Source organism: Plectropomus leopardus, chromosome 11 (genome assembly GCF_026936395.1).
Source record: "Plectropomus leopardus strain MGB_pleo_1.0 chromosome 11, ASM2693639v1, whole genome shotgun sequence".
Taxonomy (NCBI): domain Eukaryota; kingdom Metazoa; phylum Chordata; class Actinopteri; order Perciformes; family Serranidae; genus Plectropomus; species Plectropomus leopardus.
Genome location: NC_142186.1, coordinates 19,214,668 through 19,458,460, shown reverse-complemented (window position 1 = coordinate 19,458,460; position 243,793 = coordinate 19,214,668). Strand labels below are relative to the sequence as shown.

General features: G+C 40.0%; 11 protein-coding genes and 1 long non-coding RNA gene across 17 annotated transcripts; 9 read left to right on the top strand and 3 right to left on the bottom strand.

The window, feature by feature from the left end:
* The first annotated feature begins 4,370 nt into the window (after positions 1-4,370).
* On the top strand, positions 4,371-12,646 carry LOC121945110 (metalloreductase STEAP4-like). Its single transcript, XM_042489134.2, has 10 exons — positions 4,371-4,837; positions 5,231-5,338; positions 5,432-5,502; positions 5,625-5,712; positions 6,636-6,914; positions 7,021-7,115; positions 7,197-7,307; positions 8,658-8,700; positions 8,865-9,029; positions 11,806-12,646. Exons 1-10 carry the CDS (start codon positions 4,613-4,615, stop codon positions 12,061-12,063), a joined length of 1,443 nt encoding a protein of 480 aa, XP_042345068.1. The 5' UTR covers positions 4,371-4,612; the 3' UTR covers positions 12,064-12,646.
* A 130-nt stretch (positions 12,647-12,776) lies between these two features.
* LOC121945111 (C-reactive protein-like) lies at positions 12,777-17,256 on the top strand. Its single transcript, XM_042489135.2, has 5 exons — positions 12,777-13,803; positions 14,029-14,083; positions 15,648-15,750; positions 15,845-16,142; positions 16,239-17,256. Exons 2-5 carry the CDS (start codon positions 14,029-14,031, stop codon positions 16,458-16,460), a joined length of 678 nt encoding a protein of 225 aa, XP_042345069.2. The 5' UTR covers positions 12,777-13,803; the 3' UTR covers positions 16,461-17,256.
* Positions 17,257-17,411: 155 nt separating this feature from the next.
* LOC121945112 (serum amyloid P-component-like) lies at positions 17,412-20,047 on the top strand. Its single transcript, XM_042489137.2, has 5 exons — positions 17,412-17,575; positions 17,762-17,816; positions 18,802-18,904; positions 18,987-19,284; positions 19,397-20,047. The coding sequence occupies exons 2-5, from the start codon at positions 17,762-17,764 to the stop codon at positions 19,613-19,615; spliced, it is 675 nt and encodes a 224-aa protein (XP_042345071.1). The 5' UTR covers positions 17,412-17,575; the 3' UTR covers positions 19,616-20,047.
* Positions 20,048-20,553: 506 nt separating this feature from the next.
* LOC121945660 (C-reactive protein-like) lies at positions 20,554-25,898 on the top strand. The gene is made up of 5 exons (XM_042489957.2): positions 20,554-20,683; positions 20,855-20,909; positions 21,855-21,957; positions 22,051-22,348; positions 22,514-25,898. The coding sequence occupies exons 2-5, from the start codon at positions 20,855-20,857 to the stop codon at positions 22,730-22,732; spliced, it is 675 nt and encodes a 224-aa protein (XP_042345891.2). The 5' UTR covers positions 20,554-20,683; the 3' UTR covers positions 22,733-25,898.
* Positions 25,899-26,381: 483 nt separating this feature from the next.
* LOC148188247 (jeltraxin-like) lies at positions 26,382-30,181 on the top strand. 3 transcript variants are annotated; one of them, XM_088084212.1, is made up of 5 exons: positions 26,382-26,539; positions 26,764-26,818; positions 28,537-28,639; positions 28,726-29,023; positions 29,332-30,181. In XM_088084212.1, the coding sequence occupies exons 2-5, from the start codon at positions 26,764-26,766 to the stop codon at positions 29,548-29,550; spliced, it is 675 nt and encodes a 224-aa protein (XP_087940338.1). In that variant the 5' UTR covers positions 26,382-26,539; the 3' UTR covers positions 29,551-30,181. The 3 variants fall into 3 exon arrangements, with proteins under 3 accessions (XP_087940338.1, XP_087940339.1, XP_087940337.1); XM_088084213.1 differs by lacking the exon at positions 26,764-26,818 and having other exon boundaries at positions 26,516-26,539; XM_088084211.1 differs by lacking the exon at positions 26,382-26,539 and having other exon boundaries at positions 26,743-26,818.
* A 5,730-nt stretch (positions 30,182-35,911) lies between these two features.
* LOC121946281 (C-reactive protein-like) lies at positions 35,912-37,173 on the top strand. Its single transcript, XM_042490784.2, has 3 exons — positions 35,912-35,966; positions 36,423-36,811; positions 36,952-37,173. The coding sequence occupies exons 1-3, from the start codon at positions 35,912-35,914 to the stop codon at positions 37,171-37,173; spliced, it is 666 nt and encodes a 221-aa protein (XP_042346718.2).
* A 282-nt stretch (positions 37,174-37,455) lies between these two features.
* LOC121946273 (metalloreductase STEAP4-like) lies at positions 37,456-52,531 on the bottom strand. Its single transcript, XM_042490775.2, has 9 exons — positions 50,416-52,531; positions 50,192-50,299; positions 48,893-48,963; positions 48,369-48,453; positions 45,667-45,945; positions 45,485-45,579; positions 45,246-45,399; positions 44,965-45,135; positions 37,456-42,852 (listed from the first exon to the last, which is right to left on the bottom strand). Exons 1-9 carry the CDS (start codon positions 50,632-50,634, stop codon positions 42,592-42,594), a joined length of 1,443 nt encoding a protein of 480 aa, XP_042346709.2. The 5' UTR covers positions 50,635-52,531; the 3' UTR covers positions 37,456-42,591.
* A 7,644-nt stretch (positions 52,532-60,175) lies between these two features.
* On the bottom strand, positions 60,176-104,564 carry LOC148188246 (uncharacterized). Its single transcript, XR_015777905.1, has 3 exons — positions 104,424-104,564; positions 97,030-97,103; positions 60,176-60,359 (listed from the first exon to the last, which is right to left on the bottom strand). It is a non-coding gene; the product is annotated as an uncharacterized LOC148188246 (long non-coding RNA).
* On the top strand, positions 74,534-110,481 carry znf804b (zinc finger protein 804B). Its single transcript, XM_042490813.2, has 5 exons — positions 74,534-75,059; positions 75,176-75,487; positions 98,553-98,690; positions 102,803-102,933; positions 104,267-110,481. The coding sequence occupies exons 2-5, from the start codon at positions 75,335-75,337 to the stop codon at positions 108,330-108,332; spliced, it is 4,488 nt and encodes a 1,495-aa protein (XP_042346747.2). The 5' UTR covers positions 74,534-75,059; positions 75,176-75,334; the 3' UTR covers positions 108,333-110,481.
* Positions 110,482-119,410: 8,929 nt separating this feature from the next.
* On the bottom strand, positions 119,411-147,933 carry LOC121945863 (uncharacterized). Of its 3 annotated transcripts, none has more exons than XM_088084210.1 (11): positions 147,712-147,933; positions 147,426-147,535; positions 147,185-147,329; positions 146,922-147,076; positions 145,007-145,119; positions 144,782-144,905; positions 143,429-143,521; positions 141,763-141,831; positions 134,986-135,039; positions 130,273-130,425; positions 119,411-122,457 (listed from the first exon to the last, which is right to left on the bottom strand). In XM_088084210.1, the coding sequence occupies exons 1-11, from the start codon at positions 147,773-147,775 to the stop codon at positions 122,284-122,286; spliced, it is 1,254 nt and encodes a 417-aa protein (XP_087940336.1). In that variant the 5' UTR covers positions 147,776-147,933; the 3' UTR covers positions 119,411-122,283. The 3 variants fall into 3 exon arrangements, with proteins under 3 accessions (XP_087940336.1, XP_087940333.1, XP_087940334.1); XM_088084207.1 differs by having other exon boundaries at positions 147,426-147,538; positions 147,712-147,931; XM_088084208.1 differs by having other exon boundaries at positions 145,007-145,116; positions 147,426-147,538; positions 147,712-147,931.
* Positions 147,934-148,261: 328 nt separating this feature from the next.
* Positions 148,262-175,809, top strand: mindy3 (MINDY lysine 48 deubiquitinase 3). 2 transcript variants are annotated; one of them, XR_015777904.1, is made up of 17 exons: positions 148,262-148,402; positions 148,894-149,228; positions 149,620-149,699; positions 150,093-150,153; positions 150,242-150,457; positions 150,668-150,719; positions 151,487-151,601; positions 151,880-151,953; positions 152,110-152,189; positions 152,401-152,471; positions 154,406-154,486; positions 164,723-164,795; positions 167,415-167,487; positions 169,983-170,070; positions 170,953-171,024; positions 172,441-172,688; positions 175,673-175,809. XR_015777904.1 is itself a non-coding variant. In XM_088084206.1 (16 exons), the coding sequence occupies exons 2-16, from the start codon at positions 149,135-149,137 to the stop codon at positions 172,588-172,590; spliced, it is 1,380 nt and encodes a 459-aa protein (XP_087940332.1). In that variant the 5' UTR covers positions 148,262-148,402; positions 148,894-149,134; the 3' UTR covers positions 172,591-173,444. The 2 variants fall into 2 exon arrangements, 1 of the variants encoding a protein (XP_087940332.1); XM_088084206.1 differs by lacking the exon at positions 175,673-175,809 and having other exon boundaries at positions 172,441-173,444.
* Positions 175,810-176,965: 1,156 nt separating this feature from the next.
* Positions 176,966-228,719, top strand: itga8 (integrin, alpha 8). The gene is made up of 30 exons (XM_042490489.2): positions 176,966-177,159; positions 177,549-177,679; positions 181,043-181,143; positions 181,291-181,414; positions 183,591-183,652; positions 184,102-184,147; positions 186,137-186,262; positions 187,446-187,490; positions 188,897-188,940; positions 191,007-191,063; positions 191,220-191,272; positions 191,355-191,560; positions 195,450-195,647; positions 200,804-200,849; positions 201,226-201,333; positions 206,966-207,021; positions 207,449-207,606; positions 207,754-207,885; positions 209,689-209,756; positions 210,341-210,488; positions 211,881-211,973; positions 215,796-215,875; positions 216,337-216,417; positions 219,773-219,878; positions 220,997-221,155; positions 224,307-224,423; positions 224,513-224,626; positions 225,358-225,459; positions 225,545-225,667; positions 225,750-228,719. The coding sequence occupies exons 1-30, from the start codon at positions 176,966-176,968 to the stop codon at positions 225,837-225,839; spliced, it is 3,168 nt and encodes a 1,055-aa protein (XP_042346423.2). The 3' UTR covers positions 225,840-228,719.
* Positions 228,720-243,793: the final 15,074 nt, after the last annotated feature.

The following is a 243,793-nucleotide window of genomic DNA, read 5'->3' as shown; positions in this document are numbered from 1 at the left end:
AAAGCATTTTGCTGATAGAAGGTAGAAGGAAGGTAGAAGGTAGAAGAACTACCACTGACACATCTGCAAAACTGTTGACAAGACACCTCAAACTACAAACAAGTCAATTATGACTCTTTCTGTTAGGATTTTTTTTCATGAAAGCGATTAGCAACATGTGATGTCATCCGATGTGAAGAATTCATGGGCAGGGCCAATTGGAGAATCACTACAGTGTGGACTTGAGTACCACGGAAGTAAACCAGGAAGCTAGAAAAAAAATGTGGGCATATGTGCCATGCGAGTTGCTCCATTGGAATGAATAGGCATCCAGTATAAATCCATGGTGAAGGCAGTGCTGATTATCTGCGTATTTTTGAACCACTTTGGTTCCATGCACCACAACTTGCTTTATCCAATACTTTGTCCAGTTCTCTTAATCCATCCATGGTAACACTGCATCTAGACCCTTCTTGGCTGCACAGTGCAACTTGCCGTTTTGGCCACTGTTTTATACCGGTGAAGAAGAATTGAAAACTTGGGGAAAGCTGGCATTTTATTCAGGTGTGAAACTACTTTAAAGTATATTTATAAATTAAGTGGCATCAGATCGGTGCATAGACTTTCAAACTCACCAATTCACATTCCAGCATTTTTGGCAGTATTGGATGCATTTCCAATAAGAGCATTAGTATCAGAACAACTAATATTGCATACATCAGTGTTACTAGTGAGCCCCTGCATGCTCATTCAGTCAGGTTTTATAGCCACTGTGATTAGAGCCCCCATAAAGCTGAGACCATGTCCTGATGCTGCTCTGAATTGTAAGAAACAGAAAGAGAGACAGGAAGATGTGTGTGTGCACCTGAGAAAGAAAGAAAGTGAGGTTATGTGCGTGTGTGTGTGTGTGTGTGTGTGTGTGTGTGTGTGTGTGTGTGTGTGTGTGTGTGTGTGTGTTTGTGTGCGTGGAGTGAAGTGTGTTACAAGGAAAGATTGGATCTGACCCATTAACTTTACAGGCCACTCATTGAGCACCAGTGCAGCAGGGGTCAGTAGGGAGATTTCACTGTAAATCTCTGCAACGATCACAATGATAGACCAGAGAGAGAGCGACAGAAAGAAAAAGAAAGAGAGAGGGAAAAGCACAGCTTGCAACACAGTTCCTGACTCTGTCCAAAGCCAAGATAAGTTTCACTAAGGATATCATCTGCTGCCAACCAGCCAGCTGGACTTTATTTTCTTCTGTTACTCATTTAAACGCCCGACAAAAAAAAGGGCTTTGACAGCTTAGCAATTTTCTGAGCAAATGATGAGTATATGTGGGTTGTTTTTCAGCCAGACCCTCTGATGTTTCTGCCTTAAGAAAAGCTGTTTTTAGGTGTGGCCTTTCTGGCTGTGTCAGGTCACGGCCTGCAAACCCAAAACATAACCTCAAAAGGATAGCTAAGGGGCCTCAAATGAGGACACTCTGTGCCTCAAGGTAGACACAAACAGCAGATGTGTCGTGTGGAGGAGGTGAAGTGAGAAGAGGGAAAAGTCAATGTACCAAACATCCTGCCTCAGACCAGGGTGTTATTCACTCTCCTCTTTTGCCCTGCGGCACAGCAGCTCCTTGGCTTGGTCACACCTCAGATCTAGCTACCTCTGCCCCCTCTACGCACCAAACCCCTTGACTACTGTGCAACCATTCTCTAGCAGGACTTCTCACACACGCACCCCCTCTCTATGCCATCCCCTCTTTCTTTTTGACATCAAATCACACTCTGCAACAAATCTTTCCACTGTAGATTATTAATAATTCATCCCCCCGACCATGCTCTCCACTGAATAATTGCTATAGTTATTCATGTATCTGATAATCCATTACCTGGAGAGCATCTGCTCTAGTAACCTCATCGCTGTAGAAAACCTACGTCACCTCTTCCTTCCTTCTCTGCAGCTCTCTGAGGTCTATATTCCACCATGGTCACAATTATACATTTGCTAGAGCTGCTTGAAAAACAGCACACACAACCCAACACTTTACCAAACAAAATGTGCTGCATTCAAAAATAAATCATTTTGATTATATAGCACACTGATCTAGAAAGCAGGATGTTACTGAGCCTCGTTCCATTCACCAAAATTCATTAGCACAGACTTGTGGCTTTAATGCACACTGTATTTTGCTTAGACAATCAGTGCACAGTGTAAAGCCAATCATGGTAATGGCTGTATAGCCTGGAAATACTGGACGGTTCAATCATCACCCTTGCCTGTGAGTGCCTTTTTCCAGACATGACATTTGATATGTGATTGCTGCTTCCGATCAGTTTTGTTTTGATCATCAGAGAACCACCCACACTGTTGGAGCCCAGATTGTTTGGTTTTGTTGCTCACTAGTACTTGACTCCAGCTCACTGAGGTCGAGCGTTGTTCTTTAGTGCCGGGGCTGATACTGGTTGATCTTTGAGCTAGGCTTCAGAGGGCAAGAAACTCTTGGTCAGTCATAACTGACCACTTAATGTGGGAAAAACATAAAATCCCACACCACAGCGTTTCAGCACTGACCTGCTGAATTCAATCTAAACTTTAACACTTTCTCTATACAATATTCGTTTGTTTGTGTTTCTTCTTACTGATGCAAAAACTAGTGATTTTTCTTTGTTTAACAAGCCTGTTCTCCCAAGCTCATGAGCAGCACTTTACTTAAAGCTTTACAATCTTGTAGGAGGAAGAGTCAGTAAGTAATTGTTTACCAAACAGCAGATTAATTGCTGTTAAGGTCTCAGGCTAATTACTGCCTGAGAAACCAGATCAGCGACAAATTTCATTACATTATCTTGTGTATGTGTTTGTGCGCGTGCTCGTAAAATACCATTATATTCGTATCACATGCAGACACCCCCCCACATACACACTCACACAAACACAAACACACACTGGCTACTTAGTGAAGCAGCAGCGCAGAGGGAGTAATTACAGTGTAGGACAGGTCACTAGGCCCGCGGTTCACCTCAACCCTGAACACTGGAGTTATTCTGGACCTCTGGGAAAATAAGGAGGGCTGCACTCAGAGGCCAGCTTAAGTCACCAGGCTAAGAACATTAATTACTCATAGGGCCAACACAAGATTAGACTGTAATTGGTGGGTTTACATGCTTGCATGAATCAGCGAGTGCCTCCACTGACCACCATATCAGTGGCTGATTATAAGGATTGGGTTCTTTCACTCTAAGTGCATGGCAAATAACCTCCTGCTAATAAAAGTGTGGGTTATTTGTTTTGCACACATGTCAAAGTAATTATGCACTTGGTGGGGCATGTGAAATTTCTCATATAATGGAGGTTATGCAGGGCAAGACAGGCGGGGGTTGGGAGCATTCCTCCACATTGTGTTTGCACACTGTGACCCAGAATCTGTCCAAATAGTTTGTTTTTAGAAAGTCCAGTGTACATGTTTCACAGTTGTGATATTAGCACTGTCAGTTGAACACATTTTTGAGCAGCACTTGGTTTTGTATGAAGTTGTTTTTTGTTTTTTGGGGTTTTTTTTGTAGTATTAATTTTTCTTTATTTCCAGTGGGTGAACAGGATGTTAGGTAACTTAAAAATTGAGACTTTTCCTGACTCTCTGCTTCTAGCAGAATCTGGACCAATGTCTGAATTGAGGACTCAGGACAAACTTTCCCAGAAAATTCAAAGTATGTGACATTGTGCCTGGAAAAATTATGATTCAGATTTTCCAGCCCTGACATGATGAAGGTCAATCACTGTCAGTCTCATGTTTGTTACTGTTTTGGTCAATGCTGGTGCTCGCTACAAAGTGCAATACCAGAGCGCAAGCAATCAGATCCTGACTTTTAACTGTTTTAAGAATTCATTTTGTTTTCATCTCTTTGGTTTCAGTCTGTGTAAATGCCTAAACCTCACATAATGGCCTTTAAATCACTGACATTAAATAAACTACAGTTTAAAATCTGTCTCACATTGTGCCAGTCAGAGAGAGCCTGTTATGTTTCTTCAGTATTTCCTTTATGTCCTCCAGTTGATTGGGACTTTCACTTATTGCCTTCCTCTGTATGTGTTTCTTAATGTGTGAAGCAATTTGGTAGAACCAGAAAAAACTCAGGATTTTGCTAAACTGTAAATTTTGTTCTCCGGTATTGCATAATCTGCCACAGATGATGTGCTGATTTCCCAGAAGAGGGCATATTTGAAACCATGCCACAATATTTCCTGGCATTACACAAACATACACAGACAAACACAGAGTTTGTGCAAAGAAACTCCCCAACACTCCTGCCAGCAGCAACACACCTCCCATCTTTTTCCATGGAGTTTCCCAGTTTAGACATCACCCAGAGTCATGGAAGGGATGGGCCAATACAAAATCTGACTCAAGCCTGAAAAACTTGTCAGTCTGAAGAGTAATGAGTTAGAAGAGCAGACACATGGGCTTGAGGGGCAGACAGCTGATTTGTCGACACTTTTTCCAGAAGCACCCAGCAGAGCTGTTACTTTGAAGACTATTATTTTGTTACATCTGCCTTGAATCTGGACACATTACACATTTTGACAGAGAAGCTGGTGGAGTGTTTTGTTCTGTCAGAACCACAGGAGATATCATCACTGTTTGTGTCAGGCTGTGGCCATGTCGGCTGACAGACTGAGCAGCGTGTCAAGGGAGGTGAAGCCAGAGAGCGTGTCGCTGTGTCCTCTGGGCACCGCAGCTGCCCCTGAACAGGAGCTGTTGTGTATCTTTGGGACGGGGGACTTAGGGCGCTCTCTGGGCCAGCGTCTGCTCCAGTGTGGCTACAGGGTGGTATACGGCAGCCGCAGACCTCACAGCTGTGGACCATTGCCTCAGGGAGCTCAGGTACAATGCGTCAGATGATGCCTTCTCACACTCTGGATTTCAACTTTCTTTTCCTGTTAATCTGAGGATTGTTGTTGTTGTAATTGTCAGCTGATACTTCAGAACGTGCGTTGCATGATGGTCCTGAGCCAACACAAATAACTATGTTGAAAGAGCAAAGATAGTGCTGGGAAGAAAGGAAAGTTGTTATCAGGCTTTGAAAGTTGACTAAGCTAAACAATGTCACTGATAATGTGTGTGTTTATGAGTGTCTGCATATGTTGCAGTTATCAACTTTTGTGCAATTTGTGTTTAGCAAGTCAGCCATTATTGAACAGGATAAGCCTGTTAAAATGGACATGTTGCCACGTGTAATGGCTATGCTTGACAATAGTATTTGTGTGTGTTGTGCAGGCATTAAACCACGAGGCAGCAGCCCAGTCAGCCAGTCTGGTCTTTATTTGTATTCACAGAGAACACTACGACTTCCTGGAGACACTTGCACCTCAACTCAGGGGGAAGGTACCTTGTTGTGCAGTGAGATGCCTTTGTGTAACATCACACTTGGTTCATTTCTAACTTTTCATCCACTCTGCTGATTTCATTGATCGGAAGGTGCTGGTGGACGTCAGCAACAACCTCAAGAAGAATCTATACCCAGAGGCCAATGCTGAGTATCTGCAGAGGTAAGAGGAAATGAGGCAATAATGTAATTAACAAAAATGTTAGGAGCTCTCATGGATCATGTGGTTCGAATCAACGACTGATGGAACATGAAGCAAAACAGAGTTTGTTGTTTGTTGTCCAGGCTGATCCCTGGAGCTCATGTGGTGAAGGCTTTTAACACCTTGTCTGCCTGGGCCCTGCAGAATGGACCATCAGATGCCAGTAGACAGGTACACTAAGTGTTTGTGACATTCTGTTTCCAATCGAATCACTATTTTTGGGTGGAAAAAGTGTATTTGACACTAAAACAAAAAAAAAAGTACTCCATTTATTTGTTTTTCTTCTGCTATTTAGGAATGCTTTTTTTCAAATTGTGAAATATCTCATTTTAGAATTAAACTATTCAGGAACTGCTTGTCAAATTCCTCTCCTCCTGCAGGACTACAAGCATTTTACTTTTCTCTGATGTGTTCACACAGTGGGGTGCTGACCAACAAGTTAAAAATAATAGTCTCTCTCAGAAAGGAAAGCATTTCAGTCCAAACTATATTATTAACTCATTTTGAAGTTTTGATCAAACCAAATCCAGTTAAAGAAGCCAAATCTGAGGAGTCAGCCTCGTGTCTTTGCTGTGAATGCCATCTCTGATGTATCCTTGAATCAATTAACTCCACAGTCTCTCTTAGATCTAAGCTCTCCATCACATGCTTTGCTCTCTTGCTCTGTACTGCAAAGCTGTAGCATATGTGGGTTTTTCTGTTTCATTTTGATCTGGTTGCACAATCCCAGAGGATGATAAAACCACACAGAGTGTGGTTGTGTGTGTGTGTGTGTGTGTGTGTATGTTGTGGGGGTTGTAGGTTTAAATATTGGGATGTGGTATATTTGGTGCACAATCAGCAACATCACAGGTGTTGACTGAGCACTGTTGTTAGTTTTCACCTGCTTTCTTCAGCTAAAATTAGCATTTCATAAAGGAATCCACAGCATCTCCAGGTGCTTATGCACAATCCTCTGAAGTAAAACTACCCTTTCATCATTGCCTGCACAAATGCATAAACATTAACGTATAAATATGAAATAATGAAGACATATACTCCTCACATGAGGCATTTCTTGTGCTTTAAAAACTATGGATCTTTTCATACTCCAGGTGTACCTGTGTGGAAACAGTGCTGAAGCAAAGCAGGCAGTGACAGAGGTGGCCACCAAACTGGGCTTCGCTGTCCTGGATAGAGGCTCTCTGTGTGCAGCCAAAGAGCTGGAGGACTTTCCCTTACAGCTTTTCCCAGAGTGGAGACTTCCACTACGTGTGGCCATTGGCCTCACCGCCGTCTTCTTCGTCTATGTGGTCCTTAGAGATGTTGTCTATGCATATGTTGACCAGGGGAAAGACATCTCCTTTAGAATCATGGTGTCCATGGCCAACAAGGTAAAGCCTGTGCAGCATAATTAAGCATTAATTCCTCTTTGAAAGTAACTTTTTTGACTTTGGAGCATCACAGTAACCACCTCTGTGTTTATCCCCCTTATCTCAGGTGTTTCCCATTGTGTCTCTCATCATGTTATCTCTGTGTTACGTGCCTGGTGTCATAGCTGCCTTCCTTCAGCTCTACAGAGGAACCAAATACAAGTCAGTAAACAAAATAGACTGACATGTAGTGTCCGCAGTATATCTTAAATATTGTAAACTATAAGTCAAAGTTTGTTTCAGGCGCTTCCCTGACTGGTTGGATCGCTGGATGCTGTGCAGGAAACAGCTGGGACTGGTAGCACTTGGCTTTGCTGTTCTACATGTGCTCTACACTCTCATCATTCCTATAAGGTATGTACCAGGTTTACACATCGTTTTACTCTTTCATTCTTCTTTCATCCATTTCAATCAAAACAAATAATGGCAGCTTTGACCGAAGTATGCAAAACTGTAATTTTGACTAAAATTTGTTGCCAGTTGATCAATAACACCCAACTAAAACTAATATAATGACAGCCTTGCATTTAACTCCTACTCTCACTAAATAATTAATTGTACTTTATGTTAATTTTGGATGCGGTAGTTTGTGCTGCTGCTGACGTTATGCCAGGAAGTATTTAATATTTAGTCTGTCCTCAGTGATATCAATGGGGTTATAGGGCTGATGTATTTAACAGCAACACTTTTAGTCAGGCATACCTAATAACAGGGCAACTGAGTGTTGACTAATGCTAACAATACAAACATAGTAAGGTAATTGTATATCACAATAACTGCCACTTCTCTCAGAGATTAACAGCATATATATAACTAGAAAATCCAAAGAATGGCCTTTCAGTTTCTTAGAAGCACCTAAATATACCTAAAGGAACTTCTCTTGTAGAAAAGTACAGTATAAAAAGATAAGGCATGATTTCTAACAGCTAAAAATGTGTAACTTCATTTTAAGCTTTAGGATTATGAACAGTGGAGAGAAATTAAGTTTGACAAGAACTACTGAAAGAAAGAAAGAAAGAAAATTCATGTCACACAGGAAAGATGATCAATTTCTTGAAGTACGTAGCCAAGTTTTTTTTTGGGTGAAACAACAACAAACCTTGTTATGTTTTAATTCTTTTAAATGTATATGTCTTTTTGTATCATTCTGTGTTCCCTCTCTAAACAGGGAAGTTTTTGAGGGTCCGTGAATGCAGCACAGGGGGAACCCTCATGAGTTCTTTTTTTTCCTCAGCAGCAGTTTGTAACTCATGGGATGGGTAATTGATCTGTCGATTCATTCAGAGCTGATCTGATCAGATTAGATCGATGAATGAGAGAAGCAGTTGCTGCAAGTGAATGCGAACTTTTAGATGCAGAATGAATAGATACATTTAACTTTCAATGTGCCTGACGTTACACTGCTCCATCTGTGTTCAGAGTCTGCTCTGTGCTCCGAGACATGCAATGCATTTTAATAAAACCTTAAATGAAGGGTCCAGCTCCAAAAATAGAAAATGAATTTGTGTTGGCAGATGTTTTAATCATGGAATGTCACTACAAATAAATGAATGTGTTACTAAACCCTGAATTGTGTTATTATAATAACACTGACAGTCTTTTGAATATATTTTTTTAGTTCAGGTAACTGCCACCTTAGATAACGTATGTGACAATGATTAGACCTTAAGTTTTTTTCTCTAAATACTTCATTTTCTTCACCAGATATTATGTGAGGTTCAAGATTGCCGCTAGTACCGTCTTGCAGGTAAAAAAAAAAACATCCAGAAATAAGTGTGTTTGATAAATGTAAAGCTTCCTGTTTGCATTTAAAGTACTTGTTCATTCACAAACAACTATAAATCAGACAATTTTGCGTGATTATGAAACAGTTTATAAACAACTCTCCTTCTTGTTTACTGTCACTTTTAGGCCAAGGAAAACCAAACAGCAGTGATGGACAACACCATTGCCTGGCGTACAGACTCTTACTATTCAATGGGAATTCTGGGATTTGGCCTTTATCTCCTATTGGGAATAACCTCTCTCCCCTCCGTCAGTAATGCTCTCAGCTGGAGAGAGTTCAGCTTCATACAGGTACTGTAATGTTTGTCTGAGTCTTATGACATGTGGGCATCTGGATGTGTTAAAGTGTGTGAGCTTCAGTGTATGAGCACATTCACAGCGACACTCAATGGATATGGAAAACAGAACTCTTTTTGGGTTGGGCAGGCTGCTGTGCAGCCCATCAAAATGTGGCTGACTCCCTGCATCCTGTTTACACTGGCGGTCACAACTGGAGGAATGTGGAATTTTTTTAAATTTCAGTTTTTACTCGTGCTGGCTCTTTGGTCTCCCAAGCTCTATGTCCAACAGCTTTTCCCTAAAGGCCCAGCATGTAGGATTTAGGGGGATATTTTGGTAAAAATGGTATATAATGAGATTGTTTACTTCGTGTATAATCACCTGAAAATAAGAATTGTTGTGTTTTTGTCACCTTTAAATGATTTATTTATATCTGGACAGGGCGTGGGTCCTTGTTTATCAAGATCACCCAAGTGGCAACCTTTGAGGCTGAAAAATTAAACCAAATGACAAAGTTCAAAACACTGTAGTACAATGAACAGCTATTTGAAACTTGTGATTTTGTGTTTTTGTGTCTGTCACCATAGTTAGAAGCCTGTCTGCAATGAGCAATGTCAGCAAAACAGATTTTTTAATCTGAAATCCTCTAGTCTGTTGTTTTGAAGAAGAATAGACATATGCAAATAATTTGGCTCCCTGTAAAATCATCAAGAACATCTGAACCCTAAATTACCGTAGAAAAAAGGTGAACACGGATTTGCAGGTGCTAGGTTAGCAGCTGTGACCAACATGGCAAACAGCATTAGAGAAACCACTTTATTCAGTATTTTTACCAGTTCTTACCACCTGGTCTGTTTGTTTTGTAGAGGAAGAGACCCTTGCAGATAATTCGGCTCTTAATAAAAAACTCCTGGCAAACAAGCACTGAAGGAATTCTAACCAGGAGAAGTCTCAGCTGGATGCAATCTGCAATACTCACCGCTAGACTCCAATAAATCCCCCTAAATCTTACACAGAGGTCCTGTAAGCACATGTTGGCAATTGTGCCCATGTGTGTTTAACAGATTGAATTCATTTCCTGGAAAACTAAAAATATAAAGGATTGTTTGTATTGTAATCCCATTTTTAGAAACTTGGTCAGCCCACAAATCAGGAAGGTACACGTGTATGCACTCTCCACTTAGATTTGCACTTAAATGTTACACTCTTTAACAAAATGAATGCCTTCGCACCTTTTGATGCAACAGATTTGGCACTCTTAGCCCACGAAAAATGAAATTGAATGGCAGACAAGCCCATTTTACAGCCATTGCGATAATATTTCATGAGCCAGCTTCTGATAAAATGAATACAAACAAGCTCATTGGGAAATATAATTTGGTACAACTGATTATCTCACCTCTACACAGTGGCCTTGAAAAGCTGCAAATGACAACCAGATTGATGATTCAGTTAACACAGGAATACATGCTCACAATATTAAATAGGCTCAGTTGGTATCCACTCACAATGTGCCCGCTGGAGGTATTTTAAAGTGCATTATGAAGTGTTCTGTGTAATGCCAATACAATATTGCACCTGTTTATGCTCCAGGCCGCTGAAGTTCAGTTAGTGTGGAAATTTACAGAGAAGCCACTGGACCTTTAAAGTATGTTAATAGTGGCAGAAAAACTATTTGCAATGATATTCACATCATTTCCATTAGCTAAGTTTCAAGTTATGACTAATGAGGACGATTCTGTGCTTCATCCCCAGATGGGAAACAGTGATGTGCGCCAGATAGCTGTTTCCAATTTCCTGTTGGAAATAATCTGTTGAAAGCATGTTGGTGATATTTCCACCCTTTCCTTGCTAAATCTTGCAATGATTGTTTTTACTCAGGAAGAGGAAACACAAATGCTTACCTTTTCTCCCACTTTGACCAATCGAAAATGAAATCGGCCTCACCACAGGGACCAAACTCATTTATAAATGTAACTGGGTCATGTCAAGCTCATTTTCTAATTCCACATCCCTCCCCTTTACTCCAGACCAAATTAGAGCAGTGCTTTAAATGTTAAGTTATTCATCAAATGTAGTTCGGGGGGCATATATTATTCTTTGCCACCATCTTTTGGTTTAGTTCATGTGTATGGCATGGATCTACATGCCAGGAAATGTGCAAGTGTGCGTGTGTATGCACTTTCCCTATCAACAGCAGTTGGTTTATATCTATGTACATTTGTAGCACACAAAGTAGATGAGTGTGTTGGATTGTGTGCACACATGTAGGTTAAAAGCTTGTCTCATAATTAGTTTTGTGTTTATTTGTCCAACTTTATGTGCAACCACAAGAATAATTGTTGGCATTGTTTATTTCTGTAAACCATGAATAAGCAAAAGCTGTATGTTATTATGTTGAAACTTTATATTTCCTTATGTTTTTACAATGTTGGTTATGTCAAAGCAAAGAAAGCACTGGTATAAAGTTAAGAAAAGATCATATTTTGGTTTAAATTACCCACTTTGGGTGCCACAACTGACAATCACTCACTCACACATTCACTCTGCAGTTAAAACTGGGTATCAAAAGGTCCCAAGAAAAACACTAACAAAAAACAAACCCTAACAAAAAAAGCAACAGCTTGACTAGAATCTATGATTTTCAGTGGGCAGCCCTGCAAACGTTGGATATGATACATATGAAATGTACTATTGCAACATATCCAGTATACAATGCCAATATTTTGTTGTGGCAACTGAGCTGCTGTGTGATTCTGTGAATGAAAGTTTTCTTTCTCTCTTCCAGTCCAAGCTGGGATACCTGACAGTGTTCTTCTGTACCTTTCACACCTACCTGTATGGTTGGGACAAGTTCCTTCGCCCCTCTTACTATAAATGGCACACACCTCCAGCCTACTTGCTCGGTCTGGTGGTGCCCTCTGTGTTGCTGGTGCTGAAGTTGGTGCTCCTTCTGCCCTGTGTCGACCGCATCCTCACCCGCATTCGACAGGGCTGGGAGAGGAATGATCTAGAGGACGGCAGTGAGAAAGCGTTGCTAACATAGACTCACAATTACAGACACAAAAACAATGGTGTGCGCACAGATGCAAAGACACCATAATGACTTGCTTTCCAAGAGCTCTATCATAACTCCGGCTCATTTTTTTAAATGGCATGGATCCAAGACTGACAATAGCACCTATTGTTCTGTCATTTACAAAGTCAAGAGACAAAAGATTATAACTTCCCTCAGTTTGTTTTTCTGTCATCATCTTGGAATTGTTCTCTTCATATATAATCATAATACAATGGCACTATGTAGACTTTCATCAGTTATACAAATACCTTAGAGACTCATAGACACGCAACTGTACAGCATTTAAACACCAGTGTTTCATAATTTCATCATGTACATCCCATATTGTTACAGACTCTGACTCTGAGGCGGGCAGCTTTGTTGTGCTTCACTTAACATCAGCAGCAACAGTTTGAATTTGATTGTTTTACCTCAGAGTTTTTCATCAGCCTTCATCTTCAGTATGTAATGGCTTATGTTTACTGGATTTTTTAATATCCTTTTCTGTAAATTTTCAGATGTTTTTGTTCCTTCTTATTCTTGTTAAATAAATGTAAGTGTGACTGAACAATATTATCTTGTTTCTTTTTCTCCCTCCCATATACATCTCATCCTGTCTGAAAGCTCAATCAGACTCTGAGAGTTTTTCCCTGCTGACTTGACTGTGCTCTGTCTAGTCGTCTCGGTCTGATCCCTCTCCAGGGTTCATCCCTCTGGCTGATCTGATGCCGTTCTCCAGGAAACATTTGCTCTGAGCTGCAGGCTTCTCCCCAGTCACTACTGGATCTCATCACATCAGTGGAGAGAGGAGTGTGCAGACTCCTACATCACTGAAGTCCTCTGCAGAGAGGAAATAATATTTGAATGTGACAGAAAAGATAGGCCCTTGATGTCGTGCTGCAGCAAGTCATTTTAGTTGATCGTGGAGGTAGTGAAGAAAGCACAGAACTGATAACTGCTAGTTGTTTGTGACACACGATCAAGCAACCATCTAACAGACAAGTGGGCATGCACATATTGTAGTGTGATGTCACATGATTGAATGCATTCAGAAAACAGGCCACACACACAAACACACACCTGCAAAAGGATAAAAGGATAGAAGGAGAGAAAACAACAAGTAAAACAAAGATATTCGTCACATGGTTAAAATCTGGGTATTTGTGTCTGTAGCTCTGATATTTAGCCCCTTTCTGGTAATGGGGCGGCTGTGGCTCAGAGTTAGAGTCGGTCATCCTCTAATCAGAAGGTCAGCGGTTCAGTCCCCAGCTCCGGGCAACATGTCGAAGTATCTTTGGGCAAGATACTGAATTGCTCCCGATGCTGCGTCATCGGAGTGTGACTGTGTGTAAATGATTACTGAGTGGTAGGTGGCACCAGTGTAGCCTCAGCCACCAGTGTGTGAATGTGTGTGTGAATGGGTGAATGTGACATGTAGTGTTAAAGAGCTTTGAGTGGTCAATAAGACTAGAAAAGTACTATACAAGTATAGTCAATTTACCATTTAGTAACAGAAAAGCACCACAAGTCAGTTGAAAAAATGCAGAAGTTTGTGTTTCAACATCAGCCCGAATTCTGTTTAACCAACAGAAATGATGGGATAATGAAACATTAGTCAGAAACAGCAATAGGATACAGAATGGCATTATAAACTGACTTCAATGAGGAAGTGGCAAGCATCTGAAACTCTTATTCCTTTTTGCACACAAAAGCCTGATAGACTTTAAGGTAAGATCATGGAATGATGTGCACAACAACAAAATTAACTTTTTTTGCCTGTTCTGTCTATATGGTGTATCACAGCAGGCCAAGGCAAGTAGCAGTGTATTCACTTGTTGTCCATGTTTTCATGCTGGCATTGAAAGTATTAGTGGCAACACCAAATGTTTTAGTTATTGAAGTTATTGAATAAATCTACACATTTTCCATTGTGGCATTTTGTCCTTGTATTAGATGAAGTTTTTGCTTCTAACGGTGATGCTGACGGTCTGTGCTGCAAGTCCTCAAGGTAAAAATCTTCTATATCATCTTTATTAATAACACACTAAATGACACCATCACTAATGTTGCCTACAGGCATTTACTGTCTATGTCATACCCTAAAAAATGTGAATTCTATTGTTTTAAGTTATAGTGTAACATTTTTACCAGTAGCATGCTTGTAATAGTAATACTAATATTTAATTCTGTTTTACATATCAATGCTAGATGTTGATTTTGTTGTACATTATATAATGACAATAAAGGCTTTTTATACGCTGTTCTACTGTGAACCTTGTGGCTTAAACAATAAGTACACTAGTAAAAGGGTTTTGTTATAAAAAAAATTGTCTCTTTGCATGGGACTTGTGATCTTCCTTAGAGCTTTTTTTTTTTCTTTTTTTATAAATCATGGATGGGTTGTCCACATTAGGAGTGTTAACCCTGTCTCCCAGAAATAACATTAGTATGTAAACTGCTTTTTTGAATTACATGTTGTGGCAATGTAATCGCTGCCAATTCTGAAGGATCTGCCTAGGATCACAGCAGGGAGGATAGGCAGGATCACAGGGTAGAGTCACAGACAAACTGACAAGGAACAAAAGGGAACACATGTATATAAACACAAAAGGCTAATCAGCAGAACAACACACAGCTGGCGTAGGTGGGAAAGGAGGGAAACAGGGATTGGCTGAAAATCGAACGAGAGGGAACATAAGGGTGGAGCAAACAAGACTAAAACAGAACAGGTAAAGCTCTAACAAGGAAGGACAAATGAGACTAATAACAGACAGGTGTGCTAAAAACCGGAGGTAAAAAAAAACAAAGGCAGGGAGAACTAAAGACAGGAAAATCATAAGGGAAAAAACAACAACAACAGGGAAAACACACACAGTACATAAAGTAAAACCAGACATGACACACAAGGAGTGATACTACAAAATAAATCAAGAAACAGAACATGATTAACAAAAAAAAAACATAACAGAAAACCCCATAACAAAGTCAATAATATAACAAAACCCAGGATCATGACAAATGCTGTAGTTACTACAACTGGATACTGTATTACAAGATTGTCTATTTTGGCAGACAACAAATAAAATTCCTTTTTAGTTAACATGTTGCTAATCAGTCTTTTGGGACTTTCTGGATATATTAACCAGCAATATGTTCTCATTATGTTAATAGAAAATGTAATTTGCGCTGTACTACATAAAGCCTATTTGCTGCTTAGTTCACATAATTACACATAATTATACATAATTTCTCATTTTGCTGCGTGAAATTCTATGGAGCACTTACAGTCCCCAAAAGTTATTATCATATGCACACAAGATCTTGTGGTAATAAGTTATTATCTTGTGAATATATATATAAACACCTTCCAGAAATGTGGGAGCTAAAATTTTGTTCAAGGACTTTCAATCATTATTTATCACAATTGTATCACAAACTGTTTTTGTATCACAAAAACAGTTTGTTTTTTTAAGGTGTAAAAATATTACACCCAAAATGTCTTTTTGTAATACATATATTTTTAATAGACTTACATCAATCATCAATTACAAGTCTCTCTCTTTTTTTTCTAGATCTGTCAGGTAAAATGTTCACCTTCCCACAACAAAGCAACACAGCACGTGTGCAACTAAATACTACAAGAGAGAAGTTCTATGCTGCAACTGTGTGTCTCAGGTAGAATTCATTGATTAAAATAAATTAAAACATCCACTGTATCTCTTTTTGTGAAAGGGCAGCATGAATGATCATTCATTTCCAATGTCGACAGGTTCATCACAGACCTCAGGAGAGACCACGTTCTTTTCTCTCTTGCCACACCCTCTGCTGACAATAGCTTCATGATATTCAGGTATGCTGCAAGGGATGCGATCAATGTCTTTATCCTAGACATATCTGCAGCATTTACAGGGCAAGACTACATGTTGAACATGTGGCACTCCATGTGTTCCACATGGGACTCCAGATCTGGTCTGGCACAGCTGTGGTTTGATGGACAACCTTGGACGAGGAAATATGTTAGTCCTGGATCACACATCAGCGGCCATGCTATAATTTTCTTAGGACAGGTACAGATATGGCTAAACTCTATTTAATCAATAAAATCTTGAAATATTAGATATATATTGTGCAAAATGAATACTATTTATCCACAATCTCTACAGGAACAGAATTCCCACGGTGGTGGCTTTGAAATAAATAAGTCTTTCGTTGGCATGATATCTGACGTCCACATGTGGGACTACACCCTCTCCCCTTGTGAGATCCGGGAGTACATGGATGAACTCAACTTCACTCCAGGGAATATCCTCAACTGGAGTGCGCTGGAGTTTCAGATCACAGACAGAGTGCTGATAGAAGATAAACCCAAAGCAATGTACTGTTAACCATTAAAACAAAACTAGGAGAGAAACACAAGGAAAACCAGGAGTTACGGCCGGAGCTGTGACACAAAGACTAGATCTGCTTGTCAGTCCCTGTCAGAATTTGTTTTTAGTATAATGTGAAAAAGTATACACACTTTTAAACATGTAGGCTATGGAGAGGGAAACTTAATTCTTCTAACTAAAAAATGTTTCAATTTGACACTGAAACAAAATTTCTGAATAAACACAACCTCAGTCCAATCACCTTTGCACAATCAAACAAGACCCCAAACAAGTGAAATGCAAGTGTAGAAACATATCACCACCCAATGAAAAATGCATTGCTTTTAGGGTCTACATTGCACAAAAAAGACTCACAACATCTTAAGGGTAGAGAACAAATAGGCCCTTAATGTTTAGTGTCACGTTATTTAATCTGAAGTGAATGAAGAAATCATGGAACATCTCTGATGTTATTCACGACTCATCAACATTTAATATGTACTCAGATTAATTGATGTGCACAGATGAGCATGTCATGAATAACAAGGATAGATGTAAAACACAAAACATCACACAGATAGTAAAGGAACAATTTAAGAAAGTAGAAATTAATATATTCTCTGCAAGCTATACTAAAGGTTGGTGGGGTTGAGGTTTCTAACATTTTTTCCCCTGTTACAGGGTTTTTTGGGAGGAGTTTTTCCTTAGATGATGTGAGGATCTAAGGGCAGAGGGATGTCATAATGTAAAGCCCTCTGAGGCAAACTGTGTTTTGTGATAATGGGCTTTATAAATAAAATTGTCTTGACTTGGCCATTATTTCATTTAGATGTAGTAAAAACAAGACAGTGATTAAAATGTGGTCACATGTAGGCCTACTGTACTTGTAATGTACATTTGTAATACAGAACAATTAATGTTTCAACATGAGGAAAAGCTTTCATTGTAAATTTTGTTGATTCAGTGAAAAACACTTTGGGTATGATAACGCCTTTTTTTACGTAACAGGAATCTGAAGCCAAAAAAATATAGAAGTAGATAAAGGAAGCACAGAGATGCAGAGAGATATAAGGAAGCACTGAGTATACTCACAGTCCTACTGCTGATTACAACATCAACACACAGATTTTAAGGTAAGACATGCAAAACAGTTTTTTTTTTATTTTTTATTTTAAACTTTACCCACCTGTATTGTGTATTGTAGCAGTCCAAGGTAAAAACAGGCACACAAAGTGCGAGTAGCGTCTCAAAAGTGTTGGATTTATTGTATCAAAAAAATAGAGACCATTTTTCATGATGTCTTTTTCTATTTGTGTTAGATGAAGTTTTTGCTGCTGCTGTCGGTGCTGACAGCATGTGATGCAAGTCCACAAGGTAAATAAATAAATAAATTCTTCCTTCACTAAGGGGATCTGATGCAGTTTGGTGCAAGTTACCTTTAAGTGTACTTTTCCGCACATATCACACAATACTCTTCTAACAAATACGGCAGACTGAAAAGAACAAAAGATATAAATATCTTGTCCTATACCACCAATGTTGTCTACGCACACATATCTATTTTATCTGTTAATATAATTTATTATATTCCATTTTCACACACTTTTATAATTCTCAGCTTACTTGTTTTACAAAATTATCAAGATGATTTGTAATAAATCTAACATGCCAACAGAAAAATAAACAACAGCATTGTCTAAATGTCATTCTTGGTTGTCTTTATGGTTTCATAACTGACCGTGAAATTGTTTTTTTTCTCGACACCTTTGGTGGATCTATGTATAGGCAACATAGGCAGCGACCTATCAATTTTCCATTTTTCTTTTCTTTTTTTTTTTGGACATTAAAAATATCAAACATAACGTTAATAGTTGAGCGGTGTGTACGGGGGGTGCACTTGAATAAGAGAAAATGAAGAGGCGTACCGTAGTGCACATACCATTTTTTAAAATTATTATTATTTGGGAAGTTGTTTGTCTGTGTTAATGTCTCATTAGCTCTTCGTGTTAGTAATAAACACATACAATTTAAATGGTAATAACAATAATTTGAATAATATTTAAAATGATGCATTTTATTTTATGGTTGGCACCAGGGAAGCTTGCCTGGGTGTCCATGTGCCTGGAACTGCTCGATATAGCCAAAAATACTGGTGGATAAAAGAAAAGGCAAACCAAAAATAAATAAATAAATAAATAAATAGATAAATAAATAAATAATAATAATAATAATAATAATCATCATCATCATCATCATCATCATCATAAAAATACATTTAGTCAAGTTTTACCTTCACCTTATTGGTTATGGAATTTACAATATATATATATTATCATAAAATACTATACTCTCTTTTCAGATCTGTCAGGAAAAATGTTCACCTTCCCACTACAAAGCAACACAGCACGTGTGCAAATGACCACAACAAAACAGGAGTTCGATGCTGTAACCATCTGTCACAGGTAACTGAATTTGCAAAATGCATAAAACAACCTGAATCTCTTGACAGCGAGAAGTATGATAATGTCTTTGCCATATCTATAGATCCTTTACAGATCTCAAAAGAGACCACATCCTCTTCTCTTTGTCCACACCTTCCAATGCAAATGGCTTTCTGATTTTCTGGGATGAGGCAAACAAGGAGTTGGAGCCCCATATCAAGGATAAAAAGACGGAATTTGCAGGGCAGGACTACAAGCTGAACACGTGGCACTCCATCTGTACCACATGGGATTCTACGACTGGACTGGTGCAGCTGTGGTTTGATGGAAAACCTTCGATTAGGAAATATGTCAGCTCTGGAGCAGGCATCAGAGGATCCACTATAATTCTTATAGGACAGGTACAGTGGTCTTAAAACAAATGCTGTAAATGTCTCTCTAGTATACAGATTTCAATACAAACATTGCAAGTTATTTCTTATTTACTGTATCTTACACCTCTACAATCTACAGGAGCAGGATTCCCATGGTGGAGGCTTTGACTCGAAGCAGTCTTTCGTTGGCATGATGTCTGATATCCACATGTGGGACTATGTCCTCTCCCCTTGTGAGATCCAGAAGTATACGGATGAACTCAACTTTACTTCAGGAAACGTCCTCAACTGGAGTGCGCTGGAGTTCCAGATAATAGAGAGAGTGCGACTAGAAAATAAACAAATGACCTGTGTCTAAACAATAAAACAAAACCATCACAGTCTTATCACAGTCTTAAAGAGTCAAAATCTGGTTTTTGGTAATGTTAAGGGTTTAATTGAATCATGCCTACTTCTTGTCTAAAATGATTTCTCATAAATAAAAAAGTGCTATTTTCTAAATCCTTTTTTTTTCTGTTTTACATATGAGGGTCTTTTTAGCTCTGTTCAAGTAACAATTTTCGTCTGAAACATCAAAGACCTGAAAATCCACTGGTTCTTCATTATAGAGTGTGTCTTTCATGTATTGTTACATCATTGTCAGGTGCAATTACACATGCACATACAATTTCACATGGATACAAGAGTCTTAATAAGCAAAACCTCAGTCCACCCACCAGTGAAAACTGCATTGCTACATGCACATGTCCTTTACTGCATATGAAAAAAATAAAAAAGGTTATGCCCTCAACGTTGTTGTTATGTCAAGTTATTTAATCTGAAGTCAAGTTATTTAATCTGAAGTGAATGAAGAAAGCGTGCAAGATTTCTCAAGTAAGTCATAAGTGATCAACTTAATGTGCAGATGAAATGATGTGTGCAGATGATCTGCCTATGCATGTGTAACAAGGATGGATTTTTTCAAAACACAAAAACAACACAGATAATTGAGCAACTACTATGATCTATGAAAATATTGTACTCTGCAGTCTTTAAGAATTGACAGTTTTCAAGACAGTGAATTAAATTCTCTGAACAAAAGAGACAAAAAATGTCACATGTAGGCCAACATCACTTGAGCTTTGTTGAGGTCTTCACAATTATATGTGTATGTAACACAAAACAACGACTATTTCAACATGAGGAAGAGCTTTTGTTCCAAACTTTGCTGATTCAGAGAGAAACACTTTGTGTGGGGTAACGTTTTTTTCACACAATGGTATTCTGATGCCAAAAAATGCTGAAGTAGACTGACTAAAGGAAGGAAATGCAGAGACATGCATAGAAAAACAGGGAAACGGTGAGTGTTATAAACTCACGAACCCTTTGCCACCGATCACAACATCCAGACACAGACTTCTAGGACAGGCAAAACTGGAAATTAAAAGTGAGTCTAACTTTTTTTTTTTTTGTTGTGATTATTTTACATTTTCCACATGTATTATTTGTTGAAGTAGTTGAAGTTTAAGAGTAAATTAATTTCTAGTCTTTGACACAGAGATGTAGTTTAAAAGACACAAAGAGTGTTTTTCATGGTGTCTTTTTAACTTTGTGCTAGATGAAGTCTTTGCTGCTGGTGGTGATGCTGACAGCATGTGATGCAAGTCCAGAAGGTAATAATAAAATAATAACAAAATAAATAAAAATAAATAAATTAAAAGATTTAAATGTCAATGTTTGTAGCAATCTTTTGACATTTACCTTTAACTTTGCTTTTTCTGCACACACATCATTCAGTGCTCTTGAGGCACAAAAAAAAAATTATATTTCTACCTTATTCCTTTAGATAAAACAGGACTCTTTAATTAGACAAAAATGTCAAATATTGTTATCCAAATTACCAATGTTGTCTCTTGGCATATACAATATCTATTTCATTTGTTGCAACAAATACTTTTTGTATTGTTGATAAATTTCTACAAAGTTAAAAGAAAAGCAAATTACAATATTATGTTTCAATATGAAACTTGGGTATTTTTATTTTTAACTAAGTGTGAATTTTCTTAATTGAAGACATTTTATTTACTCGTCACAATGAAAACAGTAGTGCTCAATCCGCTTTTAATCTGGAACTTTATACTTCATTTGTGAGGAAAATCCCCTATGTAAGAATGTGTGCAAAATTAATAGATATTGGACAAAACAATAAGCAAAAATGCTTAAATCAATTCAATTTTAAAGCCCATTATCACAAATCACAATCTGAACAACAGGTGGAAAAAAATGGTAGAAACCTCAGGAAGAGTGACTGAGGAGGGATCCCTCTTCCACTTCTCCTTCTAAATCTTAAAGGATGACATGCAGAGCAAAGTTTACATGCATGTTCACATGTATGACAATTAAGTTCAAGAGCCGCATTCTTCTAATTTCCTGCAGGAGGATTTTACATAAATTAAAATCATAATATGTTACGTGTTCCCACAATTTATGTATAATAATAATAATAACAATAATAATAAGAAGAATGATAACAGTAAGCTTTAAGCCTTACTTAATGGTTTTAAAAATTAGAGTCTATGCCAACAACAACAACAAAAATTCTCTCTCTCAATTTTCAGATCTGTCAGGTAAAATGTTCACCTTTCCACAATATTCAAACTCTGCTCATGTGAGACTGACAACATCAAGACAGGATCTCAGTGCTGTAACTGTGTGTCACAGGTAACAATGAATGTGCAAAATGCAAAAAACAACCCACTGCATCTCTGACTGTGAAATCTATAATGCATGATTATATTTTTGCAATGTCTACAGATCCTTTACAGAACTTACAAGAGACCATGCCTTTATCTCTGTGTCCACACCCTCTAACTCCAATGCCATTCTGATAATCTGGGACGCAGTAAACAAAGAGATGGAGCCCCATATTTGGGATAAAAATGTAAAATATGGAGGGCAGGACTACAAGCCAAACATGTGGCACTCCATTTGTACAACATGGGACCCTACGTCTGGACTGGTGCAGCTGTGGCTTGATGGAAAACCTTCAATTAAGAAATTTCTCGGCACTGGAATACAAATCAGAGGAGACACTATAATTATGTTAGGACAGGTACAGTTGTATGAATGCACACCATGGTCCTTAAACAAATGCTGTACATTGTTATATTGTTAACTGTTGACAGATGATTTGTTTGTCTCCAGTGTAAAGATTTCAATGCAAACATGGCACAATTTGGCTTTTATTTACTGTATCTTAAACCTCTGCAATCTACAGGAGCAAGATTCCCATGGTGGAGACTTTGACATGAATCAGTCTTTCGTCGGCATGATGTCCGATGTCCACATGTGGGACTACGTCCTATCCCCATGTCAGATCCAGAAGTACATGGATGAACTCAACTTCACTCCAGGGAACGTCCTCAACTGGGGTGCACTGGAGTTCCAGATCACAGACAGAGTGGTGATAGAAGATAAAATAAAGGTCTGTGTCTAAACATTAAACCATTGCCATCTATCACACATTTTGTGCTTCTATGCTCATCAACATATACACTAGAGTTTACAAGTAAAGTAGTTTTCTGGTTATCTTTGATAACTTATGTCTTTGGCAATAATGTAGCTTTAAAAGGGAACACCCTCTACATTAAGAATTCCGATGTTATTTCAGTGGCCTATGAGAGTAAAATAAATATTTGTGAACATGAGATATCTCTTTCAAAGAAACCTGAGAAGTAAGTCTAAAATTTGTCACAGATTTATACATAGTCTTGGCCTGCTAACTTATTTTGTGGACCCACGAAAAGTTTATTTTCTTTTATATACCCAAATGAACTTTTTTCTATTATGGTGTTCTCAGTTCTGAAACCTAAAATGTAGCTATATACTCAAAACATTCCCCTAGGTGCTCTCATCATCTATTATGTCTTTTCCAAGTTGTTGTCTATGGAGCAGGTCAAGACTTTTTACCCTATGCCAGCACAAGTTTGAGTTTTAGCTCTCTAGCTTTTAGATATGGGAGAAAGTTGTTCATGTTTGGTAATCCTTTTGACTTTCTTAGATCAGAAGGACGAATATGAATTAAATGTGGAAATGGGTGTGAGAACAGCAAAAGTCACAGGTACTTATTAGCCAAAATGTGACATTCAATAGTGTTTCTCGATTAAATGTCAGTCTTCAGTCTGCAAAACTGATTATGCTCACGAACAATATTTCCTGAACGGTTTTCATTTTCCTGTAGTTTTTCAAAACATAGAGATCTTGATCAGAATAGAAAAAAACAAAAAGTATATCAAATGACCACATCTTATGCTCATTGTGATTACCCAACAGAAAAGTATCACTCTGAAATGCTGTGGATCTATCAGCCTGTTTTTTTAAAGTTATGCCCCCTACTGGACAAAATTTGATAAATGCAGCTTTAACTGAGTTTCAATTGCACTGATCTTGGCACTTACCTATTTCAGACACCAAAATAAACAATGTTTTGATTCAATGGTACTTCAGCACTTTGTAATTACTCCCCTATATATGAACTGGGCTTATTTAGAGAATTGGCAGAAAACTAAAGTTTCTCCATGATTCAGTACCTCTCTCAAGTTCTTTGATAGTAAATCACACATATACTCCCACATGGAATTTTGATTGTACATGCACTTATTCTGTTTAGACAATTGCTGGCAGTCTCTCATTGTGTAAAACTACAAGTCTGTCCCATGGATCCACATTCATATTGAGAAGAAATACACAGGCTGGTAATTAACAGCAACAAGTTTCTATGCACATAGATGATCTTACGTATTGCATCCAACACTGCCACCTCATGCATCTCCAACAGTTCACACTTGTGGGAGACTGACGCTCTTGCGAAGAAATTGAACCACAGAGAATCTGGGCCCTTTTGTATATCTTCAAATCCTTAGCAAATCATGTAGAACCTTAAGCACTTCCTATTGTTCTAACACTTCTATTTTGATATTCACATTGATATAATTAAGCATTGTGAGTGAGAACTTAGAGGAGCCTCTTGCATTAAGCTAACAGGTTCCTGATGAAAAGTAGGGCAACATGAGTTTGCAATTAACTGTTGGTTTATTATTATTCAGGGTGACTGTTGTATGTCTACATGAATTGTCAGTGGCCATTAGCTATTAGCACAAAATCTGATTTCCTTTCAGAAGTCTGACGTGAACCGTGAAGCTTTAGTTAAGCCATCTAAATTGATGGCACACAGTATTTCTATTATTTTACAGAAGTCAGCTTTTGTAGTAGTTAATACTAAGGGTTAAATTAGGGTTAGGGAAAGGGGGTGGTACCCACAGTCTACCTGTTTATGTATGTTCTTGGCCATACTGTAGCTGGAACAATGAGAAAATAGGAGCTAGCCTTGCTCAAGTGTTGTACAAAGTGAAACAAGACAAAGGTCCATATCTAAACAATATAACCTAGAGTCCATTTTCCAAAGTGCATGGTGTATACGCATTTAAGAAGTGTCTAACATCTCTTTTGCTAGTTAAATGCTGCATACTCTGGGCACAAAGTAAGGCGCATTGGGGCAAAGATGTTTTATTTGGTTCCCTGATTAATCATAGATTCAGCAATCAGATTGTCATCTCTCATTCCCTTTAAAAGCTAAGTGTGCCTGCATCTGATGCACTGCTATTCACACTGTTCTTTGTGGAGAGTAATGCAATAAGAGCAGTAATGGCACTGTAGCAAATATTTTGGGACATTTAAGCAGCATAACAAGAACTGTAGCTATAAAAGTGAAAGAGTAAACAGAACTTAACTTTTGGTTTCATTGACAGTTGAACTGTGCTATGCACCACTTTGCACAGGGTGTAGGGTGAGACCAAATAAGTCAACAGTTATTCTAGCTGCTCCGTGAGGCTGCTCCTTTGAGCTAAATGCCAATGTCGGTATGCTAACAAGCTCACAGTGAAAATGCAAACCTGCTGATGGCGCACAGGTTTAATGCATCCTCAAGTCGAAAGACTGCAAACGTTTTTGAACATGCGTTGCCAAATTGACCTCATAAATGCAGAAATTTGGCAGATGGAATGAAATGTTTGGTTTGGAAAGTAGATGTTCAGACATATCATACATTTTATTAATACACATAGGCTATTGCGTGTAACATATTACGTTACGTTGTAACCATGTAGAGTGACTGAGATAAGTTAGAAAAGTTTTTTATTTGCATTTGTTAAAGCAATTTGCAACAATTATTTCAGTAGTTTTAGGGGATGTACTGCTGTAGCAACAATTCTGGGACAAAATCCTTTTGAAATATAAAACTGCAAAATGTAATGTTGTTTTAACACTCTGGGCAATAAAACACAACACATGTTTTTGCAGCACCCATGATGTTTTCACATTACAACTTAAAGCTAATGAACATACTAAAGTTGGAGGAGTGACTTCTCAACTCAGAAACTGGGACTGTCCCAGAAGCATGCAAATGCAGCAATAATTTAGCACGTCAGCAAGCTGTACAAGAAGGTGCAGAACAGTCGTGGAGTATTAAAAAAATAGAATAAACTATAGAATTGGGTAATGCACAAAAACATGAATAAAATACGTTATGTAAATGGTTAGCTTGATGATGTGAAATGCAAAACACAAATATGATGAATGAATGTAATAAATGAATAAATGTAGAAGTCCACATGCAGTGTCTATCTTTGTTGTATGAGGAAGTGAGATAAGGCTTTACTGTCAGAGGACAGTACAGATTACAAGTCATATTGTTTGTACTGACTGCACCAAATTTTATGGCAATCTATAATTTTACACTGCTGGTGACAAACCGTGGGCAAAAATCCATTAAAGTTAAGGGATCTATCTATATGGAAGCGATTTATATGGACAGACCAACAGACTGACATTGGTATTCGCACAGATATGCCAATAAAATTGTTAAAAACATTTACTTCCATTATTTAATTTAACCATATTGTTAATGGTTTTGTATTTTTTCTCCTTTGTTTTCTTATATTGTATAGTGATTAAGCAGTGATAGTATTATCAGATATAGTGATAGTATTGTATAGTGATTAAGCAGTTCAAAGTCTAATTTGATAAGTTGAATATGCCTTATAAGACAGTTTTAACAGCCCTCAGTTAATAATCTACATTTCCAAATGACTGAATCTGAAGCCATAAATTGCATACACGGAAGGAGACAAGACAAAAACATCGCTAATAACTGCAATGAGGAAGCAGTGAAAGTATAAATGTCGCACAACGTGTTATCGAAGTCCCATACAATACAACATCACAACATCGTGACACAAGATTCAAGGTAAGATCAAGGCACGATATATATTGCAAAATAGAGGAATTTAACATGACTGCATTACAAACATTTTTACCCTTTTCTACCTTGATTGTATATTGTAGAAGGACAGTTTGAGAAAAGGCAAACTACTTTCAGTCTATTACAAACTGGTAGAGAAAAGTATTGTGATATCTGTCTTATTGTATTAACTTCTAGCATTTTGTATGGTTTACTCATCTATGTATCAGATGGCATTGCTGCTCCTACTGGTGATGCTGACAGCATGTGCTGCCATTCCTCAAGGTAAAAAAAAAATCTTCATTTAACAAAGGGAAAAGCAAAATGAAGACATTACAAGACAGAAACATGCAAGTGCATATGGCTTCCAGGAGTTTGAGATCTTTTGATTTTTGTTACCTTCATAAGCACTCTTATTGGTTGTTAAGTTATTTTTTTCCCCTAATTTACTGTAAAACAAATGCAAAAAAAACTAAAAAGAAATGATTAATTTTGTCCCTAGGGATAAGCCTACTATCTTTGACATTCATTTAAAGATTACTATACAGAAAAAATATATATAACTTTGTCATATAACTTTTTATAAAGGAAAATGACTTGATCAATTTGCAGCCTCACCTTCATAAACAAGTTAAAGGTTCCAACAGGTCAAAGGTAGGCAGCGAGCTGGCTGGGTCTCCAGCTCCAATGCCAGCACCGCTGATCTTGGAGAAAGTGTTGAAAAAAGAAGCATAGGAATTTCCAAGGTGCACGCTCTCGCATTTTTTTTAAAGCTGAGGATGCAAAGATGTCCTTCTCACATTACAAATAGTTACAGGTTTGACTGCAACAATCTATATTACGAATATTCTACTATAAAAAACCATGTTCAGCATGTGTCCACAAAGAAATTTTCTTTAGCAGATGGAAAATGTGTATGGTGATAAAAGCGCTAGTAACATTCAGTGCTCAGCCGATCTGCTCCTACAAATTGTCTTTTTCTCTTTGTTTTGATATTTTCTGACTGACATATCATACAGCTCAGCATAGATGGCAGTTAAATGCCAGCGCCTCTCTGAATGATGCAAAAAGATGCTGGGCGTGGCAATTTATCTCAAGGAAGCTGCATGTGGTCGCATAGGCTCTCTCCTAATTGGGAGCAACTGAAAAAAGTCAGTGATGCTAAGAAAAAAAACTACAATGTGGACACAGGACCCTGCCATGTGTGCCACAGGGACATTTAACCCAATCTGCCAACTTGCCAACTTCAAATACTGGTGAACAAGCCATCCAAAGTGAGAAGATGGTACAAAAAGGATCTAATCAAAGTCAGAGTGTTGCTACTGATTTGAAGATTGCAGATCCTGTCAACTGTCTCTTGAGATGACATTACACATTTGTCAATGATCTTTGCTTCCAAATGTTTTTTTAATAGGTGGGTGAAGGCAAAGGGAATAAGTCTGACACTGTTATTAGACAAACCCTTCTTCTTCTTTTACTTTTCTGCATACTCAAGGCTCGTTGGTGTGTTGCTGCTGTCTCTTAACAATTAATGTTAGTCTTCAGTGCTGTTGGTTAAACTCACAAAACATCTTTTTTCTTACTTTAGAGCAAAAAATCTTTTTGTCAACTTTTATGTTGAAATATGTACCTGCTACGCAAAATGTGTACAGGTTGGCAGGTCTGGAGTAAATTTTCCATAAAAAGTGGCAAATGTGTCATGAGGAACACCAAGAGGCAGACAATAGCTGTGGGCAGTAGGACAGAGCACAAAGTTCAGTTACGCTGCACTTTTGGTGTGGCTCTACAGATATAAAAGTATACTCAACAGGTTTTACACTTGTTACCACAATTAAGCAAGTAAACTGATTTTTAGCTTCAGCCTATGTCTTTACAAATCCTCTTTTCATAAAATATTCAGATTCCATATGTAGACTAAATATATCTTTACTGATTCATTGGTTTATTATCAGTATAAAATTTACTTTTCACAGTCCAATTTTGAATTTCTCTCCTTTTTATAGATCTTTCAGGTAAAATGTTCACATTCCCCCAATCAACCAACTCAGATCATGTGAGGCTGACAACACCAAGACAGGTTCTGGGGGCTGTAACTGTCTGTCTCAGGTAGTGTTGAATATGTAAGATAAATAACACAACACATCATACCTCTGGGAGTAAAATCAACATGTATGATAATGTCTTGCCTTCAGGTCCTTTTCAGACTTCCGTAGAGCTCTCACCCTTTTCTCTTTGGCCACACCCTCCGTTTTCAATGAAATTCTAATAATCATGGATACTGCAAATGATGAGATTGATCTCTGGATCAGGAATAACCATGTAGACTTTAGAGGGCAGGACTACAGTCTGAACACATGGCACTCAGTTTGTTGCACATGGGACTCTGTGTCTGGACTGACGCAGCTGTGGTTGGATGGAAAGCCCTCAAGTAGGAGATTGATCAGCTCTGGATCCAGCATCAACGGGCCGATTATAATTGTTTTAGGACAGGTAAAGTTATTCCTTTACATATGCAAAGGAATTGTTTGACCTTATGGGAAATGAGATGATTATTTATTTATTTTTTTTTCACAAAGAGATTGGTAAGAAGATCAATACCAATCTCATATCAATAGATTGGTAGTCATCTTCTCATCTAACTTTCAGTGGGTCAGCAAAATAAATCTTCCCAAATGTCAAAATATTCCAGAGCTATTTTGTGATTTGGTTGTGTGTTCAAACAATGCTTTAGAAAAAAAAACTATAGAATTACATGCAATATAGCTGTCATCTCATCTCAAATGTCTGCAAATTCACAGGACCAGGATTCCCATGGTGGAGGCTTTGACATTAATCAGTCTTTTGTTGGCATGATGTCTGATCTCCACATGTGGGATTACATCCTATCCCCCTGTGAGATGAGGAACTATACAGACCATCTGAACTTCCCCTCAGGGAATTTGCTCAACTGGAGTACACTCGAGTTCCAGACCATTGGAAGAGTGCTTGTAGAAGATAAGCAAAAGACCTATTGTTAAACTTTTTCAAAGTCAGAAATTATTATCTATTATAATATATTATAATCTTTTGCTTTGTTTTTTTGTAAGATTATTGCAAAACAGTGATTTTTTAAAAAAAATTTAATTATTGTTATTGATATTATTTTACATTTCGGCCTTGTGTTGCCAGCATTTAATGTTTAATGACTCAATTTGTATTCAAAGTGTGAAACAATCTTTAATCCAGTCAAAGTTAACTTTGCTAAGTGAATTCATGATTTGCCACTGCACTAAAGGTTGTTGAAATTGAAACCTGTGGTAGATGAATGCAAAGTTCAGATTGTACTGCATCCATTTTGTATCTAATTTTTCCAAAGAATATTATTTTTATAGATATTACGCATTGTGTACGCTCTGCAGTAGCAGCTTGTGAGTATACTGTGTCTGTCTCCACTTTTGATGGCTTCAAATTCTTTTTTCCTCATTTCAGCTGTCTCCCAATGGCCTCATTTGTGAGTAGTTCTATTTAAAGCAAGGTCAAACAAGTTTTTAATGTAAAATTGCAATGTGTCTTATTACTTATATTGCTCAACATCTAGTTAAGCTCAACAATGAAATGTTGTAAGTAAAAAAATGTGAATAATAAATGGGATATAATGTAAACACTTTACTTTGTTTCTGAAATAACTGCATACATTTATTCACTATAGCAGATTAACCTATGGCTACAATAAGTCTCTAGAGCTCACTAATTAATACATTATAGCTTGTTTTGGTCTTTTGGTTTGGCTTTTTTTTTTCGGGCAGGATTATTTCTTGAGCAGGCACAGTCACTTCATTTAATTTTACTCTGTAACCAATCCTTTATAATGACAGAGAATTGCAGAACTGACATAAGTCTATTAGCTATAATCAGTTGATACACATACACACAGGCCCCTTTTTCCCATTTTATCTGGTAATGTAGCACTGATTTCAAATGTTTTTGCTTCTTTCTACTGCTTAGACAGCCTAGTTTTACGAAAAGACCATCTTTCCATCAGTGAAATACTTCCTTAAAGTCTTTATACCTTAATAACTTATTTTTATATGCTTGTTGAGATCTTATATACAACTTTTGATTTTCCTAAACTAACTTTAATTGCAAGAGGAAAAAATCAGGATGGATTTGGGATGGTTTTATTGTAAACATATATAAGTGACTGGTTTCAAAGGCCACCACAAACTATTCAACATGTAAGAGCACATTTTAGAAAAAAAAAAAGAATGCTACACGCAGTTTGGTCCATAATATGTGTCCTTACAATTTCAGTTGTTTATTCATACTCATATAGAAGTGAGACTTCATGGCTGGACTCACATAATCGTATTATGGTGTTCACGGTTGCCCAGTTGTGTGAAATTAAACATGAGTACAAATGATGAATGTAAACCAGCTTGTTTCACAGCTTTTCTGTACATTGCTACATCTTAATTCTGTCCTAGAGCAATATTGTAATACTTTATCTAATTTATACATCAGCGCACATACACACACGCATGTGCGCGCGCGCACACACACACACACACACACACACACACACACAGCAGGAAATAGGCTAAAATAAACAGCAGTTCTTTGGTAATAAGAGAAAAATACAATGTGAGAGGGTGTGAGGGATTGCAGATTGTGTGTGCAGATAATGCTGTTAGATGCTAGATAACAGGATGACTCTGACTAAATGTTCTGCTTTGGGCAAAAAAGGCACTGCATAATTCTCTTGCAGCATCATGGCGACAGCTGCTCCATCCTCTCTTTCCTCTTCTGTATCTCAATCATCTGGTTAATCTCTGTGTTGCACATACTAGCTTCTCCTCCACACCTACCATGCTGCACCTGCCCACAAGTTGTCCCTATTGAGCCCAATGTGTACAGTTGCTTCTCAGGTGCTGCCTTGTGCACCATATGAATTTATTTACACCACAGTGTGAACAAAGTGTCTAAAATCTACATGAATAGTTTGTGTGCTGAATGTGGTTCCTTTAAAAAAAATTCAAAATCTTGATTGTCTCTTGAAAGTTCAGCCCATCAGTACATTATCATTAAGGTTTGTCATTACCATCGATGTTCCTTTTTCCTAAAACTAACCTTTGTAACTTTAAATAACTTAACTTAAAGTGAGGGATGTAACATCATTTGAAGAGAGCTTTACAAACCATTGCATAAGGATATGTTGATGCTGAACAGCAACCTGCATAAAGAACCTGAGGTAGCTGTTTGAGTGAGAGAATATTTATAGCAAATATAATATAAGCTGCTGTGCTTAAATATGCTGTGAAATCATAAAGTGAATACAAAATTTTGGCTAAACTGACAAGCCATGATTATGATGATGATGAAGATATGGTTGTGGTGTTTTTTTTTTGTTTGTTTGTTTTTTTTTTTGTAGGACCCAAAAGCAGACTCGTACACAGATGAGTTATTAAGATAGGGGATTCTTTAGGGAAGAGTGCTGGGGAATGTGCCAGTTGAGAGGAGGCAGTGGCAGACAGGTCTGATCGGAGGACGAGGATTTGGGACTGGCTGGGGCAGTGAAAGCAGGGTGAGGAGGTCCAGATGGAGATGGCATTGAGGCAGAAGCTGGAGATCTGTGGCACAAGATTTGTCAAATATAGGCTCAAAGAAACAGAGAAAAAAATACTCTGGTAACAACCTGCAGAGTGGCCGTGACGTAACTACCACGGAGTCTGTTGAAACACTTTGGCGATGAGTGAGTGAAGTCCATGGGTTCTTGTACTGCTTGCTGATGAGATGATTGAGGACAGGAGTGTAAGTAGAATCAGGAGCCAGGTGAGGGAAAGCCATGGCCAAAGCACACAGACACACAGGGGAGGTGGAAACATGAGAGAGACAGGAAAAGGAACACAGGGAAAACCTATTTTAGTAATATTGATTTTTTTTTTACACTCTAAATTCATCCAGATCAATGCATTAAAATTTCAGGTCAAGGAGGAGTTTTTTCCCCTACGACAGATCTGGACCACTGGTAAATTGTAGTTGAATCGAAGAGAAAATTCTACATACAATACCATGAATTCATGTAAATAACTCATGCACGCCACCTAACAAATCTTTACCAAACTTTTAGGTTTTATAAAAACTCAAAGTTCACTTAGAATTCACATGTTCCAAACAACTAAAGAAAGTCCTGTGTGTTATGACCTTTCCACCACTCCAACCTTCCTCCTTACACGACCGCTCCCTTCTTTACTCTCGTAAACTCATTAGTTACATGATTGCAGCATTTCATACATGGATTATGCACAAATTACTGGCTCATTATTATGTGGGATATGTGCGAATTTTGATTATATTTATATTTTTTCATTGGAAAACATATGAACAGTATATTGGAACAGCCTGCCAACATCATCCTTTATGCCACTGTACACCTGTTTCATGCACGTTTTTTGCGTTTTACTTTAAGTCAGATTATCCTCTCTTTATGTCTGTGACTGTCACAGTGCAGCGCTTCTCTGATGTCTAACAGACGCACTATCAATATGATCTAACTGTTTATAAATGTTACTCTTTGGTAACATTTTGTAAATGAAGCTTGCCAACACCCTTAATTAAGCAAGGTGACATTCCTCTGGCTCAAACCACAAATCAACAACAACTTTGTCCGGTTCATAGAGTTTGGTAAATCTCAACCCTTCTGGGTTTCGTACCAGCTCTCCTGGTGCACTTTGCATACTATAAATACAATACGATAGCAGTTTTTCATCAGATAAAAAAAACCTTCTGAATCCTTGGAATGGAACAATGAGGAAATGATCTCCAAAATAAAATTTAGTTTCAATGAAGAGTGTCACTCCTGTCTCTTGTCCACCAATTACATCTTATTGTGTCTGAAAGCTCAGTAAAACTCTTAGAGTCTTTCCCCACTGACCTCACTGTGCTTTCTCTAGTCATCTTGGTCTGCTCCCTCTCCAGGGCTCATCCTTATGGCTGATCTGACGCAATTCTCCCGAAAACATTCGCTCTGAGCTGCAAGTTTCTCCCCAGTCACCACTGGATCTCATCATGTCAGTGGAGGCAGGAGCATACAGACTCCTCCATCTCTGAAGTCCTCTTCAGAGAGGATATAGTATTTGGATGTGAAAGTACAAATGGGATGTTGTGCTGTTAATGTTCTGCTGCAGCAAGTCATTTAAACTGATAAAGAGCATGGTACAAAAATGAACTGATAGCACAACCCTGTCTGTTTGTGTTACTAAATTGCTTTTTATGTTGTTGTAGCGTAAGTGTTATCAGGATAATTCTGCAGGACAAATAACATAACTCTACATTCATGTAGTAGGTAGGCCTTGTAAGGACGTGGCTGGGGAGGATGCAGGACTTTGACATCAGTTATTCAGATTCGCATGCAGACTTCTGTCTTAGGCTTAGACAATGAAAGCATTACGGCCATCGTCATCATTGCATTTTAATTGAAAGAAAAAGTAATAACAAAGACTCTTGTCTTGGGTTCAGGCTACAAATGCAATTTGGTTAAGGCAACAGACAGATGGCAATTTTGGTTAAATATTAATTGAAAGGATAATAAAAGGAAAAAAAGGTGTGTTGCAAGATTGCCTATTTTGGTGGAAAACAGCTGAAAAATGTTCTGAGTGAACTTTTTGCTGATAACTGAAATAAGCTTTTTTGTGAACCTTAGCTTATCCCTTCAGTAACCAGTATTTTTGTGACTTGCCAGATACATTAATTGGCAACATTTCCATTTTATATGAATAGAAAACTTAATACACTTTAGATTATGTTTCTCTGAAAACATATTTGTTGTTTCAAATTAGTTGTATAACATTTCTATGAGACAGGGCCAGATAGCGTGTTCCTTTAGCTTATTAACACAGTCTTGATTTCTCAGCATTTTGACTAAGTGTTGTTCAATACATAAAACTCAATTAAAATGTTTTTAATACAACAGTTTGAAAGTGTCTGGTGTCCTGTTCACTGATCCCCACACAGAAATATGTTTTAAAGCAGCATGTGTTTTCCATTTCAATGAGCCGCATGCAGCTGGTTCATCAGTACTAAATAAAATACTCTAAAATGAGTAAAACACGTTGTAAGATATAATGACCTATTTTCTTATTGATAGGTTTAATGTGTGACTTAGCCAGATACCCTTCTATGATTGGGTTTGGCAGAACAAGAGAACAAAAGGTGTCACATGTAGGCCTACTTTAATCCTCGCCTTCATGACGCATGTGGTGTGAGTTTCCAACTGTTCTCATATGCACTGCTTTATTTTATTTCCTTATTTCCCTTTGTATCAGTTTTATTGCTTATATTAGTTACTTTGTTAAATGTCCCTTACCTTTACTTTTTTCATAGTTTGTAAAGAGCTCCAATTGGACATGTATGAAGGTGATATAGTTGATGACATAGCATTAAAAGCCTGTAATGTGTTTGTCCACTCTTTGAATCAGAATCAGAATCACTTTGTTATCCCATGAAGGGAAATAAGTGTCGCAGCAGAAATACTACACACACACAGTTACACAAAAATAAGATCCTAGAAGTCAGTAATAAAAGTCAGAAAAAAAAACCAACGCAATATAAAAGCACCATATACATATACAAAATCACTAGCAAATGTTCAGTCCAGAGCTTGTATCAAAAATGGGAGAATGCTACCAAGAATTGCAAAAAGTGCAATGTGTAAATGTGCAAATAAGCAATAACAGTGCAGAAAGAACATGAGTAATCGAGGGGCTAATTGCTATTAAGTAAATAAACTGCAGTGGGGATGAATGAAACCTAAAGTCTTTTAGTCCTCCCCATAGGAGCCCTAAAATGACGGCCTGAGGGCAAAAGCTCAAACTCATAACAACATTGTAACAACACTGCTGCATGAAGAGATTTTTTCAAAACAAGAGACATGATTTCTTAATTTTGTGTACAAGGAAGGTGTTTACAAAGAAGTCATACAGGTCCAAGACTTACAGCACTGGCATGATGAAATGAAGAAGTGAAGGCATAAAACTCCCTCCTGTTGATTTACAAATCCATTCCTGTTGATTGTTGTGCACAGCATCCTGACACAGACCGAAAGGTAAGATCACAACATGATATCCAATGTTCTATCTGCTGTATATTGTATCAGATAGTAATCCAACTGAATCTGATTTACTGGATTTAAACTGAGCATTTCTTCTTTTTTTTTTACAATAACAAATGTACAGTACAAAAATATTTTGTACATTATGCAACCCATCAAGCACTTTTAAAAAGCCAGTAAGCAAACACCCAAGAAACATATTTTTGTGGAAAATCTATTGTACTAAGTAGAAAGATGTATGTGGGACTGCATAAAAAAATATTTTGGTGTCTCTTCATTTGTCTTTGTATCAGATGGCATTTTTGCTTCTCCTGGTGATGCTGACAGCATATGCTGCTGATCAACAAGGTAAATATATATATATTCTTTATTAGACAGACAGAAATGTAAAAGGAATTTTGCCATAACCTTACACATGCACATGAATACAGTTTGTTGCAAAATAAATAAATAAATAGAATGAAACAATTACACATTGTGTGTGTGTGTGTGTGTGTGTGTGTGTGTGTGTGTGTGCGTGCGTGCGTGCGTGCGTGCATGTGGCCAAATGGTGAGTGGTGTTCAAATGTGATTACAAGTGTCATTGGTTCATTTGTTCCTAACATTTTGTAAAAAGACTCAGCAAAATATATAATAAATTCAGCAGGTTCAGGGTTTGCTTCCACATATTAAGCACATTTCTCAAACATCTTTATATATTTTAGGGAGTATATGTCTGCAAATACTGAGGCACTGTGTGCTTTATTTGATCATTGTACAACTTACATGAACATAAAGCTTTTTTTTTTTTTTTTCTAACTGTAGATCTGTCTGGTGAAATGTTTACCTTCCTGGAGCGAACTAACACGGCTAATGTGAGACTGACAACATCGGCACAGAATATCAGTGCTGTAACTGCCTGTTTCAGGTCATTTACAGACCTCAAAAAAGCCCACGTGCTTTTCTCTCTGGCCACACCGTCTGCTCCCAATGGTTTCCTACTATTCAAAACCACTGATGGGATTGAACTCATTGTCAAGAATCGAAAGGTCGAATTTGCAGCAGAGGACTACAAGCTGAACATGTGGCTCTCAATTTGTTCTACATGGGACTCTGCATCTGGTGTGGTGCAGCTGTGGTTAGATGGAAAGCCCTCAGTAAGGAAATTCATTGGTGGATCAAACATCTTGAGCTCCATTATTATCCTCGGACAGGTAATTGATAAACATTAGAGTTGAAAGAATTCCAGAAATTTCTGTTGATTGGTGAATTTGAATTACTTACTAAAAAAAATATTGCCCTTGTTTGCACAGCACAGAAATGTTTTTATCACAACTCTATTCAATCACCACAGGAGCAGGATTCATATGGCGGGGGGTTTGCCATTGATCAGTCTTTTGTTGGCATGCTTTCTGATGTCCATATGTGGGACTACGTCCTTTCACCCTGTGAGATCAAGTACTACGTGAATGATCTGAACTTCACCCCAGGGAGTCTGCTCAACTGGAGGGCACTGCACTTCAATACCAACGGAAGAGTGGTGATAGAAAGGAAACAAAAGGCCTGTCTGTTGTAGTCACACTAAGACAAGATCTCAATTAAGTAATATTTTTTTAGTATGATACACTAACATGCTGTAGACTTAAATAGTGGCCTTAAAAAAGTTATGTGTCAGTCTTTGGGAAGTGCAGTGGCTTTATGAAGTTGATTTTTTTTTGAACTGCCATGTTACACAAAATACAATCCTTTTTTCTAATCACAATCTTCTGTTTAACTGTTCATTTGCTATTTGTAATAATGTAACATTTGTGTCACGTCCACCTCTTTTTCCCACCAAACTGACGCGAGGACAACTCGATTCAAGGTTCCAACTCAAACTTTTATTTTATTTTTAGTTGGTTGGTCGTCTTGTTTCATAGGTTGTAAACCTTTAAAGACAGAAAACCAAAATTACCATCCAGCACAGAACCAAAAAGTTGACACATTACCCATTTTCAATTAATTAATCATTTAAGCCTTTTAAATTGAATAAAGAATAATCAAGAAAAAGAGTAGTGTTTTAACATTTAACAGAATATATATGCTATATTTTTACTCTATTTAAGCTCAAAATTAAATATCTTGATAGCTTATTGGACAGAAAATCAAATAAATGCTGCACATTTCAGACGACAAGAAGCAAATAAACATTCTACAGACCATTGGCGTCTTTGGCCTGAATCCAAAGGTGGACTTGGGTCTCCTCTCCTTTGTCTCCTCTTGCTCCTTTCTCCTCTGTGTGTGTGACTGTTGAGCTCCCCCAGTCCTTCCCAGGTGCTCTAAATCAGAGTGCAATCAAGCACCCTCTTGCCTCTCGCTGTTGCACTCTGGGAAGTGTAGTCCCATGTACTGAGACTCAACTCGACAATTTGTAATACATCTTGAGTCAGCTACGTCTGCTGCTTATTGTGTGATTCTCTATTTAGCTCATCAGTGAAAGGCAGAGGTGCCCACAACCTTATGGGTGGCCCCTTATGTTTATGAGGCCCTTTCCAGCTCTGGGTCCCAGAGGTGCTACAAGAGCTCTACTTTGTACATCACATCTGCCTATTTTAGCCTATATGCAATTACAATGTAAACCTTTGACAGCACTGTCACTGTCTTTGGTTGCTGCATCAGTGTCATCAAGGAAATAATTTCCACAGGGGATGGGGTGGAGGCATCGTCCTTAAATTACCATTTTTGTCTGCCTAACTTTTATAATTTCAGGTTGATTTTCATATATTTTGTTTTGAACCCTGAAAATAAATTATAATAATGTAACCAAATTATGAGTAAGGGTGTAGAAAGATTTTTCAATTCAAATGTACACTCAACAAAAAACAGAAACCCAGCACTTTTGTTTTTGCTCCACAAATGGTTTAAGGGACTGTGCCACTGGCATGTTGAGTGAAGGAATGTCACCAAAGCTTCCGAGAAAATTTCCGAGAATTTTTCGGAAACAACATAGGACACAGCTTATGGTAGTGTAAGGAACATTCTGCTAACAGGCAACAGCTCTGGTGAAATTCCTACAGTCAGCATGCCAATGACACACTCCCTCAAACCTGTTACATCTGTGGCATTGTGTTGTCTTATGAAACTGCAAATGCTCATTATTATTGTGCTTGAATAATTTCTGTTACTGAATGACTGTTAAGCCTGATGTTAGTAAAACTGAATAACAAACAACAAAACAAAAACAGATAAAGCAAATATGATATCAGTAAGTGATCAAACATTGTAAATACAACAATTGTGACCTCTTTGAGAAACCCGTGTATTATGAAAAAATGTTCAAAATAATTAATTGTTGCTCTTAAGAATGCCGATTGAAGAAGCCCTCTCACTGGTAGGCATGACGTTGTGTTTTGCGCTGATCTTGTTACTGATGTGTTTACTCACCACATGCTGCTGTCAAGTTTAGAGCAAAGAGGAACTACATACCAAATCTGCAGATTAGGTTCCTTGTCAGCCATAAAGTGGAAGAAATGCATTATTCAGTTCATTGGCAGGATAACCTGCCTTTCCTCATCCCCCCCTTTGCTAGACTAAGTTTCCTGTTCTGAATGAATTGCAGTATTTGCTCAAACTATATGGCCCTAGTGATGCTGCAGGCTATTTGCAAACCTCCTGGGTTCTCCCACAATAAATTAGGCTGCACGATAGGAGCTATAGCAGTAATACTACTCACCTTAAATGCCTCTCTTTTGACATTCCTGCTGAATCAATTAAGCACTATGTGCTGCGTGAGAACTTGGAAAAAGCCCCTTGTGGTATGCTAGCTGCTTACTGATGTAATGGAGGGCAACTTTTACCTCAACAGACTGAGAGATTGAGAGTTTGGGCAAATTGTAAAAGTTCAATTTACAGGACAATGAGAAACACTGTCGCTTGGGATGTCATTTGCCTCCTTGATGTCCTGAGCCACAGAGCATGTGCCCCATGCTGTGCTGAGTTATACAGTCTTAAATGCAATCCTTAAGCATTACAGAGTTCTGATCGGTATGAGAAAGATTTAGTGTTTGGGTAAAGTATTTTATTTAATCTATTTCAGGTAACAATTTTTCTTTGAACCTAGAGAGCTCATAATTCAAGGTTTTCAGAAGTCAAAACAAGCTTAATTCAAAAATCCATCAAACAACGAAATAAACAGAGTTTGGGAAACAGCCTTTTTTGTGTAAAGACATATTCCTTTCAAAACACCGGATTTAAGTTTTAGAACTAAAAAATGTGGACGTTGAATGTCTGCACAACCTTGGATTTCTCTGAGCGAAAACACTATTGAGACAAGACAAAACATCAAGATGCTTGAAAGATAAAGCTGAAAACAATGTTGCTGAGTAATTAAAACTTATCTCTTCAACCTGCGTATGATATGAAATTCATACCATTAAGGAAAAGACATGGGCATTATTAATATTATTTCTTAGATTATTTTCAACTTCACAAAAATAATTTTACAGTACTTAGACAATGAATTTCAAGGGATTTCATGTCAAGGTCATTTTGTTAGAGAAAAGTTCAAGCAGCATGCACATTGAAATGTGATAAAAACTAGGTGCTGGACCAAGCAAAAATAGATATGAAAGAATAATTTAAGTCAGCACACTAGTGCATGATCCCATTAAAATGTAGTCAATTATCTCCACATGTGGGACATTTCGGGCATTAGAACTTCCTCAGACAAAAGATCATTTTGTTACAAAGCAAATGTGCAAAAGCTTAAGCTATATCTATAGTACCATGCAGTTTTTATTTAGGCTATTCTCATGCTCTGTTTGTATGTTTTCCTACAAAAAGCAAAGCACCAAAATTTATATATATCCTCCATAATCATGAGCCAGTAATTTGTTTATAACCCATGTATTTGGGAAGACTGCAATTATATCAGTAATGCACTGACAGGAATAGAAAAGGAAGAGTACCCATCACATTGGAGGTTGGGTTGGTGGATGGGTCACAAAATAACAGACTTTCCCCAAAACTTTTCCCAGGAGACGGGTGTTTGAGTCTTGTGAGTAATTTTAAGGTACATTTCCACCATGTCTATTTTCCTTGAAATTGCCACGGTACCTTTACTTGCCAAAACCTAGCTTCCGTAACTTTACATTGATTACGTTACTTTACGCTAAGCCTGTGATACCTCTCATGGGGAACTAATCCAAAGATCACACAAACCGTTGAATGGTGATACAATGTTTCATCATTTAACATCCGAGTGAATCCTGGGTGAACTTTTCATGCCATCCACACTATGTCTTTACCCACAATTTTTAGCTTTATATTTGTGTCCACACAAAAGTGAGCCTTCACAGCTGGACACACAGAATCTCATTGGGTTTCAGGGTTGCCTATAGGCATTTGAAATTAAACACAAAAGGAGAGCTAGCTTGTTTCACAGCTTTTTTTGTATGTCGCTACATCTTAATTCTTTCCCAGGGCGATCTTGGAATCTCATTTATAGATCAGCACAGGCACAGACACACACACACACACACACACACACACACACACACACACACACACACACACACACACACACACACACGGAGCGGGAAACAGGCTAAAATCAACAGCAGTTCTTTGGTAATAGGAGAACAACACAATGTGAGAGGGTGTAAGGGATTGCAGATTGTGTGTGCAGATAATGCTGTTAGATGCTAGATAACAGGATGCCTCTGACTAAATGTTCTGCTTTAGGCAAAAAAGGCACTGCATATTTCTCTTGTAGCACCAGACTCTGTCATGGTGACAGCTGCTCCATCCTACTCTCCTCCCTCCTCTGCATCTCGATCATCTGATTAGTGTTGTACATACTAAGGCATCTTGTTGTTCCACACCTGCCATTCTACACCACCAGCCATCACTACTGACTTTGCCACCTCTGCTTATCACCTGATCAAGTCACCTGCCTTCCCAGCTGCTTCTTATCTGCTATCAGTGTATATTGAGGGGACTGTCTATGTTAACTTTGTTATACAGCCTACATTCTGCTTTGCCTCCTTGTAAATGCTCTTATTATCTACCTGCGTTAGCCCTCTGTAACCCTGCTTTAGATGTATAAAAGACACCTGATCTTCCTCCTTAGCCCGCTTTTGGCTTCCAAATCTGTGATCATCTATGGTGTCAGCGCTATGTATACATGCATCTATGTGCATGCGTGTGTCGACTCTGCATGTGGTAATATAATTAGTTAACTTTGCTCCCTTTATACTGCGTATGTGCATCCGTAGTGTGTTAGAGTGCACGTTTGCATGCCCTTAAGAGGCAGGCAGGTTTGGGCAGCGAGGTATTTGTGTTAGAAAACAGGGAGATCAATAACATCCTGAAAAGAGAGCAACCTCAGGGATACAATCGCACAACTTGAAGGGAAAGGAGAGGGGGAAGCGGAAACTGTTGCCTATGTTTATCAAAACAATGGATGTCAGCGGGGGATATCAATCTATTTTTCACCACAGTCTGTGAAAACGATACGGCACAAACATGAATTCCCTTTTTTTCTTAGCTCAAAGGAAATAGACATTAAAAACATTTATATCCATGGAGACCTGTCCATTTGGCTGATATAAACTATACTTTTTTGTGTTGTTTGGCTATTGCACAATTGAGAGTAGGCAGTGCAGACTGATCAAAGGACACAGTCACACACACCAACTGAGCATGGACAAAATTATGTTTGGATATGTCGTTTTTTTCCAAAGTATCACTCATTTGACATACCAACCTGAATTCCTAATTTTTGAAAAGTAATAGCTCCTATTTTGCAAAATCAAAACATGGGATACTGTAATTATGGCATAATTTATATAAATATTTTTCACTTCATATTCATCAGAAGGCCTGTTTTACATACTGTTTAAAATATATAGTTATGTACATGCTTTTTTTGTCCACCTGAAAATAATGATTGAATGAAATGATGACAATGACAATGACTGAATTTCAGTAATCAGCAGACCTCAGAGGTCAGAGTTCACAAGTTGGTGGCCTTACCTACCTCCTCCTCTCTTGGCTGGGTCCTCTCCCAGCCTTGTCGAATGCGGGTTAGGCTTCGATCCACGCAGGGGAGGAGGATAAGTGCTTTAAGCACGAGCACCACAGAAGGCACAGTCAGACAGAGCATGTAGCCAGGTGGAGTGTACCATTTGTAGGTAGATGGACGGAGAAATTTGTTCCAGCCGTAGATGTAGCCATGTGTTGTGCATATGAGCAGGGTCAGGTGGCCCAGTTTTGACTAAGAAAAAACATAAAATCACAAAATGGTAATGTTAAAAGAATAGTATAATGTTTTGAGAAGAAATGCTTATTCACTTTCCTGTAAAGAGTTAGATGACAAGGTCGATACCACGCACAGGTCTATAGAGTAAATAAGGGCCAGCAGCCAGTTAGCTTAGGTAAGCACAAGGTAAACAGGTGGACACTGCTAACAAAATCCAACTCCCAGCAACTCCAAGGGCATTTTCATTATTTTTACTGTGCCTGAGTATGATTTCTTTGCTGCTGGCCAGTTTTTATTTTAGTAATGTTCATCCATACCTGAGAAGGCCTACACTTGTGTCATTATATACGTGACATTTTTGTGGAGCTACATGGTGCTGCAGATGGGCACTGCAGAGCTCTCCGCTCTTGCCTTCTGCCAGAACTCCGACCGATATCCGATATTAAATTGAGACTTTTTCATAACCAGTTAAAAATTCCTTGTAGTCGTGTTATATAGCATTCTACTTTCTTGTTTTGGCATAGCTGGTGTTCACAACTGATGCGTATCATCTCAAAGTATACACAAATCATACAACAGACCACCTTTTCAAGTGGATTCAGGCATGGATCAATGAACCAGGCCCGGGTACCGTGCATAGTGTTCAACTAAATAAACAAATTGGACATTGTGATCAAGTGTACTCTGATTTGACCCTGTGGCCCTAATGTGAAAGCCCCTTAAAGCTCTTTATTTAACAAGTTATATCCCAGGACGTTACCACACTCGGCACATAAACTCACCGAAAACCACAATTTATTGTTTTTACACCCTACTTTTTCTATACAGACAAGTGAGATACAACAAATTAATAAATGAGCTTTAGAGGAGTTGGGAGGCAGATTTTGTGACTTTTAGACAGTGCAAAGCAGGCTGTTTTTTTCTGGTTTTCAGTTTTCATGTTAAGCTAAGCTAACAGGCTGCAGGTGGGGTTGGTAGCTTCATGGATGTTAAGCTGCTCATCTAACTCCCTGCAGGGAAAGAAATAAGACATAACATTATTCCTTGTAGAGTTTTACTCCAGAATTAGAGATTCACTGATGCAAGCAAAAACCATATTTTGCATGATAAAAAAATCCAATAAAAAACTGTATTTTGGTTAAATGAAAACTTCCCAACTGAATGTATTTATAGAAACCTTTCACACACTGAACCTTTCAGTGGTATTTTTCTGATAGATGAATGTCTGGATCTTTTCTGTGCTTGTGGAACCCACAAGTGTTACAATAAGCTAAAAATACAAATTGTTTCACAGCCGTTCCAGAGTAATTGGTTTTGTAGCACCAGTGGCCTTTGAGGCTCAGTTATTGTTAATTACTTGGATAATGTGCTTTCATTTACATTTTTAGCATTTGGCTGCTGATGTTCTCATCCACAGTGACTTAGAGTAAACAGCACAATGAGGAAACATTCATATTAATGTAGTGCAGTTATGAATGGTGCCCTTATAATGATAGTCAGGGATCTTATTTAACCCATTTAGAACAGCAAATCCTTCTGCTGTGAGCATTAACATTCAATAATTTACATTCCTCTGGTGACAACCCCTGGGAAAAAATAGTTTATGTAGATTGATACCTGTTAATATATATGCTTTTCATAACTCTTCTCACCAGATCATAAGGATTATTTTGACCTAGACCTGTATCTCTGAGTCTCAGTCCCTACCTGAGGTCTACCTAAGGACCTGACCTTTACACAAATGGACCTGTGACCTGTATTAACAATCTCCTCCCTGAGGATTATACCAGGTATCGTAATTCAATTTAATGAATAACTTAACATTTAAGATCCTGGGCTAAAGTCAGCCAGGCTTTCACTCTGTGCGCGTGTGTTAGGCAGTTAGCTAACTAGACTCCAGGGATATGACTGCCAGTGACATATTGCTTTTACAACACTTTAATAACTTGATGAAAACTTGGAAACTCCAAATATAGATTACAGCAGCCCTTAAAGACGTTTTTTTACTGATAGTGAGCACATGACTGATATTGTCTGTAGGCCTAAAGGTGAACTCAACACACACCCACACTCTAACTCTCTAACACATGCACATAAAGGACTGTACATTTCCAACTGCGCTCTGACCTGAATGAAGTTGAACTCTCTCCAGCTGAGAGAGCCTCCCACAGAGGGCAGTGATGTTAATCCTAGCAGGACATAAAGAAAGAAGCCAAGGATTCCCAGCACATAAAATGAGTCTTGTCCCCATGCCTCTGTGTTATCAAAGTAGAATGGGGTGGTTTTATTGTTCTTCATCTAAGAGAAACAAAGAAAGAGACAGTACTGTACGTATGGTTAGCTTTTTGTCATAATTTTCTACATGCATGACGTAAAAACACTGCAAGATTTAAACCAGTCTGCAATACCTCATCCACCACAGTCGAGATTAGTTTGTGTCTGACAGCATAGCGAGTAGGAGTGACAAATGTATAGATGGCATGGAGAAAAGCATAGCCCAGTGCAATCAAACCTATCTGCTTCCTGCACAGCATCCAGCGGTCCAGCCAATCAGGGAAGCGCCTGGAAAATGCAAACTTGAGCTTAAAAAATGATACACTTTTACAACAAATTGCACAAGTACAGGACGTTTTTTTTAATGTCTGACCTGTACTTAGTTCCTCTGTAGAGCTGAAAGAAGGCAGCTATGACACCAGGTAGGTAACACAGAGACAACATGATGAGAGACACAATGGGAAACACCTAAAAAGCAGGGGATAAACACAGAATCCTTTAAAGGGAACACAAAAGACCATCTGGATACTAAACCGGAGGGGGACATATCTCTACCTTGTTTCCCAGGGTCAACGCGATTCTGTAGGAGATATCATTCCGCTGTTCAACGTATGCGTAGATGACATCTCTAATGAGGAGATAGAAGAAGAAGAAGGCAGTGAGGCCGGCAGCCACACACAGGGGCAGCCTCCACTCTGGAAACAGTCGCAGGGGGAAGTCCTCCAGCTCTCTGGCTGCAGACAGAGACCCTTTATCCAGAACAGTGAGGCCCAGCTTTGTGGCCATCTCTGCTACTGCCTGCTTTGCTTCTGCACTGCTCCCACACAGGTACACCTGAAGCATGGAAGAGTGGGTTATTTTTAAAAAGGGGCTGCAGTATAGCCATGGGTTGAGTCAATAATAAGGGTGGTGGTGTTCTATATTTCTGTTACCATCAAAAAATACCATGAATAGACCAAAAAGCAACAAGGTAGTCCGTTTCTCATCAGTCTCCAAATTTTTTACAGTGTCTGTGTCTCTGAGCCCAAAGCTGGTCACAATGTATATTTTTTAAAAGGCTACATCATTTCTTTGAAAGCAGGGCACTGTATTTTTTAGCAAACATTTCCAAACAAAACAAACAATCATGTGTTTCAAAACTATTTCCACTGATTTGGTGCAAAAGTGAGTATTTTATGACACTGACTTAAATAATACAGTGCCCATATTTATTGCAATGAAGGAACATGTCACCCAGTTAATAGTTTTTGGACAAAAATGGAGAGCTATGGCACATAGGTATAAGCTATCTCAGGTTTTGGCTACACAAATTATGATTGCTACTAGGTTAAACTCATTGCAGTTTTTTCATGGCATTTGGGAAAAAAGCCAATATTGTCAGCCTTGTCTTTAATGTTAGTAGAATTTATGCAGAGTTTATAGGCAGTGGTACAGGGTTTTGATATTGGAAGCACTGCGGTTTCTGTTTTTAGTTACATAGAATTAGGCAATATTTGAGTGGGATTTGGTTGACTATGGATAAACTGTCCATGTGGAAAGCAAATGAGGCAAAATGCATTGGCCAAATTCTAAATTTTCGCTTGACATGACAGCTCCAAAAAGTGAAGACGAACATCTCGTGTATATCTCATATATTGTGTCCAGCTACTGAAATATTGGCCCTTGCCCTCAGAGGTTTTACTATCATGACACAATAGGCAATGGGTTCTATGATTACCAGTGTCATAATTTATCACTAGTGATAAAGTTGCTAATAACACAGTGTAGGTGAATACTTGTTCAGTTGTTGGGAAATAATGCTTTCAAAATCTCCAAATGGATGTTTTTCTTCAAAAATGCCTCAGAGTAAGAATAAAATTAGAAATATTTTCCTTTTGCTGCATTCTGCTCAGCTTTTGTTTTTCAGTTGCTAATAATTACTCTGTGATTATTGTTAGATGACTCACCAGGCCTGTTTGGAATATATAGCGCATGACTGCTCCAAGTACACCTTCAGTGTCTGTCTACAGAATAACACTTGTTCTGTTGATCTCCACTCTGCTGTCTTAGTAATCTTGAGATGAAACCCCTGGAAGTGTGTGCCTATGTAAAGACACAGGCTAACTATATACTGTTCAGTATGTAATCCCATTTCTAGATCTTCTCTATGCTGAAGGTTATTACCACACTCACAGCTCTGTGATAAGACGATTAAGTTGTTTGTAAAAGGGGGTAAAAAATGAATCATACAAAGAGAGAGAGAAGCAAGTGAGCACTAGAGAGAGAGAGCGTGCATTTTGACAGGCATATAGTGGAGTCAGTGGGATTGAGCAGTTTTCCCCCAGGTGTGTGTATAAGTGGACTGGGCAGCCAGCCATGTCTCCCTACATTACTGCACCAGTAACAGCAGGGGACGGCCGACAGACTAAATCTCCATCTGAATGTAAATGTGACAGAGCCACAGCCCCGCTGTGGATCTAATCAAATTGCCAGCCGAGGAATAGCACACACTTACAAACATGTGCGTGTGGATATATACTGTACCTACACATGCACTGATAAAGACACACACATCCAAACACTCCTGCTCTCTCACAGCTACCTGTTTTCAAAGAAAATAGAGCAATGCAGTGGTATCTGTGTGTGTGTGTGTGTGTGTGTGTGTGTGTGTGTGTGTGTGTGTGTGTGTGTGTGTGTGTGTATGTGTGTGTGTGTATGGGAGGTGTTGTTTGTGTTGAAGAGGATTCGAGGCAGATTCAGGTTTGGTCTCCAGAGGTTCCACCATGTTTTTGTTTCTCTTTGTAGCTGCGAAACGAAAGCTGCAATAAACAGTGGTCTTTCAACTTTGTAACATCATTAAGCATCTTTGTTTGTTTGTGTGTTTATACAAGCACTGTCCTCGTTTTCTCGTGCATTGTTATGGAGAGACGGCAAAATCAATCATCTTGCAACAGCACAAATGAAATCAATTCCCTTCCTAGATTTTACGTGCTGTATGGCAAAGCATTCATATCCTATTATTAACAAGTCTGAGAGCCACTTATCCCATTGTACTCCAGAAAATGTTGAAGGCTGTTATTGTTGCATGGTTTGAAGTCAAATATGTCTCATCACGGAAAGCTCAAGTTGGTAATCTCCCCTCCTGTTTCTGCTCTGTCTTTGTATCTTTACTCCAGTCAACCAAAGCCCTCCTTAAGGCCCGGAAGCTTCCTGGCTCTGTTTCTTCTTGATCCCACTGACATCTTTTAACAGAATCCTTACTTCCACTACTCTCTCACCTGTTTTCCTGCCAGTAGTCCATTCTGCAGGGCCCAGGCAGACAGCGTGTTAAGGCCTTTCACCACAGCAGCTCCAGGGACCAGTCTGAGGAACACACAGAAAGGACTTAAGTTGCTATTGTTTCTTTCGACAAATACACAGACAGGGAAGGAAGGGCCTCAAAATGGGGAGAATCAATGTTTCCACTTCAACTGAATAGAAACACAGCAGGCTGTCCTGCCAAGGGAGCTACAACCCCGCAATTTTTTTTTTTCATTTCTTTTGGATTCAGTTGAGAGTTTTGATGTCTCATGCTCTAAGTGGTTTTTAGGAGCACTTTCCCAAAAAGACAGCCAGCATTGGAAAAAAAAAGTGGTACCTACTGTTTCAAAAATGATTGTTGACAATAAACCCAAATTTGAAAAGTTAGCTCAATTTTTTGAGATCATGACTGGAATAAAACATTACATTCACAAGGATGGAGGCATTTACATATACAGCGTATTTATGAATGAGGCATCTTGTGTTAGCAGGAGTCTGTTACCTCTGCAGGTAGGCGGCATTGGCCTCTGGGTACATGTCTTTTTTCAGGTTGTTACTGAGGTCCACCAGCACCTTGTAATCAACCCATCGAGTGGAGGAAACAAAAGAAAAAAGGTGTTCAATCAATTCAATTAAGTCGTATCTTGTCTCATATTCATTTACAATAAAAGGAGAGTGTTGAGTTTATCAGAAATCAGTAAAGTAAAAATTCTGATTATGCACACTGACCGGAGTAATGCTTTACAAACTAAGGTGTTACTGTAATCACATTACTTTTTGTAACACAGTAAATACTGTTTCAATGTCACAAATATAAATAATATTGAATATATATAATATAAATACAGTCATTTTTTTATGTTTGATGCTGATTTGATTTTCATTTTCTAAAACTTTATTATTTTTTCTTTAATTGGCTTTTTTTTTTTTTTGGTTGGCTGTGGCTCAGGAGGTAGAGCAGGTTATTTACTAACTGGCAGTTCGATCCTCGGCTCCTCCGGTCCACATGTTGTAGTATCCTTGAGAAAGGCATGGAATCATATTTTGCTCGCCGAAGGCTGTGAGGTCTGTGTATGAGTGCAGGTGAATGTTTTAAAATTGAGTGGCAGATGGCACCTTGAATGGTAGCCTTGGCCACAAGTGTATGAATCTGTGAACAGCTGAATGTGACATGTAGAGTGAAAGCTTTTTGAGTGGTCGAAAGACTGGAAAGGTGCTATATGACGCAAGTCCATTTACCATTGTTCTTGTCCAAAAGTCATTTGTGTATTTCACTAACAATATAGTATTCTAATATGTGTATTATACTACACTGGTGATGTATGTTTTGTGATGTTACATCAGGAAAGTAGCAAGCATACTTATTTTAAGCCAAGCTATCATGATTTATTATTATTATTATTTTTTTTTTTGTCGCCTCAACCTATGGAAGTGAATGTGATCACTGACGTACATATTAGTTACTATTTTTGTGCCCCCAGTTCATCACTGTAGTTGTTACAGAGAAAGCATTATTATTACTCCATGATAACCTTTCACTTACTTACATTCTGTAACTTCTTTCCACAAGCAGGCATTATAATAGTAACTGATATGTACATAATAACGCAGTGCTGGTTAACAATTGATGCCAAGTTCACTGGGAGCAATATGGTGATCATCAATATGTAGATTCACAGATGTAGGGGAAGTATATTAAGTGAGCTAATTTATTTGGAAATTACTTGCTATTTTGTCCCCTATGAATGCTAGGGATTTTTGTGCTAATTGTTACAGATTCTAACATCAAAACTTGACTCACCTTTCCTGCAAGATGAGGCGCCATTGTCTCTAGGAATTCATAGTGTTCTCTGTGAATACAAATAAAGATAAGACTGGCTGATTGGGCCGCCGCTGCATGGTCCATCACCTGTAAAGAAACACATCAAGTCAAGACATTACATGAACATGTTTGAGCTGCATACACACTCACCTTTTTGTATATTTTGACAGACTGACAGTGCTGTGTTGTGCCATGTGTCGTACCTGAGCTCCCTGAGGTAAGGGGCCACAGCTGTGAGGTCTGCGGCTGCCGTACACCACCCTGTAGCCAGACTGGAGCAGACGCTGGCCCAGAGAGCGCCCTAAGTCCCCGGTCCCGAAGATACACAGCATCTCAGGGACAGAGGCAGCTGTCGAGCCCAGAGGATACAACGACACACTCTCCAGCTTCATCATCTCTGGCATGCCGTTCGCCCCAGTCATGTTGACACTCTGAGTGTGTATGGTCAGTGTTATCTGCTGTGTAGTTATATTGCTGTGGAATCTGACTTGTACTTTGCCTCCACCTCTTTGAATGTGCGCTACAACATAAGATTCTGCCCCCCTGTAAGAGTAGGTGTCTGTTTTTTTGTGTAGGAGGTCAGGGTGTATTTATTTGTTTATTTGTTTACTAAGCTTGCTATCAGCATCTAAAATCACATGTACGGGAACGTGTGAGCGTGCATTAAGCCATATGATTCTGTATTTGTCACAGTGAGTCATCATCACTACACCACACATCTTTTTTATTACTGCTTGGGCATTCCAGAGATTGATTGATAAGGTAGGACTTTAAACTATAAATCACTTGTATGGGAGCCATCTGTGGTCTGTGGATGTTACTACAACCTCAGATTCACGTTTCAACATTTTATCACTTCTTAGAAACACAGGCTGCTTAAAAGCCATATCTAGTTCAGCCAGAATTTGACTTTCACATTTGACAGAAAAAAATCTTATTCTGCTGCTTTCCAGGGCTGCCTTATTCTATTTCTTCTGTTTCCACACCAGACATAGTGCCATGTGGGAGATCCTGGCCCACAGATTCATTATCATTTCAAAACCCACTGTTCCAACCAAACGACTGGGAAGAGAATTTGTGCAAATTTAGTGTTCATGTCCCCATGGCTAAAACATCTGCAAAGTTGTGACACGAACAGACTCAACCGAGCAGAAATGAAGCTTGGCACATATGTAAGTGTTTTGTGTGTAGATGCTTTACTTTGTATGACTGCACGGCTTTTGCTTGCAAGTGTTCATGCGTGTGTGTGTGCGTGTGTGTGTGTGTGTGTGTGTGTGTGTGTGTGTGTGCTGAAATGGGTCAGGATGATCAGAGCTGAATAGAGTCTCAGCTGTGATCTGCAGCACCTGGGGAGTTGGCTCTGCAGACGGGGTGACTACCTGGCTGTAGAGATGACACACAGCATCACATCAACTTTACTGACTATTTGCACAAAAATACGCTCCTCACCATAAAAGCAGCCTCATTGAAATCACAATGTGCATATAGATAGCCGGCGATATTTATGGCAGACAAGCGGCGCGTTACCCCAGGAGCTTTTACAGTCAAGTCCATAACTAAAGCATTAATGTCTACCTTGGGGGATATCGCAGCAAAATGAGAAATCATTTTATGCCTAACCTTTAAGGCATCCATTCACTTGTAGCGCTGTTAGAATAGACCTGATAGCAGATCCACTCCGATGACTCATTTACTCACTCTGCCTCCGGGACATCTCTCTTTTCTTCTCCTCTTTCTTCTCCCTCTCTGCCTAGAAGTCACACTCTCTCCTACAGTGCCTGCCTTTTATTTCTTTGTTTGCTCTCTACACTCTCACTCCATCCCTAGTGCTCCCTCACCTCTCTTTTCCAATCTGTCTCTAAATTAACAACTATTGAATTCATTGAGTCAATTCAAGTGAAGCTGGCTGTAATGATTTCCACCGTCTGCCTGTTGAACAGAACAGGGTAAACGAAAAGAATGCCTCTTCAGTTTAAAGGTTAGCAATTTTCCCTCTCCTTCACACACAGAAACACATGTGAAGACACAGGTTGAACACTTAATGACACTTTTCCTTCCCTAGAGGCTTTATTCCCTGAGAATTCAGTTGTGCTTGATGTGGCGACACCTGTGGTTATTGGTATTAACAAGGGAGTTTTCATAATACAGGTTCCACAGTGACATGAAATGACACACGTGTCAACCACTGGGGGCAGCGACACACCTTGAGAGGCTCATTTGTTAAAAGATGCACTTCAGTGCACCAAAACAAACTACTGGCTGGCAGGATTCATTCCTCACATCATTGAAACTGAAGAAGACAACAGAGGACAGTCAACAATGTCCTCTTACACCAGCTTTTGTTTTCTGCATTACATCCAGTAGGTGGATGTATCTCTTGCTGTAAATTTCCTCATAAGTCAGTATGCAGTTCAAATTCCATACTGACTTAGCCATTGTTGTGACATAAGTATGTGAAAAATGTGATGTACGTGACATAATGGATATTAGTTAAGTAGATACATACTTAAATAAGTCAGCATTGACTTTTGGTTTCACACTAGACAGAAATAGTGGTCTCCAATAGTGGTCACTGTCTAACAATAATTAAGTATGGGTCGTAATAAGCTGCTTTCACAGATGACCTCTTTGGTGAGGCTAGGTTAACTAGTACATATCAACCCTAAATGTGGTCATAATCTGAATTTAACAAACTTTGACTGGCGGAGCTTGTTGAGGGTGGTGCACTGCAAAACAGTATTGCTTGATTCAGAAGAAAACATTTACCAGTTTTCCCCTGTTTGACAAGTCCATTTGCTTAATCAGCTAGTATATAGCCCAAAATTAGTCCAAAAACATACTCATGCACACAAACACACACACACACACACACACATACACATACACACACACGCACACACACACACACACACACACTTAAGTCCTTGAAGGCTTTAAGTCCGGAGAGGATTTGAAAGCATGTCAGTGTTTTGTGCTAATCCAAAAACATCTTGCGACATTTAACAGCAATGCGCTCTGGGACATGTTTACATCAAATACATGCTGAACCGCCACTATATAAATGTCAGGATGGAGTTGCAGATTGCAGCACACGTGAAAAACTGAGCTCAATTTTTTGTCAGTGTTGTGTTGGAATAGCATGCAGTGCATTACTGAAAAGAACATGCTATGTTGCAATAGTGACCACTAAATATTTATTATGTAAGTTTAACAGACAAAAAAAAATCTAATTTGCAACTCTCACTGAGAAACAGCACTGCATGCACCGCAAACCAGAATGAACTGCTGCGGTGCTGAGGTTCAATTCCTAAGGGGGAATTATTTGGAAGTTTCCAGCTGTTTCCAGCTGTCAGAAGGCACACAGAATGATATGAGGCACAGTTACTAAAGACAGCTTAGAGGAACAGCAAGCTTATTGTATGGACTTCTATGCTGCTATACAATGGACAAGGAAAAGCCTGCTGGATAGATGAGTTCTGAGGGATTTCTGTTATATCATGGCTACTACTGTGATGCATTAGGTATGAGGTTCAGATTGAGGTTCTGACTGAGCTCAGGGTTTGAGGTTGTTGAAAAAGCAGACAGAGAGAAAGGTAGGAAGGCACAGAGAAAGATACTGTATATACAATAAGACATGAAGACAGAAACAGAGAGAATAGCAGAGAGAGTGGGACACAGAAAGAGACAAAGGGAGAGATGCAACTTAGGAAAGCTGAAATTGTGCCTCAGTAGAACAAAGAAGCTTGTTAGAACCAGAGTTTCCCACAAGTATTCCCAGAAATATTCTATAAATATTCCATTACCAGCTTTCCAGACAGACACGCCTGGGATGTTCATTATGAAACACTTAGAATAGGTTTAAGGAGAATCAGAAACAGTTTGGATGAAAGTGTAACCTATTTCTGCAGTTGTTTGTCTTTGATGAAATTGCTGCATTAGGGCTGATGAGAAACATTTACGGTCTCTGCACCTATGTGGTGCATCCTGTGTGTGCACATGCATTTCTCAATGTTTTGGGATTTGTTGCATTTTTTTGTGTTTTTGTCTGTTTCTGCTTGTCATTGTCTATGTTTTCTTGGTTTAAAGAAATTGCACGTGTGTGTGAGTTTATATGCAATGTTACATTATCACCATCTCCAGAGCAGGCCTACATACCACATAGAAACATCCCACAACTCAGAAAGCCTCATCCTCTATCTCTGCTTTAACAGGATGAGCATTGACTGCATATTTGAAGTTCAGAATCTTATCTGGCAAGCAAAGCGGCAGGAATCAGAGGCAGGGCGGAGCTGCATGAAACTGCAGATTTAGAGATTTTCCTCTTTCGTCCGACACACATCGCTGCCGAATTATATGGCCTTGCTCATTTCAGAATTCAGCCTTTTCGACAACACAGGGGTATGTGACGCTTTGAAAATATCCCCACAAAGACAAGGCTTGCATGGGATTGTCTTATCCCCTCCTTGGAAAGCAAGCTGTGTCAATCTTTTTGCCTTATCTAACATCTTCCTTTCTCCCCTTCCAATCCACGTCACTCTTTGTGTGATCTAAGATAGATGAAACTGAACAGAGCCATTTTGGTTGTCATGCTGTGAGAGTTGAGATGAAAATCTCTGATGTATCTGTGTCATTCCATATAATCATATCTTTGACGAACAGCTGTGGTCTGCAAATAGCATGCATCCACGCAGCTCCTCCCTTGTGGCTGCAGGGAAATCGGCAGCCCATTATAAGGCTGAAATAGGCCCAAAGAATTTTTCGCCTCATCTCCTCAGCCTTACCTCCAGTCGAGTGAAAGAGCTGACAAGGTAGGAAAAAGCTGACACAGAAGTCTAATTCTATAAGGATGAAAACCTCATACTCATCAGAGGTGCAATTTCCCTGCTCTGTATTTTTACAGCAGGAAGGGTGAGGGGAGAAGAGAGCGGCTAGGCAGAATGCGATATGCACAAATTTAATGAGCAGTATGGTAATTAATCGTGATGAGACAAATTATTGTTTCTATGTACATTTTCACACCAAATCTATATAGTTAACAAGGAGGGAAAATTCCTCTAACAAGAGAGGATGCCATTTGTTTCTCATTCCTCTTCAAACTGCCTTCTGGGATACAATGCCACAATGACTCAAATTGGTGAAAAATAATTATGAGCCTGCAGCAGGACTGTTAGATCAGTAGCATGGTTACAAAGTTTAATTGAGGCCTTGTCTGTCGTCCATCTGCCTGTCTCTCTGTCTTGCATGTGTTTCTGTTTACTGTTTAGTGGTGGGGTCTGCCATTCCCCCGCTGGATTTAAATTGACCTTACACACACATACACAGAAAATGATGCAGCATATAATCCCATAACAACAACCTCAATGTTTACTGTTCACTCTTTTTATACAGTATAGGAGCTGTATAGATATTAAGGGGTTTAAACCTAAATACTTTCTAATGACCAACTGGTGGTGACTCCATTGGTTGTAAAAAGAAGTCCAATAGTAAAGTAGTCCATGAGAAGACTGACCCTACTTCTTGACTTATTTGTTGCCTCAGTAAATGTTTTCCTATTTTGTCTAAGGCCTCAATCAATAGTTTTAAGTCTTCTTCAGTAAAGCACGATGTTCATTTTGTAGATCATAGTCCCATTTAAAGTAAAATAAAAGATAAAGAAGGGTATGTTTTAAGGCAGCCCCCCCTTGTGATTGACAAGTCTCTACCAGGCCAGTGTCCTCAAGCTCTCAGTCAGATCTATCCCTCACTCCTCAAAAGCTCCACACTCTCATCCTAACATGATCACGTCATGCTCAAAAAAACCCAAATTGACGGTGGCCAAAATGCCAAACTCAGGGCTTCAAAACAACCCATTCTCATTCCCAGGCAGTCAAATACCATCGCTTCAACACCACCCTCAGCATGTGATATCAACACCAAAGGCAACCCTTTAGCATCTTTATGAGACGCTAAAGAGACTTTACGAGACTGAGCTTTCAGTTCATTCCAATGTACAACCATTCACAGCAATACTTACAATACACTGAGAGCAACTAAGGTGGTATGAAGAGAGAGATTAAGTCCATGCAGGTTGGGCGTTGGCGTGGTGAAACAAAACTGGACTTTCATCCAAAAGACCACAATTTGTGTCTTCTGTAAAACCTTAAATCTATTTTGTTTTAGCATATTGCTCATAATTTAGGCAAAGTTGTCCCGTACTGACGTAACTCGTGCGATATGCTTACATCACGCTGAGTTACCGATTTTAACCCAGAACATGATTTTTTTTCTTCAAAATGTTCAAAATGTATATAACTCAAGATTAAAATACTGCTAATTTGAACTAGACATCACATTTTTTTGGTTCACATAAAAAGTGTTCAAACAGGGAAACATAGGGTGGCTTTTATTGTGAAGCAGCCACAGGACTTGAACTGCCATTTCTGCAATTTACCTTTGGTTTTAAGAATACATGAAGTAATATGAATAGATGAAATATGCATGTGAACATCAATTCAGAATGCTAGTTGTTTTATATGAGTAACTGTCAGTTTGGCGTTTATAATATCAGAGCAGACATCTTTCTCCTTACATCCTTAAAACTGTTTTGTGGTGATTTCCAACAGACCACAATGAAGTTAACTCAAAAGATGATGGCGGCCTGCTTTTTCTGCTTGTGGTGTGGTTATTTGGTGCCACACAGGTTTGAATACAAACCAAACTGAGAGAGTAAACCACACAGAATTCAAATATGCTTCTTGAGACATGTTCAATATAAAAATGTATTTGTTTAACAGTTTGTTGGTGTATCTTTCTATTCACTGACAGTGTGTGTCTCTGTGCCTGCCTGTTTATCTGTCTCTTAGTTTGTCTGTATGTCTGGCCACCCATCTATCTCTGTGTCGCCAATGTAGTAATTCAGGGAGAAACATGATTTCTAAGGATTTGCTTTGAATTGAGGTATATTGTGATGTTAATGTAAGAGCTTTGTTAAATTTCTACATAATTGCAAAAAAAAAAAAAAACATTCTCAGTATTTCAGAACCAGCCTGTTTCTCAGTGTCTCGCACTCCCCTGTAGAAAATACAGCCATACATATTGTTAACACTGATAAGACACACCAGTTCCTTGTGCATTTTGCTGTCTCATGTGGGGTTTTTAATGGAGAAAGAGAATTATTAATTGTCTTTTGTTAGGCTTGTAAAACCGTACTTCTGTTTGCCATTCTATGTGATTCTATTATGTTCTATTGTGTGGAGCATTCCTGTGCTTTCATTCAACATTGTGTTTCCAAATAGCAGATGGTTTGCTAGCAGCGATAAGAAACAGACATTTAGCAGATAAATGAATAAATAAAAATGATGATTTGGTGTAATATCTAATATTCATACTGCCAAGCTGCCATAAAAGACACAACTGTGTCTTCACTCTTTCTTTTCCTTTCAGTGTGTGTGTTAGGTTTGTGGGATTCTTTCATTGTGAAGCATTTTACATGCTGTGCATTAATTTTTCATGGAAAGTCTTTAAATGATTAGTATTCAATGTGTGCATTAGTATATAATGCTAGAACTGAAAATCAGTACAAAAACAATGTCTTGTGGATGATTATGAATTAATCAAATTCTTTTTTGTAATTAGCAGAGCTGTACAAATGGTCAGTCTTACAATGGTTACTTGATGAACAGATGTTTGAAATAGAGCTGCTTTTCAGTGTTTTGTGTTCGTGCGTGTGTGTGTGCGTGTGTGTGCGTGTGTGTGACATGTGTGTGCATGAACCAGAGAGAGAGAGACAGAAAGAGACGAGCGTATGTCCTTGTCGTTAAGTAAAATAGATTTTGAGAGGAGCACAAATAATTAATGACTTGCGGCAATCACATATCAGAGAATTCAAGCATGAATGAAGTGTGTAGATGTGTGTGTGCATGTGTGTGATAGTTTGTGTGTCATGAGGCTGCGTCCTTGCTTGCAAGCTGTGTAAAAAATGCAGTGCATGCAAACCTGAAATGGCAGGTGTCTGCAAGAACAGGTGAAAATCACACACTGGATGATGCATGTGTGTGTGAGAGATAGAGAGAGAGAGAGAGAGAAAGAGAGAGAAAGACAGAGAGAGAGAGAGAGAGAGAGAGAGAGAGAGAGAGAAGGTGAGAAAGAGGGATTCTGTGGCATGCAGGAAAAATATTTGACAAAGGTTGACATGAAACCCGGTTTACACACTAGAATACATTCGGTTCTCTCCAATGTGCAAATGACTCTGCTAAAATATTCCATGTGATAAAAGTGACCCCATTTAGAAGGGCACAGATGGAAAAAGAGTGGAGAGGGAGACATGCAGTTCAGATCTGCATCAGTTGCAGTTCATCCATATGTGCATTAATGTGTGTATGTGTGTGTGTGTAATAGAGAGAAAGACAGGGCGTGAGGAGGCAAGACAGCTAGTACAGTATGTGTAGGTTAATTGCTGTGTGACCATGCTGAGAGCAGTGAACTCTGACCTGTCAAGGGTCGGGCATGGCCTTCTCTGATTGGCTTGCTGAAGAGAGAGTGTATAATTACTCTGGATATCCTTGCTGATGACCTTCATACACAGTGGAACACATTGGAGACACATATTTGTAGACACAGGCATGGGTGTCATAGTGGGGGGAAAGTGGAACGATTTATCCATTGAGAAGGGGGGCCCAAAACGCCTGGAATGAAAAGTATGGTTTTGCTTGTACTTTTTTAATTTCTAAATAATTGGTGCAATAACTAAATTAAAATTGGCTGAAGACACCTGTTAAAAGACTGAACTTTGTATCAAAAAACAAAGGAAAGGAAAGGAAAGGAAGCAAATTGACTTTGAAAAAATTGTCAAAAGGTGCAAGAGAGAGACATATCAAGAGAGAAAGGGAAGGGGGCCCACATGCTTTATAGGGCCCAGAATTTGGTGCTACAGCCCTGTACAAAGGCATAAACACACAGCATTGTCAGTACTGCAGTCCAGCACAATTTTTAACCAAGAAACATGACATTGTGTTTCCTTTTTTGTCACGATGCTTTAAATCTAGCAGCAGGACAGCTCCTGACTTTAGATTGGGAAAAGAGAGAGAAAAAAAACACTCAATAGCTAAAGCTCCAGCTCCAAAATGTCAAATGATCACATGCTATATGGGGTGCTCTCACACAGTATATTAGTCTCTATACTGTAGCTGTGAACGGAATGACAAAATATAGCCTTCATGTGTGACAAACTTCATGTGTGAATGGGCACATATGTGTGACTGGGATCACTTTGTATAATGTTTCTCCCAGAACATGTGGTTCTCCATAAGTGTCTTTGTCAGTGTGTGTGAGTGTGTGTGTGAGTGTGTTACTGAGTACTAATCCCTCTGGCTTTGCTCATATCACGTATCCTGTCAGGTAGCCGTGGAGATTCAAAGGAAGAGCCAATGGAACGTCTTTGTGTCAGCAGAGGAGTGTAATTAGTCTCTGACTTCCTGAGCTATAGATTGACATTTAAGTTTCATTCGCACTCTTTTGTCTTTGTCTTCTACAAATGTATGTGTGCAATGTATGTGTGCACTATTTGTGACTGAGTATTCAGAATTATCAGTTGCATTGGTTTTGCATACACTGTATACACACAAACACATACACACACTGTACCGAAGCCTCAGGATGTGATTTCCCCTCGTCATGTCTGGCGCTGGCCATAATCTTACTTGACAAGTTATGACAGAAACTATGACATGATATCATATCACCATGGCTGGCAGACCCCTAGCAGAGACAGCCCGAGTGCACTCAATACTAAATGGATGAGAAAATGTACATAATGCTGTGTATCTTATCATAATGTACTGTGGTGGTTCATATTGAGCAGTGCTGTATTGTGCCGCATCATATTGTATTGTGTGCTAATGTTATGTATTGTGTGTTGTAATGCACTGTGCCTTTTAGAAGATCATTTTGTATTGTGTTGTATTTCATTGTGTTTGTCCAGAGGCTAATTTACCCGAGTGCAGCTGACATGTCCTGAGGACTGTCTGCAAATGTTAATGTTAGAGAGACTCAATATTCCTTTATATAGGAATGCATGCTTTCTCTTATAATGTGTGTGTATGTGTGTGTGCCTTTCTCAGTGCTAATGCCACAGAGAAATGTGTGAAAGCTGTCAGAGAACATCAGGTTCCTAAAATAGACACTCCCCATGGGAAAGGAAGGGGGAGAGAAACAGAGAGAGAAAGAAAGAGAGAGAGATTGTAGAGTAGGTATTCACATTTGCGAGACAAAAAGCCCAGATTCTAGGACAGTGACAATGATTAATTATAGATTACAGATTACAGTAAACAGGCAAGCACATAGTAAGTGCAATGCACACACACACGCACGCACGCACGCACACACACACACACACAGATATCCTCACACATCGACAAACACAATGACTTGTGGAGTTTCTGAAAAGCCTCTTGTCATAGAGGAAGGCCAAATGCTAAACAGACAGCACATTTTTCTCAACATCAAAATATGATGCCTTAAAATGAGTCTTTACGAAGTAGTCAAAACACTGGAATAAATGTTGGTGGCACCCAAAGCTGTTTTTTTAGTGACATCTAAAATCTTTTCCTTACCATAACCAAGTAGATTTGTTACCTAACTCTAAATGCTGACCCTTTTCTTGAGTCGTCTCACATGACTAACATCAACCACTATCCTTTCCTAACCACAACCAAGTAGTTTTGTTGCCTAAATCTAACTGCCGACTACTTCTTACCGCCACGTTTGCACACCTTAAAGCCAGGTGTTTTATAGAAAAATCTGCTGTCTTATCCTAACCATTACGAACAAGTTTTGTGACCCAAACCTTGCCACAGAGCCCATCTGCATCTAAATACAATGCAAAAGGCTCCCCTTGGCATTATCTTAGTAATGCCCAGGGCTTTTCCCAAAGCAACAAATTATAACAAGTAGGAATAAAATCACTTTGTTTAATGAGTCTGCAAGACTTTGAGAAAGACTTTATCTTGACCAAATGACCATCAATAATAAGTCAAGACAACAATTAAAGACTACCTTGATGTGTAAGAGTGAATCTGTTCATTAGGGAAGTTTGAATATAAGACATTAAACAATCAGGAAGATTGAAGACATTTCCTTAAAAAAGTATTCCAAAGTTTTCACAAACAAAATGTTCTTTCTGATCATTTTCTAATATATGGTGTTTACTTTTACATTTTTCCTGTCATTCAAAGCAGAAAATGGTTTCCATTTCATGGCAATCAATTAGCAGACTTGTGAAAAATCCTCGAGCTGTGTAATTTGTCTGCATTATATACCAATCTCATTGCAAAAAATGCCACCGCACTGACAGAAAACAAGAAGAGGCTCTTATAATCTATAATATGAACAAACTGTGACAAAATGTGGAAAAAAAAGAATGTTCCAGTCATTGGACCATTGACAGTCCAACTCATAGACCTTGAGAAAAGTTCCTTTGTCATTGTGTGGTAGTGTATTGCAGACTTTTAAAATCCAACTACAAATAAATTGCAATAACAAGCACAGACAAAGCGACTTTGTTAAAAATTCTTGTAAACTTGACATTCTCTGTGATGGATTAGAAAACTAAAGCCAGTTTCATGTGTCATCTTATTGATCTCTGCATTCTACAGAAATGAAAAGAAAATTTCTTTCTTAAAATGGTAAGAAAAATTACTTAAAAATCTCAAAATTCAAAACACAACATGATCCTTAACAGCAATCTGCTTTAGAAGACGTTACCAAGAGGGGTCTTCTATTACAGATGCACAGTCAATAAGCTGCAGAGGCTCATGGGTCAAGGTAAATATCAAACCATTGAGAGTGATTCATGGTATGATGACACATTTCGTGACGCTTTCCTTTAATGTATCCTTGCAACAGAGATCCAGTTGTCTACAGATCGTATTTCGAAGGTGCATTCGGCATTCTTCACATGTCCTTCTGATGTTTTTTTTTTGTTCTCTGTGCGGGCATTTTCCCTTATTCTCACATCTGACTAATACATTCTCCCTGTGGGGAACAAAAGAACATTTCAGGTCATGTTACTTTCTCTTTGTACAATGAATTTCAATGCCCTAAAGTGAATATAGTGTGCAAAAGAGTGATGGTGAAGGTATAGGGAGAGATGGAGGAGAGACAAGGGTTTAAGAGACTCTTTTAAGATGACAAAGAGAGATGGATTCTCTATTGCAATATTAGACATAATAAGTGCAGGGAGGGAGAGAGAGAGAGAGAGAGAGAGAGAAAGAGCGAGAGAGAGGACTCAATCATCAAATCATCATACACTTCTGGCAGGCAGCTGATGAGGGAATGTAAGCCCCTGCTATCTCTGCCTTTCCAAACCAACCCTCTGCTTTCCACACAGGAGTAGTGGATAATTAAAAGATAGGCCGATAGCAAGGGAGAGCAAGAGGGCCATTGTGACCTCATCTCTGTTCTCCTGACTCTGACATAATTAAAATAGAGACTTTATGAAATCATTCACCAGGATTCATCCAACTGCAGTTTTTTTGTTCTCTTTTCAACCACCACACTCACTCCATCAACAAAAACCATTTTCAGACATAATGACTCTGCTTAACAACACAGAAAAGAGGACCTGTTAAAGACACAGGATGTTTTATGGGCGCAATCATGGGAGCCGTTTAATTGCTTCGGGCTGAGAATAGAGAGGTTCACTGTGTTATCGTGGTCTCAATATAACCAAAGCAAACTCCTCAGGGGAGTAGTTACAGCTGTTATTTATTGTACTGCTGTAATTATGGCTACCATAATTTGTATTTCTGTTACCTTCAAGCATATTATGTGCATGTTTGCATGTTGCCCTAGAAAAGTGTTGGGTTATAGGTGATGACAGGATGGCAATAAATTGTTTAAATAATATTCTTGTCTGTTTAGGTGCAAAAAAACAAATTACCAGGTTCCTACGAGGTTATGTAGGGTTTGCTTTTAATATTGTTGTCTTGTCGACTGTGCTGTCATGATGCTGGAGGGTCTATTGAATTTTTTTCATGTGAGGTTTTTCTGTAAGATGCTTCATTAAAGTCTGTTTTGTGTTTGTGCACCTGCAATTCAAAGAGCTTTAATGGAACAATAAGACTTCTTTGCATTGTCAAAGAAGCCAGAAATAGAGAAAGTTACCAATAATTTATACACAGTGTGTCATTATACAGTATGTCAACAATGCTTCAACAGGACTGTTCAAGAGAGAAATTACACAGTAATTCTATAGGATCCAAATTCATAATTTACTACTACAAATTCTATCTTACAAGAGGAGTCATTGGTGCATGCAACAGACAAGAAATAAAAATCAACTCAAGGTTTACACTCTAACTCTATAAGGATCAAATGAGGAAGGGAGACTCTTGTAAAATGGGTTCAGTAAAGGTGAGTGTTGACTGTTGACTGGCTGCCACATTACATTTAATTTTAATGGCATTCAAATGGAAACTTGACCTAAGCAGACAACAACAGGATTGTTTGTTTGTACAAATGTCATCCGAATAATTACTTTTGTCTCCGAGAAGCAAAACCAGATGTCTTGAAATATTGTTGCAATGCTACAAAAACCTCTTGGAAAAGAAGTTTGGGTGGATGATTGTGCATAGACAGGCTTTTCTCATGCAGTGTTCATACATTTTTCTATGGAAAATAATGCACCTACACCTACATATCCCACATAATGATGATCCAATAATTTGTGCATAGCCCACATAGCTTGGAAGGCTGTGATCACATGGCCAATGTGCTGATGGCAGTAAAAAGGGTAGCGGCCCCGATCTTTGCCCTTGATGACTGGTGCTTGGAACCGTGTGAACTTCAAATGAACTCTGTGTCATTTTTAGGTATGTCGTCACCATTTTCTTTTCCCAAACCAGACGTGTTACTTGCCTAAACCTTTCCTCCCTAACTTTATGTTAATTACATAACTTTTCAATATTAAGGTAATGTCATTTGTGGGGTTCTAATTCACAGGATAACATTGATTTCCTTAAACATCATCATATTTACCTTATCTTAAATACAAAGTGCACACACTCTGTATGCTGATGTAGAACATGTGGTGTGACTGAAAGCTTGAAAACAAGCTGCTAAAGTGACACTAAGGTTAGATGAATGTGGAAAATGGAAATTTAAAAATCTACACTTCCTAGATAAACTGAACAATCTTCTGATGAAGATATAAGTGATATGACTAAAAGCAGGGGAAAAGCCAGATAGTGGAAACATTTGGGACTCATCCCAAGGTCCAGGGTCATGCTCCCTTGAGAGGATATTTTTCCCATTTGCTGCAGCTACTGTATATGCACTACTTTTTCAAGTCATATCAGACAATAGAGCACTTAAAAATCCATACATAATTTGGAAAAAAAGACGATACTTGCTAAAGAAAAAATCATCTTGTAGAGCCAGCATCCTATCTTATCTTATCTGTTTTCCAGTTGTCTTTTTATTAACAATAACATAACACAATGTCGATGACTAATTTTCACTCCTGCCACCTAAAGACAGGCAGAAAATTGCCTGATGTCCCTATTTTTAAGTTACATAAGCAGAGTGAGAATTTGGTGTAAACAGCATCACTAATCTTAAAACTTATTATTAATGTTACACTATGCAGAATAAATGTCTATCTGTCAAATCTGCTACATTTAAATTGCTGCCATAATAATCTGGGCTGCATTGCAAACTAAGGATACCCTGCAATGCCAAATAAATGTGGTCTTCAATACTCTGAATTGAATATCAGGCCAAGAAAAGAACATTTATGCTGTTTATGTTAGATTTCTTCAGAGAATTGCATGGATTTGGGCTTTTGAGAAAACATTTGAGGTTGGAGCCCCAGAAGCCACCTGTGACAGAAAGCTCCAGAGCAGTTACTAAATGGACCTTGAGGTGGGGGGCATTGTCAACTTAGCCAAGTAGTTTAAGTTGCTTAAACTGAAGAAAACTTAAGCAGATGCAGATCAGAAAACATTCATATGACTCATGTATCTTAAGCTATGGGTCATCTGCACAGCACAGTCTACCTATTTTCATGTGTAAGGACTTGTTTAGATTAATGGTATTTTACAATCATTTTGGGAGAAAACTTGTTCTGTTGAAGTATTTTACTTATCTGTGTGTTAGGAAAAAATAAATGCACCTGCTTTGCCATGAGAACAGATTGAGTTCTCTTTTGCTGTTTGTTGGCTTCCCACTTCCTCCCTCTAAACCCATTTACCACCCCTTGGTCACCTTGCTAGCCCCCCTTCAGCCTTAGAGATAGACAGATCAATTTTGTCTGAAACTCGGCTCTCCCCGTGTCTTTTTGAGTACCTTCATAGCTCCTCTTCCTGTCATCCTGCTACCATTCCCAGCGTACCTCGTTGTAATCCCTCTCTGTTTCTCCAGCTCTCATTCGCTCACTACTTATTTTTCACTCTCTTTCTCTCTCTGTCAATGCACAGCCTCTGCTACCTGGAGGGTGTAGGTGTGTGTACGTGTGTGTGTGTGTGTGTGTGTGAGAGAGAGAGGGAGAGTGAGAGAGAAAGAGAGAGAGAGAGATTTTCTAAATCCTAGGTAAGAGCAGAGCTTTTCTGCAGGAGAATTTCATTTCAACACCTCTCATCTTGCACAGAGAGCAGGAGGATAGGAGTCTCCCAGTTATGAATCCAATAACCATTGTGTGTGTGTGTGTGTGTGTGTGTGTGTGTGTGTGTGTCTGTGTCTGTGTGTGTCTGTGTGTGCACGCGCACTAGACTGTGGTCTGTTTATAGGATTGGAGGTTACTCCCATAAACTCAAACTGAAGGTCAAAGAGGGAAAGAAAGACAGAGTCAGGTGTGGAGAGAAAAGGAGTGGGGGATGCATGCGTGTGGTGTTTGCATGAATGTGTGTGTGCATGTGTGTGTGTGTGGATGAGATGGTCAAGGAGTGTATTTGCAAGGCAGGTGGTGGGCAAAGTCAAGGCAGCATCCTGACACACAAGCACATACTCACTGTCTATATGTTAATAGGCTTGTATTGACATATAAGCAAGCATGCTCTTACACATACATACACACACACACACACACACACACACACACACACACACACACACACACACACACACACACACACACACATGCACGCTGTAGCTAAGTGGGAAAGAGTGTATTGAGTTAGAGAGCTGAGGTCAGCTCTAAATCATTACAGGTCACCATGGCAGGCCTGACTACCAGATTAGATTAAAGTCTGGCTGATAGACCCAGCCAAGCACATTAAAACACACACACAAGCACACACACACTTGTGCATGGCATAAACACAAAAATGGATACCCAGCACATTAATCACAGGGAGCCTGGATGTAATGTGCTGTGATGTAGCTTTGGTTCCTTGTACAAAAAGAGAGGCAGCTTCCTGACCCCTGAACAGTAAACAGCCACACAACAGATAAAAGCAGCAACAGTCCCAGGGGAACAGACTGTTGGGAAACCAGCCTATTAGGAAGTTGAAGAGACTGATTAGATTAAAGCAGCCAGAGACGGGTCACTGTGCTGGTCCTCTGGCTCCAGAAACTCTCACCACCAGCACAACATGGCCATTGATACTCGCCTGTGTTTAATTCTCTGGGAAATACATCTCTTTTGTCGAGATTAAAAGGTGTTAGTGTGTCTGTGTGTGTGTGCAGTTGGATGGAAGAGAGAACAAAATGAATAGAGGAGCAGCTGCTGTTTATCTGCATGCTATCTCTGCTTTCAAGCACAAGAACAACACTATAAAGCTCCCTTGGTGGGCTATACGTTACGGCGAGTGAAGACGGGCTCTATATCCTGCCCCATGCGTCGCGCGCACTTCTCGCTCAACAATAGAGTGAAAGATGGAACATCTCCCCTTCCCCTGTCTCCCCCTGTCCCCCCGCCTCTCTATGTCTTTCTGCCCCAGCAGCACCTATCTCTCTCTGATAGGTGATGTATGTCTGACCTTCAGTGGTGAATTTGCCATTTGCTGCCAAGTGGATCTTTAACTGCTTCCATGATTCACATGACCTCACTTCCTCTGACCCTGTTAGGCACCGCTCGACGTGGCTGGCAGCCAAGAGCACAGGGGCACCGAGCCAGGCCAGATAAGGGCTTCTCCAAATCAGCTTGGACCGCTATGATATCTCTCCTCTCTCTTCTCTCCTCTCTCCTCTCTCCTCTCTCCTCCTCTCCTCCGTGATTACCGATGTAGGGCGGTGGAGCCTCTGCTCTCTCTAACACCATATTTAATCTTAACTGTCATTGCTTTGAAGTACAATAACTGTAGATGAGAGGACTCTTGAGTGTGCTCCTGTGTTTGACTAAAATTGGCTGAGCACAGTGTGTTTCCTATTGTCCTCTGGGACGAACCACAGACCCCATCAACAGACCTTATCTATTATTTACACTGCACCGCTGATATTCCAATAAATAAGCTAACTGCCACTGCCAAACAACTTTCTACTGTCACAAACAAGAGGAAACATATTCATATGCTTTCTGGCACTCTGACGCAGCGGTATCTTTTGATCCAGTCAATAGCATTTTGAATTATGCTTCCCGATGCTGAACAAGTATGGGGTTGAGAGCGATAAAAGTTCATGGCAGGCGTGCTTACAAACACAAGGAAAAGAAGGAGGGAAATTCACAAAATAAGCCAGGATGCACACATTTCTGAGCCAAACCAATGCCATTCATTCTGGACAGAGTGTTGTGTTGTATTGGTGCTAACTCTGAGGGCCATTACTTTCATCTGCAGCAGAATATATGCTGATTAGCTTCCAGGGAGCAAGCCAAGAGAGGGGAAGAGGGCTGCAGAGGGGAGAGGGGCAAAAGAGTGAGGAGGAGGAGGAGGAGGGGGAGAGAATTTTGAGATATGTGAAATGAAGAGCTAGAAGAGCATAAAAACGACATCTCAAATCTCTACCCCACCGGAATGTAGCAGCAGAGGGAATTTGAGCAAATGCATGCAAATACAGACACAAACACACACAGAGACTTAAAGAGAAGAGTACACACACTCTTGTAAATACACACATTCTCCGCACATATCTAGGTTGCAGACTCATTAATAGTGTTAGCGCAGCAGCGCACCTTAATGATCCCTATCTTTCTCGCTGAAACTGCCTTTGACACCATTTCACTTTAACTGCAGGGCCAGCAGGGTTCAGAACAGGACAGAGCATAACTCATGCACTGTCTATATATCAAAGACATATCAGAAGCCTTTACCAGAGAGTGACTAATTGACCACCACCCAGCAGATCAAGTCCAAATCCAAAGCCAGGTTGTCAGCTCTGACAGGCTCAAGTCTGGCCCTCATCCCATATTTTACCCTCAGCTGCTCTCTGTTTAATGCTGAACAGAGTCATATTCAGAGCTGGGGCCACTCTGTTCCTATTATTCTGTCTCAGTAGACCCTTCTGACCAGATTTGACCAGCTTCCTATTCCCTATTCCCTCTCCTGATGCAGTGAGCCCACACCTACACTGCTCAACCATGAAACCATAACTAAATATAAATCATCCTTTCTCTTACTCTGTCTTATGTGTGATAGCCCCTCCACACTCTCTCATTTGTTCTCTTTATCCCCACCCCTCCTCCTCTCTCTTATATTCTCCCTTTCTTGCTCTCCACCTTACACAAACACAACTCTAATAAATTGTGGCACTGGTAATTACATAGAACCCACCGGTAAATTTCACTTCCATTTACATTTAGATTACAGAATATTTCATTCCTATCAATCTGCAGACCAAGACCAATGTGTGCACGGCTTCGCCCATATGCAGACACAACTGTTCATGGCATTTTTATATTCTCATTGGCGCATGTGCGGACACACGTGGGATGAACACACATATGCTCAGCCTTAAAAAACAAACTGTAAGAGCGCATGAGAGAGCACGCGCATTTAGGTGAGTAGACATACACACACATGTGAAACTCACTCATGGTCACACACACATTGAGCAATAAATCTTAATGTTCACCATCACACATTGACTAGTGCACATACTGTATTAGGGTGGTAAATCCTAATTTCACTGCCCACATATGTGCAAACATATGTGCTCACACATACGTTCATTGCTGATGGTATCTTAAAGTCAAATTATGGCTTTGGTATGTTCAGAAATTGAATGCTGTATTGAAAAAAGAGACACAATTTACTTTGAACTGTGCATTATTAATCTGGTGAAAGAAATCAGCCTCTCGGTGGAGCTTTGTGGTCTTGTTTGCATGAGCGCTAAAGAATATTTTCTGTCAGAACATTTATCTACCTTTATACTTAACACAAATTCTTTGCATACTCTTTCCACATGGTGAGTCTTTGGAGGTAACACACGCCTGTCCCACATGCAGACACACCGCCTGCACGCTTTATTTTCACACACATCAATTTACCCACTCCTGGATCATAATCCATTCAGACGCAATCTCATCCACTGCGTATAAAAGACAGCAATATGCGCCCAAAACCTAACCGTAATATTTCAACGGTTTATAAGGAGAGGGGAAAAGAGCCAGAGGCAGCAACTGGGGAAAACAGATACCACCAAGATTTTGCCTACTCTCACCTCTTTTTTTTTCTTTCTGTCTGTCTCCCCGTCTGTCTCTCGCACTGACTCTTCCACCCGCCCCCATCCTCTCAATATTACTGCAACATTTCCAACAGTAATGAGTGCACCAGGAGCAGGGAGATAGCAACAGAAAGGGATGTACTTCAGGGAATTAGAGTGTTTAAAATATACACAACAGTTTTCCTCTTGTGAATGATCATTACAAATAACCCCACCACCCCCCACCTGGGTATACAGCCAGTATACTGAAGGTACTGACACCTGTATACTGTGTGCCCTCTGATCTTTGGCATCATTAGAACATCATTAACAAATAAGAAGGAGCTCCGTTTTTCAATCACTATCAAGGAGCCTTAAGTGTTTGTGCCACTGTTTTCTGCATTACCTGATTGTTCAGGATGCACTCATTACTGCTGCCGCTTCGCTCTCAGTGGCACTCCAGGACACAGAAAATACATTACCTAGCAGTGCTTAAGTGTATGAGACATTAACTAAAGCTTTTGCCAGGAGATAGTATGGAGGTAATTTCCTGAGTAAAATTGGTTTCCTTTCTCTCCCGTGTATTCCCAGGTGGTAAAATGCCTGAGAAAAAAGCATAAAGACAATGTTTTCATCACTGACACTGGACATGTTTGAGTGTTTGTAGGTGTTCAGCTTTATTGTCATTAGGGAGTTGTGCGGATATGATCTGCTGAGGTTTGGGGCCGGTGGCTGCAGTCGTAAATTGGAGTGATGGGGTAATGTTAGCGTTTAGACTGGAAAGCGGTGGGAAGCCAACAGACTGATAATGCCAGCCACTGGGACAGATCAGCATCAGTACAATGTAAACAGCCACACACTTACACACACATACAAACACACACTGTTGACCCTCGGGGTTATAGTGAACTAGAAGAAAATCCTAGACAGCTTAGCAGAAAGCAAATTGCTGAAGAGAGTGGAGTTCAAATGAGCAGAGGAAATTTGCTGTAGTTATGTAAGAGCATGCAAACCTACAGACTCATACAGAAAGATATGATCAGCACAACAGGGCAGCAGACATTTTTTTTAAAAATACTGTCATGAGAGCGATTCTGAGTACCTCCTCTCCAGGAGAGCTTGACCAGACACTAACATTTATGTTTCAAAAAATTCAGTGATTATATGGAATTTTTATTAGTGAAGTTTTTAATTATATTTTTTGTAAATTTAAATCTCTGTCCTGTAAAATGCATGTATGGGCACCATTTCATGACCTAAGAAAGACATTGCTGTTTTTTTTAGCTTTGTGGCAATGCATTTTTTTCAGATAATTCAAGGTTTGTTTTAAGTGCCTTAGCCTAAGAGGCAGGAGAACAGAATTTGTCTAAAAAATGCACAATTGGATTTCACTGGACAGCAATTCTGCACATTGTCAGAAAACTAAAATTCTGGGAGGAAAATTTATTTTTCTATTCTTTTGCCCTAAAATACGTCAAAATTGGACGGAAATGTCAAAAATATTGGAAGCAGTCTGTAAAATATCTACCAATGTAGAATATAAACTCCCCTCTGGCCTTTTAAACCCACAAGACTCCCAGAAAAATACCAAGGACCACTATGTCTCCAATAGTAGCTAAACCACTTTAGACACACAGGAAAACGTATTATTACAAAACACTGTATAGGTATACAACTAATATTCATTATATGACTCTCCCCTACAATCACAAAGAGAAAAAGATGTGATATGTGCAGAATGCTATCCTAAAATACACCTGTTCTTTATTATGTTGCCTTGGTCACTGGAATCACATCTGCTTGAAAACAGGTGTGGGTCGTTGAGGTGACTATGGAGGACAAGACACACACGTGTCAGACATAGGGGACACAAGTGACAGGACTAAACTCGAGTTGCAAGTTGAGGCCTTTAGAGTTGCTTGATCAACACTGATAAAAGACTCAACTTTGACTTAGTATTCATGATCTGACACTTGACGTAAATTGGAGACAACTTGACAGGACTTGACAGGACTTTTTTTTAATATTAGTAGCAATTGAGAAGTTACATGCATGTAAACCTGACAATCTACAAGGCCACTACAATACCCACAAAGAATGTGAATGGGTTTTTGTTAGCTAACTTAATGGACAGAGCTGATGCTTGGACAGAGCATCAGAATTTATCTTCTTGTGACTTCCTTGATTTATAGCAGATATTTGACTTCCTTTAATGTTACCACAGTAACTTGGGACTTGCTTGAGACTTGCACATGTGTGACTTTAGGGCTCATTTTTGTCCAACAATAGATATGTATACAGACACAGATGGAGACTTCTGTCCATACTCTGTGTTCTGTGTTATTTGTGCACATTTTCCTAAAGCTTACGGATACAGACATTACGGAGCAGCATCACTGGAAATTGTGGGGGCAGTGTAGCGTTGTTTAAGCGAGATACAACGGTAAGAGAAGACAAAGACATTTTAAAAATTGTGGAATGGAACAAAATATAGTGAAAAGAATTCTCCGTCCACATGTTCCAAGTATTTAATGGCCTCACAGACCCCCAACGTCTACAATGCTGCCTCCATTAAAAGGTACATTATTACAACCACCTCCGCTGTCGCCTAGTTTGTTGTTTGTTTGACTCTACCCTCTAGTGCTATCTGTTGGCTGCATCTATGCCATCATAAAGGACTCATGGAAGTATGAGGGCAATGACATTTACAACATTTGAAATGTATCTAAATTCATTTATAAAGGGAGCATAAATTAGTCTGCACTCCTACCTCTGGCACAAAAGCAAATCTTGGCATGTTGTACACATCCTGACACACAGTTTCTCTTTCTATATTAGTTTCTCTCTGTCTCACAACTTCACACACAGCCATATTACACAGTACACTCCACTGCCCATTACAGCAGAGAAGAAATCCATCACTGAGGAACCTCTGTCCACCGTCTCTGGAGAAGCCAGGGAGGGTCACCAAACAAGTTTAAACAAAGATGTTACTGTAATACAAGCTTCTGCTCACAAACTTATACGTGTGTGTGTGTGTGTGTGTGTGTGTGTTGTGTTTAATAGAGGAGGGAGACCAATATATGAGAACTATAGACAGACAGATCTATGCTTCATTCTTGTTGTTTACTGTAACTGGGAGCTGCTGAGTCCCTGAGGAACATACCTCTCATGTAGGAGGGCATGCATAAAAAAAGGCCCATCACACACTCTCTCAGTCATAACAGATCTAAACCAAAATGCTACATTGCTTTGAATACCATAGCTCCCAGGCTGGTTCATGTAGTATTGCAGGCAGCTACAAGGGGCTGTGGTATGAGAGGGCTGAATGTGGCAGCACCTGGCCTGGAGGACTGGACAGAAACTTGGTTAAGTGCGGGAAAACGCTGTAGAATGAGAGAATGTGTAGGTTGCAAAGGAGCAACAGTTTGACAAAGAGTGGGAGGTTGCCGAGAATAATATGTTTGCAAAAGCTGCAAAAGTACAAGGATCATGTGTGTATTAGCAGGGTTTGGAAGTTCATTTGCCTCAGAAACAGTGCTGGAAACAAAAAAAGGTTTTTTGCAACATGTTCTTTCTGTGTTTGTTGGATAGAAAATTAGAAACGGATTTGTTGAGGTTCCCCTTTTTTGGGTGCATCAAAACTGCAGCACCTTGGTGTTCCTCTTATTTTGATTTAGTCACTGAAGGCAGACATTTAAAGACCCGAAAGCGGAATTGATAGCTGCACTAAATCTAAAAACTTGGGAGGATAAGTAGCCTATCAGAGTCAGACATTTTTGTTGACACATAACTCATCTACAGTGACAGGTGTCCTACCTTAAATAATGTTTGAACTTGACAACAAAATGAAAGTTGTGCTAACCTGGAGGATATATCTCTTTGCGGCGCATACATCAAGTTTAAAGGAGCAGAAAGTGGACTTCTCCTCGTTGGCTGCCCCCCTCTGTGTCCTTATACCTCATGTTTACCTCTAAAACCCAGAGCTGTCTGTAGCGTTCAGTGTTGATGTTGAGCACAAAAGGCACCCTAATCCCAGGCTGAATATGCATGACGCGCCATGCAGTGCTGTGGCTGCTCGGCAGCTTAATAGTTTCAGCACCGCGTTGGTGAACAGCGCCATACGCCGCTGAGACACACTGAGGCTCAGCTGCAGCGAGCTCCGAGCTGCTCTTTGACGGCACCCGGCGCAGTTTGACAGGCCGAGCCGGAGAAAGACCCTTTTATCTGTAATCAAATCATTGGCCCCGAGGTTGCAACTGAGTGAGGTTTTCCTTTCCCCCTGACGATACCGAGACCTTGTAAAAGCATGGCGCTTTCACTTTGATGCCCTCAAAAGGAAAAAAGAGAGGGAGGCAAGGGTGGACCAGAAGACATGACAGAGAGGGAGAGAGACTGACATAAAACATACTGCCAGTGGATCATTTGAAGATAAATCCTACACAGTGACATGCACCTTGTAAATAAAGTTTATCTTCTCTTCTTTAAAAAAAAAAAGATGAAAAAGAGAAGATAGAAAGAAGAAATTGAAGAGGTGTTGGAGGAGGAGAGAAGGCACTTCAATTTGGAGTTACTCAAGCACAGCGTGGACAGAAGAGATCCCCCCCATCCCAGACCCACGCAAGGGTATGGGCTGCATACTATAGGCTACGGCAGACAGGAATACGGTGCAGCCCGCGAGAAGAGAGGCTGACACACACTTATACAGAGAGAGTGAGAGAAGGGGAGGTGGGGGGGGCTGAGAAGGAGGAGAGAGTGTGTGTGTGTTTCTTCCTTGAGAGGGAATCTGAACCACTTCAGCCTGCCTGCGCTGGAGCCCGATAATAAATGCAGGACTGCTCTGGATGAATGTACCGTCTCTGCCTCCTCGAGCTGCAGGAATTTCATTCACAAGACGAGTGATTTTAAAACCCACTCGAGAAAGAGCAGAGTGAAAGAGAAAAAAGGGGGTCAGATGTTTTGCCTTTCTTTCCTCTTCGACTTGCGTGAAGCGGAGGCGCACCTGCGAGAGTGCCTTCCTTTACTGAGAAGCCCAATTGGGGTGCTGCTGCTGCTGCTGCTTGGCTGAGGCTGCATACACTTTACAGACTGGACCAGTGGACTGGGGAAAAGACAGAAAGCGAGGGAGAGAGAGGAGGGGTGAGCCACAGAGGGGGTGAACAGGAGAGAGAGAGAGTGCGCGAAACAGAGATTGGATGGATTCCTCTCCTCCTCTGGCACTCCACAGGCGCTCATTCATTTATTTAAACCCGACCAACGACACCATGCCAAGCGCAGACTCCAGCGGCAGAGCTCGGTCAGTATTATATCCCTGTCTCTCTATCTTTCTGTCTCTCTATGTTTGTACTTCTCTTTCACACTCACATAAGCAGATATTCTCATCTTGTTTCCCTTTTTTAAATGCGACCACAGACTTCCCGGTAAAGAACAGGACTGAGACGTCCTCCGAAGCACCGGAGCACCTCCTGCGCTCTCACCTGCACAACGTTGCGCGCGGGACCCGACTTTGACGCCCTGCGGGACACCGCCGACACCCAGGACTCTACGTAGAGAAAGAGGGACCCCTCCTACATGGGCCCAAAACCCCGCGAGGCCGCTGGGATGGCGTGCAGCGCATGTTACTACCTGGTTATCAGCTCCACACACCTGAGCAATGGACACTTTCGGCGCGTCAAGGGGGTCTTCAGAGGACCGCTGTGTCCAACCGCAACCAGTGATTCACCGGTAGGAGAACATAGGTTATAATAGATTTCCCTAGGTGTGTGTGTGTGTGTGTGTGTGTGTGTGTGTGTGTGTGTGTGTGTGTGTGTGTGTGTTTTGCAATGCTTAGTTTGAGTCCTTGATCTTGTAAAAGAGCCCATGTCAGTCACTTTATTTCACTTTCTCTTGTGGGTACTTCATTATAAGGGCTAGGAAATTGGTGTTGTCACAGAACTTCCTCACAAGTATAGGGAGACCCAAAAAGTGCATAAACAGTCTGTGCATGATCTGGAAAAACATAGCCTAGCAGACCCAGTGGCACTGTAATCTTCTAAGGAGGTGGATGACAGAGGTGGATATTTTGATTATTATTTTTTACAAGGGATGATCGTTTTCTTTTTTGTGAGCAATAAAAGATTTTTTTTGGTGGAGGACAGTTAGATGTGAATATTTTAAAGAGAGGAGAAACTGGTTATCCAACCATGAAGCCATTGCCCCTCCATGCTTCCCTCTCTCACACACAGCTATGGGAATTAAACGAATCAAATTACATTAGTCCTTTCAGGAGGAGATGAGTTGCCCAGACGAAAATAACAGTAATTACCTGGGGAGTATTTGTTAGGTGTGTGTTGGCTTGTGTGTATGTGAATGTGTGTGTGTGACCTGCCTAGCCTGGTGGGATGACTCCCTGACCTTTCCCTGGTGCCTGTGGTTCCTTTGAGCCACCAAACTGCCATTTGGTTTAAAACTGTCTCTCTGTCTGTGTGCACTTATTTGTTGTATATTTTGTTTGTATGCGTGGCAGAGAAACAGTGTGTGACAGAAGCAAAGAAAATGACAGTACATGTAAATATGAGCATGATATTTTAGACTGTGTGTGTTAGTGTGTGTTAATGTGTGTGTGTGTGTGTGTGTTTGTGTGTTGTAGATTCAGGAGCTGCTCGGAGGGTCTCTGGTAATCACACATTATTCATGAGCTCTTAATGTGAGACGAGACAAACTGGCGGAGCTGATGACAAGTTTGATGAGAAAGGAGGAAGGGAGCAGCTGGTATGTGTGTATGAGCGTGTCTGTGTGAGCGTGTGTGCGTGTGTGTGCGTGTGTTCATACTCAAGTCATTACCAGTCTGTCATGTTCGGCCCGCGCTCACTATGTGATGGGAATGAGCGAACAGTGTTGAGAAGACACAGTCAGACTGGCAGAGATGCTGCAAAGAGTCATGTTAACAAATATACTTACAAACTTTTATGCACAATCTCAAATACGCGAACACAGTCACACACACATATGGGCTAAAAGACTTCCAGCAAAAGAGATAATTACTACACACATTCTGTATATACAGTATGTATAAATCTTAATTTTTACAAATAAGGGCTCCCCTTTTAAATGTGATCATTTTAATCATCTGTCTCAAAGCCCATTCATCTCCTTGCAGAATCATCAAATGCTCATTTTTATATCCCCTGAAAGAAGTTCAGTCTTGTCTCAGAAACAAGCATAATTTTTCAGAAAAAAAAAATCAGTCTAATTTGGATGTTCTTGAAGCGCACTGACTATATTAGGCACATCTACATTTTTAGACTGATGAATGCATTTGCCTGCTTTTCAGGCAGCATCTAATTACTGTTCCTTTTAGCATGTTGTGAAATTTAATTTGAAGAGTCTTGACACTTGTTTGAGATGAGCAAACCATTACAATGTGCTGTGTATTTTCATGTATTTATTTTGCCAAATTTATGGGGAACTAACTTACAATTACAATTATGATACAATACCTTGAATCATATCAATATTCAATACTATTTTAATACCACAGGGGAAAATTACATAGAGGGCATAACATTTAAAATACTTATTAAAAGATAAATATAACATGGCGTGACAACAACAAATGTTCTTTTATTGGTTATTAGCAGAGAACAGCAGAATAACTGCGCAAAACATTAACAATAAGAGAGGGCGAGAAATTCTATATCTTTGGGTTTTTAACTGGTGGTTGAACAAAATGTTTTTTGTTTAAAGACCTCCCCTTGGACTCTGGGTAATTGTGATGCTATTTCTCAAAATTAATTGTCATTTAATAGACAAAACAATGAATCAATTAATGTACAAAATAATAGGTAGGTTAACTAGTTGCAGTTGTAGTCAAATGCTTGGTGATTCTGAGGCTTGCTTAACTGTTCTTTGATGAGATATTTACTGATTTAAATCAGGAACTGTTAACATTACTTTGTTTTATAAAGGAAAAGTTTGTTTAACACACATTGAGTAATGTTGCATATTTTGTAATGAAATTTGTTTTAAATAGTTTATATTTCCCAAAATGTTATCTAAGAATGTAGCTCTGGTATCAGCGCTAAAACTCATGTTGAACTGGCTAAACTTTTGGAGGGTACTGACAGAGTATGCAGTACTGCTCTTACGCACAGAGACTGTGAAACTGTTCTCGTGTTGGTGCCCTCAAGTGCTTGTGAAAAATTGTAATACTGCAAATTCAATTTTATCTGAAACTAGAAGGGCACTTAGAGAGCACAGACCTCCAAGGCCAAATGCCCTATCTCTAACGAAAGAGAAAAATAATATGCGTCTGCTCGTGATTCAGATCCACTCCAAAATTTAATGAGTTTCTCATTGGCCCATGCTACACATTTTGACTAAGTGTCATGAAAATCGATCCAGTGGTGTTTCTGCAGTCCTACTAACAAACAAACAAACTGAACAGAAAACGCAACCTCCGAGACATGATTACAATTAAAGCAAACATGAAAAGCAGTGACTCTTTAAAAAAAAAAACCCACAAAAAAAAAGTCTTGATTTGAAACATTAAATCTATAGCAGCTTCAGGGTCCTACAGGATTAGCTGACCTCCATAGAGACACGGCAGGTAAGAATAGAAATACATACAATTATGAGTCAACGTTTCTGTTCAAGTTGCAGGTTTTCAGAAAAAGATGTCATTCATTGTAGGACAGACATCATTTACCGCCAAGGCCATGTCATAATAATGTGGATAAAGCTACATGTGGAAAGTTTTCAGCACTGGAAAACGCTGGCTAAGTAGCTCCTGGAAGGTCGAAAAAAAAGATGTGTTTTCAGATTTATCCATATCAGTTTCGACATGGCCCAATTTATAGGCCTGTCAGCATGATAAACAGGCTGCGCTTCTGGTCAAGCAGTTCAAAAGTACCCTCTTGTGTTAGGCGAAAAAAAAAAAGACCTTCAATGGAGAGCAGGTAAGTTTAACACACCTCCTCAAGACTGTTCGACATGCCGGGCAACATCTCTGGCTCCTGTCCGCTCCGTTGTAGAGGATGCTGCACCAGTCGGCACAACAGCTAGCTGTTCTTTGATTTAGCTTAGATCAGTGGAGTACAAAGGATATCTCAACTGGGATTTGTCAGGGGTAACTTTTTGTGTCTTCACTTTGATAAGGCATTGCAGCGTTAAGAAAACACTGGGCGCCTATGAGTGGTAAAGAACAGCCGTCTAGACACACAGCTCCTTTTTTTCCCTCCACAATAAATCCTCTCGTGTTTGTTAAGAGTTCTGTGCTTTGTTGTTTGGTTAGCTTCCCCACTGAGTGCTGTGGTATGTCTAGATTAGGATTTTGCTCATTACTACTTTATCATCACTAATTAGTCATTGTGATAGGTCTCTCGGACGTGTCTAAATTTTGGTTCCCGCATGTATATTAGTGCTTAATCATCAGTGGTGAGTCATCCTTCAAACTCTCATTAACACTTCAAGGGTTTTTTGTTCTTGGTGTCAACATGCAGGGAGGACAGAAAGAGAGAAAGGTGCGTACAAAGAGGGCAGGTACAGCCCAAATGCATCCCTTCATTCAGACAGATCCAAACTTTTACACACCTTCTATTTCTTCTGTTGACCCCTTGTCCAAATAACCTTCAATCCCATTTCTTCTACCCCCCAATATTTCCTTTAAGATCCCCTCCCCTTCTACAGTATTATAGCTTTGTGTGTGCATACTTAGCTGCTCATCCACTGACGTCCACTTTGATGTATATTTCACTACTATTGCAGAAAACAGATGAATTGTTGGCTATACAGCACAGCGTCAAAGTGAGTGTGAATGTGCTGTGGTGTGTGTGCGTGTGGATGTGACTCTGCGTTTGCACCCTTGTGTTTTCATTGATTCCGCAGGGAGCTGAACAGTGTTTATGTAAATGAGGTGGCATTTAGACATATGCCCTGAACAATTATCTTGAAACAAGTATTTAGCGGCACAAAAACACGGCCGTGTTCGGAGGGAGCCGAGTACTTAGCTGCAGATATTAAGCCATCATGAGGGGACAGAGGTGAGACGAGCCAACTGGCTCGCCATTTGGCGTGCCAGTTTGCTCATGGGCGTAAACACGATACCCAGGAATCTCTGTGCAGTGTTAATGATGATCATAATATTAAGTGATACAGGCTCAGTATCAAAGAACTCCCCGAAGATGATCAAGCTGGTAATAACATCTTGACATTTATGAAGTTCGACAAATGTCAGAAAGAAAGAGATTAGTTAAATGTGAGTTTAAGATAAAAAGGTGTTTGCGCAGTATGAGCTTTAAAGCAGCTATAGAGCTGTTGAGTCTCATCAGAAAGAGCTATTTCAAAGTCAGGGCCCCTAATGCTGCAGTCGCTCACATTCAGAGAGTGTGATGTTAATGCACGCAAACACACACACACACACACACACACACACACACACACACACACACACACAGAGCAACTCAGCCATCAGGCCCTAGTGGAGCAGTTTGAGAGTGAGCAGGTGAGTGCTGCTGAATACTAAAGTCCTGTATGACTGGACCATTCCTGCTGACCACTGCAAAGTGCTCCCACTGATCACCGCTAATGTCCTCCATCACAGCTTACACTCAACACTCCAGAGAGAGTGTGTGCGGGAGTGTGTGTTGGAGAGAAAGGTGGATAATTGGGACAGATGGGTGCGATAGGATGACGAGAAAGAGGAGGGTAGAGGGGGAGAGTCAGACGGTTGGCATCGATTTTAACACTCTCTCAAGCCTTTATTGACATTTCATTTAGCTAATGAATTCATTAGTGCTTCATAGCATAATAACCTCTACTTGATAACCAGGATGATTCCCCAGAGGATGTTTTTACTCCATCGCCTCAGTATTTTCTGACTCCAAACCTATTCTCAGCTTTCTTTGATTGTTTTTCTTTTACTCCTCTCCACCTCCGTTTCTTTTTCTTTTACCCAGCAAGTTTCCTCCCTGTTTGTTTGTGCTGCATTGTGTAACTTGTAAATGAACCCTCTGTTTGAGGTGACATAACCTGCCAGTCTCTCAACAGCAGCACAACACACCCTCGGGAATGATGGAGAAAAAGAGGGAGGCGCAAGATGTACAAGCGCATTCATCTCTGTCTATGTATAGGTATCTTTGTGCGTCTGCTCGCGTGTGCTCACTGGCTTTGTAGTGCTTGTTCACCTCTGAGATGGAGATGATCTTTATTCAATTTACTGACGACTGACTCGCTCTTTATTTGTGTGCCTTTGACCTGCTGCCTCAACAAACCCAAACACACACACACACAACCCTGACTCGCATGAATTGGACGACCTATGAAAAAACAATTTCATCAATCACATAAAAGACTTGTGTTTGCAAACATTTACAACCTTTCTTTCGGACTACAATTTCTGTCATGTTAGAGATGCTGGTTTAATGGAAACATTTGTGTTTGAGTCTGATTTTCTGAGAGTTAAAATCTGTTGTATGGATGTCTGTGTTGCCATGCTGACCTGTGTGAGCTCTGTGTGGGAGCGTGTGAGCACGTTTGGAGGATATAGTGTGGGCTGAGAGTGTTTGGTAATAGTTTGTCTGCTTCTGTTGATTTAACATTTTCATCTTGAGGTTTGCAAACATCTGTAAAGTGCACAGTCTGGTATTAGAAGAACAGTATGTTGCAAGTGACACAGGAGTGCGGACACAACAGATGGCCAACCTCTCATTTTGTATATTACCTTGGGACAGATGTTTGTCTGTGTGGTCATTAGTGATCGCAGCATCAGATAATTACCTGGAGACACACCAGCACATAAACACACACAGGCTCACATACAATTAGTGAGTGTTTGATAATTACACGATGTTTGATAAACCATCTGGAACAGCAGCACAGGTAGAAACACTCAAAACAAAATCATATGCACAAAAGCCTTCAAATCATAGTTATCAAACAAGTATCACTGCCCGATAAAAAAAAACATGCATAGCAAGATGGCAGGTGAGAGATGAAAAGATGAAAGAGGTTTTGCTTCATAGTCATTAGCACGTCATGTCTCATTCAAGGTTTGGTCTAATCCTCTTTTATTCGCCTTGACTCTGCTCCGTCTCTGCCTTTTTTCTTTTCTTTTTTTTAAACTCTCATTTGCCACTGCCTGTCTGTCTCTTCCTCCATCCATTTCTCTAGGCGATACCTTTGCTCTCATCCCCTCTCCCTGACACTTCTTTTATCTCCCTCTGCTATTGCTTTTTGTCTCATCACTGCAGCCCATTCATTTTTTACCAGGTCAATGGTTCAACTGTTTAGGCCTTTTAAATCTGTGTGTGTGAGGGTTTGTGTGCATATGTGTGTACAGTGCGCCTATATGGGAGTTTGTGTGTGTAGGCGATGGGAGTAATATTGCAGTTGCAATTTTGCTTGAAAATCCTTGAAGGAATGAAAGAAAAGTGAGGGTGTGCTTTATTTGCAGGTCAGTATTTCTGTTCTTCAATAACCTCCATTTTACTCTCTGACTCTGCTTCTTATTCTGCTGCTCTACCTGGATTCAAGCTTCCACGCTTGTTCTGCAGGAGCAGATGTGGGGATACAATTATAGCTCTATTATATCAGCGTGCATATGCACCAGCATGCACATGTGGGTGTGCACGTTACACATATTTGCACCTGTGTGCTTGAATGCCCGCATGTGTCTCCTCCACTGACACACCGGGCCGGGGTTAAGAGCAACTCAGACAAATTAATTATCTCTTCTCTGGAGGAGAGATGACTCACTGAAAGAGAGGCTGCGAACCAGCACCTCATGGTTGAGCAGAAGCCCAGGAATTACTCCCAGCCTTACAGAGAGACTGAGGCGCCTCCTTCTGAATAAAGCAACTTGGATTTCATCCTCAGCTTGATGTTCAGATTATATTTTTTTTCCACTTTTCATGTGCATAAGGCCGATTTATAAAAATAACTGCGACTGAAAGAAGTCGAGCAGGCACGTTGCATTTATAGATCAAAGTGGCAGAGGAATTTTAATGCATATGAACAAGTTTCACTTCCCTGAAATCGTTGACATAAGATCAAGGCTTTCATGTTTTGCATTGCTGTGCCTTGCACAGAATAGGCTGTTCTGGTGCATAGTGCACTGCTGAGTGCACCAATGCACTTACACAGACTGCTTTAAGTCATAGTTGAAATTAGAAGAACTGAGAGACTGAAATTATGATTTAAAACCAATTACATAACATGTGTATACATTGAAATTTTTGTGTGTTTTCATTTGGATGTCTGCTGTCTCGAAAATGGGGATGGATTGCTGTCATGAGGATGTTTGATGCAACAATAATTCTGTGACTTCAGTGCATTTAGGAACTTTCAGAATCTCATTCAGTCAATACTTTGATCTGATACATAGACTGCATTTAACGATAGACAACACATCTCCACTTATTCCCACTGTGCAAAAATGAAGCAGAAATATTACGCTGCCATTTTGTGCTGGTGACTTCATCTGGAGCCAGAGGCAATACAGCAGCGATCTTCACAGTATCAAGTTCTCGCCAATACACCCGTCTGACAAATTGTGAGCAGCACCATTGATCCCAAGGACACAAATATTATTGCATCAAATAAGTAATTAAAAACAAATTTATTTGAAAAAAAAACCCTTGAACAAACATCAGCATGATATGAACTATCAATCTTTATGGAAAATTTGTCTTCTTTACTCTTATAGTGTTTTTATCTTTTAGTTCGGGCTTTGTCTCATCCACTATCATGAGGGGGTGGGGTTTATGACCTATACTGCAGCCAGCCACCAGGGCACAATCAAATGTTTTGGATTCACTTCTGGGGAGCTGTCATGTCATCCATCTTTATTTTACAGTCTAGGCTCTGATATCATTTGATTGCAAGCATTTTTTGTCACTAGGGCTTTGCTTAATCTTAAAGCGAGGCTGTCACGTTTCTGCTGTCTCAGCCGCAGCCTCTTACCCGCAACCTTTTCCCTCTGACCTCTGACAGGTGGCTCAGGGAAAAAATAAGTGATGAAAAAGGTCAATGTTACGGTCAAGGATTCATAGAGATAAAAAGGGTATTATTGAACTACTACCCTATTATATCTCTGCTGGTATGAGCACACTTATTATACAGTAGAATGCCCTTGTACACTGCACACATACAGAAAGATAGACAAAAAAACACCAAGAGCATAAGTGGGGCAAAAAAATGCATGTAGTATTATAATAACAATATGCGTGCTTGCATGGGTGTTCATCCTGGTGTGCTCTCATGTTTATTTATCAAAGCAGATAGGACCTACTAGGACATTTTGATAGCGCTGGGTCAGTCATGCATCAGTAACAATGCATCAAATTATATCAGACTTATCTCCACCAGCAGTGCAAGCCCTGATGCAGACACTAATAATTCATGCCGTTTGCTTCAACCAGCCCTCACATCAGCCGAGATGCAGAGAACAACCCACCGCAATTATCATGAGCAGCAGCATTCCTGTGTTTAGCAGATTGAAGATGCCAGGCGCTCAGCTTAGCGCTGTGCAGAAATGTCCTGGCTGCGCGCTGCCAGGATGGCAGGATCACAGTGGTCTGCAAGCAGCCTCCAGCTACCAGCCACCAGGCCTTGGCTACCTCCTTGATATGGGCAGGATGCCCATTTCCTGTGCGTTTGTGTTTGTATGTTTGTTGCTGCATGTGTCTGCTATGGGGCCCTGTTACCCTTGCTGTGAGGTATATTCTTACCCTGTGGTACGGGATTAGTCACAACACTGAATGGGAAGACATGGAAACAGCAGCAGGGGAGGGGAGGAGAGGAGAAGAAGGGAAACCCCACAAAGATGAGAAAAAACATGTGGGTGGATTGTGTGAGTACATGTGTGCCTGCATCGAATGGGTATTCATCAATTTCCCTAAGATTCTCCACTTTTCCTCTGCCATAAAACCCAGAGGCAAGAAGTACTGTAAACACAAACTCTGTAAGATCTCCTTCTCTCTGCCTTTTTTTGTTTCTCTCTCTGTCATTCCTCCTGTTTCTCTTCTCTCCACATGAAAAGTTAGCTATGCGATAGTGTGAGTGATTTCTCGGATTGCATATGCAAAACACGTCTGTCTGGTAAAGGAAAACAGGCATAATGTGAGGTCCTGGTGATGCACAACATATTGTCTCTCATCTCTGAGTGTGCAGGTGTTGCAGCTGCAGAGTGCTTGTCATGAAGAGTATAAGCCCCATTCTAAATTCTCGAGTTAAAGCTTGAGTTAACTCCCAGGTATGACAGAAATTTATGTTTTTGAAAAGGCTTGAAAAAAGTGTGAGCCATGCACTTCACAAAATGAGCCAAAATCTATGAACTTTGTATGTGTGATTGCATGTGGGTGTGTGTTTGTGTTTATGTGTGAGCGTGTGAAAAATAGCAGCGTGTGATTTATGTAAATGAGTGTCATCGGCCGAGGAGGAGGCAGAATTCCCAGGCCTGATGAGTGGCTTAATGATTCATCAGCCTGGCTGAGGCAGGCATCAATAATGGATGACAGAGTGGGTCATGCAGGATTGCTCGCCCCTTGATTAAAGTGCTCCACAGCTAAATGCTTCACTTCCTCCCTCTTCTCACCCTACCTTCTGCGAGGATAAATACAGAAATGTGCCGTACACACATACCCCCACACACACACAGTCACGCACACCTCTCCCTCAATCTCTTCCCGTACAGCCTTATGTCATCTCACCTCTCACATGCTTAATAAGCTCTCATCCCTTCTTCATCTCCTCACTCTGCTTCTTTGGTCTTAATCCAATCACGGCGAGTGAAAGAGAGAGAGAAAGGGGTAGAGAGAGGCAGCTAGAGAGCTGGAGAGGGGGAAAGACGAAGATGGAAAGCGTGGGAGAAAAGAAGAGAAAGCCACAAATGAATGCTTTATAATTTGTCTGTACAGAAATGGAACCTTTCTCTCTGGAGATAAGACGGCAACATAAATGTTCTTTCTCTCCCCTCCGCACGCAGAGCGGAGGGAGTCGTTTTCTCTCTGTCTCTCTCTCTTTAAGCTGTATGTGGGTGTTGGTGTGACAGGACAAATCTCTGTCTATTAGGAGACATAAACCTCTAAACCCCAAGCTACACGGCCATACATACTAATGCAGCCATACAGAGGGCTGGATAGAAGTTGGTAACGATAGCGAGGACACACTGAGAAAGTAGGAGATGTGTGGAGCAGAGAGATGGAAGGAGGCAGAGCAGGATGTTGAAAGCAGAGTCCTGGCGGGATTTCAATCCCCGGCCGGCACAGGGTCTTAACTGCTACACAATCTTTGAGTACAGCAAAACCAGCTTTAACAAAGTCGGACTGACGCGTGGCGCAAACCAAGTTCAGTGAGTTTGCGTGTGTACAAGTGTGATGGTGCTGTACCGATCTGTTCATTCCAGCGTTCTTGTCTGTTGTATCATGCACCATGCACTCATACTTTAATGTGCTTGAGAAAAGATCACACTCTTATTGGACACACTCATGTTATCCCCTGATAGCACCAAAGCAACACACAAAGTGAACACACACACACACAGAAACACTCACCCGTGTTTCAAAGCTTCAAACGTACCCGCAATCATAAATGCCTGAAAGACAGCAATCATTCCTCAATTCTCTGACAGCAGAAATCCACCGTTCTCCCTTAGCCGTCCTCGCTCCCCCTCATCTGTAAGTTTCTGAGTTGGCGAGACTTAGCTGAACATTAAGAGTGCAGCGTGTAATCTGCGATCGTATTAATCCTGTTCTTTAAATCTGTCACTTCCCAAACTGATTACCTTCGTCTTCTTAACTTGTCTTTTACTCTAATCTGTATCAACACTCTGACAGATTGCAGTCACAGCTTGATCACTTGAACAGATAGACACAATCCTCTTTGAGGCAGTCAATCAGCCGCCTCATTTGGACAGACAGACACAGCACATGGTGTGTATTTGGTATGTAATGACCATAAACTGTATAAAAATAATGGATGTAGCCACTATGGTGTCACTCGTTGGTTTTTGGAATCTTCTTTAAAGCCTCAAGTCTGGAATATTAGTGGTCATCATCTTAGTTTTTTCAAGCCAAAAGTGACCCAAGGAGACTATTTGGACGAATTTAAATGTGTGAATTAAACAAAAAATTAACCCACTGTACAGTTGTCATGAATGCAGAAATTAATTACCAAAAGAGACTACTACCATTTTTGTTTTAGTGTAGCCTGAGCTCACTCCCAGGGTGTCAAAAACTGCAGCTAGGGCTGTAGCCCCTGGCGTCAGACATGCTGATAACAAGGCTTCTGCCACAGGTAGCAGTGGTTAAGAAAGAGCGCAGTGGGTGGAGCTTGACCAGGCTTTCAAAAGCCACACAACAGGTGCCAGAAAATCCAGGGCTGATGGAGGTTACTTGCAAAATACGGCACACAGAAAAACAGAGCAGCTTTGGAAATAACAGGCGCGCGCGTGTGTGTGTGTGTGTGTGTGTGCGTGCATGCACGCGTGCGCGCGAACGCAAGTAAACTTAACTACACTGTATATCCATTTATCCATGCAGGGTTTTCAATTGTGTCTGTAATTTAAATGTCAAGAGTGTATGGTCCATATAATTCCATTTTTCTGCCAGCTGGGAGAGGAAAGCATTTAATATTAGAGATGACATTTAGCAAGAGGAGAGAAGCCTGATAGGCACACAGATGGAGGGACATATACCTGACAAGGGCTTTTAATGCATGAGAGAGGAAAACAGATATGAGAGAGGACCTGAGAGAAAGTCAAAAAGAAATACAATTTAAGGCTAGAATAGAAAAAATAATGTCTGAACTAAATGAAAAGAAGAGAAGTTGAAAGGATAAGAGATGATCAGATCTCACCCATCCAGCCATTCAAGGCTGTTCTTATGTCATTTTCACCCCTGAGAGCAGCTGCGGAGAGAGCATCAGAGAGGAAAACAAGAGGTGCAAGAAAAACAGACTCTTTACACAAAGTGTACTTATATTGGTTGTAGATATAAGAAGACATTTAAGTGTCAAAAGTTTACCTTTCTATACTGTATATACCATCCTTTGTCTCCCTGTAATTGGTTTATGATGTTTTCCTTAATCTGAACTGAGATAACAAGAAAGAAAAAGGGAAACCTTCGTCTTTTAGAGAAACAAATGCAAGTCCCTGAAGAACACAGTGAGTGAGTGGTAGGATCATAAAAATACATTAAAAGACACAGGGGGAACACAGTTTGTAGAACGGCAGGGTATTTTAGGAATTTGCATGCACGCTTTCATGCATTTGTGCTTCTGCCTTGATCCCACCCAACACAAATTTTATCCACAAAACAGCTGGAAAGAAACTATGGGTCATGTTTGTTCAAGTGGAGAAAATGTTTTAAGATGTCCTCTGCTTTTTTTGTCTAAAAGCCATGCTCTGCCCCAGTGAATCAGTTTAACTTGTCCTGCACGAGCCAGAGGCTGAGCTCACAATGTATTCAGGATGACACGAACACAGGAAGATTGAGAGAGCGGGGGGAGGACGTGAAACATTTTAAATGTGGCACCGAAAAGGAGTGATCAATGATACAGCGCATGAGTAACCCTGCAAAAACAAGGAAGCCCTGTTGAATAAGAAGGAGATAGAGAGAATGAAGGCGGTGAGGGTGGACAGATCAGCACAGGGGCTCTCTGGCCTTGCATTGTGATGGACTGAGAATTAAATTTTGATCGCCCGCTGAGTGATCGTTCAGTCAGGCCTTGTGACTAATCACAGATTTATGACTCAAACAGGAGACCGGTGCGATTTGTTCATGCCACAAGCTTCCTGCTGTTGCCCCAGACTAAAGCAGTATAGTAGTTATTTTGAGGCTTTTGAACACCCTCATCTCTTTATTCTTCCCCATGCGTTATATTTGGATTTGATATGTCACATATTATAGACTCAGGGCACTATCCTGTAGTTTTCTTCTTTAACAAGTTTAAGTCTTAACATCTGTCAGCAGTTTAGATGCCTACAGATGTTTTCAGAGCAAATTATTTTGAATAGTTCAACTGTAACACAGTAATGTAACAGTGTGACAGCAGCACTTATTGTGCAGCCAAGTATTTAGGCAGTAACATGCTTTGGCATAAACAGATAAAACAATGACAACCGGGTTATTGTATAATGTCTTCAGTGACTCTAGGAAAGCTGTATTCACAGAAATTGTATGTAATATAACAAGTATGTATTCTGTGGTGTATAATCACCTGAAAATAACAGTCTTGTGTTTTCATGACCTTAGAGCTGTTTATATAAGCAGATCCTCATACACAAATATCGCCAAATTGCACCGCCATGTTTCTAAAGTAGCCCAAACAACAGACAAACCAAACACTGGCTCTAACGTTTTCACTGTTTCACTTTTCACATTGGCCACCACTTTGCAACTCGCAGTGTTAGAAAAACACTGATATTTTTCAAATGTAAAACTACCAGTGTAGATTACCTCCTCCATCATGAACACCAAAGGAATTCCAACCAGAAGAAGACATGGGAACATACCCTGCATTCATGTGGTCTTGGAATAATTAGAAAAATTTGTCCAAGACTGAGAAAATCCATGTGAACACCCTGTCAAGTCAGAACAACCACTCAGAAAGTCAGTAAAAATTTTGGCACACAAATTGCTGAGTGGATGCCATACAGAATCAACAGAATCATGCAGAAACATGACCGATGAATGTAAATGTTCAATGATAAACTTTTTATGAATTAACGAATTTCATGTCAAATTTTTGCTCACATGTAATTTGTAGAGTTTAGAGTGACTTAGATTAGTTATTAAAGTTAATAAGCAATCAGATGAAGCAGTATTTAAGTAGCTTTAAGGACGTACTGATGCCGGAACAAGTCTGAAACAAAATCTAGGTAATGAAATACAACACATCTTCTTTGTAGTTTCCATGTTGTTATTATGACTTAAAGCTTATGAATGACCAACATCAGAAGAATAACTACCCAGCTGGAGAAATAGGACCATCCAAGGAGCATGTGAATGCAACAAAAGACGTTATTAGGTTGCATTATGGGAAACGTAGGATCCAGGGACTAAAAGTCGGAATATCTCGGCCTCTGCCTTACCTATTATGATTATATGGTAAAATGGAAAGTGGAAAAACAGATTAAATGTAAACAAAACGTCCGTTCCAAAGACTCAGTTTAAGTATCAAATCCAGGGAAAAGCACTCCTTATTTCAACGAGACAACATAGGGCACAGGGCAAATTAGCAAATATAATCTCTTCATCATTTATTCATTGAGTTTGTTTGTCTTGCATGCTGCTCAACTTAAAAGGTCAGAGGCAGATGGAACATTTGGTTATTTTTTTGAGCAAGACACAAAGAAAGTGACTTAGACAAATGCTGGTGATTCACAGTGTAGAGGCCGGTGCTTAAGATAGCACGGAGGTTACACAGAAACATGAGTCACAACACACCTGACTCTGGATTACTGGAATACATTTTGTACTTGTCTGTGTATGTGGTGGTTATCCTGCATTGTGAGTAATTTTAGCCTGTCTACTGTCTCCTTCACTGATTTGGTTGCTGGCAGTGTGTTAGATGACGTAGTTCGCTGCTACTAACACATCTGTCCTTTTGGCGTTTAGTAAACTATCTATGGTCAACACATCTGCGGTTTTGGCAGAGGCTGCTCTATGTATTTGCTTTGGCCATACTTCTAACTGGCTTTCATGATCTGAAGCAAAGAAAGATACACACACAGACACACACACACACACACACACACACAGACACTCCATTATCAGATGGTTTCACATAGACAAAAACACAGGCTGGTACGTACTTGCAGATGCATACACACACATCAAATGAATAAATGGGTGGGCACTGGCCATAGAGGCATATTAAAGGCAGTCAAGGGAGATGCATTAAGGCTGCAAATATCAGCTCATTAACACTCAGCTATCCTGTTTGGCAGTCTGTGTTCGTGTATGTGTGTGTGTATCTGCCACCGAGATCTACAGGTCATTACGGTAACAAGCAACTTAGCCCTCAGGTCAGCTGTCATTAGCTACAGAAGAATGGCCAGGAATCAACACGGCAGCGCCAGACTCTCACACTGCCAGAGTCTCTCCACTCGTGCATGTGTGAATGCATGTGTGTCTGACAGAGAGAAACCCAGGAACACTTTGGAGATGGGCAGGGAGGAAAACAGAGAGGCAGATACATGTAAATAGATTGAGTGAGGGGGACAGAGCTGGAGACAAACAGATTTGCTGAATTATTATTTTTTTCTACCACAAATGGATTTGTTTCTATTCATTACAGTGGCCAAGTTAGGGTGATAATTATAGCTGAACATAATTAAAGGCTTAATTGGGCTTGATAAACAGTTATGAATTGTTTATTGAATTGTTCTCACAAGGAACAGTAGCAATTAGAAGTTTCTGAATTCTTAAATGTGTCCTGTTCACAGTTTGTCCCTGTGTCGCTCTTGCTTCTCTCCTGGACATTGCATTACGTAATGTCTAGATCGATTATTGCTGTCACCTGACTTCACCCAATTCTTAAAGTATATAATTTGTGTTTGGACGGTGATTAAATTAAAAATGAGATTTTATTTATCAAAAACTCATTTGAAAGATTCATAGATTTTAATCAGGATTTATCCAAAAATCTGTGATCATTGGAATGGACAGTGGATCTGAGTGTCACCAGAAAATGAATAGAGAAATAGTGTTTAGGCAAATACTGTCCTGATTAGATTTTCTAATGATACAATCAGTTTATATCGATTCCTATTGATTATGTGCACACAGAATTAATCTTTAATTAATTAATCTTTCACTGTGTCCTGGAGAAAAATTGAGGATTTTTGTCATGAGTCATGATGGCCATTACAATACAAATTATTAATTTTTATTTTATTTTAAAACATCACAGTTTTCATTGATATGCGTTAACCAACTAAAAAAACAAGAACAAAAAAAATGTGTGTCTGTGTGTGTGTGTGTGTGTGTGTGTGTGTGCGTGCGTGTATGTTTGTGAAATAATAGGGTTCTGAATGGGTTAAGAAAAAGAAGTGCAATTTCAACATGTCTCAGTTTTTCCACATTCACTCAGTCTACTGCTCACTGTCATGATGTGCATTTTTTCATGCATTTCCACTCCTGTGTAATAATGCTGGTGTCACCACATGGATCCTTTGGCCATATGTTTGTTACTCCTGAATTTGAGAGTGAAAAGAGACTGAATTCCCGTATCAGAGTAAGAGAGAGCACCTCACTCACCGCACTTTCCAAGATGCATTTAGTTTTTTAAATAAAGCAGATGGCCTTGATATTTTGAGAGACCTTGCTCCAAATGTTGCTATGTTAAAACGAAACACTCCACTATTGAGAATATACTTTTTTTTAATCACCCCTTTTCAAGTTTTATCGTTTTTTTAATGTCTTTGTTAGTTACAAAATATGAAATATTTTCTAAAAATATAGTAAATGCAGATGATACAGATGAAAATTACAGACAGCATCTTATGAGTTAGTTGACTGGCGCTCATTAGGTTTTGTCAGTAACTGAATCAATACTTTTATAAAAATAGGTTTCACAGAAACAAGAATAAATTAAAGGAGCTGGAAAGAAGCTACACTATTTTAATAAAAAATTAAAAAATTGAGGGGAGCAGTTCTGAAAATTAGATTATATGTAGAAGTAAAGACTGTATTAGCAAGTTGAAACTAAGTACCAGTGTTATTATGAACATATACATTATTATAGAGTTCATAGAGTCATAATGCTAATTGGCATGCAACCTTTTATTGCCTGTGCTTGTATCAGCTCTGCAACTGCAATTACTGTAACAATGTTTCCCTCAAAGTAAGCCGTATTCAAGAAGTTTTTACAGTTTCTCCCCACAGTCAAACTTTCTCTTCAGTTTATATATTTGAACAGAGAGAATCTGTTTCGAGCAGTTATGCTGCTACTGGGCTCTCTGTCTCTTTCTCTGTGTGGATTTATTATGCATGCTGAGTATTATTTCGGCCTATTTTTTGCTAGTTTGGATATGTTTTGGATTTCGTACTGAACCAAGACTGCAATTAAAACTTGCATTGCCATGATGATAACAATTATCACATCTGACCAATTTCATTCTCAGTATGTCCAAGGCAACACATTTAATAAGTTGGAGGACAGGTAAATTCACACTCTTCTGCAAATAGTATTGAAGTACTAGCCACTTCCCTGTGCACACCTAGTCGCATTAACTTATCTAGACATCGTGAAAAAAGCAGGAAGGGAGGAAAAAGACAGAGTGCAAAAAACAACTCTATCTATATTTTTACATCTCACACTTTGTGTGTATTTATGGTGGTCATGGTGCACTTTGAGGCCTGAATAAGGTTGTTTTCATTCCTCTTATTTTCTCTCACAGTGACATCTCATTTGTTTAAGCCTACATTTGATATCTCCCTGCAATATGTCCCATCCAAACATCCTGTTTCAATAGAAATTTCACCAAATCAAGGAGGCAAAATACTCTCAAAATGCTGTGTCAGAATGACTGTACTGAATATCAGTCTGTTAGTCCTCCTTCACTCTCTCTCTCTAGGATGAGTCCAGCCATCCATGAAAATGCTACTCAATATTTAATTACAACCAGCGAGACAGTGACCAGTGAGACGTGTGTGACAATTTAGCCAGTCAGTGTCTGTACACTATTTTAATTATTTATTTAATGTAATTGATTAAATCATAACAAATTAGGCAAAAATTAAACAACACTGAACATTTTCAAGTGACATAAGTACATAATGTTGTACAAACCCTGACCATTAAAGTAAACTTTAGTGTTTTCTACAATATTTGTTTGGGTTTTTTTCATAACCACTGAAACACTGTCAGCATAAAATGTTTGACTATTAACCCTGCTTTAATGAGAAAGTTAACTCCCTACCTGTAGTGCTATTTATCAATATAGATTGTTTTGGTGTGAGTTTCCATGTTTTGGAGATACTGGTTGTAGTGATGTCTGGCTTCTCTTGAATATAATTAAACTAGATGGCTCTTCTGGTGCTCACAGTGCCAAAAAATACATTTGAAAAACTCAACAGCAATGTCTCTTTTTAGAAATCATGACCTGGTCAATTAAGATAATCCACATACCTTGTTCTGAGCAGCTCAATCTAGGAACTGTTTTCCCTCTACCTAACTACACCAGCCAACTGTATCATTGTGCTACAGCAAGACCCACACACATTGCAGTTGTAGTTGTTATGCCTCTTTTTGTAGTAAAAATGCATCTATTTATGGTTTTGTGTCTCTGGGGTAATTTGGTGTCTGGTTTGTTTGTTTTGTAGTTATTTTGCGTCTCTTTGCAGTTCCTTTGCATCTCCTTGCTTGAATCTCCTGATTGGTATGTGTTAGCGTGAGTGACATTTTGCAGAGTGTCATGAGATGTGGAGCAGGTGGATTCAAATGCTGGAGATGGCAGGCAACAGGAACTCAAAAAGGTTGCTCTTTAATCTAAAGAAAAGGCAACTGAACAGACTGATCACACCAAAAGTTCAGGTGGAGAAAAATGGATGGAAAAGCTCAAGTGTGGGGACTAAGGTGCTGAGGCAGAGGAACAGGCAGGGAGCTGATTGGCTGGGGAAAAACTGAGGAGCGGGAAAAGACTAACGAGGTTAATACAGGACAGGTGTGTAGCTGGCAGGGAGAAACTCAGGACCAGGGAAGGACTAATGAGGCTGATGCAGGGCAGGTGTGTAGATGGGTAAATGAGGAAAAGGCAGTACAGGAACACAGAAGGAGAGGCTGCCTCTTGAAAGTCGGAGGCTCAAATCATTAGTCGGAAACTCTCAGTCGACTGAGATTGCTTCAAGTCGAGCAGTTGTTTTTTTACGTGCAGTGTACTTCTGGGGACATTTTGGTCTTCAGATTTTTCTACAGAGTGAGTGTTCTTGCCTTTCATGCCACTCTTTGCAGTTGCGGACATGCTGCAGCGGCACAGAGGGAAAGAGAGAGGGAGCCCCGCAAGGTGGAGAAGAGTTAAATGTACAGCCCACAGCAAGTTAATACAATACAGTCTCTAGCTGTTTTTGATATCCCATGTTGGAAAGAAATGTTGTTGCACATTTGCTAACAACGGCTAGTCGTTAGCCGTTAGGTTGTCTATTATAGGACATAAATGCCACTGTTGCATCAAATGTCCTATTGAGCCCATTTGAACTTTAAAACTTTCATTAAAACAAAACTTATCATTAAATGATACATGATATATGACAGGATATACAATTCTAAGTCCAATGCAGCCCTAAAACACACAACACATTAAATTGAAACCCAAAAACCAAGAAACACAGTCATTCTAATAAGCTGGCCAAGTGAAAACAAAGACAGACTAACTAATAAAGACAAGGTAAATGAATCAGGACACAGCAGACTGTGTGGGCCAGGGGCCCCCTTTACACTTAGGGCCCTCTGGGCCTGTGCGTGGTAGGCCCATTCAGTAATTCTATTCAGTATTCCCTATTCAAGGTGCTTCGGTCAGCAGATGTAGTTCAGTAAAAGGATTGTCCTGTGGGTTATCTTGAGTAACCGGGTCGTGATTTCTGGAAGGAGACATTGTTGCCGAGTACCTCCTAGTTCCATTATGTTGGAGAGAAGTCAGACATATCTACAGCTGACATCTTTAACACTCACACAGCACTACAGGTTAGAGGAAAAATATGCATTCTTGATTTTGGTGTGAAAAGCCCCTTTAAGTCGTGTTATATGTATCTCATTTACTATATCTCAAAGCTTTTTTTGAGGAACAGCTAAGTAGTAGATTGCTTTCTTTAGGAAGAGGCAGTATATTTAAAAACAAAAAAAAAGTTGCTGGCTTATCTATAAAATATTTCAAATTTCAAAAAAGATGCAGCCTCTCTCTGTCCTTGACGTTTCTCCTGCGATCAGCTTACTGTCAAGATGTTAGCAAGAGTTAAGTTATGACAGTGATAAGCATATTATCTAAGGTGTCTTTGATTTTCTGTGCAGATCAGCAGTCTTGAAGGTCAAGATCACCAGATGAAGAATTCTGAAAAGCTTTTAGTTATACGTATTTGAAATCTCCATAAGTCTCTGTACAGCAACCTTCCTACTAATAGGGGTGTCATTTCGGATGTTATATGCTATGGAAATCTGATATCCAAAAAAAAACCCAACAAAGGGGCAAGTTTGAATGGGTACGATGGCAGTAACAGGGTGCATCAGAGAGGTGCTGCCACAGCTTCAATCTTCAGAACTCTCAGAGGTTCTTCAAGGGACTTTGTCTTTCTGAGGAGTTTTTCATGAATATATTGTATATCATTACTTTCCAGTGCACATATTTTCAAACGCTGACGGACCACGTGTGTAAAACATTTTAAGCGTGACTTGTTCATTTCCACAGAAGCTCGACATTGAATTACATGCGTGTGTGTGCCTAAAACTCCGGTTATGGTTCATAACGACTCTTATTTGTGGCATAATTCCAGCTATGAAGAGGAATAACACGGCTCTTCTCCCACAAATTGCCGATAAGCAAAAAGAAAAAAAAGCATGGAAACTCATTCACATTCACAGTCTTGCACAAACACATATAATCATGCAAACAATCACTGTCCATTCAGGTCTGCAGATATCAGCCGTGCTTTCTCTGCAAACAGATTTATGTTAGTGAGGTAAATTGAGGTCTAGATTAATTTAGCACTGGTATATCAGGTTGACAGACTGCGTGTGACTGTGCATGCGTAAGTGTGTGTTTGTGTCTATGCATTCAGTGCTGGTTACTGAAGCGTACAAATCGTATGAAGTGCATATATTTAAAGGCAAACATGTTAGATTTTAGTATTCGGCAGGAAACTTGGTAATTGCGTGTCAGGAAGCATCCAACATCACCAAATGGCTCCTGAGTTAACACACACACGCAATTTCTCCTTTCATGCATTCACACCTTTCTTGTGTACATACACCCCTCTTTCCTTATGTATTTTCCCCTCTTCAAAATAATTACCCTGACAGAATACAGAGAGGTGAGAAGAAAGGGTTAGGGGGTACAACCGCAAGCACTCAGAAAAGATATACACATGTTTACATGTAAAATGAGTATGAGAAGGCATGTGCATACAAAGCTCCTATGTGATCTTACATAAGCACAAATGAATCTCATCCCCCTGGCAGCACTCAAATGAAGGCCGCGCTGGGTGATTGGATGATTTCCTGGTTGTGACTTAAGACTGCGAGGTAGATCAATACCATGGTACACAGAGCAACACAGGATAAATTATATCAGTTACCTTTTTGTTGATTTCAGTATGGAAGTGTCAGCCTGTTCACTCCTTCAGCCTCCTGTCCTCTTCACCTTGTCTGCCTGAAAGCCAAATGGAAAGAGCCTCAGGACAGGCAGTTTTTTTTCCCTCTGTATGTGTATGTGTGTATGTAGTTAATCATTACCCAGATATAGCATTTATATGTGTGAAAAGCAACGGCATGTACAACAGGGATTGCTAGACTCTGTGGTAATAATAATGCTAGGTGTCTGTGCCTGCCTCTGTATGTCTGCGAGGGCAAGCGGGGGTCATTTCTCTTCTTGCCTGCATTCCTATCCTCCCTCTCTTTTCCTCTCACCTCCGTTCCTGTGTGCAGGCATATTACTGAAGCAAATTGGGGCCAATAGACTCTGTCACTGCATGACCCAGGGCTCACCAAACAGAAAAGGAACAAGTGAGACAGAGAGAAAAAGGCAAATAGAGGGGATAAAAGGGGAGATAAAGGAAAGGAAGAAAAAGAACGAGTTGGAGGAGGGAGGGGAAAAAACGACTGGGACAGCATGAGAGCTAGCAGAGAGAGGGAGAGAGAGAGCCAGGAGATGGACGGAGGGAAAGAAAGAAGCAGAGGGAGGATAGAGAGTGAGAGAAAGAAGTGACAACCTCAAATTAAATTCCCATCATGTCAGTGTAGAACAGAATTCAATAGTGTTTATTGGCAGCCCCTTGCCTCAGGGAAATTACATTCTGAAGCAGAGCATGGCATGAATGCACACACACACCCGAACACACACAAGCACATATACACAAGCAAGCATACACATCTTTTGTACACAACTGTGCATGTCCTCGGACCAAAAATAAAAAATAAAAAGCCCTCTGGCTGATGTGAGCATGCAGACAAGCGATTTATCCCCTGAGGTCCATGTGCCATTTGCACAGTGCATGTGTATCTGTCTGTCCGTGGGCACGTTTGTGTGTGTGTGTGTGTGTGTGTGTGTGTGTGTGTGTGTGTGTGTGTGTGTGTGTGTGTGTGTGTTTGTCTGGAACTTTCTTCACATGCACACTTTTGCTAGTGCACAAAAGACTAAGTTGTGCATTTTAGATGCTCAGTTTTTCTGTCTGTCAGCCACAATTGCCACTCTCTCTGCAGTCAGACTCAGACTATTTGCCATTATAGTTCATACGCAGGTTTCTATTACGTTGGCTGTATTAAATGTGTCCCCAGGCTCAAGTTGCCATGAACACAGGGCTTCAGTGCCTTTGTCCAACCTCCAGCAGCAGCAGCAAAGGCAGCACACTTTAATGGGAAGCAGTTTAACAGTTTTATGCAGAGCACATGTAGAGGCTATTACTGCTGATGTCTCTGGGATGCAGATTTGTTCTAAATGGCTAACAATCTGCCATTCTTTCAACCCCCCCTTCCCCCTCTCCTCTCTGCCCCTCTAACCCTTTATGTCTCTGTCTGTTTATGCCTCCATCTCGACTCTCTCATTTCTCTCCCCCTGTCCCTCCAACTCACTCACTCGTTCTCCCCATCTCTCTTTCTCCAGGAGTGTGCAGAGAGGGCTTTGGGCTGCTCAGTGGAGGATCTGAAGGCTCTTTTCTACTGTGAGCTGTGTCACAAGCAGTACCTCAGACACCAGGAGTTTGACAACCACATCAACTCCTACGACCATGCACACAAACAGGTACATGGGATGCACCAGCACTACTCTCACTCTCTCTCTCTCTCTCACACATACACACACACACACACACACACACACACACACATGCTATGTAACAGCACGCTAACAGATCTTTTTGTATGATCTCTTGTCACAGAATTTGGGTGTGTTAGCATTATGCGGGTTGACGGAAAGCTTCTTTATATTTCCATGTCAGTCTGCCCATTGGGTAAAGTTTCCCAGCAGGAGTGTGACAACTACATCATTTCTTACAAGCACACACACAGAGGTGGAACACCTCAACTCGAGACAGATACTCACACATACAATATACATGCATGCACACACACAGCTCAGTATTTATACTTTAGATTTCCATTTTAACACTTACCTTATGACAAACTTAATTGATCCCATGCAGGGCAATTTAAGTCACAGCAGTTACCAGCCGTACAAAAATATATACCGTTCATCATCACAAACTGATATAAAACTACAATCACTGGAATCAAAACTGACTTATTTGGGATTTGTTAGGAATCCTGTGTAAAAAGTACTGTCAACATTAATCACAGATATTGAGCACATGTATTATAATTTGGCGTGTTTTAGAGCCTAAACAGAAGCAATGGGTCATCTTTAGTGGAAAAGCAAAGCAACTCACATACTACCAGAAAAGTACACTGCTGCCAGGCAGCAGCCAGAGTTGATCATGACCACTTGAGATGGTTGAATTGTCCCTCCAGGCTACCTGACAGTCAAGATGGCAGCAAAGATAACAAAAATGTGGTTTTTCATCTCATATCATGCCTACCTTTAGGGAATCATAACATTGAATATGGAATTAATCTGCAGATGCTTCTGTTCAAAATGACACCAAACTTCAGCTGAAGTCAGTTTTTGAGCCACAAAGAAGGCCATAATGTGGCCTGCAACAGACAGTCGGGCTTCTTGTTTTAAGCCAAGCCGACTTCCAGAACCTGCAGCCTCAAATGACCATTTAAGATGAATCATGTGCGCAGTATTTCAGTGTTACTTGATCTTCAAGTCCCAAATAGATAATGATGGAAGCTTTTCTAGTTTTTTTGTTGTTCAAAATTTAGAGCAGTTGATTTGTATGTATCTGGTACACGCCGCTACAAAATTCACTTTATTCTTCAATTTGTACTTCCTCAAAAAGAAAAATAAGTATTTGGTACAAAATAGAACATGGAGCTATTAGTCATAGCTCAAGTATGATTCTATTATTCCGGTTTGGACAAGATGAGGCCAATGGACCATTAGGAAAAGGCCCGGCAGCAGGTTTCTTCCTGCATTCTGCTTTCACATCCATTTTCATACACAACCTCCACTCTGGACTAACAAACTGAAGGTTCTGCTGATAGCACATTCTCCTACAGCTATCTGTTGTCATGCCAAGGCATACACTCACATACAAAAACATACAGACATGCACTTTCCCGTGTACACACTCATCCATAAACACAGGCAATCTCTCAACTGAGCCAAGCCACTTCCCACTTCTGAACGCCCACACTGTGCAACATGAAATAAACATAAAATAAGACGGTTCCTTCACTGTCATTGTTCTTTGAAAATGAATCGAAGCAACTGCAGGCCAATGTTAATGCTTTGTTTTAGCCAGCGGCAGGCACATGAAACGAGCTGCATGAGGCACTGAGCTGACAGTAGCCACTGGCACTGTGGGAACACACATACAGGCATGCATGCACACTCTGCCTACTGAGCAGACAACAGATGAAATTCTAGCTGAAGACAGTTTCCCTGCAGGAGTATTGGCTTTGGAGAATGGAAGCTGATTGCGTTTGCTCTGTCTCCTTCCCTTGTCATCGATTCAGGGATAAACATGTCTGAATGCAGCGCTTTATCAGCATTTACTGCTGATTACAGAAATTGCTCATTACAAGAGAATTGTGCTCCCTTTTAAATAAAAGAGCAATCAGCCCATTAGCATGGCCCCTCACATGCTACCTAAGAATACATCATCCCTCATTCGGAGGCCCTAGTGGATATGAATCAACTCAGACTCATCCATAGTTGCCTCAGCCTGAGCACTCCTTAACACATCTAAAGGAATATTGATCGGGGCTTTGACAGACGGATTGAGCTTCACAGCACATAGCTCGACTGACATGTTGGAGAGCAAGAGTAATATCGCATCCCGCTGTTGGGGACATGACATCATCTTTAAAGACAAAAGTATCCGCTTGAAAGTGTGAAACGGAAATATCTCGGCCCTGTGTGTTCAGTGAAAATGGTTCTGTGCGCAATATTTTGTTTGGCTCTAAATATAGCTACAGGTTTGCCTGCAGTGGGACCTGTTTTTAAGCGAGAACAATAACCTGGCAGAGTGCAAATGCAAGAGGAAGAGGAAAGAATTTATCTTCATATATTTCATCTATTATAGACTGCTCTAACTCCCTCTCACTCTCCCTCTCTCTCTCTCTTCCTCTCTCTCTCCTTTTCTTAGTCAGTGCCATGGACAGCTACAGTACAACGACTCTGATCTTTTCTTCCCCCCTTCTCCTCCTCTTTCCTAGCTCTGTCCGCAGTTGTTCATTATGTATGCCTCTCTGCTTGAACATGATTAATATTTCCCATAGAATGAGTATGGCATCAAAGCCCCTCAAAGCTCCTTACCGCACACTAACAAACATGCATGTGATCTCACAACGCATCTGCAGTGCACAAGCACCTATACTGTAAGACATGTATGTTTAAGAGATACAAACCCACGAGTGCTGCTCCGCTGGCACATACTTAATGCTGCTTTCAGAGAGCTGACAGTGGGATGTTAAGCATCGTGCGATAATGTAAAAAGACAACCGATTGTGTAAGACTCAGCAGAGATTAACCTGACGACTGTCAGCTCCAGCATAAGATCTGGGTGTGAAAGAGAGTGAGTGTATAAATAAATCTGATGTCTGAGGGGCTAATCTGATGTGTGCACGTGTGTATGCTGTTTGCAAGACACACTGTATGGGTGGATAATAGCATAACATAATCTAAAAGTGAGAGTGGTGTAATCCTGTGCAATTCATACTCCAGGATAAATTCACAAATATATAAAATAAACAACAAATCCCGAATTTATAAGCCATGGGTGGATTGCATGCTGAGGAAAATATACTATGAAGCGAGAGAGAATGAGATGGGAGATAGGAGGGATGGTGGTGAGTGATACTGCAGCTATTTCCAAACTTCTTACTCTCGTCTTAGCCTTCAGACACACATGCACAAACAAACAGAAACACACCAACATGTACACACACACCTGCCAAGCATGGATAAAGGAGGGATTAAAGTGTGTCAGAAAAAGGAAACCGAAGTGAGAAGCATGAATCATTGTTTTCCTGAGAGGACTAGCACACCTATGGTTATAGTGCATAGTTCCAGACAAAATACACTCATGCACACTCACACAAAATGGAGCTAATTGTTATTTTTACATGCACTAAGATGCAGGTGAAGACCCACCAGTTTGCTCAAAATTAAATCACTCACTATGGTTTGTGGAAGTATCCTACGCACACACATAAATCTAGCATTTTTCCCTACTGAAATCTTTGGCCTTTACAATGACTCAGATGGTTATTTTGCCAATGATAAGTGGCCAGGCCTTTTTGTTTAGTGATGTGCAATTTCAGCAACAGCAAATCAATGCCGTTGGTACACTCCAGCTCAAAAACAGATGTCATTGGATCAGAAGGTCTCTCAGACCAAGCTGTGATGACTGAAGAAGGGCTGAACATTTTGGAAATTTCAGTGGCAAGAGCATCATCATCATTAAATCACTCATGTCACTCATCTCAACTGTGTCTGTAATCTGCTATTCACCAGTTGGGTTGTGTTTGCTCTCAGGCTGTGTGTTGGAGGAAAGACGCTTTCTTCCGGGCTGAATGGAGTTAATTGGACATGAGCTTTGGAGGAGAACATCTGCTGACTGATGTGTGCAGTTTGAAAGACAGCTGCCTGCAGAGGGCTTCAGAAAACTAATCCCTCACTCTCTCTTCTCTTCTCTCTGTCCCACCCTTGTGCCTCCCGCTACCCCGTGCCCTCCACATACTCTCTCTGTCCCTCCCTCTATCATTCTTAATTTTCATTTCCTGCAGAGGCTGAAGGAACTCAAGCATAGGGAATTTGCTCGCAATGTGTCCTCGAAGTCATGGAAGGACCAACGCAAACAGGAGAAGGCTCTCAGACGCCTGCACCAGCTTGCACAGCTGCAACAGGAAACCCAGCGGTGAGCAGGAGGAGTGTGTATTTGTGTGTTTCTGCACGGCGGTGAATGTAATGAGACTAGGGGCAGGAGTCCAAAAGGGTTAGAGTGCGTCACATCCAATCAACGTTTTTTAGATTTGATGGATGTATCCACAGATGTTAGAGCACCCAGTTGTCCTAGATAGGCCACAGGTGAAGTAAATATTACATGAAGACACATTCTTGCCAGTGCTCCGAGAGTAGATGATTTTTAGGAGGAAGAGATGGGAGTTTTTTGGAAAAAAAAAAGGTGCAGATTTTTTTTTTAAGAATTAAATAAAAATAAGCTAAATAAGCTGAAAACTTGCCTCTGGGTTTGCATATCTAAAGTAATCAAAACAACTGATAAAATAAATACATCACGTAATAATCAACTTGATTGCACCTATTCCCTGTGCAATTAAATGTGTTTTCCTATAATCAGGCAATAATATGTGAACAGCATCACTATGACTGCCAAGCCTCTGATTTATTTTTTGTTTGTTTCATTATGTCTTTCTTTCTTTTTCTCTCAGTAGCATGCTAACAGATTATTAAAATAGCCCTTGTCCATAATTATCTCCATACCATTAGAATACATCATATCCATATACTATATATACACCTGTGTGTTAATTTAAAGTTCCAGTGTGTAGAATGTAGGGGGATATATTGGCAGAAATTGAATATAATATAAAAAGTATGTTTTCTTTAGTGTATAATCACCTGAAAAAAAAAGTAATGATCGTGTTTTAGTTACCTTAGAATAAGCACTGGCCACGGTAGTTAGCAGCTCCTCCACAATAAGCTGAAAAAGCATTGGAAAAACACATTTTTTTTTAATGAAACTGCCTTATTTAGTTACCAATTTAACTACCTGGATCTGTTTATTTTGAAGAGGACAAGACCTAGCGGATAATTCCACTCCCAGTACAAACCTCCTGAACATCTAGAAAATAAATTATCAAGAAAAGAGATAAACACATATTAGTATGTGCTGAGCAAGTGACCCGTCTGTGACATGCCAAACTGTTGGAGAAATGCATATTTTTAACATGAAACAGCTTTAATCAGTGTTTTTACTGGCTTAAATCACATTTTCCATTTGTTTTGGAGAGGAGGAGACCTCTGTGGATAATTTGGCTCCTCATAAAAACTTCCCAAACAACGAACACTGAAGGAATTATAGCCAGAAGAAGTTCTACCTGGTTGCAATCTGCAATCCTCACTTCTAAATGCCACTAGGTCCCCCTAAATCTTACACACTGTTCCTTTAAATATAAAAGAATCCAAGATAAATTAACTAAATTCAAGAATATTTCACATCTGTGTTGCAGAATCCCAGGAAGAACATCTGGACTAAGGAGTGCAGTCAGAGCTGTGAGACAGCGGCAAGATAGAGACGTGGACCAAAGAGACCGCAGCCCCGAAGATAAACCTGAGCCCTTCAACAACACCCAGAGGCCCCCTCTTACGCAACAGAGGACAGCTCACCTCAGCATTCAGCCAGAGGATCCATGCCAATCTCCTTCCCAGATATCGCTGGCTGCTGCTCTAACAGAGTCCCCACTAATCACACATCCGGAATCCAATACAGACCCTCCTGTAGTGAAGCCCCAGTCTTGTTTGGGCTTGTATCCCCAGCCGCCTCTCCCTGGGCGGGGGAGAGTAGGAGGCAGGCTTGGGGTGTCCTTCTGCTTCTCACGCAGGGGGCCCAGGCTCGAGCCTTCCGCCTCTGTCTTCTCGGACATGGAGGAGGAAGAGAGAGAAAAGAGAGAACAAATGAAAGAGAGGATAAAGGGGATGATGGAAGATATTGACCGGGAAACTGGGGCAGCAGAGGAGGGGAAACACAGAGAGAGTGAAAAGCATGAGTTTAGATCGCACAGTGCTGGACTGAGTGACATGGGGCCAATCCCCAGAGAGGCTGCCCGAGAAGAGGGGGAGATGGAAAAAAGAGACGTAGTGAAAGCACACTCTACTATTTCCACAGAAGCACCTGATAATCAGAGTCATGATTCACTATTCTTGCCATCACAGACACAGGTGGCCCTGTGGGGCACAGCACTAGCAAGGGCACACATAGACACTGAACACATAGATAGTGAGACAGAGAGAAAGCAAGAGACAGAAGGGGGGAAAGAGGAGAGTCAGTATATGTGTGTGCTGGGGAAAGATAGCTCTACCCATCTGAGATGGCCTGTCAGTTTGCTTAAATTCACCAACTCTCAACCACACATCTCCTACAGTTGCAACCCACTCTGCTTGAACCCACAAGAACCAGAACAACTCAAAGAGGATCCACAGGAGTCACAACAAAATCAGTTGTGTGCTCCCTCAGATGAATCCGATCTCCGTGTGCCAGCTATTCTTACACCAGACGCTCCTTCCTGTTTACAAAGACAGACAAGACAAGAGCTGAAAGCACACAGACAGGAAAAATCCGAGGATAATTTCAAGGCAGAGCAACATATCGACGTGGAGACAGAGGCACACCTGTTCCTAAAGAACAAAAACCTTTCATTGTCAGAAACAAAACCAGAAAGAGGTAGATGCGCACTAAGTTTGGAGAATTTTGTGAGGGCAGCCTCCCATCCATTTGACCCAGCTCAGAGTGACAGCTCTGACACAAACTCCCAGAATCCTCTGGGAGGCAGATTAGGGGGTGCGAGAGGGATCAGGGAGAGAGCCATCATAGCCCTGAGCTGTAAATTAGAGTCTGTCACCCAGCCTAGCACACAGAGGATGTGCATCAGCCCGTCCAGGTGTGAGTGTGGGAGTGAGACAATGTGCAAGTGTGCCAGCACTACGCAGCCATACATGGGTGTCTCAGAAGTGTCACGCAAAAAGAGGAAAGCCAGCACAAAGAAACACAAGCTGGGAAAGAGGAAGAAGGAAAAAGGTTCAAACAAGCGCCAATCAGCAAGGTGCAAAGTGAGGAGTGTTGTCTCTACAGTCTCCATTGGCAGAGAGAGGAGTGGAGAAGCTGGAGGGAGCTGGTGGAAGACAAGGAGGCAAAGGGAGACGGGGGAGACGAGAAGGAGGAGGAGGGTGCAGAGAGCAGGGAGCAGCTGTCTCCTGGGGAGATGTGAGGCTGAGCCAGTATCTGTCTCTGTCAGGAAGAGGAGGCCTCACAGGAGCCACAGCACTGAATCCCAGTCACAGCCAGACAGAGAGCAGGCAGAGAACTGCAGTGCCGACTCCCAGCTCGCCAGACACATAGCAGACAGACACAACGAGGGGGAGGGAAAGCGAGACGGAGATGCAGTGACTTTTCCCTGGCGATCTCACTTCTCCGTACACTCCTTCTCACCAGGATGTAACTCAAAGCTGTTTTGGGAAAGGGGTCACCATAGCAACCCCAGGAGTTTCATTGACTGCTGTTACCCTGACAACAGCTGTGGTTGCAGCCCGGCGAGAAAGAGAAAACTCCTCCACAGGGACAGGAAATTCATTCATAGTAAGAGGAAGAGTTCAAGGCATCGTGGAGTCTGGGAGGAGACAGAGAGGGGCAGGAAAATTGGAGGGCAACCAGGTGGCAGAGACAGGGGCCTGATTTCAGATACGGAGCAGTGGGAGTGGATGAGGGAGAGCTGTCCTAGAGGTGGTGAGGAGGGCAGGTCTAGGAGCGGGTGGAGATCGAAAAACAGAGCAGGCGAGTGGGATCGGGTGGCAAGGTTCAGCCCCAGTCCTGGCAGCTGGGGCAGGAAAGGCAGACATCTCAGCACAGAAGATGTAGACTGGGACAGGTGCAGCGTGGACAGATGGACATGGGGCAGCAGCGACAGCTGTGAAGACAGGGGGACACACAGGTCCACATCAGGCTCCAGGACAGGGGCAGACAGCAGAGACAGCCCAGGCTATGTGTGGAAATGCACAGGCACCAGACGATCAAGCTCAAGACACTTCTCCAGCCCTGAGTGGTGGACGAGTAGGCAGCCATACAGCCCCCAGAGTGCAACCAACATACGGGCCAGCAGATGCCACAGCCCGCGCTCCTGCAGCCCCTGCAGCAGCACCAGCATGTCCGAGCTCAGCTGGGAGTGGAGCAGGAGCAGTACCTGCTCAGGAATCGACGGGTTGTCAGTGAGCTCCTGCAGAATGTCCTCAGGAGCTCCAGGACTCTCATTTGAGGCACCTCAGGAGGCAAAGAAGCAGAGCAGCCCCACATCCACTTCATCCAGCCTTACCTCTTGCTCCCTTTCTCATTCCTCGCCCTACAGCTGCCCATCCTCTGTTGCTCACACAGCCCCAGGCCTCAATACACACCATTGTGACACATGCCCCTCTCAGCTCAAGAAGCCCAATTCACAGTCTGACCTTGGCCATGATCAATCTGCCCTTAGCAACACAAGTAGTTCAGGCACAACTCTTCCAGGAAAATCCACCAGTAAGCCACAGAAACCAGCCAGGATGTTGCTTCTCCCTCTCATAGGGAAACTACCTGCAATCCAGAGAAAGGCCAGGCGGAAAAAAGGGCTGCTGGAGAAGAGTCAGGAGAAGGAAGGAGAGGAGGAAGAGGAGGCTAAGGGCAGCAGAGCGGATCCTGGGGGGGTTGTCAACAGTCAGAAATTTCGTCTGAAAATCACTGAGTCAACCCCCAGCAGCACACCAAATCTCTGCCCGTCCCAGATTAGCACTGATGACAAGCAGACAGGTGGAGAGACGGCTCAGCCAATCAGCTTTACCGCTGAGGAGATGGACAAATATCGCCTCCTGCAAGAGCAGGCGAGAGAGCACATGCAGAAAGTCCTGGAACAGACACAGGAGAGCGCAGACATACACACAGAGACAAGCTACACACATACATCTCAGACAGAGAATTGTGGGACTTCAGAGGAACAATATACACTAATACACAGCAATACACACAACCCTTCACAGCCTCAGACACAGTCACTTCACACAGACGCGATGCAAACACAAGCACAGCACACCATCCAGGTCAGTCTCCCACCTCCTCATGTGACCCCACAAGAGAACTTTACACCACCCATGGCTCTGAGAGTCCCCAGCCTCCCCTCTCTTCCGCCATCCCCCCCTCTCTCCAGCCTCCATCATATCATTTTACAACATGCGGCACTTTCCATGCCCCCTTCCTCCTCATCCTCTTCCACTGCATCCTCCCCTCCCGCCATCCACCCACACCCAGCTTCACTCCCTCACCCTCTGCCCCCTCTCCACCCCTCCCTCCCGCACCACCTCCACCTCTCTCCCTTCACAATATCATCCCTGTTTCCCTCCATTCTGCTGTCACATCACCCCATCCCTCTCCTCCCGCAGTCGCCCGCTTTTCACGCAACCCCACTTGCCCCACTCTCCCCAGTAGCCCTGCAACCCCTGAACCCACAGTCTTTTATGGACAGAGCGTGGCCAGTGAGGTTCCAACAGAAGGCGTTGTGATTTTCACAGAGTGGCTGCCATGTTTATTAATCTTCCTTGGCAACACAGACTAGTGAGAGAAAGAGAGGGAATTTTTGGTTTGGACAAAAGCCTGCTATTTGAAATGGCGATGAGTCAGTGTTTTTACTAGCATCAACTCCAACTCTTATTCGCATATGCCCTCTGTCTCTCTCTCTCTCTCTCTCTCTCACACACACACACACACACACACATATGCATATGCCCAACTATTGACTGTTTTCAAATGAAAATTTGTTTCTCCATCTAGCCTCTGCTGTGTTGCAGCACACATTGAGAAAACCGACTTTGATCCTTTGCTTTTTCCATCATTCCTCATTCAGGCCCAGAATAAAGGGAAAGGTGCACCTGCTATTCAAAGACAAGCTGGGTTTGTGTCATCCTCTCTCTTTCCTTCTGAACCACAGACAGAGCAGCTGCCTTTTGAAGTATCCTTCATGCCAGGGACAGGAGGGCAAGAAAGAGTGATAATACTCTCCCCTTATCTCCATTTCATACAACTTATCTGAGTTAGAGTGTGACTTTCAACAACATAAACAACGTTCCAGGGACCGGGGGGCACAGGACAGCCATTTTAACCTTGATGTATACTGTATTTGTGTGTGTATAAGATTGCGATAATTCTAGACTGACACACACACATACACAGCAGGAAGGACAACAACTTATTTCCATATCTGACACATGTAAAGACCTGTTTTGTCTCTATAGTGTAAATATTCTGACAGTGAGTAATAACATTAGAATCATGGAAAACAATAAAATAAAAGGTGGATTTAACCTTGACCAGCAGTACAATGATTATTCCGCACTCAGCTTCAGTGATATAGACACTTCAACTTCTTTTCATAATTATATGTGACATGCAATTTTTTTTTCCAGCGAGCATTTAACACATCTGTTGTTCAGACAGCGGTGAATGAATTGGATCTGTTACATTAAAACTTGGATGAAAAAAATTAACAAGCAGTAATGCTTCTTCTTCTTATTCTGTCTGATTCATGTTAATTGTGTAACATGTTGCAATGCGTTTGATATGAAGAATTAATACTGTGTGGGTTACCATGTATCAAAGGGAAGCCCAGAATCAGACTTCTTTTAAAAGATTGTATAATTGTGGCTTCAAACTTTTCTTGTTCCTGTTGTTCCTGACCCCTTGACTTACAGTAAAGTCTACTTGTGACCCCCATCACAACTAGATCAACTAGAGATGGAGACTCAAATCGCATGACTTTGACTTGAGTCAGATTTGAGTCACAAATTTGATGACTTTAGACACAAATTGACAAAATTGACTTGCAACTAAACATTGACTTAAACACCAGTGACTCATAACTTTACTTGGACTTGAGCCTTTTGATTTGAAAAGTACTTGAAGCCGAAAGTTTTAGAAGTATGTTATTTAAAAAGTGTGCTACAAATCGAGTAATTTACCAACATTTACTGAATCATCTAAGACAGCGTTTCCCACACCGCTCCTCGACTTGTCCTTCACAGCTGAACTTAATGATAAGCTTGTTTATCAAGCAGCTTTAGGAGTTCATAACGAGTTGATGATTTGAATCAGCTGTGTTGGAGCTCCACTTTGAGTAATCAAATACACCTTTTTCACAGCAGACATGTTGACTTGTAATAGCAGGAAAAGTACAGGTGTTGCTAATATCACTAATGATGGCTCTGTTGTATTCAGTGAGTGCGACAGTGATACAAGATACAAGATACAAGAATGCTGAACTCAAAGCAGTTAAATGGCATTTAGCCATCATGCATTTTATTATTTACACCTGTGTTGTTCCTACTGACACATGTATTTGAGTTTGAATGTATTTTTTTTAGCACACAGGATGTGACAAAACAACTAAATAAAATAAACATGGCAAGGATTGTGCAGGGGAGGTAAGAAACCTGAAGAGGCTTACAGTGTACCCACTCCCCGAGAATGTAAAATCTATTCAAATGTTAAAGGTATTTCTGTCCACAATATAAAAGATAAACAATTAGCTATAATTATCATAAATTGAACAGACACGGACACATAACACATCCACACCGCAACTGCAGTACAGGTGTTTTTTCATGATACAGTTAAATAAAAATAATGATGGTCAAGTTTTAATAAAGTGAGAACTGGTATTCCAGTTAATGGTCCTCTGTATTTCAGAGCATAATGTCCAAGAGTTGTGTGGTAATAGGGAAGCTAAATGTCCTCTGCTTATCTTGTTGTATGTCAGAATATCTACTGTGAAAAGACCTATCTGACAGCCTATCCAATAAAGTTGCAGGGGAAAACCATGAAGAACTAATGTTACATTACTGAGCCCCAGGTGGAAAAAATGATTGCAAAGATAGTTTTGTTCACATACAAAAACTACTTGGTGGTCAACAAAAAACAAATTGCAGTATGTGAAACATGCAGATGGAACTCCCAACAAACTACAAAGATTAAAGCATTTTGGATATTTGTAAATATAGTGTATTATTATTCTACTATTGCTATATTGTTTAAATGCCATAAAATTGGGAGAGGAGAGCATTCTGACTTGTTTAGGACTTGAAACTCCAAGGTTATGACTTTGGACTCAACTTGAGACTTGGTCTGACATCTGCTATAAACTGTGAACTTGGTAATTGCAAAGGGATTCCCCCTTATCAGGCACTTTTATTTTAATAATTGAAAATCCATATTGTAGATGTCACAGAAATTAAAATATACAGTATTTCACAAAAAAAAGCAAAGATCAGGAAAAAGTTAATTAAAAAAACAAAAACAATTTTATGTAGCAGTGCCTGAAGAAAAAAGTAATGGTGACATTTATTTACCAGGTGTAGCAATTTATTCAGTAAAAAAAACTTTACAAATGAATGGTTAAACTTAAATATAAAAGAAGTCTGAAAGTGTTTAATTTTGTAAGTCATGGATGTGGATGCTGCCCTTTTAAAAGTACCATATGTTGTTTTAATAGTGTGCTATTAATCATTTTTTTGCCAAATAGATACATCATTATGTCCAGAGAAGCACTTTTATTTGACCACATTTCATTATAATGCCTACTTTGACCTGGTACACTACACTGGGAATGCCCAAAGTCCAAAGCCAAGAGATATCCACTTAGTTTCAAGACACTTAATCTGCACCAGACAGTTTCAAAGTGCATCTTGTGTTTTTGTGTTTAAAAAAAAATCCTTTTTGAATCATTAATGAAACATCGATGAGCTTCTTCCTTGCATGTTTTGCCAAAGGTTATGGTGGTTAGTAACTGTTGCTATGCATCCATGCCTGGTGATTGGGGGAGGCACGGATGTATTAGAGCTGCTTGCCAAACAGTTGATCACTGCAGCGGCCGGCACTCAGGGAGCAGAACACAGAAGAGAACAGAGCGGCATCCAGATGGTCTATGGACTTGGACTTCCCAGAGTGCTTTGAGAGATTGGATTGATTTGCCCTCCGTGATATCAGTGAACACAGCCTAGCATGCAGGGGGGGCTACAAAGAGCAGTGACATAAATACAGACACAAAAACAAGATACAGAATGTAAACTCCCAGTCCTGAGGTGCTGGCTTGAAATATAAGTCAACCCCTGCAGAGATTCAGTAATTACAGCACAATTCCTCTTTCTCCTCCTCGTGACCCCTGAGCTTGGGTGCGTGTGTGCGTGTGTGCGTGTGTGTGTGTGTGTGTGTGTGTGTGTGTGCAGGGGGGGGAGGGGGTAAAATGTGTGAGTTTGGGAGAAACAGAGACAGAGAATCCCTATCTCTCTCCACAGGACAGGAGATCAAACAGACTGTGTGAAATATAGAGCAGCAATAATTAGCAGCTGTTACAGCATCAAACCTCCCTATCTCTACCTCTCTCTCTCTCTCTGACATGCACGCATACACACACACACACACTACTGCTCAGTTTTTATCCTAGACTTTAATTTAGAGATACTAAAATGTGCTGCAACTTCTTAGTCCTCCACTACTGATAATCGTCGAGATGATACAAAGTCAACCCACTCCATTTTTTGGCTCCATGTTTGCTCCAGTTCATGAGCATTACTGTAAAATCACTCACAAAGTCTAAAGGGGAACATGCACGACAAGAATCACATTGCTTAAAAAGCAATTACAGCAGTAGAAAGAAAAATGCAGAGAATGTTATTTTAAAAGCAAATTTATCCATGCATATGAAGTGCTCCAGACCTTCACTATATTATAAAACCAAATTGCAAGTCGCACAGGAGTTACACACACAGGGGTCATGTGGAAATTAGTAATCACAATATCACTGTACTTTCTGTCAGTGACTGATTAAATCATTACCTAAGCCCTGAGATTTGCCCCCCGGTGTGTTCATGTTTTGCTGTTGTGTGTGTGTGCATGTGTGTGCACGAGTGTGAGTTGATTTATGATCGAGAGGAAGCCGTTTCCTCAGTCAATCGCTCCTGTGAATTAATGAGGTATAAAAACTAAAGCTGGCACTCGGTCAAATACACCAGCAGTCACAAAGAGCTCACTGCCGGGGCAGGACCACTTCTATCGGCACCACATTTGATTGTTAGATTGTGGGTATAGATTGCATTGAGCAAAAAAGAGCCCCTCACGGCTACTGAAGCGATCCATCGACCCAAATTGCAGTGCTGTATAAATGAGACACTTCCTATATCTTGCTCTCTCCCTGTCTTTCCTTCTTTTTTTGTGGTCTCGCCTCTTACCCTTCTCTTTGATTCAACCAGGTCAGTGGGGCTGCATTCAGCTCCCCCGGCTGTTCTCTGACTGCGCAGAAGAAAAGGCACCATTACACTTCATCCTCTCCATTTCCCTCATTCAGAGTCTACATATGTTTCTTTTATATGTTTGAATGCTGTACAGCACCAACGCCCACAGCACAGTGTGCTTTGCAGTATTATTATTACACAGAGAAAGCCCTTCCCATACCTTTTCTCTTGCAGTGACATTCATTAAAAGTTTTTCTGGAGTCGTGGCAGAGCGTGACATACAGTACCAGGCTGCTCCACTCCAATTTACATCTTCTTACTGAATCTCTGTGCCTCTTAGGGAATAGTAGTTATACTAACAGCAAGGATAAAATTTCAACTCTTTTCAGTGAGCCAACAAATGACACTCAAAAGTTACAAGCAAAAATAAAGTTCAAAGGGATCTAGCCTCTCAAGATTAGAGTGCACTCAAAGCTGAAGAGAAATTCTAGTTTCAATTAGTTAAATACTCAGGTGTCTTCTCAGCCATCACAATTGATTGTATGCAGCATCGCGCATTTCTGATTATTTAAGGTTGATGCATAACTATGTTAACTTTTGTGAGCTTCTGAACTCCCATAAAGGCACACTTCAAAGAGACATCTGTCACCACTGATGCGCCAAGAGACTTTGCTGTTGCTGCAGGTACAATATATGGAAAGCTAAGTGGCTTCGGGCTGTTTAGAGCTTCTATATCAAAAAGATATATCACGGTGTATAATTGTGAGCCAGGAAACCAAAAACCTTTATCCTATGGAAACAGAGGTTGTTGACAAGGGGTCCTTAAGGGAGATCTAGGGGGTCTACAGAAAAATGAGAATTAGTTTGTTTTGTTTTGTTTTTTAATTAATATAGAAGTGAGACAAATGTGACTGATGATTCATAAAGAGGGACTTTTCAATAATAGACTTCATAACAAAGATGGAGGACATAACAGCTCCCCAAAAGTAAAAACAAAAAAACATCTAACTCACACCCTGGTGGCTAGTTGCAGCAGATGCATTCAGCCCAACCCCTCCATGTTAGCTTATGAGACATTGGCTAAACTTAACAATCAAATAAATGTTTCCCAATGATGGTTTCTGTCATTTAAGGTAGTTTTTATAACCCTGATGTAGGCCTGTGTTCAAGTAATTGTCTTCAGATAGGTGTGATTTTAATTAGTTATTTGAAGCTATAAAAATTACATTTGATGTCCTGATTGACAGCTGTCTGCATGCAATCAGTGGTGCTACTCTTGATTGGTCAGATAGTGGGAACTTGATACCACAGAGATCACCACTACACAGATGTTTTAAGCAATATTACAGAGGGAGTGCTGTTGTAGCTACTGTATATCAACAGGGCTGTGCTGCAGGCCGCATTGGGCCTCGCCTGCGGCCTCCTGCCTATGACCAAATCACAGACAGTGACAACACAGTATGACTTGCTTGTTCATTTAGATTTTTTGTCTCTGCCAACACAAACAGCTGGAAGTGGCAGCGGTTGCTTAGCAACACAAAACTTTTTCCTACAAAGGAGCAGGGAAGAAACTAGCTCTCCACTTGGTCTTAGTTAGGTTTACAAATTATGCGCAGCGCAGCTGCTTGGTATCATGAACAATTATCTGTGTGTTTCAAGTGAAACAAGAGCCTGTTAACTGTAGCAAAGTGTTGCATATTGTGTGTCTCTCTTGAGCTGTTGAGGCGAGTAGGAAGAATCCTTACCGGCTTACCGGCGCTGACAGCCACCTCCCCGCCTCAAACAGCTGAGAAAACTCTGGCTCCTGTTGCCAGTGAAAGGTGAGGGCAGGCCAACTTTAGAGTCCCTGCTGGGCGAGCGTCTGTTATACATCCCTGTGCCTGGTTCAAAAGGGTCCTGTCTCTGTGCCACATGCTCGTAACGTAGTTGTAAGCAGTCTTGAAGCACACCGCGGAGTTAAGCTAGCTAGCTAAACTGAGGCAGCTAAGCTAAAAACAACAGCGCTGGTAATGGCGACGCACATCCAGAGAAAAGCCCACACAGCTGTATGTTGAGGAACACCGATGAAACCGAGCTCCCTGGGTTAACCTAACTGGCTAACTAATAAAACAATAAACGGGACGGAAGACGGTGTGACAGCTCCAACAGCTGTAAACTCCCACACATGCCCTGAAAAGAGTGGAAGTTCACCCTTTTTTTTCCTGTCATATGGAAACTCCACAGGGACACACAACAGGCTTCCAGAACAGTCTATTACTCTACAGGTTAATGTAGGCCCTAATTAACAATCTAGAACAGCTGAAAAGCGGAGTGATACATGAAGAGTTAAACATCCCAAGTACATTTTATATCATATCGTATACAGACTATATGTTGCTGTTGTCTTGTATATCAGCGCTCATGGGATGCCTCTTGACCAATCAAATTGCTTGGTCGGAACTGTTGTATTAATAATATCTAGATACCAGTGTTGTAACAAAATGTGTTCCCCCACTGAATAGTGTTTACCTTGGTGATTAAGGTATTATAGATCATAAACTCTTTTTGAGGACATACCTATTAACCAGAAATGTTCTAAATCTATTGCCATTCTTTTTAAAACAAGGGAGCTGCTGAGCAAGAAATGTCTGTGTGTATATATAGCACTGCTCACTTGTAATGCCATATATGTCTTACTGTGCTGAAATTTGAAACAAAAGCATTCAGGTCTGTATTTTTTTATTTTTTTATTTTTTTTGAGAGAAGGAAATTATAATTTAAGAGGATTACTCAATTTTGAAATATGTAAAGTGACAACAAATGTAAAATATAGCTGTATTTCTGTTTTGGGAGTCAAATTATGGAATGGAATCAGTGATTAGTTGAAATTGTTTTTGCTTTAAAAGAGCATCAAGTAAAATAATTAGAGTGTAAGATAATTCAGGGTGGATTAAAGTGTGAAATAATAGAGGGTTACACTTTAAAGCATAATGTTTTTTTTCATTTATCCATTTACATTGTTTCTTTGGTGTTGCTGTTATTCTGGGTTATCCATTGGTTGATTTATGATGCAAAAATAAGCCTTGGGCTTCAGCCTATTCCTTTTTTGTTATTGATTGAAAAAAAATGTGTGACATAATCTGTTTCTCATGATGCATGTAACTGAAATAAAATGATTCATTCATTCATTCATTCAGGCTAAAGGTGTAGGTAGGGGGAATCACATAATGACAGAGTCTTTGACAGGACACCAGAACCCATGATAGCACCTATTCATTCCAGTGAAGTTACTCATCTGGTGCATAAAGTTTGCTTCTGCAGTATGTGGCTTGAACTGAATATGGTCAGTAATGTTTCTCCCACTGACCTCACAGATTTTTTTAATCACTTCTCCCAGCTCCAGGAAAGTTTTGCAAATACAAACACTCCATGGATGAAGAAAATCATAAATAACCTTGTTTGCAGTTCAAGGTGTCCTGTCAACAGTTTTAGAGATCAATTACAATTTTGGTCTACAGGGAAAAAACTTGGGGTAGCAGGGGACTTTTTTTCTGCAATACCGTGAGTGGCCACTGGGAAAAAATGGTAGAAAGGCCTGTGCAGACTTGGATTTCAAGTCACACAAACAGTGCAAGATGGCAGCTATAGATGACAACTATAGAGTTTTGGTCTTAATCATTTCTAACAGTCTTTTCAGATGAAGGTCCATGGTCCAAGGTCCAATGAGGGTCCATGACCTAATGTGTATCAATTTAGGGGTCACTGACATGAAAATTATTGAGAACCACTGAAACACCAATTTTTTGTTTTGTTCCATTCACTTACTGTATGCTCTGCTGCCTTGTTGAGGAGAGACTTGTTTGTATAGGACTTGTATTATGCAGAAGTAACTGTGAATTCTGTTATATGATGGATTTAAGGATTAGAGGAGGTAGTGGGCCCTGTGATACTCTTAAACTTGGCAGGCGCCCCAAGGACATGACACTGTCAGCACATTGCTTACACTCATCTGCACACACAAACTCACACACACGCATAGAGGTGTAATAGGGTATAATTTAGGAGGCTATAATAGTGAGATGTGATGCTCCGTTGTAAGACAGCATGGCTAATTCCCCGGTTACGTTATCTCTGAGAGACAGATGTTCCCACCAAAGATTACTATGCGCGCACACACAAAACAAAAACAGCGCACACGCATGCAAACTGTGTGCATGCAGAGATGCATGAACACATTCAATCCTCAGACAATAGAAGTGGCAGGGTAGGCTAAAATAGCCTTATTGACCGAAAAACACAGATCAATGATGAAGACGGCTTTTCTGAGAGTTAATTATGAGATGTAATGAGTTTCTGCAGAATACAATGAAGAGAAAAACAAGAGTTTGCATGGAAACTTTCCCTTAACAAATATTTCAGTTAAAACAATCATCTGAATCATATAATAGACACTGACCTCTTGCCATATTGATTAGAGGGAAAACACATTTTTACAATAAGACCACTCTGAGACAAACCATACCACCTTTTAATGATCATATTAAACCCCACAAAGCTGTGAGTGTTAACCCTTTGCATCCATCCATCAGCTGCAGAGCTTTTCCCAGGTCAGACACAGTGCATCCATTACCCAGCAAATCCATCCAGTACAGGATATGGTTTCACTGCGGAGGATAAAGGTCACTTGATTCATGGCTTCTCACAGTGGCTGTCAGGAAAACCGTTGGTTCAGATAACCATCACTCCCATTATGTCGTTAATTCACAGTTTGAATGCAGAGCCACGCCATAAATAAAGAGATGTAGATGAGTGGCGTGCAGTTCCTATCTGTCAATCCTCAAGTCAGAGGAGTCGATTTTGTCCTTGGCCGTCTTTGTCCCGCTTGTCTGAATTTCTGTCACTTTAGTATCATTGAATATCCATTAAACCTCTCCTGCATCCAAACACAGAGGGTGTCCATGATTCAAAAGCACTCACGTAGCGGCTTTGAGAGTGTACAGAAAAGCCTGTACACCTTGAAGCACATTTGAGCGTGCAACTTCAAGAGGACGATTTACACAATTGAACATGTGAATGTGTGTATAAACAGTAGAACTGCCTCTCAAACTCCTCTCTCCCGAGTCCTGATCTCCTTCCTCCTGTTTCCGTTTAACTGGTTTCAGCTTTAAGTCTCCAGATTCTGATAATTTCCCCCTTAATCCCTTCAGAGGAGCACCCCGCTTAAGTCTCTAATTAAGTCAACGATACACACATACACCAACATTAGGATAAACAGCACATGAACACACAGCTTGTAGCATTCAGCTATCTGATGCACGGACAATTGGTGGTTACTGTGTGTGTGCGTGTGTATGGTCGCTGAGTGTTTGTGTGTATTTCAATGATTAAGTCCCAATCAGGATGTTGTTGTGACGACACATGCATTTTTAAGCTGTTAATCCAGGATTATTCTCCCCTCCGCTCATCTCATTACCGTCGATTATTAAAAAACACATACAGGCACATGCACACGCACACATATAGCCTACTAATTATGGGTTGGTTTCCCTGGAGACTGAAAACATGCTGCTAGGGTCTCTAAAGGCAGTTTGACAAACAGGTAAAAAAATAAATAAATAAAAAGACAAGTATGCTTAATGTGTGAATACACCCCAGGCTTCAACTTGCATACAGTGTATTTTTTTTTAATGAATATATTTTTAATTAATGGGCATCTGAAACATGAAACATCATATCTTGCAGATCTGCAGCAATATACTGTATTTATACAAGGCTGATTATTTCTGTGCTTTGGCCTCTCAGAGTGCCATTCTGGCCTCTCTGAAAGCGATTTTCAGCATGGAGTGGGAAAGAATGCGAGTAAACAGTGAGTGTCCTTTCCCCGTGATTGAATGTGTGTCCTTGTGTAGAAACTGCACTCCCCTCTCTCAGCAAGAGAAAACATTCCTGCAGTGCTGAGGCTGATGTACAGGTGAGAGAATGGCCAAGGATTTTGAGATCACCCGAGGCTTTGTGTCCACTATGGCCCACTCACACTAGGTCGGCTCAGAATAACCAGAAAGGGCTGACCGCCGATGTTCACTCACCCCTGGAGTCATTAATCACACAGCACTGCAGATGAGCCGCACGGACACACAGCAACACACACACACACACACAACTGTAGAAACCCACTAGAGCCCATTGTAATTACAAAGCCAAATGCTAGATGACAGCACCGCTCCAGGTAGTCAGTCCTCTCCGCCTGTACTCCTGGTGCATTATCATACATTAAACATCACAGACATGAATATTTCCAAGCAAAGCTGAGTCCACAAATAACAACACATCATATCACATTAAGCTATCAATATCAACGGCATATATACGCGCACACAGTATCACTGCTGTTAACGTTTCTCCTGAGCTTTATTTTACACTCCTTAAACACAAACACGCACAATCAGATCGTGGTATCTGAACCCCTGTATTAGCAAACAGGCCTCTCAGCTTGCAGCAGGGTCACTATCAGGCGCAGGATCTAAGATAACATTCTCATTTACCGGTTATGAAATTCTTCAAAGGGGCTGCGCAGCAGTGGATGCCTGTGTTGTGTTGTGTTTGTTAACAGGCATGGTGCATAGAGATATACTCTGTGGTATATGTGTTACAGCATGTGCGTCACATACAGTCTCACTGCTAAAGGTATCTGGGGAGAAAATGTCAGTCGATAAGAAAATTAATAAAAAAAGCTCTGACATGCACTAAACATATATCAAGTCCTAACTGCTGTGTATATTTTGCAATGTAGGCCTACAAACTGTGTTTTGAAATGCTATTATGGTTACAAATCAACATTGATAGATGCTGATTAACTTGGGCATGCCAATTCCAACTCTGACAAAGCAAGAGTGTTTAAACAATTTTGAGAAATTAAAGGAATACTTAACCCCCCAAAAATATCGTTTGTAGATTTCTTGCTCAGCCCATGTTACATTGACTTTGACAAAAACAAAAAAGTTTTTCTCGCATGCCTCTACAATGAAGAAAGAATCCAAAAATTTGAGCAGTAGAGGTCTGCATTTAACAGCAAGCTATATCAAAACATCCATTTACCCACCCACAGAACTCGTGCAGTACAACCCAAATCTCTTAACTAGTCGTATCCTCAGTGCTCCCCAAACACGTGCATTTTTGCTAACACCTTACAATTTAAAACAAAATCTGCTTTTAAATAACATGCCTGGGTGCACTAATTGTCCATGCTTGAGACTGTTAATGTAGAAGTCTTTTTTAATTATTATGGTTTTAGCAAAAATGCATGTGTTTGGGAAGCACTGCATATATAACTGGATAAATGAGACTTGGATTACACTGCACAAGTTGTGTGAGAGATCATCATAAACTATGCAAAATGATGGACGTAGCTACGGTGGTGTGTGGACCCCAGTTTTGAAGGCTCGATTTCAGCATTTCGACCACCACCATCTTGGTTTTTGGGAGCCAGAGGTAACCATATTTGGGCAAGAGAGTGGTGCTGTGAAGGAACCTGGGGTAGATCTGACTGCAAAGCCGAGGACACTATTGGCAGACAGTCTGTCATTTAAAATAACCTGCCCATAATTTTGCATATCTTAATAAAATGTGAACAGGTGAGCTATATAAAAATTCAACCCATGTACAGTTGTCATGAACAGGGAAATTAGCAATCAAGTCCAAAACCGTTTTTTGTGCCAGGCAGTAAATGTGTTTATTTCTGTGAAGTTGGGCGTTTAACATGGGGGTCTATGTGGACTTGCTCAATTCTGGAACCAGCCTCAAGTGGCCAATCGATAGACTGCAGTTTTTGGCACTAATGTGTTGGCTTCAGTTTTCTGCCCCACAAGTTGCCTTAAGTTTTCTTAACCTACGCTCTAATAAAGTTTTTCTGTTCTTTAACATGGTCGCTTTTTATTCCAATTAATCAAGAATTTTCTCAATTTTTTAAAATCTTTGTTCACCATGGAGCCATGTGAGAAAAAATTTTCTTCACAAATTCAACATATCACAGTGTGAGAAAATGAAAAAAATGATGATTGTGTAGGTAAGGTATTCCTTTAAGGTGTGTAATGTGGAAAAATGTAACTAATATTTTCACAATCTAAGTTTTGTCTTACATCTGTGGCCTGGATTTATAATGTTTCATGCTGTGAATGTCATACATTTTGAGGTTTTGCTGTTGGTTACAAAAACCATGTTCAAATGTTAAAAACATTTTATGTCCACAGAAAGTAGCAGTGTGTGCAGCTGTCTACCACTGAGTACAAACTCTTGCTCTTCACCTTTCTGCACTCAATTGTAAAACATATAAAAGAAGTTGAAAAGCATCAGTCCATTATTGTGGCATTCCATTACACTAACCCATGCCATTACACTACATAACCCTGTCTGAGAATTTTAAAAGGCTGCACTGTGTGAAAACTAGTTGAAAAAAAAAGAAGTCAGAGTTGCCCGTTTCTCCTTTCTGAAAGGCTTTGTACCAGCCACTTTGAACAGTCTAGCAGAGAGAGAAACGCATGCTGCATAAGTTAATGTCAAATTCTCTCTATTGTTCTATTGTGTCTTGCCTTGTTGAATCCAATGAGTTGACAAAAAAGGGAAAAAACCCAAAGCACAAGAATAAACCGAATAGCAAAATTAGACACAAACTTGGAATATTAGAACCAGTTCATGCAGAGATCGCATTAACTGCATGTTGTCAGACACACTTTTCTAATAATGCTAACTTCCTCTTGAGATATTTCACTTTACTGCAGTTGGAGAGGGTAACACTGCTGCTACTGCAGCTGTATTGAGGAAGAGCTGAAGTAATTAATGTGCAGCCTTTGTGTGCTTCGGTTTGTGTGTGCACATGTGCTGTATGTTTGCTTGTAGAAAATCAATGCGTGGGTGCATATAAGAGGTAAAAGCATTCAAGGTGTTTTGTTTTTGCTGCTGGTAAGAAGTAAAGCTCTAAAACTAATTTATTTCATCAACATCTGTCAAGGAGATTAAGGGAGGCATTACTCAAGTATTCACTTATTTCACCAAAAGCATTAAACAACTGACTGAAAGACACTGAGTAGACTGCAGCTTTTAATGCCACTTTTTTGTGCATCTCACTTGATTTCAAATTTCATCTTTGATAAATTTGTGTGAAAGGATAGCGAGGAAGGCACTTTAGAGAGTGCACCAGAACATTTTGACTAGAAGGAAACATGAAGGGAAATCGCCGAGTGTAAACATGGGGCTGTGGTCAGTGTTCCATGGGTGCCTCTGCAGCTTCCTCCTCCTCATCACTACAGGGTTCATATTCTTCATCCAAAACTGGCTCTCCCTCCTCTCCCTCCAGCTCTCCTCCCAGATCACCTAGCAGCTGCTCCACGTGCTCCAACATCGGCTGGTCATCACACTGCAGCTTACTGTACATCTGGGGAAGAGGAACAGGAAAAAAGACAAAAAAGGGATGATGCAAGTGTGTAATGTGCTAGTAAGTAGACTGGAAAAATGGAAATTTTAAATAGAAAGTAGGTTACACAGCAGAAATGTTGAGACTGAACATGAAGTGCAAAATTACACTGTGGAGGCAATACAAGAAATGAGATACGGTGAGTGAAAAGCTTTCGACTGAGGCTCTTCCGTTGTGTCACTGTAGATAACAGTGCATCACTACAGCATCAGTAAGCAGCAGCTTGGAGTTGAGGGAAGTGAGTAGCCCTGAGGTTTTAAGTCTCCAAGTGCTGGTTAGGCTGCCTGAAATATCCAACAGCAGCTGCATTCTGTCAGTGAGGCAGTCACGGCTCACAAAACGCTGGTAAACAGTTTTTGTCTTTCATTTGGCAAATCAGCACATTTGATACACCGTTCAGCCGCACAAAAGACAAAAAGACCATTTATCTTTCTCTTGCTGCTGCAACATGCATGCACACGCGCAAAGGAACGTATCCTGAAGCACATATGGATATGCGGCGATGTACATGTGCACGCACGCACACATAATCAAAGTTGTTATCTCAGTGAAATATGCCGTGAAGGAGCAAGATTAAAAAAAAATCCTGTCCTCAAAGCAGCCAGCAGATTTATCTCTGTAAAATACTCTGCTTGTGTGTAATTACTGAACTCAAAGTGGAGTTGGGTGATAAAACTACTGGAGCTACCACCAAGGACAGCAAAGCATAACACTACGTCTGTGTGTGTGTGTGTGTGTGTACAGAGTAGAGAAGAGTCTTTCCAGAAACAAAACTAGAGAGAAAAAGAAGATGAGTGGGGAATGGCTTATAAGATAATCTAGGAATATTATTCTTTTTAGTCACACACACGCGCATGCACATGCAGTCCCTTGAGCACACGGACAATAAGCAGCTGAGTGTCATCATGCTCACTAAAAGTGTAACGAGGCCAGGAGAGTGAAGAAGAGTGTGTGTGACTGCTTTGCCCCAGGACCAGTCTCTAAGCAACAGCAGGTCCTGACAGGAGACACGCAGTCACATGGGAACTCATTTAGAGTGTAAGAATGTCTAGTGTGTGTGTGCGTGTATATATTTAAGTGGATGCTGTCTCTGCAGGATGGAGCTCCAGGGAGGTGGAGCATGACCCAGGTCCAGTCACAAGGTCTGATACCGGGGGAGAGCTGACCCTCTCAGCCTCCTTAAAGCACCACACACACACACACACACACACACACACACACACACACACACACACACACACACACACACACACACACACACTTACAGGAGGGAAAAAAACACTGATTTTCATTCTGCCAATGTCACTCTAAAATGCCTGGAGATGTTTATCCACAACAGGCACTCTGAATAAAAGTTGGGTTTGCTTTACAATAGGCTTGGCTCAATACCCAGAATAATTGCACATTACAGCCTTGGGTAAAAGGTGGAGGGTGTCTTTCATAAGAGTTGCATAAGAGAAATAACGTTAGAAATTCAGTGAGCGTGTGCAGAAAAACCTGTATGTTCTACAATACTGAATGCTGTTTGGAAATTGTATTTCTACGTGGTGATATTTACTACGAATCAATAGCATAGTGTGTCTGCAGGATGGAATGTGATTATTCATTGTGATGCTTTCAGCTAGCTAAACAAACAGGAGCTATTCTTTACACATTCCGCACCGAACGCTGCTGAGATCAGCACCGCCGTCGCAAGAAACACAGGCATTTCTCATTTACAACAACCTATGTTTTCTCTTCTCACTTTCACGGCCGAGAGAGCTGCCTAGAGAGGGAGGGAGAGCGTATGTGTGTGTGTGTGTGTGTGTGTGTGTGTGTGTGTGTGTGTGTGTGTTTGTGTGTATGCGTGTGTGCCTATGTTATCATATAACTCTTTCATGGTCCACTTTGCTCTACTTTCAAGCCCTAAGTCACAACCCAGAGCACACTTGACCACCGCCATAAGAACTCGCAAACACACACTATATATTTTACACGTACACCGGAAGAGGTACGTGGACACATCTGTTCTCACTGTCAGCTTGCTATTGTTTTTAGCCATGCTAGCTCCATGGCTCTAGAGATGGCAAGGTTAGTGGGTCGGTCCAATGCTTTGGACCAAACTGAAATATCTCCATGCCTTTTGGATGAATGACTGGTGATCCCGACACTTTTTCCTCAGCACCACCACAAGGTTGACATCTATGTTTTTAAATTGAAATATCTCAACAGCAATCGGACGGATCTCAGTGAAATAACATGGAAACACTCATGGTGCCCTGAGGATAAATTCTAACAACCTCTGTGATCCCCTGACTTTTGCTTGAGCGCCATCATAATCTCAAAATTTTACATGTCCACGTACCGGCAAAACTAATGACAATCCCAATTAATCACAATTAGCCTCAGCTGTACTTTGTGTTTAGAGTTAATAGTAAATGTTGGCATGCTAACAAACTAAATTCAGAACATGGTAAATATTATGTCTGCTACCTGTTGAAATAACCAGTAATTTAGATTTTAAAGGGCGATTCCATTAAAATTCAAATTTTATTAAAATGACACATTTTTTAGCATCAAAATGCTATTTTCCCAAGCACTTACAAGAACATCTTCTCACATGACCTGCCATAGGTTTCTGCATGTATACATTGCTACACATGACCACCCTAACCTGCCTAATGTGCCTCTTTGTGACTGAGCCAAGCCTTCTTTGAGAATTGTGAGTTATCGATCTTTCAAATTAGCTATATTCTTCTAACCACCTAACTGGCACAGGAGCTAAGCAAAGTACTGCAAAGGACACCACATCAGTTCAATTTAGAAGGTCACACAAAACCACATACAAAAAAACCCAATGTGAGGCAGTGCTGGACATGCAACTCTTGTGTTCTGCGAGATAAAATTACTGTTTTTGTCAAAGGAGTCCAGCGGATAGATAACGGCTTTAGTTACCTGTCGGAAACGGCTGTCTGAGGGCAAGGTAAAGTGAAGAAAATATTCTAAATATAGTTTACACTTAAAACTGAAATGGATTCTATATACGTGACCACTGTCTACTGTAGGCCACTTGCTGACAATGGATAAGTGTCTCAAACAGCTTCACTTAAAAAAATCTGAACAAACCCTTTCAGTCAGTGTGATTATTATAGCACTCTAACCAGCGTGTCAGTTTTTTGCTGATGGCTGAGAGGGCATGTCAACTTGTAAAAACCCAAAAGTGAACACCAATGGAGATGCCCTTTCAGTCAATACTGTTCCTCACACTGTGTCACAGTGAGCCACAGTTAGTATAATGGATGTAAACAAGTAAACAAAGTCAATAGTCATTCATCTCAAAATAATCTTCCTCAGAGTACTGAGTAGACACAATGCAGCAGCAATCTATCCTGGTGGATTTGAGCTATAACTACATCACTCTCCTTTAAATAAAATATTTTCAAAAAGTCTTACTTCTTGCTACGCATATTGCGAATTTCAATGCCATTTGCTACTGAATGTTAACCCAAAAACTTGCAAACATCTAAACAGAGCACCCAATTTGAAACTTGTGAACTTCTCGGAGTTTCCAAACACAATGTGACATAAATCAACACAGCGGCACTCACAGTAAAGAAACTATTACAGAGAAGAGCTGGCAAGTTTGACTTCATGATAATGACAACGGCTCCAGTCCTTGGTAACAGAATTGAATAGGCCGATAGGCTTTAATACAAAACATAATTGCGTTCGCTTAAGGTGCACAATGCAGCGCGAGTGCTTCTGGGGCTATATGAGGTCGCACCCTGTTTATGGTCATTATATTGCAGCCTGCAGGGACTTTCTGCTCGATTTACAAGGCGAATGTGAAAATGTGCTGACACAAATACATTTTTCATTTCTTTCTCTACAGTTACTTAATTTCTTTGGATAAATAGTATATCCTGCATATATGTAGATTATCTGTAAGTGCAATCTTTTGTCCGATATGCAGCGGACAAAAGTGTAATAATAAGCACTAATGTACCCTTCAATCCTAAATTGATTCTTTTCCAGTCATTTCTTGATGGAAACCTTTTTCTACAACTTTTATTGCAGCATTAAGAGAGGCAAATTAAAGTAGGTGGTAAAAGCCTAATCACTCCATCATTGTTCACCTTCTGGTTCACATCTATGTTGAACTTCCCCTTTCATTTCACCTCTTCTTTCATTTCATTTCCCAAAGCCTTCATTCTCCCGGCTCCTTCTCCTGACCATTTTCCCCTCGTGCACTCCGTTTCTGGCTTTCTTTTGCTCGCTCAGACTCTCACCAAATGACCTTCCTGTCAAGGAGATAGATTCCTCTTCATACTTTTACATCTTATACTTGCAGTTGCGCACACACACACACACACACACACACACACACACACACACACACACAAACACACACACACACACACACAATTTTGGCAGAATAGTGCCAAAACCTTGCCCTCCTCTCAACTTCCCTCTGTATCCTCAATTCGGTTCTCCTCATCCCTCTCCACTCTCACTGTACAACTCTTCATTAGTAAGAGAGTGTTAATTAGATGAGTTGTTTTAGTACTCTCTCTGTCTCACTCTGCCAAACAAACACATACACATACCTCTCTATTGGCAAGGGTGTGACAGTGGTTGAGATCAGACCTTCTTGAGTGTGAACACAGCATGTCACTGAAGTCTCAAGAGGGCCGACCACAATCTCTCACACACACGCACACACATACACAACTTAACACTTCAGTCCTTCAGTCACATCCTTGGTAGGAAAAGGCATTAAAATTACATGAAGAGCACACCTTGAAGACCAACCCTGCCCACAATCCGTGCTCATGGGATACCCTTTCAGCCACATCAAATAGTAAAGCTTTTGACCTCTGTTTGCCCTATCTGCCTCTGAGCACACTCACGTACACACACACACACACACACGCACACGCACACACATATATAACACTGTCCTCTGTGCATACACTGCAGATCCTTCTTCAATCGCACCCTATCTGGCTGAGACTCAAATTCCATTTCACGTCCGGTTTACTATTGATTTTACCCTCGCCACTATTCACCAGCTACACCCCGTGCACCAACACAACCACACACACACATGCATACACACACCATCCAATCTGTTCCCTGCCTTGCCTCCCCTTTCATTCTCCCACTCCTGCTCACCTCCTACACTTCTTTCTTGTCCTCTCAGCCCATCTATTCCTCCCCATCACTCCTTTTTAAGAGTATCTCAGCTGAATGCAGTGTGTGTGTGTGTGTGTGTGTGTGTGTGTGTGTGTGTGTGTGTGTGTGTGTGCGCACGCGCATGAGTATCGATCACAGAAGAGATGAATAATGAAGACATTTCTTAACAAATAATTAAATATGCAAGTTGGCACACACAACCATAATTAAATATGTGCATCCACATAAGGTGCGCCTACGCATACCCGCCTGCTTTCTCTCACTGTCTCACGCGCACACCAACACACACTAATGCACACACACATGCACACACACTTAGCAAAGTCATAAAGTATGCAGAGAAGTGGACTGGCGCCAAAACAAGCCGTTGGGCTTTGAGGCCTCATTTCCATGTTGGAGCCCATTTTAACTAGCAGACTGACTCATCGTTAATAATTAACACTCACAGTGACGCTCCGAAACAAAGCTTTGATATAAACAAGGGAGAATCTCGACTACCCAATGTACAGATGCACACACATATGAGCAAGAACTCCGAACCAAGGAATTATGTGAACCGTAAGAGGGGGTCGTTTTCTCTCCACATTCCACCTCACCTTTTCAAGGTCTTCGTGCATTTACCGTCCACATTATTCTGTGCCTGTTGCTTCACTCATTCTACAAAGAAACAGCTATGCTGTTTACTTGTCACGCTCTGATGCCTAACCCAATTCTTTTGCCAGTCTTTCACCTTTTTATTCCCTTGATTTTTTATTCCTGTGCAAAATGGTTAAGTACTTAAGTCTCCCCATTTCTCAGTTCCATTATTTTCATTTTGTTTTTTTTTCCTTTATTAACTCTCACCACAAAGCTGGCAGCTCAAATCTATACGGGCCCTGTGCCTTTACTTTACACCCCACAGTTTCTGCCATTCTCCCTCTTGGCAGCTCAAAGCCCACCTCACTCCAGTGGATGCTGGTTAGACAGGCCTGTCACTATGCTGCTGGCCAGAGAGACAGACATCAATATATCGCCACTGTGCTGCCCCTACTCATCTGCAGAGGAACACGATGGGCTGGGAGAGGAGAAGGGAAGGTGTTGGGTGGGGAGGTGAAAAGGAGAGGAATCGTAGGTGGGGCCTGCCATCCCTCAGTATGTGCTGTCTGATTTACAAGCCTATTGGATTTTAGACTAACATGAATCACGGCCCCATAGAGGCATTGCTCCCTGACAGAATGACAGGATGAATGAGACACATCACTCCGACTGTGTAAGTGTGTGTGTGTGTGTGTGTGTGTGTGTGTGTGTGTGGGGATGGGAGAGAGGGGGTGCATTTAAACCTCTTTGAGATTGTACTAAAAGACATTTCTGAGGCAACAATGGAGCTTAGTCAGAATCCCCTTATGTTCACAGTACTGCATGTACTCCTTCTCTGACAAGAACCGGTTCTTAGGAGTCTTACCTATTGTGACAGTGTGCTGGAGGTAACTATCTGTACCCATGGTTGCTGCTCAGAATGATGGAAGAAGTATTCAAGTCCAGAACTCATTACAGTACCAATACTCCATTACAAACAAGAGTCAAGCATTCATTATTTTAGTTAAGTAAACGTACATAAGCTGTTATCAGAAATATGCACTTAAAGTATAAAAAGTAAAAGTACTCAATGCAGAAAATGGCCCCTATGAGTGTTACACCGTTAAATGTATCATTATCTTATTATTCCTCGTGCATTATTATATATGCAGCCAGAGGAAGGCAGGTTGAGGTAGAACTTTTTTTATACAGGGCTGCAACTGATCATATTTATTATGGATATACCTACTAATTATCTTCTGGATAAATCCATTGAAATATTTTTCAATAAAACGCAAGCAAATGGTGGTAATGCCCATTCCCAACTGACCAGTGCAAACCTCAAACTTATAGTTTCCTGTAATTTAAGTCAAATAGTCACAGAAGGTGAAACCATAAAATCTATGACATTTTTTCATTAAAAATACATTTAAGAAATATGGAGTAACCATCGTAATTAGATACAATAACCATCAGATAAATGGAGTGGATTGGAAAGTACAATATTTCCCACTGAAATGTAGTGAAATGGAATTATGAACTGGCCTGAAAAGGAAATACTTGAATACAAGTACTTAAAAATTGTACTTAAAGGTATACTATGCAGTTTTTTCCTTTGAAAAAGTGTATAGTATCATGTAAAAGTAATCCCTCTCAGCAGATGCAACAGCTTGCTCCACCAGTCAGTGAATCTGAGGTTGGCACTCACATAAACTGGCGAGCAGGGAGGAGGGGATGGGGATAAAGAGCGATGCTGAGTTGGCCTGTTTTCTTATTTAGTTAAAATGTTTAAGTATTAACTTTTTCATTATAACAAATGTAACATTCCTACAACAGTACAGTAGCTTGTGCTGTACAGTGTAGGGAGGAAACGCGTTCACATTTACAAGCAATTCTTGCGTGGCATACATTTGGGTACATTACTTGAGTAAATGTACCTAAGTACCAATCGTATTAACATAAAAGGTGAACCACAACTATACTATATCTGCGTCACAAAAAAGAGCAATCATTTGGTTTGTGGGAAGATTTTATGACCTGAATTACCTTCTTAGCACTGGTCAGATACGATCTGGCTGCCTCCTTCAACGCCTTCCACTCCTCTGTCTCCTCCTCTGTCACCTCTCTTCCTTCTCTTTCTTGCTGCTCTTTTGCCTTCTCAAACTGGAGATAGCACACCCAGCCGGAGAGATACCACACCTGGGAGGCAGAGAGAGAGAGAGCGATGGGCTGGGAGATGTTCTCTCCGACAGAGAGAAAGTGTTCTGCGTTGCAGTAAGTGAGCTGTGGCAAGGGAAACAGATTTGTAACCCTCACGGAGCACATCTGCATGAAATCCTACATCCTTCTTTGACAAACAGGTTTCACAGAAATAACATGGAATCACACAGATGCACATGCAATCCATCACTCACATCATGACTGTAAACCGGATCCAATCCTGACATAAACTGTACACATTTACAGCTGCTGCATGACAGTAAAGGTACATGTGCACATGCTGTAGTTTAATAATTCATTAAAACCTGACTTGTGACTCTTACCATCTGTTTCAACCAATTTGTATTTTTATCTTTCTACAATAAAAAATGTAATTACTCTGTTGAAACATATTCTTTAACACAATACAATAAAATGAAAAACAAACTCCTTCAGGCAAATATCTTGTTTGCATTTCAGATCATACTCACCTGTTGTGTTGTGTACAAATCCAGCCTTGCTATTAATTTGGAGGGTGAATATTGTTTAAAATTCTCTTAATCTAACTGTTAATTATTTCATTCTTCACATAGTTTTGCTTTGATAGAAACTGTGGAAGAGCAAGAGAACTGCAGATTCAAGCCCTGTCCCCGAATGCAGGACTAGTGGACTAACAAGGTAACTCTGCCTTGACTCTGAGTTTCTAGTTTCACCTTGGTGGCTGATTTTTTCAGCTACATCGCCATGGTAACTTCAGCTTCACACCATCCATATCTGCTCCAGAGCAGGATATGTTCAGGGCCTTAAAAGCAAACATGCAGAAACACCACCCCTCTTAGGAAATCAGCACTTTGGAAAAACAGCAGCATTATTCCCATGACCATGTTCTCACAACCTTGAATACACAAAAAAATGACAAAACATTTTTTTAAAAAAAAGCATTGTTGCTTAAAGGAGCAATGAATAGGATTAAGCGACATTAAACTGTAAGGATTGCAGACTGCAACTCACTGAAAGTTCTCGAGTGGCAAGCAAGACCTCCTGGTGAGGATTCCTCCAGAGTTTCTTTGTTCAGGAGGATTTTTAACAGCTGATTTATTTGCAGAGGTCTCTTCCTTCACAAACCAAATGGACCAGGTGATAAATCCAGTAAAAATACTGAATAAAGCAGTTTCACACACAAAAAAATCAGTGTTTTTCCAACAATTTGGCTCAGGCCTTCTAATTATGGTGGCTAATGAAAAATCGTGACAGGCCCTTTCTAGAGCCAGTTTGATTTGTCCGTTGTGGGTTACTATAAAAACATGGTGGTAGACATGGACAAGAATCCACTCCCAATGTAAATATTAACAGCTTATATTAAAGTAACAAAAACACAACGATTCTGGTGATTATATACTAAGGAAGACACACTTATTATATTTCATTTCTGCCAGTTTATCCCCTTAAATCCTCCACATGGGAGTTTAAAAACAGAAAAACATCCACACACATCAGTCTGTGTTATACTCACTTACTGAGTCAAGCTTTTGATTAAAGACTTTCCTCCAGCACCAAGGGGTTTCAATTGCCACATTTTCACAAACAATCTTATTTTAAACGCAGAGCTTTAGATCCATCAATGAGGCCAATGGCTATTTTTTAAACTCCTCAAAAGCCAATTTATACAACTTACCAAGAGCTGGATCAGACTGTGCAAACAGAAAATGACTAGATCAATCGCTGGGAAAACAATATAATGTCAGGAATAATAGATCATTATCTTGTGACACTCCAATGGGTTAGCGGTCTTTCATTGGATCATAGAAGAATATTTGCCAAAACAATTACATTTCACTCAAAACACAAAGCCAGTTTTACTAGTTCGATGTATTTGCAAGTATTTGGCATTTATTTAACCTATTCTGTTGCAAACGCACAGCCCTTAGCAAATTTCTGACACAAAATGTGTGAGCACTCAAGTCCAGAGATCACCGTGTTGAAGTTAGGTGTTTAAGGACCTCTTAACTGTCTGAATGACCTTAACTTGGCACCTCATGAAAATATGTTTAAAAAATTGCACATCATTAGATAATCCTGTTTCTCAACAGAGTTCAAACAGTGAGTGAGAACACGGAAACTCACCAAGAATAATCGTCTCTTTCTTTTCCATAATCACACGTTTTTTCCCCCATATAATTAAACACTCTGTGCTATGCTTGCTCTTCCACCTCTTAGCACAATCATGTTCAACTCTCAGTGAACCTGGAGGTAGGTGTGTGTGTGTGTGTGTGTGTGTGTGTGTGTGTGTGTGTGTGTCTCTCATCGAAGGCCAAAGATCACCCACCCACTGTTCTTCAAGCAACAAGACACAAATATTCACTTTATTCATTATTCATTGAGGGCAGAGGCAGTGGAGACCTGCACCTCTGCCAAATCAACCATTTAGCTAACAAACACATCAAGGCATACCACACTGAATTCAGAAATGCCGCTAAGCATGCTGAGTGGGAGGCTACCCCCTGCAGCCATACTTATCAGAACAACAGCAGCACTGGATAAGTGTAGTAATGTTGCAGAACCAGCAGTATGACATTTATATCACTGAAATTTTCTGTGAATGCAGAACCTAGAAAAAAAGGTGCTTTGTGTGTATACTATGTGTATATTCAGGAAAGAAAGAGTGAAATTGGGCCACTTCTATTCAACATTTTAACTTCTCCACAAATGAGAACCATCACATGTCTTCAAAACAGCTAGAACAAGGCGAGAAAATTCTTTACAGATGGTCCACTGTGAAATATTTGTGCATGTGGTAAAGACCAGTTTCCGTACTTGAAATTAAAACATGAGAAAGTTAGCTAATTAAGAACTTTAGAGAATCCACTCTACCCCTCCACAACCCCAGACAGAAGCACACATAATAAAATAAACGCTGTGTCTGTCAATCAAATCACTGGGACTATTGTCATTTCAAAGTGGAGGCACATCTTAGTTCCCATATGGTGCTGCTGAAGGAAGAACAAAAGCATCATGAATCAACTCAATACCTTTGAAACAAGATTTGCAAGGAACTAGCTCCGTTGTTTGTGCAGACTTAACACTTTATAAGTAATGCTCCAACTTTGAGATACGCAAGAGCAAGAAGACGGAGGCGAGAGCTAACAACTTATCTACTGCACTTAAGAGAGAAATAAGAAAGAGGGTAAAACAAAGAAGTGAAGAGAAAGGGGGAGAGGGAGAGGGAGAGAGAGAGAGAGAGAGAGAGAGAGAGAGAGAGGAGTGTCTATCATACACTTCTGACATCATTAATATGACTCGAGCAACATAACTGTGGTATGATCTGACAAAACACTTTCTGACCATTAGAGCTGGTGACTGTATGCATGTGTGATTGGCTGCAGGCCTGCTCAAATCGAGTGTTACAGCTGCAAGTCTCTGGAGCGAGTTTAAAAGTTCAGCCCCCCGATGACTGCTCTCAATCTGTCAGCTGAGGGGTGTGTGTGGGAGGCTGAGCCTGAGGGGGAGTGGGGGAGAGAGACACACTGCCGTGCTCTTCTATCTGACACTCAGTGGCACACCTTCACTTCATCTGCCACTGACAGTGGGGATTTGGAGCACACTGACAGCACATACTTCCTACTAAAGCACTGAAAATACTGCCATTTACGTCACTCTCTAATAAGCATTCAAGTTCTCAGTCATTCTCTGTGTGTGAGCAAGCAAGTGTTGGGAGCAAGTAATGCAAAAAGTGAGGGAGCGTGGACACTGCTGTGTGCACACACATGAACAGTGGCCCAGCAGAAGCAACTACGTGCGCAGGTTGAGCCCTTCTCCGTCCCACTGGGGTGATAAAATATTTGCCTTCAAGTTGGTCTATGGGTCCGAGGGCACATATAAAAATATATTACTTAATTGTGTGCCTTGATTAGTCATACATGCCCAAGGACAGATTTTGTTCAGATTTGGGGCTCAGCAACATGGCAAAAAATATGATCATGGTCATTTTTTTCCATATGGATCAATATCCATACATATAATTTGATCATGCTGCTAATTTAAAGACTACCTTGATAACAACTGAAAGCTTTAAAAGGTAAATTCAGTATTTTCAACCTGGATCATATTAACCCATGTTTCTGTGTCAAAGTAAATGATGAATGGGAACAATTTTTTTGAAATGTGGACTGGAAACAGGGTGCTGTAGAACTTGTGTGATAATCAAATCAAATCAAACACAATGGTGCTTTGTTACGGCTGACCTGAGTGTGTGCACACTCACTTCATTGATTGCATCTGTGACAGTTATCTAGTGCTCCTCTGATTGCCTGGCACCTGACATCAGCCTTAGTACATCAGTGAGCTGCCACTTGTTTTTACATGCACTGATGAGGACTGTGAGTTAGAATCAGTAGGCACTGAGACCCATTATTAACTCAGATTTTTGTCACATTTCCAGAGACAAAAGTTATTTGCATTTTGAGACCTGGTAATGAAAAATACCAAAATTTAAAGTTGAATGAAAGCTGACCGCCACGTTTTTTTCTTGAAAAAACAGCTGGGTCGTCATTTCATTGTTACCTGGACGACTTCATCATCCTCCTCCAGAAGACCCTCTAGCACATCTACCGCCATCTAATGCAGAGAAGTAGAGAGAGAGAAAAGAGGATTAAGAGACTGAAATGAGATTTGAAATTATCTTCAACACCATCAGAAATGTCATACAAGAAAATAACTTTTATGGTTGAAGAATTTCATCAGTACACACTCAAAGATACCGCATCATTCCATAGACAAGCAAGCATGCACAGACGGACAAATATGCTGTTATTGCAGTGTTGCGCATCTCCCCAGCGGTTCGATCAATCAGAGTGATCATAGGGTTTGATAAGTGTCTATGAGGTCAATGTCCCATACACAACACTGTCAATATCAACAAGACAACAGATGTGGCAGTCGATAGACACACTCACCAGTGCTTATCGTACAGTCAATAGTTACTTTGGCTGGACAGCCCTTTTAATCCATTTACAGACATTAACAGCCAATATATTCTAGGACACGTACCACTCCATCGGACACATAACGAATCTAAATATCACCCCGCCGACCCCTCCCTCTCCTTTTGAGGTCTAGAAGAAGTTTAATGCGAGGTGACCTTTGCCATAGAGCGTCACTGTCTGAGCCTGTTTCTGCGGGAAGTTTCTATTACAGAAAACAGACCTTGACTAAAGTAGGCTGTGTGTTTGTTTTGCTCTGCCTCTCTCTCCTTGTGGATTCTGCAGTTTTGTGTGTGTGTGTGTGTGTGTGTGTGTGTGTGTGTGTGTGTGTGTGTGTGTGTGAAGCCCCAGGTGATGATATATTGATTTTTGTCAACTTCAGGTTGGAGGCGACTGTTAGCCAATCACCCATGGTGAAGGGCAAGAATAAAAGACACGCACGCACCTGTGCACGCACTGACACACTGCCACAAAGTCAAACACCACAACAAAGCTACACACAACAGTGAGCACAACAAGCAGCACTTGTTTCTTGTTAAGACAGTCTTATTAGCTGGAGAGCTTCCTAATTTTTTTCCCCTCCCGCTCTTCGGAGCTCTCTTCTCTTTTCATTAAGCCTGTGCGCTTCCGGTGGCGATAAAGAGGTCAGTTGCCCGGGAAGACTGAGGGAGAGTCAGGTTAATTGAGAGTATCTCATTAAGAGTGTGCAAATGTGCATGTCAGGGAGTCAGTTGATTGATTGCCAGACCAATTATCAGCTAAAAAACCTATTGTCTTTAATTAATTAATGACTGATTAAAAATACACAAACAAAAACAACTAATCCCAGTTGATGATGAATGGATTCATGCCCAGCGTCAGAATTATCTACTTGACTTTCATTGTATCACACCAATGTGACAGGAACACACACACACACACACACACACACACACACACACACACACACACACACACACACATATATATATATATGCACACACACACAGTAATTTGAGCCATGCACTAGATATAAGAGATAGGAGTAAGGATCTGTCTGGGCATTAAACAACTGATAGAACAGGCAGTTTTGGAGCAACAAAAATAGAACAAGAGATATCTGGGAGCCAGGATAAGTGAGCAATGATAACCATTATATCGTCTCCAACTGCACTCTTTCCTAACTACACTGGTCAACCCAGGGGCGAGTGATTAAAGATTCAGAGATTCCTAAGCCGCTTCATGCTCTAAACAACAACAAGATTAATATTTCCGTGAAGATAAGGGGAAAAGAGCGGGTACTACAAGGAAAAAAAGTACAAAAATTGGAAGGAAGGGCACAAAAAAGTATCTTAATAAACAATGCAAAACTGGTCCATGAACAACACACAAACACACGGCAAAGACACTCTACATGTTGTCCTCTTTATTTCAAGACCTGTTAAAGATTTTTTTTTAAAAAAGCAGCACTCTGGGGAGGAACTCATTTATAATGGCCATTGTGTGTGTGTGCTGTTTGCGTGTGTGTGCGTGATCTTCAGGCAATTTTGTTTAACAGAATCATTTTACCGGAGCGCACAGCAGAGACAGGAGAAAGACAAATCACTTTACAAGCGAGGGCAAGCCGTATCTCTAACACACAGAGACCCATACAACACACACACACACACACACACACACACACACACACACACACACACACACACACACACACACACACACACACACACACACACACACACACAAACAGGGACGTCTACACTTAAGTAAATAAATCCTGGGGATGTCAGTGCTAACTGTACTTGCAAGTAACATTGGGAAGTACAAGCTGCTCTCCATCGTGAGCTACATTTTAAGAACAGAAATGTTCAAGGAATAACATGAAAGCAAACAAGAGTGACAACGACAAGCAGAGTAACTAACCATCAGCTGCTGTGACAACTACGGCGAACAGACACCTTAATGGCTGTCAGGGGAGGCCGTATGTCTGTTTGTCTGTCTGTCTGCTATGTGGCAAGTGGATTAGTGGTGGTGAGGGGTGATGATGATGGTAATATGTGTCTCTGACAGTGACAGTGGGAGAGCTGTGGTCTCTGAGGGCTTCATTGTTGCTACAAAACAAATCGGTTTTTCATTTAAAAATGAAGTCACAAAACAAGTAATTAAGCTTGGATTTAACGCTGCAAATATATCTATTTTTTATTTTCATTATCAAATACTATGTTCATAACTGACTGTTTGGTCTGTACAATGATACAGTGAGCAAATATTTCATTTCATTCATTTCAGTGAATAAATAAATTAAAGTGTTATTTTTAAAGTTCAGATTATGATTTTACAATATACACTTTAAAAAATATATCAAATGATAAGGGCAAAGCACAAACCCGAACAAGTTATATTTATTCTACAGTATGCTTAACAAAATTGTAAAAAAAAAAAAAAAAAATTAAAATTAAATAAAGACAGAATCATACACAAAATACTTTTTAAAAATATCAGAAAAATTAATCTCTGATTACATATTCACAGAAAATAATTTGCTCAAAATTCATCTGAATCATTTGTTTTACAGAAACGTCCAGCAGCTATTTCGTTCAATATTTGGGTTAACTGTACATATTATCAGCTGTTGTGGACCGTTTTTGTTATCATGAAATATGTAACTTAGTCAGGGGTTGTCAGTTTACTAAATGATCGAAAAGGGGTCCCTTAAAGGCATATGCACAATTTTCCTAAAGAACAATGTTTAGTCACTTGTGACCCACTAGAGGTGTGTGTCAGTGTATTTTTCTGCAGAGACTCTGCCTGTATTTTCCTTCTTTTTTTTTTATTTTCTGTGTTCAAGTCGTTTACAAGTGTGTACCTCCGCAGTTTTCAGGTCAAGTCTGGGCTTCATAAAAAGGTGGCGACCAGGTGCCAGGCTATAAGCAACAGACATCCAAGAGAAACAACACAGTAAAACTGCAAATATAGTGTGGTGATACCCTAAACGAGAGTGGCTTGGTTTTTCCTTTACTTTGGCTGACAAGCTTTTTTGCGAACACTAAAAGAAAATCCTATGTTTACCTTAAAGGAAAAATTGGGGAACCATTTGTTAAGTCCAACCAATAGCCCAAATCCAAAGAAATTCTGCTTAAAATTACAAAGTAAAAGCAGAAAATCCTTACATTGGAGAAGATGCAACCAGAGGACAGTTGTTGTTCTTGCTTGATAAATGACTTTAACTATTAACAGGGTATTAAAACTGTGGATGATTGACTGATTAATCAATTAATAATTTCAGCACGGATTTAGTTTATAAAAAATCAGAAACAATGTAAAAAATGCTCATCACAATTTACCCACAGCGATGCCTTCAAATTGTTGCTTTTCTCCGACCAACACTCTAAAACACAAAGATAGATAATTAACACTGATATTAAACAGAAAAGCAAAACATTCTTTCATTTCAGAGGCTGAAACCAGCATGTTTAGCCAGATGAATGAATAAAAACAATTTATCAATTATGAAAACTGATTTCAATTAAATTTCTATCCATCAACCAATCTATTAATTATGCAGTTGTTTCAGCAGTGGCTCAGAAATACTTACACAAAACATCAAACTGCTGGACAAAGATGTCTTCACAGTTGTCTCACTTATGCTGCTTTCAAGCACCCTACTACTAAATTTCCATTACAGCTACTGAAATCACAAACAAATTTGGCATCAATTCAAGTGTTTCTCCTCAAAAGCAATCAAAAGGAAAAAAAAGACCTTGACAAGCAATTTTTGGTGACTTTTTTCCCCTTCCAAATTAAGTGGCACAGATCCACGTCTTGTTGTGACAGAAGACTGACGAGAAGAGCGGCAGTGGTGAAATGTTTGTTTTCAAGAATTTATTAGCCCACAGGATTTTTTCTGTGCCAATTATTTACAAACTTTGCATGCACTGTATTATGTACTTGCGTCGCACTTGGCTCAGGCTCTTTGAAAGTACAAAACGCAATGCTTTTAACCATCTGTTGATGTCATGGTTTCTGTGCTCTTGGCCCTAAATTATTGGTAACTCAAGTATCATAAAATGACAACTTGCTAAGCCAAATTTACTTTTATGTTGAACTTTTAAAGCGCATAGCTTATGAGTTGAAATAAAGGCTGAAAAGATTTCCCTTAAACAGTTTTGGAGGTCAGGCTTTGTCAGATTTCGATTTATAAAAGTAATTTATTCAGCATTGATACTTTTATCATTTATGCACAAAACTTAACAAATTTGGGATTTTTATTACTATGCAGAGGCACCACACAGGCACTGAACTGAGGGCCAATCCTACTTTCAAGGAAAAAAAGCAGAGGTGCAATTTCAGATAGCAAAGGTTAAATGTTAAATGTGTGAGATTCTTGTTTGGACTGTCACCTAGTAAAGTCATCATAAAAGATAGATGCTTTCTTCCTACAATTAGGGTTGCAGCAGTATACTGTGAAACCACAGGCTGTGGTATGAAGATTAACAGGTATTATAATGTGAGCATTTGGTTGTCTACGACACTGAAAAAAAGACTGCGGCTGTGCATCTCTTTTTCTTCTCAGCTGCCTGTCAGACTGTTTATTCATTCTTCTCTTTAAAATATTGTTTCAAGTTTCAATTATAATAAAGTGTTTGTTCAATCAACAAAATAGTCTTTTCTGTTGTCATTCTGTTAAGGATCACTGTAACTGGAAAAATAAATAAATAATTATAATAATTATAATGATAACATTCATGAAAATCTAATATCATTGCAACCCTACCTACCATTGAAAGCCTTTGGGGAAAACACCAAATTTTGCAATTTAATCTGTCACCACCATGCTCAACATTGATTTTCTTTTCTCTCCAGTAACTATGGAGATAACGTAATACACCCAGATAGTTCGGCCAAAGTAATCACACTATTTTACCAAAAGCCAAATTTGTTCCGATTCAACTCAAACGACATAAAGGGTGGAATGTAAAAGCCTCAACTACATTCATCAGACAAAAAGCCTAATCTCCAACAGAGGCAGACAAATGCTTTTTGGCAAAGAACATGGAAGTTTTTCTGCCACTTTCTCTATTCTGAAAGGAACTGTCATTTACCAGAAATAGCCGTATACTCTGCGCAGCTACAGAAAACACACCAAAAAAATGCTTGAATGTGTTTTTGGCATATAGCCTATAGCCTATTAATCAAATTTCAAAAGCTCTGGCTCAGTTTGGAACACCAAACAAAAATATTCAATAGGGAAAAAATGCAGGCAAATTGTCGCACTCTGGCACACTACTAAGAAGGTAGCCTTCAAACCGATACAGACTGGAAGCACACAACTTTACACAGAGTTTAGTTGTGAATAGATTTATAGTCCACAGGGAGAGATAGTGAGCACAAAAATCAGTGAGTGTGTGTATGTGTGACAGAGTAGTAGAGGAAGGAAAGAGAAGAGAGGATGTTCCTATCAAATCCGGCTAAGTCCCAGTCTGGGAGAGACGGACAGAAAACAGCTTGCTTCTACTCCAGTTCCATCCTTAAGCTCAATTTCCGTCAGAAACTTCCACATAAGTGATGGCAAAAAGCAAATATGACTAGCTTTGTGCATGGCTGTGTATATGCATACAGCAAAATAAAGCACTCAGAATGTGTGCAGTTTGTGTTACGGGCTTGATGACACCAACAGGAGGATGAAGACAAACGACATGTCAGAAACTGTGGACCGAGACGTTGTCATTTTACAGATACACCTGACAGCCCATCTCCCCCACACTCACACATCCACACACCCACACACACGCAAACACACACACGCACACACACACAGATATAAATGCAGCTCAGTCGTTTGGGATTGAGCGGGGAAAAAAGGACACTGTTCTCATTTCCTGTCAGTAATAACCATAAACCACTCAACAAGAGTGACTCCAAATTAATCACTAGATCACAACAGAAAATAGCTGAACTGCTGTTGGTGTGGCAGTAATCACAGAAAATGACTTCAAGCGTTAATGACTGTTAGGGGTTTTAGCGCTGAACTGAAGGCAGTGAGCCACTAAAATCAAGGCCATTAATACTGGAAATTGATGAGTGATCTGGAAGTGCGCCGTATCACAGATATGGCAGCAATTCATCAGACTAGAGCTTCCACATCCCTCCTCCCCTGTGCGCCCCCTTACCCCTGTCCCTCTCTGTAAATACCACTCTTCAATTATTGACACTGAACTCTGGAGGGGATAAAGACCAGCCATGGCCTTCCCACCTTCAGTGCTATTCACTAGAAAGGAAAGCACACATGCGCACAAACATACATACAAATGCCACACCGCCTTAGCTCCCACCATGACACGGACAAACAACAGCAGAGTGCACCAGCACGACATTTTACCTCGTATTCCTCGGACTCGATCAGCAGTTTGGCTGTGGTTACGCGAGATTCATACGGGGGCATGTTATTCTGGAAAAAAAAAAAAGACAATTCGGTCACCTTTTACGGTGTTTACACAAGCATAGTTCTTCCTTTGTCTGATAATAACGCGATTCAATTTCAAGGTAGAAAACATTCTGTGGCTACGTGGCTGTTAATCACAGTGAAAGTGTGGGCAGGCTGAGCTCAGATCAGCCTGCTCCCGAAGATAAGAGTCATAACAGAAGTGCCACTGGGAGTTTTGCCTCAAATCACCATCCTATCCCCTCTTATATCACATTTGCTCAGTATTTGAATGTCAGGTGTCATTTATCTGTTATTTAAAAATAGGGCTGTAAAATGTATTAAATTGTAATCAGGGTTTAACACGTTTCTTTGTGCTGCCGCCACAAATACATTTTCTATTTTGGAGCTAAACTGTTTATCAGGAGTTCTGTTGAAATATATATATACTGTTTGGTTATTTATTGCATCACACTCTCGGAGCGCAGAGCATACTCTGGGAATAGACAGAGCAGCAGAACGTCCCGCATACTGAAAGTGAAACTTGTCTTTTCGTTCCGCTGAGGTTTGCATTCACTCGCAGCAGCTGCTCCTCTCATCCATGGATCTGATGTGATCGTCTCTAAGGATTGACAGTTCAATAATCCATGAAACGAGTCACAAGCTCCTACTGAGGAAAAAAACAACTTATGAAGTTCCGCAAAAACTTCTGAATTCAGAGCAGGAACTATACAAAGTGGACACAGGCACTTAAATTAAAAAAAGAAAGTTTGTCTGCTACACCACACATACACTTCTATTCTGTGGGAAACACTGATGATCGCGAGCAGGTTTTTGTCTTCCCTTAATTAAATGAACATGATCGACTGTTTTATAAATGTTTGAAATGGGTGCTTCTCTAATAAACAGTGTTCTCTCTTGGTTGCATTCTTTGATGGCATATTTATTTTTAGTTAACCTATATTTTGGGCAGAATTTTGCTTCAAAGAGGTGCACTAAATTCAGGTGAAGAAGAACCTTATTTTAAGTATTTCTTTTTCATGCAAAGGTTTGTTAATTAGCAGGAATGCAGTACAACATGGAATTAAAAGCTCTGGGTTTCTTTGTTTTTTGTTAAAGTGCAAAAATAATATCTGTCCCTAAGATCGCTGAATATTCGTGATAAATAATTGTGATCATATTGTCATTTTTGCCACAATGGTGCAGCCCTATTTAGAACCCGTCCTTACTTTGACATCACAGCCGCTCCTTTCCCTTCCAAACTCCCTGTAGTAATTTGCTTACTTATCCTTGTACACTTTCTTGGTTGTGCCTTGTGCTTTCATATCTGCTCTCTCTTTACACACGTGTACGCACGCATGCACGCGCACACACACACACACACACACACACACACACACACACACACACACACAGGTTTGCAAAGTATTTGTTCCATCTTTTATTTTTTATTATCCCTCGTTTCATTATCTCTTACTTTTTATCTCTACTGGTGTCCTTATGTTTGTGCTCACTGCAAAGCACACTGTGACAATCCCGTTAGTTGAAAGTGCTTTATAAATAAACTGGATTCTTATGAGCGTTGGTTGCTGTCAGAGAAACACTAAGCACAGCTCCAACTCACCTGCATATCTTCCTCTATGCTGGAAGAAGCTGCACTCTGTTTCTGGGCAGGAAGCCATGATCCAACACTCTTCAACAGGTATTCTTTGCCTTCCTGAAGAAAAAATGCATATATGTTTAAATTCACAGGTGTATGTATGACCATACTGCTAAACACACATATATAGACATGGATTAAGACACACAAATTCACTAAAAGGAAAATAATTCAAGTTTAAATCCCCTTTTCAGCCTGAATTCTGCTATAGATGTCAATGACCTTTTGATTAATATCGGGTCAGTGTTAGTCTTCTTCTTCTAAATCATGACCAGAGTATTCCAAAACAGACTGTTGCTGGATGTGGGGTGCTACAAAGTGTGACTGGAGCCAGCCTGACCCCTACAGCTCACAGCTAGTATTACAGATCCACTTCAGCTCTACTGAATCTCATTTCCCTCAGTTTGGTGATGAAGGAGCATGAAGAAATTTTTTTGAAGATAGTTTGCTTTCATTTTCTCAGGTTTGAAATATCCACCGCTGGCACCTTTCCGATACAAAGGAGGTGTCTTGATTTTCATTTGTGGCCTCACAGAAAAGAAAAATCACATGAAAAGGAAAAATGCCTTTCCATTAACAATGCACTGGTTGCTCCGAATAATCCACAGATGGTGCTGTGAACAATTTTCACCATATTTTTTTTAAGTTATGTATGAAATGGTTTCCAGGAAACAGTGAAAGATGTTTTTTACGCCTGAAATATGAAATCCCAGGCTTGGGGCATATTTTATATTACAACATAAAAGAGTTGTTAATGGATCAAAATCATGTGTTTTATTTAACTAAAAGACACATTAGTGATCTCAAGAGGTCAGAGGTCTTACCGCTTAAATTTCTTGCAAAATAGTACTTGTGGTAGAGAGAGAAATGTTTTGCCTTGAATGACGTCTAACTGTTATAACAGCTGGTAAAGCAGCAACACTTTAAAAATATCTTGGAAATAAATACATTTTGAATAACAGTAAAAACAGAGAAAATATAATAAAGACATTATTCCAAACTCACTGTCAGATGCTTCATGCTGCAAAGTTCTTGCATCTTTTTCAAATTTTGGCTTCACTCTCATCTCTTTCTCATTTATCAGATGACTATATGACCTCAATGATCTGCCGAGTAATTAACATTCCTATCGGCATGACCCGTCTCTGTGTGCGCGTGTTAATGCAAGTGTCCATCTGCTGATTAATGGCATACAATTCAATTTGCTCAGAATAATTAACTCAGCAGATTCCTGCTTTAATGTGGTGATAACTCATCCTGAGTGCGTGTGTGTGTGTGTGTGTGTGTGTGTGTGTGTGTGTGTGTGTGTGGACTGACCTGGTTTCTCTCTGTACTGAACAGGTAACTTGCCATGAGCTGTAGAGCCTCAGGGTTGTCATGGTGATACTGTAATGCTCTCTCAATAAACTCTCTGCACTTGTCTGCAGCTCCCTCCTCCATGCTGCACACACACACAGAAAGCCAAATCTCAGCTCATTATCAAACCAGTAACTTGAAATGGGGTTATAAATGTCAGGAGTGTGCCTCTGTGTGCTCCAGTACCAGAGGTCTGTTAGGTAAATCTCAGCGATGGAGCAGTATGCTACACAAACATCTTTGGCTGTGGGGAGCTCAGCATCGTCATCTGGTTGGGCAGCAGCTGCGGCTTGAGCCTGCTTAAAGAACAGAGGGCAGATGTTTTAAAGGGGGGCCAAAAGATCTTTTAAATATACTTAATCAAAAGATAGTGTAAATGGTATGAATTATTTTTTTAATGATTAAATTATCCAATTAAGGGAAACAATGTACAACTTCCCAGAGAATCTCCTGAGTTGTATAGAGGTCATTTTGACATGTCACAGCAGGCAAAGCGCAGGTGGAAATAATCACATTAATGGTGGCTGATTTCCATTTAGCTGCTTTGGTTTCAGGGTCATGGTGGTGTCCATGCTGGCTCACTGTCACAGCTTACAGAGACACTTGAATAGAATGGAGCCATTGTTAATGTTATTAGTAACAGCTGTGCTTTTCCTTCAATGACAAGCCAAAATGTCTGTTGTAAAAAAGGCCTTTAAAGATTTGGATTATACTGAATAGCCCGTGCCTTTTTCTTGTTATACATAACACACACTCTGAAAATAATAAAGAGGCTGTCGAGTCAAACATTTTAATGCTATTATATGAATATTGTGAGAAAAGTTAATTAAATTGACACCAACAATGAACACGACATAATGTAAGTTAGACAACTTGTTAATTCATTAGAAAAAAACAAGACACCGACAGATTCATTTAACATCTGAAATATGTCCTATTATATTTTCTCCTTTGCCTTATCAGTTTGATTCCTGTGTAACAGCAATTATGCTAAAATATTCTCTTGATGCTTACTTAAGTAATGAATTAGGCATAAGTCTTGGGTAACATGGGAAACAAAAAAGTAGCCAAAATCAAAAGTTCTAAAATAATCCTCTGGACATATCAAACCTCTTTATCAGTCCAGTGCTATAACTGGTCAACAAAAGAAATTTAGACAATGTCTCCAGTGTGTGAAAAAACAAGTTCTCGGATGCAAAGTCCTTTCATAGCTATGTCCATAATAACAGGAGAACTGGGATCAAATGTTTGGTCTTCTTTTGACAGTACTCAAACTCCACACAAGTCAAGACTATTTTGATGACTCTTGGAGCTTCTGAGGATTCAAGTTAACTCCAGATTACTGAGCATCAACTCCTGTCCTATGGCATACCTAATGCAGAAAAACTCATTCTGATGTTCTGCAAAAGAAATAGAAACACTGTCACTCAAACAAAGGCAGACTGCATTAACAAATACTTTGGGGAGGATCAGATTATGTGGCAAGGACAAGCTCAAGGAATTTAAAAAAAAACCTGGAAGCCAATACTTTTGCATTTTGAAGGGACATACAGCAGGGTTATGTTGTGCAGCTTGTGAGAGGGAGTGAGAGGCTTATGTTAAGAATTTGTTCTGCCTGTGTATCTGTGTGGTATTTTGTTATGTATTTGCATGTGTTTTGTATACGTTGTTATTTTTTGTGGTATTCTATTACATTGCTATGCCTGAATAACATGATGTTGCTTTAAATTAAAAACATTTTAAGCAAAAAGAGGTACAGAAGTGCAAATTACCTTTAATCTATATGTGATTAGTAGCATTTTTAAGAAATAAAGTTATGATTCACAGCTGGCTGTAACACTTAATGTAATAACTATGTGCCAAGTATGTCCACTGCCATGTCATCAGTGTATTAATATTCAGTTGAACTGACACAGCTCAATAGATGGATAGATAGATAGATAGATAGATTATGTACTGATCAACAGCACCCTCTTGTGAAGATTAATACCATTACACTAGTATTAAGCCTTGGTTGCAAAAGCATTGTCCCTGGCTGATGCAGTATGTATACCTCGGTAAACCACTGTGGGAATGTGAGTGTGTATGGGGCTGCACTCACTGTGGTCTGTGCTTGTTTGTCCAGTGCAGACAGCAGGACTTGTATTCCTTTAGTGTAGTAGTCCACAGCTTCCTGGCCTGTGTGGATTTGTCCCAGGTACATGTATTTACTGTGGCCTACATCTGGACTCAGCTCCACTGCACGCAGAAAAGCTTAGAGATAATTGGTCAAGGACTCTTCTCAATTAGCATAGGAATATAACTGTTTCAGTTACTGACATGCACACAATGAGAGAGAGAGGAAGCCATCCTAAAAGGATATTTCTTTAGATTTCTGTATGTCTCCTAGTTCAGAGCAGATGTGTCCCAGCATATCTAGAGCTTGCAGGTTGGTGGACTCCACATCCAGGGCTCGCTGACAGAAAAGGCCAGCCATCTCAAAGTCAAAACTGTCCATGTATTCCTCTGTCTGGACAACAGATGACCAAATTACATAACAAACAAACAGTAGATTTAATAAGACATTTAAAAGGCATGACAAATCTGAATATCTTGTCAAAGTTACCTTTTCTAGTAGCTGCTGAACAGAGTACTTCTCAGCTGTCTTCTTCTTGGCTTTTTCATGCATTCTTACTTTCATCCTTTCTTGAGGTGACAGCCCAACAATACCTGCATCTTCTGGGGTTAAATAAACAGAGATTCAGCATTGGTTTTGTCTAATTTTGTCGAGTTGAGTTGAAATCAAAGCACAGCCGGCTAATTTCGATTTTGACGAACAGTTAGCTGTCTGAGATGTTGATGTAACATACTGTAAATAACTAGCAAAATGTTAAATCAGTGATCAACATAACTGTTTGGACGGTTGTCTTTTCTCTTCGGCTTGTTCTTCTTTTTGCCCTTTGTTTGCCCTCCCATGGTGGCGAAAAATACTCCCTATATTTTCACAATTTCTGTCCTCAAAACAGACTTTTCTCCCAAGCGTGAACCTTCATACACGCGTGGAAAGTGTAGTGGAGCTAAAGGTGTGCAGTGCGCATGCTCTGAGCGGTGACTAGGTGGCTGCTACGGAGAGTTGTAGAGGACAAAACATGAACGGTTCTGGAAATACATTCTTTACATTGGAGCACAGAAATTAGGACATTTATACGGTCTGCCATTGCAAAAAAAAAACATGTGTTTTGAATGTAAGCTTTAACAATAACGGAACCTTTAACTTTTACAAATTGAATTTTCTGTCTCCAAGGTTCTGATTCCTAAAGGCGGGCTTTAAATGAATTAAACAGTACCCTGTTAGAAGGCGGGTATTCAATGTGATTGACACGTCTGTGCACCAATGAGGTAACGCGTTGAAGCTGTGCCCCTTGACGCTTATGGAACTTTCTGGATTTTAACCAATGGGCAGTCACGTCTTATGTACGCACAGTTTTTTTTCCCTTTACAATTCTGTTGTAAATAAACGAATGACAGAGACGCTGTTGATAGTGAAATTGCTACCAAAATATATACTAAATACGGAATCCCCTTACTCGACTGTGTATCAAGGTAATTACGCGTTCGTGTTATCTAACTAAAGACAGTCAGTATGAATTCATAGAACAATTGTCGGCATTGCTGTAGCGTAAGAAGTAACTGAATGACAAAGCAATGAAAGATTAGCTGCTAGTACTAATGCTAATGCTAACTGCTGATATTACCAAGCCAACTCAGCTCTTATAACCTATCACCGAAACAGCAATTTCATAAGAGTTTAACAAGGTAACAACGCCTTCCCAGAAAAAAAGCTAACCGTTATCCTGCTATCACTGCTGTTATTACTCACCGTCCGTTGTAACTACTTGACGTTAGCGCAACTGTTAGCTTTCTCGCTTGTCAATTATGCGAATGGGTAGCATTATATAGCATTGCACTGAGGTATAAACTAGCTGTACCGCACCATTGCCACCGTAGCTATGCAATGAAATTGCATGTACTTAAAAGTTTGCTCCCTCAAAGACAATAACATTTTGGTATGCTTCTGTCCCATTACTTTGCAGATTGTTGTGGCTACGTTGATGTCATTCCTACCCGCCAGTTTGCTACCAGCCACTGAAGTCAGACTGTGTCGTGCAACACAGGTAGCTTGTGGCCAATGCCACAGGCTCCACCATCCCAGAGAAGTGGACTATCATCATTGGAAAGAGCTTGCAAGTTGGCCTCAACAGACCTTTCTCCTCACCTTGTGGCTATTGGACTGAAGAAGGAGTGCCTGTGGACCCACCAGCAGTAAAAATTGTCATGTCTGAGTTAAATAAAGATGTGGTGGATTTGGTTTGGGGGAGACCCTCCAGTGGAGGGGTGTCTGCCTCCATCTTCCGTAGATGGACCCAAGGTATGATGCTTTTTCTCACTGTGATGATATGCATATAAAAAATTCACCCCAAAGCAGAGTGTTCACCCATGTGCAGTGGAAAGCCAAGTGAAGGTTGTAATTCTTATCAAAAAGGTACACCAGATCATTTATTATCTTAGGCCGTCCTCTCAAGTTGAAGGTCAGATATGTGGTAAATATTCTGTTTTTGTGTTGACTTGACTTGACTTGACGTGGGTTTTATGAATACTGCACATGATCATGCCTACTCCAGAGTTTTGCATGCATATGCTCTACGTTCTTTTGTCTTCCTAATGTGTGCAGGGTTTGGGCATTTGAAAATGCTTGGTGCTCGTTGTTACAGTCAAACAAAAAACATTTTAAGGATGTTATGTCTGTGTCTTTACCACAGGATTTGTTTTTTGTGAGAATGAGCAGACAGCACTGGAGCAGTTTGAAGGAGGGCCATGTGCTGTCATTGCACCTGTCCAGGTATGGTCTAGCTCAGTCTCAAATTCCAGCATATTTTCCAGTGTTATGCCCTCAGAGATCTCCTACAGTACACGCTCAGTGACCGCAAGTGCTTAAAATTATATTGTGAGGTATGGGACAATTTAGTTGGCAAAATTGCTTTCTTTCAGAATGTACACCTCAACCAAGTTCACTTAGGGACTTTACATTGAGCCTGATTTTATACCTGGGTAAATCTTATAGGTGTAATCATTGGTGGCTATGCCAAATTGACTGAAAAATGGTTGATCCTATAGAAAAAAGTAAAAATCAGAATCTGTGAGAGTGGACTTTGGACAATTCTCAGCAAGTGTAGCATATTGCATAGTTGAATATCATCTTGCAAATTTGTAGACTGAGTTTGTTTCTTTGCAGGCTTTCCTCTTGAAGAACATTCTCTTCAACAGAGAAAGTCCCAACTGGAGACAGATGACAGGTACACTCTCCACAGAAAAATCCAAAACATTGTTTTTTTTTCTGTTTAGCTTGTTAAGTCATACATCTTTTATGTTTGTGTTTGTTAGAGGAGGAGCAGAAAACAGCACTGTGTTCCACACTGAGTGAAATCCTGGAGTCTGCCTGCTCCAGCCCCTCCACAGGGTTCTGCCTGGTGACTTGGGCTAAGGGACAAAGCCCACATACTAGCAGCACGCATACGAACACACAGACACAGTCACAGTCGCAAACACAGGAAATGCCAGCGCCAGAGAGCAGCCAGCCACCACAGGAACAGCAACCCAGTGAGTCCTACATCTGTCACATCCTGTATAACAGTACACAAACAAATGTTTACGTAGTCACCGAGGCCTTGTCTGCATGATTAATCAGAAAAAATAATAACTTTCAATGAAGAAAAGATGACAGGTGATAATACAGCGTGGAGTTTTTCTGTGCCATGCTCTGATATTACTGTGTATGCATGTTTTTTTTTGTTGTTGTTTTGTGCCTAGCTGCTTTGGGTGCCGAGGACCTTAGCTTTGAGCGATTTCACAGTGTTCTCCAGTAAGTGGCACTTAATATTCTCACGGCAGATAACACCTTGCATCTTTGTACTTATGACCATCTCTTCCCCAAAGCAGATAATCTTGACATTGAATAATACTGTGGGTTTCTGGAAGGATTAAGACCTCACAAATCCTTGTTTTTGTAATTGCCAATATGCAGTGCTGGGATAGAGCTACATATTTCTCAGAAGATAGTATCAGCAGCGGGGAGGGGAGGGGTGCTATTTGATTCATCTTGCCCACAAGAATTGGCTTTCACATTGAATTAGCCATTTCACTCTGCTTACAAGGTGTTGACTCAGCACTTTCGTTGATTGCCTAATAAAAAAAAAAATCACTACCTTTCTTACACACATACTGTCTATCACACACTCACAAGCTAAGTGTATGCAAGGCTGCATTTGCCAGAGGAATATTGAAATTTCATCACACACTATACTGGCAGCTGAGACCACAGTCAGCAAAAAAGCAGTGCTGACTCACAGTGAAGAAGTGCACGCTAACTAAGACAGACAACTCCACTAGCAAGTGTCCAGGGTGGAGCAAAGGAGGGTAGTTTCTCCAAATAGACAGGATCAGATTTTTCTTTGCCCACTGATGCTTTCAATTGATTTCTTCCCTATTATGAAAGTTATCTTAACCAACCTGGCAGGACAAATAGAAATTAACACATCAGTCACATTGATCCTAAAACCAACAACCTGTAACAAATCTGTCTTTTGAGTGTTTAATAACACAACGTGACGTTTTTTTCCCATTCTTCAGCAAGCGGACTGTTATGTCAGCGTCTAGTCTCAGAGAGGAGGTGCTGTCTCTCTACCACACCTGGAGGGGGTGCTGTGGAGTCTTGCTTTTCCTTTACTCTGTTATCCTCACCAAGGTAAAAAGAAGAAAAGGCTAGATAGAGAGATGGACTGATGTTTTGAATACTGATAGGAAATAATGAGATTAGGGATGTTGTTTCTGTTGGCATACATGTTAAGTGATTTTCATGAATTGATAATGACATTTTTTAAAACCTGAAACATGCAACAAGATTTTTCCTTTTTATTAATGCGCTCTTATTTTGTTGTTGTATCATTCTGAGTCATTTTCCTGTGTGTTGCATCAATGTTAAAATACAAAAAAATTAAAGGCACACATATCACTTCTGTTCAGGGCATAGAGAATATCAGAAATGAGATCCAGGACACAATGGAGCCTCTTATAGACCCTGTGCATGGTCATGGCAGGTATAAACACCTCTCTTTATCAATTATCTTTGTCAGTTACAATGACACAAAAAGTTCTAGATCATTGCAAGGTCCTTTTGTGTGGTAAAGCATGCCGGATATCTTATGTTTTCCCTTAAACCGCTGACGACTGCTATCTTATCTCTTTTTTTTCAGTCAGAGCCTGGTGAACCTTCTTGTAACCGGCCATGCTGTCTCAAATGTCTGGGATGGAGACAGAGAGTGTTCTGGCATGAGTAAGACTTCCTGGAAGTTACTGCATATTCACACAACAGACACATGCACTCGCAACACACTCACATATGGCCCCATATTTAAACCATATTCACCAGAGGGCAATCATTCTTCTACATCCCACAGCAATGCAAAAAGTCAGAAATTAGTGACAGAAATAGGCTATTTAACTTTCACCAATTTTGTTTGCTCTTTTTTGCCCTTGTCTTATAGAACTGCATGGTATTCATAAACAGGCATCAGTTGGCTTCCTGACGCTAATGGAATCGCTACGCTACTGCAAGGTACAGACTCCCACAGGCTCCCAAAAAAGCAAATTGTTGGATATTTTTGTGGCAGTATGCAGATGATTTGTGGATTTTTAAATTATTTACTTATTATTATTTATTTATTTTTTGATGGAGACTCACAATGAATTTAGATGTACACCCACTGAATAAGCAGAGAGAGAGTAATACAAATAAACACACAAATGCTGTTTCCTTGTGACTCTAAGATATGGGACATATCCAACAACACAAACCACAGTGAGATCACCCGTGTGAAAATATGTGTTTGGATGATAGAGTCCTGACAGACGAACTGTAGTCTCTCTCCCACTCTTTCTCTCTACACTTTTACTTTTTGGCACATGTATGGAAACACATGTCTACTAAAATAGATCTTCAAAGAGATTTATAAATACAAATGGCATGACAAATTTATCTAGAAGAAACAACAGGAATCTGGGCTATTTATTTATCGTTGCCAACATAAGCAAGCCCAAAAAAAGCTGTCGTTGAGACATGAACCTTGTAAATAAGCAAAGTAATCAGCTATAATAAGTTAATAGCAAGTTGATGACTGCCACAGAGAGCTGTCAGAAGTGATTTAAGAGACCAACTCAAATATATCAAATAATAATAATGATATCAAATAAGGAGAGGTCTGCTCGTATGTATGCTGTTTATATATTTGGTTTATTTTTTATTTTTTTGTTAAAAAAAATCAAGTTCAAGCTGCGTATGAAGAAGAGCCAGCAACAAATAAAAGAAGAGCCAAGGGAAAATTGGTTGAATATTAAGACTGATACACATTTCATTATATAGTACTGTTTTTCAGGCTAATGAGATGTAACATGCTGTTCATTAGAGGTGGGAATCACTGAGAATAACTCATGATATAATACTAGCACAATATGTCACCCACAATAACAATGGTATCACAATACAGTTATTCAGCATTACTTGTTTCATTGCAAGACAATTATATATGATTCATCAGAATTTCCATGTAACTGAAGAAAAAAAAATACTTCGGAAAAGGCAAAAATTGGGAATGATGTATTGATTTACTGCCTTGTGGTGTCAGTTTCACAGAATTTGACAACTAAGATGTGTGTTAGAGTCTTGGCTTAGTGCCTTTTTAACACACACACATCGTAGACTGACTTACTGCTGTGGTAGCGTTAGCTTTTTTCTCCATGACAAGATGAGGATGATGACAGATCATGTTCACTGTGTAGCCCGTGTACTTCACGAGGCAGTTCTCGCAAATAATATATAGATTTTACATAATGCAAGATTTTGGAAATGGTGTTGTACATCAAATATAGACTAAACTGTTGAACATTAGATTTTAATTTGTTATAGCAAGGCAAAGTTCCTCTCTATGCAGTGTCCCCCATGGACATTATTTTGGGAATGGTAGTCAAGAGCAACAGACATGTTTTTGCCTTGATGGGCAGGACAGCAGTAGAATAAAATGGGGGAGAGAGAGACAAGATTACTTGCAGCAAAGGGCCGTGGTTAGAATTGAATCCGCTGCCACTGTGATAAGGTCATAGCCTTTGTACATGGGGCACAGGTGAGCTACTGGGAACCCCAACTGTAGTTAACTTATCACTCTTTCATTTGATAAACGCCAACACGAGGAGTCAGGATGTAGTGACTCTGATCCAATTGTTAAGGGGAATCTGTTCAAAGTGCCTGCATGTTTTAACCAAATATTGATCTTTGGCACTAGTGTATCGATTACGTGTCCCAAGAGGAAGTAATACAATATATTCCCCCACTGATATTTTTTCCCATCCCTACTGTTCAGATACTGTGTCATGTTATCAGTGTTCAAATATTAATGTTCTTGATGAAAAAGACTGTAAAACTATAAACAATTACTGATTAAAATGACAGAAAAAAGACACTCATTCTTCACACATTCCTTTCTGTGTGTTTTTCAGGTCGGGGCATTCCTCAAGTCTCCAAAGTTCCCTATTTGGATCCTTGGCAGTGAAACTCACCTCTCTGTGTTTTTCACCAAGGCAAGTTCAGTACACTCATCTATAAGCAACACATAACTCACTCACTCAGACACACAGTGTGTAATAGAAGCCAAGTCTCCTCAGCAGGTTTGAAAAACCAAAATATGGAATGTGCTTAACAGATTTAATATAGTCCAGGTCAGATATCAATGAAGGGGAAAAAAGAGAGGCTGAATGGGAGGGGAGAAAAAATGAGCGCAGGAGATAGTCATATATGGCCAGTGCTGTTTCTTGGCTTTTCACCTATCCACCACTGAGGGAAAAAAGCTATTTCCAAAGAAGAACTAACCAAGTACAGGCACATGCACAGGCACACGCACACAGACACACACACTTTCATCTTTATGCTCTCTCACTCTCACACACAAAACATGATTTTAGTTTCTCAGCCATCTGTGATCAACTAAATAATGTGTAGTTTATCATATATGACCATGATGTAAACTGCTGAATTTGGCCTCCAGTGAGAGCCTCCATTTACAAGAGTACTGCTGTCTGCCTTCACTGTCAGGTTAATTCCAACAAAACAGATCACACATATTTCTGTCCTGGCTCTTGTTCTTGAGAACTTTTTTTAATCCCAAGAACCAAGGAGCTCCAGAGACAAACTCAGGAACTAAATCACAAACAGTTCCTCCAGCATATTTAGTTTTTTAGTTTGAGTTTCCACTGCATCTCAACAGATTTTAAAGCTGCAGTTGGTTACTTGTATTTGTAACTTTTTTTTATAAAAAAAATACATAACTTTTGCCATATTTACTGAAATTGTCACAATATCCACACAGCACTAAATGAGACCTATAATTTGTGGAAAAAAATCCTCTGCCTTCTCTATTGCCTTGCAGCGCTTCTAATGGCCTTATTGCACGTGTACAAAAACAGCAAATTAGAGCAGAGGGGTCTGTGAAGCAGCTGTCAGTTATGTCAATCACTGCTTGTGATTGCACTAGGCAGCTCTAATCAAATACGAATCAACTCTTTAACTGCATTGCCTATTTCTCACCTTAAATGTTTCTAGAAAGTTATTTTAGTGTACTGTTTAGCTGTAAAATAATAAAGTTGGTCCGGCTGGTGGGCGGTGCTATGTACTTTGGCCGACTGTATCCAACATGGCAACCAGTTCACAAACGTTCTCAATGTAGTTACAGAATCTTGATTCATATTTGATGAGTGCTGTGTAGTTTAACAGTTAGACCGTAGTTCACAAAATGAATGACATGATTGAAAGCTTTGCTAGAGACTCCTCGGTTCTGATTGGTTGTTTTCAGTGCACCCTGGTACATTCTTGTAAATGCCATCAGAAACAAAGGGAAGAGAAGAAACCTGATTTTTTTCACTGATAATCTGTCTTATGCACTTCTCTTACAATATATTGACAGTTTCATCTAATCTGACAAAGAATTATGTAAATGATAATAATAAGAATAGGACAATTAAGTAAGATTTAGAAGATTTAAAAACAACTGCTTTATTTGAGAACAATTAATCGTGTATTAAGGCAACAGACTTTCAATTGACTGAAATTTAGATAGATAGTAGAAAGAGGATAATAAGAAATAAAAGGAAAGATGGAAAGTGCTAAAAAGAAAGACACCTGCCTTGAAAGAAGTGAAGTTCTTTCTCTTCAGTGGTTATTCTTGGTCTTGTCTTAGTATTACGATGTAACCACACTGACAACAATTAGCAAACATTGGTCGCTCACTTGCCCAGTGTCTGGTTTGTAAGGAGATTAGTTGTTTACATGTCAGTAACAACAAAAAACCAACCCCACTCATATTATACAAGGCCTTGAGTACAGTCTTACTGCTCTTAACAAGGTTTTTGAATTTTCGAGGCTGGTGTCTGATAGATATGTGGTGCACTGTGCTACAGAATGCACCCTCGAGCCACCTGAAAGTATCACATTAAAGTAGGTAGCTTTTGAAAGGAATTATAGTCCAGGGACCAGAACTGGAACCAGGTTCATGTGGTCAAAATGCAGGAAAAATCAAAAGGATCCCAGGTTCCTGAAAGAGGACCATGACATCCATCAGCTCAGATATACACCATGCCACGGTGTATAGACATGAATGCACACACTGATTGAAGATGACCCTGCTGTTGTAACTTTGAATGAAACTTTGGCTCTTGGGTAGAGGCTTGAATCTATGGTGGATGTGATATCTAGCATGTATGTGCTCGTATTCTTCTGTACACACTCAACCAGTTTACACTCAAACAAGCATGTTTATCATCTCTATCGGTGAACATGTAACATAATACATTACTGCAGCCTGTGTAGTTTAGCTGGCAGATTTGGTTGTAGCGAATCGATTCTCCCTGCTGTTGTAAAAATGGCACCAGAGAGGCAGAAAAATCCCAGGCAATCATCTCCATCATAACGCCACACCCTTAATATACCATTGATTAAAAGCTCAGTTACATGCATAAAGCTCAAGCCTGCTAGGCGAGTGGATCATATGTTGGCTCAGTTATGAAGCAAAGTCGTCATGCATGCACTGATGACTTACCGATTGCTACAGCTCCCCCGGCACTAGTGACATGTTCACATATACAGACACACACACACACCCACAGTCTAACTCTTGCACACACATTCCAGAGCACAGGGAACCTAATCCTGATTAGCATTAGTGTTGTGTGTGTATGTGTGTGTGGCTTCAGGTGGATGGCTTCCTGTAGGGAATGTGATTCCAGAGTTCCCATCTGGATCCATTTGTCCCACTGGAGACTGGGAACACACTTGAACACACACATGCATGCATATGTACTGACGTACATGGCTGACGCTACACTGTGCCGCCTCTCCAGCTTTGAGCCCAAGCTGAAGGGGGAAGACATGGGGCACGGGTGCTATGCTGGCAGACCGAACTCAGTGTGACCCTGTCCTCCTTGAAAGGAAATCTATGTTTGGAGCTAATTTGAAGCACACTGCGATTTCCCAGGCTTGGTGATACAAAAATACACGCTACCTGGTTATGTAGCTTTTAGCTCTGATATGGAGCCAACCCCACAAAAGCAGAAAACCTGATCCCCGTCTCTGATGTGTCAGCGGCTCCTTCTGTCTGCCATTGGGGACGGGTGTGTATTCCCCCGGGTCGCTGTCGGTGTGTGACTGTGGCTTTCAGACCATCAGCTTAATAGCATTAGTGTGTTTATCTAATCTACCTACACAAAGCAGCATCTCTGATCTCTACCCACAACACCCATCCCCCCGCCCAAACTCTCTGTCCTCGGTCGTATTAATGTGTGTGTGTGCATGTCAGAAAGAGGCTGAGTGTGTATAATGGCATGTAATGGGATCTGTTTTTGGACAAGAGTTTCTGAGACGCCAAAGGAAGGACAGAAAGGACAGAAGATAGACATAGAATGGAGGAGAAGAGGGATGGTTGATGTACGAGACATTTCCTGCGGTATGATTTAAAAAAGATTCTTTCTTCCTTCCTCTTCCTCCACATGTCTTTGAAGTAACTATCCACTCCAGTGTACTGCAGGTCGGTTGTCCAAGTAAAAGATTCCCATGTGCACCTCTGCCAACCTCTTCAGATTATTGGTCCCTCATGGGAAGGGAAGAGGAAGAAAGGAAATAGAGAGGAAGGATGCACTTTAAAGAGTGGTGCAGTGGTCACTCGGGAAAGCAGGGGGGTGATCCTCGTGTGACATTTCTCATCACTCTTTCCTCTCCTCTCGCTGAGTGATGAGGTTCACAGGCTGGATCTCTGCTTCTCAAGGGAGTTACATGTGTGTTTTTGTGTGTGTGTGTGTACAGTAGTAGTGTCCTGGGTCAGTGATTTACTAGGAGAGAGAGCAGCCGCTGTGGCGCTTTGTGTCCCTGAAGACTCCAACTCCTGTCTGCAGAATGTCCTTCATGGACTGGTTAGAAACAGGAACTTAAAACACAAGTTAATGTAGGTCAATTTACTTCAGTGAGGCCCTACTTGCAAAACCACTGTAAAATGATGGTATTGCCAACAGGGCTGGGTTATATTGTTGAAAACTTGAAATTATGAGAAATATGTGTTTAGTAAAATATAGTTCATTACTGCTTTTTCCAGAGCTGTTTACTGCATCCCGCAGCCTCCCTTAGTCAATGGAATTTGTTCCGATTTCAAAAGGCATTTTTTGGACAAAATTGTTCTGGGGACTACCTGAGAGGAACTGCCCACCAGGGAGCTCCCCCAAGGACTACATACCTATTTGGGCTTTTGTTTTTTTGTTTGCATTCGCACCCCCAGTAGTAATGCTAAAGTGAAGTACTGAAAGCCGGCTAGTGGTTGGTATAGCAATGTAACTTTTGCTTTGCGGAGACATAATCCTGTTGTATGTTCACCATCGCATATATGCTCAGCAAAGCATGGGCTTCACTGTTGGTCCATTTGTACATGTTTTTTTTTTCATCTTTGTTAAGAGCTGTTGTTGGTGTTGTCTTTTGTTTTTATGACCAATGGGTTTTTGGGCAATGGCAATTGCTATTGCTGCATTGACTGTGTTTGACTAATCAACTTACACTTAAGTTACTCGAGGTTCCTCTTGTGCAAGTACCTACTCTAAAATAGGAGCTATAAAGAACCTCAATACAGCACTCTCGTGAACCACGGTCATTCCCATAGCAGTTCATGCTGTGCAGACACAACAAAAGGGGGGTTCTTAGAACTGCCAAAAGTCAGTAAGAGAGTGTTGAGGTAAGAATATTATATCACAGAAGCCACCCTTTAATTCAAAATTATATATTTATAAAGTGCTCACACTCTAAACTATGTTCCACTGTTATATGAGACCAACTCTTTGTATTTATGAATTTAAAACCTTCCATAACCCAAATTTGATTAATTTCTAATCACAGCTTAGTCAGAATCAGTCATTTGGACAATAGAAATTTGAAAGTGATAACATGTTATGATCATATCAACACAATATGACACCTTGAGTTTATATGCTATAATACTAAAATACTCATCCCTTCAATAACACAAGGGCCATTGTAGGTAAATAAAATAAAAAAAATGTGGAGCCTAGGGAGAGGGATACTATTCAGAGAAAAAAACTTTTAACACTGTGCTGGATGAGGCTGATCCAGCCTTGCAAAGTCAAGCGATGTGATTCCTTGACACCAAGGAAGTCCATTTCCAAGTATTTCTTGTAAATTTGTGACTTCAATCTTAGATTTTTTCAGAATTTTTTTTTTTCACAAATTCCTGACTTCATCATCTCAGAAGTTTTTTCTTCCAAATTAATGACTTTAATTGTGGAAATTCATTGTTTTCCTGGTAATATTACCCCCCTACCCTAGCCCCAAATACTCTGTTATGTGTCCCCCTGAGTGTACTGAAAGGTAGTTGGAACAATTTTTTGCTTTCTGTTAAAGAGGATTATTTTCGGTTCTTAGTGTTATCAGAGGGTGCGGGCCACACACAATCACAAAATAACAAAGCGGTGTACATTAACAGTCATTAATAATCTGTGACAGGTCAGACCATGGGCCATTGTAGTAGGATGAAAAGCTGTCTGTGTCGGTGTGTGTGTGCTGCACTATTCTTCTTTTTCCCCTGTGTGTCGTTCTGTGTTATAAGACCCATCATTATGCTGTATAGCTATCCTCTGGTGTCGCCTCTCTTTTATGGTGAGACACAGTCTTTCTCATCCAAGACAGCTCCATAAATCACTACTTTGTCCTTATTGTCACACCTGAGACACACACACGCACACACATATACAGTAGATACTGCAGACACTCCTTATATAGTTGGAGAGACACTTTTTTTTTATGTCTGCTGTGCTCTAAATCACTTGGGACACAGGCTAGTTAAGGTGAACAAAACAAACACACATACACACTCTGCATAACAAGCCCTCACACACAGACTCCCTCCTCAGTTTCCTCCTCAGCCTGTCATGTAGTGAAGCTGTCGCTGCCTGTTAGGAACAAGGCAGGAGACACTGTCCGAGACCTCTGCTTTGTTGTGTTGAAACCGATCCCTTCAGACGCACTCTATGGCCACTCAGAGCCTCTCAGCACACACAATAGCTCTTTGGCTGGACCGGGGGGAAAGAAAGAGTAACTCTAGTAAAGTACTATACCTACCTGTCTTTCCTGAAGTACCTACCTGCATGAGGAGATAAAGGACAAAGAGGGGAAGCAAGAATGGAAGAAAAAGTCAAGTTGCAGGGGAGGAAATACTCAAAAAGTGGAGTAGCTACTTGGCACAGGAAAAAGAAGGCAAAAATAGGTAGAAGTGAGCAATAGAACTAATGAGAGAGGAAAGAGGCCTATAGGAGATGAGTTGTCAACCTGAGAGGCTCGACATGAATTAACTCACTTTTTGCACCAGGTCCTTTCCTGTGTTTCATTTTGCACAGCAGATAGTGTGAGGCTTTGCGGAGTGACATTATTACTCAAATGAATGAAAAAAAAATTGCAGTATTTGCTATTTTAAAATACAAAAAAGTACAGGGTACTGTCCATAACCAGTGCTATTAGAAAGCCAGAAAAGATCAAGTCACGTTGAATAGACCCATGCAAGTCTGGATGTAGTATCCATGTAGTATCCAGTATCCATGACTTAACTGAAAAGGCACACAAATACTCCTGCTTACACCAAAGCCTTTTTATGCACAGTTGTAATTGTTGGCTTTTAAACAAGACATGTTTGATGTCAGTAAATGTATTCTTGTTTTGCTCAGAGCAAATGGTCTGCATTACTTTGTGTATTTATGTCATTGGGGTGGTGCGTGTGTTGTTCTTGCTTTGTTCCTATGTAGGGTAGCTTGTTGTTACTCTGTTAAGGGGGTCAGGGGGACTGGAATGTGCTCCTTGATTTCATAAGGCACACTTACAAAGAACCGGACATGCATCAGTGCAAAAGTGTAAGTGTGCGTCATTGTACTGCATCCGTATGAAAATCTTTGCATCAAAGAGAGCACGATGCAGGCTTGTGTTTGAGTATATGCAAACAAATATTGGCAGGGGACAGGCCTAATTATTGCACAGATTCTCTCTTACACAGACAAACTCACACACACTCTGTTGGTTTGAGAGGAAAGAAACGCTGAGACACAAAAGCACACACTTACACACACCTTCCCTGTGGAGCGTGTTAGCTCCATGACATGTTTTCCAACTCAGCAGCATCTTCCTCAGGCCTCTAATAAAACACAGATCAAAGACAGCTAGGCAGACCTGTCATCACACACACACACACACACAGACACACACACACACACAATCACGTAGTCCCTGCTCCTATTATGTGTGTTCGTGCATGATCTTATGCTCAAGTGAGTCATTGTCTTCTCCATGTGTTCTTTAGCCTCATTTTAGCGTGCAGGTTAGCAACAATGGTATGTTTTGTGTTGTTTTGTCTGTTAAAGACCACTTACTAGTGTTTGTCTCCCGGTAGAGTGTTGACATCTTGTAACTGTGGTATTACCAGGTGATTTACACTGACTGTGTCCATCCTGCTCTGGGAGATAATAAACTGTGTTAGCTGAGCTTTGGTTCACAAGGCACATTGGATTTACAACAGCAGGACTGCTGATGTCAGCCCAAGATTGATTAAGCTTCTCTTCACTTTTCGAAGAGATACGTGTTTTCATAGTTGAGGTATACTGTTTATAAATGTAATATAAATTTAGTTTTATCTACAGTTCATGTTTCAAGACACATACATCCATCTTTCAACTGCAGTCAACCACTAAGGAACTTTTTTTGGACTTTATCTCTCCTGGGACAGCAAAATGACCCATGTCCACCCCTGTAAGTGAAACACAGACACATCTAGCTAATGACAAATCTACCGTCAGATTTATGTAGCCTGTAATGTTAACACACCAGGACCTTGCTAAACCCTGTGTGACATAGCAGTGTGTGAGCGCGTGTTCGCCAGCCTGTGCCTGTTATTCTTTGCATTTGAAGAGCCGGCAGCTGGGAGTCATCTCTTCACGATGTGTCCCCCTGAACTCTTCTCTCCCCCACTCTCCCCCACTCTGGCTCTTTCTCTGAGTAAGCCCTGAATATGGTAAGAAGTGGACCATGAAGCCCTAAGCAGCCTGCGTTGATCTGAGGCTCAAGCTTTAATAAAGGACAGCTAAAGGAGATGAGCAGGGTTCATTTGCTCTCCAAAAACATTGTGTGTTTGTCCAGCGCTTCCTTGTTGTAAATACACCCCCGTCCTCGCTCGTAAGGAAGGACAGCGAGAACCCCCTGACTTTCGCCTACACACATTGCATGAGTGTGTGTCTGTGCATGTGTGACATCTAAGCCCGAAAAGCCATCTTTTTGAGAAGTATCTCATTTCATCCTCTTGGAAAAATATCCCTTCTGTCTCCTCTGAGGTTCTTAAACGTCTTTAAATGGTTGTATCATGCAATATAGTTTTAAGGAACCATGACACCCTTGCACTACTTATCATAAACACACACTTAATGTGAGCTTTGGACAAGACCTGATAGTAAGATAATACTGAAAAAATGTAAGATAAGAGAGGGCGTGAGAAGACGCTACAAAGTGATCTGACAGGTCTGTGGATTTAGAGTAGTGTTCATACTCTTTTGAATGGTTGCCAGATAAGATTGTGGGGAAAAAAACTGGGGGCCAGCTGCTTCTTACATTATATGGGTTATTTTTTTAAAAAGGGGAGGGGAGGATCTCTACCTCACCTGGTAAAGTGTGTGCCCCATATAGGCTGAGCCTTTGCAGTAGCGCAGGTTCGATTCTGACCTGAGGCCCTTTGCTACATGGCATTCCCACTCTCTCTTCCCAGTTTCCTGTCTCTCTCCAACTGCACTATAATAAAAGCAAAGAGCCTTTAAGAAAATCATCTTCATAAAGAAAAAAACAAGAAAAATCACATACAAATGAGATGAATGCAACAGTTTCATCTGTCAGTGTATTCAACTTGTTACTATTCCTGGAGGTGGTGGTCCTTGCTGTTAACTTTATGCTTCTTTGCTGTGGTTGTTTCTTCTACCTATGGAAATGTGTGTCATTTGATAACTCTTTATTTACTTGTTACCATCCCTTTATTTAAATACATTAGTTCCACTCGTATATTTCCTACTTATTGCATGTTTAGAAGCGTTATGATAGTCTTGCCATTGTGAGGTAAATGTAAACATATGCAAAGAAATGTTGCTTGATTAACCAATACTGTGTGGCAGGCCTGGCCACATATAGTATATTTTCAAAGACAACCCGCAGGCAGTTTATAATCAGTCCACGGGCGACAATCGGCACCCACACCACACATTGGGCAACCCTGATTTAGAGTGTCATGGGTTCAGTTTGCTCAAAACAAATTTGGTAGTTCAACATGTCATCCAACCACATCAGAAGGCAAAATGTTGATTCCTGTGCTAAACGGCCACACTCAATTCTTTGTCTTAAAAGGTCACAAAAATTGTCATATGCAGACAATGGATGTGTTTTAGCTGAGAGGAGTTACAGTATATGCTGCTTCGTGATCTGACAAGCAATTTGTTTGAAGCATGCTGAGGCCCTTTGGGTAAAGAGAACAAGGAGGTGTTCATTTAATCAGCATCTACATTGTAGCCCGTCCAAAAGGGGCATTGGCCTTTGTGCATATACACCCCAATTTCTGATCTCCCTGCCGGCATGCTCTTTCTAAACTTCACCAACAAACAAACATTGTAGTGCTTGTCATAAATCATGGGCTGTATATGTAAGACTCGATTTCCTGATTGTGTGTTTGGAGTGAAAACAAGCCGTCTAACTTTATCAGCAGATCAGTTAATAACTCGGTGGGTTCCAGTGATTGGGCTGGCCCCTCAGATTGTGCACAGTGATACACACATGCATGCACAAAGTACATTAGCAGTGTATCACACACTGCTGTAATGGGTTGTGCTGTATGTTGACTGCTCACTGCAGTGTGTTGTAGATTAATGCTGCTAAACCTTGACAAGAGCAATCAAAGTCTGATAGTTGTGAGTAGATCTAGATGGTTGTTCTAATGTTTCAGCACTGATGAAGCCATATTCTCGCACAATGTGATCTAATTCTTCCTCCCCTCCCTGCTCTATCCGTTCTATCTGTTCACCGTCTTACTGCAACACTCCCTGTCTCCTCACTTTAGTCACAGATCTCTTCTATGGCCTCTTTTAGGTCAAATCTCTTTATGATGTCATGCACAGTCTTTTGTTTTTTGTACTGCTCTTTCTCTTCCCTCACTCTCTCTCTCATATATTTCTTCCTATCCTTCTGTTTCTCCCTCCTTATAGGAGATGTCCTTGGTAGGTCCAGAGTCTCCATCAGAACAGGCGAGGAGGGTCTTCCAGTCATACGATCCTGAAGGTACTGGACAACAAGTCATTGTATTATAATTATTAGTATTGCATTGTACACATTGTCATTATATGGTCACCCCCCTGCACACTTGTTTTTAAAAACTACTATGCTTTTTTTTACTCATTTCTACACCAGCGTTATTTGTTTCATCCAAATTTTTACTCTAATAGCCTAGAAATATCAATTTGACATAAAAAAAATAGCTTTGCCTGTGACTCGACCAAAAAGTTGCTCTTGAGCACATCACAAAGACTACATCTTGTAGCAACTAGGACATATGTTGTGTACCTGCGTGAGAACAAAGAACTCTTCATATCAGCAGGCAGAAGTAGTCTATTTTCATCGCTCCAAAAGTGAAACCAGAAGACAGACAAGTTAGATTCAGCACACTAGTTAGCACATCAACAATCCAAACCCAACAAATTATATTTACGTATGCTAGCGAACAATAACACAAACAGTTGCAAATAGTTTCTACTAAAGAGTTTAATGGCTTAAAAAATAATGTTATCTAATACAAAAAGTTTGTTTTGATTTCGTGCCCTCTTCATTTTAGTTGTTTGCTCTTTCATACACTGAGGGTACACTGAGCTGAACTGCCGGCTCACAGAAGGGCTCCGCCAGCTCCAACAGTGATTCAGTATGCTGAATCAATAAAATAAAAGCCAGCAAGTGCTGACTAGTGCCAACAGTGCGGGACACATTGCAAATTCTAGGGTGATAGATGCTCACAGACAGCCCTACAACGGCTGACTGTCAGCTTGGTGTGTCAGGGCCCTAACACAACTACACACCGATCAAACAATATCCTGGCCCTGTTGTCTTTCTCTTCCCCTCTTCCTGGTTGAGCAGATGCATTCATAACCTCCACTGCCCTCCTCGCTTCTTCTGTCTTGTTTCTTTTCTCCATTATTTTTCTTCTGTAGCCAGAACAAGGGTCCGTTTTTCCCCTCTCATCTCCGCTGTTGTTGTTTAGGTTGGTGAGATCAGCTTTTCTTACAGCTGAGTCAACCATCCCGATCCTTCCCTCTCCTCCTTGTTTTCCTAAACCTCCTTTCTTGTCACTTCCAGGTGACTGGGGTAAAAGGCGAGGGGAAGGAAACAGAGAGTGACACACTGACTGTTGAAAATTAACGATAACGATAACTGTCATGTCAAAAGAACTCTGCAGCTTTCACTTGTGTAGCCTCAAAATTACTGTGCATGTGTTCATGAGCACTTAGACACAAAGTACTGAAATGAAACATTTAGTTCTAACAGCTGTAGTGTAATGTTATTCTTCTGAGACAAAGGAGAGATGCAGAGATGTCGGCAGTCACACTCAAGACATGAGCATGTTAACATTACGCATTTAGAGTTATCTATGTGTTCAGCTGAATACCTCTCGTAATGCGTACCTTCATGTGTATGTGTTTTTATTGTGAAATAAAGTGTGCTGTGCTCTGTCGCCATAAACAACATTATACACTATCAGGCTTGTCGGAGCAACATGCTGATTTGTAGAGATCTGTGTGTGTGGTGTGATGCAATGTTGTAGTGAGATAAAACCTACCAGCTGAAAGCAGTCTTGCCTGCTCCAGTGACTTCAACAACAAATATGTGAATTTACTTATCTGTCATCTTTTTTCTTGTCCTAATTCTTGATCTGTCTTCTCCCGTTTTGCCGAATACAGCTTTGCACATTCTCACATCCACTTCTGCTATCATCTGCCAGGACATTCTGCACGCCATATGGTCTTTTCTCACACACACACTTTTGCAAACACACATATGCTTGAACTGTACAGTAGGTGCATCCACAGACATAAATGTGCATGTATGCACATATGCAAAGAGGATGCACTGTACATGACACACACATATTCACACACCACAATGTATACACACATGCCGTTGCCAGCAGCTCAGTTGAGTGCAGTATAAAAGCCCCATAAATCTATCTGTGTCACATGTAGAGTCAGCACAGCTCCTTGTGTTGTGGAAAAGGGGCGCCAGACGTATTCACACACACTGCTATGACTCACCACACATACACACACACACACACACTCAGTACTTCACTGTCTCAGGATGTCCTTCAATATATGGTGTTGTCCCTGTGTGTGCCCTCGCTGCCAGATTATCAATTGTCACTCTGCAAGAATAACATCTGGAATTGAAAAGGGTAAGATTGAGTTGCTTGAGAGCGGACAAGCAGAGCGCGTGTCAGTGAATCTTCTCAACACACTAGGGGTTTATGTATGTATCTAAACAACAGGCCACACAGGCTCACATGCTGGTGTTTAAAGGAGACAAATGTGTAAGTGCCCGGACACACAGAAAAACTATTTCGGGCAAAAACACATGTTAGTGTTTAAAGCTTCTCCACTCAGGTAAAGCAATCATCACGGCCATGGAATTTAGGTCAGAGAGAAAGGACAAGGTGTGTGTTTGCATGTGTGTGTAATTTTTTTTTCTTTTAGTTGTGTCAGATGAGTTCATTCTCAGTGACGTAAATACTGCTTGTGCCATGTATGTAGGTGAAGGCTTCCCCTGGTTTTTAGCTGAAGCCTGTATTTTATGTTCTGTCGGGGGTCAGCCAGTGCATCGGTCTCTTTATGTCTCTCCTTCTCTCTCTCTTTCCAGATAATGGCTTCATCCCAGAGTCTCTGCTAGAGGACGTGATGAAAGCCCTTGACCTTGTCTCAGAGCCCGAGTAGTAAGTGCTTGCATGTTTGAGGCTTTGTGTGTGTGTGTGTGTGGGTGTGGGTGTGGGTGTGGGGGGGGGCACCTGTAGAGCTTCTAAAGTTCTAACTCCTAAGTCACGGCCAGGCCAGGTCAGCAGCCCTGCGCTCATGTTTCACTACCAGGCTACTATAAAGTAAGACCAGAGAGAGCCCACTATAAAAGAAAGAAAGAAAGTCAGAAACAGAGGCTTAGAAGGAGATCATTAACGGCAGGAAGAAAGACTGTGAGAGGGAGGAAATGCTTTAAAGTCCCGCTTCAAACAGAAGCACGTTCTCATCCGAGGAGCAGTTAGCCCCAACGCTGCAGATGTGGGCCTTGGCCAAGTAACTGGACTACTGATTCACTCCACAGACCCCCAGATGGGCAATAGATCACAACAACAACATAGCTAACTGGGGGGAGACTCCCAGTGCAAACAGGCGAGTCTTCATTCCTTACCACACAATGAGAGAGTTATTGCAGGGATTCCACTTTGAGAAAAAGCATCTTTAGTACTGGGGGGGCCAGAAGATTAATAGGAGTATGTAGAAGTACTAAATTGAGGTCTTTCATCACTCCTGGAGGATGAGCACAAACTGTTTTCAAGTTTCCTGTGACTTAGTATTTTTATATATCCTATGACCAATGGCCATCAGCTGCAATCAATTGTGGTAAACCAACTCTGAGAACACTGACTGCTCTGAGCAAAAGTCAGGATTGAACTCCAAGGTCGTTGGAGTCAGTCCCTTGATTGTTTGCATGTAGTGTTTGGGATCAAGGTAATGATGCTCAAGACCTTTAAAACATGGATTCTGCTTTATTTTGGTTTTCTGTTTAATCAAACTTGAGAGTATTAGCTGCCTTTAAGATGTTAGATTAGAGGAGTATTCTTTTTCATTAGCTTTGTAAACAGCTTTGGAATACAGTACTGTGCAAAAGTCTTAGGTCACCATATTTTTGCTGTTTTAGCAAAGTTGTAATGAGGCCATACTGTATTTATGTATTTATCAGTCTCTTCATTAGGATACAAGGAACACAGGGAGCATGTACAATGAAATAAAACACCAAGAAGTCAGAACAAAATGGCTTCTTTAGACGGAAGTGAATATTTAGTGTGAAACATGGAAAATGTACAACCGTAACAAAAGGTAGCTCAAACAATCAATATTGAGCTTACTCTCCTGTCTGCCCAAGAGAGTTCAAGATATGCAATGTAGAAAGGGAGGTCACACTATAAACACTTGCTTCTTTAGCCTGTTGAAGTTGTTGTTTTTTTTAAATATTTGCCTTTGTAATACTGCATACATATTTCCTGTATGTTCTTCATGTGTTTTAGTAAAGAAATTACTGAGAAATAAATGAGTATGATCATTATTACCTTGCTTAAATAGAGTGGCCTAGGACTTTTGCACAGTGCTGTATATACAAATTATTGTCTTTTTTTGGAATATGGGCACAAATTGTGTGCATGTAAGCAAAGGAAATGATATTTTCACGCAATATTAACAGATCAGAAAGCTAGACAATTCATGCAAATGTAACGGTGAAAGTCATGAAAAATGAAAAATATTGACTGATTGTTATTCCCTGTCTTTATGTAATGCTTAAAAAAGGCAGTGCATAGTTATTGATGATAGATATGTACCAGTCCATACAAACATCAGCTGACTGACGTGGGCACAACCGATAACCGTGACATGATCAAAGTAGGCATTTGCATGCGCCGTTGTCTCATGTCCAGTTCAGATTTTTTTTAAATGATGAAGTCATATCCAGTCATGCAGTGGATACCGTGCAAACCCACTGCAAACAACCAATTCCCTGGATCCCCATCAGCACACAACCACTTGTTGATATAAAAACGAGACATTTTATTGATCCCTGAGGAGATGTTCTCTTTTTCTCGCTTCACTGCGAAGACAGCAGACGGTTGACTATAAAGCCACACATCATCAGTTTTAGGGATTCATAGTGTTGCCCACTGACACTTCAGTAGGGTCGCTATCTGCCCTGTATGCTGTCCTGCTGCACATGCTATTGTTAAAACTGATGGATGAAGAAACAATCATTGCCTTCCCTCTATGTCTTGGTATAAACCCCACTTCTCTCCTCGCTGCCTTAAAAGGGCAATCTGAGCAGATTTTTTATCACAGTGGAGGAATAATAATAACACTGATCTAACACACAGGAATGTCTGGAAAGAGGTATATTTAGTTGCACCACAATATTCATGAAAACGTGCACGCACGCACCAAAACACGCATGAGTCCACACTGAGGGCTGAGGTGATCGTAAATTTGACTTGGATTTCATGCACAAAACATCGCACACTATTTCTTTTGTTTTTTTGGACTGATCTAATGGCTCTTTTCAAATCCCCCTCTCTTTTGACTCACATGTTTTCTCTCTCTGGATTTCTTGATCTGTTTTCTTCTGCTCACTTTTTATTTACTTCCTTTCTCTGTTTCTATATCTGTGCCTTCTTAGTGTGAGTCTGGTGAAGAGTAAGCTGGATCCAGAGAGTTTGGGCATAATTCTTTTGGGTCCATTCCTGTTGGAGTTTTTCCCTGATCAGGTATGTGTGTGCATGCAGAGGTGGACTTCCACCTCAAAGACACACACACAATATGACGAATACCTTCCACCAGTCATACAATCCATATCACAGTCAAAACACATGGACAAAGAGTCACACACACACACACACACACACACACACACACACAGGGGACACTAATGTCTTTCTCTCAAGCTTATGTGGAGTGCTGTTTTAGCAAATCAAAGGTTTATTATGCCCAAAACATTCTTGTGGTGTCTCATGTGAAATGTATGCGTGTGTTCTTCATCATATGACATTACTTGCCGAAAAACTTACGAAGAGCGGTAATACGCTTTTATGCGGCAGAGCAAGCGAGGAAGACAGGAGAGGGAGAGATAGAGGGGAGCTGTGTTAAAGTGATCAGGGCTTTAGGGACTCACCAGAGGAACGGCCCCGGGCAGCAAAGAAATTATACTACCATTAGCCAACTGGACACACACACTCAGACACACGTGGGATTGGGGTTAGGGTTAGGGTTTCATATATAGGCATATAAACACAAGAGGCTGGACATGCTCTCAGACAACACACCCTATTAGCATTCTTGCACCTTTAAGCCAAAGTCAGTGGAAGTGTTTTGGCTCAGTGTCATTGTTCGGGTGTTTTTGTAGTGTTGGATGTTTTCTAGTAATTGGAGTTGGGGCTTTACTTCAGTGTACAAATACACACACACACACACACATTTGAAATTAAACATGTGGAATTTAACAGTAAGCTTCAGTTGCAAGCAGAAATGTGTTGGTTTGCCTTTTCAGTTAAAAAATGTTCTGCCTTTGTGGTTCTTTACCTCCAGTCTCTGTGAGAACAGTTTGCCCAGAGACTCTCTAACAACACTGCATGTTTTTGTCTGTGTTTCAGGATTCAGGAATCCCAGACTCATTTCCCATCTACCACTACAATGGACTTAAACAGTCTAACCACAACGAGAGGGTAAGACACTATTTTATGTTCAGGTTTGTCATAGCAACTGATGGTGGTAGTTCCTTTTCATATTCTCTACGTCTCTCGGTCTATTACTTCTCTTACCCTGTCATCATTCATACACACATGCACACACACACAGTTGGAGGCAGCCGGCCACTCCAAAATAAACAGTAGCTATTGCAAGCCTAATAGCCTGTCCATCTATCCAAAAACCCTGGCTTAGCCTCCTATTTCTCCAAGTCCTTTCAACACCGAGGCCACTGTCAACAGCCTCGCTGAGATAAATGTTCAAACACAAGCCTATTAAGTGGGCTTAGGTTGATGGATGATTGTCATCGGATGTAGCTGGTGGCTGTGCAAAAGCCTGATACTCAGGAATATCACTTTCTTCATTTGTCAACTTTGTCTAGTCTGTAAAGCAGATTTTTTTCCATACAGCTACCTGAAAATGTAAAAATGGCACCACATGTGTGCCCACACAAAAGCACACGCCTACACACACACGCACATGCACATGGCAGCTCGGCGCCTGTAAGGTTGTGATGGCGATTCCATTCCCATAGCTGCAGATGGGAATAACAGACCTTCTGACAGCAGTCCCCTGCAGCTGGTGTGTGTGTCTTTTGTCTACTTGCAGCCTCCTCTGGCATCTCAACCCTGACACCTACAAAGAAGTGTCTGAGAAGAGATTGATGAAGGGAAATGTGTATAGTTACCTCTGGATTAGAGCTTTGACCTGGCCCAAATAATCAGGCCCAACCCTAAATGAGCCCACTCAGTTTCTTTACAAGCCGGACCTGAGGCCGAACCACGGCAGCAGTTTAGATTAAAAACCTGAATTTTTACTGCATAAAAAAATATATACAGTATATTATATTCAAACATTTATTACAAGCACACAACTCTCCCACAGCTTCACCTTGAAGCCCCTATCTCTCTCTCTCGCACTCTCTCTCTCTCTCTCTCTCACACACTCACTCACTCATTGTCCATCCCTTTCTCACACACTCTCTCTCTCTTTCATTTTCTGTCCTTCTCTCACGCGTGCTTTCTCTCCCCCAGTTCTCCAGTATATTGCTTCATTGTTCTGTCACTCTCCCTATCTCTCTATTGCTGTCCCCCCACTTCCTCTCTCTTTCCCTCTTTATTCAGTTCAGTGCAACTCTTGCCATTCAAGCACAAGAACTGCTAGTTTTGTTTAAAAGAAAAAAAACAAAACACTTGTTAATTGGCATGAACTAGATCTGGAAGAGCCAGGAACAGTATTGAGAAATTACAGTCCAGCATGCACAAACCCGGCAGGCCCCCCACTGGGCTCAGGCAGAGAATTAAAGCTGTACTCAGCATTAACTGTGTATTAGCCTCTCTCTCTCTCTCTGTGTGTGTGTGTGTGTGTGTGTGTGTTTGTCTGTCTGTCTTAAGGTGGAGTATGTGGAAGGGACGGCTCTGGTGCTGGGTTTTGAGGACCCCATGGTTCGGACAGACGACACCCCTGTCAAGCGCTGCCTACAGACAAAGTGGCCCTACATCGAGTTGCTGTGGACCACTGACCGCTCCCCATCACTTAACTAGCACTGACACAGTCTGTGTGTGCCTGTGTATGTGGATGGACCACTACTGCTCCACACTCCCACCTCTCTGGCTTCCCCTCTGCATGCTGAACCTAAAAGGTCAGCAGGTTACAACTTTTGCACACAAACACATAAAAAACACAGGCGAATGACAAAAACACAAATGCACACAAGAGACTGAGACAAACACGTTCGTGGACTAAACATACTTATAATGCCTGAGATCCATTCCTCCATCTTCACTCACACATTCCACAAAAAAATCCAACTCACCTTTCCAGTTCATGCTTTTGTCTGTTCACCATAGCTTGTAATTGACATGCAGGATGTTGATAATTATTTAAGAAAAGAAAAGTAAATGAATGACTGTTTATTTTTACAGCTCTGCTCTGTGCCGACACCTCTGCTCCAATTAAGCAGTAGACAGCTAGAAACTGTTTAGAGTGCAAACTGGTTTGGTTCAGCAACTCCAGTGTGTCACCCAAACACATGCTGAACCACATGTACAGCCAGTCAACTGTGAAACACTACTGTTAATCCAGCTATAGGACTGTTCGAGGGAAAACCTACCAAAGCCTTCCACATATGAAAATACACACAGCACAGACAGACAAACACACGCACACACCGTTACATTCACTGATAAGCGTTTACAGCGTAAAGGGACCAACCCAGACGCAGAGAACTGGAGATATGAACACAAGTTTACTTCAGTGTTTTCACCCTGATGAAGCTGGTTTAGGTGCTTTGTGTGTGTGGGTGCTTTGTGCACCACACTGGGATGTTGGCCAAGTGTTCATGTATTTATTATCACACTCAAAGGTTCTGGAATAAACACTTTTTCTTTTGTTCAAACACTTTGTGGATTAGTATATTTAAAAGCATCAATGTTCTCTTCTACGTCTTCAGAACAGTCTCAGGTTTCAGAATGTCCAAGGTCTGTTGGATCTGCTTCACACTAAATCATTCACATAAATCTATGTTTTGTGTCCCCAGAGACTTTAAATCAGTACCAAACTATATCTCCAGGACAATGATGATGACTTAAAGCAGTACTTCACCCACAAAATGATCATTTGTATCAATTACTCACACCTTGTTATGTTTGATGTGTGAAAAAAACATTTTTCTCGCATGCCTCTGGTGAGCTGAGAATCCAAAACATGAGAAAATTCTTGATAAACTAAAGCCATAGGCGATTGTGTTTGACAACACTGAAACTATAGCAAAATATCCATTTATAAAACTCTCACACAACTCAGGCAATCTTATTTGTCTAGTAGTATGTTCAGAACTTCCCAAACAGATAGCCATTTCCAAGGGGGAACTACATTAAAAGTGAAACATATCCTCTCTTCAAAGCCAGACCCCATTGACAAAAACAGGAGTCTTACCTCATTGACATGGGAGCTGCTGGTATACTAATGTCTCGATCATGGACAGATTATTAGACAATGGGCCCCTGGATCCAGATTTGCAAAAGGCACCACTTCCTCTCCTACATATGTGCAAGACAGACTTTGTGGTGGTTTTGCCACGTTTTTGATTATTTGGTGTCTCTGTTTTAAATATTTTTCCTGGTTCTGCTCTCTGTAGGCGTTTTGTGTCTTTTTGGGTTTGTTTTGCCCATTTTTGTAGTTATTCCATTTCCCTTTGCAGTCATTTTGAGTCTTTTTCTGGTTGGTACCTGTTAATTTGAGTAACTGTTTGCAGATGAAGCCCAGTAGGGCCCCTGACACTTTGGGCCCCTGGGCCTGTGCTAGGCACTGCCCAGGATGGCCTCAATCGTTAGTTTGTTTTGTATTGTGTGACTTTGGAGCTCCATAGGGTTTGTTCATATTCAGCAAAGTCACGCAATAAGACAAGCAAACTACCAATCGAGTGTAGTCTGGCTTTAAAAAGAACATATATAAGTTTACATTTTTCCTGTCAGAAATGGCTGGCTGTTTGGGAAGTACTGAGCATATGACTGGATAAATGAGATAGATGTATGTTTGTAAATTGATGTTTTGATATAGTTTTGCTGTTGACAAATGCAGACCCCTATGACTTCAATTCATCAAGAATTCTCTCTGTTTTGGATTTTTGGTCATTGGAGGCATGCGAACAAAAAACAAAAAAAGTTTTCTTCCCAAATTCAATGTAACACACATTGAGTAAATTATATTTAATTGATCATTTAGGGATTGAAGTATTCCTTTACGTACTTCTCTGTCAACAGAAAATAAAACTGCATGTTTGTACATCATCAGAATTCACCAAAAGAAGACGAACAAAACATTGGCTTTTTATAAAGCATCCTAAGACACAGTGGCATGTTATTACTTTTTTTAATGTTCTGCTAAGTTGCCACTCAAGCAGCAAGTGTTTGAGTAATAGCACTTTATACCATTTAAGTACTTAGTTCTGGCTCAGGAGTTCTTATCTCAATATTTATGCATTTGTGTTTGTGTATGTGCAGATACCCTGGCTCCTGTGTGCATCTGTGCACAGGAGTGTTGTACTGTTGGCTGGGTGTGTGTCTAATGGATTTGTCTAATGCAGAAAGGATGTGGGCCTAATCTGACACAACAGTCTGTTTAACAGTCTCATTAGGAATTTGTAAAGAGAGAATGGGAGTGCGGACACAGTGTGCAGCATATAAAGCACTGCTGTGAGTGTGTGAAGTAATCAATATAGAATGACCTGCAGTAAATCTGGGATCAGAATACACTGGCAGACTGACGGGGCTTAGCCTGAACAGTGTGCCAGTGAATGTGTATATTCCTGGAAATGGGATATCTGTGAGAATTTTATTGGATGTAAGACAGTGGAGAAAAAGATTACAGATGAAAGTGCAGACACTGAATTTGAGCTGCATTTGTTACCTGGCATCGTAGCACAGCTGCACTAAAGCCAAGTTGGGCAAAAGAACAGGAATATGTCTGCTTCCTCCTCTCTCCATCATCCTCACAATGTCTATCTTTGTCTCTTATGTGCTCATGTTTTGTAGAAGTTTCCCACTAGATCATCTTAGCTTTACATTAAAACAGCTGAGAAAGAGCAGACCTCCTCCTTTACTCTCTTCTTTCTCTCACACACAGGGTTGCAATAAAAGGATCAGGGAGATGTGACCAGGTGAACCCAGTTGGCACAAATTTAAAGAAACCATAAAGGAAGGAGACAGGGTTACTGGAAGGGATTGATGGATGGATGGAAGGAAGGAAATGTGTTGAAGGAGGAGAAGAGGGCAGGTAGAGGGCGTGGAGGCGAGAAACTTCTCCATCTGGCAGGTCAAGGTTTGGGTTCTTCTCATTCACTCTTTACCTCAACTTTTCACCTGGTTCTTATCAACTCTCCTGACAGAAAACACGCTCCACTGACTGCAGTGTTGCCCCGCTGCGGTTTTACTAGAATGGGAGGCTGAAGATGCAGTTTAATTTATCATTAATGTGCCCATAAAGCTTATTTTAATTAAGACAAAGTCCCCAAGCTGAAGTTCTTAGGGGCAACATGCATCCCTCTTCCTCTCTGCCCAGCATATGCACAGTTTTTGATAATATAAATCTTCAGACATGTGCTGAGATTAATATACAAAAAGCAGCCTGTTTGGCCCGTCACCTCTTTAAACTGTTTTTCATTGCAGGATATTATTTTCAGCAAGAGCGAAGTATGTTACCTCGGAGGGTTTGGGAGGGGAAATCGCCTGGTGTTGAGTGAAACCTTGAGCGGGCCAAAAGTACCTAAACGTGCACAGCTCAAGAGATTTCTGCTGTGAGTCGACATAACAATTACTGACATAATTACAAGAGATTATTCTCCAAGGAAAGAAATGGAGTTCTGTTCTAACTGGTAAGAATGAGACAAAGCGGCCAAGAAAAAGAAAAAGGTGGTTTAATTTATGAACAAATATCTGCATTTGCGCGCGTCCGCGCCAAGTCTCCGCGTGCGCCTGCCTGTGAGTGCGTATATTTAAGAGGTTGGTTTTAAATCTCACTTTAATATCATTTATTGTTTCAGGCTGCAATTCGCCACAGAAAATTGGTCAGTGCCATAAAAGGAACGGTGACGCGCCAGCTCCATTGCGCGCTCAGATGTGGTCTGTGCCTTGTAATGTGTGTGTGAGTGTGTATGTGTGTAGGGGGTAAAGTTTTGTGCAGAGGGCGGGGGCGCGGCTGTGTAGTCTCAGAGCTGAGACTTTGGGCAGACCTGGTGGTTTCAGGGTGTCAGCAGGCAGTTTTTTGGGGAGCGCGGTGATACGGTGACAGACAGTTGGCGGACTTTACCCGGGACAGAACTACCTCACCTGCACGGAGGAAACTCTCTCTCCCTCTCTTTCCCCCCCCAGTTCCCTCTCATTTGAGGGGAATTAGTGTGCAGCTGGCTGTTCTTTGGGGATGGAGCGTGTATGGGACTTAGTTTCCTCCGCTGGGATGTTTATTCTCGGGGTGCTTTCGGTGCTGTGGCCGGCGCTAAATGGAGTTCGGAGTTTTAACCTTTACGCAGAGCATCCTACGGTTTACAAGGGACCCGATGGAAGTTATTTCGGCTATTCTCTGGACTTCTATCAAGCTTCCTCCGACAGCAACACGTGAGTGGCAACATCAGAACTTAAGTTGTGCCATCAGGTTTCTGCAGGAGTTATCATCTAACAGTCTAATTTTATTTAAACTGCAACCTGTACATTTAGTTTAGCAGTTTATAGTAGACTCAATAAAACATAATTAATTCAGGTAGCAAAAAAGGTCATTTAAATGATAAGAAAGAAGGCTTTATCATCTCTGTAGCTGCACATGCTACATATTACACTTTAATGAGACAGGAGAAGCACGTACAGCATGATTCCGATTTCTGCTGCACAGAATACACAGTTGTAAAACAGAATATATGAGTGAGCCAAATTGTGCATTGGCTGCACAAGTTTGCATAATGCCTTGTACACTTTCCTGCTTGTTGTGCATGTGTTTTTACTGTCACCAGGTTCAGTGTGCTGGTGGGGGCTCCAAAGGCAAACACCTCTCAGCCTGGCATTGTGGAGGCTGGAGCTGTCTACTACTGCCCCTGGCCTGGACTCCCTGACAGCTGCAGACAGATACCTTTTGATAATTCCAGTGAGTAACTTGAAAGCTTTGTCAAAATTTTTATTTTATGGATCAAAATTGATTCATTACAGAACTTCTGATGCCCCCACTGGGCATAACCATGTTCCACATACTCCTGGACATGGAAAGGCGTCACTTTACTGTTATATTTGGTCAGACACATACGACAATGTCACTGTTTTATGAGCTGTAATTTAGGGGATAACAGGAATAAAATTTAACAGGCATTTATTTCTCTGAGGTCCAAGTGGATCCTTTTAAAGCCATAGGTGGCCCCAGATGTTACTCCATTTGTAACCACTGGAGTTTCGTAACCTGTGTTTCTTGTATGTGTGTGGATATGAGTTGGCATGTGTGCTGTTGCATAAAAGAAGAGAGATAAGACATATGGGTCTCATCAGCCTCATCTAAAGGTGGCCGGCGGGTTCGCCTGTACATCATGTTGATTATGGTTTTCAATAAATTATCATCAACGGTAACTGTCCAATCAGCCTGTGTTTGTGCCTCTAACATCTCTGATGCACACTTTTCCATCTGAGTAGTAAGTGTGTGTTTGCACGAGGTAGAGCGGGAGAACAAGTCGGGGGGGGTGGGGGGGTAAACTGTATGCACATGGGAATTTAGTTCCCCTTCAGGAGTAAAGGGGGATTGGGTGAGGTCTGCTTTTTATTAGATCTTGAAAATTTATCCCTGTCTCCTTTTTCCCCACCCCTTGTCTCTCTCGCTCTCTCTCTCTCTCTCTCTCTCTCTCTCTCGCTCTCCATCAGTCTATCCCTCTCTCTTCCTTCCTCTTTGTTTTTTGTCTCTTTTGACATCTTTGTGAGGACCACAAAAAGAGAGATGGAGAAGGAGGTGACCTTTTGTTGCACAGTTAACATTGTAAATGTATTTGAGCATTAGACTGTAGCAAATCTAACAGTATCAAAAGCTCATGTTTTAGTTAGGAAGTTTTATCTGTGGATGGAGCTGCAGCAGCAAGTGACACTGGCATGAATGCAGAGGACTGTCATGTTATATACACCGCCGTGTGCACTTGTAAGAATATGATTTATGTTGCTAGTCAGCTGCTTGCACATACTGTATCAATGATGTATGAATGAAACAGCTGAAAGCTGATCGGCTGATGCAAACAGACGTCATAGTTGTGCCTGTATAGTCCTATAGCCAAAGGCTCCATGCAGATGAGGGTAAACTTCCAAAGGGAGGACTATTTTCTTGTCTTTCCCTAAAGTTAATTATGTGTTATTTCTCACAAAGTGGTTTAGTTTTAGTGTGAAGTGTTTGAGGAGAAATTTCAGGTTTGGGGGATCTAAGAATAAACACAGAGGAACAAATGTGTGCACAGTCATGTGTATGTGTGTATCGGTAGATTGGGTGGGTGATTGATGACAGTGGCCACAGTGGATATTTCTAGAGTTACAGCAGACCCTTTATTACAGGTATAAACCAGACTAAGAGGCACATATACACTCATGCACACTGTAAAAAAATAAAACGGGTGGTGAACATCTGTGTGCACTGTACTGGATAATAGCCATACATAAGCCTCACGTTTGCCTGAGTGTGTGTGTGTGTAACTTCAGTGGCATTATGCAAATGTGTCCAGTCATGCCAGTTAAGCAGGGGGGGTTGAGACAGGAATTGATATGTTGATAATGATCACATATCCATGATTAGAGTAAAGAAACCTGGTTTCTGGGTCTGACTCTTGTAAATCTGTTACTTTTTAATGGATACATTTGTGAAACACAGATTATTATTTATTTTGTTATATGTATATTTATTTTTTTCTTCGAGAAACTTGATGTATCAATCTCTCTCCGCTGGATCCTTCACATTCAAACACACATTTGAGAGCTTCACATTATAGCTAGTCTTCTGCTGTGGCCTCAGAGCAGCTCAGAAGAGTTCTTCATTCACTACCTTCACCTACAATTTTAATTCAATCATTCTGGAAGTTAAAAAAGGACTTTCTTCCAGTCCTGAGCCTGGTTCTTTAAAAGAACTTTTAGTTGTATGATTAGTAGAGAATTTTCATTAGAAATTCAAATTATTTATATAAAAGTATGCAAACACATCATTTTGAGGTAGGTAAATGATGATGGTGACAAGTGATTTATTCGGAAATGAGATTTAGAATCAGGGTGGTGCAGTGAGTACCACTTTCGCCTCACTGTCACAAATGGGTTCCAGGTTCAAACCTGCTCGGTGGCTTGGGCACTTCTGTGTGGAGTTTGCATGTTCTATCCACATTAGCAAGGGTTTTCTCCAGGTTTTTTCAATGAACGCTGACTGTTACGAAGCCTTACATCACCTGTGTCTCGGCCAAAAAGTTGCGCATGTGCACACCGCATAGACTACAACTGACCACCATCTAGCACATTCTGTACATGTGTGAAAGGAAGTAACTCTCCATGACAGTAAGTGGCAGTAGTCTGTACTCATCATTTAAAAAGGGAAACCATAAGACGACCAAGACCCTAGTTAGCCAGAATTCAACATGCCAAAATGGCAGAAAAAAAGCAGGCAAGGGCTGTCAAGCACCATCAGTGCATGATACACGGCAAAAACTAGAGCCACAGACGTTCACCGGCGGCCCTACATTGACCGTCAGCCGACTGTTGGCTTAGTGTGTCAGGGCCTTATGGGAAGGTTAATAGTTGACTTGTAGGTGTGAATGTGTGCCTGATGGAATAAGCTGTGTCAAAACAAAGATTGAGATTTTGTATCAAATAAACTCTGTAATGATCCACTGTACACCTGCATTTAAAGATTTATTCAACCTCTGTGTGTGTGTGTGTGTGTATGTGTGTGTGTGTGTGTGTGTGTGTGTGTGCGCAACTATTTAGGTGCGCTAAAAGAAGGTGTTTAATGTAGAGGGGTCTGCACGGTTTTAAAGAGACCCAGCTGGTCTTTAATAACACTGGAAAATATCTACAGCAGAGCAAAGACACAGATGCATGCACACCAAATCTGACACTTTATTGTGAGTCGGCTGGGAAATGCTCATGATTTGCACGTACAGGCTTGTGTGAATGTATGACTTTATACTATGTATGAGTTTATGTGTGTGCGGTTGTTACATTTTATGGGAAAAGCTTTGACTGAAGAAAAAAACACCAGCATCCTGACAAATGTCTGTTTCTGGGGGGCAAATGGTGTTTTGATGTTTCTTATAGGCCTGTTTAAGACTGTTGCTGTTTGTTCTTGCTTATCAAGGACAAATGCTTTCCACTCACAGGCAGAGCTCTAAGCCTGGGTCCACATTACCAGAGTCAATATCAGCTTTTACTGTAGTCATTATGAAATGTCTCTTTCATTTGCTATTTAATGTCTTTTCCACATCCCTTCTCTGTCGGCATATCTCTCCAGATAACAGAATGATAAAGGTAAACGGCACCAGAGAGCCTCTGGAGTTTAAGTCGCACCAGTGGTTTGGAGCATCAGTCAGGACACACAAAGGAAAAGTGGTGGTAAGAAGACATGGCTTCAGTTAATATCAGACATGTAACACCTGTATCATTACATATGCTTGAAAACGCCACGCACATTTTGCTTCTTTCTCTTTTTTAAGGCTTTTTAGTCAGTATTTCTTTAAATGGGAATCATTTGTTGTGCAGGCATGTGCTCCTCTCTATCACTGGCGGACGGTAAAACTGAGTGGGGAGAAGGACCCCGTGGGGACCTGCTATGTTGCTGTCCAGAACTTCAGCGCCTACGCAGAGTACTCACCCTGCAGGACCAGTGAGTCAGCCCCATCTCCAACTGTATCCATCTCCCTTTTACTGCCCTCAATCTTCACTTCCTTTATTTTCTTTCTTTCTTTCTCTGCTGTCAGCATGATCACAAATTAACCAAAGCATTTAGTATGTCTTACTGTGTACTGTTTCTTACATCAGAGTAATATGTCATAATATGGCATAAAGTTAAAATATGGTTCACTGATTTTTATGTCAGCCTATAAAACATAATATCTAGGCCTCAAGTTTACAGGGTTCACCCTAATCACACACAAAAAACATTTCTCACTTACCTCCAGTGGTATCACACCATGCAGATATTGTAATTTAGGCTCAATTTGTCTAGGTTTTCATAAATATAAATCTCTGAGTAAGCAAGTAAGCAAGAGCACATTTTACCTGACGTCTCTCCAATGGCTCCCTTTACACTTAAGAATCCAGTTTAAGATCTTACTGTTTGCTTATAAAGCTCTGAATGGGCTGGCTCCATCTTACCTTTCTGACCTTTTACACCTGTATATTCCATCACGGTCACTGAGGTCATCCGATAAATCACTTCTTGTCGTCCTGAAAGCAAGATTGAAACATAGGAGAGACAAGGTCTTTGCTGTCATGGCCCCCAAACTCTGGAATGAGCTGCCGCCCCAGATTAGACTAGCCCGCAACTTGCCAGTGTTTAAATCTCGTTGAAAAACCCATTTGTTCTCCTTGGCAATCTCGGACCCTGTATGAGAGTTGCCAGTTTGTGGTTTTATCTTGAAGATTTATTGCCTTTTTGTAACCAGTAACCAGCTTTGTTTTATCTATTTATTGATGTACAGCACTTTGGTCAACTCTTTTGTTTTTAAATGTGCTTTACAAATACATTTGGATTGGATTAGTTTATGATGTAATATACTGTATGTTGTAATGATAAGAAACATAGAGGACTTTTAGATAAAATACCAGATACTCTGGTTCTAACCGGTAGAATATGACACATCCACTGATGTGGCCATGGTTTGCACTTCAGGTCGAGTAAAACCTGCGATTTTTTGGTTCCAGCTGGGAACCAAATTTTCAGGTTCCAAACCACTTTATTTTTGCTCCAAATGGTGCAAAAAATTAGATGTGCAAACCAGAATAGAGCAAATTCCAAGCTGGTGGAAAAGGGTAACTATGTATTTTTGTAATGTGTTGTAATGTGACAGCCAGTAGACTGTTTTTTTTCCTAATGGATTACATTACCTGTCCTAATATTTCAAACTTAAAGTTAGAGTTCCCACAGCACCTTGGTAATCTGTCTCTGTGACAAAATCTCTGTTCTCTCTGGTCCTCTTCTTTCTGTCGTCAGCTCTCTAAATGGGATTCATGGGATTTTCCTAACCCCCTCCCCTCCCTTTCTTCATCTCCAGTTTTTTTCTATCTCTCCTGCTTTCTTCCTGCGACCCCTCTCACCCTGCTTACTGATATGAGGCACCAGCAGAGGATGATAAGGAGAAATGGAGGCTATCAGATGGCACATCTTAAACAGCAGATCAAACGCAGCCCTTATCATCCACTCCATCATCTGCTCTGCATAAAACCCTCTTACCATTTACACTCATATACACAGAGATTCAAATTTACACTGCCTCTTGTAACTGAAGGTTGTTCAAGATCTTTATGTTGTTGATTATGTCCATTCTGACTAATCCTGTTGAGAATAATCACATTGTAAACTCAATTGTTCTCAAGAGGAAAATGACGCTGTTGCGGAGGAAAATTGTCTTTATTATGTGTATAAGTAAGATTTTTCTACCTCCAACAGCTTTTTTGCTTTATCTCAACATGAATCTCTGAACATTCAGACTATTTCTATAACTTACACTTTATTTTTAAGTGCACGTGTGTCGTTATGCATCATTAAACTTCACCTCAGGGTGCCTCTGAAAAGGAGAACAATTTATTGTTTGCACATTAGTTTTGTGCGTTCATGCAGTTTAACACAGTAATTTAAACAGAAACACACCTCAGTAGAACATTTTTATGTAAACTGTAAACGGTTTTTCTTCATTTTATAGTCGTAAAAGTTTCATCAGATAGAAGTAATGGTTTTTGCAATGTTTGTTTAGTGCTTTGTCCCACAAAATATATGTTTTTCTGATTAAGATGCTTACTTTTAGTGTTCGAAAAACATTGTGTGTTTTCATGGTTTTTAGATGATCCAGACCCAGAGGGACAGGGTTTCTGCCAGGCCGGCTTCAGTGTGGATTTCACCAAGGTAAAAATAGCAACAGTTGTCAACAAAATCACCATGACAAACCCCCTGCACACATCTTGTCCCCTGTCAAAGTGCAAGCAGAGGGGTTTCTTCAAACACAAAACTCCCTTAAGAGATTTATAGACACTGGGGAGATGAGAGCATGATTGTCCCTAGAGTAGCCTCCTCTCCTGATGTGACCTATCACCTCTGAACACAATAGACCAAACATACACTTATACCCAACGCATTCTTTCACTGTATAGTCAAGGTGAACTTTAAACTCTTGTCTCGTGATCCAACTCTACCCTCCTGTACAGGAAGCTGTCATTCTCCGCAGGAAGTCAACAAGCATGACAGCAGGAATAAAATGTTCACCCACACAGCTACACTCGTTAAAAACCCCTCTGGTCACAAATACACACAAACATCTGTCACATGACTAACCCTAAGTAATGTATTCATTCCAGGAAGGAATGCTGGTGGTAGGAGGACCTGGAAGCTTTTACTGGCAAGGTAACTGCAGCAACAGTAAACCTGTATTTGTTCTGTCTTCGCAATGATTTCATAGATGGGAAGGTGTTCAGATGAGGGAAGAGAATGGAGATGAGTTTAACAGTCTGAACAGCCCACATACACACATGTGCTTGGACACACTTGCCAAATCTGCAATATCATTACAGGAGTCTTACTTATGGGAGAAGGTGGAAAGAAAAGTGTCTCCTTCTCTTTTTCTTTGCCGCCTTCCCCAACTTTTTCCCCTCCCTCACTTGCTCCTTTACTTCATGCTGCTCTCTGTCTGTAACAGTGTAACAGGAAATGGGTGTTTGGGCTCTGTAATGAGCTGATCGGGGGGTAATGGAGTGTGGAAGAACTGCCCCTCTGCCCCGTGATAAAGCACAGAGGGGACTTGGAAAAGCTTCAAGAAGAGGAAGAGGCTCAAGGGCAGGCGACAGAGTTGAGAAGGACAAAGGGATTGTGGGGAGAATTTAAAGACTGATGGAGAGAGAAAGCAGGGAGGACAGTGGGAGCAATAGAGGATTGCTAAGGAGATGATAGAAACATGTTGCAGCAGGGAGAGGGAAAGATGAGAAGTGAGGGAGTAAGACATGGAGAAAGAAGAAGAAAGATGAATGTTCTATGCGATAGAAGCAGCGCTGAGGTCAGCTAGTTCGCTGGATGTGCGGGGTTAGTCAAAGCAGAGGGATGAAGTGTCTTAATAGGTGTAGACGCAGCTAGAGCGTGTCAGAGTTCAGCTGTTAGAGTGTAGTGCTACTCCCCCATCTCCAGGTGTGTGAGAGTGTGTGTGTGAAATTTAGAAGAGTACTGATCACTTGCACAAACTAATTTCTCTCTCCTCTCTGTGTAACACCTCATCTGTCACTTCAGTTCAGTTGTTTAGAAGCGAAATAACATTTTAAAAAGAAGTCAGGAGAAAAAGGAAAGAAAAGAGGAGAGTGGCTCAGTGATGGATATCTTAAAATTGCTACACATTTTTTTATGATTTTATGGGTTGTTGTTTGGCATTGCTGCTGTTATTTAATATGGCTAAATAATAAATGCTCCAGCATACAAGACCGCACTAGACAGGCGTCACAGACAGCCTAATGGACTGCTCCCTCTCAGTGCCCTCAGCGTGGCAAGGCTGGCTGCCTCCAGTTAAAACACTTCCTCCGAATGTTTATAAAAGCACTCAGCCTGGATTTTATGGCCTCTAATATACAACGATTATCTTCAGCCTTCAGCCTGAGTCATCATTAGAAAAACTCTTTTATATACTATCTTGTTATCTCTGGGTGTAAAGGACACTTCAAATTAGTGTAGTGACTTATGCATCAGTGTTAACAGTTCGCAGTGCCGTGTCTCATTAATCAGACAGGTTTAATAATGAGTTTATATAGTGATATGTTAGTCTGGGAGATAAACTCTAAGCGCTGTGCGAGAGAAAAGGAGATTGTGGGAGGGTTATGAGGGCACTTTTTTCTCCCCGTCAGTGCATACACACACACGCACGCATTAAGGAGGATTTATGGATGGTTGAGGGCGGGTGTAGATAAAATCATGTGTTTGTTTGACCTCTTGTTCAACAGCAGAGGAAGGGTGTTGTTTGTGCTTGCTCACCTATAATTCAGAATCCTCGCTGCAGAGAGGACAGGCATTTTCTTTAGGGTTTTTTAAGGAGTATTTTTTCCAGCTTTTCCTCTGCCAACGATGTGTTTTAGCATTCCTCAGGGAAGACTTCCATGTGTCATTAGCTCTGTGCATGTCTCATGCGGAGCAGATGGACCAGCTCCAGCAGGTTTCTATAGAGGAGGGCAGTAGTGCTCCCGTCATGGGGTCCAAGCTGAAACCACTGGTCATGAACAGATGTGACTCTCTTTAACCCTGAAAGTTTGTTTTTCTCTTTCTATTTGTGTGTGTGTGTGTGTGTGTGTGTGTGTGTGTGTGTGTGTGTGTGTGTGTGTGTGTGTGTGTGTGCGTGTGTGTGTTTGTGTGCGCACGCAGGTCAGGTAATGACAGCGGGGATAGCTGAGATATTAAACGGCTACTCTTTGAAGGCAGTGCTTAGACGGGTTCCAGGAGAGAAGCACACCAGAGCTGCAGAAGACACACATGACGACAGTTACCTTGGTAACAAACATCTACACATACACACACTGACAATCATTTTGATCTAAATAATAATCATTAGGGATGTAAATAACAAGTTTCATCATGATACAGTATATCGATTCTTTGGACAACAATAAGATGTTTGCCTTCATTACAAAGTCTGCCATCATACAATTGTGATTTGACCCAATTTTAGGGTCCTGCAATCGATACGAGACAATATCATATGCCCATTTAACACAGTAGGTTACAGAAAAAGCTGTCAGCCCTTTGTGTTTTGCTACTTTATGATACAGCAGCTGAAGAGTGACAGAAAGATGGGCAGATAGAGGGAATGGCAAGCAGCTAAGGGCCATGGGTTGGATTTGTACCCTGCCAGCTGCCAAGCACTTAGGAACGCACACTCTACCCTGTAAACTAGAGGCAGCCTCAGTTTAACAAAAAGTTTAAATTTTGCTCAGTAACAACTGTTCTGGTTTGTAGACGAAACCACTTTTTTTGATAGTCATTCATTATCAGCTCAAGCACATTGTATAAATTAGCCTAAAAGCTAGCTGACTTGTCCTTTACTCATAGGTTAACAAACTCCATGCATTACTTATACTTTTCCTACTGATCATTGGTTTTTAAGTCAGTGCATCTCCCAAAAGAATACCATGGTTGAAGTTCAACCTTTATGCATACATTTTCAGCCAAACACTTTTGAAACAGAGCAGCTAATGCTGCCGTCTTAAGAAGTTTGCAGAGTGAGATGTCAGCCTGGTAGGTACGTTGTTTTTCTAGCAAGTATTTCATCCCATAACAGCAGTGTCTACATATGACGTGCTTCGCCTATTAACCCATATTTTCTCCGAAATCCAATTTTTCTTCCACACAGCTGATTTATTCCAGAGCAAGTAACATTATTCTCATCATCTTTCTCTTGGCTGCTTGTCATTATCTGCCAGCTGCTGTTTGGCGGTAATGCAGAATTTCAAAATAAGGGCGTATCCTAAACATGATGATACAAATCAATGTTTTCAATTTGCATCGATGATATTGGATCGTTGATCATTGAATAGATACATCAATCAACAAAAATAGATTGTTACACCCCTAGTATACATGCATTACATCACACCTGTCACACACAGTTTAAAGAGCATTGCGTACAGAGTTAATTTCACCCATATGTCATTTGGTGCAACCAATTTCTCTCTAGGTTACTCTGTGGCAGTGGGAGAGTTTACAGGAGACTCTGAACAAGGTAAGAAAGCCAGCAATTCATTACAACTAACCACATGCAGCACCAGAGCACATCAACAGGCACCCTGCAACACACACTTTCCGGCTGGAGCGATAGGGAGCGGCAAGCTGGGTGACAGTGTCTTAGTCTGAACTCAGAGGCAGTAATGAGAACTGTCTCTATATGTCTGGGTCATGACCCTGAAAGGACAGGACCTCGGGAACTGCTGATAAAGGGATTTCCTCTCCTCCGTTCTGACTGATTAGAATGATTAGTGGCAGTCTCTGCAGACCTCCTCAGGACTAGAGTGAGTCCAGAGTCTCTCCTGGTCTTGAAATATTAGGTGGAAAGAGTGACCGGCGTGCATATAGCAGTTACAGCCTCATTTTATTAAAAGACAATGCAGATGGGGAAAAGTGGCTTTGAGTTCTTCTTTGTCAAAGCCAAAATAAATGTTATCATTCATTTACAAATTGTTGAATTTTTCTTAGTTTTACTTATATACACACTCTAAAGTCCTCCCAGCAGTGTGGCATTTTGATTCTCTATGCAAGCTTCAGATCCTGCTCCTTCATTCCCATGCCATCCGTTTGTCAGCAACACAAGTGAAACACACAAGTAATTTCAACAAAAACCTCTGCTCTTTTATTAAAGAAAATATGGAGAAATAAAATGTATCCAGCCACAGTCACGCTACATCTTTTTTTGAGCTATTTTCTTTTATTGCTTTCTCTTCAAAAACTGTCACCACACACTCACTCTTCTGCATCTCTGTCACACACACATGAGACCCTCCTCCCCCCGATGCCACTTCAGGTTCCCATTCATAATTTCCTGTGTATCAGAGCCTCTTTGCTAATCACCATTTAGTGGGATCTTTACGGGACAAACTTGGGTTTACATGCCCCCATACCAACCCCACAAAGGTCCTGAACCCCCTCTGGCGCAACACATGTCACTGAGTCTTAAAGTGAGCCCTAAGAGGTTACACATGCCTGTTGATGTGTTGTGTTGTGGTACGAAGCTTGTTGTGGTCTTGTTCTCCAAACCCCTCTTCAAACTGGAGAACTAGTCGTAACTGGGAGTTTTGGGTGAAGATGGAGCTGGGAAGTCCTGGTTTATTGGCTCGTGGTTGAGCCTTTAGGGTAGAGCTGGAAAGCAGGAAGGGGGACCCTGTCTTGTCACTGTGGGTGGGTCCCTCAGATCTTCCCTATAAGTTTGCGGCACCACACTCATCAATCAATACACAATCACCCAATCACTCAGTGTGTTCTCAGCAACACTAGGCTCTCTGACAGGGTGGGCTGCTGGGTAGGGGATTTAAGGGTCTTTGAGACAAACCTCGGTTGAGTCCTTTCTCTCTGTAAATTTTTCTCACACATACATACAGGCTAATTTAAGGCTTTCTTTGTTTTTATGTTTCCCAGAGCTGATAGCCGGAGTCCCAAGAGGAGCACAGAACTTTGGATATGTGAGTGCAAAGCAACAAAAAAAATCTTGACAAAAATGATCATTAAGCCACAAAACCACTGTTACAGACAGATGACAAATTAACAAAATAGTGAATGCTGACGTGCACTACAGAACACAGATGTCCACCGAATTGTTGCGATTTCGCAATCACAAAAACTTACGCAAATTGAATATTGCATGACCTTGCAATCACCGCAACTTCTCCACAAATTTAAATAATCATCATAGTTTCGCATGACTTTTACCCATCCTAGCAGTCCCCCGCAAAACTTTACCATCTCACTTCCTTTTTTCAGGTTGTGAAGATGCAGATATTTCCAACACAAACATCTCACGTTTACCACCAAAAATTGTTGCTAAAGACCATGCAGGACAATTCCTTGATTCTCTGTATGAAAAGGCGGTTAACAGTTTTGCACCGTATGCAACATTATGGTGGAACATAAAATACATCAAATGACACTTTTTTAATATTACTACAAAACACAATCTGTTGCATCCGGATCTATTTCAAGTGCTGTCTTTTTTTTCTCACTGGAACAAGTTACCTTCAATTTTTTATGAATTAAACAAAAAAAAATGCAATTTTCACTTGCACCTGTAATTTCATTACAAAAAATAAAATAATTAACTAAAACATTGTAACATGCGTTGCAGTTTTTATAGAGAAGCTGCCATAAAATCAGACATTTAAAGCAGCAACAATCCCCAAAAAGCCTGCAAAATCCTGGAAGGACTGAAATGCTATGGCCCTCACAGTCACCAAATCTCAGCCTGAGAGATTTAGTAGATGTTTTCAACAGCGCTCTCCGCCACCATCATCAAAAAAACAAATTAGGTCATATATTTTTTACAAATGCAGTTTTTCTTTACGTCAATATTTTGTATCCAAATTCTGTTTTCCTGTACCATCTGTATGCTGACATCTTTGACATTTTTCATATGATGTATGTGTGAAAGTCTATGGTTTGAGGTAGATAAGACGTGAAGTAAAGGCTTTTTTTGCGCAGATACAGGCATGTGATGAAGTCTTCTAGACTCATATGCTTCTAGTGTCATATACGATCACTGCTTTTCTGTAAACATAAATGTATGCATGTACATAGCTGTGAGAAATGCTGTATATGCGTCTATGTAAACTTCAGTGTGTCTCATGTTCTCTTATGGGAACGTGTCCCCAGGGCTGACAGTGTCAATCCTCCTTAATGACACACAGCTTCCGCTGCATGTGGAGGGCGGTGACCCCACCTAACCCCACTAACCCTTCTCCACACACACATGACCCCTATCCCTAACCTGCAGTGCAACCGCAGGACTCACACATATACTGCAACAACAGCATGTGTTTTATGTCTGGACAGTGTAGCTGGTGCAAGAATGCTCCTTCCTGTACAGACAGTGCACCGTGAGTGTCATAGAGGAGGGGACTTGCAGCTCACAGTAGGGGGAGTGTTATGAGGGATGCAGGTAAGCCGGGCCGGGCACTGGAATAGCTGCGAAGCCCGATCAGGTTTCTCCAGTGACTGATCTGACAACTCAGAGTGCATGAAAGTTAACATCCAAGCTAGTGACTCAATATTTGTGTTTACACATTCTCATCTGTCTGTGTTCTTAAGTCTATCCCCGTTTAGTGTGTCTTTGAGACATCTGTGATTGGGTCAACGTGTATCCTCCTGCATGTGTGTGTGTGTGCATGTGTGTGTACGTGGAGCCCACGGCTGTCTCCATGTGGTTGTTATTTTAGGTCTTATGAAGGAATTCTCAGCCTCCCCCCTCCGTCTCTCCCCACGACCGAGGTTAGAATGGGGGGAAGGAAAGAGAGATGAGGGGGGAAATGGTAAAGGCACAAAGATGATGTTGGTGGGGGAGGGCAGGGAAAAGAAAAAGGGGTTTCAGTAGAATAATAGCTTTTTTTATGTGGTTTCTGACTTTTTTCCTGCATTCCTCATATGCCTGTTTGTCAGACTGCTTGGCCATGTTTGCTTTGGGAGTGCTACGAGGACAAAGCCTGGTGCTTTTTTAGTCACGTCATTTTGCATCTGACTGTTTATCTACTTTTTTTAGGTGGCAATGATCAACTCCACCAATCTGACCTTCATACAGAACTTCACGGGGGAACAGGTAGAGCATCATCAAAGTCACAGCTGATATAGATTTTCTTGCATTGTTGAATGAATTCAGTTTGAATAGGGATCAAAAGAAATCAAATGAAATTCATGTAACCATACTGTGTTTACAGTTCAAAGCCCTCATGTTCTTTTCTTGCCTGCCTCTCAGATGGCCTCTTATTTTGGCTACTCGGTGGCTGTCACTGACCTGAATGGAGATGGGTAAGTTGAAAATTTCCTTTTTACTCGAGACAAATACTCTCTTCAGTCTTTCATAGCATTAAAATTACACCCATGTCCACAGGAGGGACGATGTGCTGGTTGGAGCACCCCTCTACATGGAGAGAGAGATGGAGAGCAAACCCAGAGAGGTGGGGAGGGTGTACCTGTACCTACAGATGGCCCCGCTGACTTTCTCCGAACCTTTTGCCCTCACTGGCACACACACCTTCGGGCGCTTTGGCACGGCTGTAGCACCGCTTGGAGACGTAAACCAGGATGGATACAATGGTATGTTGGGAGAATTAAAGAGGGAGGGAAGAAAGGGAAAGATGAGATAAAACGGAAATTGAACCAGATAAAATTCACCAAGAAACAAAAATATGCAAGATGAGAGAGACAACAAAGAGGAAAAAGAGAAGGAGATTAGAAAATTAAACAAAATTCCTTCATATATTTTGTGTGAAAGTGCATAAACCTCTTTCCCTTGCACTTCTCTGCCCATGTGTGGCTGGTGTTTCCAGGTAAACTTGATGGCAGACAAATCCGTTATGGTGTTTCCTGTGCCTCTTGGACTGTTTTGTCTCTGACTGAGGAAATCCTATCAGATGCTGCTGCTTGAGAAAACTTAAAGCTCTTCAGCCAATCAGGAAGTGCAGCAATGAAAGGTTGTCTGCATGAACTTGTTTCCTCCTGTGATGATCAGGGATAGAGCCATGTGTGTTTAAGCGTGTGTTGGAGTTATTTTTAAACTTACCAGATGTGCCCCGAGATAAAATCATCTGGGAGTTTCTGTCCTGCAGCCTGGAGTTCATTCTTCTTCAGTGTGTTTGTTTTATCTTCACATTGATTGGACAAAGACATATGTTCACACACGCGCACACACACACACACACACACACACACACACACACACACACACACAGTGCAGCCTGCAGTCGAAATGCTCCTTGAAGCTAAGGCCTGTTTACTGCTATTTAAAAAATGAATGAACTGATGCACATCTGGCCCTCATATGACATCAGCCCCACTCATTTATTTTTAATTTATTCATGGACAGTGTGTGTTAATGTGTGTCCCACCCCTTTAAACACTTCAACCATAAAATCAATACACATTGGGTCAATACTGAAGCTTTCTCTGGCCTGAAACATAAATCACATCAGACTGTCTGTCAGGATGTGTGTGTCTCTGAGGGGTGGTGAAGTGGCCTGAGAGGAGAACGAGCCTCTTTCCAGCTCCAGTGACTTGCAGAGAGAAGACTTGTTGAGAGTTAATCTAATGAGTACAAGTCCGTGTCTCTGCATGATTTCATTATTCGGTATTACGTTATGGTGTCACCATGGAAACATCATGATCAGGGTTCTCAGCAGCATGTCAAGCTTCTAGTACACCTGTGCCCTTGTGTGTGTCTGTGCACAGTCACTGACAGATCCCTTTTATGTCTGCGATGACACTGATCATCACTCGTTTCCAAAATTCTTCATAAAAGCAGAACCATAATCATGTCCTCTTTGTTGCTTCATGAATGACAGCTGCAGAAAGGAATCTTACAATTTGGCTAATTCAATTTGCCATGTGGTTCTTATTGTTTTTATATTTTTATCAACCATCACTGGCCGTCTGTCACCATTGATCCCAGAGTGTAATCCTGTTTCTGTCTGTGAGTAACAATCTCCTGTAGTTTTGGTCTCAGTGATCACAGTGGGTGTTCTGCTATTTTGCTCTGGATGTCTGCATTGTGTGGGATGTTGTTGAGCAATGCCCATGAGCAACTTTCACATTATTTGAAGACTTTTTTTTTTTTTTTTTTTAAATAAGATGGGCTATTCAGCCAAGTACACATACCCACGCATAGACATACAGACTCACATACTCACAGGCTCATATATACACTTGCATACACACATGGTTGCATTTATCCTCTCTACCCCACAATCCGCTTCATGTGGAACTAGTTGTTTAGGCTGAAAGAGAGGGGGTCCGGAGACAAACAGGATGTCTAGAGGTGTTTGGACAGTTACAGCACTGAGGGATGCTTTTATGCAGGACAGCGCAATGTGTGAACATTAAGAGGTTTAAGAGTAAACAACAAAATCTGTTTGTATGAAGAAAGATTCCATAACTTTTTATATCAGGACAGGTGCTTACAGTATGTTCATGTTCATGTTTTTATGTTTGTTCATGTCATCCTTTTACTATGAGCGATGGAATCCTTACACACATAGGTTTTGCTATTGTTCAACATTTTTGGAAATTACTATTTTACTTTCCTGTTAAGATTTAGATGAAAAGATTGATACCAGCCTCATATCTTTCTGGCAAGTATTGAGCTAGAGCTAGGAGACATTCAGCTTATTTTAAAAACTGGAAGCAGGTGGGAACAGCTAGCTTGACTCTATCCAAAGTTGAAGAAACCTCTAAAGCAAACTAATTTGCATTGTTTTATCTTCTTTGCTTATTCTTTACACAAACAAAATACAGATGTAAGCATGTTAGCATGCTGACATTAGTATGTAGCTCAAAGCCTACAGCCTCAGAGATCTGTTAAGGCCCCGATACACTCATTCGACATCAAAGAGCTAGTGGCGATGAAGGGCGACATGGGGCCTCATGTTGCCTGTGATTCGGCCATAAAGTTAATACACTGTAGAGACTTAAGCCAACACCCAACTAGCACGTACATTCTGTACCTGCATGAATGCAAAATAACTCCTCATACCAACAAGCTGCAGAAATCTGTATTCGTCATTACAAAGGGAAACTGGATGGCTGACAGGACAGATTCAAGATGCTCGTTAGCCAGTCAGCACATTAACAACACAACTCAATGTTGAAAGAACAAATTTTATTTGCCATGCACAAGCACACAATACCACAAATGACTATGAACCATTATTGCTAAAGAGCTCAATGACTAGAAAGATATTCTTACCTCCTATAACAAGTTTGTTTCAATGTCATGCCCTCTTGAATTTAGTTGTTTGTTTGCTTACCTCACTTCTGTTTCTCTTCACGCACTGAGCCGAACTGCCAATCAAAGCGTTTTCTTTCACTGCTGGCTTCGACACCAGTTCAACATGCGGAATCGCCCAAACAGCAGGCGACAAGCACTGACTTATTCCAACTGTGCAGGACAGAGTGCCAAAACTAGGAAGACAGACGCTCACCGACAGCCAGATACTGACCAACTGCCGACCATCGGTTTGTTGTGTCAGGGCCCTTAGCTTAGCTGTAAACACTTTTCTCGTCATACATTTCTGTGTGTGTATCAAACAATTAAGGTATTAGGTGTTAATTAGCGAGTTTAAGAGGTGTTGATGAGCACTTTTTTTCCTTTGGCAACATTGGCTAGCTTTCCCTGTTTCCAATCTTTGAACAAAGCTAATCTAATCAACTGCTGTTTACAACTTCTTCTTCTACTTCTTAACTAATTCTTGGTAAGAAAGCAAAAAAGCAAATTTCCAGAAATGGAATGCTGATCCTTTAACACCCAAAAATATTTTTTGCTGAACCAACCACCTAGTGTACCCTCTTACCATTTTTCACTTACTATAGAGAATGTGAAGTTGACATCACACTGTGTTCAATGCTTCATACAAAAAAACATCATCTTTTTTCATCATGCTGTATCTATGCCTGCTAGGTGGCCAGGCAATGGTATTTGGACAAACTAAGCATGATAAACAACATTTCACATAGCTGCCCAAGGCACTACCTCCACTCACATACTCACTTCGACTGGGTGCAATCAGTGCATACGCTTTGGTAATAGAAGTAACAGACACCGTACTGGCGCAGGCGTCTCACATAGTGTGACGTAACTTCCTATTCTCTACAGGGTGCTATTTAACTTGTTTCCCATGCAAAGCACTACTCTAGGTACCAAGAATTAGAGCAATGATGTAAACAGTGCACAGACAGAAAAAGGAAGATGGAGGTGAGACAAGAATAAAAGATGACGAAAACAAATGGATATTAATAAAAAGGTAACCATGATGACATGGTCCCTCATTGCAGGTAAAGGAGGGTCAAGCTCTTTTCCTTCTCTCTTTCCTTCTACCTGTATGTGTTCCCCTGCTTCTGTCTCAGAGGTGCCTTAACCCTGCTGATGTCTAAACCATGCACGTACGTGTGTGTGTGTGTGTGTGTGTGTGTGTGTGTGTGTGTCATCCCTTAGACGTGGCGGTGGGCTGTCCCTTTGGAGGCGAGGAACGTGGAGGCAGAGTATTGATCTTTAATGGTAACAGAGATGTTGCAACGCAAGGTCTGACACTGAGCCAGGAGCTGAGAGCAGCTGGGACCCCCAGTGGCAGCCTGCCTGGTTATGGATTCACTCTGAGAGGAGGCCAAGACCTGGACAACAATCAGTATCCTGGTAAATACTCACACTTAACAGGTCGATCCTCTTCTACTCAACTCTCCATGTTCTAATCAAAATTCTTTCTAAGACCTGCATTCCTTCACTTTTCCACTTTCCTTCCAGCTCCTCTCATTACAGCCTCCCTCCTCTTCATTCTTGACCTCCACATTTCATGCCCCCCCTCCCCATGCACTCCTCCACTACCACCCCATGTTTTTGTGTATTGCTTTCCTCCTCTTCTCTGGTAAAGTCATCAGTCAGAAGATGGGGGTATAGGGATAAGTGCCAGTGAACTTCTGCCACATCCATTCTTTAGGGATTTACAGTACTCAAGAAGGGGAGAAAACACAAGATCGAGAGAAAGACAGAAGCATAATAATATATTATCCGCATGTTCAGTCTGCCAGACATTCAAGTTTTGGCCCGTATCTCTAAAACTGTGCGCAGACAATGCAGCATTCAATCAAATTACATGCAGGGAACTCAATACTTTATGTGCCACCTACTTACTTTACCAGACACCTCCACCTTATGACTTACAAAACCCATTAGATACCTCGCTACACTCATAAAGGACCTGAAAAGAAGAGGATTTTTTTATACGAGCGTGAAGCTGTTTATATACAAGACTTTTTAGTACTGAAAAAAAGTCCATTTGAAACAAAGCAGGTCTGTAAAACCACGGTTTTACTACCTAATTTTCTCCCTAATTTAGAGCCACTGTGCTCTCAGAATTACTTTGGCTTCCACAGATTACCCTGAAAGGAGAATTTGTTTAGTTTTACCTTTTCTTTTCTTTGCCCCCACTCTCTTTCCCCCTTGTTCCTTTTCATTCTGCTGTAATAACAGATTTCTTCGTTCCACAAACAGGATATCAAGGGAAATACACACACAGGAGAACACACAAGTTCACATGTGTGGCTTGTGATCAGTTTCACTGGCGGCTAGAGAGTGTGTGTTGAGCGAGTGCCAGGCTTCAGGTCAAAGCTACAGACCCTGTGCAGACCCACTGCAAATCCTGAATTAAAAACATTGAACAGTAAATACACACATAGGGGGTTACAGGTTGAAACTTGGAGGAGGAAGCGGAGCAGAAACTCATGGGTGGCACAGCTTTCAGCCAACACACATACACCGTATAAACATGCACACACACACAAACGTGCAGCGCTTGTGTCATCTGTCATTAGAGAGCTGGCTGGCGGAAGTGAAACAGGCATGCACATGGAGTGTCGTTAGCAGGGTAGTAAAGTCACACTGTTCAAAGGAGCCAGGGATGTTTGATCAGTATTATGAGAGGACTGCACAGGCGTCTGGGAGGCCTGCTAAAACCACCATATGCTCTCATCAATGGTGAACGTCATTGCAGGAACAGAGAGGGAAGAAAGGATGATGATTAAGCTCCACTTTTAGCTTTAATGGATTGTTTCTAAAAGATTATGTCATGTATTTGTGTTTTTATTTGATAGCAGTAGGAAATGAGAGGTGGAAAAGACAGAAAATGACAAAGATGGCAGAACAAGAACGAATATGACACCCACAATTTAAGTCTACTGCACAAAATTAAGCTTCATTAAAATACAGACAACTTTGGTTAAGGTTAGGGTCAGCTGTGTGTGTGTGTGTGTGTGTGTGTGTGTGTGTGTGTGTGTGTGTGTGTGTGTGTGTGTGTGTGTGTGTGTGTGTGAGAAGGGGGTCAGAATGCCTCAGGCTGCATTTCAGGTTCAGCCGAGGGGGTCAAAGGTCAAAAACTGACAATGTTTTACCCGTCAATCACACTGCCTTGCTGAGAGAGTTACAGACCGGAGACATGTTGGGGTCGATGATTTGGATGTTTTTGATGGCAAGGGGTCATTAGGTGGGTCATTAGGTTGGTAAGTAGGTGTAAAGTTTATTACTGGGCTCCATGATTACTTGTATATTTACTGACCATCTTTATTTTCAGCTCATTTTCTATGTACTTGTTGTCATTATATTACATTCATTTAACTGACGCTTAAATCCAATGCGACTTATTAGTGTGTTCAACCATGTAGGGCTCCTCACTTTCACACTACTCTCCGGTACAGGCAACTATGGACCCAGAGCCAGGGTGAGTCTGAGTGAGACGGTGGAAGCTGCCGAGAGGGAGAGAGGCTTTGCCTGGTCAAGATCTAGAATAACATTATCTTCTACCTTCTGCGTAAAAGTGGTGAATTTACAGCTCACCGCAACTTAATATGATGCTGTCTCTGGTTTTTGTTTGATATCTAGTGTCGGAAAAAAAATGGCGTTTTCCCATACCATTGTTAGCATAGTAAACTCACATTAGCTCGGAAGACTAACATGGCTTCTTTACATAACTGCGTAAATGTTGCTGTCACCTTAAAGCAAGAAAGTAAAATCTATTTAATGCTTTTTACAGACATAGGTCACAAAGCAAGGGCTATATGCAACATACAAGAATAAAAACATAATAAAGGGGACTGAAGGAACTAACCGAGCCACGTAGTTAAAAGTGCTAAACTGTTTGCACAACACATAATGAAAAAATCAAAATACAAAACAAGAGAGCAAAAAAGAAACTCACATATTAAAAATAGGAAACAATATATGAAAGGTTTGTTTTGAACACCCAAATCCGATTTAACTGATATTATTCTGATTTGGGTGCAGCCCTACAACCACTTTGGGTGCATCCCCAAAAAACTGCAGTTCAAAAAGGTCAGTTTAAAATCATAAAAAGTAGACCAAATTTTTACCTCTCCCTTTCTTGTGCAAAATTTGGGAAATTTCTTGTTTCCTCAACAATTTGGAACAGCCAATTCCCCCTGCCTGCAATGTGAAAGACATGCTTCTCCATACAGGAATGTAGAGCTGAAAATATGCACAATAGCTGGCAAGTTACAAAGTTGCATTAACATCCCACACATGCATCAAAAATTAAGAAATCCTCAGTTTCTCTCTTGAAACCGCTTCTTTTTCCACTGAGTGCTATTGACCTTTGGCATTTCATCATGGAGGCCAGTCCCCTGCAGCCAAACAGGCAGTCAGGGCAGGCAGCCAGTGACAACTTGACAGTCTGTCTAAACTCTGGATGGAGGTTGTGTTTTTACAGCCCAGGATGAACACGGTCAGTTTAACCAGCTCAGTTACAGACTATACCTGCACCTAGAGCTGCCATTAATGAGTCGAGTGTATATGTGTGAGAGTGTATGCACCAGTGTGTCAGCCCATTTGTATGTGGATATGGTGCAATGTGTCTCTATATGCGCACACACACTAACCTCAAATCAACAGTGGCAGGCAAGCTTTCCTGTGTGTAAGGAAATGGGATTGACATGAAAAGGAAAGTGGGCCATTATTTGATTTAGCCCTCTGTGCAGCCATGCGCGCACTCACACTCTCACACACACTTAACCCCAAAGGTGCGCTGTCCACAAATCAGTCTCATTTCATGCAGTGGTTTTGAGAGCAAACAAAAGAGTGCGGATAAGGGGTGCAGACAACCACGGTATCAAAAACACACAGCTATGGCTGGAGAGGAGATGGATTTCCAGGTTACACAACTCCAACAGCAGGATGGACAGAGGAATTTGGGCTGGGAGTGAGATGGTCCCTCCCTGTCTCTCTCCATCTGCTGAAAACACACCTTCCTATGATGACTTTCACAGATTGCGGTTTAAAGGCCAAGTGCACTATCCTCTACCCTCCCTTTTATTTCTGTCACCCCCCCCCCCTCCTCGTCCTGCGCTTTTTTCCCCCTTTTCCGTACCTCTCCAACTGCCCCACAAAACCGACATCTTGAGGTCCTTTCCCGTTGCAGGCTTTTCGATACAGTACATACACACAGAGCCACACACTCACATAGCAACACAGCATACCCCAGGGGAAGGGGGACAGGGCCTAAATGTTTAATGTTGTGGTTTCAGGGGGACTCAGTGACTGCAGCCAAAGGCAGAAACAGATGTGCCTCTCTCAGATTCAATTAGTCCTGTTCTTCTTAAATATGCAAGAGAGGAAAGACGCAGCAAATGACAAGCAAAGAGTACAAGATTACACTTCCACCAGCTTAGTCCAGTACCGCCTGCAGCAGGTTACTACAGCATTTAGCACTGCTTGTTAGTTGCTTCTCAGATGTAAGTTTTTTTGGTGTTTTTTTTTTTTACAGTTTTATGTAATTATTAACAGGATAAATTCATTTTGATCATTTTTGTGGCCTTCTTTGCCATTTTTCTATCATTCTATTGGCCAAAAAATTAATCAATCATAAAAAATAATGGCAGAGTAATTTATAATGAAAACAATCATTAGCTGCATCCCCAGTCGCCTCTCACAGAGTAGCACAAGTTTATTCTGTCTTTCTCAGGATCACACAGCTTAGTTTTGCTGCATATGGCAGAAGTGGCTTGTATCCATTAAGTGCCTCTCTTCAGTTTCACATTGTTTTAATCAGCACTTGTATGAGTGTGTGTGTGTGTGTGTGTGTGTGTGTGTGTGTGTGTGTGTGCGCGCGGCTTTCATTGGTATGTGTCCCCTTACCGCAGCCATTAAATACCAGGCTCTATTTTAAACTCATGAGAGCCAATTAAAAGTGTGTGTTCGTCACAAAACCCATGAAAACAAATAAAAATCACATATAGATGAGATCTGTTGCTGCTTACAATTAGGAGCTATTGGGAAATGTTGTTGCCTAGCGAAACTGTGATTGGAGCGATGTGAACTTTCTAATGGCGCTGCAATGCAGTATTGGGTCCCTGTCTCACAGCACACATAAACACATATGAACACACACACATTCACACTGAATTCACAAACATTAACACATGTTGTGTTTATGAATTTAGTCTGAGCTGGGTCATTTGTGAAATTAAAAGTATGGTGATATCAGCATGTCAAAGCAGTATCTGTGTGTGTGTGTGTGTGTGTGTGTGTGTGTGTGTGTGTGTGTGTGTGTGTGTGTGTGTGTGTGTGTGTGTGTGCGTGCGTGCGTGCGTGCGTGCGTGCGTGCGTGCGTGCGTGCGTGCGTGCGTTAAACGTGAGTGGTCTGTATGTGATGAGGATTGCTGGAGACCCTGAAATCAGTCCCATCTGTGGCTTTCTTTGAAGCTTTCTATTCTCCATCTCTCTCTCTCTCTCTCTCTCTCTCTCTCTCTCTCTCTCTCTCTCTCTCTCTCTCTCTCTCTCTGCAGATCTGATCGTGGGGGCGTTTGGTGCAGGGGAGGTGTCAGTCTACAGGTAAGAATGTACAAGGTGTCTTGTTTTGCTTTCCAAAGTAGAAACTTGTTTATTACGTTTGTTCTTTTCCTGGAAGTCACTAATCAGAATCAGAATCAGAATACTTTATTCATCCCAAGGGAAATTCTGTTCGTAACAGTGCTCCGCTCAACAACAACAAACAGGTAAGAAAAACAAGACAATGCACATAGTGCACATAATGACAGAATAAACTATATACATAATGCAAAGAGCAGTGCGCCAGAAATAAATAAGACTGTACAATAAGTGGGTCATTTATGAAATAACCTGACACTGTGCAGTGAGTGTGGAAAGACTTTCAAGTTACTCATGTCATACTGTGTTACAGTATATGTGTGTGTGTGTTTGTGTGTAGGTCTCGAGCTGTGGTGTCTGTGGAAGCTGCAATGATCTTGACTCCCAGAATCCTGAACCCCGATGACCGACAGTGTCACCTGCCTGAGACAGATATCATGGTTACCTGGTAGGAGGAACATGCTTACATAGTCTCTTTTCCCAAATCCATACTATACTATTAAAGTGACAGTTCACCCCAACATCAAAAATATATATTTTTCCCTTTACCTGTAGTGCTAATTATCAGTCTAGATTGTTTTGGTGTGAGTCGCCAAGTGTTGGCAGTATTGGCCATAAAGACGTCTGACTTCTCTCGAATATAATGGAACTAGATGGCCCTCGGCTTATGGTGTTCAAAGTGCCAAAACAGTATATTGGAAAAACTCAACAGCAATGTCTCTTTCTAGAAATCATGACCTGGTTTCTCAAGATAATCCACAGACCTTGTTGTAAACAGTTTCATTTTGGAACTATTTTGTCTCTACCAAACTACACCCGTGAATCTAGATTGCTAAATAGCAGTAGAGGTAACTTGAAAAATATGGAGGTTGTTTCAGAGTGAAATGTCCCTTTAAATAAATGTAATTTAAAAAAAAAAAAAGATGTACTAATGTCAACAAATAAAAACTTAATGTAGAGAAATAAATATTCATATAATTTAAATATTCAATATAAGTATTCAAAACATTAACCAAATGCTGACTAACTAAACAATAGATGACTAAATGAGCAAAATGTTTTTCCAGAGGATTTATACCAGATGTGTTTTTGTTTGTCTGTTTATTTTCTATAATGTTCCTCAACCTCCTCACCACAGTCCATATTGTGCTGTAATATTTTCCAGCTGTGTGTAGAATATCCCATACTTCCGTTTGGCACTCCATGTGGGATAGTAGATACCATTGATGCCACACTCAAATTCAAATTTTAAATATATTATATAGTTTTTTAATATATTAAAAAACTTTTAAAGTATCAACACTCAGAAACTCAGTTAAAATTCATTTGTAGTTATTGAAGAGAGACTGTGTGTGAGTCTGTGTGTGTGTGTGTGTGCGTGCGTGCATGCGTGTGTTAGCCAGGTGGATTAAAGCAAAAGGTATTAAAGTCCTAAAGAACTACGAGACTAATGAGGCCCACTGCTGCACTGAGCCCCAGAGCTGTACCACAAATCTCAATGCTTATACTGTATCATAAAATGGTATGCAGTATAAAGTATACACATTCACAAATCACACACACACTGACAGATGTGACAAATATTTCACCCCTGTGCTCTAGACATCTGCCATCAGCCAAGGTCTGTTTGTCTGTGTGTCTAATGCAATAATTTAGAAGCACACTGTAAAAGCATTCTCATATAACCTGGAAACGCAGATTTATTAGACTCTGCTATTAATTTGAAACGGCATAATTCTATTTTGATTGTGTTATTGTTCCTGTGGGTAGCAGGCAGGCTTTGAACCGTCTGGGGGTGATTTTAGTCGAGGGGAACGGGTCTGAAGGCTCCTGCTGCTTCTCCACAGTCTATTGTTGGTCCTAACTTATTGGAGCAGGAACCGCTGTCGGAGTACTTGGATGGGAGAAGTGCGCTCGGCTAGTTGCCATCGTGTTGTCTGTGTGTGTGCGTTGTGGTGTGTGAGTGTTGGCAGTGAGTGAAAAGGGAACAGGGTTTGGGTCGGATTGACAGAAAGCACTAAACTGCGGAATTCTGTCAAAACACAACTCAGCTTATTTAAATAAACCGCCATAAAGTTATGGTCAGAGGTATGGAATCAGATAGGACAAAGGACACATACACCGACACACACATGCAGAGACTCAAACAGCAGCTTGTCTGAGGCTCTTGTTTTTTGGAGTGGTGAAGATTTTTGAACATTTTAGTGCTTTTCCTGTGGTGAGCTGGAGAGACGCATGATGGGAGGTTAGCTCCAGTTTGAGCCGCTTATGTATTGCCGTTAGCTTAGAGTCACAGGGTTAAACATCAGATTTTTGGAAAAATAATTACCCAGCAATTTTTGAAAACCCAGAGGGTCATTTAGCAACACTGACCACCGTTCTGAGGGTATTTCCAGAGTCCTCACAGACCCTTCTAACCATCTGTATGAAACCATAAGCAACCTAAAAAATTAGGTCAACACTGAGGTGCCAAGAACTGCAGCTACTCAAATGGCCACTTAAAACTGGCTCCAGAAGTTAGTCAATCCCCACAGAGGGGTTAATTTTTGTATAACTCACCTGTTCAAATGTTAATAAGGCTTAAAGTCATGCATAATTAAGACTACAGCCACTTTGAGTGACAGGATGTCTGTGAGGCGTTAATACAGTCTATGAGTCCGATCCGCCCTCGCTTCTACATAGCTCCACCACCTCATCCAAATTTGGTCACTTCTGGCTCCAAAAAAAAAAACAAGATGGCGAGAGTCAAAATTCCAAACTTGAGACTTCAAAACTAGAATTTCACAAACCAATGTGTGACATTGGCCAATTGCATTATTCTCACAGTCTATAGTGTCAAAAAATCTTCTGTCCACTGCTGATTTTTTAAAATACTTTTGGGGCATTTTAGTCCTTTATTTTAGACAGTGAAGTTACGCTTCTTTTTGCTAATTCAAACAGAGATGGTAGCCAGAAATTACTTTTCTCCATGGTTAATATGTGCAGCATGATCTTAAATATTATTCAGTCATATCTGTATGTATTTATATGTCTTGCCAATATTTAAGACAATATTCTGATACAAATTAACATATGTAGCAAAGTAGCAATAATCAATACTTTTATATTAACAATGGATCCCATGACTACTTGTACATGGGTTGGTGATAGTGAATTATCATTTGATTCTTAATAGCTTTATAGTGAGTTTCAGCAAATTTGTTTGGTTTTCTAGCTGGTTCTGTTTTGTTTTCCTCTCACAACTATCATGGTTATTTTTGGCTACAGGAGGCAGCTGTTAGCAAATAATAATAATCTCTAAAATCTGTCACTGCACTTGCCTAACACCTGCAAACTGACAAAGTTAGTGTCTAGCAGGTGAACATAGTGGAGCATTTTGCAGGTAATGCCGAAAACACACCAAGCAGAGGCAAAATGTGGCCTGCAGAGAGCTGTCATGCAATGTCTATGGAAAGCTGCGTAGGCAGCTCCAAATTCAGTGAACTGTGGCAGAACTGAAGTCAAGGATAGTTTAACTTTTGGAAGCAAATTATGGCCAGAGAATACCCACAGCCGGTCAGTAAACATAATCCTGTGACTCTTCTGACATGTTGACCTATGGTATGTTACAAAAACTTTACTCTTGTCTGACACACCTGAGCATGCCCTCTGGCCTCAGAAAAATGTAATTATTGTGGGAGCAGCACTTAATCACTGCTTGGTGTGTTTTTTGGCATAAAGAAATGGATGTGAATATTAGACTTACATTCAGGTGGCCTTAATTCCCAACAACAATGATGCTGTTGCTCCTCATCTGTTGGATGTGTCAATAGGTTTTTTAACATTTTCCACATCAATGTACGAAGTAATAATATGTTAATTTTGTGTTCACAGCTTGTTTCTGCTGGTCAAAAAACAACCCTCTGGGTTTTTTCAAAAATCGCAGGGACATTATTTTTTTTACAATATTAGATGCTTACCGCTGTGATTTGAATGCAGTGGTGACACATAAGGCACAGAGGCACGAGCTGGTGGATGGATGAAAGAGTGTTGGAAAAGGAGGGGCAGCTACTTAATGACCAGGCTTGAATTTAACGTTCTTATTCATTAAGCGGACCCAGCGTATTTAGGGAAGGGATTTATGTGTGCATGTTTGCAGGCAGGGCTGGCGGTGGAGCAAAGATGCATTTTGGGGAAAATTACATTCAGTAATGACTAACCAGGCACAAGAGCTGTTGTCAGTAAAATTGGGGTCATTTCCGTGCTGCAAACACTTAAGTTTGACACACAGTACTTAGAGTCACACTTGAGTACACCCACCCAAAAACACGAAACACACACATGCTTACATGCAACACATATTAAACAGACATGAAACCACCTGGAGAGGTCAAAATTACTTAGGAGAGCAACTTTTTAAGTAGATCCCTGTATTTTATCACACACACGTAAACTCACATCTGCATCCCACACATCAGGAACGCAGAACAACTAGCTCATCATTATTGTGTCATCTAATAGGAACCTAATTATTAACAAACACACCAACATCCACAACATCTGCTTGTTGGATTTGGGGGTTTGTGGACTGAAACCAAACAAACAATAATCACATGAAGTCATTTGCCTCATACCTCATATTGCTTGGTCCTCAGAATCAGGAGCGTTACGTCTATAAACTTCCTCAGATTAGTGCATATTAATAGTGCGGAGCTCCCTGTGTGGGAGTCACTTTCCTGTTCTTGATTAAAGAGGTGATAACACACACACATTCTTACACATACATTCATGCACACTTAAATAGAGGAAATGCAGAAATGTTTCCCAGTCTCCCATGTCTCTGTGTCTAATTGAGGGGCTCACGGGGCTGTCAGCGGTATTTCCCACTGGCCCTGGGGCACAGGAAGGACTTAATGTCTTGCTTATAGGCAGTTTACTTTGTTCATTTTTTTACAATTGTGTCACACATACAAATAAGAAGGAGTTTGGTTGAAATGTCTGCAAAAAAAACACAAAATATTGTTGGAGTTTAGTGTATATCTTCCAAATAAATTGCGGCAGTGAAGAGCACCTAGTTTATTGTATGTATTCACCACACAACTCAGGCTGATTACATATACAAATATGACCAAACACCAAAACATTCATACAAACCACATTCAGAATGCACTGCATACATTTTAAATAATTAGCAACATTTTACACCCTGAAGCTTGAATGGTAAACTGTTTTCTCTGGCAATGGTCAGGGGGACACCATTCCTTTTCTTAGCAAAATGACAAAAATATGTCACCCTTGTTACCCTGCTGTCCCTCTCCAGTCCTTAGGTCTGAGCCCAGGCGCGACCCTATCCGGACCCAGACTTAAAAATATTATTGAAAATTAAATTTAGATGAAGCATTTCTAGTTCAACAGTTGTATCACTGGTTTAGTGCTCAGGAAACTAACAGACAAATTGCATGTGTGATGCTTCTCAGCCTTTCAAAGATGTGCTTTCTGAGAAGAATTGTAACTCGAGTCAGATGCATGCACAGGAGAGAGACAAGAGATGGAGAAATAAGAGAGTCAGAGAAAGAGCTTTTAATCAAGAACAGATAGTTCATTCATAGGGTAATTCTTCCCATGATCTGTTCAAAACCAGTATGTCTCCTCTAATGTTCCGAGAGACAGAGCATCTTTTGAGCAAGCATACCCCCTTAAATCTGAACTGAGGACATAGAAAATTAAATACTTGGAATTCTGTCACTTGAAATCATAAAAGGTACAACTCCAGTTAAATGGCACTGAATCATAGTCATAATACAAGTTAGACATTAGACAGGGGAATCTGCCCCACCCGCCCCCTGCCTCCCCCCATTTAAAAATCAACAAGGCGTCTGCAGGTGTAGTATCCAGTATGATTTATCGGTATCATGAGTGGGTACATTTTTCAGGATTAGAGGTCCCATTAAGAATTGTACCTTAAATGATGGCAATTGTGCATTTTGTACACTTTGTCAGTGTGCATGGGAAGGTCGATGTATTGATCATGCACAATATGCAAACAGATGTCACAATCTTCTTTCTCTCTTATCTATCGTCCCAATATTCTCTTCCTCCAGTCTGAAGGTGGATGTGTGTGCAGCAGTGAGCGGAGTGGGGATCCCAAGTTCTGTAGGTAAGCAGCTGTGCACAGTGTAATGAAATAGGAAAAAAGGGAGGGAGGGGAAAACTACCGAGGGTGGGACAGCAGTCACAGTCACCCTCAGAGCACATCTCATTAGAGCTTCCTGCTGTGAAAGTGCTGCTCTGCTGCACGGTTCAGAGTGGAGAACAAAGACAGGAGGGAGGAGGGAGACAAGAATAGGGTAGACAGACACAGAATATGGAGGTGTAAAGCACATTGTTTCCACTGTCTAATGATGCTCTGTAGAGTAAAACACCTACAAATGGAAAGTCATGTTCATATGTGCACATAGAGAGGGATTGGACTATGTGTATGCAACAGTTAAGGAGTGTCTGAATGGTCAGATCGCTCTCGTTTTCACTACACTCATGCTTTCCTCTCACTTCTTCATCCATCTGCATCATTACCTTCTGTCCAGACCTGAGAGCAGAGCTACAGCTGGACTGGTTGAAAGGCACCAGAGGTGGAGTTAAGAGAGTTTTATTCCTGGACACTCAGCAGCCTCAGCGCACAGGGCTCCTAAAATTGGGGCACAACCGCCCACGTGCATGTCTGCGCTACACCATTTATTTGAGAGTGAGCAAATCACACAAACACACATTTATGAACTTTGCATAATGTTGTGGATCTCACAGAGGAATCAGTTGCCAAACTGTTCATTTTACTATTTTAACAAAAAAAAAAGCTGACATATTTCTCACCTCTTTCTGTTTACTCTCTTAGGAGGAGGAAGACTTTAGGGACAAATTGACCCCAATCTCACTGGCTCTCAACTACAGCTTGGCTCCACACACCCATGGCCAAAACCTCCCACCTGTCCTCAACCATTACAGCAGTACCTTCCTTCAAGAGCATGTAAGAATATATATACTGTGCACAGTATAAGCATTATATTTTACATTGTGTTTTTCCCTATTGTGATTTGCTGTTTCTGTTTCATCTCTTATATGACAGACATCATATGACATCTGTTATATTAACTGTTTTTTCATCCTGGAAGAGGGATCCCTCCTCCGATGCTCTTTATTCCCCTTTTCCCTGTGGAAGAGTTTCCTTTCGGTAGTTTTTTTTCTTACCTCACTCAAGGCTCTAAGAATAGAAGGTGTCATATGCTGGATAGATTTTAAAGCCCCTTGAGGCAAGATTGTGATTTGTAACATTGCGCTAATATAAATAAAACTGACTTAACTGGACTAAACTAAGCCCAGCTCTGAGCACATACTGCCAAATTTAGACTGAAATCCAACCTGATGTTATATTTCAGTCACTTTGATGAAAAATGCTTCCCTTATACTTAAAAAATCATCTGCTTTAACTTTTAAAATCAAGCATAACTTTTCACAGGACAGATCAGATCTTTTTTCCAAATGAAACTGCTGATGTGTAAGCAATGCAAAAGAGTAAAAAATGAAAAGAAAAACTGAACATAGGGCAACCTGCACACCAAAATCTGAGCTCTGGAACAACTTATAAGTATTTATTTGTCAAACAGCCTGACTGATGAAAAATATGTGAAACACATTTCGTGCTTGTCCTTTTGCCAAAAATGTTAAAATAAATACGAAGAGTAAAGTAACCATAGAGAGAGGCAAAGAAAGATCACAATTCTTATCATGATATTAGATTATAATGAACATCAGTTTTTTTCATTCAGACCTTCTACTGAGGGTTTTCAAAGGAAGCTTTGAACGTCTGTCATCATTTTTTTAAGACATCATCACCCTATAATACTTAAACAAAATCTTCAGTTTGAGTAAAGTGATTCCTCATATTACCTTAGTAAGGTTTTTCTTTAAAATAATTAAATCTACTTTTTTTTTATAGAATTTTGACTTTGCAACACTTTGATGTTACTGTAAATGTTTGGACTACATGAACATAACAGAAATAATCCTGCAGTAGTAGTGATGCATAGGTCAAGGTTTTTAATATCTGCACTTGCCATACTAGAAAACTGCCAACTTTATGCACATATAGTGACAATACTAGCACAAAAGTCAGGATAGAGAAAAAGAATGAGTGCCTCAGCATGTGTATGAGTATGAGAGAGAATGTGATAGCGAGGAAGGGAGGGAAGAGAAGGTGGAAGGTGGACTATTGCAAACAATGTTTCAGTAACTTATCATGAATGCTTCTTTGTCACTTTTTGACCCACCTGCCCAAACCTGTAATGTTTAAAGCTCACCCAAATCTGCCTGACCTGCAGATTAATCTGTGCATCACTATTACACAGCCCCCACTGGAATCTAACACTACAAATTGCAGAATACTAAAAATATGTGTGTAGCCTAATCTTTATCTGCAGCTGTGCAGAAATATGGGGTTTAAACAGAATGAATAGGCATGCTAAAAAATAAAGCAGTATTTGAGTGTTTGTTGTGAATGAGATTTTGAACTATTTGGCAAAAACCTTCTATTTTAAAGTTAATATACCCAACCTTAACCTGAAGCTGGATGCAGACCTAAACTAAAATGCCCCTGCCCATGACCTGGATAGCAGAAATATAGCATACAAGAATGTTTCTGCATGTCTACAGCACCTGCATCCTGGTGTGTCCCACTTGGGTTTATCTCTATTTTTGGCTTCATGATGATGTCCAGTGTACCTTTAAAATTTCCTCATCACAAGCCTCCTCTCTGTGACCCTCCTCCTCTCAGGCCTACATTCTCCTGGACTGCGGTGATGACAATATTTGTATTCCTGACCTCCAGCTCTCTGGCAGCATGTAAGACTGACACAGCCACGCCCTTCTGACCTTAACCTTTTAACACTCAACACTTCACAGAGACACAAACGCACACACAGCTGAACCAAGGAGAGTATGTCTGTTATCCCTCACACAATGAGCAAAGTTTACACTGAAGTTGCTCACATTATAGTTCCATTTACCATGTGGTGTGTGTATAAGGGTGTTTGGGTGCATATGTGTATGTGAATTAGCCTACTCTCTGTAGTGTTTCCAGCTGTGCGATATCTCCATGGCAGCGTTATATAAACATCCTGTCACCCTCTACTGACTGACACACACACACACACACACACACACACACACACACACACACACACACACACACATTATAGATGGGGTCAGGGGTATTGCATTCCATGAAGCAGAGCAGATTGCACACTCAAAAAAGTCTTAAAAATTATAAACTGAATTTTACAAAAAGCACACAATTAGAGTTAGATATTCTTTTATGTAACTATAGCACTGTGCTTTATTTTCTATGTCCTCTACATGACTTAAGAGACTTATTTTCTCTGTGTACTGTTCTCTCTCTCTCTTTTTTTTCAATAAAACACACTCAGGGACCGCTCAGAGTTGATGATTGGAGATGACAATCTGGTCATGTTGACCATCACTGCGGTGAACCAAGGAGAGGGAGCTTATGAGACAGAGCTCCACACGCTGATACCACCAGAGGCTGACTATATTGGAGTAGAGCGTAGGGTGGAGGTAAACTAACGCATTTACATTTGTCTGAAATTAGTTTATATATATATATATATATATATATATATATATATATATATATATATATATATATATATATATATATATATATATATATATATATATATATATATATATATTGAAGAAATACTTCACCCAAATAAATAATCATTTGTTCATAAATTCCTCACTCTATTTTGAATATGTGAAGAAAATGTTGCTTTTCTTGCATCACTCCACAATGACCGAAGAATCCAAAAACAGAGAAAATTCTTGATGAACTGAAGTCATACAGTCAACAACATCATAACCATATCAAAACATCTATTTGCAAACTCTCACACAAGCTGTACAGTGTAATCCAGGTCCTATCTATCTATAGTCAAACTCTGCTCAGTGAAATGGACAAGAGGAGTTCATATGCTCTTACTCATACATGGAAGCATTTAAATATTTAGTTTTAACAAAAATACATGTGTTTGGGAAGTAATGAGCACATGACTGCATAAATAGTACTTGGTATACTACACTAGTTGTGTAAGAGTTTGCAAATAGATGTTCTGACATAGTTCTGCTGTTGTTAAATGCAGCCCCCCTTCACTTCTGCTCATCAAGAATTTTCTGTTTTGGGTTTCTTCGTTCACAATAAAAGCGTGCAAGAAAAGCACAAAAGACTTTTCCCCACATCAGCATAACAGGGAGTGAGCAATGTTTATACAAATGGCCATTTTGTGGGAGAAGTATTACAGCCAGCCAGGTGAACAACGAAAATAGACATATAGGACTGAGACAATGCCTAGTGTGAGGTATGTGCCAACTTAGAGATCATATAAAATGAGGAAGCGAGCTATTTGAGGTGGCGGTTACAGTATGACATCACATCCTATTGTGTCTTTGCGGTGCGTGTTTGTTTGGAGTGATTAAGGCGAGGCTATCAGCAGGCCATGCTTTACTGGCAACAGCCCAAAAGCCCCTATTATGATTTACAAGCTGCATTAGTGACCACGGAAATGGATAGGGTCAACTGCTCTGAGTGTGTGTGTGTGTGTGTGTGTGTGTGTGTGTGTGTGTGTGTGTGTGTGTGTGTGTGTGTGTGTGTGTGTGTGTGTGTGTGTGTGTGTTTGCACGCATGTGTGTGCACTAATGAGTGTGTAATGGGGCTGTTTGATTGATGAGGTTGTTACTGTCAGAGCATTCATCACTCTTCCTCTCATGCCCCCCCATCCCTCCCTCTCTCTTCACTCCCTTTCTCCCTTCCCCCTTTGATGCTGCTGCACATCCCTCCGTTGTTCTTTTTATCCCCACTTGACTCTCCATGCTCCCTATTTGTCTTTTTATTGACTTTTGACTCATCATCTCACTCTTTGCTCTCCTCTGTTCTCTTCTACTCTCTAGTCCCTGTCTCAGCTAAACTGCGAGTACAAGATGGTCAATGAGTCCCGAATGGTGGTGTGTGACCTTGGGAACCCCATGGTGGCTGGAACAGAGGTGAGTTTTAACACACAAAAGCACAAACACACACTTTTTCAACTTAAATTAGCAGTGTGTAGAAATTAGTGGCATCTTGCAGTGAGGATTACAGATTGCAACCAGCTGAAACTTCTCCCATGTGCAAAGCGTGAACTCTTTAGGATTTCTTCAGTGTTCATTGTACAGGAGTCTTTAACCAGCAGCCAAATTATTGGCAGAGGTCTCTTCCACTACACAACAAATGGATTCAGTGATTTAAAGCAGTAAAATCACCATATAAAACAGTTTAATGTTTAAAACTGTTTTTTTTTAATGCTCTTCGGCTCTTTGTGGAGGGGCTGCTAAAAACGGTGGCCAATGCAAAAAAGGCACTGGGCCCACTCTAGAGCCAGTGTTTGGTTTTTCCATTCTGGGCTACTGTAGAGACGTGGTGGTGCAGCATGGCGGACCCTGTGGCTCCTAATAATCCGGACTCCGCTCCCTATGTAGATATAAACAGCTCATTTTAAGGTAACGAAAACACAACAATTCTTATTTTGAGGTGATTATACACAAAATAAAACAAACATATTAAATTATACTCCATTCCTGCCGATATATCCCCTTAAATCCTACACCTAGGAACTTTAACAACCCTTTCAAACGTTCATGCTAAGAAGCTGCGACCGTTTCTCCTCAGGTTTAATTCACACTGATTGATGGTTTCCAATGATTACTGATCATCACCTTGACCCTCATTCCACACACTTTGACTCCTTCAGCCATGCTTCACTCTCAGTGTGTATGTGTGTGTGCATAAGTGTGTGTGTGCAGCGTGAAATAATAATCCATTTAGCTCTTAGATGGATGACACATGGAGGAAGTCAAGGCTTTGGAAAATAAAGAGTGGTTCTTCCTACATGAATTTCTACCATGCGGATGTACGTATGCGTGTCACAAAGAGTGTCACATGTGCTTTAGTGTTTGTGTGTCTGTGATGAAGTGTGTGTATAACTGTGACTGTAAGGTTGTTATAAAGGTGTCAAGGCCGGCACAAACGTGTGTTTGAGCTCTGGTGGTGACACTCGGCACTCTGATAAATCAATTATGTGGTCATGTTTCAGTGTTGGGGGAGGAGAGCAAAACAAGGTATGTGAAAGAGACAAGGCGTGCGTGCTTGCGTGCGTGCATGCGTGCATGCGTGCGTGTGTGTGTTTTCATTCCCAAGCCGTCCAGATGTTTCCCATATTTAACTCTCCTCTTGCCCCATTGGATGTTCAGGAATCCGTGAGCTTATGCAGAACATACTTCCATATACCCCATACAGACTGTAGTTATATTGTGCAACGGAATAGTTGTCATCCCTGGAGTTCATTCCTTGTGCCACATGACACAGCTGTAGTGCCTCACTGTGCAGGTCAGTGTAGGAGGTACACGCCTGAAGGAAAGCTGGTTTTGGCTTCAGTATTCGTTCCTCTCTGCCTGCATCTGCTTTTCTTTCCCTTTCTGTTTTCATTTTAGCTCAATGATCTTCAGTGGCATTAAGCCGAATGCAACATGTTTTGCCAAAGCTTTGGTGGCAATCAGTAATGAATGATTACATTAAGGTCAGGGCAAATAATTCAAATAATTATGTATTGACTTTCACTGGAATTCTGCTATGATTATATGATCATAATGAGTGAAGTGTTTGATAGAATTCTAGTGTTTTAATTATTAATTCCAAGCAAAATATGTTTTAAAAGTGCAAAATGAGTTATTGCTTTTAAATGAGTGCAATTATATGCACATTACATGTAGTTGCTAAGCTGATGGAAACTAAACCACACATTTATTCAAATAAAGTGGTTTGGAGTCAGACACGCAGGCATTACATTTTTCCTTTACACATTTGAAGTCCATGTCTGGTCTCTTGTAATGCACGAGTGTGTAACTTTGTTCGTGGCTTGTCTGATTTGAAACATCATATTATGATGTATGTTGTATGTTGTATTTCTGCCAGTGTTCACTTTAGGCTTTTTTGTCCAGTATTGTACCCACACAACTGACATCTTTGTACCAGCTCTTTTTAATCTGCATTTCTTCAGGATTTGAGCGTTTTGTCTCTGCAACTGGAAACACAGGGTTAATTACAAGAGACCAGGGACAATTGTAACAATTTTTGATTTGATGTCATTACTCTGAAACCTTTTGAAATATTTAGATAGATTTTTTTTTCATTTGTTGGTAACTTGTATCTGTGTTCTTCTTGTTAACAGTCATCAGTTGTTTTTACAAGCAATATTTGAGTCACAGTATTGATTGAAACACTGTCAAATGTAACATCTGCCTCTACGTGCAGGAGCGCTTATAACAGCATATGGGGTACAGGCAGTTTTTTTACCAAACATAATTCAACATCTACAACTGTGTACAAATATGAGTCTCAAGCCCTTCTCGTGTCAGCAAACACTCTAAATGTCTTCCGGCGGTGCAAAATAAAACTAAAGGGCCGCTTAAAGAAAACAATTAAGGAAACCACTGGATACCCCACACTTCTTGTGGGTCTTAGGTGATCATAGAGAGGGATTGCTTCTGTATGAGTCTATATATAGTATTTTTAGGGAAATCCTGCACCTTTGAGGCCTTTAAGAAGTTTGTAGCTTAATCCCCCTAAGCACAGTGGCAGTGGTCAGTTGAATTCTTACTCGTTCTAATGCTGATAACTTTGTATGGCTGACATAAAGTAATATTATGTCTTTAGAAATTTTTCAAACCACTGCTTCAGCATAAAACCACCTCGCTCAGCCTTGTCCCAAAGAATAAACATTTCTTGCCAGAATGTGGCTGAATACATTGCTTGTGGCAAAGCTTTGTAGCTTCAAGGAGGGCAACAACCCAACACAGAAGCAGTGCGTTTAGCCATATTGTAGCAAATCATAATTATTTGGAATGCAAATACAGCAGAGAGTCTGACAACACTGAGTATTTTGAGAGTTTCTGTGGATGTTTGTGATGATTTTTCTCCACTGTGAAAGAGAACCAGGCATTATAACCAACATAAATTCATACTGACCACAGCTGCTGGTCTCCCTAAAGGGTGAATCTACAAACGTTTACGCACCGCCTTTTAAGCTTGGGTGTGATACTCAGAATACAGATTTTAAGAGACGCAGTTGGCCTCTTCAGAGTTTTGTTGGGCTCTTGTCCTCCTCTGGCTATGACAGTGTTATAGCTGATAGTGACGTCTTCCCTTTAAACGACTCATTTGGAGTCTGTCTCCTTAGATCTTCCCTGCCTGACTTTGTAGTCCCGCGCCCCACCCTCACCCCCCCCGCAGGTCTGCCTCATGAAGCGTTAGTGGGAGTCTGCATGCTGTCATTTCCCTCTCTGAACCATGTGTTTGACCTGTTGTTGAGTAGAGCTCGCACACACTCTCATGTGCACACTGTCACATGGTGACAAGCACGCGCACACACACTGTGGTCATACAGTTGATGATCAACTAAATCTTCCACGTGTTTTGAGTTAGCCTGGAGGACAGGGATTTAAACCAGGGAGAGATGAGAAACCTAACTGTAGCTTTTAAGTGTGTGTAGTCTGGATTTTCGCTGTTTTTAGAACTCTTCTGTCGTCAGCACAAGCACACACACACAAACGAGATCTTCTGCCTATCATGAAACGACAGAGGAGGATGTAGCCTAGTTAACAGGGATTTTACAGTCTATTACTGGTCACTTTAAACACTGTTGTGGCCTTTGATGTACAGATGCATCTTATTTCTGTCTGTCTTCCCTCTCTGTCATTTCTCTTTAACTGCCCCGTCACATGTTTTTTTTATATTCTCTCTCCTTTTTGCATTTTCTTCACGCTCACGACCAGCTGTCCGTTGGTTTGAGGTTTTCTGTCCAAAGGCTGGACGATGCCGGACCGAAGATCAGCTTTGAGCTACAGATCCACAGGTGACACACCCACCAGCTCACACATACACACACGCACACACTCACAAACACAAAGAGCTGCTTGTCTGTCTGAGCCATGTAAATAAGTTCTGTGTCTGTCTCGATCCCAGTCTGATGAAACTAACCACAGAGACAGAAGTAGGCAGATGGCCCGAGGAACTTCAGAGAGGAGATGAGCTCTACACAACATGTCCACTGTTTTCTTCATTTAATTGATTTCAATACATCATATCACTACAAACAGATGGTTACAAGCTGGCTAAGCCTGCTGTCAGAGAGATTCTTCCTGGAGTCAGCTGAACATAAAAGCACGGCTTTAGTATGAGCTTTTGTTTTGACGCATCTAGTTTCACAGCCTCCCATGAAATGTTTGCAAATAGATACAGAATGTATGGCATCGTCAGTGTGATGCGTGTTTTGTTTTATGCCTTTATTTAAACTGCCTCTGAATCTCTCTACAGCTCCAACAGAGATAATTCCGACAGCAACCCAGTCAGTTTGAATCTGTCCATCGTTGCCAAAGCTCAGCTCGACTTACGTGGGTGAGTCAAGCATCTTTGCATGTGAGAGCACGGTGTCTTTACCGAGAATCTGTGACAGCATCGCTGTGTTGCTGTGTCTGTTTCACAAAGATACACTTGATCTGGTTTCAGCCAAAACTTTTCGGTGCTTGCAGGATATTACTGCCCCTTTCAAAATGTTTAAATTTGCAGATCATGTTTGTATACAAATGGAAAACAGCAATACATTCGACCTAATTATGTGCACATGGGATACTTGTGAGCATTTGACATGTTCATGGATGCCCACTGATACAAACACAAACACACACACTTCAAAGCTTGGAGTCTGCATGGCGTTGTTTGGGTGTGGTCGGCTGTACATATAAACAGAGGAGGACCTGGGATGAGCGAGACAAGGGCATACAGGTTCCTGTGTTTATACTATGAAAATGTCCTGCCTCAGCTGTGTCCATTTAGCATTTTGAATTCTAAATCGCAGCTCTAAATTTGAGAATGAACCAAAGTAAGTCAGGGTAGTTGTAAACAGTGTAAACATTAGCAAGCAAGCAAAATTTATTTATATAGCACCCTTCACAGACACCAGTCACAAAGTGTTTCACAAAAACAAAAAATAAAAGCAAATAGGTCAAAATAAAACCCAGATAAAATATAAAGTGAGAATAGATAAAAGCACAGGATTAAAACTGTATGCTGCTCAAATGCCTGTCTGAACAAGACTGGTTTTTAAAAGACCCTACAGAGTAGTATAAGTCACAGATTCCTGACCTCAAACTTGCTGGGAGACTATTCCAAAGTTTGGGGGCTGCCCCTTGGAAAGACTGATCTCCCTGATTCTTGAATTGTGTTCTGGGAACACTTAGGTGACCCAGAGAGGCAGATCTAAGAGCTCGGTTAGTAATGTATGGAAATAAGAGGTCACTTATATATTGTGGGGCCTGGCCATGTAGGGCTATAAAAGTGAGCAACAGGATTTTGAAACTGATTCTGAACTTAACTGGAAGCCAGTGCAACGAAGCTAGAACTGGAGTAATATGTGACAATTTAATGGATTGGGTAAGGAGTAAGGTTTGGATGGTTTGTAAATGGTATAACGAGGATTTGTTGAGGCTAGTTAAAAGAGAATTGCAGTAGTCTAAGCGTGATGAGATAAATGCATGTATTAGCATCTCCATTTCGTTTTTTGATACTACAGACCCAAGTTTGGCTATATTCCTGAGATGAAAAAAGCAAGATCGGGTCAGTGTCTTAATGTAAGTATCGAAACTCATCCTATGACCAAAAAATACATCAAGATTATGCAGACTAGACTGACATGAAGTTGATAGGGTACCAAGGTTCTGTTTGATTGTTGACTGGAGGTTGTCAGGGGCACTAATCAAAACTTTTGTTTTATCTGCATTTAACTGCAGAAAATTATTTTCCATCCAGCCCCTAATGGCAATGAAACAGTTTTCCAATACAAACAGTTTTTGGCCCTCATCAGGTTTTAATGAAAAATACAGCTCGATGTCATCAGCATACAGATGATAAGAGATCTTGCTGAACTCACTGATTATCTATCCAAGAGGCAACATATACAGAGAAAATAAAATGGGCCCCAAAACCAATCCCTGAGGGCCCCACATGACAAAGTAGCAAAGTCTGACAGAAATTCCCCTACAGAGACTGACATGGGTCTATCTGAAAGATAAGAGGAGAACCACTCTCATGCCATCCCAGATATGCCCACCAGGCGCCTTAGCCTGTGGATTCGGATATGGAAACCAGATTGAAATTTATCACAATTTATTTACTATTTAACACCCTGTGGTGCTCCAGTGTTTGGATGAGTTGTTTTTCAACAACTTTTATAAGATTTTAGAAAGAAAGAGTTTGGATATTGGCTAGTAATTGTCAGGCAGGGAAGAATCCGGGGATGGTTTCTTAAACATCTTGAACAATAGCCTGCTTAAAAAGTTTTGGGACACATCCTGATAAAAAAAAAGAGTGGTTAAGAATATTGACTATGCAGGGGCCAATGGAGTTAAAAACTTTTTAAAACAATAACATAGGTAAGATATCTACAATGCTTGAGGGGGGTTTTACTTTCCATAGCAAGGCTGCAATATCACCTATAGACACAGAACACAAGGCTTCTAGGATGGATGGGTTAATGAGGGGACTGGATGAGGGTGAGATGTTTGCCCTGATGTCGGCAACCTTGTCATTGAAATGATTGAGAAACTTATTGCAGTCAGTGTTAGACAAGATTGGTAAGTTAGGGGCGCTGGAAGAGACAATATTGTTTATGATGTCAAACAGAATTTTATGATTTTAATGTTAGAAGATATTAGATTAGAGAAACAAGAAGATTTCTCAGCCTTCACCATACCATTGAGGGTACCCATTAGTTTTCTAAGATGTAGTCTGTGTACCTCAAGTTTTGTAGTTTTCCATAAGCGTTCAGTCATTCAACATTTCTGCCTGAAACTGCAAATTGTTTAATTTATCCACGGTAGAAGAATTTTTGGAGGGGATCTTTCTAAGTTTCAGGGTGGCCACTTAATCCAGCACCAGGGCACAGTGATTATAAAAAGAGCCAAACAATCTTGAGAAATTGGCAGCTGCAGCGTCAGTAATGAAAAAGGAGCGTCTCAAATGGAGAGGGAGATGAAGTGGCGCAAATGTCAAATAAAATGCATTTGTGGTCACTAACACATACGTTCTTCAAAACAAGATATTCAATTTCTAAGCCATGTGTAAAAACAAAGGTCCAAGGTGTGACATCAGTAAAGGATTGTAACCATTTAAGAGTGGAATCTTATATTTGCCACATTTTACAAATATTAACTGAATAAATTGGATCTAAGTAATAAATCCAAAGTGAGCATTAGGGCTTGTAGTGTGAACATAGCCATTATGTCCAGTACAACATCAGCTTTAGATATGACTACCAAAAATAAATACCTAATTCAGTTCACACATTTCCAGCAAAGCCAACAAAAAGGGAACATTATAAACTTCTATAAAGGTATAATTTGTGGCAGAGCAGTTGTACTGAATTACAATAGATTGTACAGGTGTACCTTTTAACCTGGCCACTGTGTCCAAACTCAGGCCCTCCAATATGACAATACAGCTGTTAAAGGACAAATTCAGATTATTCAAGTCTACTCACCACCCCATGGTTCCCTGGGTTGACATAGTTATTGGTCTCTGTAGTCATTCACTTCCCTGTACTAGACATGACGTGATCCTATCCCTCTGCAACGTAAGAACTGGGAGCCTCAGTGACCAATAACGCTGTCAACGTTCAAATGGTCTGTACATTTTATATTTACCTCAACAGCATGTATTTGCATCAGTGTCACGAAGCTGTTTCTCCTCTCTCCAGGGTGTCTCATCCGTCTCAGGTGGTGCTGCCATTCCCACGCTGGGAACCCAAAGAGAAGCCTGTCAAAGAGGACGACGTGGGGCCACAAGTAACACACATCTATGAGGTAAGTGCAGACCCTACATTTAAACCCAGCTAAATCTCACATGAAGGTAGGGGTGTACTCAGGGATGAAGAAATAGAGGCAGGCTTGTTTTGTTTGTGTTTGTGTTGTTGCTGGTCAGAAAGTCTCGGACTATTAAGATGAAAAGAGCAGAAAAATTGATTTGGGAAGTTGTAAATCAGGCTGCAGCAAGAGGGGGGCTCTTCAAGGTGAAGTAAACAGCAACACACACATAGTAAAACCAGTAGCTCTATAAAGAATTGAGCTCTGGCTGATCAAAGGTCTCTAGCTCAGGAATAATTACTGCTGTGAAGGCGGGAAAAACAGAGGAGGGGGAACGCAGAGAAGGGAGGGAGCAAGGGAATGAGGCGAGGAAGCAAAGGAAAGAGGATTTTTGTTAAGACTGGACACTGTAATGACTAATAATCACTGTGAGGAAAAACAAGGTCAAACAGAGGTACAGACAAACAGATAGATTGGAGGAGGGAGGGCGGATGGCAGACAGACTGGCGACAGTTTACAATAGAGGTATGTGCATGTCTGCCTCCGTGCGTTGTACATATGATTTCCTTTTGTTTTAAAGGGACGGCTGCTTCATTGAACCCGAGTGCAGCCGCGTCTGGCCTGTCCTGCAGCTGATAATGATTTTCATTTGCGGTACTTTTCCCAGTTGGCAGCTGCTTCTAGTTAGAGAGGACAGAGTTTTTTTGCTCTTGCAGAATTCCTGCCCTGCAGCTCCAGGATCATGTCCTGTTTGCATGACTTGCTTCAGTGTTAATGACCGTGTGTGTGCATGTGTGTGTAGTGAAAGAAAGAATACAGGTCGGGGTAAAACATGAGGATTTATTGAATTGATGGTTCATTTAAGCTCATAATTCATTTATCCTAATTTTGATGTGGATTGTGTGCCAGGTGATGCTGTAGGTTTTACTTGTCTTGTATTTCAATCCCCATTGACCAAAGGCTGCATTAGTATTATCTTTACTGAAACACAGGTGGCCTGTGTCATCATCTCACAGTTATGATAACCTAATTATAGCCTCAGTCACTTGAGGCCTACTAATAAGCACAGCACTGACAATTCTCTGATTTTTTTTTCTGTTCCCACTCTCCATCTCAAGCTCCATAACTCTGGTCCCAGCAGTATTCGTGAGGCTGAGCTCCAGGTCGGCTGGCCCTCACGTTTCCGTGACGAGAACCTGCTGTATGCCATGGAGATTCAAACTGACGGCCCAATTAGCTGCCGGACAAACACCAGCCTCAATCCGCTTGGCCTTCAGGTAACACAACGTTATATATAAACTTATAAACGCTTGTGCATGCAGACATCAAAAACTCATTACAAGACCCAGATATATAAATATGGACACATTGCCTGCAGTGAGAATAAATATGCTTTATAGTATTTCTAACTACTGCATTCTATCAGACCACTACAATTTTTGACTTTTATTTATTATTTTGCAAGCAGGTTATTCATCTGTCCATTTCTCTATTATTTAAAACCTGCTCATTTTGAACATGATTGTACCCATTGTTGTTGGCTGCTTTCCATGCTCTTTGCCAGTTGGCTCAAAATGATGGGGGACAGAGTATTACGCTTATTAGCAGAAATTAGAGCTGGTATAGTTTCCAAAATCTATGATATCATCTGTAAAGTAATTCAAAAAGAAAACATGCTATGATTTTCAAAAAAGTGCATAATTATGTCAAAAAGTGAAACGCTATGAGCTGTAATCATATATGAAAACAAAATGAGTCAGATACACTGCATGTGGTAAAAGGTCAGATTTTTTTTCCCCATTTGCTGTCTGATTTGATCCTTTCCAATTTCTAATGAGCTCCTTGTGTACTTGTCACTGTCAATCCTTCTGGGTAGACTGGATTGCTTGATACACACTCTGTCAGCAGACACGTCTTTTACCTGTCAGTGAGGAATGTATTAAGAGTGTACATGCATGCAGCTTGATGCTATCTTAAGCTACAGTAGGTAACTTTTTAAAAATAACGCTGTCATATTTGTTGAAACTGTCACTACATCCTGACTGTTATTACATGAGAAGGATAATCTGCCTCCTCCAAGTGCTTCTAATCGCATTTATAAGAATCCACTATTAACAGAAGAAGACAGACAGATGGTTGTCTTCTGTTTACTTGTCTTTGCTGAGTACATTGTTGTTGGCAAATGAGTGGCGGGCAGTATTTTCTTTGCTAGTGCTTGTTTGTCAGCCATCATGTTTGCAAAGCCCCCTCTGAAGCTGCATGTTGAAGATATTGACTGAGTGAGAGCATACTCCTCCTGGCTCTGATTCAGTGTTTTTGTTCAGGCGCAACAGATTCTTGCAAATGACATCAGAAGCACTATGAGGAGCCAGAAGAAGATGATTTTTCCACAGATTATCTGTCTCATATTATTGTCAGGATATAGTGACAGTTTCGGCCAATAGTAGTAGTAAGAGTAGGTTATCTATTTTAGCCTTAAACTGAATACTGTTGGGTTCATTATTGTTGCTTAGACAAAGAATTTTTAAGATATCCGTTTAGTCCATAGAACTAAAATGAGTGTAAAAAGGAAATTGTAGTTCATTTCAATGTAGCACCAATAGTTAGAGCAGTGGCCATTTTTATGTGTACCATTGCCATTGCAACCATTGGAGTGGGCCAACATCCATATAAACTAACAGACTTGTGGCAAGACATGAGCTCACTGAGGTTATGACCAACAAGCAGAGGATTGGCAGTATGAAGCATCAAGAGGCGTCTTTTGTGCACTCTGGGTTGCCTTGCTGCTAGAGAGGATTTGAGGATTGCTGGATTTATGTGACAGCGTTACCTACTAGAAAAGTAAGTCCTTAGAATACTTTTGCATGTAAGTATGTCTGTACCAGATTATAAGACTTTAGACCAATCAGATCAACATTTGTGGCGTTTTTTCTTATCATAATCAATATAGTCTTTGTGTACATGTAAAATAAACAGTTTGAGCTCACCTGACTGACCAGTAGATGCCACTGTTGTAAAATTATCCCACACCAGTTTCCCACTTTACACCGCTGCCATTTGGAGCAGTCTAACTGGAGGCGCCATTGTTACTGGGAAATGAACACAGTTCTCCCCTGTGTTGGCAAGCCGTTGTGTTTTCCTTTATGCCACCCAGGTGCTCTGTAGGGTGAGACACTGGAGCAAGATGACTTTTAGTAAAACATTTATTTTACAGTAATACATTTACACACCTCGAAGCATTTGCCAAAATACAGTTTTTGTCCCCTGTGGTCTGTTTCTGCAGCCGCTCTCCACTGAGCTGCAGGAAGGACAGGGTACAACTGTTGTTGCTAGGCTAGACTTCCAAAAAATAGTTTAGAGGAATAAGCAAGTCACGTCCTGCTCATCTTGTTGGATTTATAAAATATTTTTGCTCTCACAGGCCTCTGTACAAAGCCAGACTTGCAGTGAAGAAATAAGTAAAATATCTAGCTGTTATCTTTCTGTGAGCAGTGACTCAGGTCATTCAGTCCCATTGGATGTCTGCTGTCTGTCTTTTGTTGGTGTCAGCTTAAGTGTATGAGCTGCTATCAGGAAATACAATCTATTTAAATCTCTCTCAACAAAACACCTTTTGATCAAATCGCTAAATGTCACACGTTTCCACAGCTGGTGATTTTGTGTTATTTTATTACATTACAAAAAAATTTGAAAATCTTACCAGCACCATCTCCTTCTGTCCTGGCTGTCTGGGCTGCATTAGAGCCCATGTGCACCACAGATAGGGCTGGGCAATATGACCCCAAACAATATCACGATAAACTGAACATTTTACCTCGATTGCGATAATGAATAATTTTTGTTGTTGTTGTTTTTTTGCCCTCATAGTTTACTGACAAGGTTTGCCATATAAATATTCTCAACAGACACAGCATATTTCTTTGGTACAAGCTGCTTGATTTGCTCACTTGGTTCGGTGTTTGAGTTCTCCTCCATGTTGCAGACTGGATGAGCGGAGTCATGTGATTACACAAGCAGTACTGTGTTTTTAAGAGGACAGTACATGAACGCACAGTGGGGAAAGTATTAACTCTAGAAGGGGCAGAATTCCATACCTACTAGTTATATGACATGTAAATGTGAAAATGGTCAAAATGACTGTCATGGGGGGTTGAATGTTTTAACAGAATTATTTTTTTTAAACGGAAAAACCGAAATGATGTCGGTTATGATTCATTTTCGATTAATTGCCCAGCTCTAACCACAGACCAAGCAAAACAATCAATGTGTGATAATCAGTATGTCTGAACTAATAACTGTCCTTTAAACAACCAAACACATGCTGTAGAAGGTAATCTTATTTTTTCAGATTTGTCATTTTCTGAGCGCTAAAACACAAAAGGTAAAATGGTCAAAATGTTGGCAACTGTCTTGCCTTTTCTCTCTTAGATTTCCTCTCTCCAGGACACACCTGAATTATTGGGTTTCTTGAGGAACACCAGCGCTCCTTCCCACCGCCACAAACGAGCCGTCACTGCCACTGAGACTTATAGCGGTAAAACTTTGGTGAGTCTCAAATGCATGCTCTAAAGAAACTGAGCCAAATGTTCATTAGTGATTGAGAGTTGAGTAATGTCTCTCTGCTTTCTCTGCAGAACTGCACCAATATCTCCTGTCTGAGGATCATGTGTATTGTTGGCCGGTTAGATCGTGGGCACAGTGCTGTGGTCAAGATCCGCTCGAGACTCTGGGCGCACACTTTCCTGCAGGTCAGTGTCTTCACCTGTCATCTTTGATTTTTTTGTTGATTATTTTTCCAAATACTTTACCTTTGAAAGAGTAGTTGCAAAAGCCTTCTCACGATAAGGTCCATTTAGTAGCAGTTCTCGAGCTTTTGATCATATCATGTGATCTTCTTCGGTAGATTTGCCCAGTTGTCATGAAATTGTAGATGTTCAAGTTTTTATTTTATTTTATTGTTTTGTGTGCGCAAGACTGCATAAAGAGACTGTTGTTATTCATATGGAACTATAACAAATGTGTCGATCTATGTAGCCTATGATGATCTGTGTCTCGGTTATATATTTGCCTCACCTGTGAGTTTTTTTAGTTTTTGAATGTTGTAGGTATGGTATGGATTGGGTAAAGCTGTAAATGAGTTGTCCTTCTGGGGCCAATGAAGTTTTCTGAACTGAACTCAAATCTAGAAAATTAAAAAAAAAAGTGTAAAAAGAGGTAAAAACAAAAACTAACGAACACAGAATCGTACCTCCCCTCAACTTAAAAATACACCACAACAAAAAAAGGACAAAAAATATATATACATTTTAATAAAATTACAGTGTTGTCAAGCACTTCTTGTTGGATTTCTTGGCCATGTTTGCTTTAAATCTTAAGTTCAGTGTTCAGACTAAATGTCCTACAAACCAACAAAATTAAAGTAAATATGTGATTAAAATAAACATATATATGTAAATAATACAGTTGTATTTGTTTTCAGCGGCGTAATGACCCCTACATCCTCAACTCTACTGTGTCCTTCACGGTCATAGCCATGCCTTACCGCATCCAATCCCCCACCCTGCCGCAACACACCACCTCGGTAAGACACCAGCAGTGACAGATGAGTTTGAGGACAACAATCAGCACTTATAAAACACCTGTCTCTCTCTCTCTGTGTCCTGCAGATGGGGACCTTGGTGTTGTGGGGGACACCTGATGTGTCGTTTGCTGTTCCACTCTGGGTCATCATCCTGGCCATACTGCTGGGGCTGCTGGTGCTGGCCATGCTAACATTAGCTATGTGGAAGGTATATACATACATTACCCAGCATTCCTTGTGGGAGTCTGATTATTTAGTATTACACTTATGGGTTAATGTGATCCCCTCAGTGCGGTTTCTTTGACCGGGCGCGGCCGCCAGCTGACGATGACGTCTCGGACCAGGAGCAGCTGACGTCCGATCAAACAGGGGATGCCTAAACCGATACATGACAGCTCCTGATTGGAGGACTGCAGTTTGAGGGGGATATGCACCTTCTGAGTAACTTAAATCAGATCTGAGATCTGAATTCGTTGGATCCTACATTCTTTGGCTGGAGGTCTTCTGCCTCGAATGAAACTGAATGAAGACTGCAGCGCCATACAGACTGGGACCAAAGAACGGGGTTCAAACTAGACAGGTTGGGACCAAAACACTAACACTTAACAGGCTCAATCACACACACACACACACACACACACAAACACACACACGTCCATTGTTTTAATGTATCTAGTGTGATGAATTAACAGAGCTGAAGATAGAATGGACTTTGTTGTGAAGACAATCCTTCAAATGTTTCTGAACATTATTGTGTGTCTGTGTGAGTGAGGCACAGAGAGACTTGAGATCTATGCACAAGTGCTTTTGTGAGTGTGAGAGTGTGTGTGTGTGTGTGTGTTTGTGTGTGTGTGTAGGTACTAAACATATGTGTGCGTGTGTGTGCGTGTGTGTGTGTGTGTGTGTGTGTGTGTGTGTGTGTGTGTGTGTTAGGCATCTCTCGTGTCTTCCTTTTATTCAGTTATGAAATTTAATTTATCCTAGATTTCTTCTAACTGGGCTGTATACAGATTTAACACACACAGACACACACACTTATCGATGCAGCCACATGCATAAACACAAAGGCACACAGTCGATGTCTATATTTATGAATGTATGTGCAATATTTGGCCGTTGCGTGATACTGAAGCTTGTTTACACTGGCATTATTTTATTAGAGCTTAATGTTTCCGTTGTTTATGTATATAAATGAGTAATTGATATATTAGATATCAGAGTTGATGAACAACTAAAGCAATTGTTTGGACTGGTTTACAGTGAAGCCCCACCCACCAAGTTTAAAAAAGTGAGTCAACAAATAACTAACTTATTATTGTCCGATAGATTGACTTTAGAATTTTATCTTTGAAGAAAAAGATCTCCACAGCAGAAGCCCTGCCCTGCTACTTCAGAGTTTTAGTGCCTGTTACTTTGGATTTTGGCAGTTGATAAGACTTCAAAAACTAGCTGTAAAGATAAACTGTCCATATCAAAAACACAATGTAGACAGTTTGAGACTGTGTACATTACTGCACGTACTGTATGACATTTAACAGTGTTTAATGTTGTCACTTGCTTATCTGCTGTTAACGTATCGTGCAGAAGCAGGCAGAACAAAGTGGTCAGGACATCAATGGCACCCTGAATCTTAAATGAACTTAGTGTCATTTTTGTATTTTGTATCAAGTGTGAAGCTTTATCAGAATAAAGTGTTGTTTGATTATTCGTACCCATCTTTTGCTGTTTAGTAGGTAACTGACAGTCAGTATATTTAAGTCACTAAACCTCTGTAAGGTTAGTAACAAATAAAACTGCATAAAATCCAGGAAGTTTAAAAAAATATTTTTTTAAAAATCTCTCAAGGGAGGAAACGAAAGCTTAGGCTTATACAACAGACCTTTATATAAACGCACACACACATATATATATATATTGCGATGAGTACAGAAACATAATATCATTAGAAAAATATATATGTTGAGCAAAAAATACTAAGAATTTATACTACCATTTCATTTAAATTAAAATGCTCTCATTCAACATGTTTTGAAAATGTTTTCAATCTATGTACCTATGGGCAGACTAACATATAACTATAGTATTCAACATATTTTCTTGTCAGTCTCAACAAATAAGACTAATTAGTCTCAACATTGAGTCTACCCCTCAGATGGAGGATTTTTGCTCCCCCAGGTGGTGCAGAGTAGAAATGAGCCTGTTCATTGGAGGAGCAGCACAGCAGACTGTGAAGGAGACTTGTAAGATAGGACAGTGACCTCTTGTGGCAATGACAGGGGGGAAAAATATCTCCTACAAGATGGTCAACCAAGATTGATGCTTGTGTTATTGATAAATCTTGATGTTTTAGTGTGAGTGTACCAAGTGTTGGGGATATCATTTGTCAAGATTTCTGTCTTCTCTCCAATGTAATGGAACCAAATGGCAGTCAGCTTGTGATGGTCAAAACAGCAAAAAAAAAAGAAAAGAAAAAAAAATTGAAAAACTCAACAGCAATGTCTCTTTCTAAAAATCATGACTCAGTTATGCAATGCACAAACCTTTTTGTAAGATGTGTTTTGCAGGAACTTTTTTTTTTCCATCCAAACTACACCTCCCCGACCACATAACCACGGAGGAGTAAGCATATATCCATTCATGGACAGGGGCTCCTGCTCATAACTCCTCTACTTTGAACCATTAATGCACTTTTTAAGATGTATTAAGGCGCGTTTCCACTACATGACGCCGGCTCTTCTCAACTCTATTCTACTCGCCTTTTTTGGTTTTCCATTTGGAAAAAAATACCTGATACCCGGTACCACCTTTTTTTGGTACCTGCTCTCCTGGGGCTCCAAAGAAAGCCGGGCACTATAAGGTACTAAAAGGTGACGTGAAACACAGCAGACCACTGATTGGTCAGAGAGAATCGTCACTGCGTCATCAATGAGCGGCATGCAAACAGCAAAGCTATTGCAGCAGCTGCAGTTTTGTATCATTTCACACTTCCCAAAATGCCAAACGGAAAGATCACGCCGTGGACGCTCGAGGAGGTGCAAACGTTTCTCACGTTGTTGGCCGGTGAGCGTATCCAGCGAGAGAGTCTGTGTATTTGTGTATGCATAGTACGAATTACGGGGGAGCTCAGGGGAGCTCGGATCCCTTGAAAGTCTCCTTTGAGGCGTTCAGGGTAAGCTCTAAAGAATTGTTCACTTTTGTGTAGTAGGTGTGTGTTTTCTGCACATAAAGCTTCCTGAAAAAATTAAAAAACATAGAAGTAATATGTCAATGTTTTGTGTTTATTCTCTCATTACATTACATTTTCGAACATCTGTCTCTACTATTTAACTGCTGTGTCTATCCCTGCTGCGACCATCTGTGGTCAAATTCCTACATTTACGTAGTCACCTGAACTCCTCATCATCCGACTGAGGAGACAGGGAGAGCGGGGAAATGTAATGTACTATCACCTTTTTATGACATGACATGTTATATTATGGGGTTTAAATGAAAAAAAAAAATGTACTTACTATACTGTACTGTATATGCACGTACTGTATGCTGTTTTAGATGAAATACAACACTATGACTTTTTGTGCTGCTTTGAAAAATATACTGTACTATAACTTTTTAAATGTTTTTTTGAACAACATACTGTATTATGACTGTCTTATGCTATTTTGGACAACATACTATACTATGACTTTTTGTTATATTTTAGACAACACCCCATAGTATAACCTTTTTCTAATACTTGGACGACATAAGATTTGACTTTTTTGACAAATTTTGGTCAACATACTATAGTATGATTTTTTTTTTTTAACCTGATTTTGGACGACATACTATAAGTGCGATTTTTTTGGTCATATTTTGAACATCATACCATATGACTGTTTTTGCCTTATTTTGGACAACATACTGTAGTATGACTTTTTTGTCATATTTCAGACAACAAACTATACTATGGCATTTGTTTCATTTTTGACATACTATACTGTGACTTTTTTTCTCATGTTTGGGATGACATACTATAACGTGACTTTTTTTGTCATATTTTGGACAACACATTATAGTATGACTTTTTTGTCATATTTCGGAACAACAAACTGTAGTATGAATTTTTTGCCTAAATTTTGGATGACATATGACTTTTTTGCCTGATTTTAGAAGACATACTAAAGTATGACTTTTTTGCAGGATTTTTTAAGACATACTATAGAATGACTTTTTTCATATTTCAGATTACATACTATAGTATGACTTTTTGTCACATTTTGGATGACATATTATAGTATGACTTTTTTACCATATTTTTGACGACATACTCTAATATGACGTTTTCGTCATTTTTAGACAACATGGTATAGTATGACCTATACTAGTGTCATAATCTTGTCAACAAACTAAACTATGACTTTTTATCATATTTCAGACATCATACTATAATACGATCTTTTTTTTCATATTTTGTTTGACACACAGTACTATACAATGACCTTTTTCCTCATAATTCCGACATCATGCTATAGTATGACTTTTTTATCATATTTTGGACGACATACTATAGTACATTTTTCTCAAATTGTGACAAAATTCATACTATTGTATTACCTTTTTTTGCCTGATTTTGGACAACATACGATAGCATGAGTTTTCAATGCTTTGTTAGACACCATATTATACTATCACTAGTGTCACTTCTATACGACTATACAACATACTATAGCATGACTTTTTGTCATATTTCGAATAACATACTGTACTATAAATTTTTGTATGTATGTAATCCAAAATATGTATAAGTATGATATAAGTATGTCGTCCAACATACCATGAAAATGTCATACTATAGTTTGTCGTCCAAAATAGCAGGAAAAGGTCATAGTATACAAAGTGGAAACATGGGCCAAACAAGGACAAAAACGTTATTATTTAGTATATTGAAAAAATTGCGAAAAATTGCATATTATATTATGGCAAAAATGTCAAATTTTGCCATGTCCAAAAAATGGCGAAAAGCAACATATCATAACTTTTTGTGACACATCATAGTATACAAAGTGGAAACAAAGGCCAAAAAACGCCAAAAACGTCATTGTTCAGCATGTCGAAAAAATGGTCAAAAATTACATACTATAGTATGGCAAAAATGTCAAATTTTGACATGTCCCAAAAATGGCTAATATCAACATATTATGGCTTGTAGGGACGCGTTATACTATACAAAGTGGAAACAAAGGCCAAAAAACGCAAAAAATGTCATCATTTAGCATGTTTAAAAAAACAGCCAAAAATCGCATACTATACTATGACAAAAATGTCAAATTTTGACATGTACCAAAAATGGCTGAAAATGACCTATTATTCCTTGTTGAGATGTGTCATAGTATACAAAGTGGAAACAAAGGCCAAAAAACGCTAAAAAAGTCACAATTTAGCATGTTGAAAAAGTGGCCCAAATTCGCATACTATAGTATGGCAAAAATGTCAAATTTTGACATGTCCCAAAAAATGGCTAGAAACAACATATTATGGCTTGTGGGGATGTATTATAGTATACAAAGTGGAAACAAAGGCCAAAAAGGGCCAAAAACGTCATCATTTAGCATGTTGGAAAAAGTGGCACAAAATCGCATACTATAGTATGGCAAAAATGTCAAATTTTGACATGTCCCAAAACTGCCTGAAAATGACGTATTATAGCTTGGAGAGAGGCGTCATAGTATACAAAGTGGAAACAAAGGCCAAAAAATGCCAAAAACATCATCATTTAGCATGTTGAAAAAATGGTCAAAAATCGTATACTATAGTATGGCAAAAATTTCAAATTTTGACATGTCCCAAAAATGACTAAAAACAACATATTATAGCTTATAAAGATGCATTACAGTATACAACGTGGAAACAAAGGCCAAAAAACGCTAAAAAAGTCATAATTTAGCACGTTGAAAAAATGGTTTTGACATGTCCCAAAAATGACTAAAAACAACATATTATAGCTCTTAGGTACGTGTTATAGTATGCAAAGTGGAAACCAAGGCCAAAAAAGGCCAAAAACGTCATAATTTAGCATGTTGAAAAAGTGGTCAAAAATCGCATACTATAGCATGGCAAAAATTTCAAATTTTGACATGTCCCAAAAATGACTAAAAACAACATATTATAGCTTATGAAGATGCATTACAGTATACAACATGGAAACAAAGGCCAAAAAACGCTAAAAAAGTCAGAATTTAGCATGTTGAAAAAATGGTCAAAAATCGTATACTATAGTATGGCAAAAATGTCAAGTTTTGACATGTCCCAAAAATGACTAAAAACAACATATTATAGCTCGTAGGTACGCGTTATACTATACAACGTGGAAACGAAGGCCAAAAAAGACCAAAAACATCATCATTTAGCATGTTGAAAAATTGGTCAAAAATCGCATGCTATAGTATGGCAAAAATGTCAAATTTTGACATGTCCCAAAAATGGCTAAAAACAACATATTATAGCTTATAAAGATGCATTACAGTATACAACGTGGAAAAAAAGGCCAAAAAACGCTAAAAAAGTCATAATTTAGCACGTTGAAAAAATGGTCAAAAATCGCATACTATAGTATGGCAAAAATGTCAAATTTTGACATGTCCCAAAAATGACTAAAAACAACATATTATAGCTCTTAGGTACGTGTTATAGTATGCAAAGTGGAAACCAAGGCCAAAAAAGGCCAAAAACGTCATAATTTAGCATGTTGAAAAAGTGGTCAAAAATCGCATACTATAGCATGGCAAAAATGTCAAATTTTGACATGTCCCAAAAATGACTAAAAACAACATATTATAGCTTATAAAGATGCATTACAGTATACAACGTGGAAACAAAGGCCAAAAAACGCTAAAAAAGTCAGAATTTAGCATGTTGAAAAAATGGTCAAAAATCGTATACTATAGTATGGCAAAAATGTCAAATTTTGACATGTCCCAAAAATGACTAAAAACAACATATTATAGCTCGTAGGTACGCGTTATACTATACAACGTGGAAACAAAGGCCAAAAAAGACCAAAAACATCATAGTTAAGAATGTTGAAAAATTGGTCAAAAATCGCATGCTATAGTATGGCAAAAATGTCAAATTTTGACATGTCCCAAAAATGACTAAAAACAACATATTATAGCTTATAAAGAAGCATTATAGTATACAAAGTGGAAACAAAGGCCAAAAAACGCTAAAAAAAAGTCATAATTTAGCACGTTGAAAAAATGGTCAAAAATCGCATACTATAGTATGGCAAAAATGTCAAATTTTGACATGTCCCAAAAATGACTAAAAACAACATATTATAGCTCGTAGGTACGCGTTATAGTATACAACGTGGAAACGAAGGCCAAAAAAGACCAAAAACATCATCATTTAGCATGTTGAAAAATTGCGCAAAAATCGCATACTATAGTATGGCAAAAATGTCATGTTTTGACATGTCCCAAAAATGGCTAAAAACAACATATTATGACTTGTAGGGATGCGTTATACTATACAAAGTGGAAACCAAGCCCAAAAAAGGCCAAGAACATCATAATTTAACATGTTGAAAAATTGGTCAAAAATCGCATGCTATAGCATGGCAAAAATGTCAAATTTTGACATGTCCCAAAAATGACTAAAAACAACATATTATAGCTCGTAGGTACGCGTTATAGTATACAAAGTTGAAACCAAGGCCAAAAAAGGCCAAAAACATCATAATTCAGCATGTTGAAAAAAAAATGCGCAAAAATCGCATACTATAGTATGGCAAAAATGTCATGTTTTGACATGTCCCAAAAATGGCTAAAAACAACATATTATGACTTGTAGGGACGCGTTATAGTATACAACGTGGAAACAAAGGCCAAAAAAGGCCAAGAACATCATAATTCAGCATGTTGAAAAAATGGTCAAAAATCGCATACTATAGCATGGCAAAAATGTCAAATTTTGACATGTCCCAAAAATGACTAAAAATAACATATTATAGCTTATAAAGAAGCATTATAGTATACAAAGTGGAAAAAAAGGCCAAAAAACTAAAAAAAAAGTCATAATTTAGCATGTTGAAAAAGTGGCCCAAAATCGCATACTATAGTATGGCAAAAATGTCAAATTTTGACATGTACCAAAAATGACTAAAAACAACATATTATAGTTTATAAAGAAGCATTATAGAATACAAAGTGGAAACAAAGGCCAAAAACCGCGAAAAAAGTCATAATTTAGCATGTTGAAAAAGTGGTCAAAAATCGCATACTATAGCATGGCAAAAATTTCAAATTTTGACATGTCCCAAAAATGGCTAAAAACAACATATTATGACTTGTAGGGACGCGTTATAGTATACAACGTGGAAACAAAGGCCAAAAAAGGCCAAGAACATCATAATTCAGCATGTTGAAAAAATGGTAAAAAATCGCATACTATAGCATGGCAAACATGTCAAATTTTGACATGTCCCAAAAATGACTAAAAACAACATATTATAGCTCGTAGGTACGCGTTATAGTATACAACTTTGAAACGAAGGCCAAAAAAGACCAAAAACATCATCATTTAGCATGTTGAAAAATTGGTCAAAAATCGCATGCTATAGTATGGCAAAAATGTCAAATTTTGACATGTCCCAAAAATGACTAAAAACAACATATTATAGCTTATAAAGAAGCATTATAGTATACAAAGTGGAAAAAAAGGCCAAAAAACTCTAAAACAAGTCATAATTTAGCATGTTGAAAAAGTGGCCCAAAATCGCATACTATAGCATGGCAAAAATGTCAAATTTTGACATGTCCCAAAAATGACTAAAAACAACATATTATAGCTCGTAGGGACGCGTTATAGTATACAAAGTGGAAACAAAGGCCAAAAAAGGCCAAGAACATCATAATTCAGCATGTTGAAAAAATGGTCAAAAATCGCATACTATAGCATGGCAAAAATGTCAAATTTTGACATGTCCCAAAAATGACTAAAAATAACATATTATAGCTTATATAGAAGCATTATAGTATACAAAGTGGAAAAAAAGGCCAAAAAACTCTAAAACAAGTCATAATTTAGCATGTTGAAAAAGTGGCCCAAAATCGCATACTATAGCATGGCAAAAATGTCAAATTTTGACATGTCCCAAAAATGACTAAAAATAACATATTATAGCTTATAAAGAAGCATTATAGTATACAAGGTGGAAAAAAAGGCCAAAAAACTCTAAAACAAGTCATAATTTAGCATGTTGAAAAGTGGTCAAAAATCGCATACTATAGCATGGCAAAAATGTCAAATTTTGATATGTCCCAAAAATGACTAAAAACAACATATTATAGCTCGTAGGTACGCGTTATAGTATACAAAGTTGAAACCAAGGCCAAAAAAGGCCAAAAACATCATAATTCAGCATGTTGAAAAAATGCGCAAAAATCGCATACTATAGTATGGCAAAAATGTCATGTTTTGACATGTCCCAAAAATGGCTAAAAACAACATATTATGACTTGTAGGGACGCGTTATAGTATACAAAGTGGAAACAAAGGCCAAAAAAGGCCAAGAACATCATAATTCAGCATGTTGAAAAAATGGTAAAAAATCGCATACTATAGCATGGCAAAAATGTCAAATTTTGACATGTCCCAAAAATGACTAAAAACAACATATTATAGCTTATAAAGAAGCGTTATAGTATACAACTTTGAAACGAAGGCCAAAAAAGACCAAAAACATCATCATTTAGCATGTTGAAAAATTGGTCAAAAATCGCATGCTATAGTAAATGACTAAAAACAACATATTATAGCTTATAAAGAAGCATTATAGTATACAAAGTGGAAAAAAAGGCCAAAAAACTCTAAAACAAGTCATAATTTAGCATGTTGAAAAAGTGGCCCAAAATCGCATACTATAGCATGGCAAAAATGTCAAATTTTGACATGTCCCAAAAATGACTAAAAACAACATATTATGACTTGTAGGGACGCGTTATAGTATACAAAGTGGAAACAAAGGCCAAAAAAGGCCAAGAACATCATAATTCAGCATGTTGAAAAAATGGTCAAAAATCGCATACTATAGCATGGCAAAAATGTCAAATTTTGACATGTCCCAAAAATGACTAAAAATAACATATTATAGCTTATAAAGAAGCATTATAGTATACAAAGTGGAAAAAAAGGCCAAAAAACTAAAAAAAAGTCATAATTTAGCATGTTGAAAAAGTGGCCCAAAATCGCATACTATAGCATGGCAAAAATTTCAAATTTTGACATGTCCCAAAAATGGCTAAAAACAACATATTATGACTTGTAGGGACGCGTTATAGTATACAACGTGGAAACAAAGGCCAAAAAAGGCCAAGAACATCATAATTCAGCATGTTGAAAAAATGGTAAAAAATCGCATACTATAGCATGGCAAAAATGTCAAATTTTGACATGTCCCAAAAATGACTAAAAACAACATATTATAGCTCGTAGGTACGCGTTATAGTATACAACTTTGAAACGAAGGCCAAAAAAGACCAAAAACATCATCATTTAGCATGTTGAAAAATTGGTCAAAAATCGCATGCTATAGTATGGCAAAAATGTCAAATTTTGACATGTCCCAAAAATGACTAAAAACAACATATTATAGCTTATAAAGAAGCATTATAGTATACAAAGTGGAAAAAAAGGCCAAAAAACTCTAAAACAAGTCATAATTTAGCATGTTGAAAAAGTGGCCCAAAATCGCATACTATAGCATGGCAAAAATGTCAAATTTTGACATGTCCCAAAAATGACTAAAAACAACATATTATGACTTGTAGGGACGCGTTATAGTATACAAAGTGGAAACAAAGGCCAAAAAAGGCCAAGAACATCATAATTCAGCATGTTGAAAAAATGGTCAAAAATCGCATACTATAGCATGGCAAAAATGTCAAATTTTGACATGTCCCAAAAATGACTAAAAATAACATATTATAGCTTATAAAGAAGCATTATAGTATACAAAGTGGAAAAAAAGGCCAAAAAACTCTAAAACAAGTCATAATTTAGCATGTTGAAAAAGTGGCCCAAAATCGCATACTATAGCATGGCAAAAATGTCAAATTTTGACATGTCCCAAAAATGACTAAAAATAACATATTATAGCTTATAAAGAAGCATTATAGTATACAAGGTGGAAAAAAAGGCCAAAAAACTCTAAAACAAGTCATAATTTAGCATGTTGAAAAAGTGGCCCAAAATCGCATACTATAGTATGGCAAAATTGTCAAATTTTGACATGTACCAAAAATGACTAAAAACAACATATTATAGTTTATAAAGAAGCATTATAGAATACAAAGTGGAAACAAAGGCCAAAAACCGCGAAAAAAGTCATAATTTAGCATGTTGAAAAAGTGGTCTAAAATCGCATACTATAGCATGGCAAAAATTTCAAATTTTGATGTCCCAAAAATGACTAAAAACAACATATTATAGCTCGTAGGTACGCGTTATAGTATACAACTTTGAAACGAAGGCCAAAAAAGACCAAAAACATCATCATTTAGCATGTTGAAAAATTGGTCAAAAATCGCATGCTATAGTATGGCAAAAATGTCAAATTTTGACATGTCCCAAAATGACTAAAAACAACATATTATAGCTTATAAAGAAGCATTATAGTATACAAAGTGGAAAAAAGGCCAAAAAACTCTAAAACAAGTCATAATTTAGCATGTTGAAAAAGTGGTCAAAATCGCATACTATAGTATGGCAAAAATGTCAAATTTTGACATGTCCCAAAAATGACTAAAAACAACATATTATGACTTGTAGGGACGCGTTATAGTATACAAAGTGGAAACAAAGGCCAAAAAAGGCCAAGAACATCATAATTCAGCATGTTGAAAAAATGGTCAAAAATCGCATACTATAGCATGGCAAAAATGTCAAATTTTGACATGTCCCAAAAATGACTAAAAATAACATATTATAGCTTATAAAGAAGCATTATAGTATACAAAGTGGAAAAAAAGGCCAAAAAACTCTAAAACAAGTCATAATTTAGCATGTTGAAAAAGTGGCCCAAAATCGCATACTATAGCATGGCAAAAATGTCAAATTTTGACATGTCCCAAAAATGACTAAAAATAACATATTATAGCTTATAAAGAAGCATTATAGTATACAAGGTGGAAAAAAGGCCAAAAACTCTAAAACAAGTCATAATTTAGCATGTTGAAAAAGTGGCCCAAAATCGCATACTATAGTATGGCAAAATTGTCAAATTTTGACATGTACCAAAATGACTAAAAACAACATATTATAGTTTATAAAGAAGCATTATAGAATACAAAGTGGAAACAAAGGCCAAAAACCGCGAAAAAAGTCATAATTTAGCATGTTGAAAAAGTGGTCTAAAATCGCATACTATAGCATGGCAAAAATTTCAAATTTTGATGTCCCAAAAATGACTAAAAACAACATATTATAGCTCGTAGGTACGCGTTATAGTATACAACTTTGAAACGAAGGCCAAAAAAGACCAAAAACGTCATCATTTAGCATGTTGAAAAATTGGTCAAAAATCGCATGCTATAGTATGGCAAAAATGTCAAATTTTGACATGTCCCAAAAATGACTAAAAACAACATATTATAGCTTATAAAGAAGCATTATAGTATACAAAGTGGAAACAAAGGCCAAAAACTCTAAAACAAGTCATAATTTAGCATGTTGAAAAAAGTGGCCCAAAATCGCATACTATAGCATGGCAAAATGTCAAATTTTGACATGTCCCAAAATGACTAAAAACAACATATTATGACTTGTAGGGACGCGTTATAGTATACAAAGTGGAAACAAAGGCCAAAAAGGCCAAGAACATCATAATTCAGCATGTTGAAAAATGGTCAAAAATCGCATACTATAGCATGGCAAAATGTCAAATTTTGACATGTCCCAAAATGACTAAAAATAACATATTATAGCTTATAAAGAAGCATTATAGTATACAAAGTGGAAAAAAGGCCAAAAACTCTAAAACAAGTCATAATTTAGCATGTTGAAAAAGTGGCCCAAAATCGCATACTATAGCATGGCAAAAATGTCAAATTTTGACATGTCCCAAAAATGACTAAAAATAACATATTATAGCTTATAAAGAAGCATTATAGTATACAAAGTGGAAAAAAAGGCCAAAAAACTCTAAAAAAAAGTCATAATTTAGCATGTTGAAAAAGTGGCCCAAAATCGCATACTATAGTATGGCAAAAATGTCAAATTTTGACATGTCCCAAAAATGACTAAAAACAACATATTATAGTTTATAAAGAAGCATTATAGAATACAAAGTGGAAACAAAGGCCAAAAACCGCGAAAAAAGTCATAATTTAGCATGTTGAAAAAGTGGTCAAAAATCGCATACTATAGCATGGCAAAAATTTCAAATTTTGATATGTCCCAAAAATGACTAAAAACAACATATTATAGCTCGTAGGTACGCGTTATAGTATACAACTTGGAAACGAAGGCCAAAAAGACCAAAAACATCATCATTTAGCATGTTGAAAAATTGGTCAAAAATCGCATGCTATAGTATGGCAAAATGTCAAATTTTGACATGTCCCAAAAATGACTAAAACAACATATTATAGCTTATAAAGAATCATTATAGTATACAAAGTGGAAAAAAAGGCCAAAAAACTCTAAAACAAGTCATAATTTAGCATGTTGAAAAAGTGGCCCAAAATCGCATACTATAGCATGGCAAAAATGTCAAATTTTGACATGTCCCAAAAATGACTAAAAACAACATATTATGACTTGTAGGGACGCGTTATAGTATACAAAGTGGAAACAAAGGCCAAAAAGGCCAAGAACATCATAATTCAGCATGTTGAAAAATGGTCAAAAATCGCATACTATAGCATGGCAAAAATGTCAAATTTTGACATGTCCCAAAAATGACTAAAAATAACATATTATAGCTTATAAAGAAGCATTATAGTATACAAAGTGGAAAAAAAGGCCAAAAAACTCTAAAACAAGTCATAATTTAGCATGTTGAAAAAGTGGCCCAAAATCGCATACTATAGCATGGCAAAAATGTCAAATTTTGACATGTCCCAAAAATGACTAAACATAACATATTATAGCTTATGAAGAAGCATTATAGTATACAAAGTGGAAAAAAAGGCCAAAGAACTCTAAAAAAGTCATAATTTAGCATGTTGAAAAAGTGACCCAAAATCGCATACTATAGTATGGCAAAATTTTCAAATTTTGACATGTACCAAAAATGACTAAAAACAACATATTATAGTTTATAAAGAAGCATTATAGAATACAAAGTGGAAACAAAGGCCAAAAACCGCGAAAAAAGTCATAATTTAGCATGTTGAAAAAGTGGTCAAAAATCGCATACTATAGCATGGCAAAAATGTCAAATTTTGACATGTCCCAAAAATGACTAAAAACAACATATTATAGCTCGTAGGTACGCGTTATAGTATACAACTTTGAAACGAAGGCCAAAAAAGACCAAAAACATCATCATTTAGCATGTTGAAAAATTGGTCAAAAATCGCATGCTATAGTATGGCAAAAATGTCAAATTTTGACATGTCCCAAAAATGACTAAAAACAACATATTATAGCTTATAAAGAAGCATTATAGTATACAAAGTGGAAAAAAAGGCCAAAAAACTCTAAAACAAGTCATAATTTAGCATGTTGAAAAAGTGGCCCAAAATCGCATACTATAGCATGGCAAAAATGTCAAATTTTTACATGTCCCAAAAATGGCTAAAAACAACATATTATAGCTTGTAGGGATGCGTTATAGTATACAAAGTTGAAACCAAGGCCAAAAAAGGCCAAGAACATCATAATTCACCCTGTTGAAAAAATGGTCAAAAATCGCATACTATAGCATGGCAAAAATGTCAAATTTTGACATGTCCCAAAAATGACTAAAAATAACATATTATAGCTTATAAAGAAGCATTATAGTATACAAAGTGGAAAAAAAGGCCAAAAAACTCTAAAACAAGTCATAATTTAGCATGTTGAAAAAGTGGCCCAAAATCGCATACTATAGCATGGCAAAAATGTCAAATTTTGACATGTCCCAAAAATGACTAAAAATAACATATTATAGCTTATAAAGAAGCATTATAGTATACAAGGTGGAAAAAAAGGCCAAAAAACTCTAAAACAAGTCATAATTTAGCATGTTGAAAAAGTGGCCCAAAATCGCATACTATAGTATGGCAAAATTGTCAAATTTTGACATGTACCAAAAATGACTAAAAACAACATATTATAGTTTATAAAGAAGCATTATAGAATACAAAGTGGAAACAAAGGCCAAAAACCGCGAAAAAAGTCATAATTTAGCATGTTGAAAAAGTGGTCTAAAATCGCATACTATAGCATGGCAAAAATTTCAAATTTTGATGTCCCAAAATGACTAAAAACAACATATTATAGCTTCAGAGTGCAGCGTTATAGTATACAACTTTGAAACGAAGGCCAAAAGACCAAAACATCATAATTTAGCATGTTGAAAAATTGGTCAAAAATCGCATGCTATAGTATGGCAAAAATGTCAAATTTTGACATGTCCCAAAAATGGCTAAAAACAACATATTATAGCTTATAAAGATGCATTACAGTATACAAAGTGGAAACAAAGGCCAAAAAACACTAAAAAAGTCATAATTTAGCATGTTGAAAAAATGGTCAAAAATCGTATACTATAGTATGGCAAAAATGTCAAATTTTGACATGTCCCAAAAATGACTAAAAACAACATATTATAGCTCGTAGGTATGCGTTATAGTATCCAAAGTGGAAACAAAGGCCAAAAAAGGCCAAAAACATCATAGTTCAGCATATTGAAAAATTGGTCAAAAATCGCATACTATAGTATGGCAAAAATGTCAAATTTTGACATGTCCCAAAACTGCCTGAAAATGACGTATTATAGCTTGGAGAGAGGCGTCATAGTATACAAAGTGGAAACAAAGGCCAAAAAACGCCAAAAACGTCATCATTTAGCATGTTGAAAAAATGGTCAAAAATCGTATACTATAGTATGGCAAAAATGTCAAATTTTGACATGTCCCAAAAATGACTAAAAATAACATATTATAGCTTATAAAGAAGCATTATAGTATACAAAGTGGAAACCAAGCCCAAAAAAGGCCAAAAACATCATAATTTAACATGTTGAAAAATAGGTCAAAAATCGCATACTATAGCATGGCAAAAATGTCAAATTTTGACATGTCCCAAAACTGCCTGAAAATGACATATTATAGCTTGGAGAGAGGCGTCATAGTATACAAAGTGGAAACAAAGGCCAAAAAACGCCAAAAACGTCATCATTTAGCATGTTGAAAAAATGGTCAAAAATCGTATACTATAGTATGGCAAAAATGTCAAGTTTTGACATGTCCCAAAAATGACTAAAAACAACATATTATAGCTTATAAAGATGCATTACAGTATACAAACTGGAAACAAAGGCCAAAAAACGCCAAAAAAGTAATAATTTAGCATGTTGAAAAAGTGGTCAAAAATCGCATACTATAGTATGGCAAAAATGTCAAATTTTGACATGTCCCAAAAATGACTAAAAACAACATATTATAGCTCGTAGGTAAGCGTTATACTATACAACGTGGAAACGAAGGCCAAAAAAGGCCAAGAACATCATAATTCAGCATGTTGAAAAAATGGTCAAAAATCGCATACTATAGTATGGCAAAAATGTCATGTTTTGACATGTCCCAAAAATGGCTAAAAACAACATATTATGACTTGTAGGGACGCGTTATACTATACAAAGTGGAAACCAAGCCCAAAAAAGGCCAAAAACATCATAATTTAGCATGTTGAAAAATTGGTCAAAAATCGCATACTATAGCATGGCAAAAATGTCAAATTTTGACATGTCCCAAAACTGCCTGAAAATGACGTATTATAGCTTGGAAAGAGGCGTCATAGTATACAAAGTGGAAACAAAGGCCAAAAAAGGCCAAAAACGTCATAATTTAGCATGTTGAAAAAGTGGTCAAAAATCGCATACTATAGCATGGCAAAAATTTCAAATTTTGACATGTCCCAAAAATGGCTAAAAACAACATATTATAGCTTATAAAGATGCATTACAGTATACAAAGTGGAAACAAAGGCCAAAAAACGCTAAAAAAGTAATAATTTAGCATGTTGAAAAAATGGTCAAAAATCGCATACTATACTATGGCAAAAATGTCAAATTTTGACATGTCCCAAAAATGACTAAAAACAACATATTATAGCTCGTAGGTAAGCGTTATACTATACAACGTGGAAACAAAGGCCAAAAAAGGCCAAGAACATCATAATTCAGCATGTTGAAAAAATGGTCAAAAATCGCATACTATAGTATGGCAAAAATGTCATGATTCGACATGTCCCAAAAATGGCTAAAAACAACATATTATGACTTGTAGGGACGCGTTATACTATACAAAGTGGAAACCAAGCCCAAAAAAGGCCAAAAACATCATAATTTAGCATGTTGAAAAGTTGGTCAAAAATCGCATACTATAGTATGGCAAAAGTGTCAAATTTTGACATGTCCCAAAAATGACTAAAAACAACATATTATAGCTCTTAGGTATGCGTTATAGTATGCAAAGTGGAAACCAAGGCCAAAAAAGGCCAAAAACGTCATAATTTAGCATGTTGAAAAAGTGGTCAAAAATCGCATACTATAGCATGACAAAAATGTCAAATTTTGACATGTCCCAAAAATGGCTAAAAACAACATATTATAGCTTATAAAGATGCATTACAGTATACAAAGTGGAAACAAAGGCCAAAAAACGCTAAAAAAGTCATAATTTAGCATGTTGAAAAAATGGTCAAAAATCGCATACTATAGTATGGCAAAAATGTCAAATTTTGACATGTCCCAAAAATGACTAAAAACAACATATTATAGCTCGTAGGTACGCGTTATAGTATACAAAGTGGAAACAAAGGCCAAAAAAGGCCAAAAACATCATAGTTCAGCATATTGAAAAATTGGTCAAAAATCGCATACTATAGTATGGCAAAAATGTCAAATTTTGACATGTCCCAAAAATGACTAAAAATAACATATTATAGCTTATAAAGATGCATTACAGTATACAAAGTGGAAACAAAGGCCAAAAAACGCTAAAAAAGTAATAATTTAGCATGTTGAAAAAGTGGTCAAAAATCGCATACTATAGTATGGCAAAAATGTCAAATTTTGACATGTCCCAAAAATGGCTAAAAACAAAATATTATGACTTGTAGGGACGCGTTATACTATACAAAGTGG

Excerpts from the sequence above, each read along its gene's own strand:
- LOC121945110 (XM_042489134.2), top strand. The coding sequence starts at position 4,613 with ATGTCGGCTGACAGACTGAGCAGCGTGTCAAGGGAGGTGAAGCCAGAG. Across the intron at positions 7,308-8,657 it reads ACTCTCATCATTCCTATAAG|ATATTATGTGAGGTTCAAGA; the intron begins GTATGTACCAGG and ends TTTCTTCACCAG. Across the intron at positions 9,030-11,805 it reads GAGAGTTCAGCTTCATACAG|TCCAAGCTGGGATACCTGAC; the intron begins GTACTGTAATGT and ends TCTCTCTTCCAG.
- LOC121945111 (XM_042489135.2), top strand. The coding sequence starts at position 14,029 with ATGAAGTTTTTGCTTCTAACGGTGATGCTGACGGTCTGTGCTGCAAGT. Across the intron at positions 14,084-15,647 it reads CTGTGCTGCAAGTCCTCAAG|ATCTGTCAGGTAAAATGTTC; the intron begins GTAAAAATCTTC and ends TTTTTTTTCTAG. Across the intron at positions 16,143-16,238 it reads CTATAATTTTCTTAGGACAG|GAACAGAATTCCCACGGTGG; the intron begins GTACAGATATGG and ends CAATCTCTACAG.
- LOC121945112 (XM_042489137.2), top strand. The coding sequence starts at position 17,762 with ATGAAGTTTTTGCTGCTGCTGTCGGTGCTGACAGCATGTGATGCAAGT. Across the intron at positions 18,905-18,986 it reads GCTGTAACCATCTGTCACAG|ATCCTTTACAGATCTCAAAA; the intron begins GTAACTGAATTT and ends CCATATCTATAG. Across the intron at positions 19,285-19,396 it reads CTATAATTCTTATAGGACAG|GAGCAGGATTCCCATGGTGG; the intron begins GTACAGTGGTCT and ends TACAATCTACAG.
- LOC121945660 (XM_042489957.2), top strand. The coding sequence starts at position 20,855 with ATGAAGTCTTTGCTGCTGGTGGTGATGCTGACAGCATGTGATGCAAGT. Across the intron at positions 20,910-21,854 it reads ATGTGATGCAAGTCCAGAAG|ATCTGTCAGGTAAAATGTTC; the intron begins GTAATAATAAAA and ends CTCAATTTTCAG. Across the intron at positions 21,958-22,050 it reads GCTGTAACTGTGTGTCACAG|ATCCTTTACAGAACTTACAA; the intron begins GTAACAATGAAT and ends CAATGTCTACAG.
- LOC148188247 (XM_088084211.1), top strand. The coding sequence starts at position 26,755 with ATGTATCAGATGGCATTGCTGCTCCTACTGGTGATGCTGACAGCATGT. Across the intron at positions 26,819-28,536 it reads ATGTGCTGCCATTCCTCAAG|ATCTTTCAGGTAAAATGTTC; the intron begins GTAAAAAAAAAA and ends TCCTTTTTATAG. Across the intron at positions 28,640-28,725 it reads GCTGTAACTGTCTGTCTCAG|GTCCTTTTCAGACTTCCGTA; the intron begins GTAGTGTTGAAT and ends TCTTGCCTTCAG.
- LOC121946281 (XM_042490784.2), top strand. The coding sequence starts at position 35,912 with ATGGCATTTTTGCTTCTCCTGGTGATGCTGACAGCATATGCTGCTGAT. Across the intron at positions 35,967-36,422 it reads ATATGCTGCTGATCAACAAG|ATCTGTCTGGTGAAATGTTT; the intron begins GTAAATATATAT and ends TTCTAACTGTAG. Across the intron at positions 36,812-36,951 it reads CCATTATTATCCTCGGACAG|GAGCAGGATTCATATGGCGG; the intron begins GTAATTGATAAA and ends CAATCACCACAG.
- LOC121946273 (XM_042490775.2), bottom strand. The coding sequence starts at position 50,634 with ATGACTGGGGCGAACGGCATGCCAGAGATGATGAAGCTGGAGAGTGTG. Across the intron at positions 45,946-48,368 it reads GACTACTGGCAGGAAAACAG|GTGTACCTGTGTGGGAGCAG; the intron begins GTGAGAGAGTAG and ends TCCATGCTTCAG. Across the intron at positions 45,136-45,245 it reads TCTCGACTGTGGTGGATGAG|ATGAAGAACAATAAAACCAC; the intron begins GTATTGCAGACT and ends TGTTTCTCTTAG.
- znf804b (XM_042490813.2), top strand. The coding sequence starts at position 75,335 with ATGGGCCCAAAACCCCGCGAGGCCGCTGGGATGGCGTGCAGCGCATGT. Across the intron at positions 75,488-98,552 it reads CCGCAACCAGTGATTCACCG|GAGTGTGCAGAGAGGGCTTT; the intron begins GTAGGAGAACAT and ends CTCTTTCTCCAG. Across the intron at positions 102,934-104,266 it reads CTGCAACAGGAAACCCAGCG|AATCCCAGGAAGAACATCTG; the intron begins GTGAGCAGGAGG and ends TCTGTGTTGCAG.
- LOC121945863 (XM_088084207.1), bottom strand. The coding sequence starts at position 147,775 with ATGGGAGGGCAAACAAAGGGCAAAAAGAAGAACAAGCCGAAGAGAAAA. Across the intron at positions 144,906-145,006 it reads ATTTACCTAACAGACCTCTG|CATGGAGGAGGGAGCTGCAG; the intron begins GTACTGGAGCAC and ends GTGTGTGTGCAG. Across the intron at positions 135,040-141,762 it reads TCGAGTCCGAGGAATACGAG|ATGGCGGTAGATGTGCTAGA; the intron begins GTAAAATGTCGT and ends TCTCTGCATTAG.
- mindy3 (XM_088084206.1), top strand. The coding sequence starts at position 149,135 with ATGTCTGAGTTAAATAAAGATGTGGTGGATTTGGTTTGGGGGAGACCC. Across the intron at positions 149,229-149,619 it reads CTTCCGTAGATGGACCCAAG|GATTTGTTTTTTGTGAGAAT; the intron begins GTATGATGCTTT and ends TCTTTACCACAG. Across the intron at positions 151,602-151,879 it reads ACTCTGTTATCCTCACCAAG|GGCATAGAGAATATCAGAAA; the intron begins GTAAAAAGAAGA and ends ACTTCTGTTCAG.
- itga8 (XM_042490489.2), top strand. The coding sequence starts at position 176,966 with ATGGAGCGTGTATGGGACTTAGTTTCCTCCGCTGGGATGTTTATTCTC. Across the intron at positions 221,156-224,306 it reads TCAATCCGCTTGGCCTTCAG|ATTTCCTCTCTCCAGGACAC; the intron begins GTAACACAACGT and ends TTTCTCTCTTAG. Across the intron at positions 225,668-225,749 it reads TAACATTAGCTATGTGGAAG|TGCGGTTTCTTTGACCGGGC; the intron begins GTATATACATAC and ends TGATCCCCTCAG.